Source organism: Chiroxiphia lanceolata, chromosome 4 (genome assembly GCF_009829145.1).
Source record: "Chiroxiphia lanceolata isolate bChiLan1 chromosome 4, bChiLan1.pri, whole genome shotgun sequence".
Lineage (NCBI taxonomy): Eukaryota > Metazoa > Chordata > Aves > Passeriformes > Pipridae > Chiroxiphia > Chiroxiphia lanceolata.
The window spans coordinates 39,507,321-39,758,768 of NC_045640.1; the positions used below are offsets into that span (position 1 = coordinate 39,507,321).

General features: G+C 37.5%; 4 protein-coding genes and 1 long non-coding RNA gene across 19 annotated transcripts; 3 read left to right on the plus strand and 2 right to left on the minus strand.

Moving 5' to 3' along the window:
* Positions 1–7,102: 7,102 nt before the first annotated feature.
* Positions 7,103–16,079, plus strand: LOC116785401 (histone PARylation factor 1). Its single transcript, XM_032684835.1, has 8 exons — positions 7,103–7,197; positions 8,281–8,440; positions 10,458–10,644; positions 11,134–11,232; positions 12,246–12,396; positions 13,228–13,315; positions 13,903–14,075; positions 15,838–16,079. The coding sequence occupies exons 1-8, from the start codon at positions 7,141–7,143 to the stop codon at positions 15,967–15,969; spliced, it is 1,047 nt and encodes a 348-aa protein (XP_032540726.1). The 5' UTR covers positions 7,103–7,140; the 3' UTR covers positions 15,970–16,079.
* A 1,854-nt stretch (positions 16,080–17,933) lies between these two features.
* On the minus strand, positions 17,934–90,811 carry CLCN3 (chloride voltage-gated channel 3). 4 transcript variants are annotated; one of them, XM_032684831.1, is made up of 14 exons: positions 90,695–90,811; positions 76,668–76,843; positions 48,009–48,166; positions 45,597–45,696; positions 40,921–41,108; positions 40,156–40,278; positions 38,644–38,850; positions 34,716–34,796; positions 32,947–33,492; positions 29,204–29,390; positions 27,476–27,874; positions 24,991–25,207; positions 22,636–22,711; positions 17,934–20,961 (listed from the first exon to the last, which is right to left on the minus strand). In XM_032684831.1, exons 2-14 carry the CDS (start codon positions 76,825–76,827, stop codon positions 20,803–20,805), a joined length of 2,601 nt encoding a protein of 866 aa, XP_032540722.1. In that variant the 5' UTR covers positions 76,828–76,843; positions 90,695–90,811; the 3' UTR covers positions 17,934–20,802. The 4 variants fall into 4 exon arrangements, with proteins under 4 accessions (XP_032540722.1, XP_032540723.1, XP_032540724.1 ...); XM_032684832.1 differs by lacking the exons at positions 76,668–76,843; positions 90,695–90,811 and adding an exon at positions 61,498–61,663; XM_032684833.1 differs by lacking the exon at positions 22,636–22,711 and having other exon boundaries at positions 17,973–20,961.
* LOC116785402 lies at positions 49,679–61,455 on the minus strand. Its single transcript, XR_004356517.1, has 3 exons — positions 60,854–61,455; positions 57,413–57,417; positions 49,679–49,689 (listed from the first exon to the last, which is right to left on the minus strand). It is a non-coding gene; the product is annotated as an uncharacterized LOC116785402 (long non-coding RNA).
* A 123-nt stretch (positions 90,812–90,934) lies between the features above and the next one.
* Positions 90,935–137,015, plus strand: NEK1 (NIMA related kinase 1). Of its 10 annotated transcripts, none has more exons than XM_032685166.1 (34): positions 90,935–91,047; positions 93,975–94,123; positions 94,200–94,296; positions 96,306–96,403; positions 98,027–98,110; positions 98,562–98,629; positions 98,751–98,837; positions 99,883–99,937; positions 101,103–101,303; positions 103,867–103,927; positions 105,032–105,189; positions 107,575–107,634; positions 107,775–107,822; positions 107,915–107,986; positions 110,866–111,044; positions 111,127–111,258; positions 114,567–114,669; positions 116,901–116,984; positions 117,525–117,608; positions 120,528–120,605; positions 121,638–121,733; positions 122,246–122,419; positions 123,843–123,908; positions 123,994–124,228; positions 124,946–125,098; positions 125,723–125,908; positions 126,475–126,595; positions 126,809–126,891; positions 127,382–127,599; positions 129,654–129,808; positions 130,639–130,850; positions 132,972–133,105; positions 133,366–133,498; positions 135,417–137,015. In XM_032685166.1, exons 2-34 carry the CDS (start codon positions 94,007–94,009, stop codon positions 135,428–135,430), a joined length of 3,846 nt encoding a protein of 1,281 aa, XP_032541057.1. In that variant the 5' UTR covers positions 90,935–91,047; positions 93,975–94,006; the 3' UTR covers positions 135,431–137,015. The 10 variants fall into 10 exon arrangements, with proteins under 10 accessions (XP_032541057.1, XP_032541055.1, XP_032541058.1 ...); XM_032685164.1 differs by lacking the exon at positions 90,935–91,047 and adding an exon at positions 91,056–91,295; XM_032685167.1 differs by lacking the exon at positions 90,935–91,047 and adding an exon at positions 91,056–91,271.
* A 15,407-nt stretch (positions 137,016–152,422) lies between these two features.
* On the plus strand, positions 152,423–236,615 carry SH3RF1 (SH3 domain containing ring finger 1). Of its 3 annotated transcripts, none has more exons than XM_032686430.1 (12): positions 152,423–152,451; positions 154,018–154,506; positions 203,967–204,242; positions 204,979–205,074; positions 209,322–209,624; positions 210,472–210,582; positions 218,576–218,730; positions 221,257–221,427; positions 221,591–221,850; positions 225,317–225,675; positions 227,345–227,679; positions 233,885–236,615. In XM_032686430.1, the coding sequence occupies exons 2-12, from the start codon at positions 154,120–154,122 to the stop codon at positions 234,051–234,053; spliced, it is 2,622 nt and encodes an 873-aa protein (XP_032542321.1). In that variant the 5' UTR covers positions 152,423–152,451; positions 154,018–154,119; the 3' UTR covers positions 234,054–236,615. The 3 variants fall into 3 exon arrangements, with proteins under 3 accessions (XP_032542321.1, XP_032542319.1, XP_032542320.1); XM_032686428.1 differs by lacking the exon at positions 152,423–152,451 and adding an exon at positions 152,616–152,709; XM_032686429.1 differs by lacking the exon at positions 152,423–152,451 and adding an exon at positions 152,943–153,040.
* The last annotated feature ends 14,833 nt before the right edge of the window (positions 236,616–251,448 follow it).

Consider the following 251,448-nt stretch of genomic DNA (forward strand, 5'->3'; position numbering starts at 1 on the left):
CCCTCCCGTAACACTTGTTTATGGCAGCTTATAGCAACAAGGCAGATGAATGGAAAACAAGATCACAGATAAGAGAGTTGGGTATTTTGTCAGTGCTCCCCATACTGTGCAATGATACGGCATAGCAATCACAGGCAATCATACCTGACTGGTTCCAGACTGGAAACAGGAAAGATGTGTCAGCCCAGTGCTGCACCTGAATTAATTAGTCACGCTTAGAGGCAGAATGGTAACTTATTTGGGAACAAACTGTGCTAATGCTACACAGCTCTAGGCACTGGAGCTGTTAGCTTGGAATAGCGTGGTGAGAACACGTGGGGTTGGTTCTGTGTTACTAGCTAGCAGAAGTTTAGTGTACTGCTACACTAGAGCCATATGGAGTGGAAACATCTGAGTGGAAAAGCCCTAAATATGAACACAAGTACAAAGTTAACCTTATACTTTAGCACTGTCTCTAAGATTTATGCTAAACCTACTCCTTTTAATGTTTTGTGTTTGTCAGGGTGCCCAGAAAAATGCAAGAAGAAAGGTTTCTTACAGAAGTTGCTAAATATAATTGGATTGTTCACCCTAGACCATATACTAAATTCTCAGATTTAGGGACTTTCACAGCTGTAATGGCTACAAAAGTTTTGATTTGCAAGTGGTTTATCAGAAAATCTAGACTACTGCCTCTCAGGATGTTAAATACAAAACTGGATTTACCCTTGCTTCTAAAGAATCCTGCCTGTCAGTAAGTTATAGCCAGCAATTCTCTGTCTCTCTCAGATAATAGGAATATGATCAATTCTCCCAACAGAGCTGCTGAGTGTCTGACTCACTCTGGCCTAAGCCAAAATGACTCAGAGCCAAAATTTTCCACCCCCTCACTCCATTACCTGTTGGGGGAGGAAACCAAAGTATATGTACTAGATGAAATGTTAACATCATCAGTCAACACTTAGTGGATGCATATTATTTCACTATTTGTATTGATTGTCACCCTAATATCTAGTGATAGCAGAATGTGAATTGTTCTGGATGCTAGGAAACCGTCCCACAAAAACAGCGTTCTGACATTGAAGACCAGGAGGTATTGTGTACAAATATAACATGAAAGACATGTCAGTCTTAGAAGTTACTAATTGTAAAGCAACATATGCAGGGTTTCTCTCACTGGTAAGCATGTTTATCAAGTGATTCTTTTTGCACGTTAAAAGTGTTAAACCTCACAAGGGAATATCTACTAAGTAATCATTGATTAAAATAACTTGCTGTTAGACTACTTTTATTTTTATGTATCAGACCCAAAACTCTACTTTTTCATTTATTGCCTCCAGTGGCATCCATTTGACTCTATACCTTTTTATCTTCCTTAGCTGTGTGTTGTATTGTGTACATATGCAGGGAAGAGTTTAAGGTGAAAAGTTACAGATGAAGAGAAGCAGAATACCCATATATGACAAAAAAACATAACCGAAAATTTACCTTTATTTTCTATAAAGAAAAACCTATATTACCTGGCTCAATGAATCCTGGCTCAACTATCCTACTAGAAATAAAATTGGATTAGACTTACCAACTCAATGGTTCTCCTTTCACTAGGGGAAACATTGTTTGGGATAGGTATTCACATTAGCAGCCCTTTATAGGAGTAGATCCTTAGAGGAAAACTCATCATTCAGACGAACTGTGCTTTGCTGTGCTTGGAACATACAGAGCTGTGCTTCCAAGTAAACTAGGCATCTGATAAAATTATGTCTATGGCTACCTGTAAAACTTAACTGGGAGGTAGGGCAAATGGTCCTACTTAAGTTGCAGTTCTGTACAACCACAGGACTAACATGTAATTTAAATGCAGGATAGTGTAGATGTTCTGTGTTTCAAGCACTCATAAAATGTGATCAGAATGGTTTCCCTATGTTCAAAATAGAGCAGAAAGACAGAGTTTGGCTTGCAGTAAAATACTACTGCCACCTTAAAATCATAATCTACTGCTAGCTGCCAGATCTAAACAAATAGTGGTTCAAATGCTGGATTAAAGCGGCACCAGCTGTGAATTTACACTCTTGTCAGGAGCAGTTATTGCAATGCTCACTGACTTGATGCCAAAATAATATTAATTTCCATACTAAAATGCTAGTATTTAACTTCAAGTCCTTCACATAAAGACTACTGTGTATCCTCACTCATTCTGTTTTAAACATTCACAATACAAAGTATCCTGAAGCCTCCAGGATATCTCAGGAAACGTCCTTCAGTATCCTGATCAGTTTTCTTCCAGTTATATGACTTTTTTTCTTCCTCCTCCCACTGTATTCTTTCCTTTATCCTGATGTATATATAGCCTACCTTGCAGAATTGCAAGGGGAGCTGGCAGGGATCCAGGACAACCTGTCAGCACAGGCAGCAGTGAGGTGATGAGTCAGCAGAGGCACTGTGTGTCTTTGCAGTTGGCTGCAGCACTGCTCAATTCCAACCTCCCTGGAGGTAACTCTTGTCTTTGACATTGAAAGGTGTCCAGATTTCCCGTTCATCTTTATTTTGATGAAAGGGAGGATGTGTCCTTCTCTGAACCTGAAAACATGGAGCTGCCCTACAAAAACTAATAACCCAAGGAACAGAGGTTCTGTGTGATCTGAGGATTTTTGAGGCTTAACCTGAGAACAAGGCTGCCAGTTTTGTAAAGCAATTCATTAAGAACCTTCACTAAACTGCAGTGTTAAAACTATTTAAAAATAGCATAATTTCACTGCATTTGTGCCACTCTGCATTCTGTACATCCCCAATGTGATAGCTGCACACAGAAAAATCCAGTAATTGCTACATACACTGGGATTATTTAGAATAAGATTAAATTATCTAGGGTTCAGAAATAGATGTCTACTTTTAAAGGAGTTATGTTGAAAGGACATAAAAGGAGCCAGTTGTGTATTCAGGTATTTATTTTGTCTTCATTTTTTTAAACTGCTTCTTTAATAACAAGAGTTTAAATGGCTCCCTCTTGTGTTAAGAAAAACACAGTATTCTGTTTGGCAAAAAACAGTCCTTGAACAGAAATTACAACTTACCTATACTTATAGGGAGTAGTCTAGTTATCAGTATGTTGTGGTGACTGATGAGGAGACTTGCTGCTCAGGTACTCTTTGAAACTACCTAAAAGAAGATCCTAAGCACGAAGTACCTAGTTACCTTTCAGCTGCATATGCTGACGGGTAGGGAAAAATAGCTTGTGATTCATATGTATTGCACCCCATCTAATTTGCTAATGCAGACTAGATTATATTGTGTCTCAGTCCTTGTCCTTAGGTATAAAGCTCTGTAACATCTCAGCACAGAATATCTGGATTAGCATAGCTTAATTTACTTCTGGTGTTTTACACAGGTGAGCAAATCTTCACGTTGCAAGGGGTGGGAGGAAAGTAATGAACCGGAGGAAAGCTCTGAGCATAAATGAGTCAGTGAATGGCAGTGAGGAAGCACAAATTGGATTTCAACAACCAGTTTTCAACAAATTTCAAGTCTTCTTTCCTTCTTTCTATTACTTATTATCTGATGAAGTTTTCACTTAGGCTTTTAACTCTTGAAAGCTTTCTTCAAATAATTAATACCTATAAAACTCTGAAATTAAGCAGACAAAGTCTGCTGAGACTTTGTCATAGCATGTGGCATACTTTGGTAACTTTGGATATTAAGCAATAATCTTGGAAATTAACACAGAAGAGGAAAAATCCTCATAGGACACACTAGGGTCTTGGTGACCTTAAGAGACAAATTAAATGTATGAGGAAACACATGTGTGCATACACAGGAAGTATCTACCATAGCTTTTGAGACAGCAGGTCCGAAAAGCTTTGCTTCAGGACAACAGATGTCAGTTCTGTGATTTCTCACAAAATCTGTTCCTGCATAGTTATGAATAAAAAACAAAACAAAACCAACCAAACAACAAAACAAAAAAAAACCAAAACAAAACAAAAAAAAGGAAACAAACCCCTCTCAAACCAACCAAAACCAAACTAGGCTCACTTCAGAGTGGCATTAATCACACTGATGACTTTAGAGCTTGATAAAGCTACTTTGCAGATAATTCTCTTGGGATAATCTCAGTTCATCTTGTTCCAGAAGTCTGGTGGTACAGACACAGGAGTCTGTTTACTAGTTTGAAGGTGGGGGCTTTAAAATACCATATTGTAAACTCTGCTGAATTAGTTTATCCTTTGTAAAAAGATTTCCCTGTTGCAGCCTTACAGGTTGTTAACAGAATGAATGACAGTATGACTACAAATATCAAATTATATGCTTTTAAAATCTATGACTTTGAGAAGTAAGAACAAATTATTTGGAGAAAGATACAGAGGGAGTTACCACTTGCTCACAGAGAGGAAAAAATTACTATGGTGCACAGAAGAATCATTCAGTATCTTAGTTTCTTGTTTAAGAGCTTGTATAGTGGCATCCCACCATATATTTCCACACTTCAGAGAAGAACTGGTGAGAGTAGACTTAACTGAAGAGTAACTGAAAGGATTTATCAAATCTAAAGTGTGTACTTAAGCTCAAAACTGCTGTTTTGAAAAGATCTGACCAGCTGCCACCTGGGACTAGATACATCTAACCTCAAAAATACTCCTTTTATCTATCCAACCAAGCAAAGTTAGTTTTCTGAATTTAACCACCATCATGATCTCTGTGGATCCAAGCCAGCTGCCCCATATTTCAAGTCTGACAGGACAGGGTGAGGTAACTGGGCATTTCATTACCTATTTCTCTTGAGGTACTAATTCCAAAATTGTTTGGAAGGTACCTATTAAAGGATTTTGAGTTGCATATTAAAATATTTTTATCTTACATATGGCCAAACACTTCTACTCAACCAATAATCTAGTGACTGGGGTACCTGCCAGGGAAAGTATGGGAGACCGAGTTTCTCAGATGGAGACCATTTGGTATCTTCCCTCCTGGCATTTGAGACCTAATTTTTCTAATCAGTTTGCATTTCTTCCAGCATAGCTTTGCCTTGTGAGATATTGGCATACCTAAAATGGGGCCAGTACAAGTTTATTTCATGCTTACATTGCTTTTGTTTCAATGCTATTATGCAAAATACTCTAAGAGGCAATAGTCAATCTCTTTAAAGGCTGAAAACTTTGAAAAGGTTTTGCTTTCTTCTTGACCCAAAATAAAGGGTCATGTTGACCTTATTTATTTGCTTTGTGGCAGGAATACCCACTTGAGACACCAGGTTAAGTCATGAGGCATACTTGGGTTATCCTTATCATGTAATTTTTGCATTCACCTTAGTAAAAGTGTAATTGTGGAACTCCAAATGATTATGTGCAGGGCTCCTTTCAGTAAACACTGAGAGGAGAACATGAGGGCATGATAAGCACCTGCAAAGCTATAGCTTTGGAGGTGAGGATAATTAATTCTTGCAACAGGAAAAAAGGTTATCCTGAAATAGTAATGGGCAACAGAACTTAGCATTTGTTAGCTTTAATACTGAAATGAGACATATTGGGGCCTGTGGTGCCACTGAATCTATTTGTGGCACGAAGTTGGAATTTGGGTAAGCTAAGGTAGGGCATGTAACAGATACTTTGGATAGGGGTGGAGTACGTAGGCTTTTGTTCTAAAGTCACTGCTGGACACTTTTCACCAAGCTATTGAAGAAAATATCATTCCTTTGGGTGCCATTTTGTCCAGCCTCCACTACAGCTAAGGTTTTGTACACTAGAAATTATGCAGTGAGGCTAAAATTAGAAAGCATTCTCCAAAGAAACCTCAGGCCAGTACTCTTGACACTTTTCAGAAGGAAAATTAGGTTTGTGGTTTCTTAGTAAGCTTTTGTACCTCATTTCTGCTTAACCTCAGGTGATGACAGTAACCCAACCCTTAAACAAGGCTTGGATTTGAAATTTAATATTCCTTCCTTGTGTGTGCAGGATTTTTGGAAGCAAACGATAGGTATGCTGATTTAAACAACAATTTTTCCATGAGAGAGAGATTTTGGCAGTGGTTGTTTTGCATCTACATGATAGCAAACCTCACTGTTTTAAGTGCAGGTAATACCACCATCAGTCAGGTTTTCTGACTTGTGTGTAACTCTTCATAGTGAATGCTGTAGCCTGATTTAACATAATCCAGCTTTTGTGTTAGTCTCTTGGCTGTCAGGTGGTTGAAAGGCACCACAGTTTATTCCTAGACCCAAGCTAACAATTTACACCACAGCAAGTACTTGCAACTTTAATGGACTGAGAGATTAAAAAAAAAAATCGCATTCTATTTATGCCATACATGCATCTTTCTTTCTGGCAGACAGTATGAGTTCAGCAATTCCTCTAGCTTAACTACATTATGTTTCTTTAAATAAACCCACTGCAATCTCGCTTACTGAAACAAAGAAGTGAAGGTTTATGTATAACCAGTTTCCCTCTGATGCCTCCTGTACCGCTGGTTTTCTAGGCCTCTTCCTATGCAAGGCATTTCAGCAATGTAAGTGGATGTTGCATAATATGATTATGTGCTGCTCTGAACTGAGGAACGTGTCCCACTTGTGGCATATTACACACTGCTGCCTGCTTCTTCCATTGGAAGAGAAATTATGTGATAGTGATTTCATATTCCTGGCAGCAGTCAAATGCTACAGCAGAGGATTAGGGGATTGAGGCTTTTTTTTTTTTTTATTCTCTGTGTACTGAAAACCAGTATCGCGTTCGCCCACCCCCCTTATGCCTTTAGCTCTGAAGGGAAAGATTACATTTCAGTTAATCTTTTTTCCTCTGTGTCATTCCAATAGACCAGCCTAACTCGCAGTACAGGAATTAGCGCGCGTGTGTGTAATTAGGGCTTAATAAAATCAGCCTCTGAATACAGGCAGTGTATGTACCGCTGAGGGAAGGCGGTGAGCTCACGCCTTGTCTCCAGCACCAGCCGTGTTCGCCATCCAGGGTTGACTGCGTTCCTCCTCTTCCCGCCTGGCCGCCCGCCCGGCCGCCGCAGTGCCAGGTGTAGCACATCCCATGGGGAGCCGGTCGCCCCTCCCCGTCCCTCCCGCTGCGGAGCGGGCTGGCTCGGCAGCTGCCGTCGGGATGCGCAGGCGCGGAGCGCGCGCGCTGGGCGCGGCGGGCGCGCGGCGCGGGATGCGGGCGGCGCGAGCGCATGGCAGGAGGCGGGAAGCGGAGGCCGCGCGGCGCGGCGGGAGCCGCCGGAGAGCAGGTGGGGCGGGGGGAGCGGCGGGACACGGCCCGGGACACCCTGGGAAGGGCGGCGGGCGAGCTACGAGCGCCGTAGCCGCGGGGCCGCAGGCCTGGATCGGAGCGGGTGCCCTGTCGCAGCGTCGGTCCCCGGCTCCGCGCTCCTCGCTCTGTCTGCTCCGTCGCTGTGAGGAAAGCCCCAGGGCCCCTCGTTCTCCTGCGCGGGAGCCGCTCCTCCCCCGGGGCTTCTCCCGGGACCGCCGCGTTTGAGGTGCGCTGTGCCCGGCAGCCGCCGCATCATCCCAGCGGGAAGCGCTGGGTACGGGGCACTCGGTGTCGCTGGATACCTGGCGGCGGCGGCCCCATTTCGGAGAGGAAGTGTCCTCCGCGTTGGCCTTTCCTAAAAACAGGAAAGAAACCTTGCTGCCTTCTTTTTTTTTTTTTTTTTTAATTTTTATTCTTTCAGGTACGGAGTAATGGAGGCTACTGCTCTAGTGGAGCGTATGCTCAGTATGGATATTTCCTCGTCTGCTTCGGTTTACGTTACATCATTTTTAACAGCAACTTCAGCTTTAAGCTACTTTTAAAATGCTGCACTGTAAACTGCACTACTCCTGATGGTGAATAACACAGTAGTTCAGACAGTAGAGACTAGAGGACTTTTGTTGTGTCATTTAACCAGACATGACAAAATAGTATCCCTACTTTCAATTATCTGTAAACATCTAAATTTATTAGATAGAGGCTGTGGTGGGATTGGAAATTGTCATTTTAAAATAATTTAGAACTTAAATTAAACTTTGGGGTTGCTTAGTCCTTTGCTTAATTAACTTATAGAAGACCTTCTGTTGGTTATATTGACCCATTAACATAAAAGTAGCAGTTTACTACTTCATACATGTTTAGCACATATCAGAGACTGCACTTCTAATGGATTCTGTCCAAAATAGGTGTTCTAATCTGTATATATGCTGCTTTAACTAACAAACATGCCCTAGTGGTCCTAATCATTGTTCCTCCATGAATATAAAACTTTGTAAAATCCTTTGGTGGAGCTGACAGAAATCAGCTAAATTAGCTGTGGGCTTTCTTTTTTCATCTACAGAGCGAAAAAAATGGAGCTGTCAAGAAGAGAAGATCAAATCAGGCAGATATTCCTGACAGTCTTTGTCAAGAAGCAGAAACATGTTATCGGCTTAGACTGCCTGAGGACTTCTACAAGTTTTGGAAGTTTTGTGAGGAACTAGATCCTGAGAAACCAAGTGGTGAGGTTTTAAATTTTGCCTTTTCTAACTTTCACTCTCAAAAACAGCCTGAAAGCAGACAAAGTGGAGGTGGTCAGATGCATTCTAATGCAGCTTCAGTTTGTGGTTTAGATGCAGGATATTTATGTGAGTGTAAACAGGAATCCTGGATATAATCAGATGTATACTTCAGGCTTTCTAAAATATGATTACTTAAATTGTGCAATACAGAGGGACTAAATGTTGTCTAAATCTACCTTTCATGCAGGTACATTTAAAATGTTTGATATGGAACTCAAGTTTCCTAGATATATTGTGGTTTAACCCTAACCAACAACTAAGCACTGTGCAGCCATTCATTCCCCCTTGGTAAGACAGGGGAGAGAATCAGAAGGGTGAAAGTGAGAAAATGTGTGGGTTGAGCTAAAGATAGTTTAATAGGGAAAGCAAAGGCCACATGCAGAAGCAAAATAAAACAAGGAATTCATTCACCACTTCCCATGGCCAGGCAGGTGTTCAGCCAACTCCCAGAAAGCACGGCTCTGTCACACGTAACAGTTACTTGGGAAGGCAAATACCATCACTCGAAATTACACTCCGTCTTCCCCTAGTTTATATACTGAACATGATGCCATATGGTATGGAATATCCCTTTGGTCACTTGGGGTCAGCTGTCCTGGCTATGTCCCCTTTCAGCTCCTTGTACATCCACAGCTTTGCCACTGGTGGGGTGAGAGGCAGAAAAGGCTTTAACTCAGTGTAAGCACTGCTAAATCTGGGTTTCAACCTCCTCAAATTTATTATATAACAGAATGTGCCATCCCTGTGTGCTCTAGAAATGACAAGGTTTTTTAGAGTTATAGAATGATTTGGGTTGGAAGGGACTATTAAAGTTCATCTAGTCTAATCCCCTAAAATAACCACGGACATCTTCAACTAGACCAGGTTGCTTAGAGCTCTATCCAACCTGTCCTTGAATGTTTCGAAGCATGGGGCATCCGCTACCTTTCTGGGCAACTTGTTCCAGTGTTTCACCACCCTCATCTTAAGAAATTTTTTCCTTATATCTAGTCTAAATCTACCCTTTTATAGTTTAAAACCATTACCCCTCATTCTATTGCTACAGACCCTGCTAAAAAGTCTGTCCCTGTCTTCAGCACCTAAAATATTTAAAAGCTGCAGTCTCCTTGGAGCCTTTTCTTTTCCAGGCTAACAACCCCAGACTTCTCAGTCTGTCTTCACAGGAGAGATGCCCTAGCCCTTTGATCATCTTCATGAACCTCCTCTGGACCCCTTTCAGCAGGGCCAGGTCTTTTCTGTACTGGGGCCCCCCAGAGCTGGATGCAGCACTCCAGGTGGGATCTCACCAAAGCAGAGGACCAGAATCCCCCCCCTTGACCCGCTGGCCATGCTGCTTTTGATGCAGCCCAGGATACAATTGGCTTTCTGGGCTGCAACTGCATGTTGTCAGCTCATGTCCAGCCTCTGACCCACCAGCACCCCGAAGTCCTCGGGAAGGCTGCTCTCAATTTGTTCATCCCCAGGCTTGTGTTGATACCAGGGCTTGCCCTGACCCAGGTTCAGCACTTTGTACCTTGTTAAAATACATGAGATTCCCATGGGCCCACTTCTCAAGCATATCCCCGTTCCTCTGGATGGCATCCCACCTTCAGGAGTGTCAACTGTAGCACTGAGCTTGGCATCATCAGCTAATTTGTTGAGGGTGCACGTGATCCCACTGTCTTGTGTAATTGATAAAGATTAATATTAAATAGTACTGGTCCCAGTACAAACCCCTGAGGAACACCACTCATCACTGATCTCCATCTAGACATTGAACTGTTGACGGCTACTTCTTATGAGAAGTGTAATAACTCTCAAATGAAAGCTATCTGGACAAAAGAATGTCTCAGCTCTCCTTGTCTGGTAAACAGTGTTTGATGGAATTTGTGGAAGCTTTTGATACCTGAGTGACACAGGAACTGCATCTAGATATCCACCCACCAGAATGTAAATCAATTCATGCTTTGCTTTTCAGATGCACTTGTGTCAAGTGTTGGACTTAAACTGGTTGGACCATATGATATTCTTGCTGGAAAACACAAAAAACCAAAATCAACAGATGTGAACTTCAACCTTCATTGGAGATTCTTCTATGATCCCCCAGAATTCCAGACTATACTTGTTGGGGATAGCAAAACACAGTATCACATGGGATATTTCAGGTATTTAATTTCCTGTATGCTCTTGCAGGACCATAATTATGCAGTTTTTTGTCCTATTTTCTCCATGAGACATGATTTGACACTTGCACACAATCATCAAACAAGAATCTTTCTCTTCTGTAATAGGATATTAACGCATGGCTTGATATCTTTTTATTAAAAAAGATCACAGGTACTGGAGTTGGAGACTAGATTTAAATATTTATTAAACTACCTCCCCCAGCCATCCAGAGCACCTTAATCTTTAACTTTTGCCATGATACTTGGAAGAAAAAGTCAAATGAATTAAAGGGAACAGGTATTCTCTCTGCATGTATAGATGCAAGCTCTCTTTAAGGCATGCTTTAAGATCTTAGAGCTTTAGATCTAGGGGCATTTCTTGATAGGTCTGAAGAAGATGGCAGCATAGTGAGGAAGCAAATTAATTTTGCTTTGAAATAAGAGAAATGGACACACCTTGACTATTTGTGTGTACTTTTTCCTCAATAGGGATGTGCCAGATGAGCTCCCAGTGTGGGTTGGTGCAAATGAAGCTAAGAAGGGCTGTGTGATTTCACAACTTGGTGATAATGTCTTTGCAGCAGTCAAGTAAGGTTCATACTTACTTTTACTTATAAAAAATAGAGTAGAAACTGTTAATTGTGAGGTGTGGAATAATGCAGCTAACTTATTTACATGTCTTTCTAAGAAATTCACGCTTATTTTCTGCCACTGCTAGCAAGTCTTAAGGTTCTCTTGAAAGCCTTTATAGGTTTTTTGACAGTGTTTTCCTTTCAGAATTAAAATAGATAATTGTTAGTTATCTCATTCTTTAAATATGTTGGCAGGGATAGGCTCTACAGGGGAAAAAGTACCCACTGGGTGTAAAATACTTGGTAAGTAAAGGGTGGGCATCTCAAACAGTGGTGAAGGAAATCAGAGTATCGCAGTAGCATCTGGCTCTTGCTCTTGCCTATGTAAAAATACATTTCTTTTGTATATAATGAATAAATACAAGAAGTGCCATTTCTGACCTTGGGGCAGGATAACATTTATATGGATATGTAACTCAGGATGATTCATGAAGCTTTACGTGATTCTATGTCAGGAACGTAAACAACAGATCTCATCCCTGCCGGTTAAAAATGGAAAGCTTTCTAAGGACAGACATGTGTCAGTCAGCGGAAGCAGGCTGAATAGTGGCTTCTGCAAAAGAATCCTTGTGCAGTGCAGAGTTAAACGAGGACATTTGTTTTGAAAGCACCATGAGGAAACTCATAAATATGTATTTGTGTGCGTCACTTGGATGACAAATGGTGTATATGGCACGAAAGCAGCAAACTGAATTCGTAAGATAGAAAGATGAACAGCTACTGAGTTCAAGAGAATCTTCAGCACCTGCTGATTGCATAAACTAGGTGGTAATGCAGATACAGATAAGAAATGCCCAAGTACTGTCTGTGCCAAACTTTTCTTTCTTGCTAAACGAGCCTTGCATTTCCAAGTCTTTGTATAAATAAACTCAGGACTGCTACTCTTCATTATAAGAACTGGAGGTTTAGTGTTTAAAAGGCTATAGATTTGTTTATTTTCTGTTAAGGCATGGTTTTTTCTGTTTGCAGATTATTTTTGTCGAAAAAACTTAAGGAAGTGACTGATAAAAAGAAAAGTGCTGTTTTGAGAGACCTAGATGAAAAGCTAACAAGGACAGCAAAAGATCTGGGTTATTCTCTGGAACAAAAAACCATGAAGATGAAACAGAGAGATAAGAAAGTATGACTTTCCTCATCCACTGGAGAGAACTAAGTTCTGTTAAACTTTTTTCATTTCCTTTCCTGTTTGGTTTTTTTTTTTTTTCATCCTTCTAGTTAGTAAGGATGCTTCATTTAAGAATTTTCAGAGCCAATCATCTCTCTCTAAAACTTCAGGAGAGGGAAAATTAATACAAGTGTGTTCCAAATAATAGGACTAAATAAAAACACATTATGCTTGTAAAACAAAATTCAATTTAAAAACAAACAAACAAACAAAAGGAACAAACCACCACCAAAAAAACCACAATAAGGGCAGTAGTCTAAAAAAATAAAACAAATGGAGGGCATGGAGAAAACTGGTTGAAATGGAAGATTAAAACAGTTGGGTTGAATCTGTTAGAAACAGGACCATGGGTAGTAACAGTATGGGTAGTAACAGTATGGGTAGTAACAGTATGGGTAGTAACAGTATGGGTAGTAACAGTATGGGTAGTAACAGTATGGGTAGTAACAGTATGGGTAGTAACAGTATGGGTAGTAACAGTATGGGTAGTAACAGTTTTGCATACCTATCAGAAATAATTATGGTAGGAGGTGGCTAAACAAATGAGGTACCATGCTACACAAGCGACTACAAGGGTTCCTAAACTTCAGAGCTTGACTGGAGTTTTCAGTTATTTTAAACTTCAGCACTTGAAAGTAATTTGAAACTGAGTTGATGTTGTGGAGCCAGGACACTATATTAGGTTTGACCACCAGCAGACAGATATTAGTGTTTAATGCGGTGAGTGGTTTTATGTCACAGTACTGTCTTATGGTGCTATGTTCTGTGTCCTGTCCCTTTATTTAGGTGGTGACCAAAGCATTTCATGGAGCAGGTCTAGTTGTTCCTGTAGACAAAAATGATGTTGGATACAGAGAACTTCCTGAAACAAATGGTAAATATCTTGTTTACGATATTCTTCCACTTTATTTAAACAACCTTCAGTCACACAGGCTCTGCAAAAAACAAACTGCATTCATATTTTCTACGTAGAGTGAGTGGTAGGAGTAAAAGGTAGAAGTCTTAACCATCACACTTGAGCTCAAAGTATTGTCTTTAGATTAACCAAATGAAAATCAATGGAACATGTTACTTCAGGAATTATTATTTCAGATTTAGTAGTTTAGATGATCTTTTGTATTGGCACAGCCATGCAGGAAGTAGATCCAAAAAACTGATCTCTGTTCAGGGATTTGTGGCTTTATTTCTTATCCATCCTCTTCTCCCACTGTTGTTTTAACCAGAATCAGTTCCTTGATGGAAGTTCACCGCACAAATGCTTGTCTCTCTCTATGGGGGAACTCAGAGGGTTGGGCAGGGGGCAAGAATGAGCAGCCAAGGAAAGGGGTAAGCTTTTTCACCAGCAGTTCAGGGTGTGCCCACTTAGTTGACACACAGGTATGGTTTTGCCATAGACTATTCTGTGCAACATTAAATTTATTTACTTAAACATCTGGATATTTGACTTCGGTTTTTTTGCAGCTAATCTTAAAAAAATTTGCAAGGCTATTGTTGATGCTCCTACTGATGATGAGAGAGTGAAGGCTTTTGCACCCATTCAAGAAATGCTGACCTTTGTTCAGTTTGCTAATGATGAATGTGACTATGGAATGGGGTACGAACTGGGTATGGACCTCTTTTGCTATGGATCACATGTGAGTACTACAGGAATCATACTTCACAAAGTTATGCATTATTTTATACGTGAACCAGGAACTGTTCTGTGTTGTAGAATAATTATCCCTAGAAATCATAAAGGTCTACAAGAATATTGTTAATTCATGAAGACTGTTAGAAAGTCACACTTAAGGACATTATTCCGTGTTGAATTTAAAATTGTGCATAGGAAAGCCCAATCCTGCAATCCAGAAGTAGAGTGCAGAATGTCTGATCTAAATATACTGAATAGTTGAAGCCCCCTGTCCCCAACTGCTTGTATAGGCACAGGCACCCAAATTCAACTGGATCAAGAAATGGACTGTAGTAACCCTAGCTGGAAAAATCTGACTCCAGGTCAGCTGTCTGGCTGCACTGCCTCTGGCTGTGTAGGGCACCTCCCACCTGAGGTCTCTTCCCTTTTTCTTTGTTAACAGTGAATATCATCAATAAGTTGATTCACTTAATAGCACTTAATTATACATAAAGATTCTGCTTAGCGCTTTTTGTTCTGTATTCTGTTTTAGTTCTGTATTAAAACATTCGCCCTGTTGATGAAAAGGCTCATATCTGTAATCAGTCTATGGCTAGAAAATAACACAAAGAAGTTAAACATCAACCTAATACAAATGGATCCATACAAAATAGCTTCTTCTAGCAAAACCAGTATCGGTGCTCCAGAGTATCATGTGAAAGATTTTTATCTTTCAATACTAAATGTAGGCCCAGAAGAGCTGTGCTGAACTTTAGTTAAAATGTTTAGTCATTGAAATGAAGGAAAACTTCCTGCTCTTACCATGCACTTTTAAATCACTAATGTGTTTCTTAGATTTCCTGTCCTGCTCTCTTAAGTTCTGTACAGCGTCTGAAAATGTGTGGTATTTTCCTCTGATATCCTGCTCATTTAGGACCCTTTGTTCAGTGACTGGGCTGCTTCAGGTGCTTAAATCTTGTCTGCAACTGGAAGGGCAGTGAAGGAAACAGTTTTTCCCGGTTGGCTTGAGTAGGTGAAGGCAAACACCCAGCTTTAGCGCTTTGTGCTTCTTGATACACGAAACTAAACCCTGACAAAGTCCTGCAGCAGCAAATTACATGTTTACAGCAGTATCAGGTGTCTTCTGTCTATCTTAGGCAGCAGTTTGAAACAGCTGTAACTTTGCAGCTGTTTTCTAAAAATAGAAACCTTCATTTTCTTGTTTAGTAAACAGAAAGGAAAAAACAGCAACTTCACACTTAAGTTACTTGGTGGTTTGGTCCCTGCCAGCTTTAGAGCTCATACTGGGAGCTGCTTTCTGGTTCTGACTGGAGCCTTCCTGTCCCCTTGCTTACAGAGCCAGAGAAACACTGACACTTTATCTGTAGCCCAAGACAGGGAAAGGGACTTAAATCTTGTAGCCTTCATATAAGAGCTATAATCTGCTTACATGTGCAATAATCATTGCAAATGCTAAATACAGTCTGACATTTTTTACGTTTAAAGCGCTTAAATGGTTACTACAGGTACCATTGTAATCCCCTCGAGCTGTGGAGTGTGACAGGACACAGGACTTCAGCCACAGGCTGGAGCTCTTCATACTGTAATAGCACCGTCATTTCCTGCACCACTAAAAATAGTTTTCTATCTCAGGTAGCCCCGCCTGAGCGTGCTGTGGCTGTGGCTGTGACAGGTGTAGCATGAGGATGTGCTCAGCCACTTTGGGAGTGGGTGAAGAGAGTGGTGCCCCGGGATGAACAAAGCCTTGTTTTCCCTGTCTCCTGCAGTACTTCCACAAGACGGTGGGCCAGCTGCTGCCCCTGGCTTACTCTCTGCTGAAGAGGAACCTCTTTGCCGAGATCATCGAGTCGCACCTGGGCAGCCGGCGGGAGGAGGGCCTGGACCAGCTGGAGCCCTGAGCCGGGCACCGGGGCTACGGCGGGGCGGGCAGCCTTGTCTGTCTGTGTGTGGGGGGGGCTTTTTGTACTCGGTGGCGGTGTCTTGGGGTCAGTAAAGCTTTTCATAGGAACGCGCTGTTTCCCGGTGCTGGCTGCGCGCGGCGGGCCGGGCCCGGCGGGGAGGGGGTGACGTGTCGCCGGGCGGGGCTGTTGCGGCGGAGGGGCGGGCGGGGCTGCGGCCCGGACACATCCGCGCCTGCCCGGGCTGCGCCCCCCCTGGCGTGAGGGAGAATGGGAAGGGCGGGCTGCTGCCTCACACTGCTTGGAGCGCCTGCAGGCACCGGCCAGGTGACTGAGGCAGCCAGCTTGTTCCGTACACACCTGCGGAGCCTCACGTCCGTGCTCCGGGTGATTGTTGGTGCCGTTCTGCGCCTCCTCACCCGCAGGTGCAGCGTTCCCTTACAGCAGCGCTCCCGTCTGTGGCAGAGCACTAACGCAGGTCCTGCACTCCAGGGGCTGGCTCAGTTTGGAGGAAACAAATGACGGTACAAGACAAACATGGAATTCCACTGCAATTGCTACCTTGCTAATCAGAAGTCATCCCCAGCTTTCAACACTAATCTGGACACTTAAAAATGGAACCAAATTGATTTTGTATAAAATAGAAATGGCATGTTTTCAAGTTCATTGGCCCACAGCTCTGTGAGTTATTCTTGGGCAACTGATTGAAATAACAGTCCATAAACAATGGAAAATAACATTTGCTCTGACTCAACAGACCTGCCACCATACAGTGACTTCCATTGTAGTAAGTCACAGCATTACTAATGACAGTAAGAAATACTAATGACAGAAAGTAATACTGATTACTACTGACAAAGATTACAGGCCAGGAGCAACATGCTCAAATTTAAGTCATTCCTACTTTTTTAGCCACAGATTGTACCTCCAATTCACAGTGTAGGTTACAGTGCTGCAGAAAAGTATCTTCAGTTTTAAATGAAAGAGGTAATCTACTTTTGTAAATTTGACAACTTCCTCCCTTTCACTCAGCATGTTCTATTTATTCAAGCACAAGCAGACAGTGACTCTTTCAGGGGCCTGGAGTTTTGTTTTAAATATAAAAAAAGAGGTACTTTCTTGAATATTTAGTCTTATGTTCTGAACAGAATAGGCCTTCATATTAATGCCCTGTAAATTATACACGTAATAGAAAAGTAGAATCATGGAATGGTTTGGGTTGGAAGGGACCTTAAAATTCACCTTTTGCACTGTTATTTAAATATGAACTTAAATCTGCAACAATGGGGACTTTAGACTGGAAATCCATGCTCAGCTATTAATGCGATGCAGAATGAAATTTGTTACACCAACTGAAAAATTACTGAGTGCTGTTCATCATTAAATGGGAGACAGACTTTAGCAGGGCCTGCTGCAATAGGACAAGAAAGAAGTTTTTACTATGAGAGTGGTGAAACACTGGAACAGGGTGTCGAGAGGGGTGGTAGATGCCTCAGCCCTGGAAGTGTTCAAGGTCTGATTGAGCAGGACTTTGAGCAATGTGGTCCAGTGAAAGTGTCCCTGCCCACTGCAGGGGGATTGGAAGCAGATGATCTTGAAGGTCCCTTCCAACCCAGGCTATTCTATGAATATACATCATCAACAGATGGCTTTTAGACAACAAAACCATCATCCACTTTTAACCATTTTAAATCAGAAAAGCCAACTATTCTATAATTAAAACAAAAACTTAAATGTTTGTTTTGGAAAAAAGCCCTACCTGTGTGATTGGGTTGATTTGGCTACTAATTTGTAGCCAAATACTAGGCAATGCAAAGACTGCACCTTGTAAAATTCATTCTTTCCTTTATCTGCTTACTAGTTTTATATGTAAGATTTCTAGCTGTTAATTTTCTCTCAGGTGAAAATAAATGCAAAACCACCATAAATACTGTGAAAACAATAAAAAAGCATGAACAGAACAATAAATGGTCATACAGAAGTTTTTAATGTCTGATTAAATCATCACAGTAATGAGAATTTTTACTGTAATGATATGCAGCTCTACCACACTATTATAAATAAAAACATTAAGATCAATATTAAATACAGCTCTAGGCAACATCACAGATTAACAAATAATGCATTCTTCATGAACCAGTATCTGAATGGTTGAAAAAATAAAAAATGCTGACACTTTCCCCCTCCCATCCACCACATTTTTTTTCAAATTAGTAACTCGAGTAAGGCGCTGCAAGTTTTACATTAGGACATTTTTGTTTCACAGCACAGGCACACATACTTCCTTACCAGAACCTCTACTGTATGTTTACCAGAAGACATGTCAACAGGGAAAGCTTAGCAGGTTAAGAAGAGTAAACAGATGCACAATTTATATGCAGCACTCGGGATCTACACAAATTATAAAACACAGCAGGGGTGTGAACTGTATTTTAATTCAGATAGTACAGTCTGTAGAATTAGGTGCAAGTTAATACAGCACACATAGCAGTGTTTCAGGAGAGCATTAGGCATGGCAAAAATTTCAAACTGATTTAAAGCAATTTTTGTATGTGTAGTGTGTTTATATTCTTCCATTGTAGGAAAAAAAACCAGACAACTTCCAGAGCTGTCTTCTGTAAATGGGCCAACTCCTGCTCTTTGTGAATTTTCTTCTTCTTCAGGCTTACGCAATGTAACAGTAAATTTTTAACCACCAGCGCTCCACATGGAAGTCTACAGGTGGCTGCAACACTCCTGTTTTAACACAGCCCGATTCCCTGTTTCATTTCCAAACCTGTTTTTAATACAGGGCCTGAGCACTGTGAGTGCACTGGCACATTTCACTTTCTACTGGTTCCAGTTGCTGCAAGAGATGAGATGATGAAGTGTCAATGGCAGTTTTTAACAAAGAAAAATCGGTTAAAATTCAGCAGTGCACTTCCTTAAGTACAGGCATTATTTTGCAGCTTGCCAAAAGTACCAGAATTTTGGTTCGGTGTGTTATTGTACTTAAAATAAAATCATACTGAGTACTTGGTGAATAAAGATGGTTGAGGTAACTGTGATGAATGCCGTACTTGTTATTTTAATTTTAATGCCTATATTTTTGGAATTTTTGCAGTCTTGTGAGCATAATTGTTAAAAGAAAGAAATTTTATCCGACCCCACGTAACAAAACATGATTTTTGTCAGCCAGATTTCTTAATTTTTTCCTCCCTAGTTTAGGCTTATATTATATTGCTTTTTTTCCTCTGCATACATTTGTGGTGGTGGCTTGATAAAATGAATATGAAACAAAATAATCTACTGTAAAGAAGTTAGGAATCTATCAGTTCACCAACTAGTGTGTGTGTTGCTGCTGAATTTTAAAGTCCTGCCAAAGTTTCAAGTACTGCATTCAATTCTGCCCAGCTGCTCAGGTGTGGCTACATATAATTTACACCTCTATGTACTTGGGAGAAAAAAAAGAGCCAAAAGCACTCTATATAGTTGCTTTCTCCTATTAATTTTAAAACCCTGCAGGTTGTTTTTAAATAAAATTTTAATATTACTGTTCCAGTTATCTGCTAGTAAAGGAACAAGGAAATCCAAGGTAACGGCAGTGAAAGTTATATTTGAAAATGATCTTGTATGTATGTTGGATCATAAAGAAGCCATTTTGTTGAAACCCTTCATCTAGTTGTAAACATTTGCTAATCCTCCATTACTTGCAGAGGATTATGAATTATTCTATAAAATCACATTAAAAAGGTAATTAGTTATGTGAGATATTAACTGATTCATATTTAATAGATTTTTTTAATCCATACAAATATAAATAAAGAATGGTAAAACTTCAAGAAAAATAATATACATTTAGTGCAAGTTATGAGTTACATTTCTTCCTACCGTGTCAGCAGTGGAACGTCTTTTGTGGAGAAGAAAAAAATAAAATGACCGTTCTCAAATTTTACAGGGGGGGAAAAAGATCTCCAGTGTTGTAGCATGCAATTTTTACCAGATACACGTATACAGAATTGTTCCAGCTCTTAAACTAGTAGTATAGCAGTATTTTTCCTTATACTGCACAACATTGGTATATATCATAGTGTTTTCAATAATACAAAAATTGCATAAGACCAGGTCACATTATTGATATTTTCTGCAGCAAAACCAGTATTTTTCTTTGAAATGCTAGTTTCATCTGGTTTGAGTTTTCTCATATCATGACAGCACATGGGTTGAAAGAAGCCTCACATGGTTCTTGCAAGGTATTACCTGTTCAATCTGGTTTTGTTGCAGTGGATCTGCACTGCCCCAAGCATTTCATGATGTACAAACTCACATGTTTAATGGCACAAGAAAAACCTCCTTCTTGTGATCAAACCTCAGTAACTCACAGTACATCTCAATATGAGAAACAACTGCTTCAGAAGGGCACACCAATTTTAAAGAGGCTGTTTGTTACGGCTCAGGAGAGAGAGAAATAAAGCTCTTCTGGAATGTAGAAAGGTGACATGTAATAGTTAATACGTTTCATGAGTTAACACAACAGTTTTCAATGGTAAAAAGGGAAAGACCTTTCAGTCTCCACAAGATGGCTCAATTCAGAACAATCCCTCCAGAAACAGGGATTAATAACACATCTCTTCTATGCTGAAGTACCAGGCTGGGGCTGGAGAATGGCACTGCACTATCATGGCAGACCTGATGCCTCGGGACGCATCCAGTGCAGGACAGCAGCTCTCCCTTCCCACACTCCCATCAGCCTTCCTCCTCTCCACATACTCCTCCAGACCGACTCCTGATTGCCAGCAGCACTGTCACACAAAACCCCAGCTCTCGTCTCTGATTTTAGAAGTACTCCCCAGACTAAAGTGTTGTGCTATTCAACAAATGAACCTCCTCTTCCGTTTCCTCTCTCTCCTCAGCTATGGGTTTCAGTTGAACATTATGGAGGCGGGGTCTTGGTTTGCCGTCTGGGCCATATGACGGAGGATATCTTTTTTTGTTATAATGCCAAGGAGGCGCCTGAAAAGGATAAATGGAAGACTGATATTAATCCAGGCAGGGAAATAATAAAGCGGAACATATCTGTAGCCAAGTCCTTTTTGTTGACAGGAATAGAGCAAAAGTAAACAGCCTGATTTTCTCATTTAAACAAAAACATTTTATTAATCAGAATGTTGACGAACCACCAGTTTGATAAAACACAGCAATGCTGAGACACCGTATCAGATGGTCTCTGACAGCTGTAGTCCATTTTAATGAAATACAAGTAATACAAGTAGAGCCCATCACAATTTTTATTTAACTTTTCGCTTCTACAAAAATCAAATTTTGATTAGTGTATGCCAACAAAAAAGTAACAAAGAGGGACAAAGAAAAGAGAGGTATGAAAAAGAAGTGATATTGATCCCATTTAATAAGGGAGATATGTTCCAACCTAGCCATCAGAAGTGATGTACCGCTCGATGGCCCAAAATCCTAACAGCAAATCAAACTCCCCTTCCCTCCATTTTAAAACCTTAAGGATCCTTCCAGTCTGATGCACTGGCTCAGGCTCAATGTATTCTTAGGAGCACACTGTATCAGCCATGAAACTTTTGTAAAATAAACAACAGTTAAATAGTTTTTGGAACTCATGGCTTTAGAAAATAAACTGTGAATACTAAAAGAAAATCTTCATTTTCCAATTTGGATACAGTGCTCTTATGAGAGAGTCTTTCAAAATTATAACTGCGAAACATCAAACAGAGTGAGACTGTCCAAAAGGATAATATCACAAGAGAAGCAAAGAGCAGAATGAATGAGCTGCTGCCCTTATTATTCTGGTTAGTACATTTCAATTTGTCTTATTAAAGGATGCATGAAATACTTGTGAAATATTAGCATAAAGTGAGAACATAATTAGCATGTTTTGCACATAAGCAGCTAAATGTGGTGGATATGTTTAGTAGAGATGTAACTAGCAACCCATGTCCAAATTAAGACGAAGTTTACCACCTATCTAAGGTTAGTTCACAACATCATGGTTAAAACTATATCTAGATTCTGAAGTCAACAGTCAACATAGTAGCATGCCACTTAGTGGCTCTGGATATCACTGAACATTTTATAAAGGGGTGCACTAACTGCTGTAGGTATCAGCAGCAGAACCACAGGACTTTCCATAAAATCATAGGACTTTACTAAAAATAAGAATATTTTTTAAAAATCATGTTGATAAAGGGGGATTACAGGGAAGATCTAATGCTGTGGTTAAAACACGCTTGTCTTTGCTTCTCAGAAGATGTGATACTTTGCTATTTAACAGCTATTTAAAGCTGTCCTGATCAGAAAAAGGAATTGGCATATATGAAAGTCTTAATTTGCATTAGGTGGGGGAAAAAATATTCCTAGGTGTGTGCTTTCCCACCTGGGGAAACCAGATCAACCAGATGGATCTACATGATCTCAACAACACAAGTATCAGAAAGTCTACTGTTTACTTTCCTTTAATGTTGTGACTAACAGTATGTCCACATTAACAGCTTCATTTCTACAAAAGGATTTTGCACATACTGTTTTATGGTTGAATACAAATTTTGAGCATAAGATGATTTCATTGTTCAGCCGATGTCATAAAAGCCCTGAACAGTTCACAAGTTTCATGCTTCCTGACTTCTAATGTGTCTAATTATGAGATCTGATATATCTAATCACCAAGGGTTCGACGTGCTGCTTTAGTTGCTCGAGATGCTCTAATATGTTCTTCTTTGTGATGATCCCCAAGACAATCCTGAAACAGATCACGTTATGCTAATAACTGTGTGAAATCAAATAAAAAAAACTTCTAATCATAATGGAAAAGGATTAGAATAGAGCAAAACTAAAAAAAAAAACCAAAAACAAAAACAAAAGAATGGTTGCAGGAAAGCTAATGAGATAATTAACTGAAAACTTATTTGAAAGTCAGTACCCTTTCCCAGATTTTGCTTTTTTTCTTTTTCTCCCAAAACGCTGAACACAATTCAGTGACCCCAGAGCAACATGTTTCTCATATCAGGTACACATCAGGGAAGCATACTTTATCCCTTCTCCCCAGATTCACGTGTTTTGGGGTTTTAAAGGCACTGAAACTAAAATCTACTTTGTATTTCCTTTGTTCAGTAGTTATTTCTCCTCACACATGAAGATAATTATTCACATTTTAACAAGCCACAGTAGATGAACAAAGTAGTAACTGTGTAAAGTACAGCACTTTAGGTTTGAAGCTCCCCTAGAGGGCCAGGTTATCTGATGTCTCTAGAAACAGCCAAATTCAAACAGATTTTTCGTTCAGGACAGTATAAATCAAGAACAACTCCCTGGAATTCTGGTACAAATTAGGAAGAGTGAGGCACAGTCTTTTCTCTGTCATCAGCACCAATTTCTGCACAATCCTATCTGGATTGGAACCACTATGCTGATGTGTGTCTTTATGTTGTTATATTCTGTTTGCAAAAAATTTGCCAAAATACAAAGTACTCCTTGATGTCCCCAAGGCTATACAAACCCATGGCTAAATATCACCAGTACTAGTATTTATGATCTCCTCTTGTTGTAATGGACAGTATGCTCATGGAATATCACAAATTTGTAAACTGAAGTAGTTCAATAAATATTAAACTTGCTCCTACTTTACCATAAAATAGTTAAAAACTTATAGTAGAGTTTGACATAGCTTTGCATGATGAAGCTTTCTTTAGAGGCGATTTTAACATCAATGTTTCAGCATTCAACAACAGAAATTGAGAAAAAATTTATCACAGTAAGTATTCTTAAGTTCTATCAATTCAAATTTCCAGCCCCAAAACATTGCATGCCTGCACTAACTTCTGTGTGTCAGATCATGATATCCTTTCCCTACCGAGAAAGGCTTTTAAAGTCATGTATGCTTTTGGAAACATTACTTGCCATTCCATACAGGGATGCATCAAAGAAAAAAAAAAAAGCAGGAGAACATTTAAAATAAATTTATTTTAAAATACATCTGAAAAAACCCACTTGGAAACCAATGCAATATTTAAATATTTGCCATTTATACCAGCAGTCCTTTGGCCCACAGCAAAACAAAAAGTCCCACCCATATTTCAGATTTCTTGTCCCATGGCCATTGATCCTAAACATGCGGATGAGCAGACAAAGTTTCACTCCCCACAGGCCTTAAAAGACATGCTAAAGGGAAAGCAGGATATTATGGTAGGAGCATGTTGCATGTCAAGTGTTTAATGCAAGAGATACAGGAAAGCAGAATGGCAAAGGAATAGCTGCACAGGAAAAGATCATGTAAAAAACCCAAAGAGTAATTTAGATAAGAGGCAATTATAATGAACATTTATGTTTCCATGCCTGGGGCTGATTTATTTAAGGGTAATCACAGGACTACTCCCTATAGTCTCATTTACAAACATTCTAAATCTTAAAATTACTTTCCTGAAATATTTTGAATTGTAGAAGCAAAAGTTGCAGATTGAAGTTCCAGAACTAGCAGCAGCTATTTAATTGTTAGTATTCCAAAAACAAAAGCTTAGTGGTAATTGCCATCACTAAACTCCAGAAGATGAGATATTGACTAGAACATTTTCTTCCTTTTCCTCCTCTTTATGAGCCCAGATATTTGTACATGTTCAGCAGCTGCTGGTACATTGCACGTTGCCAGAACATAGATAAGAACAAGGAAATACAGGCCTTACGCTGTGCACCATGCAAGACTAAATTTCTGCGAGACAAGTTTTGTCTCCTCCTCCACAAGCAAATACCAAACTTGCTGAATGGCAGCTAACTTTTAACAGAACGTGGTAAAATTACTAAAATCATCTGCCTGCTTACTTGGAATACAAGGGAGAAGTAAGAATTTTAGAGACATGCTACAGCATAGCACCTTCTTAATGAACAGATGGGCTTCTCAGTTGCAATGCCAAACTTATGGGTTCAAATACCATGATCATGGTGTATATTGCGGTTCAAATACTCTGATCCTGGAGGTGAAAATTACTGTATTAACAAAATGAACAGCATTGCTGCCACTTTACTCACCCGTTGTGTGTTACAAGGCACTGCCTCAGACCCAGCTTCCGGAAAATATCCACCACTATTTCCATTGGTGTGTGGTCTGTCACGGTGAAAGGACTCATATCAAGTATGCTTCTAAGCTTCAAAGGTCGAGGGCTTTCTGCTGGAAGCGATGGGGTATGCTGGGCAAAACAGACTCTGGAACTGCCAACAATCCCTTCCTGCTTCTTTCTAGCACTTTCTTTAAGAAAAAGAGGGAAGGGGGGAAAAACAGCAGAGGAGGAAGAATTTACATTTTTGGAGTAAAGTAAGTTAGTGCAGACAGACAGATTTATCAACAATACCAGACTGATGTTAGTGATGCTGATATTCTGATCTATGCTATTTCGATGTGTTTACATAGCCACTGCTTCATCCCCAAAAAGTCTTTGTGCAGAAATCACAAAAGCTATCTACCATTTAGCTTCAGTCATTCCCTGACTATTACTTTTCTCATTCCAATAAGTAACTCTTATTTACTATAAAGAGGTGGAAAGGCGTAAAAAATAACATGCAGGAAGTGCACAGACAGCTGCTGAAGAAACTGTCAACAATCTCAATTGACAGCTCCCCTGTCATGATTCCAAGGGCTGTAATTATTATTGCTTTGAAACCAAAGAATTTCTGACCACTCTGAAAATGTTGCCTTCTTGTTTATAATGAATTATTTCACTTTTTTGTGAACAGAATCCTCTTTCTTTTCATGTGTTCATCACGCTGGTGACATTCCCTCCCATACCATGGACTATTTCACACAATCATAAAATTATAGAATATCCTGAATTGGAAGGGACCCACAAGGATCTTAGAAGTCCAACTCCTGACCCTGCACAGGACCACACCAAAGATCTCACTATGTGTCTGAGAGCCTTGTCCAAACACTTCTTGAGCTGTCAGGCTTGGTGCTGTGACCTCTTCCTGGAGAGCCTGTTCCAGTAACTGATCACCCTCTGGGTGAAGAACTTTTTTCTAATATCCAACCTAAACCTCCCCGATACAACTTCAGGCCATTCCATTGGGTCCGCTTACTGGTCAACAGAGAAAACAAATTGGTACCTTCCTCCCTGCTTCCCCTCGTGAGGACATTGAAAACTGCAATGAGGTCTCCCCTAAGTCTCCTCTTCTTCAGGCTGAACAAACCAAGTGACCTCAGCCACTTGTTGTATGGCTTCCCATCTAGACCCTTCCTCATCTTTGCTGCCCTCCTTTGGACGCTCTTCTAAGAGCTTAATATCTTTCCTATATTATGGTGCCCAAAACTGCACAAAATATTCAAGTGCAGAGCAGAGTGGGACAATCCCCTCCCTCGACTGGCTGGCGATGCTTTGCCTGATGTCCCTCAGGACACGGTTGGCCCTCCTGGCTGCCAGGGCACAATGACTCAAACCAGCCACAATGCAAGACTAAGCAACTTGCACTGGACAATCTTAGCAGCCGACACGAGTCTTACCAGTGAAAGTGTATTATTAGAAGAATGTTCTGCTATTTCCCCATTTACTCAAGTAAATGCAAAATTAAATGAGTATATAATAATTTCTATACGTCTATAATAATTTCCAAGTTTTGGACATTCACATATGTCCTACATAATGTAATACCATCGTATTTACGGTATTAAGACCATAGGCAAAAATTTTCCTGAAGTAAACAGTGTGGTGTACACAAAACATATTTTAAAAAGCTTTCAGGAGACATTTGTCTCTTTCTCAAGTGTCTTCGTTAAAGAGATACTCCTCAAAAAAAAAGTAGGTTAAGATGCAACTTTCATCGCTGATTTCATGCACCAAATGTTACCGTTTTGTAGCATTTTCTTACATGACAATGCTTTTTTTCCTTTGATTATGGTAGTATCCTCAGAATCCATAGAATTTTTCTTGCTACTGTACAAAGCATTGCACAAGTATCACACAAGTGCTAATACTCACCCAGAGAAAGAGGGTCCAAACAGGGCTTGTGTGCTCATGTGCCCAGGGACAAATTTCCCATTACACAAACAAATTGAAAAACAGAAACCTGAAATAATTAATATTGCGCTTATCTCTCCATAAAACAATCTCAGTTGTTATAATGACAGTAAATAACATACTGTCAGAACAAAATAGGATATACATTTAAAAATTACTCAGACAGTAATTCTCACAGAATCCTGCTGGTCTAAAATGAGAAGTACTCAGTTTTGAAGAAGAATGTTAGTGTAGCATCACTTGAGGAAAATGCCTCAAAAACCCCAACAAAATACCAAATTAGATGATGTTTTGGCCTACTTGTGTATGATTTTTGTTTTTATGACAGAAGACAAAAACAGATGAGCATTTTCTTCATTTCAGAGCCTGCTAATGAAGATAATAATATACTTAATAAACCTGAAATAAGTCTGGAAACACACAGAGTAAATTCTATTTTAAATATCAAATGATATAAAATAAATTAAATTTGCATATATAATAATGCAGTATTGGAACTTAATTACCTATTGCAATAGTTAAATCTCTTCTTAGAGCAAAGCCCACCAGTCTCTGTGATTCTTTTGACATAATAACAGGAAAACCATTATAGCTGGTTTCGTTGATCAAGTTTTCTATGTCTTCAACTGTCATATTATCCTGTGTCAGAACTGCTAAAGGTGGATCGCTTCTTCGAGGTCTCATAACATCAGCAGCCAGTGTTGTGTGAGTAAATTCTTCCTTTGCATCCAAGAAAGGATATCCATTCAGTCGGATGTGTGCCTCATAGATGCCTTCCCTACCAAAGGCATCTCCTACCCACTTACTGGTCATGACTGCAGCCATAAGGGGCACAATATATTCCAGCCCTCCTGTTAGCTCAAAGACAATAACTACCAGGGACACAGTCATCCTTGTCACACCACCTGCAAGAAAAATGGTAGCCAGTAACATTCTAGTATCAGATAATTATGGATTTAGAATTTCCTGACTTCCTGTTGAGAACTACAAACACAACTTTGCCACGAAAAGTCATTTGACAAACATCCTTCTGTATAATACCGACAGAAGCAAATGCAGAAAATTTACACAAAACTTCTAGAAGTGAAAAAGAGAGTTTCAGGGAAAACTCACAGAAAGGGAGATAATAAAGGGAATTGGAAAATATGTACAGTTAATTATTATAAACTAAGACTAAAACTGTGTCTATCTCACACCACATCAGGGTTAAAAGTACTGCGAAATGCAAGGAAATCCAGTAAGATAAGAATTCAAAAAAAGAATGGAATTAATGCAGGAAGTCACAGGTAGCAATTCAACAGTTATGTTGCCCAAAGAATTAGGAATTTAATGCTGTTGCTAATTCGTAAAACTAAGGAGAATTCTAAGCTGATGAAAAGAAAACTTCTTGGACAACAGGAGAAGGCGGGGATTGCATTTCTCTTTTTGTTAGCATTTAAGATGGTTTTTTTTTCTGCCAAGGTTTCTGATGCCATATCTTTATTCAGTAAAAGAATATGATCTGTCTTTCAAGGCATTCAAAAGTGATTCAAGTTGAACTATTAAAAAACAAAACAACCTCGCCAAAACCTAAATTTGTTTCACATGTTATTTGATTGCCCAAACACACTTTTCATTAAAGAAGAGGTCTACTTTTTGCAAAATCTCTACTAACAGCTTTTAATTTCCAAGGCAACTAAGTTATAAGCTAGGACAAGACCTTCAAAAGCCCTCTCCTAGTTTACGTGCCCAGCTTAAAACTCTTTCCACGAAGTGGATTTTCAACACTTTGTAAACCAGATTTGTTAAAAATACATTACACACTTCTGAAAGTTTTGTTTGGATTATGAATTTCAAGAACAATTTTTGCAATTCATGTAGATGTGGCAGCTGATCACATTACTTCTAACAATTTTAACTGTACTTGACCCTGTAAATGCTCTACTTCATACATTTCAAGAAACTGATTTTTCTGACTATGATGTAGTAATAACACCTCTTTATATCAAAAAAAAGAAAGTAAACAGTACTACTTAATTTTTCTATTTCTCATCAATTTAGATTTCATGTTATTCCTCAGATCCTTGTGATCAGAGGGTCTTGTGTAGCGACGTGAATGTATTATTCTGAAGAGGGAAGTCCATAGAAACAGGTGTTTCAAAACTGCCCTGTTTATATCTCCTTTAATTTTTTTAATAATTATTTTGATGTATGAAAAAATCAGATACTCATTTACTTTGTTATGTTTTACTTACCTAAGCATGCAGCAGCACCAACCATGGCGTAAAGACCAGGTGTAATACAGTCAGCTCCAACTTCACACCACTCCTTGAAAATGAACCAGTCATGATGGTAGTATGCCAGCTGCTCCACTGCAATTCCTACAATCCGTCCTGCTATTGCTCCAATTGCCATACTAGGTATGAACAACCCAGATGGAACCTGCAACATAAACAGAACTGGTGTCATGCTACTGGGAACAGACCTGACACATCGCTTTACAAGTAATTTTTTTCTTCCAAAAGAGGTGCAAATGCTCAAATTGTCAGGTTAAAACCATGTAAGGTGACCTTGAAAGGCTAGTAAAACTTAACAGAATGCTATTGATATCTCTGATTGACCTAATTAGCTAAAATCATTTTATGACCATATTTGTTTATATTTTACTGCATTTAAGAGAAAATCTATCACCTACACAGGACCACAAACTACATCCTCAGTACCAACAGCACAGTTCTTACCATATGCATGTCCAATTCAAGCCGTGCTACTAGTACTGAAGTGTTCCTTACTATTTCCCATCTCCCTTATTACTTCCATGTTCCTCAGAGTCAACATTCACTTACTGAACAGGACTGCCCTTCCTAACTGCTTCATGACACCGCTAAAAATTAGATGGCTAACCAAACAGGTGATTTTCAAAAGAGGCTTTGCTTACTATACTGCCATTTCCTATACAAAGGAGTGTATACAGAATGCTAAATACACTAAGAGAGAAAAAGGCAAGACAATTCCCATTGCAAAAAGGAGTTAACACATTAGGTTAAAAAATGTTCCTACTGTCATTTTAGTTACTTAAAATGTTTTTCTGCTATTAACTGAAAAGGGCACAAAGTCTTGTAACACCAACATAGCTTAGTAAAATATTATTGCAAACTTGCTTTTATCAGCAGCTTCATAAAGAGTAAGTGTTCATCTCAAAAACTGTCGTTGTGTATCTTCTCCTTAGGAAGCTAATCTTTCCAGAAAACATACTGGTGCCTAAATGTCTCATTAAACTGGAAATGCCCACTGCATCTCCTCACAGCAGTTGTTAGCATCAAAGTATTTTATATTGTGACTGTACTACAAATCTGACTACAAATGAGGACTAGAATTTTTACTTCATCTAAACGCACTTCAACCCATCAACCTGTCAAAATAATGTCATTAAAAAACTGCACTCCAAGACAAATCATATAATTTTTCTTGTACTGTACAGCTGTGAAATTTAAGTATTGTGCAATTCCAAACCACAGATTTTTGCTGTGGTATTCAATAGCTAGTGCAGAACTGTATTTCAGTTACTATTATATTTTGTCTATAATATGGTTGCAAAGATGATTTCTAAGCAATAAACCAAGTAAAAACAAACATAGTAAACTTTGTGTTAGAAAGCCAGCAGGTTTTGAGAAAAAGTTTAATAATCCTTCATTCCCATCCTGAATTACCTAATATTTCAGTGTTGACAGAGGTAATATTCAATGCTATCCTTTTAGTCTAATATTCAAATTGTACATTTATACCCTGTTGTTATTGCCCACAATTAATTATGCATCTAAACCCCTTTCTAACTGTTAAAATCAAATTTTTTTCCTGAGTGAAATTCCTTCTTGGTGAACAGTACAACAGTATCCCAAAAAACCTCCCATGTTTCCAATATAAAACAACTAAGTAAATCAAAAAAGTTCTTCCTTTTCTTCTCCAGTGCTTGCCAGCCTAGCTCAAGTTATACTACAGAGGAAAACATATGTTCTGTGGCACATGTATCATCTTTGAAACAAGCAAGGATCAGAATATGGGTACAACTTTCCACTTCTTTGGTAGTGCAGTTGTGCACCCGTCAGGTTATGAGGCAAAGGTGGAATCCCACCCGAACTGTTGATCAGCATTTAGACACAGTAATGAGTCCACTTATTATAAGCAGTACTGTATACATACAAAAGTTGAAAAAGGAAAAAACAAATCAAAACAACCCAAAAAACCCCAAAGTCCTGCTATATCAGCCTCCTGGTGATGCTTTTTCACAGCAGTAAGAGCAGCAGGAATCACCATGCGCCACTGGCAGCAGCTAAGTTTCTTTGCTTGCCTCACAGGAAAACAGTTCCTGTGGGGAAAGACATGTCTGCAAGGAACAGACATGGAGAGCTCAGAGGATCCTTTAGAATTATTTAAATAACAAAGTTGCCTTTTTCTTTATTTTTAATTCTTTGCTCTTTTTAGAGAGATAAAGCTTAAAATGTAAATAAATAACATGAAAGTGACATCCCTTCTCCAGAACCTGGCTGACATTCTAACCAACCACATGCTTTAAAGCTTCAAAGAAATTTATGTAGCACAGTCCCATCAATGACAGCAGCATGACTCAAACCCAAATGAGGTATAAGCTCTACCATTCTGTAAACTAGTGAATTCAAATACACACAGTGCGACCCTGTGGTGACAACCCCGTGAGACAGAGCCAGATGCACATGAACACATGTACGGTAAAAGAAAGTCCTAGATATAAATGAAATACAGTAAGTGAATACAAAACAAAACAACAGACTGGAGTTGTCATGTCATAGAATAATGTCTGAATTTTGGACTTATGGAAGACTAACATTTAAAATACATACAATGGATTTCTCTTACCCATCAACCAACATATAAAAATAACTTCAAATAGCAAACTGCAATACCTTTTAAAATATCAACACATGAGAAACATGTTACTGTTCTATCAGTTACAGAAGAGTTGAGATTGAACGTGACCACTCCAGATTGTCTACTATGCTAAAGCAGGGTTAACTACAGCAGGTTGCCCAGGCTTGTAACCAGTCAGGTTATATTACCAAGGATGTTCTCTGGACAACCTATTCCAATGATCAAACACACTCACAGAAAGGAAGTGGTTTTTTATGCATGGTGTTACATGGAACAGCAATGTAAACTGAAAAGTTAAAGCCAATTTAAAGGCAAATCTGGCTTAGTGAACATTCTACAATATGTTTGCATTAAGACACGTTTGATAATAGAAAAAAACTATGAAGGGAGCCTGACAAGACAGAAAATTATGAAAGTATGACAGTTACATGTCATTCAGAAAAGAGTCACAGACTGGGGAAAAGCTGAAGACATCTCCAAAACAGATTTACTAAACAACCAGGAAAAACAAAAATTATACTGCTTGTGATGGAGAAGTTCCCATTATAGTCACATAAACAAAGCTCACTTTCTCTTCATCACATGCAATACTGGAAAATATAGCAAAAGAAATCATCCTTATCTGCCTTTAACATCCACAGTAATTACATTTATATGAAAAATGAGGAGAGTGGATTAAAAAAACCCAACCACCTACAAGTTGTTCAAGGGGTACAGTCTTTTCTTCTTCTCTGTAACAGGACTAGAAAATTTGAGTGGTTATATTTGAACTCTGCTCTTGAAAATTTTAGAATCAACCCTATTGCTGAATCAGGCCACACTAACAGCCATCCATACACACAGTTCCGGCTCCCTACTGCATTTAGCATATGCTTCTATTCAGCTGAACAAAGGGCTAATCTGAATTTAAATAAAGTTAGTATTGTTTTCTACAAGACTTGCTTATTAACCAACAGTAAAAAGACCTTTTTTAAAAGAACTACACATGAAAAAAAATCTATAAACAAAGCTACTAGCTTTGAGAGATAGAAAATGAGAAAGGCAATAATTAAAAAATCACAGCAGATGATACAGCTATTGCATTCACACTTACCTTGATACCAAAGGTGAAGACTGTCATGATTATTTTAAATATGAGTGCTAAACACAACTGCCATATAGCTGAATAGACTCCAGTGCCTGCTGGACGGTCAGGAATATCATCTACTATTTTGCTTGCATTCATATCATTTCTGTAGTCACAGAGAGAGGAGGATTCTAACGGCCCACAGTCTGTGAAGAGCTCCTTAATAAGCTCACTGGTGTTTAGCCTTGTATATGGATTAGGAAATGCAATGACAGCTGTTATTGCTGCAACAATAATAACCTCCAGGACAGGATACTTTCCAAATTTTGTAGATTTGCGTCGGCGACACCATGCGATATTTGCTCGGATGAAAAACGCTCCCCAGAGCCCACCAAATACTCCCAGAAGAATAAAAGGAAGCAGTTCAAAAAGGTACCAAGGAGTGTGATATTCCACATAAAAAAGAACTAGGCGGCTATTACCAAAAGGATTGATGGACCTTAAAACAAAAGCAGCTACTAAAGCAGCAAAAAATGATCTCCATAAAGTTTTCAGTGGGAAATAGTAACTGACCTGCAAAAGGCAATACATGAAAATTATTAGTAAATTGATTAAAAAAAATGGAAAGACAAGTTTATGCATGTGTTAGAACACTGCTGCTCACATGGTTTAAGCTAAAAAAAAGTACTCTTAGATCTTCAGTATTACTCCAATCACCTGGAGCACTGGCACTCCAGCACATCCTACATTTTTAAAAAGCTCTACAATAACTCATACTTGTATCAGTTTTAAAGTCAATATTGCAGCAGTATTGAAACAACTGCTGTTTTAAGACTGTTAGGAAATGATGCACAGTAATTTATGTTTATAGGTTGCTCTGTTTGTGTCTCTTTTTAGCATTCATGAGAACCAGGTTCTGTACTAGCTGCACTCTCAAATTTCCTACTAATAGTTTCATCTCCTTTCAACCTACATTGAAAGGTTTCTGACAGATCTGTTATTTTTAGGAAGTATGATTAAAACAACAACAACAACAAAAACATCCAAGTCCTCAAAACAGAACATGCAATTTCATACTTAAGACCCACATAGCCTGATTTGAATTTCAAGATAATTTTCTTCTGCATTATTTTGGCAACAAAGGTATTTCTCAAAACCCCCTAAGGATATAACAAAATTATACATGAAAGAATATTTTGCTTCCTTTTTTAATTAATAGATTTTTAGTTTTCTTTAAAAATGCCAATGATAGGAAAAACATTCTTATATATTTTGAAAACGACTAATTAAAACTAATTTAATATTAATTATTCTTTGGAGAAAAGAGTTTGGTTGCCTTTCAGATCAGTTTTATAGCATATTTGCCCTTTTAATAATTATTACATTCAATTGTGTTTAGTGTCTGAAACTTTAAGTAATGTTTAAAAACTTGCTTCACAAAACTGTCCAGTAAGTTTCTAAACCCTCTTTCAAAATGAAAAATAACAGTCCTATTTATTTTTTTTCAGAATAAACTCCTAGACTGAAAAAGATGCTGTATCTCTATCTGTATGTAAATTGTAATTACTAATGGACTCAGCCCTTCTCCAGAAAAAAATAACTGAGAATAAAGGAAATCTGACATTCATCCAAAGAAAAGACAAAATATCTTTAGGAGGACTCTTGACTTTGAAATGTGGGTCAACAAATAATTCCCTTCTTAGGAAAGACTCTGCAGCTTAAAGGAGTCTGAGATTATTTAAGATAAAAGAGACTTTTAAAAAATATCTATCCTTCAGTGCCATCTCTTAACATACCTCCTCCAGACTGAAAAGGACTCCCCCAATTGGGGCACCAAAGGCTACAGAAACTCCCGCTGCTGAGGCAGCTGACAACACCTGGAAAAGAACAAAGGTGAGTGGTTTTTTGCAGTTTGTTTTATGTTTTAAACACGAAGAACAGAATCTTACTACAGCTATCAGTTTCTTCTATGTTTCTGTTAAGGATACACAGATTTAGTAACAGAAAAGCATGAAGTAAGTGTATGAGAATGCTCCTAAGATGTGGAGAGTGGCCATAGCAGCCATCAATCAGGTACTAGACATGAGAAAGCCAAGGAGACTGCTCAAAGTTCAGAGTTGAAACTAGCCAGTGTTGTGTCAGATGAAAAGAAGAGTTTTTTAAAATATATTAATAGCAAGAGGAGGTCTAAGGAAAACACAGAACTGATACTTGTTGAAGATGGACATCTGACTAATACGGACGAAGAAAAAGCATAGGCATTCCATGTTTTTTTTCCTCACTCTTTTTAATAATACTGATAGACCTTGGGCTGCCTGGTACCCTGAGTCAGATGACCACAAGTGTGGGAATAGTGACTTTCCATCTGTGGACACTGACATTGTAAGGGGCCAGCTCCATCAGCTGAATGTTACTAAGTCTGTGGAGCCTGATGGGATTCTTCCCAGAGTACTGAAGGAGCTAGTGGATGTTATGGCTAGACCCCTCTCAATCATCTACCAAACGTGTTGGGAATCTGGGAAGGATCTGGCAGACAGTGTTAGTCCAATCAAGGGCATGAGGGAAGACCCAGAGAAATAAAGACCTGTTAGCCTAACCTCCAACCTCCACAATTTTCAAGGAGCTGAGAAGATTATACTGGGTGCCACTGAAAGGCTTTTAAATAACAAAGCAATCATCAGGTACAGTCAACATGGGTTCACAGAAGAAAAGTCCTGTTTAACTTATTTGGTATCTTTCTATAATAAGGTCACCCATCCAGTGGACCAAGTGAAGGCTCTGGATGTAGTTTTTCTGGATTTCAGTGAGGCTTTTGATACTGTTCCTCACAGCATCCTTCTGGACCAGTTGTCCAGCTGTGGGATGAACAGGTGAAGACCTGGGTGAACATCAGGACTCAGAGTTGTAGTGAAAGGAGCTACATCTAGCAGGCGACTGGTCACCGACATTCTGTTCAGTGGATGCAGGAGTTGAATGCACCATGAGTAAGTTTGCTGATTATGCCAAACAGGGACATGTTGTTGACTCTCATGAGGGACAAGAGGCCTTGCAGAAGGATCTAGATAGACTGGAGCATTGGGCAGTAGTTAATGGGATGAAATTTAATGAGTCAAAATGCTGCACACCCAGGATGAAGTAACACCAGGCTCAAGTATAAGCTGGGAGAGGACTGGTTGGAAAGCAGCCCTGCAGAGAGGCATCTGAGGGTGCTGGTGGGCAGCAGCTCAGTGTGAGTCAGCAGCATGTCCAGGCAGCCCAGGGGGCAAACCCCGTCCTGGGGAGCATCAAGAATGGCACAACCAGCCAGTCAGCAGAGGTGACTGTGCCACTGCATTCAGCCTTGGGGTGGCCTCCCCTGGAGTGCTGCGTGCAGGTCTGGGCCCCACAGTTCAAGAGGGATGTGAAGGTCCTTGGCTGCATCCAGAGGAGGAGGACAAAGCTGGTGACAGGGCTGGAAGGAGTGTCCTGGGAGGGCTGACTAAGAACATTTGGCTCATCTAGTTTGGAGGGAAGGAGACTCTCCCTTTGGAGGGAAGAAGGCTCTCTACAGCTATCTGAGGAGTTGAAATGGAGAGGGAGATGCTGAGCTCTTCTCCATGATATCCAGTGATAAGACACATGAGAATGCTTTAAAGCTTTAAACCTGTGCCACAGGATATTTAGACTGGACGTTTGGAAGCATTTCTTTACTGAGAGAGTGGTCAGACTGGAACAGTCCTCCTAGAGAGGTGGTTGATACCCTTTACAACATGCTTTACCTTATGGTCAGCCCTGAACTGGTCAGGCAGGTGGACTGGATGATCATTGTAGGTCCCTTCCAATTGAAATAGTCTATTGTTTTCTACATGTGTGTGGTAAAGAACTCCATAAGTCACTAATATTATTCAGGGGACATAAATCGATGACAGACTACATAGCTTTTATATCAGTCCTAGAGATTTGCACTCAGTAGTCTTCAAGCAAAAACTCAGAAAAAGGACTGAGGTGAACTGAGATTAACTGAGAGATTAAGAGGAACTGAAGCAGCAAGTGGTCCTACAGCATCATGGATAAATTATGTTCAATATATGAGGATGGTTAGTGCTAATTATAACAATACTGTATAAATGTCTTGCAAGAACACTGACCCCTGGGTAATAGCCCTTAACACACCTGTTGAAGAATACACAGAGAAACGCAAACAATTATTACAGTGTTCTGAGATGAGCAGTTAAACCACAGTAAGCTAAATGATTTAAGAATACAGAGCTTTGAAATAGGAAGTGAACCAAATCTTCCCATGTTCTGCGGTCTCATTGTAGAAGTAGAGAAGTTGAGCTGAGAACTGAAGCACAGCTCAGATAACACCCTTTTTAATTTTACAATACAAAAATTTTATTAAATTAGTGAGAATGTTAGAGCTTGCTATTCTCTATGACTATACTTGCTTTCAATAGCATGGCTCCCTCTATTGGGTTTACATGACAAGGTTTTGGTAGTAGAGGGGCTGCAGGGGTTGGCTTCTGTCAGAAGATACCAGAAGCTGCCCCCATGTCCAACAGAGCTGGCTCCAAAATGAACCTGTCCCTGCCCAAAGCTGAGCCCATGAGTGATGCTGGTAGTGTCCCCGTGATAAGATACTTAAAGGATACAAACCACTGCACAGTAGCTGTGAGAGAGTGGAGTGAGAAAAAAAGTGAGAGCAACAGCCCTGAAGACACCAAGGTTAGTGAAGAAGGAAGGGGAGGAGGTGCTCCAGGTGCCAGAGCAGAGATTCCCCTGCAACCCGTGATGAAGCCTGTGGTGACACAGGTTGTCCCCCTGCAGCCCATGGAGGATTGTGGCAGAGTAGGCTTCTGGCAAGAACCATGGCCTGTGGAGAGAAGCCCAAGCAGGAGAAGGTTTCTTGCAAGCACTGCAGTCTGTGGCTGATCTGGGCTGAGGCAGTCCATTCCTGAATGACTGCACCCTCTGGAAAGGACCCATGCTGAAGGAATTTGTGAAGCACCGTCTCCCATGAGTAGGACCCCACCCTGGAGTAGGGGAAGAGTATCAAGAGGAAGGAGCAGTAGATACAAAGCATCGCCTTGATGGGGCTTTGGGATAGAAGAGTTCGCAGTGAAGCTGAGCCTGAGAAGAAGGGAGAGGAGGGGCAAGGTGTACTTAGTTTTGTTTTATTGCTCACTGTCCTACTCTGTTATTAACTGGCAATAAAATAACTTTCCCCAAGTGTAGTCTGTTTGGCCTGTGATAACTGGTGAGGGTGGGATCTCCCTGTCCTTATCTTGACCTATGAGCTTTTCATCTTATTCTCTCCTGTTGTCTTGTCAAGATAGAGGGGTGAGAGAACAGCTTGGCAGGCACCAAGTCTAACCCACCATCACTAAAAACATCAAACTGAAACAGAGCAGAAAACACTGTTGTAACCAGGAATACATAGTTTGTGGGTTCAGAGCACTCTGCTGTCCTCAGAACTGAACACATTCATCAATTACCAAAACACAGAGCCAAGAACAGAAAAAAATTAAATATAATCAAATGGTCTCTGAGATGGGTGAAATGCAAACTGACTCTGACGTGGATATTATTTACCTTTGAGAATGCTAGAGATGATACATTGTTCTTAACACAATAAATAACTACTGATAAACACTATCCAAGAGAAAAAAATACCGTCTTTTAAACAAATCAGTGTAAATGCACAGATATTTAATACATTCTATAAATGCTTTTACAAAAATTTACCTCTCTTTTTTTAGCTTCATTTGTACTGTATTTTGGGAAGAGGTAGGAAAAAATATTCCCACAGCAGCAGGCCACATGTACCAAGGGACCCTCTTTTCCTAGACTCAAACCTGATGCAACAGCCAATACTAAAGTAATTGTTTTTATCATCAAAGTCCACTTCCCCAAGTAACCTCTGATGATGAAGCCACTCAAAATAGTTTTTATCTGGAAAAAAAAATAATATGTTATTGCATTCTGCTTTCTCCAGAAAATAATTCTATAATCTTAGCTGCAGAACTTCAAAAAACAGCCTTTTCAAATGACTGACTTTATCATACTTTAGAACACATATTGTTCAGATTGCTACATTGAGTCTATCTGGTTGCCATGGGCTTTCTACTTGCAACTTACTCTAAAACGCTGGACAATAACATACAACAATATTATCAATTACATTTAGTAGTAAACTAATTTGCAGCAGCTTCTAAGACTGCATTCATTAGTTTATGATGTAAATACCAACTGAAAGGCAGAAAACTTCCAAAGCAAAAATAAACCTGCAAAACCTATACCCAAGGTCATCTAGTGTAGCAATATCCCATTTGCACCAATATTATACCTCTCTGTTTTCTCTTTATGTTTTACCATCATTACATAAAAATTAACAGTAGATTTCTTAACATAAAAATGGAACAGATCAGCCTTTCTCCACTAGGAAAGATGTGCCACTTGCCTAAGATATTACTGTACTTTATGTCATATTATTAGCCTGGAAAATATGCCCATATTTAGGAAATAATATAGTTATCAGAGGAAAGGACAACCTGTCCATAAATAGGATGTGCCTAGAAAACAAAGATAGTTAAATCTGGAAACCAATTTAGGATGAAATCTCTCCTGGAATAATGGTACAGGACTACTCCAGGCTTATTTAGAGGCAGGATTTGTCCTTCAACATCTACAAAACATATATATAAAGAAATATTTACAGAAAGACCGGAGAAGTGAGACTGATCGTAATTTATTTGACTTTGGGTTTTTCTCTCCCATTCTGTGGATAGTAGCAGACAGCAATACAAACAGTGAGTTTTTGAGGGTATTGCACATTTTACATTGTGACTGTGTTGATTTGTGCTAGTTAAGGGGACTACAACAAAAGATCGATTGCTGTATCAAAGGACCCGTATTCTGTCAATGAATCACTATTCTCTTACCTCCACAGGGAGAGTGAGGATTGGGATAGGTTTGGAAATCACTCTTCGGGAGTATACTCTCTTAAGCTAAATACTTCCTTAAACACTGGTCCTGACAGAAGCATGCAGCAAAATCTACTAACTCAGGAGACTCTCTTAAATTTCAGGTATTTTTCCCAGAAAGAATTAATACAATTATATGTTTTCAGTCTGAACACTTGTATTAAGAGATTTCTTAGGCAGGGTGCTCCCTCTTCCTTCCCCCAACCCTGTAAGGCAGCAGTAATTTTCACATTAACACGAAACAGCTATAATAAATGTTTTAGTTGGACCTCACCTCAGGTATCCCTGAGCCACAGGCATAGGGAGCAAATACCTTCACCAGAGAAACTGCTAGGAAGGCAAAGCTCAATGCCCAGAAAATGTACATTATGTAGTTCATTATGTATGAACCTGGACCCTAAAAGCAAAAACAAAAAGTCAGAAAATAAATTTGACATAGGAGCAAAATTACTACTTAAAATAATCCAGAACTACTCTTGCTGCAAGTACATTTATGTGCACATTTTGAGGCACAGTAATTATTACCAGATCAAGAGAGAGAGTTTTGTTTGAAAAGCATGAAGTGATGACATCAGCACAGACTGGGTTATACAAGGTATAAACTTCTAACATTTCATCTTAAAAATAAAAAAATTAACACAGCACAGCTATTTTTAATAGCTATTAGCTGCTAAAATCTGCTGAATACTGAGTAAACCCTTATTTAAAAAAATTGTAGTAGAAAAAATGAAGAATCTATTCTTAGTTATCAGAGAACACCATAAATCTAATTTTTATTTATTTTATGTACAGCTATGATCAGAAGTTCTTGTGTTATTAACAGTTCTGTACTCTCATAACTTCCTTACACCTGTAACACTCCAAGCCCCCTTGCAGTTCATGAAATACACATGTATTACACTATAACCTATTAATCAAATCAAATGCTGAAAAACGGTGCAGACATTGTGTTTAGAACCCTAAACTTAAGTTCATTTTTTTTTTTCCATATTCACACAAATTGTTGAGCAAGACCATAAAAGAATGGGTATATACTCACTTCTGCTTGCCCAATTATTAGTTCTGCCCATGTTTTCCACTGCGGACATTTATCTCTCTCTTCAAATGTGGTCTCATTTGAACCCCAACAACACTGTTCATGGTTAAACCACAAAGCACTAAGGCAAATGCCTTCCTTTAAGTCAGTCATCCAGTCAGCAGCAATGTCAATTAGACCTGCCAATGCCCCTGTTGTAGAAACAGTTTTGTATTAATGTTCTGGTAAATAGAAATAACACACAAGCTAAAATGAAGAAATGTGTTGGTGTTAATGGATGTAAATTGAGATTACAGAAAAGCTAATTAAATAGACATTTAATATATTACTGATGTCCAGGAATATATCCTGTCCTCAACACAGTAAGATTAGTATTTGCTGAAGAATTGAGTTCTTTGTATATTTCCCAAATTAAATGTGGGTTTTTTTCTTGCCTTTTTTTCCTTTGTTCTCTAACAGTCCACTGAAACAAAGGAGTTAAGAGGACTATTACATTTCTGTGATGGGGCAGTTTATTTGGCACCAATCCTGCTGGAGACAGATGGGATTCACCTGTTTAAAAGATGAAAAAGGATTCTAGCCTGTGAGTCGGCAGGCAGGGCTGATTGAAAGGGCTTTAAACTAGATTTGAAGGGGGAAGGGGGTAAGACCAGGCTCATTAGAGATGAGCCTGGAGGTGGCATGCCAGAGTTAGGGGTGAAATTGATAGTCCAGCTGAAGTGTGTGTACACTAATGCATGCAGTACGGGTAATGAACAGGAGGAGCTGGAAGCCATCGTGCAGCAGGAAAACTATGATGTAGGTGCCATCAAAGAAATGTGGTGGGATGACTCACATAACTGGAGTGCTGCAATGGATGGCTACCTGTTCTTCAGAAGAGACAGAAGAGCAAGGAGAGGCAGTGGGGTGACCCTGTATATTAGGGAATTCTTCAACTGTATAGAGCTCAAGGATAGTGATAAGGCTGAGTGTCTGTGGGTAAGAAGCAGGAGGGGGAAGGCTAACCAAGGCAGACGTCCCAGTGGGAGTCTGTTACAGACCACCCAGCCAGGATGAAGAGGCAGATGAAGTATTCTGTAAGTGGCTGGCTGACATTTCACAATCACTAGCCCTTGTTCTCCTGGGAGACTTTAACTTGCTGGATGTCTGCTGGAAAATCAACACAGCAGAGAGAAGGCAGTCTAGGAGGCTCCTGGAGTGTGTTACCTGACATAGCTGGTAAGTGAGCCTAACACCGGCTGTGCCTCACTACACCGGCTATTTACAAACAGAGAAGGGCTGGCAGGAGAAGCAGTGCTCAGAGGCTGACTTGGGTACATCGGCCAAGAAATGACAGTTTTCAATTCTCGGTGAAGTAAGGAAGGGGGTCAACAAAACCTCTACCTCGGATTTCTGGAGGGTGGACTTTGGCTTGTTCAGGACACTGGCTTAGAGGGAATCCCTTGGGAAACAGACCTTAATAACAGAGGGGTCCAGGGAGACTGTACATTCTTCAAGAAGGAAATCTTAAAGACGCTGGAGCAGGCCATCCCTATGTGCCGAAAGACAAGCTAGTGGGGAAGAAGAGTGACCTGCCTGAACAGGGACCTTTCTCTGGAACTTAGGGGAAAATAGAGAGTTTATGACTTCTGGAAGAAGGAGGGTCAGGCAACCCAGAAAGAGTACAGAGATGTCGTTAGGTCACATAGAAAGAAAATTAGAAAGGTGAAAGGTCAACTAGAACTCAATCTGGCCACTGCTGTAAAAGATAATAAAAGATATTTTTATAAAGACATTACCAACAAATGGAAGACCAAGGAAAGTCTCCCATTCTTTATTGGATGTGGGGGAAAAAACACTGTTACCATGAAAGAAGAAGAGGCTGAGGTACTTAATGCCGCCTTTGCCTCAGTCTTCAAGAGAAAGACCAGTTATCCTCAGGGCAATCAGCCCCCTGAGCTGATAGGTGGGGACAGGGAGAAGAATAGAACCCCTGCAATCCAGGAGTAGTTGCTTGTTGTGCCACTTAGATACTCACAAGTCTATGGGATCAGATAGGACTCACCCAAGAGTACTGAGGGAGCTGGTGGAAGAGCTTACCAAGCCACTCTCCATCATTTTAAGTCCTGTTTTACTGGGGAGGTCCCAGCCCATCTGTAAGAAGGGTCAGAAAGAGGATCCAGGGAACTACAGGCCTGTCAGCTTGCCCTCAGTGCCTGGAAAGGTTATAGAACAGATTATCTTGAGAGCGATCACAAAGCAGAGTCAGGATAATCAGGGAATCAGGCCCAGCCAGCATGGATTTAGGAAATGCAGGTCCTGCCTGACCAACCTGACAAAGAGACCCATCTAGTGGATGAGGGGAAGGCTGTGGATGTAGTCTACCTGGAGTTCAGTAAAGCCTTTGATACTGACTCCCACAGCATTGCCCAGAGAAACTGGCAGCCCACGGCTTGGACAGGTGCTCCCTTTGATGGGTTAAAAACTGTCTGGATGGCTGGGCCCAGAGAGTGATGGTGAATGGTGCTGCATCCACTTGGCAGCCAATCATTTGTGGGTGTTCCCCAGGGCTCAGTGCTGGGGCCAGTCCTGTTCCTGTTCAGTATCTGCTGATGATCTGGACAAGGGTGCACCCTCAGAAAGTTGAGGGCAGGAGGGTTCTACAGAGGGATATGGACAGGCTGGATCAGTGGGTCGAGGCCAATTATGTAAGGTTCAACAAGGCCAAGTGCTGGGTCCTGCTCTTGGGTCACAACAACCCCTTGCAGCGTTAAAGGCTTGTGAAAGAGCAGCTGGAGAGCTGCCTGGCAAAAAAGGACCTGGGGGTGTTGGCCAACAGCAGTGTGCCCAGGTGACCAAGAAGGCCAATGGCACCCTGGCTTTTGTGTAGGCCAGCTGGATCAAAGAGGTGACTGTCTTGCTGTATTCAGCATAGGTGAGGCTATACCTCGAGAACTGTTTCCAGTTCTTCGGTCCCTCATTACCGGAAAGACACTGAGGTGCTGGAGAGAGTCCAGAGAAGGGCAACAAAGTTGGTGAATGGTCTAGAGAATAAGTCATATGAGGAGAGTCTGAGGGTGCTAGGGTTGTTTAGCCTGGAGAAGAGGAGGCTCAGAAGGGACCTCATCACTCCCTACAACTACTTGAAAGGAGGTTATAGCAAGGTAGGGGTCAGTCTCTTCTCACAAGCAACCAGTGACAGAATGAGAGGAAATGGCCTCAAACTGTGCCATGGGAGGTTCAGGATGGACATCAGGAAGGATTTCTTCACTGAAAGGGTTGTCAAGCATTGGAATGGGCTATCCAGGGAAGTTGTAGAGTCATCATGCCTGAAAGTGTTCACAAAAGAAATGGACATGGCACTTTAGTGCTATGGTTTAGTTGATATGGTGGTGTTCAGTCAAAGGCTGGACTTGATCTTGCAGGTCTTTTCCAATCTTAACGATTCTATGATTTACAAATCCTGACAGAGCCTTTGCTTAAGAACCGTGGTCAAACAAAGTCTGAGTCAAAAGCAGTATTTCAGTAGAACAAAATTTCAACCAAATTAATTAAAATACATAAACATAAGACCTCCTCATGACTGAACTCAAGGTTGCACCATTTAATATGTACTAGACACATACAAAAGAAAGCAATGGAAACTGAAAAACCTAGTAAGGTTCAAGACCAGAACTTGCTTGCTCTATTGCTCAGAAACATGGTAAAGCAATGTTAATATACATAGCAGCTAGGGGGATGAAAACACAACACTGCACGTTCCCACCAAAATTATCAAAAGCAATTTCCAGTAATTATACACTCCTGATTTGTGCATCCAGAAGTATAGAAACATGCTACGGACTTCACATATGTATTAATTTATATATGATTTGTGAAAGTGATTATGTATATATCTAAGCAGTAATTATACTGTTACCGTGCCTTTTTAACAAGCACAGAACTCTAGAACTAATCCAATTTTCCCAGCATTTAATATAAGATGTCTCTTTGAAATACTTTTTTTGAAAAACTGGGCAGAAAATTTGTGATTTTTCACTCCTCCGCGTTTTGGTCACTCCAAAGTACGCTGACAGAAAGCAGCACTGCCTTACAGTGGGGCCACAAACTATTAGATGGTTTTAGCTGTAAAATTCATCCTAAAATACATTAAAAAAAAAGAGAACTGAAATATAGGCAAACAAACTTTACCTTTTAAGGATAACACTGTCTGTGTAACAATCTCTGTAAAGGTATGACATAAATATATGGCTAGACTTTGCTCATGCATAAACACAGGCTTTACAAGGACATGTGCTTACCAAAACTACACATATACCAGTATACCATATACTTTTACAATCAATTCACACACTTTCACAAGAAATCCTATAGAAAAAAAAGCAAAATTTTACAAAAAGGGAAAACACAAATCTCAATCACAGGACTAAGGAACATTGATAGTTTGGCGGGCAGAAGTTCAAAATCTCTCAAGAAACTCTCACTAAATTCAGTGAGGATTTTGTTTTCCATTTGATCAGCAAACCCTCTCCTTAAAACACTGAAGCCTGTAAATTAAGATAGTCAACCCTTTCCTTCCCTCATGGAATTATGGTAGGAGCCTGAACAAGTTCTTAGCCAGGATGGTGGACAACAAAAGAAAAACACAGCAACTATACTTGCTGACAAATACAAGAAAGAAATCATCTTTTTTCATTTACCTGATGCCAAACCAGTTAGCGTGACTACGAGCCATCCTGACCATGCATCGTACAAACTTTTTGTCATCTCCCATGCTGATTCTTTCTTCTTGCTGTTAATCTGCAAACAGAAATCATTATGTATACTTGTATGTGTTTCTCTAACATGAATAAGAGAAAACAATTAAGTATGACATACAAACTGCGTGATGCAGGCTGCAGGCAAATACGTCCTCTCTTTAAACGACAAGTGTTCTGCTTGTATTTATTGCTTTACGTAGATAAATCAGCTTAGTCATTCAGACATCAAACAACTTACAGAGAAAAGTAAATTTGCTTAATTTAAAGAACTAAAACCCAGGAAATGCATTATTAGAATAAAGGAAAAATTTCTATGACGCCTATCTAGAACATGTACTTGTAAAATTATTTCTCTCCTACATCTTAAATTGTTTTTTGCTGAACCTCAAATAAACTATTAGTATACTACCAATAAGCTATTCCATAAGATTCAAATTCCTAAACTTCTACTTCAAATACAAACATCTTTAGACTAAAAACACATGACAGTAAGATGAAACAAAAAAAATTATAACTACGCTGTAATACTTCCAGATAATTATTAGTAATGACACCTAAAGTTATTGTACTGAAAAAATAGCTATTCTTATTTTAGCCTTATTTACTTTATGCACTTAGCCGTATTTTGTGCATAACTAGTTTTATGATTGAACCTTCATTATGTAATTGCATTGTATTCTTATGGGTTTTTCATCTGGTAAAAGAAGAAAGTATGTGCAGCAAACAGTAAAACAAAACCAAACCAAGCCATCACAAACCAATCAACCAAAAACAAGCCAAGAAAACACAATACTAGACAAGAAAATCTTGAAAACAATATCACCCCCTTCTTTTTACATCTTTGATTACATGGTCAGTCAGTCTCCTGTCATTCAGGGTATATTTATAAATTTCCCAGTAGTTCTGTGACTATGAACTCTGAACTGTCTTGTCTGACTTTTCTGGTCTTGGACATTAAAATGAGTAACGGCTGTGAGACTTCACTCTAGATTATCTATTTACAGGTGTGGTCTGACTTGCCAGGATTTGGTCAGGCCCAGCATTCCACCCAATGGCACATCCACTAGACATCAGCCTACACATCTACAGTCTAAAATGGCACTGTGTTAGGCACTGCTTAGACATCAAATTATGAAATGAAGTATTACATGGAAACACCTTCTTACTTTTCATTAAAAGCATTCAAACAAGGTATGTGTTCTTAGATCAATTGTCCAAGGATCTCTTTTCCTTGAAAAAGTACTAGATAGTGCAATTATGGATATTTTATTTTTTAAACTAGTGTAAGCCTGGAGGTTTTTTTACCATGTCAAAGTAAATCAGCATACACATCCTACACTTGCTTCCACAAAGTTAAAAATGGTGTTTCCAAACAAAGCAGAATAATGCTATAGTTTTGGATGTGAAGGAACCTCTCCCCAATCCCTTCATAAAATTGCAATTAATTTTTAACTATTAATTTTGTTCAGTGAAAAATATTTAGGAGAAATCACATTTCCAAATCTGTTCTGTTTTTAAGGTTAATTAAAGTAAGCATTCCAAAAGTTTGGAGGTAAGACTCAAAATAGCATATTTCCTCTTAAAATGCTATTAAACAAATTTACTACATGAATGACAGTATCTGGCATGTTACTGACTAATACAACTTCAGTCTGTTGCATGAAAGAACTCCTTGCAGAGTACACTGATAAAGATGAACAGCCTGAACTTCGAAGATCCTCTGAAGAAATCACTAAAGAGGAGAAAAGCAGGTCGTGTGATAGGAGAGAGGATAGTTAACATACATACTGAGACTATTTTTTTGTTAAACATACATACGCTGATATAAGTGGTTAAGAGACGAGAATTTCCACTTTCTATAATTCAAACAACCACAGCAGTATATATATATATATATACACACATATGCACACACACACACACATATGTATATACATAGCAGTAGCACAGATACACTTGTGTCAGTATAAAAGCAATATACATCAGTCTTCACTTCTCTGTATAAGTACCATCATAAGCACTATTGTACTATTACAAATACATCTACACTGGAAAATAGCCTTAAATGCACTGGTATGCAAAAAAAGCAGTACTGTAAAAATGGTATTTGGGTGACTGAGACCTATTCCCACTCTATTAAATTACTGTTTCCTTTCCAAGTTAGAATACTGTTGCAAGACTGCAGGTATCAATGAAGCAGTGCTTTTTAAACAGTATTCAAGTAGTTCTAGCTGATATAATTATGAACAAATTTGAAGTTCATGTATATATTTGTATGTGTTGCTAGATCAGACTTTAATTCCAATATCTAACCAAAAATATTTTCCAAATACTGTTATTTATGTCAAGTACCCGTCTATGCCTTTCTCTGTCTTTGCACTTCTCTCGAACCCAGTCAATGGTATGGAAGTCATCGTACGTCCCTACTCCGGGAATTGGCTCATCCAGAAGATCCAGTAAATGTGTTGAACTGTTGATATTTCCTCCATTTGTCATTGTATAATGAGTTCCTGCAGCAGATAAAAATAGGAACAAATTAAATTTGTAATAAATGAAGCATTCAAACTCTGTTCATAACACTTTGACATACAAAATTTCTGAACAAGTAATTAAGACACTTTCCATAATATGCAGATTCTATTGTCATTTAGGTCTCTCAGGGTTGCTTGTGACTTCTTTTCCCTGTCACTCAGCTGTAGGTTGACTTTGCATACTAGTGACTTTGTGTTTCCATTGGTTAAATAGGAATGTACTAGTCAAATCGTTGTTCTGTTTTGTGGGCACACTCCAGAAAAACTTCAATAGAACAAAGTGGAAAAAATCAGCAGCTTCGACACACATTTAACTTGGAGTTTATTTCAGTTTATGAACTACCAGAAGAAAATCTGATTGTATGAAAACAAAACTAGAATGATTAGACAGAAAGTTCACAGCATCTTCATAAGTTGTCAGTTATTTTCATATATACATTCTATTGATTACCAATCTCTTCTGAATGTTTAAACCAAACCTAAAATACATTATTAACAGACTATCAGTGCAGCTAAAAAGTAACAGAAAGCCAAACAAATACTCATATTTTATTTTCATTTATTTATTCAAGGTAAATCACAGAACAGCCGTCAGCCATGAAAAATTGGAAATAGTGTATGAAAAAAATGTCTTCTGCTAATTTGTCATCACTAGCAAGTTCCTTCAGAAGCATCTCACAGAGCAACAGCCCCAACATATTTCTTTCAGTGATCAGAATAAAAAGTGCAGGAGGAACACTGAGAATTTTCTCTCTTCAAAACTGATAAAGATTTATTTTTTAAAGCCTTCAAATGTCATAAATTCTGTAATATATTGGTTTGGGGGGGTTTTTTGGAGTTTCTGTGCTGTATTTACAGACTCCAAGTATAATCTTCTGCTGGACAGCTGCCTAAATATAACATGGACACCATCTGCCCACCCAACACAAACTTCTTTTGCAAAGTTATTGCTACAAACAGAACATTGATAATGAGGTTAAGACAGACAATGATTTAAGGAGTGATTACTCTCACTTGTTTGACTAAGAACAAAACAATTTGCCCAGTATATGCTGCAACACAATAATCTCTATTCATAGAGATGTAGGGCCAAGGTGACCAAGACTTCTAATCAGTTCAGAAAGATACCAGAACTCATTTCACTGGATTCACACTGGGATGGCTAGGCAGGTGGGGGTTTTTTTGGAGCTAGGTTTTCTTGTTTGTTTGTTTGTTGAGTTTTGGGGGTTTTTTTTTCCAATTCCAGGCTTCTTTAATTCAGCTTCTTGGTGTTGTCAGCAGAAGTTTCCGACTTACCAAAAAAATAAAATAAGCTAAAAAAAGATCTACCTGTAAACTCCCAAATGCTTCAAATGCTGCATTCACTGCCCCAGTTCTCACCAACAACTCACAATTAGATTTACACATAGGTAAAATGTGCCTTTTTCCTTTACATTTGTGAATTCTAAGACCTAGCAGAAGCAGTGTGACACCTGATATTACACTCTGACCCAGAGGTGTGCCTCAGTCATCTATTGCTTCAGAGGCCTTGTCTTTGTGTACTATATATCACAGTGTTTATTTGGACATTTCCTTAGTGGCGAAACACAACATACAAGAAAGTAATACAAAAATCATATTAAGACAAAATGCAATCGATAATTTTCAAGATACACAAACTACCATTCAGTACAAATTCTATAAGGATTAAAAGAAAAGTACATAAGACAATGTAAATGTAGGAAACAGCTCCCCAACAACACCAATACCATTCGCTCATGTGAGCCTGGCTGCCATCTTACTTAGCTTCATGCTTTTTTTCTCCAGTCTATGCCATACTAATTTTTCCCTCATCTATTTCCCATAGCTAAGCCCTGTAAATCCCTTCCCAGAGCTGCTGTTAGTCTCTCCTAAGGCAGATGTAAAGAAGCATTACCTATGCTTCCATTAATAAAAGGCTAACAACAACAACAAATTGAATCAGATTTGCTAATAGAGGTAATTGTGAAAACCTTGCTTTAGGATAAGGGATTAAATTCTCTTGACATTTCTAATTTTTGTAACTAGAAAGGCAGCCTTAGATACGTCTGGCTAGCTGAAAGGGCAAGCTGACCTTGTGGAAGAGGTAGTAACAAAATTCACATTGTAACAATTAGTTTAGCTCTCAAAATTAAGACAGTAACAGAATATATTATGAAAATATTATTTTTACATGAAATTAACTTCCATTGCAAAGTAAGAGACATAAATTAAATTCAGCCACAGTTTATTATTAAACTTCTACAAAGTTACAACGTGATCATGCACTTTCCTGAACCTGAGTGAGTAGGGTAGGACAAAAGCTTGTCTTTGCCCTGGGGAAGTTGGTTTTATGCCCTGTTATATATGAAGCAATAACAAACTATAAGGAGCATGCAATCCTACGCAAGGCAAAGGAGAGTTGAGAATTATAAATGTATCACAAACAGTAACAGATTATTTTATGCATATCACAAGGTACTGAATTGGAATTCTCTACAGGGGAAACCATCACAGATGGCACCATATTCACTGCTCCAGACCCAAAGCAGAACTTGGAGCAGACTACAAAGAATAGTCATTGCCCTAGATACAGTAAAAATCCCACTGAAACTGTCAGGTTCCTACTTTGCCAACATCTGCTGGCACACCAAATACTGGAACATAAGTGATTATTGTACAATGAGAAAGAGACACAGAACAGGATGTGAAGCTGAAGAGCAGGTTTTGTTGAATACAGAGCTGCTATGAACACCTGATGCAACTGAACAGCTATAATCCTGTACCAAGTGAGAAACAGGCAGCAGTGAGCACGTGGTAGAAAGGCATCCCTAGAGAGCACCAAGAAGAGGACAACTTTTCAAAATCTGATGCTCTGTATCTAACATACGTAAGTCTGACAGCAACAGAGGAGACATTTTCCAGCCAATATTATGATCTGTGTAGCATACAACTATTCTAAGAGAAATCAATACTCAACACATTTCCAAATTTATCAATACTCAAACATTTCCAAACTTTCACTTCCCTTTCTACTCTTCCTTCTAGATTTCACACAGGAAGATGTTCCTTCCAGCTATGAAAATAATGATTCTCATCAGCATAAACACATAAATTCTCATAATTTACTCTCAGTTTCAAAGTGTCATTAAATTTATTTTCAACTTAATAAATTTTGTTAAAGCTCTTACTATAATATAGATATTTCATCACAACATTCTAACCATCAGGCAGGAAATCATCATTACACAGAGAAATTGTAGCACTTAGTAAATATTCAGAAAGTATTTCCCCTTCCTTCTTCCCCCTTTTACCCCCCATCCTCAAGTTTCAAGATTCTTTCTCAGGTTACATGCTTTTCATCAACATAGAAGCAGTTTTAGTCTCAAAAAACCAGAACAAGCACTTAGCCCAAGAAACAGGCACAGCTTCTAGCTATGATAAGAAAACACCTCCATTTTCCATACGTAGACACCTAAGCCATTCTGTAGCTGCCAAGAAAGTAAAGCCTTTCTGTTATATATGAGTTTACTTATGTTTTTATGAGACTGCAATACTAATGATAAAAGTGCCATGCAGAACTTTTATTATTACTGCTATTCTAAACTAACCTGTGTTACTACAGGGAGGGAAACAGTAATATACTGATCCTCTCAGAGGCTCAGTATGACTCACAGGAACCCTTATAATTCAAACACAATCTTTTCATACTTTGTAAAAATAAGGCAGCTGTCATCCCTTTATTAGCACACTCTTCTCCAATATCATCTTTAATAATTACAGAATGGTTTGCATTGGAAGGGACCTTAAAGATCATCTAGTTCATAGGCAGGGACACCTTCCACTAAACCAGGTTGCTCAGAGCCCCCTCCAGTCTGATCTTTAACACTTTCAGGGATGGAGCATCCACAACTTCTCTGGGCAACCTATTCCAGTGCCTCACGACCCTCACAGTAAAGGATTTCTTCTAATATCTAATCTAAACCTATTCTCTTTAGTTTAAAGCCATTCCCCCTTGTCCTGGCACTATGTGCTTTTGTAAAAAGTCCCTCTCCATCTTTCTTGTAGGATCCCTTTAGGTACTGGAAGGCTGTAATTAGGTCGCCCCTAAGCTATCTCTTCCAGGCTGAACAAACCCAATTCTCTCAGCCTTTCCTCATAGGACAGGTGCTCCATCCCTCTAATTGTCTTGGTGGCCCTCCTCTGCACTCACTCCAACAGGTCAATGTCCCCCCTGTGCTGAGGACCCCAGAGCTGGGTGCAGTTCTACAGGTGGGGTCACACAAGAACAGAGCAGAGGGGCAGAATCCCCTCCCTCACCCTTCTGGCCACACTGCTCTTGATGCAGCCCAGGATACAATTGGCTTTGAGTTGTAAGCACACATTGCCGGGTCATGTCCAGCCTCTCATCCTCCAGCACCCCCAAGTCCTTCTCAGCAGGGCTCATCTCCATCTGTTCATCCCCCCAGCCTGGACTGATACTGGGGATTGCCCCAACCCAGATGCAGCACCTGTCACTTGGCCTTGTGAAACTTCATGAGACTCCCATGGGCCCACTTCTCGAGCTTGTCCAGGTCCCTCTGGATGGCATCCCATCCTTCAGGTGTGTCAACCACACCACTCAGCTTGGTGTCATCTGCAAATTTGCTGTGGGTGCACTCAATGCCTTGGTCTATGTCATTAATGAAGATATTAAATAACACTGATCCCAGTATGGATCCCTGAGGGACACCATTTGTCACTAATGTCCATCAGGACTCTGAGCCATTGATCACTACCCTCTCTATGTGACGGTCCATCCAATTTCTTATCCATCTAAAACTCTATTCATCAAATCCATCTCTCTCCAATTTAGAAAGAAGGATGTTGGAGGGGAGCATGTCAAAGGCTTTACAGAAATTCGGATAAATGGCATCTGTAGCCCTTCCCTTGTCCACTATTGTAGTCACTCCAACATAGAAGGTCACTAGGTTGGTCAGGCAGGACTTGCCCTTGGTGAAGCCGTGCTGCTGTCTCAAATCTCAACACATAACTAGTGAGCTGCTGCAATCACGGACTGCAAGCTTGCAGACAGTAAGCTTCTAGACAATAAAAGCAACATGCTTTTTCAGGAAAAAGAAACTCTTTGGGGGGATTCCGTCACTGTAGGTCTTGCTTGAACTACCTTCTAGGAAGGCAGCTGACTTTTGTTATTCTTCCATGCACGTTACTCCAAGCTTCCAGTACAATCCCTTCTCACCAATCAGCTTTGGTAATGCTGAAGAACTGCTTCAAATAAAGTTGTTAAAAAAAAAAGTCAATAAAAAACCTAATAAAGAATATTGTATCATGTTGAAAGAAAAAACTGTAATAAGCATTAAGGTTAAGAGTAAAACACTGTACTTCAGGACACCTGAATCAGAATGAGGTACAGCAAAAACAAAAATGCTACATGAACAAAACTGGAATAAGAGAAGTAGATCCCAACACCATAACAAAGCTCTTATCTCTGAAGAAGTAAAGTGTTTTTTCTTTTTTTTTTTTTTAATGAGAATGTAAAAAGTACAATCCAAAATCAGTTGAGATTCCTGACAGAAAAAAAAGCAGTCCTTACCATATCGCTCTCCTACATTCCATTTGAACATGAAGTTATACTGAATGGCAGTTGGCTCCCAACACTGATCCAACCTCCTGCTTTGCCTAGCTAGTTCCTCCTGATGGAACCAGTAGGGACAAAGAAATTACAGAACTAATATTTTGCTATATTCACACAAGTTGTTTTATACATTACAGATTTCTCCTTGCCTTATGTCCCTCACTGAGGCAAGGAATATCTCTTCTTTTATATTTTATATATGTGCCTCATACAAGCAGTATTCAATCTTGATTGATGTTGGAACTATGATAAACATGACAAAAAGTTGATTTATGTAGATTACACACAGCATTCTTCAGTGCCATGCACAGCATTTTTAAAGGCTGCCTCATCTCCTGTAGCACTGATCCCATGCTCGTCCTTTGGCAACTCAGTAGATTTCTTTCAAATTTGAAAGTAACCCTGGGCAACACGCAGATGATGAAAGGCATGTTTTTTTTTAAAAAAAAACACTGGTAAGTTTATAGCTAATTATTTCACACACAAAAGCGATTTTGCAACATACACAATGCTCCTGTTTAACAACCTCCCCAACTCTTTCTCTGTAGGCAGTGTTCCTTCTTTCTCACAAAAATAATGAGAAGAGAAACATGAAGATTTAAGACAAATGTTGCATCCTGGGTACTCAAATGGTGCATGATAGATTTTTATGTGCTTCTCCACCAGGTGATTAACTGAACAGTTACCCAGTATCACTTAGAGAACAAATCCTCACAGTCACAGCCTCACTACAGAATAAGGCGCAGAACTGAGACATGAACAGGCTCTCAGGAGATGGTTATCATAGTTAACAAAGGACCATAATTTTATGATAAAGTTAAAGACCCCTTTGATATGCTACACAGCACATGATATACACCTTCTGAATGCACATCACAAAATACACAAGTCTTAAACTGAGCATGTATCAATCACCATGACACCATTTTAAGAAATGAGATATATCTCTCATAATTAATTACACAGATTGAGCTGATCTAACTGACTGCTGCCACACAAATAGGAGATGTTGCTCCCCGTTTCTCTCTCCCATTCCTGATCACACAATCCCACTCTCACCCTTGGATCAGCTTTGTCACCCTTGGATCGGACTGCACAGTAAACCAAGCCAACATGCTAATCCAACTAAGCAGACAAAACTAACAACAACAAAAAAATCTGCTACTATAAAGAACAGGAATCAAGCTTCTGTGCTGTCAGAGAAGAAACAGAGTCAGTGCAAGAGCACAAACTGAGAGAAGAGATAGGGAACAACAAGCAAATTCACGCCCTTCCACAGCAACAAACTGTCAGACTACTTATACCGAAATACATAAATGCACCCTTGGGGTCTTGTTAGATTTTAATTATATCTTTCTGCTGGAAAAAAAAATCAAAACTTCCATATAAATATTAATGTCCAGCCACTACACAGTAAGTGCTCAGAGAACTCAAAACTCCCAAAGGTTTAGAAACATTCTAGAGTTGTGAAGACAACAGATAAACAATATCAATACTGGTTTCAATAGCAAAGCAATAATAGGACCCAATTTCTCAAAGGTATTTCTCTACAAGCTATGCAATTACTAACTCCTACAGCAAGAATGCACTAGGTTTGCTGCTGCTCACAAATCTCTTTTTCTAGATAGAGTACAAGCACCCAGCATTCCCCTCAGCCACTGTCCTTCTGGTTGACAGCAGTGCAACATGTCTCATTTGGGCTATTCCCAGCAATGTGAAAGGAGGAGGAAAAAAAATAAATGCACCTCTGTGAGTGAAAATGAAGCTAATCAGTTTACCCTGAAGGCTGGAATAAGCTCCCCCTGACATGACCATCCAAATCTGCTGAGTGTTAAAATCAGCAGGGGCTGTAGCTTTCCGGAGGCCAGATACTAATCCAAGGCTTTGCTTCACCCTTGTGTCCTTGGGTATTAGGTGGCAAGGGGAACGGAGGCAGGCAAGCACCCTGCATGCAATGCACACCACAGGGATCACTCACTCTTGTAACAAAGAAGATTTGTATACACAACGTATGTGTTAGTGCCTCAGCTTCTTTCTGTCTCCATATTCAGACCTCAGAATATGAGGCTTTCAATTAAAAAGACAAGAAAAAAATCGTCAGTTTATTTAAATTTGTCTGTAACCACTCAAAAAGAGTAATTAAGCACTATTTTCTTTTCCTAACTACAAGTAATTTTTAATTTTCAGAATCAGAAGCACAGCACACGATGCCAGAGTGCTATCATGTGCTACCGTTGATGATTAATGATGTTGAAGTCTTTTCAATCAAGTAATACATTCCCCTTTTTGTGTAACTACAAATTTTCAGCCTGTCTCTTCAGTCAGCTCTTCTAAACTGCATCAAAGGCTTACAAGCACAAATTGATCTCTGCATTACAATAAAAATGCATTAAAAAAATCAACACAACTATACATACACAAACTGGGAAAAAAATTACCTGGAAAAAACCGCTATGTGGGAAATAGGAAGACTCAAAACAAGTTTTGAAGAACAAGGAAAAGAAATAAAATGCTTTACCAAAGTACTGCATGATAGTCCCTTCCATTTCTTCTGCCCCCAGACAGATCTGGGTTTAACAATAACCTTTAATAAAATAGGAGTTAAATGAAAGTTCAACAGTAGCACCGCTGAGTTAAATCAAGACTTCTGAAGATTTGTGTCCAACACAAATTGTCAGAAAGGGCGGAGGAAAAAACCCCCACTTTGGCTTTTTACTTTAGGTGGAAGAAACGTTTCTGATTCTATGATGCAACACAAAAAAAAAGATTTTATTGTTACAGATTTATTTTCTTCTAGTCTTAAAGGCAGAATGGACTATATTTAGTTATGAATGTAAGGAATAGGGACTTCAGATATGTAAGTGAAGAGTTATGGAGATCCTCTCACTACTAAATTTACGACTTATATTTAAGATGAACAGTGAGGGAGGAGATGAGAAAAATAAAAGGTATACAAATATATAAAGTTAGGTAGAGCAAACATTACAAAAGGGAAGTTATCTACAATCTAACAGTGACTAAGAGTCAGAACAACAAAAATTTAGATAATCAGATTTCTAAGTGCTGCTGCTGCATTTACATAAGAACAACTTACTTATATGCTGTTTTGGAGGGTAAAGACAGAATGCAACAAAAATAACAATTCTGCTAATATGATTATCCCAATCAGATGCCATTCAGGTCCAGGGAGAGCATAATCTTGGCCTCTTCATTAGGTTTCTAATATCTCAGATAAAAGTACATAAAAAAATTATTTCCAAAATTGAGAAACACATGCTTAACAGTGAACCTTACCAGTCATATAGCACATGTAGACAGACAACCTGTAATTACCTACAATGAACTGTAGTTATATCTTACAGTACTTTATGTTAATCATCAAAGTTAAATATGCTAAATAACTGAAAACCCTTATCCCCTTTATATCCTAGGAACCTTAAAACAAAGCACAGCAGAAATTCAGTGGCATAACCATGTCAAGTTTTTCCAAGTATTGCTTTTTCTCAAAGTACTCAAAGTTAGAGATCGATAATAATCTTGACGACATTTTCTGTCATGAACATGTTAATTAGTCTAAAAATTAATTTTTTTACTCTTCCTCTGCTAGCAATAAAATTTCAGAGTTAAACTCTATCTCTGAGCACGTGTACACAATTTTCACAGCCATTTACTTCAAAGGTCACGCTGCTAACTTCAGTCTCTAATGGTTTTTGATTAACTACGAATTCTTAAATATAACAGGTCCTTAAGGAGAAATGCAGCCTAAACCACAAAAGTACAACTTTTATCACTTAGAGGATCTGAACTGGCTCAGTATGCATCTGACTCAAACTCCTCCTGGGATATTATTAAATATCCTCTGCCCCACAGCTTACAGTAACAGGTGAGGCTGTGAGTGGCTGAGAGGTTTCCCCAGTGTTACTGTTATTAGTATAGTTTAAACAAGAGGTGTGGCACCTACGTGAGTGGTGACTGGTTCACAACAAATGAAATTGTGAGTTTTTTGCCTCTCAAAAAAATTAGGTTTACTAAAACTAAGTCAGCAGTAAATCTGGCATGCTCTATATACATAATTTTCACATCTCCAGGCTAACTCAATCACAGGTTATTAGTGGAATAAAATTTCATTAATTTTCCTTGAGGACTTCCAAAATGTTAAATCTGAGATGTGTTTATGTATATGTAAAAAATAAAAGGGAGCTAGCAAAGCTTGTGCTTGCTGTAGATCAAATTTTGCTACTGGGTAGCCTGGCCACTGTACATGTGCTACTGTTTCTCAGATTTGAGTTTTTTAAGAGTGGTAAAATAAATGCTTATTTAAGAATAAAAAAAAAGGGGGGGGGGAGGTCAGGTCAAAGAGTGTGAGCTTGTACATGAATGACTGGAAGACAAACAAAATACTGATAATTTGGAACTTTCAAAAGGGTCCATCTAGCAAAAATGATGCAAAAATAAATCCAAGGGCAACACAAGTAATTTATTTACACAACATATATTCCAACATATGGTTTATTATATGAAAAATTCTTATGCAAAAGTGTACATATCAGTTACTTAGGATATATGTAATCCTAAATCAGAACTTTTAAACCCTTTCTCAGAAGCAGTAGTTTTAACTCTTTTAGTTAGTAGAGAAAAGAGTAGAAGGGAACTGCGTTCCTGAAGTTTTATTTCACTCTATCAGGAAGGATAAGTAGATCTGGAATTATGCATTTAGTATCACACAAAGAGAAGTCTAAGGACAGCACAAGTTAAAAGAACTCCTGGTAAGAAGTATTCAGTAATATCTGGGTTTTTTTTTAAAAGGGATGATAATGAGTAATCAACATAAAAGATAAACACAATTAATAAATGCGTATTTTTAAATCTTTCCGTTTGATGTTTCACAGTGTATTCGCACTGAAAAAAAAATCTTCTTAATGCAAGCCAATGGATCAAGCCTTTAATAATAATGTACTTTGTACGTCATCTCACTGCACATTAGTAAAGGCCGTTAATTAAACCTCAAAGACCCCTAATGATTTAAACAGTCATTTCATAATTGCTGAGGTACAGCTACTTTGGGTGAGCCACTGCAGTCAATTAGTGCAACAAACGCTTTGATGTTACAAAGCAGTTTTGCACGATGTGAACATTACTCTGCAGGACAGAAGAGTTGTCAGCGTGTGAATAAGGGAAAGAATTCCACAGGCTTTAACAGTTAAGTTTTTTTTTTTCAGAATCCTTTTATTCATGTTCTCTGAGCTTGTTATTACAATGCTCTGAAATCTCCATGAGAGGAAAAAAATTCTTGGTAGTATCCTTTTTCAGACACATAAAATAATGTCAAGAATTTACTTTCCATTTCTGGTTTTGTCTGCTAGCATTTTAAGCCTTACTTTGATAGCTAAATCAAAATAACAGATTATTGTGGTATCGTAAATCAGCAGGAAATGCCCACAAAATTTTGATTAAATTTATGGAACAAACTGGTCTGGAGATCAGTATTTTTATGAGACATATGCACTTGACAAATTCAGATCTGCAAGAGATTATGGGAACACTGTTTGAGTTTTGTTGTTTGGTTGGTTGTTTTTTTTTAATCTAAACTCACTATAGCAAGCCTGAGAAGCACCAGTAACACTTGTTTTGAAATATAGTATTAAAATACGGGAAGTACAAGCCCTAACGGAATTCAGTAAAACTGCAAAAATGACAAGTGACAACTGGGAACTGTCTTGTTGGTTCCCAGCAGTGTCACCACAGTGGAACTACCTAGTTGAGCCTTCCACTGTTTTCATTACAGTATTTGTAAACTTTAGGTTTAACAGCAATACTCCAGTGTGCCAGGCACCATTTTGCACTGCAAATATTTACTTTTTGTATTTTAAAAATCAACTAACACCTGTTAATTTCCAGGAATATACACCTGATCACATTTCAATGTCTAACTGTAACGTTAGGGCTGTTTTTCAGTTTTCATATTTAAATCTATCTACAAATCTAAACTCACAGAATGGAATTGAGGTTGGAAGGGATCTCTGGAGCTCGTCTTGTCCAAGGCCACTGCTAAAGCAGGGCCACCTACGGCTGCTTTCCCAGGACCATGTCCACAGGGCTTTATCCTATCTCTGAGGAAGATTTCACAACCTCTCTGGTCGACCTGTTACAGTGCTCAGTCAACCTTGCAGAAAAAAACCTATTTCCTGATGTTCAGAGGGCACCTCCCATGTTCAGTCTGTGCCACTGGTTCTGTCACTGGGCAACACTGAGAAGTGCCTGTCTCTGCCTTCTCTGTGCCTTCCCTTCAAATATTTATACACAGCATTGATAAGACCCCCAATTTACATTTTGCAAATGTTCTAAGAAAACAGCACCCTCTAAAATCTGACTTAGAGAACTACCCAGCACTTGCTATATAATAATGATCTGGGCAGCATAAAAATTGCTTGTCTAAAATAAACTGTACTGGAACTTCTTGATTTTTTTAAGGTATCCTGAAATACATTATAAGAATTGCAAAAAGACAACAAATAACCTTCTAAGTAAACTACTAAAAAACAGATAAAATGTTAAAAGAACATAAATTGTGAACTAATTTATTTATAGAAATAAGAGTTTGCAAGGACAGGTGAAACAATAAGGTAACATGGAGAAAAAATAATTTCATGTAAATCCTATTTTATTCTCAGCCTACGTCCTCTCTAATACCTTCACTAACAGCTATAAATGTTGATAACTTTCTAATTTTAGATTGGCCAATTCTAACAGAAGTAAGAATTCACCGCATTCACTGTTTTAAACACCATATTGTAACCATCAAATCCAGCCAACAAAAAACGTATTCTCAGAATTTGAAGGTATAACTTTTATTCCTACTACAACTTCTCTCAGTACAAAACCAAATCTTTATAGAACATATTCTCCTTTAATTTAGTAGTAAAAAACAAAATACAAGCTCAAAAGAGGATTCCCCCCCCCCCCCCCCCCCGTGAACACTGGTAACACTGTTTTCTTTCTAAATCTGCTTCCTTGTAAGCAACAGTGTAAAGAACCTACTGCAAAGTACCAGTTCCTTAAGAGCGAATCAATATTTGCTGAGCTGACACATTACCATTGCAGAGCTTTCCCTTCACGTATCAAAGCCGCCAACAAAGAGTCAAGTCTAAAACCACTTACAGAAACTTCAAAGCCAGACAAACACTGTTCCCATTCAAGTTAGTGAAAAGCATGAAATGAAAATAGCCTATTTAATAACTTGCTAATTTGGTCACAGTCAGTGACAAACACAGTTTTGGGACGGTTTTGTTTTTTGTTGTAGGCTTGGTTTTGGTTTTGTTTGTTTTTTTCTTTTTTCTTTTTCTTTTTTTTTTTGGTGCACGAGATGGTTTTATTGATTAAAAAAAAAAAAGAACAAACAAAAACAAAACGAGAGAGAGCGAAAGGCAAGCCTGCCACACATCGAAGATGGAGTCACACGGCGATGAGATGTGAAGCAGGACTGATCTGCCCGCAGAGAAAACAATCCCCGACAGCACAGGAACCAGCCAGAACTGAATTCTCCTCTGACAAAAGGCTTCGGGCTGGCGAAACAAAGCAGTGCGGTAATTAACAAGCCTTTACGCCGCCGCTTCACACCCGAGCAGCAGTCCCGCACGTAGATATGCAAACAAGTAACCCAAACGGCAACCCGGCGTACCTCGTTTATGCAACTCCCGGAGCGGAATGCCGTCTCCTCCCCCTCCATCGTAGGGCAGATAGGGATCGGAAGAGACATCCATGGACGTGACGAACGCGGGGCCCGCCTGCCGGCTCAGGAGGGCCGCGGCATCGCTCACGCCAGGGCGGCCGCGGGGGCCGCTGCCATGTTGGCGCGGGCCCGGCCTGCGCCGCCGCCGTGGCTCTGCAGCGCTCGCTGATGTCAGCGCGGGGCGGCCGCGGCCCCGCCAGCGCCACCTGCGCTCCCGCCCCGCCAGCGAGGGCGGGCTCCGGCCGCACGGGAAAGGGATGCCTCGCCACGAATGCCTGTCAGGAAGACGGGGGAAAGCGCCCGTTTGGAACTCATGGGAGAGGCTCCTGCAGGGTGCGCGAGGTCCCAGCCCCGTCCCAGACAAAAGGGCGCTCGCACAGGTGAACCCGCCACCTCATCAACAGGTGCACGGTGGGGTTCCCGCTCAGCTCAGAAGGCAAACCCGCCACAAAAGAGAGCTGCCCTAATTTCGGGCACCTTCTGGGGCCACGCCTGCAGAGGCTTGTTAAACATCTATAGCTGAATTTTACCTGGAAGGCAAGATTCATGTATTGCTAATGGTGGGGGGGGGGGGGACGCCTGTCTCCCAGGCATTTTATTTACTCGTTTCAAACATCAAAACTATTACCACTGAGGAAGAGCAACATAACCTACCAAAAGCCAACCCCTCTGCACCCCAGGGTGAGCTCACCTCACTTTCACCAACATCCCCCCATTCACGTAGAACTTTCAATCCTACAGCAGTGGCTGACAGATTTGAACACATGTAATCAAAAACATTAAAATAAGAATTTAATTACATATTTAACCAAAATGGTCTGGTGCTCCAATTTTTTTTTTTTTGTGATGATTATGCTGGTATTACAACTGTGTAACATCTATATTCACACTAAAAAGCTGGGATGGGGGTGGAAGCCGACGTAATAAACACAAGTCCACACTTAAGCTGGCATTACTCTACACATTGACAAAATGCTCTACCTCCCTTAAAAGTCACAGCCTCAAAACCGGCAACAACCCACATGAATGCTAACCAAGGGATTCATGTGATGCATCATCCAGCAGTGGCTGTTGCAGCTTTGGCAAAACCAAAGCACTTCCAACAGCCAGTATTTAAAGACAGGAAATCTTAAACTGACTACATAATTGCTTCCATTTGAAACAGGCATTACTACATATTGAATCCATATATAATTTTACATTTAATGTATGATCTTGTACTAGTCCTACCTTTCAACTGTTGATAAGAAAATATGATAAGAAAACTATTTTATGTGAGATTTCCGTAGTTGGTCCAGTTATAACAAAATACATATGGAAGATGTTCATATTATTTTTCCTTTTCTTCCTCTACAGCAGGTAGCAAAGTTGAAAATATTGTATGCCTGCAGCACCAAGGCCTTGCTTCAGTTTAACTCGTACAGCAAATAAGGAATTAATTTTATTAGGTATTCCTTTGCATCTCTATAAGTGTGATAGACAGACAACTATTTTAGTTTTCAAATGCATTAGTTTCTTAAATAATTTTCAAAGGGTGTTCTTATGGAAGTTATTTCTTTTATAAGCCAGTGTTACAAGCTGTGTACAGTAAATGGTCTTTCTGAGCACAGAGTACAACATAAAGAAATGTTAAATTTATTTCACATTTCAGACCTGTAAATATACTAAATATTAAAAATACAGTTCCACTACAAACATTGAGAAGATGCTGGTATCTCTACAGATGGAAAAACAACTGAGAAAAGGGAAAAGAATGAACATACAGCAAAATATATTTCAAAACTTTAAAGACTATCTCATCTCCAAGACAAAGGGAACCCTTAAGCCACAGATCAATTCTAAAATACTGGTGGTGTCTCATAAACAGATGGTTCCATTTGCTATCATCCATGCAAGCAAATGCCTTCTGAAGAGTGGCCTCCTCTAACCTTTTCAATAAAACAGAATCTTTAAGATCGTGCATATCTGAAAGTGGTGTGACTTTCAGAGCTATCATGCATTATCACCATTTGGTTTTGCCTGTGAAGAAACAAACCTCTGAACTTTATATTATCCATATCCCTTATTTACGGAGAAGTACAACAGAAATGCATTCTCAACTCCTTAACTCAACAGCACCTGGAAATAGTCTGGAATCTTATTGTAAGGCTTTAAATAAAAAGTCATTCACAGCAGGAAGAAATACAACAGCAATTTCTGTAACCTGAAGAAAGAATTATTACAGAATGAACTATTAGTGCATTTATTATATGTTGATTATAGAAGACAATTATAATTCAGCCTCATATTTGACAAAATATGAAATAAAGGATATAAAGGACTTGTATTAACAAAGTCCGGAAGACGACCTCTAGTTTGATGTGGTTACTGAAAGACTGGAATGTCTAAGAACTGATAATAAATATCAGTCACAGTAAAGAAATGGCTCACTTGTTGACCTAAACTTGTTCACTGGACTAAGACACATGCAAAATTTCTACACAAGACTAAAATTCAGTCTGCGTTGGAAAAGATAAAGGGTGTAACTTGTTGGAGAGCACATGTGATCAACTTCAGATATAAGGGAAACTCATGACAGGAAGTCTGCAGTGTAAACCAGATACAACTTCATATTTGCTACATGAAATTTCAAGAGTCCATGTAATATTAAATTGCAACAGCTCCTCCCATGTCACTGCTTATAGACTGGCTGACAAATGCAGTCCTTTGTCTACTTTTAAAAAACAGAGCTATCATTTTGCTTTCTCAATTACCAGCAGCTTGTGTTCTCATTGTTCATACCCACTACCATTGTATGTATTCCGTTTCCTACAACACCAAGAAAAGAGGGTTTGTTTTTTCTGTTGTTTTGGTTTTTTTAAGCAAGAGAGAAAGATACTATGCATACTAACCTGACCTAGTTAACCCAGTCTTTTTCTTTTTTTTTTTTATATCTAAAAGCTTATACAATTTAATCTTTCCAAATTACTCCTTTTTTACTGGTGTGAAAAAGTGCCTGACTTGAACTGTCTGACAATTTTATATTCCAAAGAGTACGTCAGTTATTTCTGTTGAGAAGTTTAGCAAATTCCAAAATTTTAGTTAGTGAAATTATGTCTCTAGGTAAGTAAGTATTTTGGGTATTATGGAGTACATAACATAACGAACATTTGTTGTAAGGCCTAAAGTCTTACTTTACAATAGTCTTTGAATGGCTGAGAACACCTTTCAATGGCCAATTTACTACACAGAACAGCTCACATGTAAACAGCAGGTTTGTACAGCAGCTTTCTTTCCATATTGCATCACAGTAATTATAGGCTAAGGCCTCTATCCCAGAAATCCTCCCTGCCCAAATAACTTCACACATCTGAGTGCTCGCATTGTTCTCACCAGGCACATGCTGTTGTTAACCATCACTTAGATGCATCTGTCTTTGTAGAAAAGGACTTTAGGTCTATTTTTCTGAAAATACCAGAACGTATACAGGTGACACACCCTTAAAGCACACTAAGAATGAGGAAAGACACTTTAATCCCCTTTCCACATCTTAACTTTTCCAGTTTAGGGAAAGAGAAGAAACATATTCAAGATAAACTATCTGGCAATACAAGAAGTCAGAGGTTAGACAAATCAGATACACCCGGGGAAAGGTGTTTCAAGGTGATAAAACAAGACCAGTGAAAAGAAGGGGAGTATCACAGAGGTATGAGAGCCTGCTTATCTAAGGCTGGAGGGAGGACCTTAATACTTAAGCACTATCCCATCATTTCATATTAAAAAGTAAGCTAGGTTTAAAGAGGACAGCCAAGCACCTTGTTAGGTATACAACAAACGTATGCCCTCAATTCCCCCAATTTCTTGATTTATTTTGGTGACAGACTAAATAACTTTATTGCACCAGATAGTGAAAATTAAAATTGTGTCTTTTATGAAATTCCAAATGTAGGCTGAATGATTTAATTAGCGTAACAAGAGATGCCAAAAATGTGACTGATAATTACAAATGTAAGTGTGACTGATGCAAAAGATTTTGATGACTCTTAACTGTCATTTTCTTTCCTATTATTATTCAAAACTAAAGCTTCTTCGGCAGAGCTAGAATATAATGTTCTCTTGAAAAATATTACATAACAAAGCACTCACCAAAGCAGTGACTCCAACCATTCTGAAAAGAATTTATCTCGTATGCGCCTTCAGCTGAAGGTTAGGCAAGAAAGCATCCATTTACAACAGGGTGCCCAAAGTATACATAAAATGTCTCAAAACCTACTGTGCCCCATTCCTCTTCCTTCTAGCTTTAGTCTCCTGCCTTTTATCCCAATTCCTTCTTTCATTTAACCTCTTCTCAAACCATGCAGCCAAATTAGGCCCAGGTCTAATCCCTCTACTTGCCTGAGTTCTCTTAATTTGTCTCAGTTTTCTGACCTTGCAGCTCCTTCAGCCTGACTTTGTTCACTGTGCACAAAATCATACAGCTTTCTCATATGGGTCACACAGAGCCAGCAGTAGGAACATGAAAGATGATAAAAGGACAAGCACCTTTCTCTCAGTTCTGACACCCAGACATGGTCCAGGATGAAATAACAAAGATACAATTGCAGAAAAATTGGAAGTGGAGGGGGGAGGAAGAGAGAAAAAAAGTAGAGTTATGGATAGCTTCAAATTAATACACAGTAAAAATCAAAGATAAATTACTTTTAAAGTCTTTGTAAATTACAGAGGCCCAAACTTCACTCCTTCATTAGAACTCTGTGTTTGATCAGTGTATCAGGCTATATACAGAACACTCCATTAACCTGTTTCCACTGCCACCTCATCAAAAGCCTCAATGAGGCAGACAGACAACAAGAAAAATTTTAGACCAAATATACTGTAAAAGTGGAAGAAAAACTTATAGCATATGCTGTTGAGTAGTTGAAGGCAGAAGAGTTTAAACAACACAGATGTCAGAAAAAAAACAGAGGAAGTACATAGCAGTAATACACAGTAAAACTTTTTTCTATTTGCCTTTTATTATACAAAAAACCTATTTCTTAATTATAGGGGTTTTTTTTCACAATTGCTTGTTTCCCACAAATTAGCTACTTAATTTTGCTCACAATCATTTCACCCACCAGAGAACACTTTCTTCTAGATTCTTGCCTAATAAGCTCGCTTTTTCACTGGCCAGCCACAGGTTCTTGAATTACACTCCTACAGTTTTGTATAATTTCCAATGGTGCTTTTATTCACTGTCCAGACACAAGAGATAGCAATGGAAGTCAAACCCAACCAGCAAACAGAAAGCAGCAGAACAGGTCATATAGCTGCAAGCATGTTGTGTAATCAGTTCTGAGACTGACCTCTCCTCAGAGCAAGCCTGAACCTTCACTTCAAATCAGTGAAACAGGAGTAAAGGCTCCCCATTGCTATGCAAAACTTTAAGGCAGGAGAAGAAAGAAACAGACTTAAAAAAGGGGAAATAATAAAATCATTATGCAATATTAACACCTAAAAGCAAAAATAAATTGGAAAAAAACCCCAGATTGGTCCCTAAAGACTACCGTGACATCTTGGCCCAAAACATGAAAGCAAGACTACTCTCTGAGTTTTCTTTTCACTTCTTTCTGGGCCTGTTCATCACACTTCTTGACTTGTAACCCAAAGACTTTAGAAGAAGATGGTTGACATAACAGACTATATATAGCTACAAGCTGTAAAAGGTGGGTGTTAGTTTTTGTTTTCTTTCTTTTCTTTTTGTCAGTTTTACATTGACAATAAAAATATCTACTTCTACTATTAATCATGCAAGGAGGATTCAGAAAAAAAGCAAGTTATTTTCTGCAAAGAGTTGCTTTCTCTTATTCTTTAAAAGCCTCTTAAGTACTTTCTATCATTTTTTTCTGATCTTTTTCTTTACAGGGTAGGCTTTTACTAAGAAAAAAGGTCCTGGTACATTTTCACCTTTACATATGTGTTTTTTCCTTACACTCCAATCTGCTAAAACTGTAGTTATAATGCATCAACAGGAAGATTTGGCATCCTTTCCTGAAGTTCACTTCTCCCTTTTCTCAGACTAGCCAAAATTTTGCTGCTGAAATTGTTCTGTTTTTCCTCATATGTAAATGCATATAAGGAAATAGGTCTTATCTGCTCAACTGCCCTTATTCTGTTTTAGAGTTGTTTACTGTTGGCACCTGTGTCCAACTTGCTGTTCAAGGTATATGCAGGGGATAAAATCATAGCATTAACATGTGTTCCTCCCTAGATATGTCATTGTCCTGGTTCCGGCCCAGACCAGCAGGAGGGGGCACGGTAAGACATTATGTTATTCAATACCACCTTACATCATTGACAGGGGCAGGGAAAAAGGACTCTCTCTGTCTCTCTCGCTTCTGAGAAGAAGGGTGTTCCTTTCCAGTTGGGAAAATATGGCTGCAGTAGAGTCAGGCTGGGCTCTGCAGTGAGCATTTTTGCAGGGGAATCACTGTCTTTTTGTATACTTTTCACAGTCACAGAATATGCTGAGTTGGAAGGAATCCACAAGAATCAAGTCCAACTCCTGGCCCTGCAAAGGACCATCCCAAGAGTCACACCATGTGCCTGAGAGTATTGTCCAAATGCTTCTTGAGCTCTGTCAGGCTTGGTGCTGTGACCACTTCCCTGGGGAGCCTGTTCCAGCACCCAACCATCCTCTGGGTAAAGAACCTCTTTCTAATATTCAACCTAAACCTCCCCCTCAAGGCCATTCCCTTGGGTTCTGTCACTGGTCACCACAGAGAAGAGATCAGTGTCTGCCCCTCCTCTTCCCCTCACGAGGAAGTTGTAGACTGAAATGAAGTCTCCCCTCAGTCTCCTCTTCTCCAGGCTGAACAGACCAAGTGACCTCAGCACCTCCTCATACGGTTCCTCCTCAAGGCCCTTCACCATCTTCATTGCCCTCCTTTGGACACTCTCCAATAGCTTAATATTGTTCTTATATTGTGGCGACCAAAACTGCCACAATATTCAAGGTGACACCGCACCAGTGCAGGTCAATCCCTTCCCTCGACGGGCTGGCAATGCTTTGCCTGATCCCCCCAGGATGCGGATAGCCCTCCTGACTGCCAGGGCACACTGCTTTTGCTATTAATACTGTTATCTCATTGCTGTTTCCAGTAAATTGTTCTTATCTCAACCCACGATCTTTGCCTTTTGCCAATTCTCCTCTTGGTCTGCCCACAGCAGGGGGCTCTGAAGATGAGGAGGAGCAGTAAGCCAGCAGCAGTGTGGTTTGGAAAGACTCAGTGGGAGAACCAAACTGGGAAGTAGCATTCCTAAACCATGACAGCCACATATATATGTTAAGGTTACTTTCTATCTTCAAGAATTTTACATCTTCTCCATAAATACGTAAGCTGTGTGAACATAGTGCCAACAGTAATTCTTTATGTTGTTAATACATAATACTATACTATGCCAACTATATTTGAATACTATTAAACTATGAACTCAGTACTTAGTAGTGGTCAGAATAAATTTGTTATTACATTGCCACGACACGCCCATTCTCCAAATGCTATGTGAAGTTCTGACCCCTCAAGTTACAGAAAGGGTTCAGAAAGGGGCAGTGAAGAGGATCTAAAGTATGGGACAGCTGCAAGGTCCAACCAAGCAAACAAGACCTTAACCTGAAAAAGAGGTAACTGAGGAGAGGAAAAAATAAGTAGCAATGGAAATAAAATTTTCACCATCTGTTCTAATAACAGTGACAGCACCATGCTATCCCTGTGTTAATCCTTGTTAGTTTCTACATGTGGATGGCCACCACATGATAGGCCTTTTCAGGGTATGTGTATTTGGCACAACAATCAAGTCATCCTAGTTTCAGGTCACCCTGTCCTAGTTTCATATCAAACCTTTTTCTATCAACAGCAGTTTCACTTCAATAAGCAAATAATACCCCCTGAAACTTTTTGTATTACCAGAAAGACTTTTACAGCTGCTACTGTAAATGAAAATTAAAAAAAAAAGAGCTTAAGCATTTATGCCATACAAGGGTGGGGTGAGTGACAAGGGAGTCCATATGTCAAACCATGCTAATGCACATGCCCCTGTTATACCTGCTCTCAGCAGTATTTATTACCTGTATATAGGTTCAAAATAAAGGAAAGAAGGTGGTGATTCACATAAAATGTAGCTAAGCTATCAGAGCTTGCCAAGGGGTGGTATAGAATTGCTTTAGTGAGAAAAAGTCAGTTGAAGAAAAATTCATTGATAAAGACTAAAATTAAAAGTCATCACTCAGACGACAGAGGCCCTCACCTATACAAAAACTTGTGTACAAGTACTCAGGTGCCTATCACTTACCCTGTTCTTACTCTTCCTTAAGCACTGACTTTTGACTCCTGTCAGAGACAGGATGTGGAGCTAGGTGGATTTGTGGTTTGACCCAGTACAGCTGTTCTTATGTTTCAGGGACATCATGATATCCTCTTTCAGAATAACATTTCTGTTTCATTCAAGCAGATGAAAAGCTTTCACTTTAAAATGCTTGTAAGCAAGAATGTTCTCAAAGGTAGAAAACAAGAGTACAGCCTGATATCAGTTTGGCTAAAATCCTATCTGCCTTCTTTGGCTGACTTGAGAGAAAAAAATCACAGCTAAAATGAATACGTGAAATATTATTAAAGCTGTAAAAAAAATTTTCTATTTAGTACCTAAAGACTGCATGCACACATTATACTAAATTATTTTATTTTACACTTCAGACTCTTCTTTCTACATATATGCCATCACACTTCCTCTGTTTTCATTCCTTCATTTTACGCTATTCATATGGTTTGCCTAGGAGAAGGACAAACTTATAATAACACTACACCAGTAACAACTTCCTTGGCAATATCTGTTGACAAAGCCAGTGTGCTTTAAGCACTTCAGGAGAGCTGCAGAAGAAAACCGACAAGATTATACAATATCAGAAAGGCAGAAAGAATGGATTATTAGTACTATGATTCATCTTCTTCCAGAATATGAATACCCAGAATATCAGAAGATGAGGAAACCTAATTTTGTAAATAAAACTTTGGCAGGAAAGACTAGTGAGACCACTCAAGGACTGTTGGCAGGGCTGACTTCTAAAAGCAACAAAATTCTCATATTCTATAAACAAGTCCTCAAAGAACTCACCATAGCATTTATTAGAAATTGAAACAATAAGTATTTATTTTCAAACATTTAAGAGAACAAGAAACTAATTGGTTACTAAAACTCTACGTACATATTGCCATAATTTTCATCCCTCAAAAAGCTTAATGCCACACCAATCCATTTACAATGTGAAGGCCCAGTCTAACACTGCAACATCATTACAGGCTGTTCAACGAAAACAATATCAAGTGAACTTACATTTTGGACAATAAATACAATTTAAAAAAACCCCAAAACCCAAACAGTAGAGTTCAGGAAATCACTAACATGATAAACAGATATTCCCTGCAACTCACTCGTTTGAAAATGATATCAAATAGCTAAGATAAAACATTTTTTCTCCTTAACCTATTAATCTTCCACTCGATTTTGGGATTGTTTTTGACAGAAATTTTGAAATCCTTGAAGAAGTACTTTGTTAATTAGCCCAGTTAATTAGCCCATGCAAACCTGATGTATAACAACTTCTGTTCCAGATAGATGGACAGAATCAACCTCATGCATTAGTATTAAAAAAAGTAAAAGAAATCATGGTTTGATACTGTCAGATATCCTGTGTTCAGCTGCATCAGTAGTATGGATTACAGGCAAAATGTCTGCAGTCTAACTACAATCCAGTAGAAAAAAGTATATTATAACCAGTTACTGACAATTTAACTATTCTATGAGCTAGCTGTGCCTCATGCTTGCCCTTGTGATCAGAGTAAGTTGTTATCTTATGCATCAATCTGTACGGCATCATTGAGGATGAATATATTCCTTATTTAAGGAGCTCTTTACTGCAAATACTGCTAACTTGGAAAATAAGTTTTATCTAACTTAGGAAAGAGGTATGTCAAACTCTCATAATGACTGTTCAATCAGTTTTGTACCACATGGATGGAAAATAAAACCAATGCCAATGGTGCAAAATGACTTTGAAGACCCTTTTTCATATCAGCTGTGGACAACAGGAAGAATCTGTTAATGCAATTTCCACACATAAAGAATATCACAGGAACTCAAGGGGTTTTTATGCAGGAAATAACTTTTTAAATTATTTTCTTTTTCTTCTTTGTTTTCTTTATAAAGGGCAATAGCTAAACAGAAACAAGCATACATGTGCAACTACATGAATGTGTTCATGGAAAAGATAACAAGGTCTTGCTTGAAAAATTAACCTCTCATGTGGTACAAACTTCTTGATTATGTAGAACCACCTGTTCTTGCTGAAAATCGCATTCTGTTCCTCAAATAATGCCACAATATTAGTTTACTCTATCATATTTTTAATGTCGGTATTTAAGGTACCAAAAATTGATTGATTGGGTCTCTCTCTTTAGGCAAAGGACTCCAACTCATGGGTGAGGACAGTTCAGGAGAGCTGTAGTGTTTTACACTATGACCTGTTGGTATAGTCTTTTTTTTCAGCGGCACTGCTATCACTGCAAGGAGATAGTAACGGCTGTAGCAGCAGCTTTTGAATTACCAGTTTACAGGTTGTCATACTAAGGTTAAGTATTGCCAATTTTATGTTAACACCATATGTCAAATTGTAAACTGTCTCCACGCTGAACTCACAATATAAGCAATTAAGCTCATTCAAATGAAGCGGGAATCTCTATAGCTATTGAAAAGAATGCAAGCTCATTCAGGACTCACATTCCCACACACAGATCAAAGTACTTTGAAATGTAAACACCAGTGAGATCATTTGTTTGCAAACCATTTTTACTGCAAATAAGGTTCAATCATCTGATTTCAGTAAGTGCTGTGAAAAAATTGTAGTCTAACAAAAATTCACCTCCTGAGCTTGCCCTACACTTAAATAAAAAATAGTGAAAACTGATGCAGTCCTCTCTTATCAAAGAAACACCCCTCATTTCTGAGTAAAATTATGGAGACCTCTCAGTTTCACCTCACTACGCCATAATAGGAAAGAGTTTCAACTTTTGAAGACACTTGTTATACCCTTCAAACCAGCCAGTTGCCAAGAATTGTGACTCTATCAAACTTTAGACAGGCAAGGCAAAACAATGCTGAAAGAAAAAGAACTTTCATCTTCTCATCACATTCCACAGTTAAAAATATTAATCTGATAATATATTTCAATTCTGGAGATTTAATTTCTGTTTAGAAAGAATTTTTTTTCCTTCTGTTAAATTGATGGAAAACAATGAGCTACCCTAGTGTAACATTTTTTAAAAAAGTTAAATAGTATAGCTCTCCTCCTGTAAAATTTAAACCAGTAAATATTAGCTTATATGACTTAACTATTAAAGAACTGATAGCTTTGCAACGGTAAGTATATAATACATTTAAGCTGACCTAGCAAGAAGCAGGGCCAACAGTCTAAAAATAAAACAGATAAGTTATGATAAAAATTACCCCCATAAATTACATATAGTACATGTATTGTCCTCCCTACAAAGAGGCAGATACTTCCTTTTCAGTATAATGTCACCATACTTCTCATTAGACAGCAGTTTAACAAGGAAAGACACTAACTTCAGTATTACAAAGAGATTAGTTTTGATAAGCAACAAAAGCAAGTTTTGTTCAAAGCAGACAGGCAGCATCCTTTCTAGGCAGGGCTTTGGTACAAGCCATCCAAGCCTCCGCATGCATAGCAATTTAATTATTTAGCATGTTAAAACATACTGCTCAAAAAATTCACAATTTCACAATACCTACTTGTTCTCCATAATACTGCCACTAAAAGTCTGACATTTATGCAGCTACTGGAGAACATAACAGGCACACAGCATACTACTTACATAATTGCTATACATATATATGTATTTAGTACATAATACATCGTCACAATTTATGTATTTTTCTCAGATAAGACAGTAAAGGACAGTCACATACATGCTTTCAGATGGTGTTAAGAGAAACGAGGTTGTTGTTCAGCATTGGTTTTAAGATAATGGTGAATTCCTAACATGGAACTCCTCAAAGCCTTTCAAATAAGACATGACACTCACTAAACAGACAACTCACTATCAACTAAATAGTAAAGAAAAATAGAGGTCTAGGTGATAAAACTTTCTAAAGACTGGTTTCAGTTAATGTTCATTTGTTCAGTCCCATATAGTATCAATGAATTTCCCACATAAGACAAGGAGTATATGAGATTAGTATTCTTTCCTAGATTCATCCAATTTCCACATGCTTTCAACAGAAAGCATATTCACCACTGTATAACAGCCTCAATAGCTTTGTAAGCCTCAGTCAAGCACTTAAGTATGAGTGGAAATGTGAATAGCAGTACTGTGCAGGCTTTCAGAATTGCTGTCCTGAGAGCCAAGGGACTTAGCAAGCCTACTGAAATAAGAAGACTTCTTCTCTTAACTTACTGCCCTCTCAACAAAGGGGAAAGACTACAATTTACTTTAGACATTCCATATTTTTAGCCTTTTATCTACATAATATATGTGCAGTTTCTGGTTCCATTTTCATTAGCTGAAAAAAAAGAAGAGAAATAAAGAAAGATTATTTCTTAATCCTTCATTTTCTCCTCACTGCATGGTCTTGATTTTTTAAAAAAATCTGTGATTCTACATTTTATTACATAAACTGTAAAATTATGATGCACACTATATCGTCCGTGGTAACTTATCCAGATTGGATAAATTCATGTCTGTGCTCATTTGTATGACAAGTTTATATTCTGCAGCTATGCAGCTTTATATTTAACTACATTATTTCCACAATCATTTGAAGTACAGATACCTTATTGCCATTATGTTCATGTTGCTAAGATACCAGGCTTATAAATTCTTCCAGTCCCAGAGACTTAAAACACAAACTATATTCTTAAACAGGGCTCCTTGCTAAAGCACAAAGCTAAACATAAGGTCTCTGCATTCACATCATGTTCTGGAGGGTCTGCAATGTCAAGAAGCATGTGATCTTCCAGTTACCAGGATGGTCCTGCCCTTCCTCAGGAGGTGGGACAGATTCTGTATTATGAATTCATGTGTACTTGACTCAACAAAACAAAAATAGGGCTAAAGGATAAGAGTATTTAAATAATAATAATGATTAAACCAACCAACCAACCAGTTGATACTAAGTGAGTAACAGAGGAATACAAAAAGGGTATATGCAAGGAAGCCCTAGTTTGGTCTTGTCAATGAGATTTGCTGAATTAAAAACACAAAAGAAAAACCACCTGACACATTTGGACACCTAAGGAATGACAGACAAAGATGTTCACTTTCTGCATGCAAGATTATTTGAAACGTTTCTGGAAGTATGTTCTTATCACCACCTTAAAAAGAAAATTAACACCAGATTCTGGTCTACTACTAAGATATTTACTATGATTTACTGTACAATAAAACATTTTCCATGTATAGAGACACATAAATCACCATTCACTTAAATAAAATACTAGGGCTTATTACTATTGCTGCCTCTCACCAAGAGTCCTGAATTGGGGTGAGCTGCTACGTCATAAGCAAAAAATTAAATTCCAGGAAAGAAATTACACTCATATTTATGTACCAATGCACATTCTAATACTTCAGTATTACAACAGCCAGGAGCTGCTGGCATGTGCAGGAACTAGCATTGATTTTGACAATGCAAACAAAACAACCACCTCATCTCTTTGGACTCAATTTATGGATCTGATTTCACAACATGTAAAGGGTAGAACACTGGCTCTGAAGCTGTTTCACTGCAAACTTAATTCTCCTTTATGCTTGAAGTGATGGAAATGATTTTTATAAACAATAACCAGAGTAGCTTCAGACTTTTAGTACAGTTTGTAAATATTATGTTAGACAAGCAAGGCACTTGCTTTATTAAAATTGCCAGATACTCAGAACAAAGAATTATATACAGAAGTCAGCTGTTCACCCAATAATTTCCTAACGTTTAAGAGCTGGTGTTTTCCACGTAATGTCCCAGAAGGAATTTTTATTTAGATTGAAGATGTCCTGGCTCGTAATACCTGTACTGGTATACAAGTTAAATAACTGCACATTCAAGACATATCTAATTAGACAGAAGGAATGCAGATGGTAAGGATGCTTACAGTGATGCGGCACAACTACCCAGTACAATGCCAACATCCAACTGCTAAGTGTGGCAAAGGGAAAACATATGAAGGAAGACACACTGCAGGGAAGGAAGATAACTGAATGCTAACGGGAGAGGAAAAGGTGCTAAAAAAAAGAAAACTCAAGAGACTGAGTTTGATTTTAAACAAATACAAGGAAGTGACCAGAGTATACATTTAACCAAGTTTACTGTCTCACAGACGTTACTTTTTTCCCTCTCTCAGTTCAACTCTCTGACTATTGCTAAAAGAATGTTAACGCTCCCACTCCATGAGCTGCTTTCTTAAATTAAAAAAAAAGAGAGGAAGAGCTTCCCAGTTCTTTCGTTGTATTATTTCAGTGCTTTCACAGTGTTCACAGCAGAAAGTTTTCTTAGCAACTTTTTACCTAGTCAAAAGCTGAGCTCATATAGTGTTTTCTGTTGCTTTTTACAACACCTCTACTTAAATGGCTTTTGCCTCTGTTTTACAGAATTGAAGCTGAATGAAACACAAACAGATTTATCTCCACAAGTAACAATTAAAATAGGCCGCTAATTTCTGCATCGTGGAAATATTGAAGACAAGGAGACTTCCAAAATCCCGCTGCAGTGTAGCAAAACCAGGTAGCTGCAAAAAAGCCATCCTTCTATTTGACAGGAAGTTTGTCATTTGTTAGAAGCATGTTAATATCTGCCTCATATCAGAAGTCATCTCATACAATGTAATTGTTAGGCAAGCACACAGAAAAATGTTCAGCCACTTTGAGGTTTAAAGCATCTGTCTGGAGCACAGATTAGCGAAACAGAAAACTATCAGGTTTGGTTATTTAAAAACAAAACAAAAGAACCCCCCCAAACAACCAGCAACAAAAACAAACAAAACCAACCAACCAATAAAAATACAACCTAGGGAAATTTTTAAGTGGAAATAAACTTACCAATCGATGCATCACCATCGAGGAGATTGTCATCTTCAGAGGTCTGAAAATCCATAATTACTCCTGCTCCATCTAAAAGCTCCTCATCGCTGCTTGCACTAGTTATACTATTGTAACTGTTTCGATAGTAGCCTCTATGAAACAGCTGCTCAGACTCCATTTAGCTGCTTTATAACCTATATATATAGAGAAAAAAAGTTATTTTCTATTTGAATATTCAAAAAATACTAAGAAGTTTATATCAAATAAAATTAGTATTTCAAGCTTTGGGGAAAAAATTGTTAAGGTCACAATACTACAAGTTACAAAAAGGTAGCAGTAATACAGAACATTTTGTATATAGAACATTTTACACAAATCTTCAGTGATTTTTAACTGGATGATGTTTTCTCAGGCCAATGTACTAATGAAATCTCAAGAAAGAGCGTAGCATGCACTAGCAGTCCCCAGTCAATCTGATTCAAGAATTATCAGTTAAGAGAGAGAACTTCATTAAAGCCTTATATAAATCCACAGCTTGTCCACACATTAAATACTTTATATAGTTCCAAAAGTCCAAAAGGATTATATAGGAGAGTTGAAACAGGTTACAGAAGAGCACAACGATGACACAGAACAAAACAGTTTTCCTTCTAAAAGGACAACAAAATGGATCAAGACCCTTCAGTCTGGAAAAGACGTAATGTAGAAGATGACAACAGATGTCAGCAGAATCACAAGTGGCGTGAAGAAAGTGAAGAGATCAGTTCTTTGTCGGTAGCCCTACATGTCATAATGAAAAAAGAGAGGAGACAAGCAGATAAAAAAAGGCTAATCCCTTCATACAGTATGTAGTGAAGTGGTAGAATTCTTTGCCACTTTGCAGAAGAATGCAACGGTTCATAAAGCAGTCAGACAAACTCACAGAACTACAACAAAAAAACTCCCCAATATCAAAAGCTATTAAGAAAAACACCTCTGGTGGAAATGCTGGAGATTTGGAGAGCATTCTGCAGATGTGCATATACTTATTCTCTTCTTCTGCTCTTCCTTAGAGATCTGCTATTGTGCAAGACAGATCTGTTTGACTTTACTCATTCTTATTTCTTTAAAAAGATATTTACAATTTAAAACATACTCTCTCTTCAATTAAATTTCTTCCATTCATCTCCATTTTTTTTACCCAAATAAATCAGATCACAATTTATAATTTAATCAGAAGCTAACACTTTAATCTGTTCAAAAGATACTAACTTTTCACACAGAGTAATTTTTGGCATTCCCAAAAAAAATGGCACCTACAAAGAACATGCCTCCCAAAAAGTCAGAACACAAACAGTCTGTTTCATTTATTGCGCTCACAGAAGGTCTCTTAATATCACTTCGCCAGTTCCATTGGGGTGTTATCACAAATGGAAGCCACACAGCGCAGATGAAATCAGAAACTGGGACTTTCTAGAAGTATTTCCACTCAATGCATCATTTGTTGCTTTTCTCCACCTGCTTTGTGCATCAAAATCATATTATAGACTCCCATCTGCCAACTGGCCTCCTGCTGAAGTGAAATCTTTATTCTATATTCATATGACCTTTCCTACATTCTGATGAAGTTGCAAGGAGACAGAACACTCTCCTGCCTTGTCCATAGAAGTAGTACTAGAAGATAAAAAGCACAAGACACAAAAAAACCCTGTAAAAAACCGTAAGGTTTTGTCCTTTGTGTCTTTTGTGTCCTATTGGAGACATGACTTTTTTTTGTTAAGGTTTTTTTCCCCTGACTTATTTAATAATCTTTACTACAAAGCAGAAATCAGTTAACATGGAGGAGAAATATCACCATTCAGTTAGAAATCACAAAAAGTTGTTTGTAAATTTATCAAAACAACAGAGGTAGCAAATGTAGACCCAAAAAATACTACTACTTTTGTGTCAAGCCCCAAATTCAAAATTCAAACTGCTCCAAGAACTTCTGAAGATTATTACTGTGAGTGTACGAAAATGAGAGTATCTCTAGTGTAAACCACAGGTGAAACACAATTACCAAAAGCAATTACTGGAGCTCAGAGGGAAACAACTCTATAGTGTTAACTGCCGCAAATTAAGGGAGCATAAGTAGTGGATTCTCTTATTATCCATGTGGTATTGTGCTTGCTCCATACTGAGGGCATGGCTAAAATCTGCTAAGTCTTTTAATTACTGTACCAAGTTTGGAAGCCACATCCAGTTTTTTCATCTAATAAAGACACTTTCCTGTAATATTCTCACCAGAAATATTTATTGCAGTATAAAGACAGGACATTGCAAATGTATCTTTTAAAATAAAGGATGATTTTATCTACATTAAACTCCACAGCTTCAGTTAATTTTACTACAAATCTCACATTCAGAATAAGAGAAATAACTCTCTCTTGGATAAATGTCTCCCTAGATAAATGTTAGAACAGTAGATTACACATATTAAATCTTCCAATAATTGAGAAAATGCTTTCAGACTGGGTTACAATGGAAGGGAAAGTTTCATCAGTTGGTCAGTAACTGATAAACAAAACCACCAGACTCTCGAGAGCCAGACGAAGCATATCACAAAGCAGCCCTCTATCACCTCTCCACAAACGTGACTCCACATGCCAACTCCTCTGGCACATACATGCCTCCAGTTGTGTGACAGGCATGATAGTACGGACCTTTTCTTATTTTGAAACACTACATGTATCCTGCTGTAGAAGTACTGCTGCTGACAGACCAGAGAACGTTAACTGGTCAATAAGCTTCGCAGAGGACTAAAATTTTACTTTTAAAGAGCACAACGGTCACTAATTTGTCCACCACTATCTGCAATTAATTAAAGAACAGGATAAAAGGTTAGTGATGCACTATCTTGAGCTATGTTAAACGCTCAAGACAACTTATAAGCATGTGTTCACGTGATCTAAAACACTGCTAGCACTACTCACAGAAAGCAGAATCCTCCTTGGAAACAGACTGCCGGGAGCATCAATAATAAAGAAAACGAAGAGCCAGGAAAATTATTTCTATGGCTACAACAGCCAGAAGAGAACCAGTATCATGCCTGACCCACTCTGGTGCAGGTTATCATTTGTGGATACCGGAAGAGTGCATTCATACAGGAGAGGTTGCTCAAATGCTTATGGAGTTGTGAAGGGAGAAATAACCAGCCAACTTGCCATTTTGTAACATCAGATTCATTCCACAGACTCCATGCCCTACCCAGACAGGCACTAAATGGGGAAAAATGGAAGTTACTCAAAAGAAATTGCCAATGGGTAAAAAGGTACTGGCTGAATGCTAGTCAAACTCAACCTCCTAAAAAAGCAAACAAAAAATTCTACATCAGGTTCCCAACGAATTCTACTTACAGTAAATATTTAAGCAATAAACCTTTTTTTTCAATCTAGACTACTGTAAAAATCCAAGAGGAATTACAAAGGATTATTGAGAACATTCAAGATATTACCTTTAACTTATTTCTACAAAGCACCACAGTTTTGACTCAGAGCCTAGTCCAAATATCCCAGAAAGCAGACTCAAAAATGCTTCAGATTATCTTTGAAAGAAACCCATAAATATTGAAGCAATGCAGCATAAGAATAATAAAAAAAGAAAATATAAGCAATATCCAGGAAGCTCTTGGAACAGGAAAGGAATTTGACTCAACTCACATATCCAAATCTTCTATGAAAAGATCGTAAAGCCAAAAATGTACAACAACTAACACATCACACTTCTATTACTAAGGTACTTCCAGGATGTCCTAACCCATCAAAATGATTCTACAAAAGCATATTAACAGAGAAGCCACTGGCACTAAAAAAATAAATAACAACAAAAAACCCTCAAACAAACAAACAAAAAAAAAATCAGAAACCACCACCAAAAAACGCAAACCAAACTGAAGAATAGAGAACTAAAGTCGGATTTCTTACCTGTTGTGACTAGGGAGAGCGAAGAAAGTAATCCATAGACAGGTATAGGAAATTGTGAAAAATCTAATGAAATACAGAGCAGGCAAGAACTAAATTGGTAAAGGAGAACTGTGAAGAAACAGCTACATTAACAGTAGAAAAAGCATATAAGGCTACTGCAGTTTCCTGCACGATCTAGTACCACAGGCACTTTTCAGCTCTCCAACGTCAGACATCCTGCTTATCTTTCAAGCCCTACAATTAAAAGGTCAAGCAGAGAAGTAAGTCAGCTGAGGGAACCACTTCCAGTGTAGAGACATGTCTCTGGAAAAGACAGAGTAGGCCAGTAAGAAGTCTAATTTACAGGACATTTGTTGTCAGGTGATCCAAGCAATCGGTAAATCTCCAGGATGTGCTCTGTTGTCCCATAAAAACACTTTTCTATATGTCATATACAAAGGGGTGGCAGGGAAAAAAGGCATCTTAAGCTTGTTATTCCCCAAGAAAGGGGGTGGAGTGAAAACTTAAAAGTACTCTTCCAGATTCCAAATTTGCTTTAAATAGCCTAAAGTTAAAAACAACTAAATAATCCCCAACAATAACAATACAGAACCCAACAAACACCACCAACACAAAAAACCCCACAAATCAGTAACAACCCACAATGATTCATCTTCTTAACAGAAGAGCTCTTTCCCAAACTGAGAGGAATACTGAGAAGAATACCAAAAATCAGTGTAATATTCAATTTTTCTTCTCAGTACTAAGAGCTAAAAGGCAGTCATCTGTCCCCTAACTAACATCTAACCTTCCTGCAAACCCTGCTCCAGGACAGCACCTAGTGAGAAATGCTACACACCCATAAAGCAAAAGGAGATGAAATTAAAATTTTTAATACAATCTTTACACATACGAATGTGTTGTATAGTCAAGGAAATGGATGATAGGAACGGAGGAGTAATTTGCTGAAAAATTTTGAAAATAATACAGAATTTAAAATGTTTTAACTGTTAGGAACATTCAAAAGTGTTATAAAATGGTCAGAAATTCTATATACATCATCTTATTTGTAAGTATCCAACTACTGTATACTTTAGAAACAGATAAATAACATGACAAACTTTCCCACACCCATACTTAGATTAAAATTTTAACATATATCCCATGTATGGGGATATATGCCAGAACACCTGCCCAAAAGATAGAAGCAGTCAAGAAGAGCTTTGATCTCTTAATTCCAAACATCCCATATTACATTAACTTAAAATACTGCAGTATCATCTTTTTTTTTTTTTTAAATAAACCTGCCCTTTAGAAAGAAATTTTCAACCCTGAAATTACAAGAATTTTACAATCATTCTAAAACAAAGGCCACGTTGTGGCCACTCTTCATCTTAGTCTCACCAGCATGGAAATTACATTTCTATTTTCAATGTAGACTCAGCATATCTCACCTCCATTTATTTATTTTGTCTGTGACATGAAGATATTTAAGCAAGATGAGAACATCACTCATCTTTCAAACTCCAGGCTTGGAAAAGGGTGCTTGACTTCTCAGGAATATCCCACTGCAATTTTTAGATCATTAGCAGATTATTTCTTCATAAAAAGGCTCAGAAAAATCTCAACACTTCAAATCAAATACAGAAGGGAAGATGAGCAAAAAAGCAGATTTCCTAAACTTTCTCAAGTTAGCTTAGACCACAAAAATTCTTAAAGATACTCAAGAATCCAAACTGTTAAAATGTAGGGAATGCATATGCTAACCTTTACAGAAATATATACTCAGATCTTTCTCTGCAGCACTCAAAAAAACCCACTGGAAACTAATTTTTTTCTTTTCCTTACTGTGAGCATGGTAAGGCACTGGAACAGATTGCCCAGAGAAGTTGTGGATGTCCCATTTCTGGAAGTGTTCAAGGCCAGGTTGGATGGAGCTCTGAGCAACCTGGTCTAGCACAAGGTGTCCCTGCCCATGGCAGGAGGGTTGGAACTAGATGGTCTTTAAGGCCCCTTCTAACTCAAACCTTTCTGTAAATCTGTAACTAATCTCAGGAGAGATCTTTAGTGAGAAAGGATCTTGGCAAATTTTTAGGGTATCTTTAGAAAAATAAAGTCACAAGGGAGCACTTCCAGTTAACTGAAACTATTTGAGTTTAAAACCAAAAAAGTCTATTTATGTAGTAGGTTCCAACGTTCTGTTGAAATAGAAGATAAGTCAGATTGCAAAAATATACATAGGTAAAACTTGCTCTACTTTCCTTCACAGCTACTTCAAAAATAAAACTAAGACTCAAATGCTGATACTCAAATATGAACAGAAACACATAGATGAAACTACATGAAATGATAATACATGTAAAGCAATTCTTAGCTTTATAACTCCAACAAAAAACCAGTATTCACATCTACGTTCTACTGAATCTTGCCACTCTTAGTTAAAAACACTTAGCATAACAACAGCCTGAAAAGTTTTTTCACTTTTATGATACATACCAATACAAATATCACCACTATATACCTGATCTTCACAAAAGCAGAATCTATAATAAATACTCATTTTTATAGCACTTTTTATCTCCTTGGAAAAAAAAAAACCAAAAAAACCCAAAAAACAAAACAAAACAAAACCACCAAACCAACAAAATCCAACTAAAACCTGACAGCCTAATTACAGGATGAATACCAAACTCATGCTTCTAGTCATATGATGCCAAGTGTTAAGGGCATTGACTTTAGTTTTATAAATTATTCAAAACCACTGCATCTCCGCTCTCTAAAATGTCTTAACTAGTAAGGTTATGGCTACCCATAGTTGTGACAGCTGAAGAATTATACTCACTGGCACAAAAATATCAGCCTACCTGATGGACAGGATTGCTCCTTTCACATCCACCAAATTAATAATGTGAATACTTTTTAATGGTATTCAACCCAAACTGGTTGGATGAGCTGAAAACTCCAATTTAAACTTACTAAACTAACCTCATTTATTGATACATTAGAAAAAACCTCTGCTATCGGAGTTGAAGAGTAGTCTCCCACACAGGTACAGTAACAAACAGCTCCATGAGTGGCAAAGTCTTTAAGGGGTTTTTAATTAACAGCTTAAAAAGAAGGGGGAAAAAAAAAAGTTAAGAACATAATCCCTCAGCATGAACTTGAATTAAATATAAAAGCAAATATTATATAGCAAATACAATTCAAAAGCTTCACAGGTAAATACTGATCCTTAGTCGAGTTATGGTAAACAGCTGTGTCCATTGCTGCCACTTTGGAGCAAACCTAAAATAAATGTAAGATGTAGTATTAGCTTCCAAACTAATGGGTCAGTACCTATAGCTGCAAATATTCGGTCCAGATAAGAAAACATGGAGAGTTTCCTTGGCAAAATAAATCTCTGGTGTCCCTTTTATGATCAGATGGGAATAACACTGTAATTCGCTAAGACAAGTGAAAGGTACAACCCACACTCCTCTTTAGAAGGGCAGGAACTATGACTGCACTTTCTGTTGTAGACAATGTAACTTTTGTCTGTTGCGACTTAGGTCACAATACTCATTTTCTGTTTGATGAAATTACACTGCAACAGTGTCTCCTTAGGGTTTACAGAGGTTGTTGCTTCTTTTTAACTTGGACTGAGGTTGCAGTCATCTGAGAGTTATACAAAAAAAATGGAGCAGAGCTTTCACACACCACCAGAATGACCAGAAATCTTGTTACTTGTACTAATTTTCTTTAACTTTTCAGAGTAATGCACTGAACAGTTCCTAGCTATGCGTACAGATTCATAAATTCAGGGTCACACCTGAGTTGAGTATTTTTCAGATAATTTCATTCAAGTTCAATATAATTCAGGATTGTCAAATTAGAACCTGAAAAGGCACCACTATCCCCAGTATAACTCTAAGCATCTTCTCAGTAACAGCAGCTGCCACAGATTTTTAAGGTCCTTGCACTGCATTCAAACTTCTTTACAGACTCATTAAAGCCTCTGAGATCAAGGAACAAATCTCATAGACCTCTCCAAAACACATCACAAGAACAGGACCACTGCTTGTGAAATCTTGTGGGGACCCCTGGTGGTTCATGGTCCTTACTTTCCCTACTAATGATTTTCCAGCTTCAAAGGAGTGAAAAAAACACCAGCTAAAGAGGAACACATCCATTGTACTAGTGTTAGAAGTGACAAGATTTTGGTCACCAAAAACGGCTGGGCATTTTTCTTGGTATATGTAATGGTAGAATCCTAGAAGATAAGGGGCTAATGTGTATGCCTCAAACACTGATAGAAGGATGGCTGTGGAGCCAACCAAGGACAGACAGCTAGTAATAACAGACAAGGATTGTTGGTACTAATAAGCTGTGAGAAAGACCAAGATGTGGCTGGAGAAGGGGGCCACGCAGAGGTGGGGCAGCACTTTTCCAAGACAAACATCCTTGTTCTAGTTCCTGGAGATAAGCACAACTGTGCAAGGACAGGAATGAGGCCAAGGTGTGGGCATGAACTGCAGGCAGGGATCAAGACTAACCAAGACCCCCCCCCCTAAAGCCCTCCAAGCCATTTCCACACAAGTCTGAAAGAACAGACTGCACATGACAGCTAATTTGCACAGAAAGCAAGAAACCTATCTTCAGGGCAGGGAAACCTTTGTATAGAAAGGCACCCTCACCAAGCCCAAGTGGAGCCCCTAGGACCCTGAATATCCCATCAGCTGGACCGACGTTGGAATCAGGACTAGTGACCTCTTCTTCTCTCCTTTCTTTCTTTCTTTAATTCATCTTTTCCTTCCTCTCTTCCCTTTCACCCTACCCCTTCATCCAAAACTCAATGCCATGTGCTAATATAGTAGGTCAGGGACTAACATATCAACTTTTATGCCAAGTGTGTAATTTAGTAATAAAACTTTTTGATTGGTTGCAGACCCTCTGACTTGCCATTCCTTTTGACAATGGGCATCCCTGAATCTTGGGTGCTTCCTTCCCCTTAAGGGTGGGACATCACAGTAAGAGAGTGATAAACTGACAACCTATTTAAACCTCCAGGCCAGGAGCCCTGACAGCAGGGTTGCTCTTTTTCTTGCTCTGGATCCTCTCAAGCAACAGTGTTAAGACAGCAAGGTGAGGAAGGACTGAAGTGATCTGCAATCAACACCTGGATCTGCCTCATGGTTGACCTTCTTGGCTGGACTACACAAACGTGTAAAAACAGCACAGCCAACCATCACTGGTTGCTGTTTTGGTCATTTTCAAAGATTAAATAAATATATAAATCTCTTCAGAGAGAACTGTGAAACTCTGATGTTAATAAACAGATTGTTAATAGATTGTTTCTGCTTTTCAATATACACAATATTCTATCCAAAGGAGATTAAAAAAAATCAAAAGGCAGTGAAGCCTTAGATGCATAACACCACCAAAAGCAAAGTATTTAGTAAATCAAGTGTGCTAGCAGTTCTGAATGCACAGCAAGTTCCCCTCACTTGAATATTCTTCTCTCCAGCTGTAAAACCTACTTGAGTAGTTGGCAAGGGCAGCTTCTAAAATTACATGTACTTTATCAGGGTCTACAAATGGTAGACAAGTTTCTGGTAGGAGAGTCCAGGGGGAAATTTACTGTTCAACAGTGGTATCAAGTTGAAAGCAAGACTCAAGGTGGGTATTTTACAAGAAAAAAAGAAATTGTGTTCATGTAAGATTTTTAATATTACAACAACATGAAAAAAAATCACCAATAGTTTACTAAAAGGCTTCTAGCTAACAGAGTAAACAAGAAGGTCAGTTATCTTAAAAGTGTTATATAACCACGGAGATTAGTCAGTTCACTGGGTTCATGGACAAAATTTATTAAAAATAATCCATCCTCTACTCATCCAAAGAACCAAAACAATTTTTAAAATTTGTTAAAGAACAAGAAAAACATTGACAATTTTTTAACAAGGGTAACAACATATATACTCAGTACACAGATTGTTAGGTCTCCTCAACTGTCTTAAAAGCTTTACTAAATAAGTTAGAAGAATATTCACATCTCAGCACAAAACAGAAGAAAACTGCTAAGTCTATAAAACTGATAATAATTTAAAGTGTTTACATATTCTTGTAGTTTTTTACATGAGAATAAAAGTTTTCTGCAAGACAAACAGCAAAAAGTCAAATAACAATTAAAGAAAACTTCAGGTTCCTTTCCTACAGATACCTACTTTGGAAATTTTCAAACTGAGAAAATGAATGTCTTAGAAGCATAGGGAGAACTGATTTTTTTTTTCCCAACACATGTGTGAGACAAATTAATAGCAGAAAACTCAGGGGGAAAGTTGCAGTAGATTAAGAACTGAAGATAACATCAAAATCCAACAAATCTGGCAGAGAACACTAATTTGGAGATAAGAGTAGAAGGAACTCAAACATAAACTTCTCTTTCAGGAAACAGAGTAGTTGAATTTTAACTGGCAGGATGTCAAAGTATTAAGTCACCTCAGTAGCTCTATCTGGAATTTAAACAAAGTACTGAAGTGAAATGCCATTTTTGCTATTACAATTAGGAAATGTTTCTTCATTACACTTTATTGCAGTATGAACATGCAAAATGCACATTTCAGTATTTTCTCTTTTCTGAACTTTTTAGAGAAATTTATCAAAATATAGCAAACATAAGAAAAAGTAACAGCAAAGGTTATTTTTATTAAAGGGTCTGTGCTTCAGGACTAAACTTAATTCACTTTTTTCTTTACTATTCCTCCTTACCCTCCCAAAGTAAGCATAGTCCACTCCTGTAACTAGAAAGCCTAAGGAAAATGCTTAACAAAAAAAACGGTTGAATGCCTAAAAAGTTGAAGGAGAAAACAGCTGACTAGACTCTCTGCAAGTCAACAAAAATAACTGCTGGTACCCACTATGAAATTATGAATTTTCTTCTTTACATTCATTTCCAGGAGTATATATTCAAGACTACTTACTACATAATACAAACTAATAAGGATACTCCAGACGTAAACAGATTTGCAACCGTTCTAACAGCTTTGTCTAGAATCCTTCCTATTATGCATGAAGCCTAGGAATTACTTTGTCAACTCTCTTCTCCCATAATAACAGATATTATCAGATCATTAAGTATAACCACTATCTCAACAATTTACATTTTTCAGTTTCTATCTTTTTAAAGCAAAGCACATGTCCCAGCAAACTTTTATCTGTTTATAACTCTCTTTCATATTAGAATCAATTTAAATGAGTATTGTTTTCTCTAGATATTATTCTCTCAGATGATTTTATAAAGGCTACCAAAATTCAAACCCAAGTTTCAAGTTTAACAACTATAAAAATTTGTAATTGTCAACTTTCTAATATTCCAAGCTCAGCATACAAACAAGCGTGAATTACTCTGTTGCAGAGCCTCCTCGTTCATGAGCACAGGTACAAAGCTGGCCTGACACCTGAACAACTTTTAGAACTCAGCCAACACAGAACCCGCACTTTTAGGTTATGACATAAGGGAACGGCTGACACAAGGAGGACAGGATTGGGAACTTGCTCTTGAAGCTCACAGGTATTAAACTGAAATCTTAGTTTTGGGAAAATAAGCAAGGAGGGTATGTAAGCAGTTCCATGCATGTGATTACTGCCACTGCTGACAACCTTTGGAAGTTACTGGGTTACTGCTGTTGCCAAGATGCCAAAGTAAGAAATTTAGGAACACACAAACTAGTCTGAGAATTAGGAAATGAACTTAAACTGGCACTATCACTTCTGGCACAAATCTCAGCAGTAGGGCTTCTATTCTACTTTTTTAGTATGACCAAGTTAAAAATATCCCTACTTCCAAATTATTATAAGACTTTACCCTGAAAACTTGATTTGCACAGTTACACCTATCCACGTGTATGAAGTCACTTAAATAAGGGCAGGAAAAAAATATCTGAATGTTCCTAGAATGCCTTTGGCAATGGCTGTGAACTTGGAACAGTTGTCCCAGCTTTAGAGCTTTCACTCAAGGAATGCAACTCTGCTGTTCAAATGCCAAGGTAAGATACACGCATATGGAGACCCCAAAGCAAAGTGGAGGGAGGGGGAGCCAAACTGTATATCCAGTGAACAGAAGAACATATATTACACAGCTAGACCCATGTGTTCATAGAATAACCAGTGCACAGTGGGTTCTCACTTGCATTTAAACATCAGTTTGCTACAAACATTTGATGTGGAAGAGAGTACAAGAAGAAGTACAAACATAATCAAGAGAAAAATGCATAAAATAAAGTTGTTCAGAGCGATGCAGTCACAAAGAGCAAAGACCAACAGCTTCAAGTGTCTTTCCCAGTCAAGAATTTGGATAGGTTTGTTCTTATTACAAATCAATATTAGGAGAGAGAAGGTATTTTTCCTAGGATTACTTTAACTTGCAAGTATGCACCACAGGGAGAATAGTAGCATAGAAAACTACAGAGAGAGGACACTAAAAATTTGGGCAAAGACAGCCTTGGGAATCATACAATCAGCAAAATATGTTTCTATAAATATTACAATACACAATGTGCATGATATTTACTATTTTAGGACTGACATACCAATACTAAACAGAAGCAAGCAAGAGACAAGCTCCATTTTTCTGGACACTGTATAAGTTTTATTTTCACAGTTGTTGCAGACAGATGCAGAGTCATTGTGTTTCAAGCTATGAGTTTCAAGCTACCTGCAGTTTTCCCATAGCAGAACTCCTTCTCATTTTGACAACTTTGAAGCAAGTTTACATCTGCTTGCCAATGAAAGAGACAAGACATCAAATTTAAGGCAGTTAGTCAGTGAAAGACTTATCTTAAAAAAATGATGGCAGCTGGTGAGTTCTCTAGGGACTTATTTGTTATACTTCACAAAGGTACGTGTCCTATAATGCACTTTTTTTTTAATTTTACATTACAGCTTATTGACATTTCCTTAAATAGAGAAACAGTATTGAGGACTATCTGTTTTCAAATCTGTCATACCAACACATCCTTCATTCTAATAGCTGTATCTGCAAAGAAGCATCTGTTGCTAAGGGATACAGAATATAAACCCTTCACAGGTCCACCAGAAAGAAAAGCATCTGAAAGCAAAAAGCACCAATACACCTGACAATTTCTTTCAAAACTCTGCATCATAAACTTCAGAGGTCCCACAATCTCAAAGAGGAGGTGCAAGTCCTAACACCCAGACGATTACCATTACTGATACATTGCCAAAAGTATTTAAGCATCTATTCTAACATAGTTTAGCACCAGAAACATTTTATTTGGTTGTAAGGCCCTATTTAGTTTAGTATTTTAAGTGTGACACAGCAAATTTACCATGCTACACTGAACATAGCTCACTATCAGCACATAATTTTCCACTGTCAGACTCTCAGACGTTCATTTTAGGTGAGAATTTATATACACTTGTTTCACAGTCATTCCCACGTTTTTGGATAGGGAAGGGAAAGATTTTGGACAAGTAGGGAAAACAATATGAAAGAATGCGGTCCATATTCAGTTTTAAACTCGCTGATCTGCACTCTCATTTAACTGAGAGGCTCCAAGGAGAGAGCCCACTATCTCACCCCTTGTGTAAGAGCGGCCCTACTAGCCAAACCCGTACCACCAGCATAAAGCGAGCAACTCGAGCGGAATAATCCTTCCAACGCTGGTTAAGTGGGGAGGAGACTCTGGACCTTCCCAGTCGCAGAGCCCCTCGCTCTCCGTGCGCGCACGAGAGCTGCCCAGAGGAACGCGGGGATGGGGTGGCACGCCGTGGTTACGCCGTGTAAACACTCGGGCCACCCCTCCCTTACCCGGGCCCTCGGGGGAGGCGGGCGGACCAGGAGAGGGGTCCGCCGGGAACCACCACGTCTCTCCCTTCCCGCCCCCGACTGCGAGATGGAGCCATCTCGCTGGCGAGGGCGCAAGAGCCGCCCCGCGGACGAGGGCTGCGGGCTAGCCGCTCCCCTCCTCCCCATCCCCATCCTCCTCCTCCTCCTCCTCCTCCTCTCGCCGCCTCAGCCCCGCTCGCTCCCACGCCGCGGGAGAGCCCAGCTCGCCCTGCCCTGCCGTGCCCTGCCCTGCCCTCCCCCGTCCCGTCCCGTCCCGTCCCGTCCCGTCCCGTCCGTACCTGCGCAGGCGGCGCCGCCCGCTGCTCCCCGGGGAGGCGCTGGCTCATCCTCCCTCCGAGCGGCAGCGGGACACGGGCTCGGCCCCGGAGCCGCGGCCGCTCCGCCGCCGGCACCGCCCCCTCGGCGCGGGCAGGGCGGGGGCTCGCACGGCGCACGCTCGGCGGGTCAGCGGCGCCGTCACTGCTGGTTCCGCTTCCCGCGGCCCGCCCGGCTCGGGGCCGGCCCCGCTCCCGCCCGCCGAGGGGCGCGGCTTCCCGGCGGCGCGGGCCGCGCTCGGGTGCCGGGGTGCAGCTCGCCCGGGGGGGAGGCAGGACAGCCTCGCGCTTAGAACGGGGAGGAGGCGGTTTCCCAGGTACAGGAGGGAGGGAGGTGCTGGGCACATCGCGGCGTCGTTCGGCTGCGGGCTGAACCCACGCTCTCTGAATTCCAGACCGCCAGGCGCTGCGGGGCCCCGAGGGCATAAGGGTTTTACCTGCACAGGAAACACAGGTGTCGGGCTGGGCACGGAACTGCTCGGCTCTGCCAGCCGAGGCGCTGAGGCCAGCGAAGGGTTAGCTTAGCACACAGTGACAGAAGGCAGGTTCTAGAAAAGCGCGGCAGGTAAAGGGAAAGGGGTGGATTATTTTTCCAAGGAAAATGCCCGCTGGTCCATTTGTGCAAGGCTAAGAACTGTGCGCACCAGGTGATGGATCGAGGCAGTCGGACTGAGAAAGTGCGTTGTGAATCTGGAGGCTTTGCCCGTAGGTGCCATAAAGGCGCTTTGGGGTCGGGAGCGGAGGAGCCGCAGGTCCGGCCCGGCCCGGCCCGCCCCGGTGAGCGCTGCGCTCAGCTCCGCTGGGGCGCGCGTCCCTCTACGGACCCTGCCCCGGGGCTGTCCGTGGGCAGACTCGTACCGGCGGTGCCGGGCTGTGCGGTGCTGCGGGTCGCGGTAGGTTCGTTCGTGAAACACTTGTAGCTGGTTTTTGGTTTTTCACTCCCGAAACCGCTGACAGCCACCTCGCGCGCCCCGCCCGTCACGTGACCAGCAGCGCGCGTTACCAGGGTGAAGCACCGCTAACGCGGAGAGGGCGGGCCGGGCCGCGGCTCCGCCCCCATGCGGGCTCGCCCAATGGGAGCCGAGCCGAGAGGCGGAGCCGCCAATAGGGGCGGATGGGGCGGGGCTTTGGCGGGCGCGGGGCCAGGTTGGCTGGCTGTGGCGGCGGCGGGCAGGTATGGCGGGGCGGCCACGGGCACGGGCACGGAGCGGGCACAGGACGATGCTGTGGTGGGGCGTGGCACGGCGGAGATGGGGCGTGGGGCTGTCCTCCTGCGGAGTCTCTCCCAGCCGCCCTGGGGCGAGGGGTTCTCGGCCGCACGTTTCGCCCCGGTGCTGGGCTTGCCCCAGCTGTGCGGGGGCGGCGGCCTGGCGGGGCCCGGCCGGGGAGCGGGGGCCTGCCCTGCCCTGCCCTGCCCTCCCCTGCCCTGCTCGCGGGCACCGCACCGCGCCGCGCCGCTGCTCGCACGCCCGGCCCAGCCCTGGCCTGGCCGTGCGCTCCGGTCGGCGGGGCTGTCGCGGAGTGTGACTTCTGCTGCTTTCCTGCGTGTCCGTGGTGGATGAAATGACTTATTGTCCAGGGCTGGAAAAGCCAACGCCCTGTCGGCGCTGATGTCCTTTGTCAAGACGCCGCTTTTTCCCTTGTCACGTGTAAAAATAAGACCTCTGTCTCATAGAAAATATAGACGCCCTTTGCTGAACTGCAGGCAGGCTGATTATTGACCATTTGTATTTGCACGGAGCAGCATGCGGTAGCAGCCCTGAGCTACGCCTAGTGCAGCTAGTTTAGCTGTAGAACAACGGGTTGTTTCAGAAAGCAGGAGAAGGAAGAGAACTTCAGTAAAGCCATGTGAAGTTCAAACTGTGTCCCACCTGCTGTACTTTACTGTCGCCCAAAAGAGAATACTGAAGTTAATACCAAGTCTTTCTTATATTTAGAAGTGCAACTTCAGATTAAACTGTGTCTAAGAAAAAACTCTCACTAAGACATTGCAAGTCTGTAATTTTCACTTTTTTGTTTCCTGGTAGTTATACTTAGTCCTAGTAGGTTTCCCGTATCTTTTGCAGAACAGATTGCTTCATATCTCTTTTGTCTTTCTATTCTAGTCAAGCTTATTCATTTTAGTCTGCTTTCATGGTATGGATTCTGTTAAGCAGCATCTGTGTCTAGTGTGCGGTTACTCTGTGGGAAAAAAATGAACCCAAATAAGGGAGAGATCCAGATTGTGAGACCTGTAATGTGTGTGAAGTATGGATCTAAGCTACTAGGATCTCCTGTTGGGAGTAAGCTGGATACAGCAAAGCATAAATGCTGCTAGTGCTTGCAAATGAGGCTTGGATGCAGAAAAGCATAGGCACCATTTGTCTTTTTCAGCTTATGGAAACTTCCTCAGGGTGTGGCAGTTCTGCTGTAAAAAATATGATCTTTTAGTCTACTGTGAATTTGTTTTGCCATTTTTTTGCTTTGGTCTTTGTTTTGCCAAGTTTCTTTGCTGTTCTGACACTAGCAATAGCTTCCACATGTAGCTCCCTAGTCTCTTGTTTTTACTAAAGTGTTTTTAATATAGAAACTTAAACACTATCTACATTCAGCTGAGTGCTCCATTTGATCTCAGAAGGTAGTCTGAATGGTCAGATAGTACATTAAAAACAATGATTCTCACTATTTTGTAATGAATTTATTTGCAACATGAAAAAAGTCTTTCAGTCAGACTTTAAGGCACACCTTGCTGTACTGAATAACGATTCTAAACTTGATGGGGATCTGTTGAATTTGGTCCATTTTTTTTCTTCTATATAGCATCTGATTTCCAAAGTACTGGATTTAGTGCTTCTTAAGAAACAACATGTAGGGATTCCTTCTGCCCCTGTTGTATTTCTTCCAAGTAAAGTGGAATGAAGGATTGTTGACCAGGTGCTATAAGTCCCTATGATGTTTGCGTGCCAGCTGAATCAGAAGCTATAGCACCGACTGCTTACTTTATTTAAAGACAGAACACATCCTTTTTAGTCAAAATGAAAAATTAAACAGGTTTTAGAAATGTAGCCCTTTTTGGCCCAAAGTGAGTTAACTGTACTAAAATAGAATTGAGACTAAGAGTAGATGATTTCCATAAAAGCAACTGAGGAGACAAATGGATTAATGTTTTGATTAAAAAAATGTAGCCTGACTTGTCAGGCTAGATGACTAATTACACCTAACTAAATCTGGGTTGTGGTTTTTTTGTGGGTTTTTTTTTGCCTAGTACTCAAGTAAGCATGCCTTAAGAAGATAACTATGGATAAATATATTAAAGTACGGAAGATTGGAGAAGGATCCTTTGGGAAAGCAATACTTGTCAAAGCTAAAGAAAATGGCCAACAGTATGTTATTAAAGAAATAAACATCTCTAAGGTGAGTTATTATTATTCATTCCTGATCCATTCTTTTTGTATTTCTGTTCTCAAAAATCATTATTTTCCTTCTGAAGATGTCAAATAAGGAGAGAGAAGAATCAAGGAGAGAAGTTGCTGTATTGGCTAACATGAAACATCCGAATATTGTCCTCTATAGGGAGTCATTTGAAGGTAAGATTAACTAATACAGTAGAATCTGAAGTAATGCTAGTAAGCCAATTCTTACACTATTTACTGCATTTAGTTTAAAAGTCTGTGTTTCCTCTCTTTAATCAGTATTTTTCATACCTTTATTATTTATTTCAGTTCTTTTCCACTGTATTTTTTTTCACAATTCCAATGCACATTTTAAAGTGTAATTTAGAAAAAAAGGGCAACAAATAAACAGAGGTATTCATGATTATTCCTACATGCTTTGATTTTGTTTGATACTTATATGAAAGATATTCTCTTGTTTCTCCAGAGCATAAGTCTCCTGGAATACTTTTATGTACCCTAGCAATTGGAGTGCTTGTGTAGGTTAAATATGAGTACAGTCTAAATTTGGGCATTGATTACCCAACAAGAGCAGTTTCATGTCTGAGTTTGTTGTCTTATAATGCAGTCTTCAGTAATTGCAATCATATAATTGCTTTCAGAGCTGGAAAAATAGATGGGACTGTTTACTTCATCAAGATATGAAGGAAGGAGAAATATAATTCCGCATTGTCTTCACAGTGAATGGCTGGGGAAATGAGCAGAATAAATAAAAGATTCCAAAAACCTGTCATATACGTTAAAATATTATTTAAAACCACTCTAAAATTATTTGAAATACTGTTTAGGGACACTGCTCTCTTCTCCTTTACTTCCTTTCTGCTTACTTTCATGTATCTTTTGTCTGGGGACTTTTATTTTCTCCGTTCTTTAAATTAGATTTTTGTTATGTAATCATATTACATGACCACAGTCTTCTGTTTATAAATCCATGCTTCTGCCTTCTTTGTCTTAGAGGCTTGTTTTTTAAGACTGCTTATTTCTTACAAGGTCAACCCTGCAGTCCATAATTCACAGGACTTCATGTTGCACCTTTACTGCTAAAACACATTGCCTTTGAATATACTGATTCGGTTTAAAAATAAGGGAATTATTTCAGCAACAGGTCTGCAAGAAATCCAGACTTCTGAGATCATTTTTAAAATAACACTGATTATAAAGCTTAACTGAGATACAGCTGTAAGGGTTCAGTGTTTTGAAAGGCAGATTTCAGAAGTGTTCTGTGGAAGTGAAATTGAAGTGACCTAGATGATTCTCTTGATTTTAATTAAGAGTTTAAGTGCTTAACTTTCTCATAAAATAAAAAACTTTTATTTCGAGCAGCATGTGATTGATTTTTTTTTTTTGCAATTATTTAGCTCTTCTCAAAATCATGCCCAGTATGTGAGGAACATAGTTCTTATGTTTTTGGCAACTTGCAATTTGGTTCTGCTTAACCTGTTTTTTCATCAATAACTTGGAAAGATTGCATTGGTCAACAAATCTGTAACTTTGAATGAAATATATATCATCGTATCTCCTATTGGAAACTTGCATAGGATTTTTTGAAGTCTCCCCACATTCCATTGAAAAATGAGAAAATAATTGCTTCCATCTCTCATTGTCTGCTGGAAGTTTTGTTACTGTTCTTCAGGCTCTGAAATAAACTGCACGTCTAGTAGGAGAGCTGATGATTTTCATGTTCTTGCACTTAGAGTAATGCCTAGTCCAGGTAATACTCCAAGAAAGAGCAAGGCAAATAGAGGCAACTACCTAAATTAGAACTTAAGATCTCTATTTTTAGGGTAGGGGACTTATAGGATGTTTGAAAGCAGTTTGAAGATGGTTTTATATTGGGTTCATAAAGTGGCACCTTTAATTTCATGGTGGTTTTAAATGCCATTTTGGGGCATTGGTTCAGCAGATGTAATTTTTTTTCTCTCCGTATCTCAAAATGGTCTGATGTTACCAAAAATAGGAAACATAGGTTGTGAAACTCAAAATAATAATAATATTTATGGACTAACAAGTTATATCTGAAGCTGCATGCGAAAAGGTTGGGGGTTTTTGTTGTGTTTTCTGTGACTGTAGTGAAGATATTCAGAAAGTTATGTAAATATGGGTCTTTTAGTTGTCTCTTTTAAATTCTTTGTTTTATTTTACAGAAAATGGCTGCCTCTACATAGTGATGGATTACTGTGAAGGAGGAGACCTATTTAAAAAGATAAATGCCCAGAAAGGAGTATTATTCTCTGAAGATCAGGTAACAGCAAACTACTGCTATAGTGTTTTGTTGCACGATACTTTTTCGTGAATTTTAAATTATTTTGGCTCACTTTGTAGGTGTGGTTGCTTAATCTAAAAGGAGGTCCTCAAATTGTCATTCTTGTTGCCATTGGTCACAGTAGTGTCTTTAAAAAAAAGCAAAACCAAACTGAAACAAACAAAACACAAAGACCCCTCACCCTTGTCAAAAAGGAAAACCAGAAAGAAAACATGGTCCCAGGAGTCATGGGTATCTTACTTGGAATCTTGTCTGCATGTCTAAGATGCTTTTAAACAGGTTGGATCTTTTGTGAAGTAAACCAGATTCGAGAAATGAAAAATACTGAAGGACAACAGGGATATTTTTAAACCTTCGAAGTAGAGTTTTTTAAAGATATAGTGGCTTATGATTTTTGTATTGTAATACTGATTGTCATGTATTAGAAGTATAAAATAGCATACTTTGTAAGTATAACAATATGGAATATGGAAATATGAAGTTGGCATCATTCAAAAGTTTATTTTCCCGTTGACAGAAATTTAGTCTTATATTGGAAATATACCAGTGAATTTTCTTTTTCCACAAAACTGATTATAAAGTTATTTTAGTAGAAGAGAAGTGGGAGAGTTTGGAATAAATGAGAGGATTTTATGTAGAGATTTGATTAAATTAGCTGAAAATAGATTATGTAGGGTCAGGGTGGTTTTTTGTTAGAACTGACATATGTTTCTTTGTTTATAAATTGTTTCTTTGCCATTTTGTCTTCACCCAGTAGGATCTCAATTTACCTATGATTGGAAAGGCTTAATAGTTTATTAGGTCTACTAATGGTATTTAGAATAGGTATTCATAAAACATTTTGGATATAATTTGAAAAACTTTTCATTTTTCTAATTTGACCTCACTTTTACAAGAAGCTTGAAAAGTGAGAATTATGCCTTGAATTATACTGTAATTTGGTCGTGTTACATCCTTCTAAGTTAGGAATGTGAAACCATTATTCACATAGAAAAGTTCTTGTCGTTAGTCACTCCTTAAATTGTGATTTTTGCCAATTTTTTTTTAAAAATAGGCTTTGTTGGCTTGTTTATAATCTTCTAGTTAGATGCTTGTTGCTTTTCTCATCGAAATCCACTTTGTACTATTTTTCTTTCTAAGGTAAGATACAGAAAATTACTATATGATAGAATAAGTGTTTCTGTGAATATCAGTATGACTTTCTAGGACCCTTGGTCAATTAACTGACTGCAAGGTTTACCGTATTGGTTACAGCAAAAGTACAGTGTTTTAACTTGCAAGTTCCACATCTTAGGCATTTTAGCTTATCAAGTTCACATTGTGTACTTCTGTTGCATGTATAATATATAATGCAAATCGTAATCTCAAGCTTAATATCAAATTTGGGTAATAAGCATCTTTCATTAAAAGGTTTGCATAATGGTGACAGTACTTTTAAATTTTTAATTATTCTATAGCATAAATGAAGACTTTGGGGGAGGAGGGTAAAATCTGGAGTTATAATTATAAATGTAATTATAAAACTGATTTGATAATGTCTTGGAAGTGGGGAAGCTTTCAGATTAGTGGTGATGCTGATGTTGCATTTTCTTTTATGCATAGATTCTGGATTGGTTCGTACAGATTTGTTTAGCACTAAAACACATACATGATAGAAAAATCTTGCATCGGGACATAAAGTCACAGGTATGTAGGTCACTGTTTTTCAGCTGAATTTACTTCCAAAGTGATTGAATTCATATCTTGCTAGTGTAAGTTGGCAAATTATGGAAAGCAGTCATTTTGTGTAAACATTTCTAATACTGGAAACACTTCTTCAGAATCGTCTGCAAGAGATTTATATGATATTTTTACAAACCGATGAGGCTATCTGATGAAGCTACCTGAGTGTTACTCATATATTTGTGTGGGGACAGGAAAGGTTATGTTTGAGAATGTGTAGTAGTATTTTCTTATTTGAATGAAGTAGGACTAGAATAAGTCTGGTGTTCCACAGTAGTCAATAACACTACTGCCAGTGACTTAAGAGGGATTGGATGGTAGAAAACTTTCTTTTTCCCAAAACATATAGAGAACAAAAAGTTTGCAATTGTATGAATATTTTAATTAACAGACTTCTTAACATTTCTATATCAAGAATATATTTTTAACCAAAGATGGAACAATACAGCTGGGAGATTTTGGAATCGCCAGAGTTCTTAACAGGTAACTCCTTTTTGATGCTGTTTTTTCTCTCACTTAATCTATATTGCTTTGATCAAGGAAAACACAATCTGTACTTCATGTGAGTTAACCAGTTAACATCCATTCTTATTTTTTTTCTTAGTACTGCAGAGTTGGCTCGCACTTGCATAGGAACACCATACTATTTATCGCCTGAAATATGTCAGAACAAACCCTACAATAATAAAAGGTAATTTTTGTTAAGGAGAAGAAAAACAGTTCTTTTAGGAATCTAAAGCTGTTCTGGTCTTATGATAGTGAACAGCTGTTAGTCTTTCTCTTACCCCAGTAGATACTGAGCCTCACTGTACAAGTGGGATCTTAGTAGGTCTGCAGTAGAAAGCAATGTGATGCAGAGATGACTTAGCTTAATGCTTGAAGTTTTGGATCTAGCTGTGTTCTTAATTATGGCTCTACTCTTGCCTGTCTGTTTTACTACCCTAATTTATGCACTACAAATGTCAAACTGTTAATGATGAAAGACAGTAATTGGATTCTCTAAGCACATGCATAGATGGGTGTCTCAGCTTGCTCCAGGTAACAAAGTCCTACAGGTACCTCACTTACACGCTTGCTTCCCTGGCAGTAAGCTGTATCTGGTAACAGTGTCCCTGGTGTAATTAAAATGGTTGTTATCAAGTTACCCTTACACTGCACTAAGCTGCTGCATTCATTTCTGTGAGTGCTCTATACTAATTTCAGTTGGTTTCTTAAAAGATAAAAGTTATTGTAGTACCTTGCCCCTTAATTTCTTCTACATGGGATTTATTATCCAGTGGTATTGTAACTAAATTCTGTAATCCTGTAATGAGTGAGGGTGTTAAACAGAGTAAATTGACTTAGAGATGTATTTGCTGAATTAGGTGGTGAGTTTTGTTTGTTTTTTTGTTTGTTAAATTCAAAAACTTCTGGCAACTGTATATACTTAAAGAAAAAAGACTTTTTTTTCCATATTTTGTCTAATTTCTGTGTTTAGGGTGGTTCAGATGAAAATTTCTAAATCTGAAGCCAAAATGGCCTCATCTGGTTTTCAGGTTGACCTTATTGTTGGTTGTGGAATTTTTTTTTTATTGTTGTTGTTCAGGGTTTTGTGGGGTCAAAGAAGTCCATACAGGGAAGCTTGTACACACTCAAAATACAGTCTTTTCCTTTTCAAAGATAGACTTCACAGATATAATTTACTTGGCAATGTTGCACCTAGAACTAATTGTTAAGATATGTTCTCTTTGATTTAGTGATATCTGGGCCCTCGGTTGTGTTCTCTATGAAATGTGCACACTTAAACATGCGGTGAGTACAAACTTGGTGTGTCTATAAAAGAACAGTTATTTGAAACAGAAATTTTTTCTGATGTTGCATAGATGCGTTTTAGCTGATGAAAGGTTTTCGTTATAACTGTTTGGAAATTACCTTCAGTGTTCTCATCTCCACTTCCTGTGCCGACCACCATTTTCCATTGGCGTTTTGATTCGTTCCATTCTCTCAGAAGTCTTGGCACTTTTGTTAATAATGAATTGTGTCAGCTGAAAAAATTGTTAGGTGTTGTGACAAAGGATACCAGCAACAGTGTTTCTTTTTTTCAAAATGCTTGACTTCACTGAAAGTCTGAATTTGGACTCTCAGTTTTTGTGCAAATGAATTAATGTATTTCTGTTTAGAACAGGAATAGTGCTTAGAAAAAAACTCCCATGGTGGAAGAGTTGCCTTCCCTCCCCCTCCTCTCTATGCGTGTATGTCGTTTTATCATCCATTTTCCAGTTAGGAAGGGAAGAAAAACTTTTCTTTTTTGTGTCTTGATTTGGATTTTTTTTGTGGATTTTGTCTTCTTTGGAGTCTTTTTAGTAGCTATTTTTATTAAAAGAAAAAGATCATAACAACATGAAAATAGAAAAAAGTTTCCAAGGGATAAGGGTTTAATTTCATTTCAAGCTTTTGTAATTTCTTATTGCTTAGTCTTTTATGTGACAACAATGCTGACAATGTTGCCTTTCTGAGAGTTGATGGCAACAAGTTGTTTTCTGTAAGCTGTGTGATATGTATTGTTTTCTTTTTATCGTACAAATGAATTGAAATGGTGCCCTCTGTTTCCTGAGCTTAAACTGAAGTCTGAGCATTCCTTCAGATTTCACGCTGAACGAGTGTGAATACTTTACATTCTTTCATTTGAAATGTGGATTTGCTGAAAAGGGCAGAAGGCATGTGGTGGTTGAAAATGTTTGTAAGAGGAGATCAAGCAAATAATTATGTAATTATTTTTCTTAGTTATATGTCATTTTGGCAACAGATTATTTTAAACTGCTGGTGTAAACTGTTGATGACTTTGAAAAAATGTTTGGGTATGTTGAGGCAAGGGAGGGTGCTTTATTAGTTTTCCTCATCATCTGTATATGCAGCCATGTGTGTGGACACACAGTCAGTAATATGTAGTAACTGTTTTCTTCCTTGTGTGATACAGTTTGAAGCCGGTAACATGAAGAACTTAGTACTGAAGATAATCTCTGGACCGTTTCCTCCTGTTTCTGTGCATTACTCCTATGACCTACGTAATCTGCTGTCACAGTTATTTAAAAGGAATCCTAGGAATAGACCATCAGTAAACTCCATATTGGAGAAAAACTTTATAGCCAAACGGGTTGAAAAATTCCTCACACCAGAGGTATGGAGTTTGTTTTAATTCTAACTTCTCTAAAACATCATAGGACTTTCCTTTTTCTTTATTCTGATGTTAATATACAACATGGGAAATTGGTGTAATGGTATTACTTAGAACTCTTATAGACAGTGTCAGTTAAAGAAAAAATAATTTTGCTCTGAACTGTAAAGAAGAGTCTCAAATTATTAAGCGTTTGATAGTTTCCATGAGTAAATCTAAATTGGCATTTTCTGAAGTGCATTGTTTTATGTTTCTCTGTATCGTGAGGAATTGTGAGTGATATGTTGATTTGTTTAAATATGTATCTTCTCATAAAATGGTGCTCTCAATGATTTCAGCATCTCTGCTGTATTGAATTACTTCAATCCATTTTTTGTTTGGAATTTGGAACAGCCTGAGAGCCTGTTCTAGGAAATGTTGCTACGTAAAGTGATCTTAAAATTTCTTGATAATTTAAATGTATCATTTGTATATAACCTCAAAGAAGTTGCTTGCTATTCTGTTTAGAATCTATCAATATCATTTGATGTCTATTTAATGTCCTTTTATTATAAATCTTACCAAAAGAGATCAAGATTAACATGTGAATAGTACTGATATGGGGTAAATATAGGCAGAGAAAGGACATGGAGGAAATGCAATATAAAGAATTCTAATGGATTCTTACAACTAAAGAAATGTCATGAGAGGCCATACATAACTGGAATTTCTATTGTCTGTAAATAGACTTTCAACTAATAGTAGTTCAGATTAAAGTCTCAATGAAAGGTGAGATTCAGAAATCTTAACAGATAAGTTTGTTCTAATATTTGCAACAAGAGTAGTTTCATCTGATTTTGTCTCCATTTGCTAGAATGGATATGAAATTTTTATTTGTAGTTAGTCAAAGTATAATTACTAATCGACTACCTCTATCAACAGATGGTGATACTAACTTGTCCTAGATAGAGTATGGATACTTTTACACAATTTTTCCACCTCTATCTTTGACATGTTTGACTTAGAGGTGCTATCCAATCTTAAAAGCAACAACAACAAACAAACAAAAAACAAAAACCAACAAAAACCCCACAAACAAACAAACAAAACAAACAAACAAATTAAAAAAAACCCCAAAAACATAAAACAACAACAAGAAAACCCCACACCTCAAAAACCCACCGAAAACCCCCCAAATCACACAGAAAGCACCTTTTACATATTCAGCTGGAGGTGGTCATTGCGTTCTGTTACAATGTCAGTGTATTCTCTGATGCAGCTGTAATACTTATTTTCTTTCAGTATCATCCACAGCTAATGCTGTTGTCCTCTGTTTTCCTTAGTCTAAGCTTAAGAGTTATTTCGTAGCTAACATCTTCAACGTGTTGCAACTATTGCTGAAACCCTACTCTTATATGTTAGGAAATCAGTCTTCCAGTTTTATGTAAATTCTTTTGTAATCTTCATAGTTACTAAGTTGCAGTAAAGAGTGAATTTAAATTAGCATAGTTGTTTTTTAAAAAGGAGGGGCTCTTTGGAAGGTACTGAAGAGTCAAATTTCTTTTCTATCAGTAACTGTGTAATCGTGGAAACATCATACTTCAGATGTTACAGCTGACCACTCAAATAAAAGCTTTAAGATCAATGAAATACCATTAGTAGGAAACTGTTCTCATGTGTGACTTCTTGCTTACAGAATCTTTGATGCCAGACTGTACAGGTTAAAAACTTTTTCTGCCATCATGTGCAGAGTTGTAAGTTCTGCACACTGGTTCTTGTTTTGGTATTTTTTTTGAGGTTTTAACTCCTCAACATCCATTGTAACTAACTGGTAGTCTCTAAACAAGTCAAAGTAATCTGGATAGTTCAAGAATCTATAAAAACTGTTCCTTAACTGACACTTTGCACTTATCCTTGCTGCTCTTCCTTGAATCTTTTTCATTTCTACTTTGTGGTTCTTGAGGTGTTGGGTTCAGAACCAAAATGATGGCCTACTAATGTTTGAATGTTCTTTGTCTAGACTCAAATTTTTCACTCCAGTAAGGCTGTTTTCCATATTTTATTATGCTAATTTGACATGCCAGACAGCATGCCATATATGTTGTTTGTAGATACCCACATATGTATTCATCTTCCCATCTTGAAAAGGACAGTGAAACTAGAAAGCTGCGAACACTTGACACAAACTGTATGAGAAATTTAACTTTGACAACTAGTCAGAAATCTGAAATGAATTATGCATAAAGCTATGTTAATGCTCACATTAACTTTCTTCTAGATTCTTAGCTAGTTTGTAAATGAGATAACGTTTGCCACCCAGAAGTCAGACTGAGTTGCTTTTTTAAATTATTTGAGTAATTATGCCAAAAATGCTTGCAAATACTGAATCCAGCCTCATATTCATGTTAGTGATACTAAGCAGAATACATAAAGTTGAAAACTGAATACATGAAGTTGAGTATTCATTTAAGTTTCAGTAAATACTACTAGTTAGATGCTTACTGAGAATGGCAAACTTCTCTGAAAATATGTTCTTTCTAGCTTCAGTCATAAATGCTGATGGCTAACTCTTCAACTTTTTGTTTAGCTTATTGCAGAAGAATTCAATCACAAAATTTTCCAGAAGTTTGGACCACATGCTGCACCAGGTAAGTGGATGTGTAAAGTGCTTTGCCTTCAGCTCTGGCAAGACAGTGTGTGTAGCTTCGTTCTTTTACCTTTTTTATTTGTTTGGTTTTTGTTTGTTCTTGTTGTGTGCTCTTACACCTGATAGTAGAATTTCCAGGAAAAAAGAGAGAGGAAGCAATTTACCCTCCTCCCGTCAGGAACTGGATGTATGTAGAGTACAAATGATGCAAATACAAACTATGGTCCTGTAAAATTTGAAGTGTACTCTTTCCTCTTGCAGTATGCTACACTTCCAAAATTTCAGGAGACAATGTAGACTGGAAATACTGGAAATAACTTATGTTGTGATCATGTGACTTATTTTTACCCCTTAGTAGTGACAAATGGCTAATGAGAAGTACTATTTCTTGCAAAAAATATGGGAGGTTTCGTTAGAGGTTCCAAGATAAGACCCTGACTTCAGTCTAATTCAGTAGAATTTCTACTACTGGTAGCAAAGTAGATCGTGGTTAGTTTTGTCAAGATGATCTTACCGTACTTCATTTTCCTGCAATAGTTTTTTTGCTTAGATTTCCTTCCCAATTATTTTATTTCCTTGTAATTACTTGAAGCTGTGGTAAGTACTCTGATGTCTTTTGATAGTTTTGCTGTCCTGCTATTCTGTAGTAAGAGAGCCCTGATAACACAGAATCAAATCCACAATACTGGCACATTTTCAGGAACTCTACAGGGAAAACAATATCCCTGGAAGCCATTAAAGCTCTTCCAGAACTCATTTTCTGCTGACAGTAGTGCTGCAGGTTTCAGTTCAGTGTTGTTAGTGGAGACAGGCCTATCTCTCCATTCCATTAGGAAAACTTTTCTGTGTGTGAGTGACAACTGTATCATAAAGCATGGCAGCTGAAATAAACTTCAGTTTTCCAATTCAATTCACCAGACAAGGTGTTTTGGACAGCTGGGTATTATGCATCAGCTCATGTGAATTAAGTGTTAACAGTTCACCCATTTTTCTTCAGTTATGCTGCTCTGAGACCTTGGGAGAGGGAAATAGGGTACACTGGCCAGCCTGGATAGCTGTAAAACAGGTTTTGTTGTTGTAGTGTTTTGGTTTTTTTTCTTTTCAGCTAAAAGACCAGGTCAAGAACAAACATTGACTTCAGTTGCACCAGCTCAAAAAATTACCAAACCTGCTGCAAAATATGGAGTGCCTTTAACTATCAGGAAGTCTTGTGGTGCACCTAAAAAGCCTAATGAGAAGAAGCCATTGACTAAATCTAGACAGGTAAGAAACTAAGTTAGTTAAATTGAACTATTTTGTTCATACCTTATTTAAATGTTAAAAAATTCTGTGCCTTCCTTTTCAAAATGTCTTGGTATATGGACACATGCACCTGCAGAGAAAGTAGCACTAATAGCTTAAATGCTTGGCTTGCTTCATTATTGATCTTTTTGTTGTTGTTGTTTAGTTGATTTTAATATGATGATTTCTGTAGACTGCTACCTTAGGTTTGAGTTTTAAATTCACTGCTGAATTACATTTGCATGTTTTCATTTGCTTTGTTGGTTTTAACCACTCTTAGAAATATTGTCTGTCAGACATACCAAAATTATTGACTCTGAATAAGAATCTGTGCATCTTTCTTCCTTATTCAAAAATAATCTCAAGTTTTCAAAACATTAAAACTTTTTTTAGCCATTTTACAAAGTTTTGTCAGCCAGAGAAACTGTGTAATTGGAAGAGGTGTTTCCTGGATTTAATTCCATGAGCTGATGAGAAATAGTCTTCTATATACCTTCATACAGTACTTTTGATCTTTCCTTCAGTTGTTTTCTCTGTATTCCTTATAATATAAAACTTTTATTCTCTCTCTCTTTATTCCTTTAATTACTACATTACCAGGAGATGTTTATGTTACAGCTAATATTGAACTATATGCACATGCCAAACAACTAGCAAACAAGAAGTTCCTATTTCAACAAGGGAGAACTAATTCAAATTTTCTTCTGAATAAGTAATATTGTTGTGGGGTTTGTTTGGGGGTTTTTTCCTTCTCCCCGTGGCACTTCAGGGAACATAATACTAAGACCTCTATCCATCTTTTAAATTTGATAGGTGGATAGAAAATTATCCTTGAGATACAAATTATCTGTGAGGTGGTAGACCCTTGGGGTCTACCACTTTTCTTATCCTCTGGGGGAAAACAAAGTCCAAACCACTACAGAGGTTCAAAAGTTATGAGAGGTTTAGAGAAAAGCTCATTGATCACACAAGCCTTGTTGGCTTGTGATGCACATTTGCGAGCAAGAGGAAAGGAAGGCGTAGACTTCTTGTGCGTCCTTATGAGATCACGAGGTTTATGTTTGAAGATGTGGTTGCACAACCATCTGCTGCTCTTTATAATCAGTTTCACCAACCAACACCAATCCATCTTGCCTAGAGACCTAAAATGGCAGGGAAGAGACTGAGGAAGTATCTACTCTTCCTGCACGTAGAGTCAGTAACACTGCAATTTTAAGACATAGTCTTTGTGCGAGTTGTACCTGGTGATAAGGGATAAAATGTAGCATTGAAACAATGGCTACAGTGTAATATAAATTTTATTCTCTTTGTTGTTCCAGGGTATTCTGAGCTTGCAGCTGTCAGGCTTTTTAAAGGAGCATGTAACAATCATCTCTTTTGTTTAGTAATATTACATTAACATTACAATATTACAAGTCCCTGAAGGTTTCTGACTTCCACCATTCTTGATTTTAAAGTACTCATTTGACAGGACTGTAGGTTGTCAAAGGAAAATACTGTTAAGCTTTCTGCGTTCTAGTATGGTCAGAAGAAACAAAAGCTTTAAAAGTAACCATCGCATTTTTGAGAAGATTAGAGTAAGCTGCATGCTTTTAAGTATAGCTTCTGCTTCAGCAGGTGTTCAGTGGTGGCTGTGTTCTCATGTTCCACACGTAACAGAACTTTGGTTAGAGTCAGAACCAAGTGAAGAACCAAGCAAAAGAGCCCTAGGATAACGTAACACATCTTTTCTCCAAATAAGAGAATCCTAATATCCAGGCACCCTCAAAGCCTTACTAAGAAAAGGTTGTAATGCGAAGTGATACCACCAGAGAAGAAAAATTAAGACAAAACAGATTTAAAAATTATTGCCTTCTACTTTTGAGACAGAACTTTTAGTACAGGATGAACAAGTACAATAGCATTTACCCCTAGTTCCTAGCAGTGCTTTTTACTTAAAACCTCCTGATTAATCAAGTATTTTAAGCCCCATTTTGTGTACACTCGGTTGTGGGTTTAAGATTTTTTTTCTGATTAGAGTTTTTCTCTCATTCTTGCATCATGCTGTCTAATTTGAAGTTTCACCTTTTATGCAGACCTTTCCAACTCCTAGAAGAAAGGAGTAAAATGTTTGAGGTATAATAAAATCATCTGTTAATTTTCAAACCAAGCAAAATCTAAGTCCAAAGCACGAATGACAAAATCCAACCTTCAAACCTTTCCTCCTTATCTTTTTTCCCCAAACATTATATAGCAGTGATATTTATTTATTTTTTTTTTTAGTCTTCATGGACATACACCTGCTATTGGAGCAATAACCCATCTTGACAGAGACTTGACAGAGTAATGGCTCAATAATAAATACCAAATTATATGCTTATTTTTCAGGAACCTTCAAAAAAGAAAAGGTTAGAATTGCCTGAAAAAGAAAGACGCCAGAGAGAGCAGGTAGACGAGATTCTTGAGACTTTTCGTTATTCCCCCATAGTAATTTTAATGAAATACCTTGTGGTGTGGTGTATTGTGTAAGAATATGTAGTAGTTTGATTTCCCAGTTACCTAACACGTTTAATCCTTACGTATTTCAGATCAGTTTACTGAAGGCAGATGAAACGAGAAGATTGGAAAAAGAAAGGGTAAAATATGTTTAAAATGTGTTAATAGTGAAGTTCAATTTTTACTTAGTGGTTCCTTGAATTTTGTTTTCCTGTATTGTTTTCTCCTTCAGATGGAACGAATAAACAGAGCCAGGGAACAAGGATGGAGGAATGTGCTTGGTTCAGGTGGAAGTGGTGTTAAGGTTGGCAGCAGATGCAGAAATGTGGTGTAGTCTGTTCCCCCACCTTTGATTATCTGGCATGGTCTTGTCTTTTCAGAAAGATCTGCTCTTGGAGGATAACTCTTGGGGCTGCCCATTATTAATCTATAGATAATTTAAGAGAAATTTTAACAGTTCCTCCCCTGGCCTTTTGGAGATTATGTGCAATTTTCATTTTTAATGCTTACTAAATTTCTGAATCTCTTCTCTTTCTGCCAGTAATGGTTTTCATGCACCACTTTTTTATTGCCACACCTACTTTTGCTCCTTTTCCTGTGCTGAATCTATGCATGAACAGCTTCTTTCACATTCGAGTTTGTTCTTGAATTTTTTTGTTTCCAGGTTCTCATTATATAATAATGGACCTCTTTCACATTATTAAACACCTGCTCCTAAGCATTCCTTGTTATTTGGCAACATAAATGTTTACATATATTGGTAAGATGTTTGGGGGGGGATAAAAAAATCCTGAATAGATCTAATTTTTTTCTGAATGCAGTGCACTGTTTAGCCATTCACATCCTGCATAATTTAATTTGATTCCTATGATAGCTGCTTTCTGCGTATTTGTGTGTGTCATAGTCTCATGGAAACATAACTGTCTTGGGAAGTAGTCTCATGAAGTTAGGTAAATACAAAGGTCTGGGTACTTTCATCAGACAGAGCCAATGCAGGAATTTAAGTGGTGCTGTAGTCTAAAGCTATCTGACAATAAAAATTGGACTAAAACACTGCTATTTGTTGTGGTGGTGTAGTGAGTCTTACAAAAATACTCGCTATAAATATGTTTAGTAGTGTTTTTGTAAACAAGCTCTGACTGAGCAGTGTAGTCAAAATGAAGAGAGGTTTTATTACTGTTCCTTGTACAAAAAATGAGGAATATACAAACACTGACCAAGTTTTAGTAGCTATTTATTAAATATTTCACTTCCAAATAGACATCATCTTTAGATGTGTGCCACACATCATATAAAGCTTAAACAAAAAAGCAAATTTAAGCATACCAGACTTTCAAAACTACTGGGTGCTGATCTAATGAAAAAAAATCAAAAAATATAGTTTGGTCCCTATGCAGTTCTTCTCTCTCTCACAAGATCAAACTGGCAGGCACCGATACAAGCTTCCATACAACACAATATGCATTCATCATCATGTTTGGATGAGAGATACATATATTCCTGAATGCAATACTTCTGATTAACTTTGAGAGTTTTACTGCAAACATACAAAGTGTTCTATTATAGCTACAACTGCATTGTTATCAGTATTCTCAGTTACCAAGGGAAACTGAGGTCCAGTGGCTGTGCCAGTTTTCACTAAGTGCCTCTGGTGAAAAACATGGCAGACAGGCAGAAAAAATAATTGAAATGTCTTCTCCAAATTGGAGAAGTGTGTTTAGTACAAATCTTACTGTTTACCATCACTCCAGGTTTCCATATTCGGTTATTCTTGAGTTAATTATCCTTTTCCTTTCTCCAGCATGAGAGCAGTGTATCCAGCAACTCCCTGATAATACTCTTGAATAGCATGGCTCAAGCTTTCCAGTGACACAAGCCAAATAGCATCTTATGAAGGCACAGCAGGGTCATGCACTGCATGATTCTGTCCTGTTATCTTTTTGGTTTGGTTGCTGGCACCTGTTTCTGAGGGCAAGTAGGGAAAGATGTGACAAGGATTTGGCTTTGGGTTTGTGGTTTTAGTGGGGGCTGGAACTGTTCTGCAGACTGTTGATGAGCACCTGCTTCATAGCATTTGCCGAGATATTGATCATAGTATTTCTTTAGATTTTGAAAACTAATAATGATAGGTGAAATCTTGAATAGTATCTAAAGCAAGACTTCTATTTGCAGAAACTGTAATCTTGTGCAGTTATTTTTATTCAGATGAACAGTATACCTACATATTTGAATGCCTGGATAAATCTTTGATTTAGTACTTTGTTATCTGGATTATGGGAAGCTGTTGATGGGCATTAAGCAACTGAAACTTAGAATTTGAGATTAATTCCATTGTCAGATATAGTCGCTTCAAGAACTTCTAAATAGGCAATATTAAACCTGTCATATCTGCACTCACCTGTTTGAATTTATTTAAAATACTTCAGAGCACTCTGGAAGGAAGATTGACTCTATTGTTAAAACAAATTCCGTAGATTCAGTACCATGGGCTATTTGATTGCTTCCGCCAGGTGTAAAGGGAACATTTTTATGCATGTGCTGACAACCTTAACCTTGTTTTGCCTTTCACATTTTCTGCATCCATCCTTGGCTACTACTCTACACAGCTGCTCGAAATGTTATTTTTTTCATTATTTTCACACAAAGATTCTGCAGGAATTCTAATTCTTTGAGAATGACAGGGATAATTCACATAAAGCAATAGCTTGTGGTAGATATTCTTATGATCTGAACTTTAGTACGGAAGCATCTTAATTTTGGTGATGAATTCAAATTATAGGTTGGTAGCAAGGGGGCTCTTAAATAAATCTACTTCAGTTGCTATTGTATTGCTTTTGTTGCTAAAAGTTTGATTTTTGGCATGTAAAATTATCTCTGTTTACATTTCAATGGATTTGTTATCAGTGACTTCCAAAATGTATGACAGATGTCTCATGTTTAACTAGACTGTTATTAGAGGAAAGTTAAATGGTGTTTTATTCTGGACTGCTAACAGAAAAATAAGCTTTTAATTCATCTATCTTGTAGTTTGTTAAAATAGGGGCATGACTGGGTTAAAACTAGAACCAATTCAGAATTGCTGCAGAATATGTTAATACTGTTATTCTGCTCAAGAAGTGAAAATTGAAAGGGCTTCTTCAAAACAATATTTGAGATTTCCACCCTACCCTTTTTGGTTTCCAGGCACCGTATTATGTTGGCGGAGGTGGTGTTGGTCCTTTGCCTGTGTCTTCCAGAGGACACTATGAACACTATCACGCTATTTTTGACCAGATGCAACAGCAAAAGGAAAACATTAGAGTAGCTGAAGAGAGGGAAGCCAAATTGAGGGCAAAACTACAAGACCGAGAAGTTCTTGAAAGGTATGGCTACCTTCCATTAGAAGTTACGTGTGGTCTGCTTTAGATGAAAGTAATGAAAGTCACTGTACGTATTTATCTACAGAGGAATTCCACCTGGAACACGTCCAGGAGTTCCTAGGGGACCTGCAGGTCATCACCATTTACCTGATCTTGGTGCAGTTAGGAAAAAAGTGAAAAGATTGAAGGAGGTGTCTAAACAAGCCAGTGCAAACAGGTTGGACTATGCTAATCCATAAATCTGTCCTTACATGTTAGATTCTTGTTCTGTCTGGTTTCATTTAGTAGTTGGACATGTCTCAAAATCACTTTTATCCATTGGTAATGTGCTGTCTATTTGTGTGTTAGTCCCTCACAGACCACAACTCTCTTAGAACCAATGGAGACCTTGGCTTCTACAATAGTGGAAAAAATGGTTTACTAAGAAAACGTAGCTAAACTAGATTTCAGACAAAATTCTTGGCTTGATGTGGTTGCAGATAACAACATAAGCCCCCTCCTTTGCTTTTTTCATAGTTCCGCTTTTTTGCGTTACCTGACAAGATGCTTCCTTCTGCTGTCATCTCACTCTTCCTGCCTTCTCTTCACCTAAGTGTTTGACGCTGTAGCATAGGAAAGTGTCTAGAGTGATCACAGAATTGTTACCTCTTGCTTACTGATCAGTGGAAAACTTCTAGGAGCTTTCTTCATTGCGATGTGAATGCCAGATGTTACAATGGTTCTAATTCGATATTCTGATATCAAATTAGAATATCGAATTCTAATTACTGTAAACTGAGTACTTTTTTCTATGAAAGGATTGTAAACAAGTATTGATTATTTTTTTTGATGATCTCACTCTTTCAAATACCTTTTCAAAACTTCTTTGCTCTCCTTCATATCTGTTAACATTGCCCAAAGAACTGTGTTTGCAGTTGTGACCAGTGAATGGGAGAATATTGTTTTTCTGGAAGTTTAGTACATGAGCATTACTAACTAAACTTCCTAGAAGGACAAATTTTCTCCTGCATTATTTGAACCTCCGCAGAGCCATACCACGGAGGAAGAAATGTGAGGAAAAGGAAAGGATCAAAGAAAACATTTATTCTTCTAACTAATTTTATTCAGTTTTATATTCTAATATACTACATATTTGCTTTTACAGATTCTTTACTATTTTAAAATTTGCAGCAATAACATAACATGTTTAACACTGATGGTACAATTTTGAAAGCTATGAGGTATATTTTATTTTCTCTATAGTAATTTAAGCTAATTAAAATTCTTCCTGGCACAACCCAATACTGGAAGGTGTATTTTACCAGCTGTATTTTAATGTAATGTAATTTAATGTAATTTAAATTAAATATATGTATTTCCATACTCCTCTATTTATTCTCAATACTTTACACAAATGCACAATCCCCAGATCTTGTCTAGATTAGGAAACAGTTTGCCTCGTACATTTGACAATATTAAGTGATACTTGTTTACACCTGGGTAAACTTTTTTGAATGTATTAAAATCGAGAGAAACTATAGCAGAGGGCTGCAAATTATGAATAACATGGAGATCAGGAAGAGAAACCATTTCAGTATTTCTTAAATACATGAATTTGGAAGCACTCAATGAAAATACTGTGTAGAAATGTCAGAACAGAGAGAGATTGGGTTTTTTTTCTGTTTACAAACTGGATTACCTTTAGCCTTAAATTGACATGCCATTTCTTAGCATTTTAAATGTGTTAAGAATTTGTATTTTATTATCTAGAAGCAATTCTATTATGATAGCTAGTCTAGCAGTATTTCTGTCCTACACTTTATTCTTTCAGCTGGATGCAAAATAAGTATTCATGATGTTTAGCTCAAATGAAGAATTTAAATAATAACTATGTTAAAGAGAGGTAATTTAGAGCATATATTAAAGAAGTTGAGAAATCTTCAAGTTGCAGTTTTTCTGATTACACTACTACTACTGTAAAGCTAAGTATATTCAGCATCAACAATATTTAAAAATTGTCTTTTGGACAGAAGTGCAGCTTCTAGGTTAAATGTTTAGTGAAACAAGTCACACAGCTTTAGAGTGGAAAAACCATCATAAAATGTAGTTGAAATAAGTTTTTCCTGTGAATTTGGTTTGAGAGAAATAAGTTTGGCTTTGTTTGGTTTTGCTTGGGAAGCACCTCTCCTCCAACACTCTAAGCTTCATGCTGTGTGACAAACTTCAGCTACATGACAGGATTTTGGACAGATTTCACTATCCACCAATTGAGTTCATACATAATTAAAAACTAGAGTGAATGTCTTGCAGTGAGTCAGGTATGTGTATACAAAGATTATCAATTGTTTGATTCTTTATCAGTAACACCTGTGTGGATTGTCTTGCCTTTTCAGAGCAGCTGCAGTATTTGTTTTATTGTATTAAAGTAGTTTTATCTCTGTCTTCCTTTTAGTGAATTGTAGCACATGGACGAATTTTCATTTCCTTGTTACTTGGGGGTAGGGGGAAGAAAAATTAAAATGCAAGGATTTTAATTAATGTGTAGTTAATTTATGAATCGGTAGCAATAGCTTCCTGTATTGCAAAACTATTCTTTCTTTAACTGACTCAGCCTGATGTATTGTTGCTGTCGGTTTATTCCAAGTTCCTCCTGCCTGTTTCTGAACCCCCAATACTCCTCACTTAAAGGAGCCCAGGGGAACCTCAGAAAGGCCACATCATTTTACCATTTGTTAGAATATTTTACACCATTTCTCAGTGTTGGGGTTTTTTTTTTTAATACAAAACTTCCTCTGAGTCCACTTCTAACCAATTTGTCAGAAACTGGTTTCTTTACAAAACAATCTTATGTATGTACTCATAGACCTGCTGGATGCTCAGTTATGGTAACTTAAACACAGCCACCTTGTCTACCCAAGCAGGTCCCTGACCTGGGGTGGAACTTGTTAAAAACCAGCCTTCTTGTTATGGCTGATTCTAAGGTGGGAAAATTCCTACCTTTGAAAACAAACAAAAGATCTCCCAAGATTCCCCAAAGGGAGTTGCCAGAACACTGAGAATAGTAGCACCATACTAATTATCTAAGTGGTAAAAGCTCTTACTCCAAACATAGGACAATCTTGAAAGGCTGTTGCAGTATTGACCTTCCTGATTGGCTCGTGTGTGAGTTCTTGCTCATGTCTGAAGGGAAACCTTGAAGGAGTCTTCTTTTTCACGAATTATAACAATAATGAAACAAGCTGAGGCACTTTCAGAATTAAACACACCGAGATTATGTTTTGACGTTCATTTTTGTTTTGATGACAAGTATTTTGAAGGAAAACAGTGGCTTGGTTTTATTTTTCATAGTTGTTCTTCTAACTTACCAACACTCCATTGTGTGGCAGTCTGACTTGTATTTTGACCGATGAAAGGCATTTTTTGAAGATGCCTTTCTCGTAGAAAGTTGCTTTTTTTTCTGTGTGTGTTCTAGATAGAATAAGTGGGGAGGGTATTCAGAGTGTCATATTTCAGACACTTTCATCTTGCTGTGTTGAAATTACTCAGGCAAAAAGGATGGATAGCTACAGATAGAGCAAAGCAAGTCGAAGAATTCTGGCAACGAAAGAGAGAAGCCATGGAGAACAAAGCCCGAGCTCAGGGACACATGGTATGAAATCTGATCTTCCTATGTATATTAGTGTTTCAGCATGCTTTATGAGTCTTTGAAGTAGCATCATAACCATGAAATGATGATTAAATAATTTCCTTAAGTATTAAAAAGAGGAGAATGGGAGGTAAGTTTTCTGCATTTTGTTGCTAATTTTAGTAAAATGTTTTGTGCAATTGTACATTTGTGCAAACAGTAAAATAATTGTGCAATACATTTCTCATTACTGTAAACTTATAAACAGAGGAAAATACCTTTGTTTGCATGTGTCTAACTTCATTTACATTTTTTCTGTTCATAGCTTTAGACTCTTGGTTAAAATTAAACTTCATGTGTTACACAGTAGCTTGAATGTAGAATGAAGTTTAATTAAACTGATACAGCTACTAATCAGACAAAGTCATGTATTTTAGGAAAATACATTCTGCTGATTGAAAAGGTGTTATATAAAGTCATGCATATTTGTCAACGTTGACCTTTATAAAACCTTTCTTCTTCAGGGATTCAGTAGTAGATAGTGTCACAAGATGTTCTTTATGCTTATGGTTCTAATTTCAGTATTCCTTTAGGAAGTTTAAAACATATATTGGAAATGATTCATCTGCACTAGGACTTTGTGTGGCAGTTTTTCTCATATAGGGATGGGACTGTTGTTTGGACAGTGTTGATCTGAGAGGAGAAATCATCAGCTGATAGGCAGCCTTTTGTCATATAAAGGCTTGTAAGGCAAATGAGTGGCACTGATTTACCTAGCTTCTGTTAAATATAGCTGCTGTCAATTTTAATTTTCAACTGAGAGTCTAAAGCTTGATTCAGTAGTTGAGTTGATGATGCTTTCAGACATCTCTTTTGTAAGACAGCTGCTGACCTAATTTGCTACTTCACTGTAGCTGTGTGGTATTGCAAAACATGAGTCCTGGTCTTTGAAAATATTAATGTAAGCAGATGAGTAAAAATTAGCAATCTACAGAAAGAAAATCAGTTCACAAAAATCTTGCTTCCAGTCTCTTTCTTGTCCAAGAGTGGTGATATAAATCTCCATTAGTAATGAAAATAGAACAGAGAACAATGAAATTCCTTGAATAGTGCCAGTAAGCTTTTGCAAAGCTCAAGAACATGCATTAAAAAGTTAAAAATTAAAAGAAATATTTTCTGAAAAAGTGAATATGAAAAATATTCCTTTCTGTTTTGTATGACTTAATGCTTAAGCTGAAAGCAGCATGCATGGAGCCCTCATGAATGTATAGGAACTTCTTATCCACAAGATGGTTCCTTTGATTTGTTCTCTGATCCCCCAGTCACTTAACCTTAGTAGTACATGTGCTGTTTCCTTGAGCTGTTGATTCATTTGGATTCAGTTCTCCCTATCAATAACTTAACTGGAGTATTTACTTTCCTATAGTTCTCTACATTTAAGCTAGAGAAAGCCAAAGCCTTGGCATTTTATAGGCAGAAGATCTGTCACGTGTATTCTTACTGTCTTTATTGTATGTTGAGCTAGCAACTCAAGGATTTTTTTAACCCCTTCAGCAAAGGTTTATGGCATATAATGAACAAAATAACTCAAGTATTTTTGATGTTAATCCAAGCAGGAAACCTGGAGTTAAATGATTCTTGTACTGTTTTGTATAGAACTTCCTTAAAGGTTGAAATCTTTGGGTGACAGTTAGGTCGCAGAGTACATCACATGAACCAAGACTATACACTGCGTGTGTACTAGGCATTCAACACAGCTTGTTAGATGTAATGGGTGTATTTAAGTGCTTTATTAGATTTTTGAGTTTGCAACTTGTAATATGTTTTAAAAAAAAAAGCATCATTGTGAAAAAAGCTTCATCTAAGAACATATAAAGATTCCACTCTTTGTTTTAGGCTTGTGTCAACAATGGCAGAAATCCCAACCCTGTGCCACCATTTGTATGTATATAATCCAGACACAGAAAAACTCATGCACATCACAATTTAGGTTTTCTGACGTAGCATGAGAAGATTAGAATTGCAGGGGAAGGTAACTATATTCTTAAAGCTCTAGTCTCTCTCTTTGGCTACTCAGGATTTTTAGTTAATGCTGTCATATGTGTCATGTAAATGAAAAGGCATTATCAGTTAACTCCTGAACATCTGCAGATCGTTCATGGATTTGGTTTCTTATAAGTGAACAGTTATTGGATAAAGCAGATAATTTCACTGCCCCAGCCACCTTAAATTTGATACCATTAAATGGCAAACAGGGTACACTGCAAAACGTGGCAGATACCTATGGAGGCAGGCCTGTTTCTGCAAGAGGAAGGAAATCCAGAAACAAGGAGGAAGAGGTATGCTTGCCGCATGTTTGCCACTTTGCTCATCACACAAATAGCACTATTTTGACCCTCACTGTGCCCAGTTTCCCTGCATGGTTCCATCTGTGAAACAAAATTAAAGGACTTTCTAAATTCCTAGAAAGTAATTTACTGTATAAAGTTCTGAAGTTTGGGTGTGTTTGATTGTTTTGGTTTTTTAAACAATCAAAATAATAGTTGTTTGCATTAGTCTGTCTCAGAAAGGTTCTTGAATATGCGTACATATAGATGTGACTGTTTATCTTAAACATGTTGTGATAAATACAACCTTTCCTAGCCCTCAATGATATAAAATGTAGTGATATGTTAATACAGGGAAGCGTACGTTCTGATTTTCTTTATTTTCCTTACATGAGAGTTTTTTCTGGAGATTAGTAAATGCTAATATGGTGATAGCAGTAGTGGGGGTTGATTCACTCATCTTGTTTTTTTGTGGAATCTGATGTATCTTAAGTTAACCATACTGGAGGTAGTTTCAGTATAGCTGAAACTTACTTCATTTCTTTGCCTTAGGAATACTTGGCAAGATTGAGACAGATCCGACTACAAAACTTCAATGAACGTCAGCAGATTAGAGCAAAACTTCGTGGAGAGAAGGTTGGTTGGAAAATAATCTGAAATACTTATGAAAGTTGGCTATGGGATATATTCTTTTATCCCAGCGGGAAGACTTCTGTTCTAAGCAGTTTTATATATAGACATATATTTTAGACGTTTAATTCTGTTCCACAGTTAGTTCTTTTCAGCTCATCCAGAATATGCAAAATCTGTTTATTATTTCAGTGCTAAGAGTGCAGCTTCAGTGCCTGTTAACTACCAATGTGTTAAAAACAAGGCAGCATAAGTTTACATCTGAATTTCTGAATTTTATATATAAATTTCTCAAGCACTAGCACATTTATTTACTTTTATTATAGGAGCTTCTCCAGAATTCAGTTTTTAACAGTGCTCACACAAAATAAGTATGAAGCGATGCTTTTCATACATTCTGTAGTTGTTTATTAAAGTTAGAAATTTCTGACATGAGCTTGGTTTAATTAATACGATTTTTTTCAAACATCAGTTTTCAAAAATTATATTTGTTATACAAGAAAACCAAAATAATATTTTCATAAAGTAGGTTCAGAACAAAAACTTATTAAGATGTCAAATGAATAATCCAAGGCACACTTGGAAGCAATCCATGTATTTGTTTTAAAAAAAGTTTCATTTGAGAGGCAATCTGTGTAGTAAAAATGGTCCGGAGTTTGTTTCCATCTTTTCATTAACCTACTGTGTGATCTTGTATTCCTGTTTGGTTTTCCCCTTCCTGTCCATTTGTCTTAATAGAGTGTTTAGGCTTCCTCAAGTTTACCTGCTTATATATTCACATTATACAGTGTGATTTAAAACTAGATGAACATTCCTACTGCACCCATCCACTTTAAGCACCTGAATTAAGTGCTTTCATGCGTCTTATGTATAGTGAGTGGACATACAAGACGAGCATTCTCAGTGCCACTCACTTTCTTTGGATCAGTATTCTAGCTAAAGAGAGTTCTACATTGCTGTAGATTTTGATTTGGAATTTTTTTTTGTTATGCTAAAATACTGTTGGTTTTTTTTTCTGTATTAATGACTTTTGAATTGTTTTATTTTCTTTAACCTTGATTGCATCTCACTGGTGAGACATAAGAGAAGCAAATTCAATCTTTTGATTGAAGTACAAAACCTTCTTTAGCACATTGAAGAGGAACCTATGCCCCTGTATACCTAAAATGAATGATCCAACTCAAATTATGTATGTTTCTACCTATGAAGACTATGCAAGCTTTAGTAAGATGTGCTAGATTCTGTGTCTGGCAGAGGACCAACATGGGCTGTTCTCCTATGTCTTAAGGAGCATGAGGAAAATCAATGTCTTGTAAGTCTACGAAGTCACTGTAGGAGCTGGTCAGTGAAGTTCATCACTAGCTCTGACTCACGTAAAACACTGAGCACCAGAAGCCCATGCTATGTTAATTGCATTTGGTGCTAGTTTCACTCTGTGGCTGCTCTGCTGTTTTGGACAAGCTTCAAAACTGCTGCAGTGGGATTAATAGTCTCCATGCACAGCCCTTCAAAATCTTACACTGTCATGATCATGAGTACTCTTAGAATACCAAGGACAGTGCTAAAATGTTACCAGTATGGAGCCATTATTGTACTGTTATTTCAGTTTTTTCACCAAGCAGCTGCAACACTTCGTCTCAAAATCAAGAGCACCCACACTCCACTTTCAGTGTGGTTAACTGCAGAAGTAAAGGTACTCTCCAGAAAGCTCTTTATCTGGAGGCCAAATCAGCTTGTGCTAGTAAAATCAAACAAAAGTACTGTTACTGTGACCATGACATTCCTTATGTTCCTGTATGGCTTATTAAGCCTATCAGGAACCTAATTTCATTTCCCGGTGGCTGTACCTTACCTGGGGAAGGTGTATGACCCAGGAGGTATGCCAGCTACGAAGTAACAGAGAACAGCTTAATATCTTTCCAGGAAAGAGGCATAAACTCATTTTCAGCATTCACAGACCAAGTTTAGGAGGCTGTTTTTTTTCTTGATGACCTGTGGATGCAAACTTCAATGGGGCGGCTCACTTGTAGAGTAACATCATCTCAGCCCAAATCTTGTTGCAGATATGTTTATTTCCTATTGTTGATTGACAATTTTATATCAATTGCTGCTACTGTATAAAATCTTATTTTATATACAATACATGAATATTCATTCCTTTGCCTGTGAAGAGTGCCAAATTATTTTCATGAAGTTTTCTGTCTCCAGTGTTCTTTCCAGTCATCTTTCTTTTCTGTTGTCTGGCTGAAACCGATGTGGGCATGATCTTAGTTTCTCAATTTTCACTTAAAAAATTGCCTAAAATTCTTGTTTTGTTTTGTCACATTAGGCTTTCTAAGTAAGTTTATTTTAAATAAAAAGTCTGCACAAGTTGGTCATGAACAATAAAAAGCTCCTATCAGAACCTTGTTGCATGGTACTGTCAGACTAACAGTCTCTAATTAGGAATATGTGGAGGCCATTGGAAGAAGTAAGAAAGATTGGAAACAGAGATTTCAGAGGTAGACCTTACATATTCTGACTTGTTACCATTTCCCCCCCTCACCCATTCTGTGGGTTTTTTTAAGCACATACAGTGAACAAAACTGAAATGCTAGAGCATCAAACCTTTCTTGGATACCTCACCTGCAGGACATGCAAGAGTGACGAGGGGTGGCAGGTGAGAGCCCAGCACTGTTAGATCACTTTCCTTGCAACAAGAAGCACATTACCAATTCTCCCCCAAAACCAAACAAATAGACAAACCCCCACCAATCTGAAAGACAAAGTTCTATCCAAATAGACATTGCATTTAAGTGAGGAGTTCCCTAGTGAAATTATGACCCATGTTAGTCATACAGTCAATTTAAATGATCTGAGTAGTCACATCACTCAGCTCTTAAATACATGAACTATGATAATTTTCTGAGGACTCTTACTTTGCAGAATGAAGCTACCAGTTCTGATGGACAAGAATCAAGTGAGGAAGCAGAACTGAAACGTAAAAAGATAGAAACGCAGAAGGTAACTGTGGAACGTGAGGAGATGGAAGTTATTGCTTTCAGATTTGTTTTGGATCTCGTGAATTTTCTTACCTTTCATTTTGCTGTCAATAGTTTGTTATATATCCACTACAAGACGGGCTTTTCTAAACTATATTGAGAAAACAACTCTGTTCAGCTGTTTTATCTCAGTAATTTTAAAATATGCTGAGACATAGCATGGTCTATCCTTGTAAGTCAAGGATTTTCCCTATCCCTGCCTTTGAGATTTATCTCTAGGATATCTTTGTTCCTAAAGGCAATTTGGTAGAACTAAAATAGCATTTGGAGACTGAAAGGGAAAGAAAGATGTACCCTAAGAAACAACAACTTTATTTTACTTAAAGAATAATGGAAGGCAAGACTCTTTATATGGCCTACATGTGGGTTGGAAGGTGAGCTATATAACCCTGCGATGAAGTACATTTAAAACCATTTCACAGAAATCAGTGTTTGTAACTTTATTCCATGTGGTGTTTTTATATCAATAACTATTTCTACCATTCTGTACGTGGCAAGTACTACTCTTATCTATGCCTTGATTTTTTCCCCCATCATCTGCAAAGAGCAATGTAAAAACAAGCTAATCTTATACCTAACCCAAAAACTGGAGTTGAAACAGCAACTGAAGCTTTTTGTGTTTGAGTAAGTTGGTAAAATTTAAACTACATGCTTAATAATTTGTGATTAATGCATTTGGCTTCAAAGCTAATTTTGAATAGAGACTCTAATTTTACATTACTCTGTTTAAGATAGCTATGTATGCTAAAAATACAACCATGCAAATCAAGAACTGTAATTAAATTTGGAGGAGTTGCCATTATTTCAGTATAAAAGATTAGTTGTTGTACTTGTGAGGTGATTTTGTCAGAAAGGAGTCCTCCTTTCACAGTCTATATAGTAGTAAGTAAGAGAAAGGAAGATAAGTAATGCAAGAATGTTTCTTTTTAAAATATTCCATGAAATAGGTTGCTAATGATTTTAAGTTGGTAATTTTTTTACTTGTTTGCTGTAGGCCCAAGCAAATGCTCGAGCAGCAGTTCTGAAGGAACAGTTAGAGCGAAAGAGAAAGGAAGCTTATGAAAGAGAGAAAAGAGCCTGGGAAGAACATGTAAGGAAGTTAATCCTGTTACATGCAGTCATAGTATGTAGGGCCGTGCCTTCTTATAACTAAAATCCTATGCTGTGATTTTTCAAGATGAGATAATCAGTCTTCTGAAACTGAAAAGAGTATCTTGTGTCAGGCAGAATTCAGAAGCCGAATCTTAGGGTATGCTTGCATGAAGAATTTAAGAACATCAAACCTAAGAATTATTAGGATCACCTCAAGTACTTTATTAATGGTCTGTTACTTACCAAAGTGTATTTTATCTTGGTTTACTTCTGTATGCTGCAGAGTGACAAGTCTAACTAGTAATATTATGACTGGAAAAAGCAGCTTGTGAAGCTGATAAACTGATAGTAGTTCACATGTGCAGTTGGTATTTGTCTTTTGTATGAAAATATGTGGCATTATTGTACTTCCGTAAGGATTACGTGAGCCTAATTGGTAATACTGTGTTTAATGTGCAAAGTCGTGAAGTTAATTTTTTGATTTAATTTTTTTTAATTGAATCTATACAGCTGATTGCAAAAGGGGTCAAGAATCCTAATGTGCCTTTTCATGTGGAAGCTACAGAAGATAGTCCTGTGAATGGGCTACAAGAGCCTGGAGCAGCTCTTCCTAAGCCACAACTTCCAGTGAAGCCTGGTGCACCTGTCATCTCCATGACTTATGCTTTGAAGGAAGTGGGTGTGGTAGGTACTTTTGCTAAGAGGGTGAAATTAAAGGAGAGAAAGCAAATACTGATTGAAAAAAGAATTTTTGGAAAAAATGCGTAGGTTAGGTAGAAAAAAATTAAGGACTTTTGTTGCTTCTAATTACGGAAAAGAAAAAAAAAGAAAAAATATTAAAAGAAACTAGAGCTTGGAAGCTGTTGAAATACATCTTTACACTGGAACTGAAATTCATATTTTGAATAAAATAGCTTATGATGAACCCTAGGCTGCAATTTCCATTTTGATCAAGGCAGTCATTAGTGGAAGAATACATCAACTTCCAGCATTTTTATCAGCCTCTTGAAGAGATGAGTTAAGGAGTTTGTGATTTGGCAGAAGTGAGCAAATAAATTTTGGATGATAGGACTATGTCATAGTAATGATTGTTTTCAGTGAGTTTGAATGTGTTGAATATAACAGGAAGATAGAGCTTAAGAAACTTGAATTTGTCCGTGTTGCCTCTTTGTGTCTAAAAGAGTATCCTCATTTTTATTTTCCATGCTCTTTGTCCTGATACTGTAAATACTTATATGTTTACCTCAACTACTCTGAGTTACATTTATGAAACTGAGTGTAACCTTGTACAATTTAGAATTTTAACACAATCTCTATTAATTTGCATGCTAGCTTTTGTGTTTTTACCTAAGCTATTTCTAGATTTCAGTGTAGTGTGGTATACAACCCTGAAGACTATGACTATGGAAATACAGTGAAACTTAGTGCTAAAGAATGTATATAAAATGTAATATGCTGAAAGATGCCAGTTGATAGCTGGAAAAATAAATTATGTTTTGACAAATACTTAAATCATTAGCACATTTTTGCCATGTGGACAGTTTGTCTTACAGTAATGCATGACAGTGACTATAACAGACTAAAAATTAGCGCACAGAGCAATCAGAAATGGAGAATACAAACCTTGTACACAAAGATTATAAATTCTGCATTTTTGTCTTCAATTTGTAGTTTGTTTATTTTACATATCACTTAAGTTGTTTCTTTTCCCTTCTGTTTTTCTTCACAGGTGCTTCTTGACTCCATGCATTTTTGGTTCTCATATAGAATTACTTATTTCTAGCATAGGAATTTGACGGTGATTTGCTGTAGAGGTCTTACCTAGCTCTGTCTCTGTTTTTCGTACTCTCAACTCTCACCTGCTGTTTAAACTGAGTGATTCATTTGCTCATCGCTTTCAGATAGTGAACAGTTCAAAGATGGAAAATACCCTTATGGAAAGCTGCCTAAGAACAGAGTAATCATACGTTCTCTTTCAGTCTATCTGCACTTGTCAATGGAAAGGTTTTCGAGGTGATTTTTCACTATTACGTCTATTAATATTCTCAAGATAATTTTTTTCTGACATATTCTTCTACTTTGTGTTTCATGCTTCTTGGACTTAAAGGATGAACATGTAACTGCTGTCCAGGAATCTGAGGAGGAAATAAAAAAGCCAGATTTTGCAATGCAAGTATGTCAAATTGTATTCAGTTTCATTTAGTTTTCCTTTTAAGAGTGGCATTATTTTATGTGACCTGTGTTGGCCCTTATTTCAGAATAAACGAGAAATACTGAGGAGATTAAATCAAAATCTTAAAGCCCAAGAAGATGAGAAAGGACAAAAGGAGTGCAAAAATGTATCTGAATCAGCTGGGTCTGAAGATGGTAAGGAACAACAAGAAGGTGACCAGCCACTTCTAGGAGATCGCAGAAAATGGGAATCTGGGGCACCTGAGTTGGTCGTTCCTCTAGCTCAGTTATCAATGGAAGATTCTCTCTCTGGAACAGAGTGTAAGTACTTTTTTTTTTGTCACCGTGGTACTAGTAAATCAGTTTGCCATATGTAGTGTTTGTTTTTATAAAGCAAGTAGTCTTTCTTAGTATCATCTTGTTATCAGTTAGATGTCATCTCCTTCTAAAAAGTAGGTGGTTATGTATTCCCTTGGATAAGGAATAAGGCACAGGCTGAGTACTTAAATGGCTTGCAGGAGATTCAATAAATAATTTAATAATTTCAACAAATAGTTATCTAATTAAATGCATGGTTACTTTGAGCTTTTTTTTTAAGTGTCTTTTAAATAGGTACTAATTTAACAGAAAGAATAAAAAGCATTTAAGATACATGAAAGTTTCTTATTTAACTTAAAAATCCTTTTATGTTATCAGTAGAATAAAAAAAATTTTCTAAATTTATAAATGTTACTTCTATTGTGCCCTTCTTAGCTTTTTCCTTTTTTAAATCAAGACCACCTTTTCAAATTTTCTGTCTGCTTTCTCTGATCTTTCGGGTGGAAGACCTGTTTCCTGGTTTCTGTATGTCTTACTAAGAGTCTGTTTCACATGGTAGAAATAAATAATCATTAAGAGTGTGACAGACTTACTTCATTGCATAGTAGTTTTACAGAACTAGAATGTGAGAAGATCAAGAAACTTCTTTTGCTTTTTTTTCTTTGTTGCTCTATATCCTAATTTATAAAAGTTTCTGTATTTGTGTTTGTGTCCCAACAGGTCAAACTCTGGGGGAAGTAATTAAGTTAGATATTGGTGAACCCCACAGGAAAGTCTGGGGCAAGAGTCCTACTGATTCAGTCCTGAGGATCCTAGGAGAAGCAGAGTTGCAGCTGCAAACCGACACACTTGAGGAACAAGATGTAATAAATGGTAAGCACAGCTGTGTGCCAGATTGCCAGTTTATCTACTGAGAACAATTTTGAAGTTATAGAAGCATATTCTTATCTTCACACTTGCATTCTACTTCTGCCTCAGTTCTAAATGTCAGCACAGGCTGTTATTGGATGACCCCAAAATATTTCAAACTCAGTGAAGTGGTAAGAAATAATAAAGGATGTGCTGAAAGGGAAGGATCTTAATTTTGCTGAGAAGTCTTGGACTTTGCTTTTTGATAGCAACAAGTCTGTTTTTTAAAAGGTTGTCATCAACTGAGTATTGTATTAGATAGGTCCTATAACCTTCTTGTCAGCAGGTGGCTTACCATACCAGGCGATTTTTTTTCTTGTCAACTCCTTCTTTTTGTTTTTTTCTAAGGACAAAAGGACTTAATGTTTATTCCAGATACAAACTTGTACTAATGATAACGTAGGAAGTAAAATTCAAATTTTAATATTTCTAGCTTTCTTCTTTATAATAGCTATAATAAAAGCACACAAACTTTTCTATTTTCCTTTAAAGGAACAAAAATGCTCAACTTACCTTATAAGCCACATTGTAGTTTATTATCCAACTGTGTCAAAGCACTGTTTAAATAATAGAATCATTTTCCATTAGGTACTGCAGAACTTGTTGAAGGAGATCACCAGTCTTCATCAGAGGAGAAGGAAGACAAGGTTTTCTCTGCTGTTGGAGCTCAGTCTTCAGTACCCATTGGTGTCACAGAGTCTGTTGTGACTGTAACAGAAGAATCTAGAAGACCTGCACCTACCCAAGTGCAGAGAAAACCTATTACGTTAGATGGTAAGTAATTTCATGAGTAATTCTAATTACAATCTGTTTACAGAATTCAAGTGATGACCCTGTATACTTTCATATCTTCTCATAAGCAATGTGCAGTTTTTTATTAACACCTTTCATGTAGGACAAGGTCCTTTCTATACTTGTGTTGTAATTTGATTCACTAATGTATTTTGTAAATTTCCAAAAACATTTTTTGTATAGAAAGCTCTAGAGTACAAATGGAATTCTGAAGTGCTTCAAATGTTTTGTTGCTGATTTGACCTTTTTTTGGTTTGTTTCTCTGTATCAGTTGTGCTGGAATCTTTCCTCGTATGATACCAGCATCCTTTTGATGTCTGAGGGAATGTTACTGATGTTTTTAGAAGGCATGGTTCATTGGAGCTTTCAGATACTCTTCTGGTATCAGAAACAAACTTACAAGCTAACAAAACTTCAGCTGTTTCTGCAAAATACAGAAAATTACTAAAGCTGAAGGATTTAACTGTAATCTTAAGATGTATACTCTCCCATCTTTTTCCTTGGTTGGGATTAATTTTTAATGAGGTAAATGACTTTATTAATTTTAGAACCTGATGATTTGGAAGCAGAGATGTTGGAAGAAATGGAAGATAAAAAGCACCAGAGTAAGGAGAGTAAAGAATTTCCCATCACTGTTAATGAAGTGTGGGTAAAAGAGAAAGAGGATACGTAAGTATCCTATCTATTCTGACCCCCCTCTACCCAGTTCAAACAACTGAGCTTTAACTGAGTTTTATTTAGATATGTGTGTTAAAGTATTAAGCTTAGCTAAAGCTTCATCGCCTGCTGCTGTGTTAGTTTTACTGCACTTAGTGACTTTTTCAGTAGACTAATGACTATGTTTTACAAGTTGTTTCACCTTGATGTGGTGTTCTATAATAGGGCACAATGTGACAGAACAAATGAGGCAGCTTTGGAGAAACAAGCACTTGACAAGGTGCAAACACAAAAGGAAGCTCCAGGAGGTTAGTTGAAGCCTCTTGTTCCATTTACTGTGACTGGCAGTATGGGGTACTTGAGCCATCCCTTCTCACTTCTTCAAACCCAGAAGAGCAATGTTTTGTTTTCATTTTCTTCTTCAAGTCTTGGTTCTAAAAAGCAAATTTCTGATGGATTGGGAAGACAAAATGCGGATATCATGTTTGCCACTTAGGGGAAAAAAAAAGTAACAATAAAGCTAAACAATGTATAGATGAACAGGACAATGGCCCATACTGATACTTAAGTTACTGAATGTTACAGCCTTTTAAAATAATAAAAAAAAATAAAAAAAAAATTAATACTGTTAAAGTGCTATCTGGTTTTCCCCCTAATTATACAGAGAATTTAGTTAGTTTTATTCATTTTAATGAATAAATTAATCATTAATGAATTATTAATTTTAAACCTTTTCCTTAAGAGCCTTGGGTTTTTAATATCTTTGGATTTGTAACAAACTTTCTTTTACCACGTCAGAAACTTGTTCCAGTGACTTTCAGCAAGCTGAACCCTTATTCCAGAGGGTAATACAGCCCACAGCTGTACCACCAGCCTCACCAGTTCTGTCAGCCCAGTCTTCACAGGAAGAGCCTTTTATACCTCGTTCACGTTCCATATCACCAGCAAAAAATAAAGGCAAAAGTTCATTGTTGATTGGACTTTCTACAGGACTTTTTGATGCAAACGACCCAAAGGCAAGTTTAAAAAACTAAAAAGAAATGCTTTTTTTTCCTCTAGTATTATTCTTACTTCCTTATTGAAGCTGGGTGAGGTCAGAACAGATGTCATAACTGTTTCAGCAGGTGTTTGTATTGGTGTAGCCATGTCTGCCCTGTAGTTGTACTGCACTGTGCTCATGGTATCAGCAGGTCTAACGCAGCAGTGAAGGTCTCTGGTTTCACCATTCAGCATTCTGTGTTCAGAGTGTTTGTGGAGGAATGCTATCACTTCTGTGAGCCATAACTGAGGGAGTTCATGAAGAAATTCCTAACTTGCCCTGTCTGCTTTCTCCCTTTTGTGCAGGCTTTTTGGCTTATCAGTACCTTGCCATCATAAACATAATCACTGAACAGGTCAGCAAAGGTATCTGGCAGCCAAGTGATTGGGTTTTTTCCTATAGGATTTAACCTACTAGCACAGGTTCTGGCTGTGCAGCAGGACAAGCTACATAGGGTTGAGTGGCAGCTCACAGTCTGTGAAATGAGCATAGGATGGTGGAATCTATTTGTAAATAGATTTATGACTTTCATTTTCATTTCTCAAGAGTTAGTGTATTGTTAACTTCCTTAGTTTATGAAGCTGTTTAACTGGCAGCCAGACAATGATTACAGAAAACCTAACTCATGAGCAGGGGGGAAAATGAACATTCTTTGTACCCTTATCAGATTGGCAAAGTAGTGGATGTACTTTATAATGGAGTTCTCCAGTGTATCAATATGAAGTGCTTCAGTATGTCACTTGTTACTAGATATTTTGCATGTGTTTTGGCCAGAAGTATTTGTCACAGAATTGTTACTGCAATGCTGAATGGGCTCCACACAATAGCAGAGAGCTTGGAGAAGAGCAACAGAAGTGTTGTTACTTCTGCAGCAGACTTAATGACAGAGGGCAATACATTCCCTTTCCTCATTGGGCTGGAGCAAGAGGATACTCAATGCCTCTGGGCAGTACCTGCAAGTGTAACTTTCTGGAATTTCCCAAATATACTTCTGAGCAGATAGAGTTCATGACCTATCTGTAGGCAGGTCTGTAGGTTAACAGAAGTAAGCTAATAGGAAGAGAAGCATTTTTTCAAAATACCTGTCAAATATGGGGTAATGGTAGTTTTTTGATTGTTCCTTCACTTTCATAGTAGAGGTCAAAACAGGTAATTATTCCTTTGATGACAGTAGTATTCTGGCCGTGCACTGACAGATGTGATATTTGAGCATGTACATGAATACACTGTGCTGGTATAAATTGCAGCCAAGAAACTATTTTGTTCATTAAAATTGAGGGGGTTTCATTAGGAGCAAACAATGACCATGAGTGTATTCAGAGCTTATTGGTAAAGCTTCTTAGTGCAGATGAGTTCTTGTTTCTTGGTTTTTTTAATACTGTGGTGAATATTTAGTACTTTGGGGGGATTCTTAGACTTCTTAAAAGAGAGATCTCATAGATCACTGAGCAAACAGTTGCTTTGTTTCCATGTTCTTTATTTTCATTGCAACAAATTACCATTGTAATTTGAACGACTTCCTAATGCTGTGAAACTGCGCTGAAATATACCATAAACAAAAGTTACTGTTTTCAGTGACTAACCCAGAGAAATAATAAAGTGTCATTTTAAAGATATTTCTTTGTCAGGAAGGATGGGTCTAAGGTGGGTCTAACTGGAAGTGATTGACATACATACATTGTAAAAAAATTGCACATATATTATTTACCTACTGTAAGGTTCCTTTTCCTTAGTAAACTGTCAAGGTAGTGAACAAATCAACACAAAACCAGGAGCTGTATGTCACTTGGTGTTCCTAAAGCTTTTCAGTCACTGTAACCCATAAAGGCAGAAGGAATGCTTTCCTTTTAGCCGAGAGGTAAAATTCAATATGTCAAATTTTCAACAGTTAGATTTTCTCTGCTGTACACATTGTTATTTTGAAATTGATCTTCAAATGAAAAAGAAAAAAAAAATCTCATTTTAAAGTATTTTGTAACCTCAAACTCTCTTTAGTATTGTTATCTAGCAGGATTTCTATTACTTTTGTAGATGTTGAGAACGTGTTCACTCCCAGATCTTTACAAACTGTACAGAACTTTAGTTGATGTTCCCAGTGTAGCAGATGTGCAGCATCAACATAATCTTGAAATAGATGATACGGAAGATGAGCAAGCCAAAGAAGGACCCTCTGATTCTGAGGATATGTGAGTGTATCAAGTTTATCAAGTATTCTGACAGGCATCTTAGATAAAATTGGTTATACACTATACACAGTATACCAGCATGGAGGTTTTTACTCAGATTTTAAAAATTTTGGTTTCAGTCCTGTTTTACTCTGGAGTCTTGCTCCAGAGAATTGAGAAGCTAATAGGGTGGACTGCGTACAATAGCTTTCTGAATTTCCTTCCCAAATTCCATCCAAGATGCTATTCTGTCTGGCTTCTGCAACTTATATTTCGGTGAAGCAGCTCAAAATTGATGGCTACTGCTCTTCTAGAAATAAAGATTTCTTGAATATTTGCTTTCTTTGTATTTTCTGGGAATCTTGCTCATTTATCTTCTCTACTATTGTATTAGAATGTCCTTCTTAGTCCCCCAAATTATTTCAGAGGCTTCAAAATCTGAGCCTGGTCTTGACTGTTCCCTGCATCTTGGCTAGCCTGCAGGGATAATGTAGTCTGGTGTATCTATCCTGATGAGATCTAGAGCTCCTTTTCTTGCTCCAGACATATTTTTATCTGAATTGGAAATTATACTTGCCAAGGTTCTATAATAGTGCATGAATACAAAGATTTTGAAATTCTTACTAATAAAGTTGAATTGAGGACTTAGCATCTTTTCATGAGACCATGTCTCATTCCAAGTCATGTTGGAACTGAGGTCACAAATAGCTGTCTTTTTTTGTTTTGTTTTGTTTTTCCCCTCCAGCTAGATTGGCTTTTCAGTTTGCTGCTTAACAATAGAAATGAGCTCTTTCTACAGGGTTTGTCTTGTAAAGTATTAATTATATAAACTTTATATCACTTTCTTTTAGTATGTTTGGAGAGACAGATACAGATTTGCAGGAGCTCCGGGATTCAATGGAACAATTGCTTAGGGAGCAGCCTAGTGAGGAATTTAGTGAAGAAGAAGAGTCTACTTTAAAGGCTAATGTCATCGAATGCATAACAAATGGTACTGAGCTGGATGAAGGAGATGAAAATAATCCCAGCAGTGAAAGTGCACTTAATGAAGAATGGCAGTCAGGTATAATTTCTCCTATACCTGTTTTATAAGTTATTTATTCATGTTAACAATTCAAACACAGAATAATGTTTTTGCTTTGTAAACTTAGAATGAACTAAAGCTCTAATTAATAGTTTTTATACAGAAGCTTAAAAAAATCCAGATAATATTCAGACTTTCTGAATGTTAAAGTCAACATTTAACCAACACTGAATATTGCAAATTAAATGTTGGCTATTTGTTGGGCTGGGATAGTAAGTGCCTTTTTCTCTAGTTGCCTAAAACCTGTCTTCAAGGAAGATCAAAGGCAGAGTGCATCCTATGTTTTGAATAATTCATGACTGTAAGTGTGAAACAGAAGTAACAATTGACATGACTGGAGTATCTGGGATCCAGCTTAAATTACAATTAGGTAATTTAACAAGCAGTCAAAAGGAACATGAAATTATTCACCTTGTCCTTTGCCAAAATTAGGTATTAATGCAGTCCAACTAAAAATGAGACAGATAAATTTATTACTGCTTTTAGCATTTTGCATTAGATATGCACAACAGTGTCCTGAAGTCTGAGTTCTGTTTTCGAATTCTGGTCGAAGTACAAGCATTTTACTCCTGCTGTAAAATTAAGTGCATTTAGAAATACAAGTATAAAAAGATGTAGAGAATCAGTAACTAATCTAAAACATAGCTTTTATGTAATTTTGTTTTATTGAAGACAATTTTAAACAAATTGAATGTTTGTGAATATACCTTTAAGATATTATCTATATAATACATTCCACAAATTACATTAAGGTAAAATAAACTTAGGTAATATCTTTAATTTTTTGACAGTGCCGATGTTATACGCTGATAACGTATAATACTATCTGTTTCTGTGATTCTGCTGTTGTTGCAAGTGTTAGTGTTTAATGTCAGTGTCCTACCTTCTAGATTCATGATACTCCGTAAAAATTGCAGGTTTCATTGTTGGGAGAGACAGGGAGGGAGGCAGGCCAGCCTTCAAAAGGGTAGTGGACAGAACTGGACACCAAATCTGCTCAGGATCAAGAAGTTAGATAGAGGATAAGTAGTAACTTAATGGGTTTTTAACCCATATACAACTTTCAGTTTAATAATTTCTTATTGGCTTGACTGTTGATACTTGAATCAAGGATATGAGTTAGTCAGGATTATACCTTACACTATTCATATGTAGGAATTGAAAGTAGTAGAGTTCTAATACTAACTCATGAAGTCTGTGACCTACCAGGCAATACTATTTAAAGGTTTGATAGTATATGCTCTGAAATCTAAGAATTTTTGTGTTTTTCCCTGGTAGATAAGTTCTTTCCTAATTTGAATGCTTATTTAAGAAAGTATTTTTTCTTGGGCAAAGCCAGTTTGAATTTTATAATGGGATTTACATAGGGATTCTATCTTGTATTTTTTAAAAGATCTTTTTTTTGTTAAAGTTACCTAATGTTTGACTGTTATGAACCTATTTGTAAGGCTTCTGTGGCCTATAAGCAAAATTATCTTGATTTCTCTCTTATATCTTATTTCACTAATTGGTGTACTGAATTTGCTACACAAAGGAGATGCGCTCATAAAAGAATGAGGAACTCTGTAAATTAGTACTGAGTTTCTTTAGACTTGCTCCATGGAACAAGGTGCATCTCAGGGTAGAAAGTAATGAATTTGCAATATATATATATCTCCTTATTTTTTGCTAGAAACAGCTGCTTCATTAAGGAGCTCCTTTCCCTAGCGTGGGACAGCCACTGCAAGGCTGCATGAGTTTTACCACAGATGTATACAGAGTGGTTGGATGGAACTTGACCCACTTTGCTAAATAAAATTCTGCTGTAAGACCATGCCTTGTTTTCCTTCAGTCTGAATACCCTTAGGGGTAACTATCAAAGTGGGGGTTTAGAGGAGGTAGCTGGACGCTTCCCATTTCAGATTCGGAATTTCTTTCCTGTCAAGTAAGAGACCGTTCCTGCTTTCTTGCACGTTGTCAGAACATCTGCCAACATCATCCAGTGCTCCTGAGCTTACCTATTTGATCACATTAAAAGGATATCAAGTTTAAGGGCTTAGAATCAACATTAACAATGCAGGAAAACTGAGGGTTTTTTACTGTTGTTTTCTTTCTTTATAGATAATAGTGATGGAGAGATTGCCAGTGAATGTGAAGAATGTGATAGTATCTTCAGCCATTTGGAAGAGCTGAGATATAACCTGGAGCAGGAAATAGGCTTTGATAAATTAATTGAAGTTTATGAGAAAATAAAGGTTTGTGGAATAACATCAAATGGGAAATATTTTAGGAAACAAGTAGCTAGAGCTGTTTGCTGTGACAGTTATTGCAGACTCAGTTTTTTTTCTATAGTTTTTTAATCTGTTTTGACACACTAAAGTATTAACAGAGAAAATGCCTTGCCAGTGGATTAAAGAGGACACTCTGGGTTTAACCAGGAATTGCATTTAATAAATTTGAACTATTTGATTCTAAACCTTTTAATTTTGGCAACATGGTTTACCCTTTCCCCTAGGCTATACTTGAAGATGAAGATGAAAATATTGATATTTGTTCAACCATAGTTCAGACTGTTCTTGGAAATGAACACAAACATCTCTATGCCAAAATACTTCACCTAGTAATGGCAGATGGAGCCTACCAAGAAGGTAAATCTTACTGTATCCTGGCAGTTATGGCTTGTCTTATGTTCTTTCTTGGTCATATACTACATACTTTTAAAACACCATAGAATCACAAATTATAGAATATATCTGTACTTTGTTGTATTGATTGGCTAAATTAATTAAAATTTTCCACAAAGGGTATTTTTATTCCTGCAGTAAAACATGGCAAACTTTGCTGACCACTTTGATTTAACAGAATATACATGTACAATCAACTGTAACAATAATTGCCTTACAAAAGATGCAGCGTAATTATTTAACTTCTGTAAAACAGTTACACAGATGGGGAAAGTGGAAATCTAGAATAAAACTTTCAGGATTAAAAACAATTTTATCTTAAGAATTAATGAACTTTTAGCTAAAATAGTAAAACACTACTTTTAACAGGTTGCAGTATCACTGCTTTTCTGAAAACTTCATTGGGCTCTTTATCTTATCACTTTTCAGAAAACCTTGATATGTACATACCATCCATTTTAGTTGGTGGCTCAGTAATACATAAAGAGAATTTATCTTGCTTTGGAGCTCTGGGTAGCTTACAACAGGTTATGAGGCAGATGGAAAGAGCACACAGACCACTATCTGTGAGAGTGTGGGTTTGGGTTTTTTTCATTCTCTCACGTCAAAAATTTAACTGCAGTTATGTATTTTTAGATTTCTAATGATGAAAGCCTTTACTGGAGAGAGGGTAAAAAAGGCAATCTAAAATCCTAATTAGGTTTATAGAAATCAGAAGCATCATATATTGGCTTTAGAAATGTGTGCAATGATCACTATTTAATATATTTCAATTTTGAAAAAAATATTCAAATGCATGTTAACCAACATGTACTTTCTGCATCTTTTAAATCCTTTTACAAATGTGTTACAATAGCAGTTAACAAATGGTCAAGTAAGTGTACGGCTTTCTATGGCTTTTGTATGTAAATACATGAGGGGGGAAAGTCTTAAAACTAGTTTTAAAAACATAATAATTTTTTAAAAATTCTAATACAAATTACGTTTTCCCGATTTTTCTTTTCTACTGATATAGGACTGCTCGGTAAGAACAATCAATTCCATGTTGTTTTCATGCTGTGTTATAGAAGTATGACAGAGAAATATCTGAAAATATTTTTTTCAGCCACAATTTATGGATTTAATGACAGAATTTGAAAAAAATATTGTAGTAGTTAATTTTTCAGGTGTCCAAAGGACCGGCAATATAGAACAAGAAGAAAATGGTTACTATAGTGTCACCATTTTCTTTTGCTTGCCACTCTGCCTTAAGGGTATTTTAAAACTAGTACTAAAAGGCTTAGATGCAAATTTGCTAAAATGTTGGCATATAAATTATAAGCTGTTGTCTGAGTGAATCCTATTAAAATAAGCTAACTTTCATCTTGCAAAATGCTGATTAACAAGTGGCTATTTTTAATAGATTCCGTATTAATTCTATTTTTTACAAATCAGTGGTAGCATACAAAAAATCGAAAGAAAAAGTTGTTCTTTACATTTCAGACATTTAAATTAAAAAATCTTATGCTAATGGGGTGAATAGAGGACAGTGACAGACAGAAGCATCTTCGTGAGCTTCTGTCTCAAAAGGTTTATACTCTTCAAATAAGAAAAGTTAGAAAAAAATCTCTATTGCTCTTTCCTAAGAGGATTTTTCTAACTGAAGCAGGCCACTTGAGGTGAAACTATCTTAAATTCTCTAATCCAAGATGACATGATGCTCAATGTTTGTACATATAGTGCTTCAAGGCTGTTTTGGTAATGGTCACCTCATTGGTGACAGACTTCTTGGATTCTTGTATTATTGCTTACTAAATTGTGGTTTCTAGTTTGTTTTGTAACCCCAGCTTGACTTTCTGTCTGTGTGTGTCTCTTCACACTGTCTCTCTCCCTCTTTTTACAGGTAATGATGAATAAACCTGACTCAGGAAATTCCATAATGCTGTACTACATACCAGTGTCTGAATTCTGCACAGCTGAATAACGAATTGTAGTGGAGAATGTAACATGGGGCAGGAGAGGCAAGACTTCAAAAAAGAATGTTGATTGTATGAAAAAGAGAAAAAACATGCCTTTTAAAACTGAGATATCTATGGAGTTCTCTTGTGTGTATTTGCATATGTGTCCCTTAAATACTAGGTGCCCAAAATGTAAAAAAAAAAAAAAAAAAAAAAACCAAAAACAACCAACAACCAAGAAAATCAACAAAACCCAAAAACCTCAACAAAACAAACAAAAAAACCCCCTTAAACCTCTAACCTCTCAAATTCCAAAAGAAATATAGAAAGAAATGCCTGTATATATTCTGCTACAAAACTGAGACCTATAATTAAAACAAAATTTCTGTCATATCAGCAGTTGGCTGGTACAGTTAAGCAATCGGAAGCATTAATGTGTTGTGGAAGTACCCACATCTAGCTAGTCACTTACACACTTCAAATAGCTTTTCTTTACACCTACATAAAAGAAATTACTTTTATTGACCCTCATGGTTGTATTTTAATAGCATCTTAATCTAGTGGTCTAGTTCAAGTATTTCACTTTTATTGTATTTTGAAGCTGAAGGCTTCTGTCATATCTGAAATATCTTAATGGTGTTTCTGAATCAAGGCAGACTGGTACGTAAGTCTTCAGAGAAATGCCTGGGGGGTTTTTTGAGATTGTAAAATCCATTTGGAGCTAGAAAACTCTTTTTTCCACTATTTTTCTTCCTCTTCCCCTTCCCAAAAATCCAAGTTATTTAGCTGTCTTGAATTTTGTAATCTAGTTGATGATAATGTTGAATTGAAAGGAGTGGAGGTTTTCCAGTTTGTTTCTAAAGTCTTACTGTTACACTCATGGCTCCAGCAGCCATGGGGGAAAATGAAATATTGCAGGCCCAAGTGCTGTGTAATACTTCAAATCTTTTGGCTGCTGTATTGTAGCTTGGTTTCCACCACCCCAAAAGCAAAACCAGCTTTTTTCTGACCCACAGTTCCTTGTTCCTCATGTCAAAGCAGTACTATACAGGCAGACATTAGGTATTCTGTTGTTTTCCAGTCATTGCCTCTGAAACAACTTTACTGGTTTACCATTACAGTAAGTCTCTTGTTACAAATCCAATGAACTGTCAAACTTCCAAGTGCCCTACTGGAGAAAAATAGGGGTTTGGGTGTTTTTCAGCTACAGCCAGTCACAATCTAAAACTATCAAAAATTGCTCTTCCACAAAGTAAAATCAAGTATATATATATATATATATATATATTTATTATTTAAACTGTCAAAATATGTACATGATTTTTGTATAGTTGTTTTACTGTGTCATTATTAAAGTTTTGCCGACTGAAAAGCGTTATTTTTTTTAAACAGATACAATTCCTAAAGGTAGACCAAACTTACTCTAGTTCAGTGGTATCCTGGGAATCTGCGGTCAGAATAAAATTCATAATAATAATTAATTGCCTTTTAATACATTTTTTAATATCCTTATTTACTTGATAAACAGCTCTTGCTTCATCTGATGAGAAAGTGTTATCATTGTTGGAAATGGTGCTGGTTCTGTCCTATGCTGCTTCTCTTCTCATTCCCTTTCCTTCTTTGTTTCTTTTTTCTTAACTTCCCCCAGTAACTTTTCACCAGGCTTCTCTTCCATTCCATTTTTCACTGCTGCAAAATCTATTCAGAGAGATGATCCTAATGAGCTACATCATCCATGACATTCAGCAAACACACCATAAAGATTTTAGTAAAGAATGAGTCTGCATTATTTCCTTTCTCAGGTTTGATTTTCAAATCATACCTTTCCCCCCTTTTGGAGGAAGGGAGGACCCAAAGCCTTTTAAATGTAAAAGAATATAGAATAACTGTGTGGAAAGAAGAAAATATACCAACTAGTATATTCTATGGGTTTGAATTCTTTCAAGGTGATACAGTTTTACTGAAGTTAAGGGTTGGGGGAATGTTTACGTCTTTTTAATTGAAATATTATTATTGACATTCTTCATTTTTTATGCAGTGTGCTGGCTTGCTCCTGGTAAGAAAAGTGAACATAATCTGTAGACTTCAAGCTTTACAGACATAGAGCTTTTTACCAATTAATGATTTGAAAAATACGTGTAGATTGTGCGCAGCTTTTTAACAATAGTCTTCAAACTTGACAACCAATACTGAATATCCTTGAAATCCCTCAAAAGCTAATTTAAAATTGACACAGTAAATAAGTTTGCTAAAGAAATACTTTCATCTTAAATTTTAAATCCATATTTAATGTATACTATAGTGACATAAAGAACAACATGGCTTCAAGATGATTTATTGGTCTCTATGTAATTTATTGAAATTAGTTGAACATTTCAGTTGTAGGCATATTCCATGCACTGTGAAAAATTTTTTGTTGTAATTCTAGTAGCAAATTGAGAAATAGAATGGTATTTTTGGCACAAAACATATTCTGTGAACTATGTCACATTTATGTCTCTGTCGTCAGACTTTCTTTTTGACCTTTGAAGCCAACTGTAAATTCAGTTGAGAAATCTTTAAAACAAACAAACAAACAAACAAAAAGCCTTCAGCAGAAAGGAGTAAGGCCCCCAGCAGTGAGCTGGTTTGAGCTGAACAGGTACAGAACTCTACCCTGAGCACCGGTGCCTAAAATCTTTTTTGAAGAACAGAGCCTGAAGAGGCTTTTGCTCTTCAGTTTGCTGAACTCCAGGTGCATATTTGAAGTTACTGCTAGAGGGTACTTCAGAAAAATGTATTACCTGGTTGAGCGACATGAACCAAAGCAGAGCTCAGACATTTCTGTGGTCTGGTAAGCGAGTGGCTGATGGAAACCAAGTTCCAGCGTACCATATTCCTGTGATCTTGGGAAGTCTACATTATTTATCAATAGTTCTTATTTCAGCTTTTAGTGCTTCTGTGCATGAATGCTGTATGTTTATTCAAACACACATTCTCTACTCCCTTCTTTGTTCTAAAGCTTCACAACTTTGCCCAGATCTGTTGGCAGCCACGGCTGCAGGTTGTCCTGGCCCTTGTGCAGCCGCCAGGTGGCAGCGGGCGGGCAGCGCGGGTGCGACCCCCGTGCAGCTTCCACGGCGGCCAGAAGGGTGCGGGGCCGCCGGGGGCTGTGCAGGGGGTCCTGAAGGGAGCAAAGGGCGAGGCTGAATCGGAATGGAAATTCTTAAGTCCCTGTGATTTATGGCTATTTCCTTGTACAAGATCATGTTCTGAAAACATTCATAAATGCAAATCTTTGTCTGTTTACAAAATTCCCTCGGGTCCTGTCACTGGTCACCACAAAGAGACCAGTGTCTGGCCCTCCACTTCCCTTCATGAGGATACTGAAGACTGCACTGAGGTCTCCCCTCAGTCTCCTCCAGGCTGAACAGACCAAGTGACCTCAGCCGCTCCTCATATGGCTTCCCCTCAAGGCCCTTCACCATCTTCATTGCCCTCCTTTGGATGCTCCTTAAAAGCTTTATGGCATGGTATGCCCAGTTTCCCCAAATGACTAGATGCAAATTTAAATAAAACAATACAACACTTTCAGCACAGAGATGTTGTGTAAGGTTGAGATGTTGTGTAAGGTTGGGCTCTGTGTAATCTTCCCCTCAGCCAGAGGCTGGGGTAGAAGCATGGCCCTGACTAAATTACTGATTTGTCTCTCTACTGAAAGTGCCTCATCAAGGTTCAAATAAAGCTAGGCTCTACTTAATTTTATTAGTTGTGATAAACCAAAGACAAATACAGAAATACAGACTGATTTTTCAGTCATTTTAAACGTTTTTCTTTGCAACTGTGCTTTCTCAAATCTTATTTTACCCTTTGTTTATTCATGAGCCATGTAGACTCTAATTTAGCATAAAATAGAAATCAATGGTTACCATCCCTAGAACATTTTTTTTTGCCATTTTTATCATAGCAGTTTAACTGGAGCAATTTCTAGACTTTAAGTACTAGTTTTAAAATCCATAAAGAGCTTCTTCCTTTAAATTAAATTTGTGTGTTAATGCAATTCACGCTTCAGATGCATGTCCAAGTTGATATGTTTTCCAGCTGAGCTGATGAGTTCATCAATTCAAACTGTAGCACTTAGAAGGGTTGGCTTGTGCAAGAGTTTTAAAAACACTTCAGCAACTAAAGCCTTAATGGAGCTGCTTCCACAAAGACATATTAATTTGCAGGTTTTTGTGAGACATACATATATAGGACTTCAGCTGCTCCTCCTAAATTGCTTGCCTTGAGCACCTCTGATCTGGTGCAGTCTTCCAGATTTTATTTCCAAGACATTTTTAATCCAAGATGGGATTTAGCCAATTCCATTAACACTCTTTTTAACAATGCAGCTTAGAAACTCGCAGAGCCAAAGACTCGGAGAGTTTTTTCACATTAGCTGCAGAACACAAGCTAAAGCCACAGGCAGGTTGCACAGTGGGAAAACTCAAGTGAGGTAGTGTTTGCTTAGTTTCAGGATGGCTCTGACAGTTCTTTCACAAGTTGTCCCTGAGGTTGACTGTATCAGGTGTGAGGTTGGGGCGTTGCATGAGTCACTTCTGCTTGGCTGATGGATGTTCCCTTAGGGACTGTAGTCAGCCAGGAAAAAGTACAGTTCAGTTTTAAATAGCACTGTGGCTCAAACTGATGGAGACATGCTCTGAGGATAAGGGAACCATAATCAGGTCCTTGACATACCCTAATTTTTGCTGTATCCTGCACACAGTCCTGACAGTAATCTCTTCTCTAGAGGGAAGGAATGAAGTACGCATTTTGGCTGTATCCTCAATATAGATTAAAACTTCCTCAAATTCAAATTTTAGGCTAAAAATCTGTGTTTCTATCTCAATAAAATTTTGAATCTCAAGAAATACTTCAGGAATGCCATATTTTTCTTCTATTGTTTTCTCCATCAGCAGCCAAACGTTCTCATTGCTATTTGTTTTATTGCTACTAGAACCATTTTGAATGCTGTTAGAGAAGTTTTGCAAAAGTAAGCTATGTAGCCTTTTTTCAAGGGATTGATATGATGGGCATACAGAAAAGACAGAAAACCTGAGGTGTCATTAATGATGAACTTTGTCTAATGTGGAGCTCTACCAGCAAGAGCCCTGATTAAAGCTGCTTTTTATAAACTGCTGTAGCTGTTTTACTGCTCTAGGTTCTATTTCTTTCTCTGAATAGAGGTATTTAAAGAAAGACTGGATGTGGCACTTACGGCCATGTTCTAGTTGACATGATGGTGTTCAGTGAAAGGTTGGACCCTGTGAACTCAGAGATCTTTTCCAATCTCATTGATTCTGTGATTCTGTAGCAATTCTTGATAAAGATGTCTGAAAGAAATAAAATACATCTAATTTGCCATTATTATAGCACAAGTAATTGATCCTTTCCCACTGACGTTAGTTTTGAAAATGTACAAATTGGAATATTTTAATCCTGTTCTTCAAACACTGTGGGAGGAACTCAAAAGATGGAAGTTTATGGCAGTTGAGCTTCTCAATAGCATAAATTTGGACATAATACTGGACATACTTCTATGCCTTTTAATTCTAAGAAATATGATTATATTTTATTTTTTCATGCTCAGTAGTTTTAGAACCTTATTTAGTAGATCTGTGTTTATTGTTAGTGAACATATATGAAAATCATTTTGACAGCAGTAAAACATCCCTGATTTTTAGCTCTCAGTAATATAGCAGTTTTACCAGCTGTGGAAAAGCCTGATTGCACTGAACTGTATATCCTATTCCACTCTGGACTTTAGTATGTCACTTAATGATCACAGTTAATAAAGTGAGTTAATAACTCTATTCACTGCTTTGTCACCTTTCCACAGATGATCACTATTGCTTTCTCTACATCGGGTAATCTTGTTTGTCCAGGACAAAACTCCAGGAAATTCTGACTCCAGCAGTCTGTGGGGTCAAGCACTGCCAGCTGGGAAAGGCAGCACAGTTCAATCCTGCCCCACTGCATGTTAACCATGCAGTGATACTATAGTTTGCTCAGATCATAATGGGCAGATTTTCCATCACAGGTACCATTACCTAGCCATACATACAATAGTGGAGCATGGATGAGCACAGTTATAAGGCAGTCTCCTCCCTCCTAGTTAAACTAAAGGAAGCTTGAGTCAGATCCCATTGTGATCTGTGGAGCTGCTCCTGTTTTCCACTGTCCTTCCCCTCTGCTGACAATTATCAGGACCAGCAGAAGTAAATGTGCATCCACCTTCATGCTTGGGCACGAAGCAGAGCATCATTGATTAAACTGCTGAGAAGATGGGTGTGAGCCAAGGCACCAGACTCTGAGCTGCTGTCGGTGAGGATATGAACACGTCTTCCATTCTGCTTATTCTGCCACAGTGAACACAATCTCCATCAGAAGGATGGGATATAACAGATGGAGCTATAACTTAAACCACTTTGTAACAGTTCCTAAAGCTCATCTGTCAAGGATGGTGCCAGACTGCTTATGCAGTGTTAGTAAGAGAAATTTATGTATGAACATACAAAGAGAAATAGGCCTGCCGAGGAGCAAAAGCTGTGTAGCCTGTAATGTTTATCTTGCATTAATCAAGTTGTAATGTATTTATTTAGTGCTATTTTTGTTTTCACTTACTGGCAATACTCCCCACAGATGTTTTATTCTGCCTTACAGCAGTTAAAAATGTGAGAAATGTATAATTGAATTAGTTTTAAAAATTTAGTAATTGTACAATTGCCTGGTTTATCACACAATAAACTGTGGGGGCTTGTTACAGGGATCACACTAATCCAAAATATAACACAGGTCAGATCCCTTCCTACTTCACTAGCTTTAACAAAGCTATCTTTGATATCTCAATTCTAGTATTTTCAGCTTAAATTCAGAAGCCTGGCATCAAGGCCTGTAAACTGTGGGGTATCTCTCCTATCCCTCCATTCTGCATTTCTGTCTTAGTGGTGTCTGAAGAATATGCTGCTCACAGCTACACTGATGTTCATGGAAATTGCAGGTACCTCATTTCTGGAAATTCAAGGCTAATGCCTTTGCAGCCTTAGGGAACTGTATTTTCTTGCCATAGGATAACAGAAAGGTCAGTAGGCTTTGTGATCCTTGGACAGAAAAATGTGTAGAATAATAGAATGAACTGGGAAAAAAAATGTGCTGAAAGCATCTGGGAGTTTTTGTGCATACTAGACAATATATTCAATACTCATTTTCTGTGACTAAGTTTACTGTTACCAAGGCCTAGAATTAGCCAAATAAAACAGCAGGGAAACCTTCTCTGTGTTTCTTGCCTCCACTTCTCACTAACATTTTTGTATTCACTCACTCCCTCTTCTAATGGAGGCTGGGGGGGAAAGTGCCGAGTACAGCACTAATGACATGAAGGAAAACACTGAAGGAAGCAGCGGGGAGGCCATGGTTTCAACCACTCTCCCTCCCTTGCCCAGGAAAATTTCAGTGACCTCTTGACACCTCCCATGGGAAACTTTAAATTGACAAGAGTATTTGCCAAGTAAATACAAAAAAATGGCATTGAAATAGTATTGTTTCTGACTTAATCCTCCTGAAGTCAATGCAAGTGAGTTAAGGTTCCCGCAGCAGCTATAATGCACTAACCTCATTCTTGATGGCCTTGTATGTGAATGTGTATCAGGATCAATTAAAAAACACTCCCATGCACTCACTAGTAGTCACTTGGGAAACTGAAAATAAAAATGCCAAAAATTAAGTTATAGCTTGTTCCTGGATTATGCCGGTATATTGGTTAAAACTACTATGTTTCATGTTATGCAAATCTACTAGAGTCAAAACATTGTTAATTTGTCCTAGGAAAATAAATGGGAAGGCATTTCATGTTCATTATACCCTGATTGGTTATTCTGCCATGTTTTTGCTGGGACCAATTACTCAAGAAGGATTGTTGTGGCTTTTGGAAAATAATTTGGCTTTATTATATGCCAGTTGCCAATTTTTCTTCTGAAATCTGATCATCAAGAATGGAGAGATACTAAAGTACATTGCATCTCAAGTGTCTCCATACCATTTCTCCCCACACCTAGAGAATGCATTTGCTACCCAGCAACACCTGCTGATCATCACTAACTCTGATCCTGCTTGTTAATGGTATTAGAGACAGGTTGCTAAACTGGAAATCTGGGGTTTAGTACTGGGAATTGTTCCTCTTCTTCCTCCCCAGCATATTATTTAATCTATCCCGCAGAGATAACTGCATCTGTGCCACTCATTGTCTCATTTGTCTAACCTTCTCTTATCTTTCCAGTTTTTTTGCAAAGTCTTCAATGTATGAGGTAATGCTGCCTTCATATTTCCCACCCCTGTCATATAGAAAAGGATCAGCACAATAAATCCCATAAATAAGAATGCTTCCAGAAGACAGTACTAGATAAAAATGCTCACTGATGTGAATTAACACCCAGGAAAACACCTAGTGCAGGCCATTTGCCAACAATTCTTTTAGAGCACAGCTGCCTTAGCTATATTTAAGGACTACAACATGGATTAAAAATACATTGTTTTTTTAGCATAGGTGTGACCTTAGAGAAGAACTGCAGTAGAACCGCATTAGCAGTTTGCAGGTTTTTGGCACACTTACCCATTGTCAGTGCCCCAGTCCATCCACGCACAGAGATGCTGTTCACTTTTTCTGGGACATGTGGGAAAACATTACTTGAAAATGAGTTTGACTATAGCTCATATAAAGTGTCTGTTTAAGAGGTATTTAAGGGCTGATTCTTAGCTAAAGAGATGGAATCCAGCTGCCTGTTTTCTTTGGCCCCCAGAGTCAGTTTGATGTGATTTACATTTTCAAAGCTGACTTCACAATGAAGGAAGCTAGAGGCATGGTTTTGAGGCATGGGGTGTTGGGGGGGGGGGGGGCGTGGGGAGCTGTGTTGGTGTGTGTGGGTGTTAGTGAGTAAATATTTTACAGCCTGCATTCCTAGTTCCACAAAATCAGTGACTCCAGGCCGTGGGACAATATAAGTAAGCACAAAGGCTGGAATTTATTGCTAGTAGTGATCTATGAGATAAGATTTTTCAGCTAAGCCAGTGCAGAGTTCTCTTGCCAGATGTGTGGGAGTGAAAGTGACACAAGTCTTTCAAAAAAAAAAAAAAAAGGGAAAAAAATCTTTGGCAATCCCAGAGTGATTATATAGCCTTGTAGCGCTAGCAGCCTCAGAGAATTCATTTTGTGTCTCAATGTCCTTATCGACTTAGAAGCCAAGTCACAAGCTTTATAAAAGAAATCGAAAGTAGAGCCACGAACACTTCATACATTTATCTCACTTCCTTAATCTTATTTTGAACAAGGAAAGTTTTAGGGTCTTCTTTTCTACATTCCTCTGTTTGTAGAGAACTGCAGTAGCAGAATGATAGTGACTCTGCAAAAAATCACTGGGCAACTCGTCCCTTTATTCCCTTACTTTCATCCCAATGTAATTAAAAAACTTTCCTTTATAATCAAGCTACATCATAAATCCTTGCTTTTTGCTTCTAAGGTATCACATACAAAAGCACAGTACATGGATGGTACACTGATCACATCCAAACCTCTGCTGACATCCTTCTGTAAGTGTACTAGAAACTGCAGAGAACCAAAGCTGTAGAGGAGCTTCTGTACCTTTCAGACAGCCAAGAGGTCTAATTTGTGCTAATGGGGATGCAACTTTCCTTGGAGCTGAGGATAGATTCCAAAAACGGATGCTACAGTCATAGAAAATGCTTTAACTTGGTGTAAGGACGTTGATTTGACTAGTTTGGAACTAAAATGTTAGTGCACTTTAAATACTGTAACACATTTTAATTTTTTCTATCCTAGTATACAAATTCTTACAAAATCTACCTCATCACTCATGTATGACACCACAGCAGAACTGTTCAAGTGTGGCAGAGATGTCTGAAAAGTAAACATGCTGATAATTCTACTTGCCTGTCAGATAACTCTGCCCAGAAGGTACTTTTAGGAGGAAAATGCTATTTTAAGGAAATAAATCTCTCTGGGAAAAAAAAAAAAAAGAAGCTAGCTGAGCATGCTTTTAAGAACTAACACGACCATTTTTTTTTTCTGGCAAACAAGCTATTGCAGCACTTGAAATTCTGAAATAGCTTAGTTTTGGATTTAAACAAGCTAGCAAATCCTTCTTGTAGATTTTGCTCTAAAAACACATGAATTTCATATGGAAAGATGTCACATATTTATCCTGGAGCAGTCCCTGCTCCTAAGTCTGAGAGTGTAGCATAGCTACATTCAGACTTTGTTCTGGGACAAAATCCAAACCAACTCTCACTGCAGAGATGATGTAGGTGAAGGGAGTATGGAACTTTTCAACAGATTTCCTGATCTGGACAGTAGGAGGACCTGCAGGATTCACCATAAAACACACACAAACCACACTGTAGACATATTATTGCTGTTACCATATATTTGTAACGCGTTAGCTTTAATGACCACAAAAGCATAAGTGGGTTTTAAGAGTTGCTCCTCTGTAAATGCGCTTCCAGTAAATGCTCTTAGAATAAGACACCTTGAATAAAGTGTTTGTTAAAACCTGCAGAAATTTCTGAGTTTTCATTATGTTGTCATGCAGTTACCCAAAAAAGAAATAATATCCTTTAAATCACCTGTTGCAGAGCCTATGCTCTGAGTGGACGTGAAAATTTCTCATTTAGAAAGACTGAAGGGGATGCTTAATATGTTCTAAAGATTTATTTGGTATGAAAATATGAATACGTCTGAGGTTCCACCTTGTTACTTTTTGAAGGACCCCTAGGCTTTTGCAAAGGATATTTGCTCTAGGCAGGTTGACTGAAGGGCCTCTCTAGATAAAATAGCACAGCGCTGTGAATTCTTCCCTGTTCAAGAAATTTGCTGACTAGCTTTGTCTTCTCACAGTATTTTAGAGAGTGAAGCTGTAGTGCTTTTCTAGAAATACAAAATATAACAAAAGACAGAATCTAGGAACTGTAGGTCTGACATGATGGATACAGACTTCTCCCAACACCCACAACACTCTGCACAGTCCCCGTGCAAAAGTGTCTCTGACTCTCCTCAGCAATTCCACCTCCTCCTATCTAAAATTGTAACATTTTTTTGTTCAAATAGTGTATGTGCCAAGTAACCAGTCTCCAGATGTTCAGCTTCTTTCAGATACTTTGGTAATGAGGTGTGATAATGAAGATTAAACTTTGATGAATGTTGAATACCCTTTATGATGTTTTTGCTTATTTAAAAAGAAAAAAAATTGTTTGGGCCCTGCAATTCATCTCATCTGTTTGGGTGTTCAAAGCTCCAAACACTTGTCACAATGTTCCTCGAAGATAAAACTGGACTTTGGTCATTCCAGCTCACTATCATTAGAAGTGGTTAATTACAGTCCTGCCTGATCTCAGTCCAGAGTCAGTGACACGATAATTTTACTTAAATATTTGTGTGATTATTGGCTTACTGTTCATATGAGTGAGCTTTACGCATAACTTGAATGTAACCTTTGCAAGTGGGGAAAATATTAATAACTTTTTAATATCTTACAATTTGCTAACAATATAGCTAACTATTAAAACAGCATGTAAGCATTCCAAAAAGTCTTGGGCAGTCAATAATTCTAAAACTACATCCTGAATCACTTCTGAATCTTTGGGAGATACTTAGAAAAGGATTGAACAGATAATCTGCCATGCTCTGTCCCCCAGGGAATCTCCCCTGCGGAGACAGCACTAATTCTAGAGAGGCAAAGGAGCACTGGGACTGCAGCCTCATAGATTAGGTTTGTGGCTTATCAGCTGCAGGTAAGAAAGGAAAAAGATTGTTTGATTTCAGAATAAGCTTATTAAGAATGAATTTTTATATTTCTGTTCCTCTTCTAAAATACGTGGCATGTAGTTTGATTTCTTTAAACAAGCATTCTTCTTTGCTTTTTCAACTTTGTTTTTAGTAAGGGCAATTTCAACCTTGCTGATTAATGAGATGCAGGCACTATGTTCCCATCAGTGTAATGATCATTTAAATCAAGTTCTTGACCATCTACATATCCCAACACCTTACTGCATTTCTACAGGGTACAGCACTGAATGCTGCAGGTAAGATATGGGGATCATAAGCACCCATAAGCCCAGTGTTTTCCTGTAACTAGCCTGGTGGGAATGTCTTGTAACAAAGAGCTCACTCAAACTCTGAGAAGTTGTAACATGTTTATTCTTGAATGACACTTTTTCTATTGCATATTCCCTCCCTGTGACACAAATTAAGTTATTGCAAAAGCATCAATATGCACGAAGTTCCAATCCCAGTTTCATGTTACCAGAGAGAGGAAGTTCACAACATTAATACACAAATGATACTTTCCTCAAGAAAGCTGCATGTCTAGAATACAGAATAAAAATCTAAAACTCGAAGCCAAAATGTACTGAAGGCACAACCCATTTCTCCTGCCTCCTCACAAATATTAGAACAGCAGAGACCCTTCTGTTAGGATGCAGAAGTCTTAAAAGTACATTTGTCATTGATCTGGTCAAAACAAGTTCACAACCCAGAAAGTGCAGTAGGGACAGCTCAAAACTCAGTTTTGCCATCAAACCGACTGGATCGATATCAACCATGCTGAGCTCCATGCTGCTAGAATATCACCAGCAGTAACTGAGTAAATTTAAAACTGGCACTAACTGAAGAAAAAACCAACCAAAACAAAACACTAAAGCAAAACCAAACCACAGTCCCCTCAACCCCCTCAAAAAAACCAAAACCAATATAACAACAAAAAACCCCTATCAATTCTTTAATGAAAAAGGAACAAAGTCACTGTAGAACATCTGCTCGTTTCCACCAGAGACTGAAGAAAGTTGGCCATGCTTCACGATGTGCTGTACTTGCCAATGTAAAGCCAGCAAGATCAGCATGGCCATCAGCAGTAAAGTCTTACTAAACTATGTCAGTGGGAATTTTGCATGGCCTTTGAAAGGGGATCACCACCACATCTCCAGGGGTCATTTTACAAGGAAATAAGATTAATCTTTTTGGTCTGTGCTTGAGATCTATACTGCATGGGAAACACAGGCTAATGTGGATGTTACAAATGGGGAAACATGATCCTTTCTAACAAAAAAAAAAAGCTATAAAATAGTTTAGTACAAAGAATGTAGCTCAGAAAAAGAACATGCTTATGAACCTACAAATAAAAACAATTCAGGCTATGACTGCCACAAGACACTATCTTCTGTTGCATTTTCTTTCTGATAAGACATAACACCTTGTTCCTGGAGTCTTTTGTAGTCATCTCAAGACTTTCAGGATGAAATTCACAAATAAATTAAATATGTCTTCATATGTTTATTCTCACAGGCCAGCATTTCTCAACCTGGCATTCACTCAGTTTTGTTTTATTACTCTAAATATACATACTGCTAACATGACTTTTTCAGGCACATTATCCCTGCAGGATATCTCTGCCATTAGTGTCACAATCTTCAGAGACATTTCTTAGGATTAGAATGGAGATCGGACCTAGTGTTGATTTTTAGTGCATTAGTTTACAAATGTCTTTATGTTTATAGAGATTTGCATACTGAAAAGTAGAACCCTATTCTGAAATGTCTCATAAACTACTTCTCAGTTAAATTTCCAAGGAAGTAGATGTAGATGATTATAGAGTGCATCTCTTAGCCCCTCTTTCCAATAATTTATTGGCAAAACCTGACAGAATACTTGTAAAGATATTAAGATTATAGAATTTGTATGGAAAACAGTGGTCATATCCAGAAATGATCTAATATTGAATGTCCCCCCTTCAGAAAAAGGTACAGCAAATGTCAAATTACCTCTTCTCATGAATCTGACAACTAATCAATTACCTGGTGTTGCTCAAAGCCAGGCACAGTATACACTGCCTCACATTTTAAAGACAGAGAAAAAGCTAAGGGTACTTGGAAACATGCTAGAAACAGGAATTGTTGCCGTAGGATTTAGGTAGGAATAGAAAGTGTGACTGTTTTGACACAGCGGGCTGAAGACATGGCGGAGGCTCGTAGGTTGGTTGGCCCACAGAAGAAAAGGAAGAGAAGGCAAAAGAGAAGAAGCACAGAGAACACAGTGGGTTTATTGCACCAAGGATGCTGATACAGAACACAGAAAAAAAAGAAAGAAACCAATGTTACCCATTCTTTCTGCTACTGACATTTTGTCTTTTGCTGTTCTGCCTATTGTTCTTTGCATCTTCCTTTACTCCAGATTAAGAGAAACAACATACATTGGAGAAAAAAAAATACAGTTTTTCCCTGAAAACCAACTTCAGAAGTACAATTTATTACACCAAAAATGTGTAAAATACAAATATTAATAGACATTATAATCATAGAAATCCAGGTGTTTGAATAACTGGAGTGCCTCATCTTTCAAGTCTGTGTTTTTAATGGATTTCTGCCCTGTACAATCTCTCCTTCGCATTATGCACTTCAGTGAAAGTTGTACAAGGAACTAATGAACTGAATATAAGAACTGAACGGCTTCAAGAAGGGAGGTTTCCTCACGTAAAAATGTGCAAAGTGTACCATTCCCTGCCTGTGGCTCGAAGCGAGAACGAATAAACGCTTCCATGTAACAGCAATTCTGTTCCTTTCAGTCCTGGCGCCAGATTATTCCAGCCTCTCTGAGTCAAACACTTCATCCATAAGAGGGCACTGTCATACATCTGCACACACCCCCACTTTTTTTACATGGATTATATTTGTTTGAAAATTAACTACTGCTGCTGCTCAGGAAGTAACATATTTATCTGATACTCTTCAGAGTGTTTATTGCTTTGACTTATATTCCACCATATATTTAGTATTTTACAGACTAAATTATACATTATTTAGTATTATACAGACTATCAAAGACCAGCCCTGATAAAAGGGTAATCTTTTTATTCTGTTTCTCTGAACTTTCATCTTGCTTCCCTGGTGTACTACCTGTATTGTAAATTCCTCTACCGTTTTAATAGATATTTTACATTCCTTAGGCAGCAAACTAAGTTTAGACAACAAGAACTGCGTTGCTTACAAAACTACACTAGAAAGGCTGGCAAACTATTACAAAGCAACCTTGATCAGATCTTTTGAAAAAGCACTGTCTAAAAGGGAAATCCAATTTTGAGATGAAATTTTGTTTAGATTCTACAAGTCTCTATTTTTAATGTACTGATTATCCTTCTTTCTGTAGTGACAGCATTCACATGATACAGAGGAATACTATGGCAAGACAGAGGAATACTATGGGAGTTGGGGATATTCTTACGTATCAGATGTTTATACCCTTCTATTTATGTTACGATACTCCCCGGAAAGCACAGACGCAGACGAGAAACCCATCTGTATCAGTTTTCCTAAACTCCAGAATTCATGGGGGAGGAAACCTTATTTCTTAATGAACTGTACATATTTAGCAGTTTCAATATTTCCACTACTACTACTAAAAAAATAAAATATTAGAGATGCATTCAGTGTGACCACTGTATTTGGAAACCCTAATAATCAGAGAATATCATTACCATTGGAAACCAAGTTAAAACATCCAGAAAGCAAGACAGAAAAACCTGTCACTCTACCAGCTTACACAAACTTACACAATCCTTGGTGGGGCGGGGGCAAGAGAAAGAACTTTTTACATGTACACAGAACTCAGTAAGGATGACAAAAACTTAAAATCACAGAATATCCTGAATTGGAAGGTACCCACAAGGATCATCAAGTCCAGCTCCTGGCCTGCACAAGACAGTCCCAAGAATCACATCATGTGCCTGAGAACACTGTCCAAACACTCCTTGAACTTTGGCAGGCTTCCCCGGGAGCCTGTTCCAGTGCTTAAACACCTTCCGGGTGAAGAACCTTTTCCTAATATCCAAACTAAACCTCCCCTGACACAACTTCAGGCCTTTTCCTCAAGTCAACTTGAATAGCTAAAACTACACACAAGAAGGAAGCTTTCAGATTGCTTCCTTTTCGAGTTGCAGTTGACAAGATGATTAACTGAAACTTAAACATTTCTCTAGACTTTTTCACCATCCACAGATGAGGTGCCTCATCTGATTTAAAAAGAGCATTTTTTTCAATTTCTTTTTGCCGTTTTCTTTTATGATAATTCGCATGTGCTTTAAGGTTTAGTTCCTCCTTCATTCCCACAGTCTTGTAGAGAAGTATTTCACATAAAACACCTCCAAAGCAAGCACATCATCTCCTAAGGCAACTGGTGAGAGGCACTCACCAATTTGGAACAGTTTCTGGCATGGTTTATTTAAATCGCAGAATCGCTTAGGCTGGAACAGACCTCTAAGACCATCGAGTCCGACAGTTAACCTGCCAAGCCCACCAGCAGCCCGGACATGCTGCACTCAGCCTCACCAGCAAAATACGGTCAGGCTGCAAGGGCCCAAGTGGGCACTTCCGCACCCGAGGCAGCGATGGATGTGATAAGGCACCCACCTGCCTCCCTTTCCTGCCTGTGCCCACTCTCGCGGCGTCTGACCACCGCCCACAGTGGGAAACGCCGCGGCCTCCCCGCGACCCACCAAGCCGCCGGGAGCTGTGGGCGGGCAGCCAGGGGAGGGCCGGGGAGGGTCCCTCGCCTCGCACAACCCCTCTCAGCCCAAGGACATGTGTCTCCCTGAGCGGGCCGCTGTGGACTCTGGGTTCCTCGGCTCCTCCGGTCGCAGGGCCTTGCAGCCGCTCCGGGCGTGACTTACCACAGACAGCGAGCGGGGGCAGCCCTCCGACCGACCGACCACCCTCTCTCCCTCCCTTCCTCCCTCCCTCCATCACGCCCGCTTCCTCCGCCGCCACCTCCACGCTGTGGGCGGCAGCCCCAGGTGCGTGGCCACAGTGCCCCCAGCGCACAGCCGGGTGGGGAGCGCCTCGCGCCCTGTCCCGGGAAGCCTCCCGTGCTCTCCGCCGCCCCAGCCACCGCCCACAGCACCTGGCGAGGTGCGGAGGACAGGCCAGCCCCGCGCCCGTTCCCGCCCGCGGGGGGCGGTGCCACCGCCTGGGACCCGCCGGGCCCGCCCTCCGTCCCTGCCCGCGGCCCCTCGGCGGGGCGGTGCTGGGCCGCCCTTCGCGTCAGCGGCCCCTGCGCGGCGGGGCGGGGAGGGCACGGGAGTCTCGGCGCTGCTGCGGCGGGAGAGGCACCGGCGGGGCCGGCGGCGGCTCCTCACGGGAACAAAGCGGGGGCGGCGCGGCCACACGGTGAGAGCCGGGTGAGGGACGGGGAGGGGGTGTCTCTCGGGTTCCCCGGGGATCCCCCGCACCCTCGAGGGGCGGCTCGGCGCGGCGGAGGGGCCGCGGGCCCGACCCCTCCCTCCGCTCCGCGCCTCGGGGCGGGGTGACAGCGCCGTGTCCCCCGCCCGCCGCCCGCCCCCGCCGCCGGGGGTGCCGTCCCCGCTCGCCCCGTGTCTCCGGGGGGATCCCTTCGCGTCGCCCGCCGCGGGGTCCGCCCGCCCGCGGTTCGCTGTGACCGAGGGGAGCGGGGTAAAGCCATAAATCGGGGAGGCGGCCCGGGCGCGGAGCCCGAGAGCAGGTAGGTGCGGGACGAGCGCCGGGGGAGCCGCTCCCGCAGGCGGCTGCGGGGGCTGGGGGAGGCGCTCAACTTCGCTCGGTGCTGGACACTGCCGAGCTCAACAAGCCTTTTTCTGCCTGTGGAGCAGCCTGGTGTGAATGATTTTTTTTTGGGGGGGAGGGGGGGGAAGGGGTTTTTTTTAGTGGTGGTGTTTGGGGTTTTTCCCCCTTCCTTTTCCCAACCCCTCGCTGCATACTGGAGCTGGCTTGGAGGCTCATCCCTGCCTCTGGCTGCATACGCAGCGCTCGTGTTGTCCTAACGATATGGCAGTAGCACTTCCTGCTGTAAATCACTTCGCGATAGTTTTTGAAGCGCTTCTTAAAGGCGGCACTGTAATGAACCCTCTTGTCAGTGCGTATGGTAAGCTTAGGATCCTGTGAGCTGGAGGATCATCTGTGAATATGCTGCAGTACTTTTCACAGAAATGGTAGAAATGCAGTTCTCAATGGGCTTCGTCTTGGCATAAATGTAATTCCCTTTTCTATGCCCTGTTGGTGTACACTCTCTGATTTTGGACTCTGTTGTAGTTACCTTTGCCATCTTCTTGTTGTGAAAAAAAAGCTAATTTCAAATAAATGTTCAGAGAAACTTACATATTAAGCAAGAATTATGAAAAGCAAGCTTTATTACACTACTATACTGGGGATAGCTCTTTGTTCTGGAATAATTTGAGAAAATAAATTCACTCAAGACTGAAATTTGTGGACAGTTGAGTTTAAAAACCTTAGCTGTTAGCATTTCTTAAAATACTTTAAATAGATATATTAATGTAGATTTCTATTATTGCTATTTTAGTGTTTCTTTAATTTATTGAAATATCTACTGAGTTAGTCTAGAGATCTCTTATTTTACTGTTGGTATGAACATCTTCATATAAAATGGTATCGCTGACTCTTTTCCCAGCTTATTAATGCCTTTTTTCCCTCAAAAAATTTTAGAGCATGGTCAGAAGAGGAATGGATGTAACATGATATCCTTGCAGTGCTCAAAACACACAAATTCTACAAAGATTTGTTTTTTCATTAAGTAATACAAAGAAAATGGATGAATCAGCTTTGCTGGATCTGTTGGAGTGTCCTGTTTGCTTAGAACGCCTTGATGCTTCTGCAAAGGTCTTGCCTTGCCAACACACATTTTGTAAACGGTGTCTGCTGGGCATTGTGAGCTCTCGAAACGAACTTCGATGTCCAGAGTGCAGGACTTTGGTGGACTGCGGTGTTGACGAACTCCCCAGTAATATTTTGCTTGTTAGACTACTGGATGGCATCAAACAGAGGCCTCGAAAACCTGGAGCTGGAGGTGGGACTACCAGCACAAATGCTTTAAGGGTCCCCATCAACACTGTAGCTAACTGTGGATCAAAGGACCTGCAGAGCTCTCAAGCTGGACAGCAGCAAAGGGTGCAAGCACGGAGCCCTCCTGTAAGGGTAAGTACTATGTGGTGACAGTATTTTGTTGCATTCCTATCTTTTCCTCACCATTTCAAAATGGTTGATGGCCTCTGCTTCAGGATAAGGGCAGTCAGGTGGTTAATACAGCAAAATAACATATTTTTGAGGATTGTTGTAGATTTCAAGCAAAACACATCAGTGCTCCTATCACTATTGGTTTACTGTTGTGTAAATACAGTAATAATACTTCCTTATTAAAACTTAGTTTTTGAGGTAAGGAGAAGAAAAGCATTTCAGACTCTTCAAATAGACCATCAAATAGAGCAAGATAACTTATGTGGAAAACTTAAGTAATTGTTAAGGATAAACACCTTCTGAAGAACATGTGAAATTGTTCTTAGTGCAAGATCAGAGTTTTCATTTTGGCTCATGTACTTTCTGTAATGATTCTTACTATCAGTAAATTTCCTTTGAGTTAGGCATAACAAATGTTAAACATAAAGTTATGTTGTTGAAATCAATAAAGGTTTTGCCATTCTTCTAAGTAGCTACATTTTTATTCTTTTCCTTCAAAAAGATGTGTTTGAATTCCTGTGATCTGGTAAGTTATTTACATTGTCAGTCCTTACCTCTTCTTTAATTAGTTTTTTCTCATGGTATTTTTTCTAAGTGATTCGGAAAATCTATGTACCATGATGGGAAGACATTACCTTCTTTCTATACTCCAGTATGAAAGTTATGCAATCCTAGACTCTGTCATACCTTATAATCAAGACTCAGTAGCCTCATTTATGATAATTCGTTCTAGAACCTGTGTCAGGAAATGCAATTTAATGAGATGACAGACCTTGCTCTGTTTTATCTAATGACAAAGCAGGACAGCTTCTCTGAAAGGTTTTGCTGCCCAGTTTGTGATACATGCATATTCAGTGTTCCTGTGTTTGAAGCGGAGTTTTTGAATGGTTTAGGTGGTTTCCATCTTGTGGAGTTTATTTGATTTTTATTAAATATCTTGAGGAGTTCCAAGGAGAGGGCTGGAACGTGTATTTGACAGGACTAGTTTTTACTTTAAAGTGTAGCTGAATTATTTAGTTTACTTACCCAGGGAAGGAAGCCTTACATTGATTTTCCTGCGTTGTACTTACACGATCAGAATATCTCTGAAAGATCTTAGCTACACCTCTTAAGTTTGCATGGGGATTTAAAATACTGGGTTTTTTCCATTAGATGATGTTGTTTTCTCTGCTCACTAGAGATCTCGTTAGGTTCTTTACTTTAGAATATAGAGATTATAATTATCAACCCACTTCCTGTTAATGAGTTTTATTCTGTATATATTAATTGGTGAGGAGAGAAGGTGATCTGTGAGGTTTTTCTGTTGATGGTTTGTTTTTTATGTTTTTGGTGGTTTTTCTTCCAGGAGGTAGAAACCTTAAAAAGTACTGCAAAGAAGCATCAGCAGTATCAAAACCAGTCCAGTCTTCTCCAGAACTTTAAGGTGTTTATCATGATACCTTGCTTTTGCAAAAGCTCTTCAACTTAAAACAAATCAAAATACCTGTAGGACTTGTCTATATATATTTTTTTGTGTTGACCTTTGTACATAACTGTGTATTTTCAGAGACTGCTTCTCCTCCAGAAAGGCTTCCAGTTCGTCAATATATGTGAAGGACTGCACTTCAGGGTTTCTCAAAGCCTTATTAGAAAAAATTACTTGAATATGGAATATTCCCTCTTTTTAAATGTTCTATAATATCCTGTTGTGCAACATTTGCATTTCCAGATGTTGTGCAGAGTAGAAAGTGATAACATATGGAAGGTTGCTTCAGTTTATTAGTTATGCTGTACTGTGTGCCCTTAAAATTGTGGCCATGTGCATTCCTTATGTGATTAACTGATAGTGTATATTAGTTTTCAGTGTTTTACAGTAAGGCTTCTTTATTTACATCTTTGTTTGTGGGGTTTCACAGGCATTCTTGTGCTACCCTTCTTTTGGGAGACTGGGAAAGATGATGATCTCATCTTTTGTCCACTTCATCCAGAGCCTTTTTTACTAGGAAGGCAGTACTTTTAAGAACACAAAGAGACTTTGACAGATAAGAAGGTGGAGATATGAACTAATTTTCCTTTTTCTATATGAAAGGTGTTTAAAAAAAAAAAAGTCCAGAAAGCAAAATACCAATTTAATGGACAGCGTTGAAGTGAATGCCCTATTTGCTTTGCTAACTCTTACACAAAGATGCTTGCAAATACAGTTCCTCTCTGGCAATTGAAGAGGAAAATCTGTTTCTAGATAACTGGCAGAGTCAGATTTCCTAAACTAATTTTGCTGAAGGGGAACTAGTAAATGAAAGTTTCTGTTGTGTTAAATGAAGTGAACGTGGATGAAGGCTGTCAAGTCATAAACATTCTGCTTATACCCTGAAGTTATACTAAGCTCATAAATGCCCTTTCAGAGAATGCCATAATTTTCAGAAGAAGTTAATATAGCATGTACTGCAGCATGATTTCCTGAACTGTATCAATGACTGTGGAGTGGCCAACCCTGTTACTGCACAGTATATTGCATTCTCTGTATGTACGTGGTGACACATGGCAATAAACAAACTAAAGGTTCCTTGAGTCTTAAAACTAATGACTCTGGGTGGGTGGTGGGGTTTAACAAATCTAGTGCCCCACTATAGTAACTGTGTTTCTCTCTGTAACCCTTACAAGCTTTCACTGCTGTAACAATTTATCCCTGCAAGTTCTTTACCTGTTTCATTTCCCTGCTGGTTTGATGTGTAAAGCCTTCTGTGCCTTTCCTTGGTACTGGTCGGACAAAGGCAGCATCTTGCTGTACCTGATGGAGAACTTGTGTTTGCTGTCTGCCCAGCACTTCTGTTCTGAGCAGTCAGCTTCCCTGGGAGAAAAAATAAGATGGTTATGCTCATACTGCAGCTTCCTCTCTGGTATGGATGCTAATTTAATGATTTCTACTTTTTTTGAAGCGAAAACCTCCAGCTAAGTTGTCAGCTTGGAAGAACTGTAAGAAGCATGGCCTGCTGTCAAATATGCTTGGGACTGGTCATAAGGAGCAAGTTATTGAGGGCTGTTGAGAGGCTGCATTAACACATGAGCCTTGTTTCCTTCAAAAGAGTATATGAAAATGTTAGCGTCCTTACTTACAAGTTTATGCTCATGTTATTTGTTTTGTCATTTTCACAAAGTGTGTCAAACAAGAATTATCTTAAGTTACTTATGGCAGTTTTACAAGGGTATGCTTATTGTAGGAGTCTTAAACGTAGCTGTGTGTATAAGTTGCTAGATGTTGGAGAGCTGTTCTAATTTCTTTACTAGGTATATTTAAGATAATATATGTTTAACTTTTTCCTTGAATTTGTATTTGCCTAAGACATACGGTTCTCCTTCTGGTTTGTTTGTTGTCCAAATTTCTGAAATTAGGGCTGTCTTTTCAGCAGAACCTAGAGCAGAGTTTGTCTAGATAGTCTGAAATCTCATCCCTGTTGAAAATATTTTGTAATAAGGTTTTTAGCTGTTTTCTGGACCAAATGTAGGCAGGAAGAGCTAAGAGAAGGATTCAAATGATCTCTGCTAACAAAAGCATGAGTAGATCAAAAGTTGAGCATTCCTAATAGAGTCGATGCCTGTGCTGAATAAGTATTGATGGTGTAATTTGAGTATAGTATACTGTATGTCAGTGGAAAATCTTATCAAGAAATGTTACAATGCAATGTTAAAGTCCTAAAACTTTTCCTTTTTTTGTTGTTTTTATTCTGGAAAGCTGATAGAAACCTCTGGTGATACCACTTTTGATGAAGTCTTCTTGAAATGAGAGGGTGAAGGAACGTTACCTTCGGAAAGAAAAACCCACAAACAGGAGGTTGTTCTCTGTTTGCTAATGCTTAACAGTGGTGCAGTGTCCTGTAAACCCACACATCCATTCTCCTGCTTGCGTGCAGGAAAGCAGCAGTACAGTCTTAAATTTGCGCATCCGTACTGCTGCAGCAGTGGTCATTTGTGATCCAGTAGGCTTGTCTGGGAACTGCTGAAGCAGTTTTAATACCAGAAAAGAAAATAAATGGAGCCAGGTTTTCCTCCCCCAGCCATTGTGTTTGACCTCAGCACACACCTTGAGGTAATAGGGACAATGGACCACCTTCTAGTCTGTGAGGACTTATGCGGGGCAGGCTTCTCTGTCAGACTCAATAGATGATGCCAGCACTAACCACTCTGGAGAAGAGAACTCAGGGTAGCAACTTGCACAGTTTGACTATTTTGCAGGTTGCAGAAAACCGATAGGAGCTAAAACAACTCCTGCTGTTATAGGGCTACTGAGATCCTAGCAGAACTTAAATATCAAAGAAAGCTTCTTAGACTAGAAAATAACGATGAGACTGAAAATGTGCATTCATAGATCAATAATTTTATTAAGTAATTGTAAATAAATACCGGAGTTGCCAAGCATAGCAGCAAGTGTAGATTGGAACAGATGTTTAAATCATCTCTGAAGAAGAGCTGGTGGAATAAAACAGCACAAAAAAATGTATCAGTCAATATCTGCTGGTCAGGTACTTTCAGAGGAGTACATCATCATAGTAGATCAGATTGTAAAGTATACCATTTTAAGGGGAAAAAGTAGTTGTAGAAATATGCAAGAAACAGTAGCTAATGCAGTTAGTTTCATGATTGTTATTTGTGATGGTAGGCTGGAGAATCATCACTTGATGATACCTGATTTTGAGCTGACCTCAGCTACCCAGAGGGATATTCCATACCGTATGGCATCACACTCAACGGGGGGAAGAAGAAGGAAGTGGGGGAAGTTCCCAAGTAATATTTGAGAATCTGGAGATAGACCCCTATTCATATTCTGGAGTCATCATTAGAAAATCTTTGTGAAGTCATTGTAAATCGTGTATGCGTACTTTTGTTTCATCTCATTCTTACAGAAATACCTACTGCTTTTGTGTTTACAATTGCTCGTACAATTTTAATTACTTCTGTGTAACGCTGCTGTATCCTATGTTAAACTAGAAAAAAATCTAATGGAGATTATAAATATAAAAGGAAAAGTAGACTGACTCTCATGGTGTTAATGTTTCCTTTCAGAGATAAGTAATTAGGTAGAGAGGGAGGATAAGTAAAAGGAAGAATTGTCTCTGTATCCAGACATTGGGCTACGATTGAGAGCTTCCGGGCTCAGTTCCTGGCTTTGCCACAGACATCCTTTATGACCTTGTACAGAGTCACTCAAAGCTCTTTGTGCCTCTGTTTCCCATCTGCAGATATGACTGATAGTACTTTCTTTGTTTGACTCACTATTTAAACTGTATACTCTCCAGGGCAGAGATTGGCTTTTTAAATTTTGGATGTATCCATAGGGTGTTTTACAATAGCTCTACAGTCTCAGCTGAGGTCAGTAGATCCTGCTGTTGACTCCAAATGGTTGACTTCCACATTACTGGGGAACCGTTCATATCCGTTTCCTGTCCCAAAGATGGTGCAATGTCCAGTGTCATGTTGTTAAGAGGATTTAATTTTGTTTGGATGTTTAATAGGAAATCACATTAATACCTCAGTGAGGAAAAGCTGGACACTTAAAACATCCATGTACTATCCCAGTCTTCAGCTAGGGAAATCTACATCTGACTGGCACACTGGTGTGTAGATTTGAGAATGTGTTTTGAAAAGACTAAGAAGTAAGAATATCTAATGCGAATTGTGTTGGTAGTACAGAAATATTTTATTCCTTACTTTGAACCTCAATAGCTATCTTGAACCTGTGAACTAACATTAATCTGCTTGATAAAATAGCTGCCAAACAGGTGCGGCTGTTTAGAAAACTATTTATTTAGAAAACAATTAGGTTTTGAAGTAAACTGATTTATAAACTAAAAACCAAGTCCATATTATTTAATTGTAATAGTGAAACCCCTTTTAATGTTGACTATGATACTGTTTTTGTGTGTGTGTGTGTGTGTGTGTGTGTTAGTGGAAGACACTATTGTATGCTTGCTTTGTTTTCAGGTCGAAGAGGGGGCTGTCTTTATTTCCGTTCATTTTCCAGTTTAAGGTTCCTCTATTTCTGTAGATTCATTTAAAGCCATCTGTGTGAAATAAAATGGTGTCTTTTTTCACCCACTTTAATGTGCCCGGTGAATTACAGGTTATTGCTCTACTCAAAAAGCTTTGATCATTCAGAAAATTTAAACTTCTGCATAAAAAGGAAGTCTCAAGCCCTCACTTTTAATGGGCTTGTGAAGGGGAGCAGGTTTTTTAGAGAGAATAAAAATCCTTGAATTTTTCTCTCATTACCACAGAAATCATATACCAATAAAATTGCTTAACATAGGTGATCAGTTGGCAGTGCTGGTGTTGTGTTTCTACGTGCACAGTGTCTGGCTTTCTGCAGTGAGTACCTCCTGTTTGGTGGCTTAATAGGCATCATGTATAGTATGAAGAGCTGAAGAGGCTGATTGGGATGGGGTCAGCTAGAAATCCTTCATCTCCTCTCTCCTTTACCTGAGTGACATGGTTTTTACACGGTACTTCAGTGTTTAGTGCATGCATAGAAACTGCAGAAAACAGAAAGCCTGAAACTGCAGCTGTGATAATAAAACTGGAAACTTGTTATGTTCAGTTGTTTGTCTTTCTTTTGGTGGACTTCCCCTTGCAGCGCATTTGGCCTTCTCCTTATGATATGCTTAACACCTTCCTTGGTCTTTTCTTTGGCTCCATCGTTGTCCTTTATTTAAATGTTCTCTTGCCTCTGATCTTAATGTACTACTTCCAACAAAAAGAAAACATATATTTTTCTTCCCTCATGTGTCCAATTTGTCCTTGACTGTGTCAAACATAAGGAACATAAAATAAACAATAAGAAAGAAAATTTGCTATTGAAGTATCTGGACTACAGACAATCTTGAAGTAATTGTAACTAAAATCTGCCAAATGAATGAAAATCATAAAATATAGGTTAATATTACTGTATTGCTTAGTCTCCTGGGGTTTGAAAGTTTCTTTTTTCTTTCTTCTCCTTTAAACCAATGCCTATATACGCATCTTAGTGTGGGCAAGAATGTGTCTCAGTAATTAAAGCTGAAATATCATTTGGTCAGCCCTGTTCATGCATATACCTCATTATTGCTTTCATGAACGAAAAGTGTGCATCTGTTAAACCTCATTTCCTGTTTTAATAGACAGAAAAACTCATCTTGGAAAATTAGCAGTGAATTCTTGGGTCAATTGAACTAGATCAAATTCTTTGCTATTCTTTTCATATCACCAAATCAGAGTGTTTTTAGAGAGCAGGTTTTTTTGGACTGGGAATAGCTGTTTTGAGGTGAACTGGATTAATTTTAGGAAGCAAGTGGATCTGAGGTGGGAGAGTTGCACATCCAAGTGCTCTTTTCTGCACTTCTTATCTTTCTTTGGTTTAGAGGGGGAGATGGCAGTACTGTCCTCTGACTACCAGACTGAACAGTGGGGCTTGTCCTAGTCAGAGCCTTGCTGCACTTGGTGTGTCTGAATAACATCTTATTCATTTCCCATGGATATTGTTGGGGCTGCTGTGCATTTTGGGTACAAAACCCTAAGCTGGGCAGCACAGAGGCAATTGCTTAAGTCTGTTTTCTTACCTGCATCCTCTAAAAGGTCAGGAAATCACTGGAACTCAGAAATATGCTCTGGAGATAAGGACAATCCAAAGAGAGAAACTGAGTCCAGTATTTTGAATTCTTTTGACATGTGATGCTTATATGCATATCTTTAAAATGTTTCCTGGAAACCTACAGGTTTGGATTCTCCAGTTAAAGGGAAACTGAAACACAGAAGTCAGTGTTTCATTTACAGACACTGTTACCCAAGTGTCTCAGAATATGAGCCTGCTGGGTATGTGAAAGTCAACTGTCGTGCATATGAGCAATCCACCATGGAAAACATTTATCCCTCTACCCTTAGAAGCTTTGGACTATGACACTCATTTTACACTTGTGGCACTCAAGCATGTGATTTACTGTCCAGAGTTAAGTTTTTGTAGCATAAGAGTATAAACACTTCAGAATTTTAAATAATTTCTTGTCTAGATATTTGTTCCTAACTTATTTGGCTCTTGATTAGATCCCCTCTGCCCCACCCCCCCAAGCACTTAAATTCTCAAGTATTAAAAAACTAGGACCTGCAAGAATGTGTCTGATCTCCTAAAAACAAGGACAAGATTTTCTTGTGCGCTCTCTCTCTCACACAGTAATTACTTGAAATATTGCTGATATGCTTGGGCTTCCACATCTAATGTTTTAAATATGGTGAAAAATTATGGGAGTTTTTTTTGTTTCTTTGTTTTTAATTGAACTAAAAGCTCTGGTCTGGTGTACTTTCTGTCTTCCTTGATTTTTTCAGAGTGAAATACAGACTGCCAGTTTTTATTTTCTGTAAATGTGCAAAGTATAATTTTATAGTTTCTAACTGGGAAGTATGCTATTAATCATAAATCTATTTTGATCAAAGATAAGCATTTCAGTGTTGCTTAAATATTAATACAGATATTGTTCTCCTCCTCTCTGAAGTGAAGCACTGCTGCCAATGCTGCACATAAGATAAGCTGGGCAGCAAGAGTGTGTCACGTTGGACTTCATAACACCTGCAGCACTCCTCAGTCTTTTGTGTTCCTTTGTTAATAAAGCTGATTTATTTCATGGCATTAGTGTTGTAGGAAGATGAGGTAACTCTGCTCTTCTTTTTTTTGTAAGGGAAAGATGTGCATATTACTTTTCTTGACTTTCTCTTCTCAGCACCTAAGCTTTCAAAATATACATGTGCATTGAAAGCTTTTTAAAGAACTGAACCACTGTTATATCTTGTGTGAACCACAGTTCTACAAGACAAGCCTTTGAAAAGCTGTGGTTACAGACAAAAGTACTCATTCCTGCAGACTTTCAAGCTGCTGAACTCAAGAAAAGGAATGTAGTCTTGCTTGCACAGAGGCAGTAGAAGATCAATACTGAATAATTTGAAACAAGTCTCTTCAATTTTTCTTTATTAGTATGTCTATCTTAGCTCATTATGTTATAGTCTGTGTTTTATTTATATAAAAAGAATTGGGGAAGAATGAAGCACTTCTGACATCAAAAAGTGTTAAGATGAAAAATAGTCAAAGATAATCAGATGACGATCTGAGTTGGCATATATAGGGCATAGCTGTTCTAAAAGCTTATTTTAAACAAATCCAGTAAAGATGAATTCACTGTACTGTGGTAATATGCCCCTGAGTAGCGATGAAGCTTTTATTCTGAAGCTGAGAGCTTGCTAAAAGAAAATCAATGTCTCGTGGACCTTCACTTGTTCAAGTGTGCCAGTGCCCTACCATCTGACATGGTCTTTTTCATGAGCTAGATAAAGATCTGAGAGGAGACTCTTAAATCTTATCCACACTAGCAGACTTAAGCCATTTTCAAAACCTGTTTAATTTAACACAGTTTTAAATCCACAGCCTTATTAAGTTAACAAGCCTTCAGCCTTGCCACCAGGTTCTGTAATCCTCTTAGGTCTTGGGTCTAAGCAGGGCAGGGATAGTCAATAAGCAGATGAATAGATAATCTTTCAGAAGACAGATCCTAAAGTTGAGGATTGCTGATCTGAATTTTCATTGAGTATAAGATACACTACCACAGTACTTACTATGTGAGGAAAAAGTTGAAATGACTATCGCTTTGTTTCAGGGGAAGAAGAATGAATAAAGGATTTTTAAAAATTGCATTAATTTCTGGTTTGCAGCCCAATAAAATTAGGTTAAATTTTAAATATAGAATGAGGTAGATAAAAATAACAATTTATTTCCTTGCCATTATGCATATGCATATTAAAATCTTGTGGTTGTTTCACAAGCTATTTTTGAAAATCTTTCAGGCAATCAGTAGTCTGTGGACCAGAATTTAAAGAACATTAATGCAGATCATGTGGCACCACTGCAGTCTGCATATTGCTTCTGTTCAATTTTGGCTCTTCTAATACTCTTGAGCTTAAGCTGTGTCTGTCTGCTGAACAGAGCTCCTGAGGTAGTGGAGCTGGAGGAAGGAAAACCAACCATTTTGTAGTGGAAGAATTCAGCCTAACATGAGAATTCCTGCCAGACGTATTCACACAGCACCAGAGTAGGAGCAGAGGAAATGGATCATGGAATCACTAGTGTTGGAAAAGACCTCCAAGATCAAGTCCAACCTTTGACCGAATACCGCCATGTCCACTAAACCATATCATGAAGTGCCACATCCACTCGTGTTTTAAACACTGCTAGGGATGGTGATTACACCACTTCCCTAGGGAGCTTGTTCTGATGTAGGATGCAAACCAGGTCCAGGAGATGGCAAGGGTGACTTTATGTTTGGAGACGGTGGCAAAAGAGCTGAGCGCACAACTAGTCTGAGGCATGAACACTATCACTTATCTCATTGAAAGGGTGGGAGAAGGCCTCTGGGAGAACATGACTGAAAAGCAGAGAGATTTCAGTGCTGATAAGTGATAAAGACCCAAAAGATCAAAGTAATAAGGGAGCAAAAAGGATAGTGGTATGGAAAGAAAACAAAATATGATAGTAGATTTGTAACATAGCAATAAACCAATTAGATAAAATATTATGGAGGAAATGGGATCAAACAAATGACTCTTGGCTCACTCATGAATTAGAGACTTGGTGAGGAGGACGTGCTGCAGGAACAAGGTGAAGAGGTAGCTTGATGTTTGAGAACGGTTTTAGAGAGTATCAAAATAGAAAAGTTGATATGAAGAAGTTGACTAGACAAGAGGTGAGAACAAAATTTGTGTTCACTCACATGCCTTCTACTTTCCTTCAGTATTTGTGTATTTGAATTTTAAAATACTGTGTATTTTATTTTTCATTGTTTATTTTGAAATATTGTGTCATGTATTATGTGACGTTTAGAATAGTTCTGTTTCAGAATGGTCAAAACTTCCATTCAGGACTGTGAGGGTTATTTCTGGCATGTCTCTCGAGCACTTTGAGATTCCTTACAGGATTCTAGAAATGTCAGTTTTATTACTAATTTTATTACTAATAACGTATTCTCATTGTTCTTATGGAACCGATAGAGCTACAAATTTTAATCTTTCATTCAGTGAACTTAAAAAGAATATAGGAAATGGTGGGTTAGCATCCTAGGAATTGCTTGGAAATTGAACAAGATTCTAAAAGAAGGAAGAAAAAATAAACATAGTCTATGACTATTCTTATTTAATGGCATTTTCTTTCATCTTGCTAACGTGTTTCCTCAGTCTTTTGTCTATTCCTTCAGTTAGTAATAGCTGAAAATAAGGATTTAAACATCCTACCAGCATTACAGACTATGGTCTCAATCTATTCTTTTGAATTCAGTCATGACAGACAAGAATAATGAATTTCATGGTACATGTTCTCCAAGCAAAATAACAGAATATTTTCAGTATTTTAGTCCCTTGGAGTAACTCGCCTTTCCTTAATGCTGTTAAAAGGAGAACTATCTTTTCAGAACTATGTTTTCAAAATACATTATTTTTTGTTCACTGAGGAGGATTTGTGTTTATTTTCACTTTCACTAATAAGGGAATTGGTTTTTCAGTGGAAAAATAGAATAGCTAGTGGGCTGTTTCTGAAAATGGGCTCCTAAAGTAGTTTACAACTTCAATAAATGTTTATCTTCTCGTACTGAAACCTCTGAATGCAGAAAGAAACATAAGGATCAAGGAAAGCTTATTTCTGACTGGGTTTATGCTCTTTACTCAGGAAATCATATTTTTTCATATATTCAGTTCAGAATTTTGTTGCTTGTAACAGGGAACTGATGTCATTTATGCTTCTCTATTTGTTTTTTTATCACTCTACCATTAAATGGAACTGCATGAAAGAGGTATTTATTTTAAATACTGTAGAGGAGAAACTGGTTATTCTATGCGCTCTGTACAAAGCTTGTGTGCTTTTATTTACTTAAATATAATAAAATATTAAATGCTGTGTCTTATGCATTTGGATAGGGAATATTCATAATTGCATATGTCGTGATTGATAGGGAGATTTTTTTTTTTTATACTCTTGTTTCAAATTTTCTGAGTTTGCACTAAAGGAATTGAAAGAAAAAGGGGGTAGGAGTTAAACCAGCACAACTGTCAGGAAGTGTTTGTGCCTTTTTTTTCCTGCAGCAATCACAGAATTTTACATAAAAACTCAAGTGCCATTTTAAAAATATTCTCTGAATAACATTTTATGTAACACTGCATCCTAATTCCTTTTAGAGCTTTTGAAATGTCTGCAGTTAGCCTCTACCACACAATTCCTTATTTTTTGATGTTGATGGGAGTTACATGAGTTAATGAGATAGATTGGTTGATGAAGTTTGTGCCCATGTTTCTTGTGTCTTGTAGGCTGTGGTTGTCTAGGTGGGTGTATATTTTTTTTGTCTGGGGTGTTCTGCTCAGTTCTCAAGTAAAGACATTATATTAGAAGTGGTTAAAAAAGTAATGAAATTATTTTAGAGCAAACTTGCTGTCATGGAAGGATATGGATTTATAATATTCAGAGGTACAGGAAGAAATCTCTGTGTGTGTGAAATTTTTCATCTTCTTACAAGGGGATTTCAGTGCTGCTTCACTTAGATATAGTCAGATTGAAGCCCAGTTGCACATAGCCAGATTGAAGTTCAAGGTCATTTATCTGAATCAAGCAGAAACACTAACTTGGCCATTGAATTACACGTGTCTTACAGCTCAAAAAATCTTATAGCCCAGTATGCAGTAAACACAGCGTAGTCTCACCTATAGTAAATGGAAAACAAAGTATTGCAAATCATGTGTTTCAAGCAAACCTTAAAGTAGTTGCTTTCAGGAATTATAGGTTTTGTTTGCATAACAAACATACCTTATGTTGTGGGAGAAATCCTCTTTGTTCTTAAACAGATAACTTCACCTTCTGCTACAGTCTTGTTTAGGAAATCTTCTAACTGCTATTTGCAATGTACAGTTAGGACCACACATCTTCCTAAAAGCAGCATCTAATTCTTGAAAAGTCAAATACCTCTGGTTCTTAAAGCTAGAACATTAGTCAGATTTTGTAAGATTTCATATAGACCAAAATCAAGTTATGCACTGCTTTTCTAGGTTTGAATGCATGAATATTTTTAAAAACTGAGATTCATGTTCTTTCCACGTTTCATTTTTGGGAAAGAGGTAGAGCCAATGAAACTTTTGGGAGAGCGTGGATTTTTGACTTAGGGAAAACCCATTGCTTTTACAAAGGAAGATCAAACTTGGCACCAAACAGAATTCAAATGTCAGGGCTTTGTCAGCACCACAGAGCTCTGGTTTTGGGTGTGGATTCCAATTACTGAAGTTTAGGCTGAACATACCATTAAATGCCAAACTGTGCTTTGTTTTTGGAAAAGGTACTTGATTTTTATTAGGATAAATGAATTTGAATGTCTTAGTAGTGGTAGTCAGTGGATGAAATAGCATTTGATTTGTGCTGTGTTTTGAAACAAGAATACTTTTTTGCAGATTTCTTTCTTCTATTCAGCATATTAAATTTAATGGAAGAAATCTGTCCAAAGTGGTCTTACGTAAACACTCACTGCGTTTATATTTTTCAGGGTCTTGTAGCTATAGTAATAAAATTGCAGTTTTGAACTTTGCTAGTAAAATATACATTGGAAAATATTCTGTTGGAATAGAGAGGCATGTTAATGGCTTCCAAGAAAACAGATCTGGTAAAAACCTGTAAGAGCGGTAGATATCCTTCATTACAGGGACACTGGTCTTAGTGTTCCTTTGGTAGCTGAAGCAATAAAGCTGCTGCTAAAGGCACCGATCAGCAGAATAAGTCTGGAACAGGAGATACTACACTATGAAGACTGATAAAACTGACCATAAATACCAGAGCTGGGTCATTGGTTAATGCCTGAAGAAAAACAGAATTTCTGAGAGAGGATTAACAAGAAGGAAGAAAAGCATCAGAGCTTTACATGAACCATCAAGGCAACAGACAACTCTGTAGAAAGCACAGGAATTGCAGATAGCACCAGCAATTGGAAAGTATGTGAGGGCTGTTTCTTGGTCATATTATTTTTGGAGAATCATGATTTTATGAATATTCTTGGTAAATACTATTTTTAATTTTATTTTGTCTCCCTAATGAAGGTGAGCCAGCAAGGACTACAAATGTTAGCTAGCTATTTAGATTGAGGGCTAACAAATATTTTGTATTTTCTCTGTGGTTTTTGTGTGTCTTTGCATGAAATGTTTTGAAAAGACAGTGGAAAAAAATAGCATTGAATACAGAGGTCCCATTTATTTTTCTGTTTAGTCATTTTGTCAGTATGCATTAAATCTCCCTTAAGTGAATCACCTTAATTAAGGTAAGTCGGCCTTTGTTTCAGTGTTTAACGTACTGTGAAGATTGGTACCAGTGATTGTAGTGACTTAATCATGTAGACTTCAGGCCCCCTTTCTAAAGCTGAAGTTGTTCTGCTCTGTGAAAATAAAATATTCACTGGAAAAAGGATTAAAACCCAACTGCTCACATCCCAGGTGAGTGCTCGGGTTATTGAGCCAGAGGATTGTTTTGTCATCCCTTTCAGTGCTGTAAGAGAGGTTAGGGGGAATCCATGCTGAGACATCTGTGGTTTTATTGGTTAGATCTCATGCCATGTTGAATCACATATTGCAGGTATGAATGACGCTTCTTATGGAAATAGCACCTTTTTACTCTTTTTTTTCTTTATCTCCTTTTTTGTATCCCCAATGAATAATTCGATCACATAAAATAATTCTGATTGTGTATTTTGTCTAGAAGGCATAATTGAGCATGGCTTGAAGTGTGGTTTTCTCTACTTTTTGACTATCAGATGGGCAACATAACATTTGTTCTTTGTGTTGGCTTAGCTGTGGTATTTCTCTTCTCATTTTACTCATGTAAAGATGAGATTAGTCAGGAGAAAATTGTTCATTTCTGGCTTCTGTTTTTAATGAGAAAATAGTATCTCTGGGGATAAGCCTTCGGATGTTGGAACATTATTGTTTTGAAAGAAACTAATATTTGCCAAATTATGAATTAAATTTTTTTTCACAAGTTAAATTGCTTTTAAAATGACAGCTTTAAAAGCATATGTAACTTTGAATATTACATTTCAGGTAGGCTGTATCTCTATGACCTTGTAGGGATTACATATCTGCTATTGAATTTGAAGGAAAAAATAACAAAAGCAGTAATTTCAGTATACTCTTACTCCCTTAAAAATATTAATAACCAACAAAGTGCACTGAGATGTATATAGACTTCAGTTTTCATATGACCTTGCACATTGTATCTAGCCTTTCACCTTTTCCATGTTCTTTCTGGGTGGCAGGAGAATAAAAAGATTAAATTTTATGTGTTTTGTGTTGCAGCACAAAGTGTTTGAAAGCTTAAGTGGTAAATCTGTGTTTAAGAAGAATCACTGAGCAGTGTAATATTACTTTGTTTCTTTTTTTAAAAAAGTAAAATAGAACCTCAGTCTTCTACCACCAAGGAGAGAGAACAACCAGGGCTCTAGAAATGTAGTATTACTGAGAAGTACAAGCACTTACTCATTATGGCTCTAGATGAAGACTAACTGTTCTACTTGATGCATACGAATGAGGGAATAAAAGTAACTGTAATGGACTCTATAAAATGTTGGCACTAGAAAGCTGAACTGCTGGTGCGTAGAAATCATCCCTTTGTTCTCTTTCCATGTTCTTTATTTACTCTATGCAGTATTTCAAATAAAATGCAAAACTGGGATTTTTATGGCTGTATTTTACTGTTTACCTTTTTAAAAATAAAACTACTTTTTAATGTATTGCTTGATTATTTTTTATTTATGTGAAATATTTACATATAATGCTTGAGTTTATATTTTTTTAATCTCTTATATTCAAGATGTGTCAGTGATGATTGTCTTACTGTAACTATGATGATTTTTAAACTCATAGCTTTGTTGCAATTTCCATTGCTGTCAACCATTTAAAATCATTTTAAGTTTGGAAATGTGGTCACCCAGCAGAGTGTGCACAGAAAGGACTGCTGGGCTGGCTTGGCACTCTCTGGTCTAATCTACTCAGGGATAATTAGTACAAGCATTACAGATAGTTCCAGGCAGGCAGCATTAACACCAAGTTTCTAAGAAACCTCTTGTGTCTAGTTTTGTTTCATTAGTATTGGCAGAGATGGAAGCAGAGGAGAGTGCTGCCAAGGTTATTACCAATGTATGACCCAGGCTGTTCTTGGCTGGAGGTGGAACCCAAAACATTGGAGTCTAGCTTACATCACCACTGTGATTTAGGTGTTGCTTAGTCCAGGGTTGGCAAAATTAGGAGAAATTCTTACTGTGAGTGATGTTGTGCTGGAAGCTTCTCTGAAGTGCATCATCCTTGACTAGACAAGACCCCTAAATGCTAAGCCTATCCACCAGCATTTTCCAGTGTGTGCTTTTAGAGTTTGGATTTTTCAGTTTATAACAATAACACTGCAATGAAATGTACCACCAAGGCACATCAGAACTGCTGTGACTGTCAAAAACTAAATGTAGCCTCCAGCTGTTTAACAGTAAAAGTAAGCTGCTCATCTATCTCTTAAGCTAATATGTTGCTGAGATGAGAAAGGACTGTTAATAAGCAGTACTCTTTGTGAGTGTAGACTTAACTGTAGTAGATATAATGATAAAGTTTATTAATGGAAGCCTTGCCCCACACTTGCTTTTGTTGAAATTCAATGTGCTTTCCATGACAATTATTGGTGAGATATCTTAATTTAAATTCTATTTTCTAAAACTAATTTTAGGCAATTTTTTTTGCAGCAGGAAGATGTTTAGCCCATACGTTGTTCTGCAGAAACCTGTTTTTGCAGTTGGATGTGTGACAAATTTGTTTCTCTGACCCAATTGTGTTTATATTCTTACAGTCTTTCGCTAGACTGGCAAAAACTTTGCTGTTAAGATGCTAGATACTGCAGCTTTGATCACATAGGTGAGCTTTGATTTAGGTTTCCCAGTGATTGGTATTCCAAAGGTCCCACTGCAGGTAGCCCATAGGTATCTCTGAAAAACAGCATGTGTCTGAAATCCTGCCTCTCCACAGCTGAGTGAGCGAATTCTGAACTGCAGAAGACTACTTCACTGGTATTCACAATAGGAAATTCTCTCCTGAAGTTAAATGGATATGTCGAGGATTCCTTCAAAAGTTATTTTTTCTTCAAAAACAAAAACTCCCCCCAAAATAGTGCAGTTACTTAAAACAACAGCAAAAAAACCTACCCAGTATTTCAGTGTTTTGAGTCCTTCCCAAAATACATAGATCTTTTATTATCAATTTGTGGGTTTGTAGAGTCTTCTGCTCTTGTTTGTGGAGAGTGGGCACTACCCACCCAGCCAAGGCTGAAGAGCTGTAAGTTATCTCCACCTATTGTGCAGGTCATGCCAGAAAAAAAATAATATTTAAGTCAATTCCAACAGGTCAGTAGAAAATGAACAGGGCCTAGAGACAACTACCAGGGCTAATATGCATCTCTGATTCAAGAAGATCTGCTACATTTAGTATTAGTTGATAACAAATGCCTCCAAATCAGCATGAGGGATGGTTTTCTCTCCTTAATTTCTCTAAGGTCAAATTGCTTTAAATGCTCAAAGTGGTGAGTGTAGTAAGTGCCACTGAGGACAATATACTAAGATTCTGATATAATATAGTTGAAATAGATATAAAGTAAGTAAAAAGTGAAATTTTTAATCAGGCACGAAAGCCTTTAGCCATAGCTAAAGATATCTCTAGACTGAATACTCATTGTAAGGTTAAATATTACCAAAACTCCTTGTATGTTCAACAGGTTTTGACTCACAATAAGAAAATTATTCTTATTGGGGTTTTAAAGTTTTGACCTTTTTACCTTTCCTGCTTCTTAAAAAGCAGCTCAGTGACTTTAGAGGGCATGGTTTTAAGAAAATAAATTTTCAGTGAATGACTGTCGATACTCAAAGTCCAGCTCCTGGCCCTGCAAAGGACCATCCCCAAGAGTCACACCATGTGCCTGAGAGTATATCCAAATGCTTCTTGACTCTGCAAATTGCTGCATTCATCTTGAATGGACTGGTCTGATTTATAAATTAGTATGTAGATGAAGGAGGCTGGGAAATAGGTTAAATTTGAGTCTTAAGTGGTATAAATAAGGAAAGACCCACTTAATCCATCAAGATTTCAGGTCTTTGTTACATCTTAATACATAATCTAAACATGGCTCTCAAAAATGTCCGACTTTAGGTGTAGTGGGAAAGTATTAAGTATTAATTTCTGTAGTGGCAAAATTAATATTTCTTGTTTTCTATAAGTGTATAAGTAAGGTGAAGATACTGATTATTAGTTTCAATGTACACATTCTGTATACAACTGTGGAAAAGGTGAATAAGTTACTGTCAAATAAGAATTTTTTGTTTTCTTATTAGTGGTTCACTTGGTGACAAACTTATGGCAATTTATATTTCTTTGTAAGAGAGGTGATGCAAATAATCATAAGTTTCTATGAAGAAGAGTGACAACAGATTTATTCATTTCACCATTTTTTCTTGGGTTTTTTTTCTTGCCATTGGAGTCTGGACCCTTAATGGAAAGATTATATTATGATACAGGAATACTTTCTAAAATATATTCAGTGAATTGGATTATCGTTTAGATCCTATTTCCAGCAAATAGGGAGATTAGGGCTGTAATACTCAACAAGTACGTTTGAGTGGAACAAGAAGAGCGAGATGGAATCTGATTCACAAGACTATCTTCCATAGTCAAGATGCATTTTACATTCCACTCATTTGGGTTTTCCTTCTCTGCTACCAGAGTAGCTGATTTTATCGTCCATTGCAATAAGTGTAGCAAGCTGTGAAAATAACATGGGATAAAGCCCTTTATTTCCTTTCAGACAAATAGGTTGTACTAGGAAGCTGTTGTCACTTCGGTGTGCATGTGACTGTGGAGGCACAGCAACACTATCAGTATACTCCTATATTAGTTAGTCACTGTATTCATACATTCATAAATATTGGTATATTATGTGATCTGCTAATGTTACATGTACAAGGTACCTCTTAATACCTTATCTGTCTTATACTTTTCTGTTTCCTACCATATTGACAGTGTTCTCCCATGCTTTGGTTTTATGTAAATGCTTTCTAGTGCTACACATGGTGTTTGGGTTCTTTATATGGTGCTGTTTTCTTGTGTTCTTTTAGTGTTTGAGAAACCAATAGAGATGAATAACCATCTCCAGTATCCTTTTGCTGTGATAAGCTCAAGTACATGTATTGAAAATTGTGTACTTGCAAATCATGAAATATTATGTAATGAAATTAGATATTTCTTTATTGGAAAAAAAAAAGTTGTGTTCTTTTTTTGTTTGTTTTGTCTGTTTGTTTGTTTTGTTGTTGTTGTTATTTCATAAGCAGATGAAGAGAGATACTGAGAAAAGTTAATCTTTGTCCAATGCTATATCCAACAAACTCTTTCATGGTGATTGTTTAATTTAGTTCTGTTTATCCAGAGCTATGGCCCTTTTTTTACTTTCTGCTTATCTGTTTGGGGTTTTTGCGTTGCTGATGGACTCATACTGTTTAAAAGAAAGGCAAAATAAGGATTCTTCTGTGGGTAAAAAGAATCAACTCCACCTGAATTTGCTGAAAGAGATGACCTTGTATCACTGTTCTAGACTGAATCTAGCAGTATTCTTTCAGTTCAGGTTCCTGTGGTCAGAGTTGCTCCCCAGCCCAGACTTCCAAATATATGGCAGTACATGAATTTAAAAAAATTATGTCTTGCAAGAGAGACTATTGTAGGTAAGCTGTGGAGTTTTTGTAACTCTTTGTAGGCTTGGGTGGAGTTAATTGGTGGACATTATGAAAAAAATTATGGACATTATGAAAAAGAAGGAAGGACTGGAAGCACTCAGAAAAATCTGAAAATTACAGGATGAATTCAGAAACCTCATTTTCCCCCCTCAATAATAGAATACCTTAATGAAAGCTGTCTTGCAATTGAGATTGTGAGATACTGTTAAGTTACAGCTCTTTAGCTGAATATATGACATTAGGCAAATCAGTCTCTCTGTGAGCTGAATTATGATCTTTGACAGGTTTATCTGTAGCGATTTAAACTGTTAGCACTCCTCTCTTCTGCTGAAGGTTACTGACAAAGTCAGTTTAGGCTAATCGGCAGGTTATGAACTATGGCTGCTGATGAGCTAGGACATGGGTTTTTTTCCTATTGTCCTTGCAAAAGGGGCCATAATCTTCAGCAGGAAAGTAAAAGCAATAGCATTTTGGATGCTGTAGTAATGTCTTCCAGAGAGGATGAATTAGTCTTTAGCTCTTGATCTGTGAAATTAATATTTTTCCCCATTTTTTAAAAAGCTTTGTCCACTGCTTATTTACTTTGTACCTAAGATTGAGAGGAGTCAGAAATCATCTTATGCTGCATTTAGATATTGGAAAGAGGAAACGTCCAAGTACCCTAAAAGAGAAATAATGCATTTTTCTAGCTTATGCAATTAAATATCTCAATTGTTGTAGTTTACAGAAAGCTTGCCTAAGTAAATTATTTTTAATATAGTAAATACATTAAATGTGCTTTCTTTTATTGTAAATTTTTAACAAAAAATTACTACACCTGAAACAAGTCTTAAAAGCAGTACTGTTTTACAGAAGCAGATATTTATTATTTTATGATCAGAGGGCTGGAACACCTTTCCTATGAAGACGAGCTGAGAGTTGGGGTTGTTCAAAATGGAGAAGAGAAGGCTCCAGGGAGACCTTAGAGCAGCCTTCCAGTACCTGAAGGGAGCCTAGAAGAAAGCTGGAGAGCAACTTTTGACAATGACATGGAGTGATCGGGCAAGAGGGAATGGCTTCAAACTGAGAGTCAGTTTAGTGTTGATATATGGAAGAAATTATTTACTGTGAGGGTGGTGAGGCACTGGAACAGGTTTCCCAGAAAAACTGTGGATGTCCCAGCCCTGGAAGTGTTTGGGGCCAGGTCGAATGGGGCTTTAAGCAACCTGGTCTATGGAAAGGTGTCCATGCCCATGGCAGGGGGTTGTAGGTAAATGATCTTTAAGGTCCCTTCCAACCCAAACCATTCTGTAATTCTCTGATTTCTTACTGAAATTATAGATTATTGATTTCAGTACTGGACTTGCATTGCTATGAGTTAACTGGTAGTAGCAAACAGAATTAGAGCTGTTTTGGGGACATGATATTTCTAATTGTATTTTGAGGCCTCATTTGATTTTAAAAAAATAATATTTTCAGGTAGTGAGTGGAGCAGATCTGTTTTCTGTTGGATTTTTGTCATTCAAAAAACCCTGCATATCTCTTTTTTAATGAATATATATTCATTAAAATATATTTGCATGTATAACTTGCGTACTTACAAAACATTTTGTTTCTAACACATTTAGATCTTCTTTGTGGGTGTGATAAGAAATCTCAAACATGGAAGTACTGCATAGTGATGGTGTTTATGCTCGAATATTGTGTGGTATCTTTAAAATGATATATGTTGCTCTTGAACTCTGTAATAGAAGAAATTAAGGTTGCTTACTCATAAATGAGTTTTTAAAGATTGTATCTACACACTTGTTGAAATGGAAATCATTGTACTGATTCATTGGAATGAATAGAAATTTCCCAATGGCAAACAGAATATTAAAAGAATATAGGCAAGTCTTGGCAAAATTGGTTACAAAGCCCCTGTAGATTATAGCAATATAAATCAGATTTTTTCAGCATAAATTTGATTACCTGTATAGGGTACTGCATTTGTAATTTTTTTTTTTAATTAATGTTTAGATATTTCTATTATGCATTCAGTAAACAGAAAAATGGTCTTTTTCTTATTATAGATGTATGTCTACAGCTTCAGTAATATGTGGTTGAGTATTCACTTCAGAGAGTTATAATTAAACTAGCATAGAGTCTTGTCTTTAGCCTTTTTCATGGGCAGTCCTTAATTACTTGCATTATGTGATCTTATAATACAGTTTTTAAAACCTTGGATACAAGTGTGTTTTTGTTTACTGAGATCAATAAAAACTTAGAGAAGTACATAATGAATCACTACAGAGCATGATGGGAGTTAAGTATAGTGCCTACAGTAGTAGTAAAAATTGAAAACAGAGATGACCCAAGTTTCAGCATTAAGTTCTAGTTAATTTCTTCAAATTTTTTTAAAATGTAGTTGTATGAATTTAACTTTGTAATGAGTGTTTTCTAAGATAAATGGTAGATATACAGGTTTCTTCTAGTTAGTTTGCTACCATGTATACAAATAGGACATTTTTCTTCTTAGCGTGGTGCTTCTTTTGTAGTCCAGGTGTTCTTGAATTAATTGTTAATAAGCATGATACCCCCACAGAGCCTGATGCTTTACTTTGGGTTAGTAAATGCAATCTGGAGGTTAAGTATCAAAAGTCTTATCCCGTGGAATAGAAAGAGTTGAATTAACCAAAAATTCTGTGGTATAATGTTTTCTGAAATTCAGTGTGTATGCATCATTTCAGAATATGACGTTAAACATCCTGTCTTATTTGTTCAAGTGATCAGATAGAGCACAAGTAGCATTATATTCTGGTGGTACTGATCATCACAACTGTTAAAATTCAGAGGTTTTGCTCTCCTTATTTGAAATCTAACTATTGGCATCTCATGCTATTATGCGTTACTAGAGATATCTAAAATAGAAACAGGGGCACATGTTTTGGGTGGCTCTAGGCAAATTTTGATACAGAAAATGTAGACCATGAGCTGTGGCATCCAATATTTTTGGTTAAACTGAAAGTGGATTTTTTTAAAGCTCATTTGCTACTTGATTTAAAGACTCATAATCACCAAAATACTTTTTCAATGATTACCACATTTAATACATTTTTAGGTAAATATAACTTTTAAATTAAGAGATTTTAAAATTAGGGGTTTTTTTCTTAAAGTGTATTCTTAATTCTATTGAAATATGGGAAAAGTGTATAGTCTATCAGCTGTATTCATGATGCTATCATCTTGCCCTTTAAAAGCAGACTTGTTTTGTAAGTACTGAGGGCTTCTAGCAAGCAAGTCTAAAATAGGTTGGCTTTTTCAATTATTTTTTCAAGTTTCAATTTGTTCATTTTTCTAAAATATTCTGACACAATAAACTTCATTTTTACTTCTCTCCAGTGTTTTACTTCAAAAAAGTACCTGTTTTAGTAAAGGAATAAAGCAAACTGAAATTGAGTTTCATCAATTTCCAGTTCTTTTTAATTAGACATTCTTGTGGTTTTAGTTTACATTTGTCATCTGGTGTTAGCCAAAAGCCTTTCATAATGGTAGTTAGACTAGATGGGATACTTTAGGGAGAAAACTATCAATTGTCTATAGCTCTTGCAATCTAAAAATTTAGTGCAGTTTAAATCACACTAAATATGATTGGAATTGCTGTTTGACAGATTGTGCGTGTGGGGTTGTGCAGAAACGAATTTATAATAACTTTTTTTAAAAGATCATTTTTGATTGAAATTGATCACAATGTGTAAGCCATATCAACTTGTAAAAGCAGTATTATTTAAAAGGAATTAAGTCCTCTCTCATCTCCATGCTGAAAAAAGGACTAAAACTTTGCTAGCTAGGCAGAGTTGTCTTTAGTTGCAGGAGTGGGTATAATTGCCCCCTGAACCTTTGTCCTCCACATTCTTTACACTGTTTCTAGACACTGAGGCCTGTGCATATCTATCCTAAGTGTTCACGTATGAACATAAAATTTCAGACTGTAATTGTAAAATGTAAATTTTTTTGTTCCTATTAGTCTGAAATGAAACCATGCCCTCAAAGAGGATGACTCACATTAGTGTGTTACAGCATTGAAATGCTGAACAGTTTTCCAGAAAGAAAACTCATGGCAGAGCAGGTTTCTGTGCTGCAAGCAGCTGGGGCTCTGGAGAAGTTGCACACTGTTAGGCTGTTGACTGCTTCTCCTCTGAAGTGGCTGGAGCTTTTCACTGTTCCATCTAAAAGATTAAAGCTACTCTTACATTGAGTTTTGGTGAGTATGTAGGAGGCTATTTGAATTTTTTCCCTGAAGACAGTAGTTCAAATAGTCCTGTTGGAATGGGAATTGGTCCCCTTTTAACTCACGCTGTTATTTGTTGCCCTCTGATTGAAGTGTAAGACGGTAAATATTGCTCATCCCAGCAGGCAGCTGGAAGGCAGACAAGATCAGCTCTGCTAAACTGCTGAGTATTTCAGTCTGAGGAATGAGGAGCCAGTTGGCAAAACTGTAAATGATTTGGGCTGATCTTTGCACCTATTTGTTTGCAAAAGTTGAGATGTTCTGAATTGAGGAATGGATCACAGGATTTTAAATCATGATGTTAGCTTTGGTGGCAGGAACCAGCTAACTGCTGTGTGAAACCCTCTCACTGGTGACTTGGTACAGTGACTGGCGGCTGGGTTATTAAGTGAGATTGAAAAAATCAGAAAAGAAAAACGATAAAGACTGAAATACCATGTGCAACATATCAGCTATCCTTTTATAGAAAAGGCCTCTGGTTTTCCACAGCAAGCAATTTGACATGATATGGAAGTAACTCGTGATTCGACATGATGTTGTGATGTTTCCAGTGGCAGTTTTCATTGCACGAGACTGCGAGCTCTTGGAGGCACAGAACTTAAATAAAAAGAAAAGCAGAAACAAAGACTTCATTTTTCTTGCTAGTGTGCAGCACAGGCATGGGGAGAAATATCTGGTGAACTAAAAGAAAAGGAGAAGAAATATTTTTCCCTCTAGTGTTACTGCTTCACAGTAGATAGAGGTAATCTTGAATCATTTTAGTGTCACCTCATCCACCTCCTCTAGAAACCTTTTTTGGTTTTGGCGGTGGTTTAAATCATTCCTATTTCACTGGATAGATTAAATTGTCAATGTGTTATTAATAATGTTTTGTTTCAGTTTCGTAACAGTAAGTTTTTGTAACTGTTTCCATGTAATTTTTTTTAAAGGATTATTCAAATCACTTATTTTAAGCTTTGTATTCCTGCTCTATGTATTTCTGAGAGTTAGGTTTGATTACCAAAGTATATTTTAGTATGTAGGAGCTCTAGGATGGTTCAAAATTTTGCATTTTTGCAGCTGCCACTTTCCTGTAATGTTTGGAATGTTTTTGTGGTTTTTTTACCAGTATCTTTACTAGTCTTAGGCAAAGAACTGTGGTCAAGGAAAATGTTATTTGTCTGTATTGCTGGCTGTGAAAATGCCATTCTTGTATTGTAGTTGAAGAAATTGAAGGTCATTTGTATTTGTGACTCTTAAGTTGAAATTAATCTTTTCAGGTAGTTTTTCAAAGAAATTTTCAAAGAAAATCTGTACCTCTCTATATGTGAGGAGTGGTTATTAAAAAAGGTTCAATCTCTGCTAATACTGCTGTTACGGAAGTGTGAGGTCTGCATTTGTTCCTCAGTGCCAGTTTATCAGAAGTAGCAATAGCAACAGTGAGAATATGTTGTGAAAACTATTAGTGTAGATAAGGACTATGTTTCTCCTAAATGAATTCAGGGTTTCTAAGGAAAGGTGTGAGTATATGAAGATCACATATAGATTGTTTTGAGATGGGCAGGGGAGCAACTCCTTTTCCCTTATGAATTCTTGATGAAAGGTTGATGAAGATATGGGAGCAATGAGAGAGAATAGATAATTAGGGAAAATAGAAATATCTTTAGATTTTTTATTTTAATGTGGTATTTCCTTGTGTCTACAGTTAGTTCACTAAGTCACTAACTACTTTTGGTAAGTTTATGGGTAGAAACTGAGATTACATTGAAGTACAACATGAATATTTGTCTCTGGACATTCTCCTAACAATTTTCTTTTCTATTTTTTTTTTCCTTAGACTGAAACAGTGTATATGTTCTCTTTTAAAGACCAGAACAAAAGTGACAGGAAAAAATAAGGCAATAATGAGTTGCAATGTGTTTCAAAAGGATGAATGACATTCCTAAGGGAAACAAAGTAGGCGGGCAGGGCAAAGGTCATTTAAATGCTGGACAGTAGCAGCTATTGTCTGCTGGGAAAAATGAAGGCCAACAAAAAAGCATATTTCTTCTAAAGAGCCTGTATTCCCTGTAACAAATATTCAGAGAAAACAAAACAAACTGTAACCTTCAGCATTCTCCAAGGTGCTTACTTCTAAGATTCAAAGCCGTTAATGCATCTGCAAAATGGAAGGCTATTCCCAAGGAAATTAATTATATTTTGACTGTGTACATTTGTTTAGCACAAGGAAAAAATGTGCATTTTCTAGCTAATGTGTTTAAATATTACCTTTTTTTTTCTGTGTCCAAAACATGCTTCATATTCAAATAACATTGCAGAAGGCTGCTATTCTGCTTTTACTGTCAAGCTGCTAATGAACTAGCTTGTTCCAAAATAGGAATGAGTACTAGCACTCGTTCAACCAGAAATTAATATTCTGTCTGTTTTCTGGTAACACTGGCTAACTAAACTGTAACCTTACATTGCTTATTTGTTTTGAGAAACAGAAGAGATTAATTTTTTGGGGGGGGGGGGGGGCTGTGATATAGTGCACAAAACCTGCTGCAGTAGTGATGCTCACTACCAATGTAATAACAAGAAGTTCCTAAATTGAGTTTGTGTGCATTGCCGTAAATGTGTTTGTGTGAGCGTTTTTAAATCATCACTTGTGATTTTAAAAAGCATTTTGCAAGCTATAATAACATAACCATTAACTAGTGCATTAAATATTTTTGAAATACTGATTAGTTTTTCTTGGATTTCCTGACATAATTCGTAAGGTTTTTTGGAGTAACTGGAGTCCCATTGCACATCTGAGGACAGCTGATTTCTAATTCATAGATCCTTTGAAATGCTAATATAAAAGCAGTATATAGAAAATAGCTAGGCTGATGGGCATTAGCTTTTCCATTTCCAGTTGCCTGCCTTACACACTGTAATCCTAACTATGAGTCAGGCTTCAAAATACTCTGTCAGAATGGGAAAGTATTTAACACAATGAATTTAAATGGTGCATTTAACTGGGGGGGGGGTGTCCTAATGTTAACTGCAGTAGTTTTCTGGAGTTTGTTGATTATTCAACACTGGAAAATGAATTTGCAGAGCATAGTTTTTTCAATTATATTTGCTTTCAAGTAGGATGTGGAGGATGAGGGGAGAAATGCATACTTTCACTTTCTTTAGCTATTATTACTTTTGACTACTTGGAAGTGCCACAGATAAAGTTTTTAACTTTTTGTGCTTAGACTTTAAAGTTTAGGCTGCACCTGTGTTTTTACTGCTGAAAGTGCAGACAATGATGGCATGTAAGCCCGGTCATAATATTTGAATCAAGTTTCAGATGCCCACGTGAGGAAGTGAAGCTCAGTCCCTCTCGAGGAAGGAAAAAGTGAGATTGTCTAGGAAGGGGCAGCTAGAGAATAAACTACCCAAAAATTTTCAGTCAGTAAAAATTGCATGTTGCAGTGGGTTTGTCTTGGGCCAGATGTATTTATATGAGATTATCTATAGCTAATTAAAATACAAGTTTAAGGGGAGAATAGATGTTGTAGGTCTTAAAGCAAGGTACATTTGATATGTGCCCATGTGATATACATGATTATTTGTTCTAAAAACTTTTGTTTGAGTTGTTTTATTCATAGAATTTCTTGTAACCCTTCTTTTCTCATTCTCCAAGGTATTTAAGTGGTACTTTAGCTGATCCCCTAAGGTAGGCAGGGCCAGAAATGTGCTGCAAACCAGAAATGCAAGGAAGGGAGGTTTTTTTCCTGCAAAGGCCAATACTATTGTCTCACTCCATTGTCAAAGAACATTGAGTTTAATAGCTTGTATTTGACAGGCACAATGCAAAGCTTGATATGGCAATACTACTTTTTGTGGTTCCCATCAATATGCTGTCTCAAGCATTCCAGATAAAAATTGCTCTCCTTACCTTTTTTTTTACTTGTGAGTGTCTGGAAAGGAGGTGTGTTCCTCCTGTTCATCATTTGGTCTCTTGGTGGCTAGATGAGTACTTCAGGTGTTCTATCTAGTGATTGCGTGATGTCTTTTTTTCCCTCAGACTTCTTATTAATTTCAATGTTAACTCATAACATGTTATCCATTCATAAGCCTGCAGTTGTTTCCTATATGGAAAAATGCATGTTTGTTTGTGTGCTTCAGCATGTTGATGTTTGCCTCTCTGGTACCTATTGTGTGAATTTCTGAAGTACAAAACTGAGTATTCTGTATTTTGGAAAGGAGAGCCAGAGCAAAAGGAACAAAACAAGTCTGCTAGAGGGAATGAGGACTTTAGGTTGTTAACTTTTTGTCTCTATCTGAAGTTACACCACTCCCTCATCTCATTGAAGCAATTTTGAATATTTATGAATAACTTCTTTTTGTTTAATTTAATTAAAACTTTAGTAAGGGAAACTGGAAATTGAGTAATCTGGGTTGATCAAATGACTAAGACATGAAAACTTCTGATCACCGATTAATGATAAGAAAACAATATAATGCAGTCTCCTCTCTAGAAAGCTAAAACAGTGATCATATAATTAGAGACTGTATTATGGTGTATTACAGGGGGACAGTATGAAGTTCTGCAGGCATTCTCAGCATTTATTAACCTGGAGGACTTGAGTGTATAATATTACTGGCTTTTAATCTAAGTTGTATTTGGAAGGGAGAGACAGTAGAAAAACTACCCTGTGTCTAAATGTAGGTTGGTTCCAGTAAGGAAGTAATGAGAATAGCTTTTCTGTATTGTTGGAGGGGTTGCTTTGTTGTTTGACTAAAATGCTTTTCTTCTTCAGATCTCAGTATGACACCATTAGGTAAAGTACAATCTCTTCACTGTCTGCTTTTTCTCTGTCTCCAGAGAGAGGGCTTTCTTTTTTTGATTGTTACTTTTCCCCTGTTGCCCGAATGGATGAAATTAAGCATGATATCTTATAGATTTCTGCTGCATTTTTTTATCCCCTTGGTAAAAAGCATGTGGGGGAAGAAAGATACTAAAATCATCTGTGGGATGACACTTGTTGAGCCAGTTACTTGGCTGTCAGAAATCTTGGATCTTACCAGTCCAATTTTATGAAAATTATTTAACCTTTGCATGATTTGTATTTCAACCTGAAAACAACACAAAATACTAACATTTCCTGAAGCTAATTGAAAAAGAAGGAAAATTTGTCTTTAGATTCAAATCCTAATTTGTATTGAAATGTGTCTTATTAATAGCCTTTCTCTTAAATACAAAGATGGTGTATTAACAGTGTGCAGGGCATGCCTTTCCTATCTTTATCCTCTCATTTTTCCTACTACCTTTACCATCCTTCATTTCTTTAAGTTCTGCATCAAGTTCCTTGTTTGGTAAATATTTTAATAAAATAAATTAAAATGCTGTTTTGGCACAAAGCTTTCTCTGTTCATAGCACAGGTTTCTGTGGCTCTGTGGCATCACTTCTCTTTCATCTTTGGACAAAACACAGCAAAACTGAGCTTTTGATGCTTCTGGAAGGAACTAGTTGAGCTGGAAGGAACTAGTTGAGCAGACTATTATCTGTTACGTTATCGGAGGAATTGCTGAACTCCCTGAGGAGACAGATTGTTGCTCAGTTATGTGGGAGATGTTGGTCTGGGTATGGAGTGCTTCTGCTGTGGAAGCCTCTTCAGAGGCCTCTTCCTCTAGTCTCAGATAGACGACTTGTGCAAAGCCTTTCTCCACTCCACTTAGCTTGATCTACCCATGTACCTGGAAACTAATGAGGTTTCAAGGGATTTAAATAATTAATACTTGTATGTATTAAGGCAATAGAGATCAGCTAATACTTGGGGTGTTAATGATGCAGAAATGTTCTCTTTGCTGGAATAAACTAATTGCTGGATATAGTAAAAAAAACCCCACAAAACACAAAAATCAAATCAAACAAGCAAACAAAAAAACCCAAAAAACCAAAACCAAACCATCACTTTATATGTTGGCAAATGCTAAAATGAAATTTAAAAATTGGGAAGTTAATCCTTAAAAGGTAGAGGATCGAACTAACAGTTTTCAAAGTTTAATAGGGCTTTGTTTTGTTGTTTTGTTTTGTTTTGTTTTTTCTTATACCACATTTTTTGAACCCTTTATCAGAGTGGGGTATAAAGAAAAGTTATTCTTCCTCAAAGACTTTGGAAAAGAGCAGTTAATTTTAGGGAGAGCAGAAGATAAAATTGAAGACTGACGAAGCAGAAAATTCTTAACCTTTGAAGTGTTTAACTATGCCAGGGATGACCACTTGTAGCAAAGACATGAGGGAAGGAGAGTTGCCAAGTCCTTGCAGTCACTGTGATAGTACAGGTACTTAAATGGAGTTACAGATAGATATTATTTTTCATCTACTAAACACCAAACAGCCATACGAGAAGAATTTGTTGCTTGAAATAACTTGTGGAGGTTTAAAACTCTTGAAAAAAGTGCAGATTTCTTCAATTTCTAATGTTAAAAGGTAAAACTTAATTTCTCTATTGCTCCATTCAGATTTACAAGCCAGTTTTTTGTATTATAACCTCTATGTATGCATAAATACAAAAAAACCCAACACCCCCCCCCCCATGGTAAACTAGCTGGCGACAGGCAGAACTATATTCTGTTTAATTTTATACAGTCCAAACATATTCAAAACTGTTTTGACTCATTTTTCTTTTGACTCTATGTTTTATTGATATAATCTCAGAGGATTAAAGTTGAGAAGCTATATTAGCAATCTATATATTAGCATAATTTGTGTATACTGTAAAACAAGGCTCAGTAATTCAGCTTTGAGTTGTTACTTACTGGGCTAACTTGGGTGACAAAATCTCATCTAAGGAGGAAAAAAGCTGACTTTCAGGAGGCCTTTTAGTTGAAACTTTTTTATGCCATATGAAACATAAAGAAGTATCATTACGATGATACTTTTAGGGATGATGTAATGGGAGAATAATCTGTCTATGGTTGTGTAAAGCAAGTAGTTTAGTACATTCTGTGTTCCAAATCAACGGCTTCATTTTTGGAAAATCTAAAATCTGTTTTGTGGATGAACCAATAGATTATCACTTCTTTGAAGAGAAAGACTGGGATCCTTTGCATTTCTCTTCTTGAGGTCAGATTTTTCTCTAAAGGGGCATTTTGAGTGGAGTGAACAGTCCATTCTTTTAGAAGGGTTTAAGTATGTCATGTAGGTAAGATTTTAAGTATAGTTTCTCTGTGCTCAATCTTGAATTTCATTGGTGTGATAAGACATGATGTTTTAGAAGCCATTACAGCCTGTCTGGTATTTTTAGGATGCAAGCCTGCTTCACTGACTTTGAAGCCATATTGATGTAATTGAAAGTAACAGTTCAGAAGAGGCAGTAAATTATTTCAGGTGAATGACTGACATATTAAAGTCTTTAGCTACAGCTCGAGAATACAAACCAAGCTAAAGTCATTATGATGTAGTTTGCACCAGAAGCTGTTAAGGTGAGCTTTTACATGGCAGTATGTGGGTAGTCCTGGTCCTAAATTATGAGTTGCTCTCTAGTTTTTCTCACCTGCAAGAGGGTTGAGGCTCCCTGGCACTTTGAGCAGCCTGTCAGAAGTCCATATGCTCAGTGGTCATGCTGTAACATGTTTCACAAATTGAGACTTGCTTTACTGAGGATAGGATAGGAGATGTGTTTTATCCTCTTTGCAGAGAAGTGAAGCAGCTGCTGTTCAGGTAGCTGCAGGGTTGCTGCAGTCTGGATTTTGGTGGTTGTCTTATGCAGTTGGGTCTGCTTGTTACTGTCCTCTCAACTAGGAGTTCTTTTATTAGGGAGTCTGGATTTGTAAATCCCTGTCAAGGCATATAATTTTATTTAACAAAGCAAATATAAGATAACTTATATTCATCAGTAAATGAAGTGCTTGGTGTGTGCTGGGATGATCTGGAAGCACAGGTCTCTCCTTCCCCTAGAAAGACCAGGTTAATCCCATTGCCTCAATTTGCGTGTTGCTGAACCTGTCGTTATGCTGTAATTGTTAGCCTGAATGTTTGCTTTCTAGCAATTTTCCTTTACTGGCTGATTGGTCTTTGTTCAATATGTTGAATATTAGCTAATGATAAGCTGCAACAGTCAAACCACTGAACCCAAGAGAAGGAAAGAACTGATTCTCTTCCTTTGGCAGAGGAAGAGTAGAAGACCATCTACCTTATTTCTCCAATTTGTGTACATGTAACTTTCTTGAAAGGCATTTCAACTTCAAGTCTTCTCTGTTTAAGAAGGTTGCTTATTTTCATTAGATTATGAATTAGGCCTGTACCAATACTGCAGTGACCTGCAATGCCTCTTCATGTCCTCCGTGTTAACTGGTCCCAAAGTATTTGGGGTTTGCTGGTGGCTCTTATCACTCTTATGTCCCCTACCAGCCATTTGGAAAAGGGAAACTTGTAGCTAGTGTCAGATTATACTTGTCTTCAGTGAGCAGCCAGCAGCACATAGAACCAAGCAGAGGATGGCACTAATGTGGCACTCTGCCTTTTTATGTGCTTGCTTGTTTTAATGCAGCTTGATAGAGAGAGGAGTGGAGCTGGCCAAGACCGCAGGGATTCCTTTTCAAATGTAACCAAGCTAAAAATTGCCTTTGGCTGCACAGCAGACATGGAACATTTCATACAAATCGGATTTTTTTTTGTAAAGTCATATCGGATCTTGGAATTTTCATGCACATTATTAAGGTTTATATTCTAGCTCATGTTTAGAGCAGATGTTAACAATAACAATTGCTGTTGAGAACAAGTTTCCAAAGTATGTGTGGCTTTTTTTATTGTTGTCTTTAATATTTTAAAAGAAAATCAATTACATGCTTTTAAAATACATGCTCATTCATAGTGATGACAACGCTGATTCGTAAAATGCAGTTCTTTCTGGTATGTTTTTATGTTAAGTTCCTCTGCAATATTCAAAGACTCATGTTGAATTTAACAGAAAACATTTGTGTATAGTTAATTTTAGGGATAGTGTTGAGATATGGATTGAATTGCTAAAGGATATTTTTTAATTATTTCTTGTGTATAAATAGCATTTCACATGAATGCTTTCATCTGCTGAAAAGAGAATTTAGCAAACCAAGCTGTACTATGTTTTACACATCTGGAGAAGCTTTTACTTTTAATTGGTTAGTGGTGTATTTGCAAAGGCAATGTAAGACAATTCTTTGTTTACCTGCACCAAACAATTTAAGAACATTCCTAGAAATGTCTGGGGTTTTTTTTAATTATTTATTTAAGCAAGGGAGAGGAGAGGCAATATCTGACCTGTCTTAACATTTAAATGATTTTATTGGAAAATCCAGCTGTCAAACCTTATGTTTGACATGAGCTATTAAGCAATATAGCTCTGCAAAAACAAATAAGATGTATTAAGCACTCCCAGCTGAAAGCTTGGGAAGTACAAAAACGATGTGATGCAATGAGCACTGGAGATACTCTCTTGCTTATGTAGAGCTAATTATTTACTGTTTATCTGGAAGTTTAAACTAAATATAAGCTGCTAATGTAGACTTAAAAACTGAAAGGAAATTAAATTTGAACACTTGAATAATGAGATAATAGGTTTTATTTCCTTTAGGCAATGTAATAAATTTGCAGTGTATTTTGTCTGATGATAAATGAGGTTTGCAGAAGTGTGTGCAGTCACACAGAGAATACTTAGAAGCAACATGGTGTCATACCAAATTTTTCTGAAGGGTAGAATTTTGTTTGAACTGCAGGATGATCACACTGATGTCTAACCATATTACAAGGAAAGTGCCCTGATATGTGCTACAAGAGCCTTTTCTTGGTGTTCCCCAAAAATGTTAGTACAAGACAAGTTTGGGACATTATTTTAGGTATTTTTTCTGTATAGACCTTATGTATTCTTAATTTTTTTAGCATTGCCAAGAATTTCTGATAGATAATCAACATACTATTAAGGAAATTTCTTCTGTTTCTTTATATTTTAATTGATATTTTGGAAAAAGAACTGTAGTAGCCTTGTTATTGCATTTTAAGCTGTGTTTAAATAGAGAATTTGTGGCTTCTTTTTTTACGTTTAGATTTCCTTCTCAGTCTGCAAAGTTGCAGGTTGCATCCACAGAACTGAAAAAAAGTGGAAATTTTCTTACAATTCCTGTTACAGTCATTATCACAGAAAGTTATTCCTTTGGCCTTTTCTTCCTAAATTATGTAAGGACTGTTTAGAAATCCAGAGAAAACTTCAGACTAGTCTATTAATAGGGAAGATTTGAGTTGCTTGTAGAGGAGACAAAACTTTGAAAGGCACATGTGAGTATGTGGTTTGCCACATTAATGTAACCATTCTGATTTGGCAAATCCCAGTTTCCACATGCCTTCTCAGAGTTTGCTTCCAGTATAGAAGATGCTGGAAATATATGTTTTTAACTGAAGGTACCTGTAGGTAGCTGTAAACAACATCTTGTATTGTTAATGCATTTAGGAATAGCCCTTTGCAGGCTCTATATATTTATATATATTTTATTTATCCTGTCATCCAGGATTCATAACTAATAGAGATGATGAAATAGGATCAGTGTGACTTTGTACTTCAAGTTAATCAATGTGAGAGGAGCTTAAATAGTATTGGAAGAAGACAGCAAAGAGAAGGATTATACGTAATTAGTTGTCAAGTCTTTAAATAAAATTTTTAAAAAGCTTAGAAAAGGAAAAAATTAATTACTCCTTAAGCTTTTAATGTGTTGTCAAGGAAGAAGTGTCTCAAACTGAAATTCTTCCATACATTAGTCTTATTTTGAAGATCTTATGCAGCTTGTATTAATATGTTAGTTTCTAAAATATGGATATTTTAATTTATATAAAGTATTGAAACTCAAAAATTATGATTGAAGTATAATTTCCTAGTCCAGGAATTCAGTAATTTTGGGCTGTCATAATGAAGTTCAAGACAAAGTATTGCTTGCTTAGAAAAATAGTGAATTTTGTTCAGTATAAGCAACACCTGATGTATGTGTTTGGTGATTCAAAAGGGCTACTTCCCCAAAGCTTAAAAAATATAGCAAAAATAGTTTCATATAACAAGTGCCAGAATGAAGGAATAGCAATATTAATGCAAGTGACAGCTTTTCAGAATCAGAAGAGTGATAGTAAATAACCGACTGAAGTTACCGTGAATACACGAGTGCATTAAGAAGCATCTAAATCTGTATGGTAAGCCAGTGAAAACCAAATAATGGAAGAGATAAATTGTTAGTCTATCAATGTTTTCAGTTTAAGACTTTATGCCTTTCTGGTAAAAGTGTTCTTCTGCATCACAGGCTTAATGGGGTCTTTAGAAATAACCTTAAATACAGGCTTTCAGGCAGTGCAGGGACAGACTTAAAAGTCAACTCTGTTGAAGGCAGCAAATTTTGGACAGAATATCATTATGTACCTCAGCATTTCTACACTATATTTTCCAAAACTGTGTCTGGGATCACATCAAATCCTAAACCTCATCCATCCTAAAAAGAGAGAACAGAGTTGAGTGAAAATTGGAGAAAGAAAAATTGGAATATCAAGAAAACTTGACAGGAAGAGTAGTTAGGAGAAACATGGGTGGGGGGTGTTGCTTGCCCCATGATTTGTTTCGCTTTGAGCTCAGGTTGGTGGGTTGAAGAGTATTTACCTTTCAGGACCGTTGAATGCATGTGACGACGACAGGAACATTGGCCTAATATCAGCTTTGTTTTACCACATGCAAGTTTTGTACCTACATGAATATATATATTCAGGGCCTTTTATTCAGTTGATCAGTTTGATTCTATATAAATAAGCTACAGTCTCACACAAGAGCTGAGATGAAACAACTCATTAGCAGTGGGCTGTAGAGTGCAGGCTGTCCTACCAAGGTGACAAAGAGGGGTGGAGTTTCAGTTTGTTTGAGTCCTGCTCGAGGAGTTGTCTTCTATTAGGCCTTAGTGGAGTCTGGGTCAGAGAACTCTGAAGCAGGATTTTTAAATTCTGCTTTCCAAATATATCTCAACCAGTTTAGTAGCACGAATAGTTGAGAGAGAATTAAAAAGCCATCAGCCTTTCATTATCCTATCTGATTCTTAACTCTTGGCTCCAGAGCAGTGCTTTCCCATAATAATGCATTATGATTGAACCACATAATTAAAATACTTTTTATCTAAATGAGAAAGTTGTACTTCTTGTAAGTTGTTCTTGAGAATTTATTTATGGAACATAATTATTCTGTGCATTCCCTGTTAATATAAGTAGATGGTTATTAATTTGCTTATTATGGAGTCTCAAAACTGGAAGCCCCTGTGCAGTGGGACAATATTATGGAATTAACTTTCATGGAATAAACTTTCAATGAGATTAACCTGGCTGGAGTGAGAACTGCTTAAATTATTTCAAAGAAAACTTTGAGATCATGGCATGTATACCATTTTACAATCAGAGGACTAAAAACTTCTTTAGGTTGGGAAAACTTTAGCTAGGTCTATATTAGCAAGTAGTCTGCAGTGGAAATGGATCCATAGAAGAAAAACGGTGAATGCTGAGGACTTGGTGGCCACAGCCAGTATTTTTTCGAAAGTAATACTTGGAATGAATTCTACTCTGATTCCAGGGAATGTTTGGAACAGTAAACCACTCTTGGAGTACACGTTCTATTTTAGTTTCATCAAAAAGTAGTGAATTTCATATACTTTGACTGCTCCAAGATGGGAAAAAAAAAAATGTACAAGAATATACTACTTACTGAACTTGTTCACACATATAACTATTTGATTAAAATCATTATATAGAAGTATACATTTTCATTTATGGCATGAACATAAATGAAAACTAGGGGCAGATCTGAGAGTGTTGATAGTATAAAATATAAACAATCCCTTTTTGTTGGGGAAGAAAAATGATAATTTTTCTAGAATTGGATAAAAGAATGGATTGTTTCTTTTATGTTTATGTCATAGAAAAATGGAAAGAAATTACCTTCCTTAACTTTTCCAAGTACTTGAGAGTAAAAAAACCCAACTCTTGTATAAACTTGTTTTTTGTAGATACAGAGACTGGTGAATTGTGTTGCAAGTCCAAGAGATACTTCGCATGTTGTTTTACAAAGTGACTACAAAGTTCTCATAACATTTGGAGAGTTGAAGGGCTTTTAGTAAAATGCATAACACAACATAGAATTGCTATTGAATTGTTGCTTGAAATAGAAAGAATGTGTATTTTGAAATAGAGGACTGCTTTCAAGAAGCAGCTTTATGCATTTAAGACTCAAAGCTTACCATTTACAGGCAGTGCCTACTAAATACAAAAAAAAAGATGGGGAAAGGTTTACTAACAAAATTGTCTATAAACAGAGATTCAATCTGTATTCCAACAGCATAGTAATGATCAACTTGTTAGTTTCAAATTTCCTCTTCTTTCTGCAGTGAACACAAACACAGTTGCTGAAAGACCATTCATTTAAGTAGGTTAAATGCTTCTAGTTTCTATGTCACAGTGAAATCTGTTCAAATTGTTGTATCCAACTAATAATAAAGTGCAAGTGGACTAGAGGAGCAGAAGTGGTGTAAGCAAACACAGACCGACTGGACCTCCTCGGACCCACGTTCCGGTACTTTTTCTGCACTAAAACACTGAGGGGTGAACAGGTTATTATCCTTTCAGTGTAAGCTTCTTATTGCCTAGCATTTCTAACCCTTGTTCACCTGTCATGCTTAAAAACACAGCAAACCTTTTGGAGAAACAACTGCATTTAAAAGCAAAATGGAAAATCCTTTCCTGTCTATGCTGACAGGAAAGGTCTGCTAGTTCTACTTCGTGTACTGCTTATGCAATTCTCCCTGCTTCCCATGATGGAGTTAAAATAATGAGAGATTTTGCTTCGTTTGAGTTGATAGGTTTTTTTAAAAATTAAGCATTCCTGTTCAGTGAAGGACAGTCTAGAGTTGGGCAACTTGGAAGAAGCTGGAGTAACTGAGTTTGTCGTCTTTCTTCATTACTAGCTGCCATGTAAAACCAGTGGCAACGCTTAATGGAATAAGGAGCTAATTAAAATAAAAACATGGGATATGATTTTCTGCTCTGCTTTACAAAGAATTAGTCACATATTGCTGGAAATTTGTAATGCTGGGCCCCTGAAGAGCCCATTCATTTTTATAGGGTAGGCTTGCAGAAAGTCTAGGCCAGCCAAGTGTGGAGCTCCTCACTTGTGCAGAAAGGAAGCACAGAGAGGGTGGAAGTGGGGATGGGTGACACTGGAGGCATTGAGAAACCCTGAGCATGTGGGTATGGAATTAAAGTAACAGAAGCAAAGATCTTGTAAAGGTACAGTGACAGCAGATAGAAGTGTGGTGATGCAAAGTTATGTACCAGTTTCAGACCTGACGACTCAAGACAGGCAAATCGGTTTTGTTTTATGTACTAATACTTTTATGCTAAAACAGATTCATTTGAACAGTATGAAATTTGAAGCATAATGCTTTCTGTAGGCATTATGTGTTCAAGCCTGTTCTGGTAGTACTAAACTGAGCAGAAGGCTCATTTGCTCCAGGCTATTTGTCTACAGACTGGATGAAATAAGCGGGAGGTGCAAACTCTAGCTTGTCACTGCACAAGAGAAAAATGTTAATGTAGCATTCATCTGGCTCACTCAGCTCTTTTGTTATAGTAAAGAGCATAAAGGAACATTTATCTTGCAAAAAAATGAATAATTTCATCTAGGATTAGTCGCCTTTTAAAAAGGCTGACCAGCTGCTTTAAGTATAGTACCATAAAAATGTTTGGGAAAAAAAAATATATTCCAGGAAGCTTTGAGGCATGAAAATTTTAAAGGATAAGCAGAAATAAATAGCAAATAGGGTTTGTCATTTACTCTGTGCATGCATTGGATGTATATTTGCGTATGCTACAATGACAGCTAAAATTAGCCTCTTTTCTGCAATAGGCAAGGAGCTGATGAAGTCGGGATATTAAAGGAATCAAATTGATTCCAAAGAATTTCAAAAGAGTGAGTGGGTTTCAAGAGAAAGAGGACATGATACCACTGCCAAATCAAGCTTAGCAAAAGTGCCTCCAGATTCTGGCAACAAGAGTTTGCAGGGAATACCTGAGAAGGATGTGTGACGGTGATGTGTTCATTCAGAAGGTTGAATAAGCACCTGAGCATTTACAAAATAGTGCAAGTGACAGTAAATAAAAATAAAAGCACTCTCTCAGCAGGTAGTGGAATGTCAGATGCTATCTCAGGTTTTTAAAATCAAATTCAGACAGGAGAGATGTCTGTGGTTACTCTGTTTTTTGACTGTCATTAACAGGGCCATTTTAATTTTAGAGCTTGCACAGTTTTGGTTGGGAACAAATTAACACTTGATCATAGTGGAAAGCAAAGCATGCTCAGCTAAAAAGTCATGCTTGTCAACCTTGATAGATTTTCATCAAAAAATGCAGGAACCTCTTAATTTGCAACTCTGTGTTTTCCCATTGCCTAATTTTTGGTAGCAAAGTATTTGAGAGATTAAAGGAACATTTCTTCATGCTGATCTCACCAGGAGTAATCTCACCTAGTCACTCCCTCATTGAGAGTCATTTGTTCACTTTGCTCCTTCTGTATCATGTTCAAACTCCTCACCTTCAAAGCTCAGTAAAATTTTGCTTTTGGCAATCTCATTTCTCATTTATTCTTTTAATTTTTTTTTCAGTCTGTCTTCTAGCCTGGAATTCCCTCACCTTTTCTTGGTGCAACAAGTAAACATACTCATTTGCACATCACATTGAGGGAAAGTTGTTTATATTAATTTTCAAAAGGTAAAAAACCTTTAGAACAATACAGAGCATTACTCTTAAATTTTTACACTGTTGATAAAGCCTCTGAAATTTTTGATACTTGCATTAAAATATCAGCTCCCTGAAGGAGGGACAAGGGCCATCTGTGTTCCAATGCTTCATTGAGAAACCAAATATTTCAATCTTTTGCACTAAGTAGATTAAGCGCTTTTTTTTTTAAAGTGAGCAAACAGAATGTGTTTTGTAAAGTGATTTGTAAAAGGGTGTTAGAAAGTTCAGATTTGTGAGAGAATTTTATATGTGGTCAGTAAAATAGATCTACTTTTCCAACATTGATGGCTTATGTTTAATGCAAAAAATGAAAGATAATGTATTCTGATTGGCCATGAAAAGACTGGCAGACAACATACATAGTTCAATTTGTTACCGCTACTCCAGCGTAGCACAGCCTAGTAGTATGGCATTAATGCCATAATCATAGAATCTCTTCTAGGTGTTAGCAATGCCCTATGGGTTTATGTAGATTCCCTTTTATTTCTTTCTAATGTGGTGAGGTTTTGTGTTAATGTATTAAAAAAAAAAAAAAAGAAGAAACTGTATTAAACCAAAGAAGGGAGATGTTTGTAAGCATTGCAAGATGGTTCCTTTCTCTGAGATTGCTGTTGACTATATCCCTATATCTTTAACTACTACATATGGTGCAGAAATCTCACCAGCTGTCATGTATGTCTGCCCCACTGACTGGTTACATTACAGCAAGATGTTGTTTTGTGCATGTTTTGGTGATTTTTTTTTTCTTTCTGATGACTGATAGAAGTTGTTATAAGGTTAGATGGCAGTTCAGTTACTAGGGCAGATTTGGAATGATAACAGTTGCAGTTATTGATGCTTTATTTGTGTAAGGGTATACAAAGGCCTGTGGCTTCTCTTGCTGTCTCCCATTAAGCCAATGGGAAAGAAGAGTATCCTGAGCTTATATGAAAATTTCTGTTTGTTCTGGGCTTAGAGCTCCGAATGGCACACATCTTGCTTGTTTAATTGTTTGGCTGTTTAAGCAATTGCATATATGGCTTTAGACAGGGAAAGTTAATTCTAGATCACTGTATCAGAAGGGTCAGTATGAATTTAGGCAGCAGCAAAAGTGTGCCAAAGATGTGTAATTTCCAGTTTATGTGGAAACCATAATGAAGAGTGAAAAGGAGAGCTACGTAACAGTCAGGTAAGAATGAATTTAGGCACAGAATTTAACACTCAAATGTGGTCTGTATTTTGCTAGTGTTCAGAGGACTTTTCTTTCCTCTTCTGTAGTTATTGCTTTGTGATTTTATGTTCATATAATAAACAAGGAAAAAAGCAAATGGTATGTAAGAAACTCTTGGCACAGGAAAGTTGTTACACTTCTCATAACAGATTTTGGATAGAGAGTGAATAGTTATGAAAGGCATTTACTGGATAACTAGGCAAAATGAAGCTTCTTGATAGAAACAGAAGTACCATCTAACAATTAGGTATTTTAAATAGTCAAATAGTTTTGTACTCTGAGTCTCAGAGGAATACATATTTTAGAAAAGTACTTGAGACATACTGTTTCAAAGCCTTTTGCGGAGTCTTTTTCAGGCTCTTGACCTTTATATACTTTACCCCTTGGGATATTTTTTAGTTTGTTTCCTTCTTTTCTTGCTACATTTTTCCGATTCGCTTTCCTTCTTCTCCCATCTCCCTGCCTTCAATTCCTTCCTCTCCCCCCCAAAAAAAAGACTTTGTCTTACCATTATAAAGATAAGTCACTTTTTTCAAGCTGGCTAGAAAAATAAAAGTGCATTAGTGGATCTAATTTACTGCATCTATTTTCCATTTTCCAAATTGTTCTTAAAAAAGATGAAGTTAATAACTATGAGGTAATTTTCTGCACTTACAGGGGTAGAGGAGTTTGAAACAACAAACTTTCCAAAGCACTCATTATTACCTACCTTTGTAACTTTGGATGTTCATGGGGGTTTTAATGGTGAGAAACTGGATATGATTGAGGACACTAGATATGCTCTAACATCCCATCCCACACTGAGACTTCTTCAGGGATGTTCAGAAGTTTGTGGCAGTTCCGAGTAGGACTAATAAGTCCCACTACTCAGTCTCACAGTTTTAGATGTATGCTTGCTGAGAGAGGTGGGTGTCTTTCTTTTTCCTTTTCTTTGAGTATTCTTGTCTCAGATGCCATAGATGAAAGGAGAATGCTTTGGAAAATACACTGCTAGAAGAGTTTAAGTGAAATGAACTTAATGCTGCATATTAACTTGAGGTGAGAGATTAGGAGATGCACGCTGCTGTACAGTGGCACTGGGACAAGAAAAATTAACAGTTTGATGAAGACATCAAATGCTCGTGAGTCCTAACATACCAAGAGAAAACTATGAGGATAGTGGCACTTCCACTTTGACCAGTGATGTTGGTAGAAGAGCTTATGAGAGCAAATCTTTAAAGAAATCATTGCTTTTGGAAAAAGCTATTTTATATAAACATCCTAGCTCAATGTAGTGCACACTTTAAGGTTTTGTTTAGATTCTTACAAGGATCTGGGTTTTCTCAAAGCAAAAGGTTTTGTGGTAAACAATTAATCAAAAGGTTTTTAAACACTTGGAATTGTTTGATATGCAAATCAGTGGGAATACAGACTTGAATTCTCTTCTACATCTTGAAAGTTACCTCCTCAGTTTTTCCTACACTGAGCAGTTTCCTCACTCTTCATTTTGTTTGCTCATGGGAAGAAGCAATCTTGTACCTGTCAAGTGCATACAGGTAAAATATTTGGAGACACAGTGTGTGCAGGATATAATTATTTTCTTCTCCTTTTTCCTATTTTTGCTTACTTGTTTTGTTAGTTTGGGAGCTTAGTTCAGTGGAAAGTGTTTGGACTTGACTTAACAAACCTTGGGAGAGCAAGTAGCTGAGAGCTTTGTATTTTGGATAGGCAAAGAAAAGAAGGCAGCATTCTGAAGACACTAATTTTTTCTTCTGAGAAAAAGTTTTTGCAAAGACAGGTGTTACACAGAAAGGGACTGGGCAAAGTGCCTTCGGAAAGCTTTGTAACTGTCCCTTTCTAACCTTACATATTCTTAATCTGATTGTTAGGCCTTAAGGCAACATTTTTAAATTCCTTTCATTCTTCTGTATTCCAGCTTTTAATTTCAAAACAACTTTGTGGGAGTTGCTCATGCTTATATTAAACAACCTTATGTTTGTTTCTTAACATCAGACACAAAAAAATGCCAAAATGTTTTCTTCTAAAAGCTGTTAAGACAGAGGAAGCAAAAAGGACTTGACTAAAATGACTACTTTAAGTAGGTCATTGATAGTTTACCTCAAAAGAACACATAAAAATTGCTTACATGATTAAAGGAGCTACCCTTCTGCTATAAAATATAGGTTTCTCTGAGACTGTGCTGTGAAATTCTTCTGCAAGTTCCTGAGAACAAAATTAATTGATAAAGTCCTCAAAAGAGACACGCAAAGAGCTCTAGGAGCACCGAGCATGTCAACCTGCATTAGGTGGCTGAAGCCTTGAAAATTAATAAAGACTATTGAGGTATTTCACACACTATTACATCTAGAGCTAGTACTGGTGTTACTTATCGTGTGCAAGCATTAGAGAAAATTTACCATATTCTGTAGTAGTTAGCTACCAGCAGAGAAGTTTTGCAGATCTGAAGAATTTTTAACTTTGGTTGAATTAAGTAGTAGTAAAAATATAATCCCATTTCTTCGTTTGTCAGGATCCTAAAATTTTTACTGATTACAGTTATTCAGCTTTTGCAAAAGTATAACAAAAGTGTTGACTTAATCATGATTTTTATCCTGCACCCTGATATTTTTCCTAAAGTAGTCTTTCTTCAAAATGATGATTGTTATGTAGGTCATGGATAAGTTACACACAGATGGGTTTCAAACATGATCTCTTTAATCAGGCTAACCTGGCTAGCTAGTTTCCTCTCAATGCTCATGTTCTACTTTTATTAAAATCAAAAGCTGTACCAGTCTGTGAATAACCATATTTGAATATGGAATTTCAAAACAACTTCAATTTTTTTACTCTTTTAAGTCAAATGTTTGACTTAAGTCAAAGTCGCTGCACACATGCTTTGTGTGGAGAGAAAAATGATATTTAGTAGAACTGTATCATTAGAAACCAGTAGAAATTAGTATACTTATCAACATTGCTCACTTCCTTCATCTAGTGAACTAATATATAAAAAAATACTAGTTTACTGTATTCAGTAGAGCGATAGTAATTCATATTAGATGATACCAAAGGTTTGTTTTTATGGTTATTACAGTATACTGGCAATTTGATGCAGCCTCTTGACATAAAAATATCTTATTTTTTTATCATCCAGATAGCAGGAACCTCAAAGGTGCTTTACCTTGAAATAATTTCATTTGCACTGATGACCTCAACAATCTTCTAAGATACTTCTGATGGCAGCAGTATCTAACATTGATTCCACTAACAATTTACTGTCAGATACACATTAAAAATGCTCATTAGCCTTTCTTTGCACAAATCTGACCTTTTTTGTATAGTTCCTTAGATGAGAAAAGTAAATGCAAGTAGGCAGCTTTTAACATTCTTCTTGGATTGTGGAGGCACTTTGTGTTCTGGAACTCGATAAGGACCAGGGAGACTTAGTTTCAAATATAGGTTGGTCTGTTCTGCAAAGCTGAATATTTAGTTTGTTCAGGTCCAATATACCTGTATCTTAACAGAGAGAGCACATTTTCTTCCTTTAAAAGGAAATCCTACTTAAGGAAACTCATCTTTTAATATAAGCAGTTTCAGAAGCTCTTCAGTGAAGTATTCTCATAAGCTCTGTCTCGAAATATGTGAAAATTTAAATGGAAGTACAGAGAGAACAAAGGAGGCTGAAACAAAGAAAACTGAACCGCACAGATCAGGTGGCCTTAAATTAAGACTTGAAAATAGTTATTTGAGCCAGTGAGATGAAAGAGATGTGAAAAAAATAAAGATGCAAAAAGGGATGTTCTTGCATGCAGGACTGGACAGCTTAATGAAGGCCAAAGAAGGCAAGAAAGCAAATATACACATTAAAAAAAAAAAAATAGAAAGGATGCATTTGAAAAATTTGAGTCAAGAAGGCAATAATATGAAAGAGAATAGATTAGAAGATTAAAAGAAGCAATATTGTCCTTTAAAAGGTTTGAATGACTAGGAGTCTGAAGAGGAAATCTTGGGTATACCTGTACCTACTGGAGAATGTACACGTAAAGAACTCACTTGACCCAAATCTGCCTTGCAAACAAGCTTTGACTGCAGAATATTGACAAACTCCATTCCTTATATAGAGGCAGATTTCACTGGCAATCAAGTATGTCTTACAATACTGGTTCTTTCGGAGGGGGGGAAAGAGCTGACTAAAAAAGTACCTCTGTAGCACTAGACTTACTGCACTTTCAATTGCTATGTAATTTGAGAATTTTTGTGATTGTTTCTTGTCTTGTCCTGATTATTAGTGTGATTGGTTTGATTTAGGAACTGCATGGAAAGAAAATAAAAATGTAAGTGAAGAAAAACCAATTTTCTGATTTTCCTTGTAAGAAAACTGCAAATAACCGATGGTTGTTAAAGATCCTCTCACAACATGGATTAAAATGATAGTAACTTCCAGGTTTTAGATTTTCTGTAAAGAGAGGTAGGCCTAGAAATTGCTGCTGAGGCTGGCTTGTTTTGGAGGTTGATAGAGCTTTGGTTGTCCATGTAGACAGTTTCAGAAAGCTGTTTTTGTCTGTCTTACTACTAACATAAACAGTACTTCTATAAAAAGAGGATTTCCTGGCCTCTTGAAGACACTCAGTGTCTAAGAACCTCAGACAGATGAAAGCAGCATAGATATTCTGGGTAAATTCAACTTGCTCACAGGAAAGCCCAGGCCATTTCCCAGTCTTGCAGCCAGAGAACAGGGAATGCCTTGCTTGCTTGGAAAAGTGACAACCGGCAGCACCGTGCCTGGGGAGGCTTGGAAGGAAACAGAGATACAGATGTCCCAGTATCTGTTCCATTCATTTCTTAGAGTGGTTTTACTATTTTTGCTACTTTAGTTTATGCTGGTTCTCCAAGTGCAATAAGTTATAGAATGAACACTGTTTTATGCCAGTGTAAGCATATTTACATTTGGGCTTCTGCCACTGAAACTGCTTTTTAAAGGAAATCTCTTGTGTTTCTGTGCAGGCATGAGTTTCTCTTGGCTTAAGCTTATGAAAAATACATACAGTTGCATATTGTCCATTAAAAAAGTAAAGTAAAGTTTGAAATAAGGTGACTGAAAACAAAGTATAAATCCAAAGAGGAAAGCTGTGAGTTCTTTAAGTTTCTAAGACAAAATATCTGGGTTAGGTGAAGAAATTTGAGGAACTTGAGCCTCATATATATGAATGCATATGCATTTTTTCATATTCTTGTTAAGCCACTTGTTTTGATGTCATCATATATTATTTTCTTTAAAGGAATCTGACATGTGAAATGTATGTATATCCATGCCTTAGCTAAAAATTAATTTAAATTATTTGTATAATGCAGTATCATTAGAAGTTCAGATATTTTTGCATAGAGATTTTGCATAAGGACTAAGGAAATAATTCTAAGAAACCTATTTTTTGTGGAGTCTGAGTTTCATATTTTAATTTCCTAAAATGGTTTTTGCCTGGGTTTTTGCTGTTGTTGTTGTTGCTGGCAGGGTAAGTGGCAGCTGTAAACTTAAGGGTAGGCTGCGAAGTTTTCCTCCAAAGCCTTCCTTTCATGTTTAGCCAAGTGAGAGACACAGAGTGAAATGTAAACTCCAGCTCGTTGTATCCCCATGGCCATCTCTCCTGGTGAACAGCCGGAGGGGCAGAGGGGGGCTGGAGCTGCCTAAGGCTGCTGAGCTCAAGGGCCCAAAGGCACTGGCCATGAGCTGCAGCTCCCAGGTTGCTCAGATGAGGAGGAATGTGAACATGGTGCTTGAGGGCTCTTGATACTGAACCCCTGAGAACGGTGCTCTCCATTGCACCCGCTTCTTCTCACATCATCCTTCCTCTGGAACAGAAGAAAAAGGCATTCACTTCTCTTCTGAGTCATTTAACTGTTTCTCTTTAATCCCTGGCAGGCCAACTGGGAGCTGTGTGTTTTGTTGAACTTTGTTCTGTTAGAAATTATGGACTGGAACCATTTCTATTTAACGTGGGAAACAAGCTTTGCAGAAACTCAACCTATACACTGGGAAAGGAACTTCCTATAAAACATAAACAGATGTTTGTACATTTGAATGCAGAATTGTTCATGGAAGGCTTTGTGATAAACTTCATGAATGCAATATTGAGTTCTAACAATTAAATGATGACTAACTGATGAGTCTGATTGCTTTGATATGATCCACTTAGCTGGCACTTCTGATTTGTTTTGAGATGTGTTTCATTTTTAAAAATATTTTTTTTCCAACTGTACTTTATTCACAGAGCTAATCTAAAAGTTATTCCTCACTATGGGGACACAAAGATTTCTCCATGGACAATGAGGTGATTCCTGGGAAAAGTCATCTGTTACTTCTGGTGCAAGAGAGATGTGTATGTCCTGGACTAGCCAAAATCGCTTGAGGCCCTTTTTCTACCAAGTGTTTCTTGACTCGTAGTCACTGAAGGGCTGTAATTTTTGTTTCTTTGTTTGTTGTTGTGATGGAAAGGGTTAAGCAAACAGTGTGTCCTCTCTTGTTTAGAGGTGTTTCTTTTTGCTTCCTCTCCCCGACAGTTCTCTCTCTGGACCTTGCTCTTACTCCATCTACGCTGACCTCTTCCTTCATTGTGTCTGTTTACTATGCAGAGAGCACATAAGACTGAAAAATACATATGTATAATATTTTTTAGTTCTTCTATTGTGACCATTAATTTTCCTCTCAGACAGTTGAGGCCTACAAATTCCCTAGTTGGTGGTTTTTTCCCTATCCAGGATTGTACAGAGCATGCCAGTGGTGTACACATTGTGCACTGATGCAATTAAGCGTAATCATGAAGAAAAATATTGTTTGCTTCAGTCTGAAGATCACCAATTGTGAACAGTTGCATGGATCCTACTAATATAATATTTTTCATACTGATCCTGGATGCAATATAATGAACTGTTATTTTCCTGTATTCATATGTAAATCATACTCCAGTGTACCTATGTATATTCATAGGGTTTTTCTTTGACTGTTTTTATATTAGAAATCATTAAATAAGGTAATCTTTGAGATGTAATGTATCCATTTGAGACATTATTAATATACTTGCACAAAAAATAAACTTGTCCAAACAAATTAGATTATATTGAAAGATAAAATTTGAACTGTTAAATGTGAAATGAATTATCAACTCTCTGTCTTCTGCCCAATGGGACAGACCTAAAGTGATAATTCCTTCTGAGAATTTCCTTGCATTGGGTATGTACCTCATGACATATTGCAAATGGAACTCCAGTTTACAATCTGAGCTGTTAGAGGACTTGAGAGGAGAGACATACCATGGAGTAGATTTGATGAATAGTATTGCCAACACTGAATTTCATTAAAATTTGCCTTTTCCATAAAGGTTGGCATCACAGATGTGAAATACTGTGCTCTATGTGACTATAAATGCTGCCTTTGCTTTGGAAAGACTGTATTAGTAATGCAGGTTACCGCTGTTCATATCATTAAGGAGGTGAGCACCCAAACTTTTATTTAAAGTTGGAGAGAAAAGAGAGTTCTGAAGGTAGCATCCCTAACTCTAGAGTTGTAGAGTTTTATGGCTCACTCTTGCAAAATTTGGAGGCACAGGCTGAGCAATCGAAAAATAATACTTGCCACGTATATAAGGGAGGGTGACAGTATTAAATTGTAAACATTCTGACATGCATTCAAGAGCAGCACCAATGACCTATAGTTTTCAGATATTATGGAGGAATCAAGAAACCCAAGGATAACACACCTTCAACAGATCTTTTCCAGTAATTCTTTTTAACCGTGGATTTAAATAAAAAATTGAACTAAAGGACTTGCTCCAGGATGAAATTTCTCACCTTTAATAAAGTGAGTTTGTTTTTCAAGCTGGAAAACACCTCTGTTATGTCCTCATCCTTAGCATTCTCTGCCCATGAAGTAAATAAGGTAAGGAAGAGAAGAAAGTCAGGCAGGAAAAATGCCTTAAAGGTCTTATAGCAAATTTGTTATTCTAGTGCTGTAATTTTTTGCAACATTTTTTCTGTCAGATCTCTCAAGTGGTCAGGTTGCTTTCCAGTTTGTTTGTTTTGGTTTGGTTTTTTTTTTTTAATGTTTAAGTTTAGTGAGTTAGTACATGAGGGTTAAAGTGTTATGGTTTTTTGCTTCTCTTGTGTCTAGCAACATTGTAGAAGTAATAAAAATAATAATGAAATTCAGGGGGATATTAAGACTGCATAAAACTGAAGCTCTTCCTACGTGTTTGGGTAAAATCAGTAGAACCATTGCAATAGAATATTTTTATTGTGTGTAATTTTACTTTGCAATTTTATACAGTTTCATTCATAGTCTCAAAAAAAAAAATCTGTTTAGTAATGCTTATCAAATTCTAGTGATTTATTATTTTTTTCTTCTTCTTTAGGGTGTACCTCAGTTACCATGTGCCAAAGCATTGTATAACTACGAGGGAAAAGAACCTGGAGATCTTAAATTCAGTAAAGGAGACATCATCATTTTACGTCGACAGGTGGATGAAAATTGGTATCATGGAGAAGTCAATGGTGTCCATGGCTTTTTTCCTACCAATTTTGTACAGATTATTAAACCTTTACCTCAACCTCCACCTCAGTGCAAAGCACTTTATGACTTTGAAGTAAAAGACAAGGAAGCAGATAAAGACTGTTTACCATTTTCAAAGGTAAAAAGAGAATACCATTGCTATTTTATTTTAATAATTTCAATCACTTGGATAAGAAATAATATAACTGTTTTGTAGTCTTGTCTGCATTTTTTAATGGAGCTTCACAAATATGAAAAGGGCAAGTAATTCTAGAAGTATTTCTCCTATGTTGATTAGTTTTGCCTTCTCTTTCTAAATTACATATAATTTCTCTGAGGTTTTATTTCTGAGAATGCAGTTTTTCATAATTGCAGTAGTGATGCTCTTAATTTATGAGAAATAACCTACGTTACGAATTAAAAGCATTCCATCTTCTAAAGAAACACTCAGATTGTAGATTTGAAAGAAGTCATATCACTTACCAATGTTCTTAAGTACTTAAGTAGAAAAGCAACATCTAGGGAAGATTAAGTAATGAGTCAGTTGAGAAGGAAAAGGATTGGGGTTCTATTGATTAATGCCAAGGACTTAAAGGGGGGCTGATGAGTAACATGGACTGAACATGACAGGAAGTCTGGCACTATGGACAAAGTGTCCACTGAGATGTGGGCAGTTAGTTGAACTCTGACAAAATAGAAAAAGGAACAGCTTGAACTGACTTCAACCCCAAAAGTGGCACGTTTCTGTTACGGAGTGCCTTCTTTGCCGTTCTTGTCCATGTACTGCCTTCTCTGATTACCCCTGTGTTATGGAGGAAAATTAAATTAGAAGATAAATTAGAGCTGGGAGACATAATCACTGCATGTTCACACAGGATGATGTTCTGACTGTAATTCGCCGTGTGGATGAAAACTGGGCAGAAGGAATGCTGGCTGACAAAATAGGAATATTTCCGATTTCTTATGTTGAGGTGAGTAAAACTGGGTCCTCAGTAAGCTTGTGCTCACTGTGTATTTAATTTTCTGAAAGCAAAAATAATCAGTACTGGTGATGATTCTAAAATGACCTGAAATATAAATAATCTTAGACCTAAAATACTCTTTGGGAAAGTTAATGACCTCAGCAGTTAAACCAGTGATTTTCACTTAGCTATTTGATACCTATTTTCTTTGAATGGAATTGAAATGAGAGTGCTTGGCGGCAGTCACTATGTTCTGTTGTTAACACTTGAGTCATGCAGTCAATCACAAACCACACTTGCCACAAAATGAAAGCAGTCAGCAAGTCAGAGAAATAGTAAGCTTTGCACTGTCCCTGATACCTACTTCTCAAAACCAAATTAGCACATCTAGGAAGTCAGAATATACGCTCTTATTAAACAGGTGAAGGATCAGCTTTTACATCTAACAGAGCTGTATATAAAAGCTTCTGTATCTTCCTGCATTTCTCATATATGGTACAACAATTTACAGTAAGAGGTAGCACTTGAGAAAATTTCTACAACTTCTTCAGTTTTAAGTGTTGAAAGCTGTATTTTCTATATAGAAAGACAGCAGTGATTAGGAACAGTGTGTACAGCTGCAGCAAGGATTATTCAAATTTGCGTTACAGAAAGATACAGAGGTTTGGAATAGTGTTTGTGCTTTTCTGATAGGTATACTGTGGATACTTGATAAAATGCACTTCCTGCACTGACAGTATTTTGTTTAAATAAATGAGGCAGAATGATGAATGAAAAAAGTATTTTCACATTACCTGTGGGATGAGAAATATGTACTTCAGGTCACCAAAAAAAAAGTGTAACCATACTAAGAATCAAGTCAGGTTTTATTAATTCAATTTGTGAATAGCATGATGAGATGGAAACTTCAAAAAACGTTACTGCTTTCAACCAACATAGAATTTATTACTTTTAAAAGGGCAAATATATATATATATATTTATTTTTATTGCTTGATGTAAGGATATGTGTACCTGGGGATAGAAAATTTCACGTGACTTGTGAAAACAAGAAGACTAAAAATGTTTCAACTTGCTTAGTGCAATTTTGGCTTCAGTTTAAGGAGTTTTTAAAAACCAATTTAATGATTTCTTGCCTTTGGGTATTCTTTCCTAGCTTCTTGCAATTAACTGTCCCTTCAGTTCAGCCAGTAAAGCTTTTCGTAATGTTTTTTCAAACTAAATTACTTAGCTGAGTTAGAAAAAGCACTTTCCTAAGGCTGGCACTTGGGCTAACTATTTGGCTAACAACTACATTTCTATCTCTATAAAAATTTATAAATGGGAGATATAGTCTTGAAAAAAATTACGCAAAAACGATAGTCAGAAAATGTATTTCACGGTTAATGTTTTCAGGCTGATTCCATCGACTAGGAAAATGTATTTACAATTAACCCTTTTAGAACAGGCACTTACACTTGAGTACACATTCTCAAATCCCCACTAAAATGGTATGGAAACTCTAGGATGATAAATTATACCCAAAGAGATAATTGAAATCAGATAGGTGGTTTTTTTCATTATATACTAAACTGAAATACATGCTGTGGTGAAGAGCAGTGGGATGTACAGTAAACTATTGATTTGAATTTTGATATAACTGGTTTCTGTGATTATATAACCATTGTTCTGGAAAATATACAGACAGTTGATACAAACAAGTATAGCAACACATCCTTACCTATGTTATGAAAGACACTGAAGATGAGAAGTAAGTAATATTTTTGAAGGATTTTTACATAGTATTTTTTAGTTGCATTTCCCAATCCTCTAATCATTGTCTATTTTTGTCATAATGAAAAACATATCTTTTGCCTTCTGTATGTTAGTCCACATTCTTTTGTTAAAAATGTGAATTAGTAGCTGCATTTACTAGAGATTTTCTGAAGTCAGTAACTATAAAACGAGTGTAGTCTGTGATGTTTATTTTGTCGTATAGATGTAATATTTATGATACTTCTTGTACAATGAGGTCACAGGATAAAATTTTAGATAATTTTAAATCCATGAAAATCTCAGATTGTAATTGAGGGACTAATTTTGCCTGGAGGAATGTTTTATGATTCAGTATTTGCTAATCTGATCTCTTATGTCTTTCACTTAGTGAAAAAACTAATTCTATATGCAAATGAAAAATAAATAGTCTAAACATTGGAAAAAAAAAATTTATTTTCTAAGAAGTGCTAAACTCAAACTAACCCTCTAGTTTTACTAGACTAAGACCTGATTAATATATCTAAATTACTAGACTTTTTACTGTTAGAATTTCAAGGTACTTGTGTTAAAAGCAGGTCAGCCAGGTTCCTGCATAGTAGTGAAATAAAAAGCAGTGAGTTTAGAGACTATATGATTAAGGTCGTAACACCTATGTTTATCTCTGATCCAGAAAGAAAGATAAATCATAGCTAAACAGACATTATCAGAATTTTTCTACATACATTGCAGTTCTGGATACAATATACATTTTTTAGACTTCAAATTTGACTTTTTGATGTGGTTTAGCACTCCATAAACACACTCCACATCTACAAAGTATTTAAATTTTTACATGGTATTCATCACTCATGCAGAACAATAAGAAAAATACAAATGCCCAGAATGGAATAAAAATCAGGGAAGAGGAATCGCTTTTCAATCAAATTGTCAGTAGAAAGTAATGTCAGCTTTTGTTTCCCAACTTAACAGGTACGACTGGGAAACACCTTTTTATTAGTCCAGCTCTTCTAGCTTTATTTATAAATAATCTTACTGAAATGTCAGGGGGAAACCCCCAAATTATCTAGTATGTTCACCGTAGTAGAATTTTAAGTTCATTGTCATTTTATATGTCTGCATCTGTCATTTAAGATGATATCTTAATCAATGAGAATATAAGATTGTATGTACCTAGTGTGTCATGTTGGGGATTTTTTTACTAGCATCTCCTCCTGTACCAAACAGGAGTGTTTCAAAACATACTTTTTGATGTGCCTATGCATTTCAGATTGTATTTTAGGCTGGATTTCTAGCATGGTCTTTTTGACATTGTAGTTAGTAGGCTCAACTTTGTCTATCAGTGTTAGATGATATGATCTGATTTTTGGTGTCCTTAGAAAAAAAATCAGACTTTGTACACAGAAGTATAAGATAAAACTTTTTGTGGAAACATTCCTTTATTTTTTTAGTGTTCTACCTGCTTGAAACTTAAACCAGAAAATTTATACAAAAATAACTGTTGTTTCTAATGCCAGAAGCTGCAATACAGATTATTTAATTTGTTTCAGAAGTTAATATAAACTCAGCTTTGCTCGTTATTTTGATCTGTTCAAGAATCTGTTTGTGAAATATTCTTCCACTGGTTTGGACAAAATATTGTAATTTGACTAGTAAGAATGTTGATAATGTGGAAGAACACTCCCTGATGTAAGGTGATGTAGTAAAATTCCACAAATAAAAACTTTGGATGAACATGAATAGAAAGATCATTTGAGGAAGAAGATGGTGTTTTCCCTTATTTTCAGTAAGTTATATTTTAATTCTTTAATTCTTGGGCACAGAGATGCTTCCTGTACATTAGAAAAATGTATTTTCACAAAATTAATTGCCCATAGGTATTTCTTTTATCCTTATGCCATCTTATGCCTGTATTGGTACCAGTTGTCAATATGAGTACACTCCTATAGCTGCTATTTAGTCTGTCCTACTGTGTACTTAAACCTGCATTTAGGAAGCCTGTTTTTTTACTGCTCATATTGTTAAGGATGTGCATAAATACCAAGGGATACTAGAAGGAACATATTCAAGAGTCCGCATAGAAAGGTGTGGGCTTATGTCATGCAGTCAAAACAAAAAAAGGCTTAAAATGAAATGAACATTCAAGAATTTTTGTAACACAGATTTTTATATTATAAGATCAAAGGGGACTGCTGTGACTTGTAGATGACACAGGCAGTGGATGTTGCTGAATTGATCCATGTCTGGACTACAGCATTATGTCCTTTGTTGATTGAAATTTTACCTCTGATGGGTAGTCCACACCAGCCCAACAGTAAGTGTGTTGAGTTTGTAGTGAGTTATTTTGTCACTCTGTAATAACTAATTTGCAGAGTAGGTTGGTATGTCAGTTTTAAGTTGTATGGTTTAAATTCTATTATATTATGAGTGAAAGGAAAATAGATGTTTTGTTATGGTGATTTTTATAAATTAAAAAAATACTAATGTGTTACTGGTTTTTTGTAGTTTAACACAGCAGCCAAACAGCTGATAGAATTGGACAAGCCCTCAGGTTCTGCCATTGACTCTGGAGAAGGTACCTCTGGGGCAGCCCACAACAATTCAACCCAAAAGCACACAGATACTAAGAAAAACACCAAAAAACGACACTCGTTTACCTCCCTCACCATGTCCAACAAGGCTTCACAGTCTTCTCAGAATCGCCACTCCATGGAGATTAGTCCTCCCGTCCTCATCAGCTCCAGCAACCCAACCGCAGCAGCCCGCATAAGTGAGCTGACGGGACTTTCCTGTAGTGCCCCTTCTCAGGTAATTCACATGAAATCAACTACAACTATAAAGGCTTCTGATTTTGTCAGTGTACTTATTTCAAATTATTAATTATATGTAATTCATATTAAACATGCGCTTTCACAAAACTTATCTTCCAACATGAGAACATTTAAGGAAAATATTTTATAACACTTCTTATATAATGATAGCAAATATTTTTGGTCTTGTAGGCTAGTTTTTTTCACAGTTGTTATTTTCTAGAGTGCCAAAAAAATTTTTATTTAACTGTGGAAACTAGAAACTGGAGTGATTTAATGTCTTGATTTGTTTTTTCTAAATTGAATATAATAATGAATATTAATAAAGTGCATGTTAGTAAAAGTAAAATATTCAACTTTAAGATTATACGTGTTCCAGAAATGTACCATCTTAATCTAGTTGTGACAAATAGAAATATTTATCTGACTTTTATTTTTTGTTCAGTAGTTTGTGAACAATTGGCTCTTTCACATAGTGATTACCCTTTGGGAAAAGAGGTGGTAATGGAGCTTAACAAGTATTGGTAGTGTTTTACCTGAGCTAGTAAATATGCTTTATTTGCATATCTTTGGGATCTGACAGCCTTTTGTGGAAAAAAAAAGAAAACTAACATTGGTAAAATTGTGTTTCATGTTGCTGGTTTAATATGTCTCCAAAGTTTCAGAAGTGTCAAGGTGAAAAACACAAAGGTGAGCAGTGTGATCCAACATTTTTTTGTGTGTGTCTCTAACAAAAAATTACTTCTAGTTTAAGGTTACTGGCAGAGTACTGGTGATTTTGACCATGAAGCCTACAGCTGTGTCAGACGCAGAACTGATCCCACTGTGTTTTCTCTCTTTCACAGGTTCATATCGGTACTACGGGGCTAATTGTGACTCCACCCCCAAGCAGCCCAGTCACAACAGGGCCTTCATTTACCTTCCCATCAGAAGTTACCTACCAAGCTGCTCTTGGTGTGAGTACCACTTAAGAAAACTCAGCCTTCCCATTTTTCTTTGGTCTTGTACAGTAATTTTTTTTTTCTCAGGTTCTGATACACTGATATGAAATGATGGTTTTATGATTATTGTCTATGTAATGGTATAAATTTAACTATAGCAAAAGCACTATTGATACAATAATGTTTGCATCTTGTAATTTCTCCAGCTTTCCTGTGTAATTTCTCTGTAGTAAACATGAGAAGCACACTTCCTTCCAGAACAGTGTTTCTTTTAAGCATGAGCAGAAAAGAGATTATGCTGTGGGGAAAGTCACGGGAAACAAGCAAGATCTTAAAAAAACATCAACTTGAGACCACAGCTGCCAGTTATTTCTGTTTTACTTAACTCAAGATTATCAAGATTCTCTAAACTAAGTTTGCTGTCTCCTCATTAAGATGACGTGGCAAATGAAGAATACATCTAGCATGTCAAGTTTAGTCAAGCTAAGGCTCTTGGAGAGCAATAGGAAAAAGTGTTGCAAATGGCCATCTTTTAAAGGAAGAAATACATTGCAATGCTGCTTCCTTTGGACAATAAAATGATGTCTTCAAAAAGTGCAGGATTTCTGTCCAAAACCAACTGGAATTCTTTAGTTTCCTATACTTGTGGTAGAGAAGCTTGGAATGTCCTGTATCATACTGTACTTACCAGAGCCTGACCTTAACTGCAGTAAAAATTGTGGATACCAGTTTTCACAGATCTTCAAGGGAACTTAATGAAACGTTATTTTGAACACTGGAGTTCTTGCAGTTCAATTCTTCTCCAAAAATTCTGCCCTTAACTTTTAAGGGGCGGAGCACAGTTGAGTAAGAAATCTTCACTTAGTTTAAAAAACAAAACAAACAACCCAAACAAAAAACCCCAAGACTTGATCTTATTTAGCTGTTTAATTATCCCTGCAGTCTTTAAACCAAGTAAAACATGACGAATAGCCCTGCTGCTAGCCTTGTGTTGGGTTTTGCTTTCAACTTTTGGCACTTGTATCATTTTACACATTTGTCTGCAAAATCAAAGGCAGGATTGTCTGTCTTCTGGTATCAACTTTTTGTTGTTTAAGTAAATGCTTAAGTGTGACTTGGTTGCATTTTGCCAACTTTCTTTGGGACTTTTAAGTTATATTTTTCAGTCCTTTAAATTATGATGCTGTTGTTTTCGGAATTACCTTCAATAATTCCTTTTGACATGGTATGCACACAGTGACACGTTCCAGAACTGGGTACAGTACTGCACAGTGTTTTTCAGTGATGAAAATATTGATGGTATGACCATTTTACCCTGTTAGCCTGATGCTCATAGGTTCAGAATTTGTATACGTTCATTTGGCCTGAGTGTAGCACAAAGTTTATGTTCAGCTAAATATCCACCCTGATTCCATAAATTTTCATCATCTTTAAGTGATATAGTAATTGCTCTCATCCAGGTAAACGTATTTCATATTCTTTGCTCTCCAGACAGATGACTTTATTATTGATATTGATATAGACCATGTGTTGTTGCCTTGCCTTACTGAGAAGCAGTAAACCATGTAGCAATGATTTGTCCTCTTATAGTTAAATTGTTGACTCCTTCAGTCTGTGGATCGTCTGTGTAATCCTACTGTTAAATGTATGCTAACCTGGAAGCAATTAATAATCTCCTTATGTTTAGATTCATATTTTAATGTTGTGGAGCAGATGAGGTTAGAAGGGCCTCTTGAGGTTGTCTAGTCTAAACCCATGCTCAAGCAAGGCCACCTAGAGCCAGTTGCCCAATACTGTGTCCAAATAGCTTTTGAATATCTCCAAGGATCAAGACTTCCCTACCTCTCTGGGCAACTCGTGCCAGTACTCTGTGACCCTCACAGTGAAAAACTGTTTCCTCGTACTCAGAGTGAGTGTTTTTGGGCGCCACTGGAAAGAGCATAGTTTCATCATCTTTGTTCCTTTCCTTCAGATAATTAAATACATTAATGGGATAATCCTGGACCTTCTCTAGGTTGAATAGTCCCAGCTCTCTTAACCTCTCCTCGTAGGAGAAATACTCTAGTCCCTTAATTATCTCAGGTACCCTTCATTGGACTCTCCAGTATGCGTATGTCTCTCTTGTACTGGGGAGCTCAAAACTGGATTTTACACTGCAGGTTTGGCCTCATTATTGCAGAGGAGAGGGAAAGGATCACCTCCCTTGAGGTCCCTTTTTAGCAAGACTCCTTCTAATGCAGCCCAGGATACCGTTATCCTTCTTTACCACAAGGGCACATTCTTGGCTCATGTTCAAGTTGGTGTCCACCAGAAAGGATCTGCAGGTCTTTTTTGCCTATGAGGTGTACATCTAATACTAGAAACAACTAGCTGCATATATATTAGTCCATGGAGTCTTTTATACTTCTTTCATGCTGTCCTTCAGAAAATACCTGTGAGAACTGAGCAAATAAATCAGTTTTGTGCTGTTAGGCAGAATTTGTGCTGTTAGGCAGAATGCAAGTCTAGCTAATGTATACTGCAAACATTGAGTAATTGATTTGATTTGTGGCTGAGATACTGAAGCTGTGGAGATGATTGAGCATGCAGGATTCAATCCATAATTTCAAAAGTTCTGTCAGAAGCTGCTTTTGTTTTTTCCTCTCAGTAACAAACACTTCTGTTTGTTAATATGAATCAGTAGCTCTTTATTTGATGCCAACACGTAAAAATACTTTATTTTGGTGCTGGTGCAAAGTCATTAAACCACCTCGAGTCCTTTAGTTGCATAAGCTTGTTCAAAGGCAGTCTCACCATTGGAACCCACAGGAATTAAATTACAGTGCTAAATGCAGCATGGAATGAAACTCCTGCCATATGATTGTTTTGTTTCTTGGGGTGCTACTTTCTCTTTGTGATAACCATGCTCCTGCTTATGTTTCCAATTAGGCATATAATTCCCCCTGAGAACCTGAATTATTCTCTGCCACCCTCTTTTAAAGTCAATAACTTTCTGTACATAATGTTCTGTTTCTTCTTGACTTGTTTTCAGCATGACTAAAATGCAAGCTGGCAGCTCAGGCTAGAGTCAGGTCATTCCTGTATTCTTTTGCTGTAGATGATATTAGATGATAATGCAGTTTATAAAGTCACAGACTGTGAGATTTATCTTTTACTTCCACTTTTCCTCTTGCATCATAAACTCTTGTGTTCATGTTAGAAATGTGCAAAATGGTTCTGACAGGTCAAGAGAGAAAGTGATATTCTTGTTTCTTTATATGTTTCCCTTCTGGAAATACCCTTCCTGACATTTTGAGCATTAATTGAAGCTGCAGAACAATTGTGGCTGTACGTTTTAAGACATCAGAGGTGGTTAGCTTGAGTCCTTTTACTCTTGTATTTTTTGCTTTTGTAAGTATAAATTCCTGTATTTCTCTCAGTTTCTCCCTTTAGCTTTTCTCTTAATTTCTGAATACTAAGCAAATGACAAGGGAATTGGATGGGAACAGGATGAGTTTCTCTTTAGCATGAAGGTATTTTTGTTGGATCTCCTTCCTGTCAAACATATTGATGTTTATAACACTATTGAAAGTAATTGTTCTTTGAGAGCAAGCCATTTATACTTCCTTTATTTAATGATCAACTCAAATTAAGGGAGAAAGAAAAAATCTGAGGATGAGCATGATTACCCATCAATGAAAAAGAGAAGGATATATTCCTTTACAATAATTCTAAATTTTTGCTACATTTATCTGTTCTGAATCTGAAAGCAAGGAAAAGCTAGTGTCTTCTCTTATCTCCTATAAGAAAGATTGCTTTTTTTAGTGTCAAGAGGAGATATTTTGAGCTGTTGCCTTGTGTAGCAAATTTCTCTAAGACCATTTGGATTAATTCCTAACCCAAAGGAGCCTGTGACTCTTTTATTCTGTGTACATATATAGATTTCATTTTAGTTTCTTACATTGTTATTTTGGGAAATATTATGGTGGTTCAAAAATGCCAATTGTATTAATTTTGTTTTGTTCATAATAATGTTTTGTAAGTGCTGTTTGGTACCCAACATAGTATGAAGTAAATAATTTACAAATTTGCAGCCAGAATTGACACAAATAAGCTTTAGGAATGAGAGTGCATTTGTCGAGTGACCATATATAGTCTCCTACTTGTGTCATTTAAGCAGATTTTAATTTGCATTCAGAAAATCTGTGATAATTTATTTAAAAGTTTTATTTCATAGCAACAATTCTTTAGCCAACAGCATTAATTCTTGCTTTGTGTTTTGAGGTTTGATTCTTTGAAATTGAAAAGCTATGAACTGAGACAGACTTTTCACAGCTAGGGCTTTTGGCTGTGATATTATCACTTACAGTGTTCTTTGGGACTTCAAACTACAACTTTGCCCCTAATGGGGGCATTAATTAGTCTGCTCTTCTTGGCCACCGGCATTTTTCAACCTTCTAGGTGCTTAGTGTATTTAAAGTTCTTCGTAGAATATAAATAACAGATGTCAAGTTCAGTAGTTGTTGGGTGAAAATATGCACATACAATTATGTAAGGCTCATTTTCTTGGGAGGAAATCCTTGGATGTAATTTATAAGTTATCTAGGGGAGGAGATCTAGTTGCCATAGATTTTGCTGAAAAAAATCTTGAAGTATGTGATTTGAACCATGATATGGGAAAAGCAGAAACAAAATATACCGCAACAAAGTTAAGTACATTCAAAAGCAGCAGCAGCAGCAGCAAAACAATGTAGCAACAAGAGATAACTTACCTTGCTTTCATTCTGCCTTTCCAGTCTCTTGAGGAGTCAAAAGTGTTTTGGACTGCAATTACCCTAGATGTCCATATTGCTACTTCTGCAGATTGGATGTGTTGACTTTGAAATGGTGTCTTGGTGTGTGCACTTAACTAGCAGAAATAGGTGGTCTTTATTCGGATGGTTTGCATTCACTTGCACACTGAAAATTTCAAAAATTAAAAAATCCCTATTTTTTCTGGTCTTGCTCTCTTGTACACACACAAAAAGAAAAATTGCCCCTCTATGTTGAAGTATATAAAGTAGTCTGAATTATTATTAATGAAGCACAAGCTGTGAGGGTTATGTAGTGTACTAATGACATATAGCTCTCTTTTGTATAGTTCCTGATGATTCAATAGTGTAAGTCAGGAGGAGGTTTAAATAAGAACTCTTGTAATTTTAATCAATAAAAATTCAAAAATTCAAATCAACTTTTGTTAGGAAGAGGAAGCAGTGGTAAGAAACAATTAAGTTTAGTATGAGAAATCTGTTCTTGATAACATATAGTTTAGGAATTTTTTTAAACATGAGCCCTAATTAGTTAGCCCTCAGGGAATTTTGCAAGCCATATGCTTTTTCGTAGACCTTGTGGGAGTGAATACAGTTAATGAATATTCTTTTCCACTACTATGCCTTTTATTATTCTTTGGGTGAGCTGATTATTGATTTTCAGTTGACTGATATGGGAATGCAGCCTAATTATATTTAAATTAACTGATATGTGTGTGCATAGTATAGGTACTATTTGAACTTTAAACATAAATTAAGTATCAAATTATGTAATTTTTCATCTTCCAATTAAAAAAAAATTATAATTTATTTGCTGTTTTGTATGCTTTAAAGTACACCTGGTGTCTGAAAAGTATTTGCAGAAACTTTCAGTTTTTCCCCTTCAGCTACCTAAAATACTCCTAATTATTGTTAAGCATAATTTTTGAATCATGTGCAGTTTGCATATATTCTTTCATGAAATGTTGACTATGAGAACTATAGAAACTAGCATATGCTCTGGTAGGTGTGTTTCTCGGTAGCTAGAAAGATGGTTACACGCCAGAAAACTTCTTGAAAACATGGCTGGATCATTTGGATATATTTTATCAAGGTGTAGCAGTGCAAACTGGGAAGTGTTAGTCCTCTCAAGCCTACCAGGTAGTTTATTTAGATTTCTCAGTACTTACCAAGTCTTTTTTAGGAGTTTAACTGGGGACCCCGCTCATTACAGGTCTCATTACTGTGCTGAGAGACACGGGAAGGGGAGCAGGACCTGAACATAGCAGGATAAAATAGAGCCCTGAAGGTGCCTTTATTGTAGCTAAAACTTCAATGTATGTTATGTGTTCAAATGAATAAAATACAATGCTCAGCATTTATATCTTTAGAAATGCAGGAAGTGTGGAATTGTGACAACCTTGATATTGTGCATGAGTAGGTTTAATTTTAAAGCATTCTAGCTAATCATCTCCTAATGTGGATTTACAAGTTGTGCCATGTATAAAGACATCTAAATGCCTATAAAAAGGTTTAAATTTATTGACAGGTTGCCTGAAAGTTAGATTCAGCTTGGATTCAGCTAAGACATTTGTTGAAGCTGACTGGGAATGGGAAATAACTTGGTCTGTAAAACAGCTGAAAGAGAAATGTTTTGGTATGAATTATCTAGGTACTTTTAAAAGATTGTTGTATGGGTAGGAATGTAGAATGTGAAGCAAATGCAATTGCCATTCTTGTAAATAACTATTAGTGTTAAAGCTCACAGTGATGTTTCTCCAGCAGGTCATGTCTGTTTTGTGTTGGATACAGAAGACCTATTTGGTCCTAAGAATGATCAGAAAAAAAATTTTAAATAAAATTGGAATATTTTGCAATATAACATGCAATTTATACCATAGCTAAGCGTAAGAATTTTGACTGAAAAACTGTAAGACTTGATCAGTTTCCTCTAGATTTGAAGGCTTTTAATTATGCAGTTCTTTACTCTGTCTTGACAGCATAAAACTGGTTTATAGAGCTGTCTTTCTATTAACACTTTCACCAAATGCAGTGAGGTAATAATCACACAGTGTAGAACTAAAACTTAATTTCCATATACGTTTTAGTTTAGAGAAACAGAAAACAAGTCCACTTTAGAAGTGGGAGTGGGCTGTTTGAGGGAAATTAAAATGACTTTCACCTACGTATTTTTCAAACTGATAATGTAATGCTGTGCATTTATATGCTGATGTATTGGAAGTGCCAGGCACTAGTTCAGGATATTTTGTTAAATAATATTCTAGTTCTGTGGTTTTTAAACCTGAAGCGTCATGGTTTAGAGTTTTGTTTCAATACTAAAGGATTGTGTTAAATTGAAGATTATGTTTGAAATTAATTCAGTTTTACATTTTCAAATGCTGGAGGTTTTTTATTACTCTTTTTGTGTGTGTTGTAACACAAATAGTTATTTTTGGAAAGGGGGGAAGGAACAGCTCTCCTTTTGTGAGTGCCTTTTCCCAGGAGTGTCAGTACACAAGGTCCTAAAGAATTGTCTGAAGCTTTACAGAGCAGAAGGTAACAATTGCTCCATTGATTCTCAAAAGGCACAGAAGTCTGTAGGCAGGACCCCCATTAAGATCTGCGGTGCCTTTTTACTGGGGTATTTGTTAAAGATTACCAATCTTGATAATACTGAATTTCAAAAGCTAACTCTTTTAACTAGAAGAATAGGAGAAAGTGGTAACAATAGCTCAGTGACTATGGTCTCATATTGTGCTTGCTTTTGTGACCCGTGCATCAAAAGAAAATTTCCCCCAGAAGGGGTGCTTTTGGGTGTACTGCAGCTGAATTGTATATTATGTTTCAGCTTCAGGTTACAAAAACAATCATGTTATGAAGTACAGTCAGCAGCAGGATGCAAAGTCTACCTCCTGGAAGGCTTCTGAATTTTTGTCGAGCCCTATCCTAAAGATGTTATAATTAGAAACAATGCTTTCCGTTTTTCACATGCTGAGAAATCGCTTGTCATCAGCTTAATTAGCTGCCAAAACTTCAGTATTTTAAATCGGAAAAAGAGAAATATAGACAAACCTAACTTTCAAGTTATATTGTACCAGTAGGTAAAGGAATACTGGACTTAGATGGGTTTTTTCCATTTCCTTAGAAAGTCATGATTTTGGGGTTTTTTTGCCGTTGATTCAATGCATCAAACAATATGGATCATTGTTGCTATTTTTTTTTTTTTGTTCTTATAAAATCAGAATATGAATCCCCCACTTCCGCCACCACCTCTCTTGTCTGCTGCAATCATTGCATCGGCTGCTTCTGGACCTCAGTCTACAAGTGTAATACAAAGGTCTACATCAGGATCAACTGACCAAATGGCACATTTACGACCACAAACTCGTCCAAGTGTGTAAGTAAAATAGAAACTTTTTGCCAGTCAGAAAAATGGAATGAGATTGATAACTTCCCCTGTATGTGTATCACACCAGCTGGCTGCGTTCTGCTAGAATTGCCAGAAAGCCAAGCATACAACTCAGAACAAAAGCATGCATAAAGGTGATAGCCCCAAACAGCCTTCATACTGAGCATTGTTTATGTCTTAGATAAATATAATCATCTGTTGCTGTGTATAGAAAGGGCTCACTTCAAAAATATAAAGTATTTATCCTGCAGAAGATGAATGAATCCTTATGTTAGTGCTGAATACTGTATAACTCACAAGTGTCAAATACTGGAGTAAATTTATTCAATGTTTTCCATTACGTATGGTATGAAAAGGCTATTCTCATATGGAATAACTTGTGCCAAAACACCAAAAGCGCTGTATTTCATTTAGACTGGTGTTATATTAACATGTTACTGTCAGATTACTTGTGTCAGTTGCAATTGAAATTTGACTGAAGATTCTACAGTACACTTAATTATTAGGTGGCAATTCGGAATGAAGGCAGAAGGCTGCTAGTTAGCACTCCATCTTCACACTTGTAATACAAGCAAATGTGCGTCATCCTTCTGGGTGAAAATATTTTGTATATTAACATGTGCTGCTGACAACATCTTCTTGAAAACTTCTTTGTGTGCAGCTTAAGGAATAGGAACTGTAAAAGAAAATATAGAATTCAGGAGATGCTGAACCATCTAATAGGACACATTTCATAGAATCACAGAGTCATAGAATCAGCTGGGTTGGAAGTGACCTCTGAGATCATCAAGTCCAACCCTTGATCCATACCACTGCGATTGCTAGACCATGGCACTAAGTGCCACATCCAGTCTCATCTTAAAAACCTCCAGGGACGGAGAATCCACCACTTCCCTGGGCAGCCCATTCCATTTGAATAATGAAAGGACTGCTTTTGCTCCATGTCTTTCTTCTTATCTTCCCACCAGGTTTCCTCCCACTCCAGAAGAGCGTCCTTCTTGTATAGCAGGCGCATCTGGATTTGGGCTGTTTGTTTGGTGTCAAGCATTTTAACACTGCTTTTTATGGATTATTGTGCCTAGTGCAGTTAATCAAGTTCCCAACTCATTTACCTCCATCCTCCGTCTTTAAAGGGTTGCTCTATATGAGGATACTAATGAAATTTGGAATGATTTAACTAAAGGGGAAGTTAATGAACATCAATTAAAGCAAATCAATTGCTTTTCCATGGAGCTTCAGTGTGTGGCTTTGTAGATTACTCCTGAATCATGTACCAGTGAAGCTTTTTTCTGTCAGTGTACTATATGTTGCCTTTAAAGCGTATTTTTGAATTGCTTTACCAGGTACCTGTATTGCCTTTAAAGGATTTTTGCAGATTCTGCAAAGTTTCTTGGGTGGACAGCAGGAAACAAAAACCTAATGCAAAAAGGAGAAGCATGCAATTAATGCTATTGTTACTGTGCACAAGAGACAGTTTTGATGAAAGAATGTTTCGTAAAGGGGAATGGGAAGGACTAGCATTGCAAGTAACTGTGGATCCTTTTTCAAAAAAGGGGATAGTCCACTCATCTGTTTAATGGTCTCCCTCTTGTGAAAAGTATATTTTGAGAAAATGGGATTTAAGAGAATGCTGTTTTCCATAGGTTTGGGTCAATAATTATGTAATCAACATTCAAACATTTTTCTTATGTTCCAACTCTGGCATAAAATAGAACACTGTAGAGATTATAACAGTATTGCTTTCTAATGTGATAACTGGAAACTGTGCCATCTTATCAAAGATTTCCCTAGGAATGTTCCAAGGTGCAACTGCAGAAGCTTCAGAGCTTTTTAAACTTTTTTTCCTAAGAACGCTTTTTAAAAAAGAAAAAATGCAAAATGTTTCTGAACTCCCACTGTGATTTCAAATGCACTGTATTATGCATTAGTGTTGCTTGGAAAATAAAAAAGGAAATAAACTTTACAAGTGAGTAACTGCAAACTACCTTACCCATAGACTTCAATTTCCAGTAACATATCTCTTTCTTTTGCACTGCAGTTTGCACAGGGAAACTCCAGTTTTTCAGTTTGTAAAGTAGCTCTGATACTGATCTTTCACTCCCAACCAACAAAACTTCTCCATTCTCCCCAACCCTCCAAAAAAAAAAAAGAAGCTGGTGTGTCACAAAATGTGAGAGGTACTAGAAGCAGGTGTAGGGAGAGAGAAGTGGTATATGTAGTGGATAAATACCTACTTAATTAAGATCACTAAGTTAATTAAGAAGATGGACAGTCCTATTACTAGTATTTTGCATTCCCTTAAAGTGCAGTCAAGAGGGTATTCTTAATTGTCATTTTTTCCTTTACTATTACCATAACTTGTTTTGATATTGTAATGGTATGATGGATCAACTAACCCATAACCCTTTTTCCCATGCCTTCTCATCTCTGACTGAACTCTCTGTACCAGCAAACACAAGTGATATTTTCAGTTGTTTTAGCTTTATTGATTGCATCTTTTTTCCTGTCTTTTAGCTATATTGCTATATACCCTTACACTCCTCGAAAAGAAGATGAACTGGAACTGCGGAAGGGAGAAATGTTCCTAGTGTTTGAACGCTGCCAAGATGGCTGGTTCAAGGGAACTTCCATGCATACAAGCAAGATTGGTGTTTTTCCTGGAAATTATGTGGCTCCAGTTACAAGGTATAGTATTATACAAGTATATAAATAATTTATCTAGTTTCAAGTCCAAAATTATTCTGTTCTTGTATTTAATGCTAAAATTGGATAATTGGAGGCCTGTGGGCTTTTATAACTGGCTAATTTTTTCAGTTGTGTTTTGGTGTTTTGCTTTTAATTTTGGCAGGACGGTGACAAGTGCATCACAAACGAAAGTTCCCATGTCTACTGCTGGCCAAACAGGACGAGTGGTAACTATGGTCAGCCCTTCCACTGCTAGTGGAACATCCCAGAAGCTCCAGGGGAATGGTGTGCCAGTGAACTCCAGCACAGTACCCACAGCAGTGGTTTCTGCAGCACATATCCAAACTAGTCCACAAACCAAGGTCCTTATGCACGTGACAGGACAAATGACAGTCAACCAGGCTCGAAATGCAGTTAGAACAGGTAAAACAAACAAACAAATAGAAAAACTTGTATGGTAGACAAACTGTAGGGTCTGTCTGGGCAAGTGGCTGGAGTGAGGATATATGTAAATATGTGTTAGGGTTTTTCTTAATGTCTTGGTTTACAGTTGAAATGACAATATATCCCTCTGAGTTGTTGAATCTCTTATTATTCTCCTCTAAGCGTGTGTACGTACATACTCCCACTGTTGGGAATTTATATGCAAGTACTTTAGGTGGAATTTTTTTTGTTCCAGCAGTATCTGGGGCAGGGGCATTCTCTGAGCTTCCCCACTCATATGCAATTCATATAGTAGTAAAAGTGAAAAGAATATCTGAGTCATAGCTTATTTTTTGTGTGTTAACTGCATAACAGCTACAGATTGCTCTAATTTAGCATTCACTTTTAAATTATCTTTTAACGTCTTTGAATACCTGTAGTGTTCATTCCTTCTTCTTTTTCAGGTCTCTGTCTCAGGGTTGGTCCTTAGGCTTTCCAGTTTGTTCTCTAACCTTGACTGCAACTTCTTTCAGCTTTGATTCTGAAACACCAGGGCTATACTGCCTTCAAGATCCATATAACCTATGTAGCAAAATTCTGTATTTCTGAAATTTATAAATCTGCATTTACTGTCTGGGGCAGGCCATATCATAGTGAAACATGCCCTCTTGTTATTTAAATGCAGATTCAAAAAGATTGATAGTGGTGTTTTCAAGAGGTTTTGTTTACCAAATCCATGCACTCCTCTGTGGATTTGCCAGGCTAAGAAATTTCTTCACAACTGGAGCCTAATCTGTTCCAGTTCCTCCAAGAGCCTTAAAGGAAAAGGAAAAAGAAAAACTCCATTTCAGAGTATCCCAGCGTTTCCTCTTTCAGCCTTGAATTTAGAGAATGAGATCTCTTGGCTGCGAGTCATGGCAGAAAGTTTTTTAAATCACAAGATTCTTATTGACAGAGCAGAAGTGAAAGCAAAAGATGCTAATGGTATGATCTGTTATCCCCTTAAGAATGGTTATTTCTTATGGTCTCAAGTTCCATGAATTAGCCCACTCCCTCTTCAGAGTCATGCATCTCCTAAAACACCCTGTGCATGTTCAGATGTCAGCACCAGGTTTGCTTTTGAAGGTAGGATATGTACATATGTCTTTAGGTATTTTATTTCCTTAATTGGTCCCATCTTTCTCCAGTCTGATCTTAGGCTGGAACAGATGTGCTAGTTCTCTGTAACAACTTTATTCGTTACCTTTAAATAAAAATAACCAGATGCTGTTGGCAGCTAGTAAGAGAAACTAAGCAAAGCATCTGTACTTTCCTGCCTCTCAGGCACAGGTGGTTTCTACTCTAAATGTTTCTTTTGAGCTGTCTAGAAGCTTGCACATGACAGCACCAAGGAGAAAGCTCCTGTGGGCTCCAGAGGTCTTTCTGTCCCTGCATCTCTGCACCGCTGTCAAGACAAATAAGCTTTTACCTTTCCATTTAGCTGACAAATGTGACAACATACTTCCCACCAAGTTTTCAAGTCCAAAATGGAAAATTCAGAGGCGCTGCACTCTCTATGCAGAGAACTTAACATTGGATTCTGTAAGGGTGTACTGTTCAATCACAAATACAGATCTGTCCCTTATAGGGACCTGAGAACTGAAGCAATAATGGCTGCTTTATGTTCAAATGTTACAGAGCACTTTGTAGTCAGCATCTGAAACATGATCACATTGAGCTTTCTCTAGCTGAGTGTTACTCTCTTGGTGAGGCTTCACAAATCAATGCTGCATTTTGCAGGGCTGGTCTCCAGTTTCAGTTTAGCTCAGGGGTTTGAGGACCCTTCTTCAAACGATCTTAGTGAGATATTGCTTGACATCATCTTTGCTGAGGGAGTATGCATCCTTTGATTAAAAGGAACTATGAAGAAAACGTACATTCTGCCGATTTCATTAAAGGCTAAACTTTATGAAAATAGAGTGACCTGTAGCATTTTCCTATCAATTCCATCAGGGATAAGAAAGCAAAACCAGAAAGCTATTCCATGCTTGTAGTACATAAATTGCATATGAGTGTAGATGTATCTTGAAGAATAGCAGCTACTTGTAAGAAAACTGATGTCTCATGAACAAAAGACAGCATTAATATTGTATTTTTACCAAAATAATCTTGCTGCACTCTCTGTATCTTTTGAAATGTTCGTGCTACTCAGAGTTAGCAAGGGTCTACTACAGGGGAAGAGGTTATCTATCAAAAAATTAGACAGAGTATTTAATGATGCATTTTTATTTTTTTTTAAGAAAGAACTTGTGCTTCTTATCATAGAGATTGTAATTGGGTTTGATTGTTAGGTCAAATTTGGGAACTTTGTCAATCTACTCTAATACACTGTTGCTGCAATCTAACCAGTTTACCAAGGGAATTTCTAGAAAGCAGAATAAAGCGAGCAAGTGCTGTAGGTTTGATTCCAGGATATCACTTATAACAAGTCTGAAACTCTAGTCAGTATCTAAAAATCAAAATGAATTGATACATTTGAGATGTACATGTACCAAGCTAGAGGTATGACCCCTCCTTCGACAGAACCTTTCGAAGTATTTGAAGGAGAGAAGCTGTGCAGCACTGGGGTGCTGCATTTTGCCTCATATTGTTCAATTAAAATGTCTGCACTTCATACCACCCAGTGGTGCAGAGATGTCCAAGCTGTTGAAATGATCCAAAAGCATGTATGATTGACCATATGACTATAATAGCAACGTTACTTTTTGGGAAGGATTAATTAGCTCATGCAGAACTCTGTGCTTTGCAGCTCAGCTGCAACCCAGGTTAGTAAACTCAGCCTTGTGCTGTTCTCCAGCTTCCAGTGTAGATGTTTCTTTTATTTCACAGGGGTATAAGTAAATCCACTTCTATATTTAAACATCCCAAGAGACAATAGCTTATGTTTTCAGAGAAACCACTCATAGCAGTAGTTGCCACTGTACTTATTGTTTGAAAGACCTACTAAATCTGTTGTGGATTTTGTGAATAGTTTAGGGAAACAATCCAATTATATTTTTAGCAGCTTCTATAAGGAGTGTTTCTTCCTACTTTTGTTATGTGCCCGGACACTACATATTGTATTAAAAGGAGCAAACCACTTCCAGACAATATTTAGCTAGCTCTTAGGTACTAAAATGTGATCTTCACTTTTCATCTCTGTCTGTATGTGAAGCATTTCACTTAGCGGCTTGGATATCTCCACAACAGTTGCAGTGCTGTTATTCTTCTATTGCATAGTGGTGCAAGTAGGGTAGCATATGCTACTACTTTATTCAGGTAAGATAAATTTGATGCTGTGTATCATGTCACTATATAATAAGAATGAAAATTAAGAAGCTAGGAAGGAAAATTCTTGTGACTGATTAGCTATAACACAGTGACTGTACCTCACTTCGTGTGTCTTGTGAAAAGATGAACTATCTCAGGTTTTATTCTTTTGTTCCAGTTGCCTCACATAGTCAAGAAAGACCTACGGCAGCAGTCACACCCATACAAGCACAAAGTCCAACATGCCTTATTCCTGCAGCTGTGATCATTCCCCACCACTCTGTTGCCTCCCAGCAGCTCCAGCCCCAGCTTTCAAATAGTGCTGCTTATGTCACAGCTGTGAATGTGAACCGCTCAACCATCCCACTGGCATGTGCAGCAGCTTCTTTGAATTCTCCTAACGTTGCTGCTTCATCTTTGGAGGGAGATATCAGTGGAAAAACTGTAAACACACACCCTGGAGCTCCTGCATCTCCAGAGTCTGCTTTAGCAGCTGGTGGAAATGCTGCTGTCAGTAAAGCAGACAAGGATGGCAAGGTGGGTAGAGAATAAAATCATTCCCTTGAATTCTCCTGTTTTCATCAGACAATCTTTTAAGAGATTAAAAAATACAACAACAACAAAAAAACCCCATGAATGTGGGAACATAAAAATTTCAGTCTAATAAAATAAAATGAAAATCAGTATTCTTTTAGGTTGCCTTCCTTATTAAGCAGACACATTGAGAGGTTATGAAAAACATGTTACCAACAATGTTTGTTGGACAAAGAAAGAATGCACATAGTTGTTTTTTCTAAATGTAGATCATTACAGTCTGTAGTGATTCTGCTTTCTTTTCTTCTCTTTGAAGTATTTTCCTCTATGTCTAAACTCATTCTCACTATTCACCAAGTCATGTGATTATATTATATTGTAGTCCAAAAAATTCCTCCAACTTTATAATTGATTTTCTTTTACAGTTGTGGTGTAGTTGGAATTTTTTTTCCTTGGGACAACTGTCTTTACATCTCAAATGTTTTCAAATTTACCTCACTACTCTTCAGCCACATGCTGATGTGGCTGCTTAATGTAGTTTATGAAGATTTTAATCTTAGGCTGTACGTTAATGTCAGCCACTTTTTAGTTATTTTTGTTGATTATTGTTGAATGGATGTACCTAAAACTTTGTTTTAAAATTATTTTAGCCATAGACATTGAAATCAGACTGAGGTGCCCTTAAGGAGGGATTTTAGAAAACTTATTTATAGTTTAAGGTGAATGATGCTGATATATTTGGACTGTTTTAATTTCTTTTTCTTTCCCATTTGCTAGACAGCAGATCTTTGCTGAAATACGTTTAAGTTATTGAAGACTTGGAAAAAGTACTGAGGATTTTTTAATTCACCAATTCCACTACATCCCAGGCTTTAAAAAAAAATCTCACATTGCTCATGCTTTTCTCTGTCTGTGGTTCAATAGTTTATTTTTGTCTCCAAGGCTCACAATCTGGCACCTCTTGTAAACACTAAATTCACTCAGTCAAAGGGTTGGTAAGAAGATCGCTGCCCACACCCCTTTAAAAAAATACAAGAAACACAAAAAGCTACTTAAATAATTCTCTTCAGGGTAGGTAATAGTCTTCAGGGATTCTTGTCTGGACAAGCAAAAAGAATGTTTACAATCCTCCCCTCTAGCACAGCAGCAAAACACAATACATTCTCCTTGGGGCAAACTTCTGTTAAGTCATGAAGATCTTCCCTTGCTGAGGGAGGATAAATAAAAGAAACTTATCTAAACAGCAGCTTCCAGAGCGGACTTTTCTCCCTGCTTGGTTAGAAATTACTCTTTATGTCTTCCCAGAAATGCCCATGTTAATGAAATGTTTTACTTTTTAAATTCCTGTTGTGGGAATCTAACTCATCACAGCTTTTTCTAGACAACCATTTGGGACAGAGTAGTTGGATTTTAAGTTAAGGTTTAACCTAACTAAGTGAAAGGACTTAGCCAGTTTATGGTCTTAATTACTTATTGTTTTTCTCTTTAGAATGTTAATAATTTGCTTTTTCTTTTATAATTTTCATCATTATCTTTTTAATTTTTACAATCTCAAGTATCTCGTCATTTACTGAGTCCTCTCTGAGCACGATGTCATCTTTCAGAAGGAAGTGTTCAACTCTTTTTACAGGAGACTTCTGTTCTAAAATGAGGCACTGCTTTTGGTTTACAGAAAGAAAAAAAAGGTTTGCTGAAACTACTTTCTGGAGCATCCACTAAACGCAAGCCTCGATTGTCACCTCCAGCATCACCAACGCTGGAGGCTGAGCAAGCAGCCGCTGAGTTAGCCCTGCAAGGCGCAGTGGGGCCAGAGCTTCCGTCAGCAGGCACTCACAGCAAAGCTGGACCGTGTCCCACCGACAGCGAGGCCTCTGGGCTGGCACAGGAATCATTGCATCGGAAAACAAGTTCCCTGGATTCCTCTATTCCAATAGCACCACCACCTCGGCAGCCTTGCTCATCGCTCGGTCCGGTCCTGAATGAATCCAGGCCTCTCGTCTGTGAAAGGTAAAGTATCCTATGCAGCTAGACTTGGGCAAACCAAGCTAAAAATCCATTCTCAGACACTTGTAATATATATCAGAACTGCTTCAAAATGCTGAGATTTTATAGCAAGATGAAAGTTATTTTTTAACAATACTTTATTTACTTATCAACCAATACTCATGTTTATATTTGTTTACTTTTTGTATTACTTGAAAGCTTTTGAATGAATAGACACTTAAATATGATGATCGCAGGTTTGGTATGAAAAGTGAAGTAGATAAAATAGCCATCCTATTTTGCACATTATATTCTTGCATTTATGAATATCAGGTTAGTCCTTTAAGATTATTAGCAGTGCATAACTGCCAGCCTAAATATATGATGAATGAGACCTTTATCTATGTGTAGGCTTCTTAATATGTGATTTCTCGAGCCATTGCAAAGATACTTTTACTGCCCAAATGCCCCGTGACTGTGCACTCCATACAGCAAGCTCTAGGATTTTTTTTGCAGTAGATACAAGATTTTGTGTAGAGGGAAAAAATAGTAGAGTTGTAATGTTAACAGCCCTAGAACTGAACTGATTCAAGCTGACTATTGTAAACTTTGTTTTGATACTATTAACTCACGTGTGTGAGCATGCTGTTGTACTTCCAGAGGCCCACTGATCTTAAGCTATACCCATACATTAAGATCCAGACAATATGTAACTTTCTATGTGTCTTTTAGTTCACTTCTGTCATACCTTTAATATTTTTGAAAAGGTTATTACTGTTTCTGTGCAATTTCCTTGCAGGAAATGTCTATTTCATACTGAATTTCTGAAGTAGATTTACACTTAGAAATGGAAAATAAAACCTGAAAGACTTTTCTCTAAGAATAATATTACTTATTTTCACATTATTGTAAGTCTGTTTAGCACAGTAATATGTTTTTATGCTTTGAATGTGAAAATAATACCAAATTCATTCTGGCATGACCAGTGCATATTAGTGTAAAGCTAATTCTATCCTCACAAAAAAAAAGGGTTTTTTATTTCCATGGTGGAAAATTTTTTTCTCAGAACTACTAAAAGAAAATGATGCTGTGTATTTTTATTGATCTAGTAATAACATATACTCAAACATTCTCTTAATGTTAAATGTTAAAAAATATTTTTTAAGTGATAATTGCTACTGGAGAACTGCTAATACAAGATCATTCTCATTGGTAGTCATGCAGAATTGTTACATTTTTGTCAGTGTATTTAAATAGAATTTCATCTGGGTTCCTTTTGTCCTTTTCAGGACAGGATTAATGTTTTTCCTAAGCTGATGTGAAAATTTCCTTTGGCTGAATTGCTTAAAATGTGTTGGTCAATAATACTTAAAATTGACATGGTACCCAATATCTTCAACGTAATTTATAACCATTGATTACTCTTCAGCATTTTGGAAGACAGGGTGGGTAAGAACCATACTTATGATGCAACGGCATCTTCAGGGAAAATTTTGAGTTGAGGAGGAAAATATTCTTGAGGATAAACTCAATAAAAAGCTCTTGTTAGGATTATTCTGTTCTTAAATCTCACAGTTCCAATCTCAGATTACAATCTGACTGGAAAAAGAAACAGTACTTTTTCTATTCTGACTCTGGTTTTGCAGTGTAATATTAGTGTTCGAGTTTTATTTTGAAAGGTGTCTAGAGGATTTAGGAGTCAGATTCTACTGATTATTCTGCATGAATTAGGAGCAAAAGAGGCCGGCTCAACTCTGGAAAGCACTTGAAAATGTTGCTGGTTTGGATACATCATTTTCCTCAAAGTCCTTGCGTCCTTTAAGATTCTATATCAAATTTTTATGTTAATCTCACTGTTTCTCCATTCAGTAGAACTGCAGGTTGTCCTGCATACAGGGTATGTCTTTCCTGTATGTTCTGCAGAAAATTAGAAGTAAAGCTTGTGAACTTTTTTCCAATCATACTGAATAAGTGGATGGACATTTGATTTGTTTGATAGTAAACAAGCTCTTAGTGACACGTGTTTGCAGATGGATACTTAACACCATTGGCCATTTCACTAAAGGAAGGGAAGATTGTGACATTCTCTTAAATCTTATTACTGCAGGTCTTCTCTGTTGTTCCCATTCCTATATTCACTCTTCTCCTATGAACTATGTTGGTTGCTTGCTGTGGTCCATGGTCTTTCATATGTTCCTTGTACAGAAGGAGCAGAGATGTTTAACAGAAATTTCTGCCAAGCCTTGATTAGAGTTTGGAGAATTCCTGTCACCTTGAGACTCTGCAGTGGAGTTCAGTCATTTCTTCTGATTCTCCAGACAAGACACAAGTTGTCTTGGGGTGTTGTGATTTCTTATATTGATGTGGCGCTGACAAGGCCAAGGATCACTGTCTTTTCTTTAAAAAGATAGACTCAACTCCCTGCAATTCCCAGAGTGAGACATGCTCTGCTATGAATATACAGGAATTTCTTTATCTGAGGAGTTTAGTTTTTTCCATGACAAGAGTTAAGAGAAAGTGGCAAGCTCTTTTCATGAGCTTTCTCTTTTAGAGGTAAACGTTGCTTAAATAGCCTTAAATTTTACATTAAATACACAGCACTGTAATAATAAACTACCCAGCACCCTGCAATGGTGTTAAAGACCTGAAGTTGAACCTAAATACACATCACTGCATATCCTAAACTATAAAATGAATTCTTCATACAGTTAGAGTGGAGGAAAGCAGTAATTTTGTTCTGTGATTAAAGTGACCCCAAGTCATTTTATCCACCGCAAAATGATTGGTGTAACATCTGCTCCCAGTGAGCAAGCCAGTGGCTTTAGAGGGCAGCAAGTCTTACCACATCTGGCAGCATTTAATGCTGTTAATTAAATGCTGAGAATCAGTCTACTCTGTGTTGGTTATCTGTAGGAGTCAAGGCACCCACTCAGCAGACAGAAGAGATGCTCAACAGCAGGGCACAGACGAGCTGAAAAGTAAAAATTCAAAGTGCAAGAAAAAGTATGAGTTTAACTTGTGTAATGATAGTAATTCCAACATTCTGTGTTTTCCTTAGCTAAAATTTTCTGCATGTGAAAAGTATTTTTATCCACTTGGTGATCAGGCAAACCACAGATAATTGTCCAAAAATCAGCTACAACTATCTGGGAAGAAAAGCAGTATTTTGTGTCCAGTGAAACAGAAGCAATGAAGAAAGGGAGAAACACATGAAAGATACAATCTTTTCCATGTTACTGAAAAATGTGAGAAATGCTAACATTAAAAATAAAAAGTAGAATGGAGAAATGTGAAGACAGATCACCATCCTCCTCAAAATAAGAAATAAATTCACAAATACAAAGCAAAGGCACTGTGGGATATGGCCAGACACATGAAGAATATTAGCAAAGAACTGATGGCAAATATAGTGGTTACTTCTGGAAAGCTAAAGTACTTTCATTTTTATAATATTAACATTCTATCACTAGCTGAGTAAAAATAACTGGGATAATATTTTGAAAATTAATGAAAAATAATATAAGACAGTTAAAGAAAAAAAAGAAAGAAGAAAACTCATAGTTGTACAGCTTAGGTGTATGTAAAATATTAAGATTAGATGACCACAAAAGATCTGCAAATTTGACCTTCAGACATTGAAAACATTTAGAAATACTGAATAAGGAGACAAATAAGGAAGATTCAAACATGTGGGAATGAGCATGTTTTTTCCAAAACATAGGTCATGCTTAGTAAATATGATTATTTTTCTCCAGGGACCTTGCAATGAAGTTTTGAGCTGAAGCATAAGCTCTTTACTCTGCATGAAATTGGTAGTTTTGGCAGTATGTTGTTGATGATGAAATTAATAATGGAAAAATAGTTGTTGTTCCACAACTGATTCAGGGTGATCTAGATAGACAGCTGTGTGAATGTGTGATGGGTCTGGATCTGATCACCCCTCTTTAGGCAAATAGAGTTTGTAAAATGTGGCATAAAATTTGAAGAGGAACATGTGATTTACAGGTGCAAATCCAGATGGGTTTCTTCTCATGAAACATTGAAAAATATAGTAAAATAGCATTTTAAAAACAAGGGTGCTGTGCTCTGTTTTAGACATTAGATTACAAGATTGATATCAAAATAGTCGGGAAGCTAAAATTTGATGAGAAGTACCAAATTACTGCAGTGTTGAGGTTGCTCGACATGGTATGGAAAGCTCAGGACAACAGCATTTCTGCACTAGCTGGTGATCCTCTAGGGAGGGCAAAGAGAAGGTGAGTTTTTGCAAAGCTGTTTGTTTTAACACTCAGCAAGCAGCAGCAGCAGAACAGACTAGTCTATCAATTCAGGGGAGCACAGAGGTTACTGACAGAATTAGAAAATAAAACCAAGCATGTTTTGAGTCAAATGTTTACAGGGCAGCATTTGACAGAGTGCAGTGTAAGGCAGGCAGGTATTCTTTCTTTAAATTCATTTTTTAAACAGGCTCTCTTTTGGATAAAATTAGTGCTGTGTAGTGTGCTGGTTAATTTTCAGCCTGGAAGCAACCTACTCATTAACAACAGTAGAAGTTTTTCACAGCTTTATTGCAGTTCTTTATCCTTCTCTATCTTGTCCTTGTCCTACCTGAGTAAAGACTTGTTTTAACTCAAGTACTTTACAATCTCAATAAAACTTACAGTCTATTAAAAATATTTGGTTCTTATTTCCTGAGTCAGCATTAAAACCCAAGTTGCCCACAGCAGAAGTTAGTGCAGGCCTAGGTTGGATGTGGAGCATTCTGAAGCTGCGCACTAATAAATCTTGTAATTGGCTTGGTAGCTTTTATGAAGCATGAATCTAATAATTCCAGTCCTCTGAAATCTGGGGATTGCCATGACTGAAACAGTCCTAGTTTATAAGTCACTAGTAAATAACATTTGACAACTGATTAGGTCCAAATATGATTTGCTATACGTAGATTTCCCAAGAAACTTTAATTATTTATAAAGTGTTGCTACTCTTTTCTGAACTTTTAACTATCTGGACAGACTTCATTTTTGTTTTATATGTTCTTAAGCAAAATGTACTACTACAATACACTATCTTTCTCTGCTTCAATATTATTATGGATATAATGAGCTGGAATTGGTATTCCATCCTTTACTAGACTAAATCTTGTTCTTTTGTCTTTTCATCAGATTGTTAATTTATTTTAGTCTATTTAGATAATAAATTACTTTAAACTTATTAAGATAATAGTTATTGTAATCTATGAAATAATCTTCATGAGTGCAAAATGTTCTGATTTTAATGGAAAATTCTATTTTTCCCAGCAGATTTCCTAGCACTGCCTTTAACGCTCTTAACTTTAAAAGCTTTTAAATTTTACAGTCAGCCATTGATTCTATTTGATTTCATCATGCAGACATTATTGGTTGTATAGCTAAGAACTGAGTTATAATATCTGTCATAAAACTTGATCAAGAAGCTGACATGATTGTCTGCAGAGCCGCAACACCTGAATTTTAGGTTGATGTGAACTGAAACCATGGTAGAAGAGACTGAGTGGTGTTATGCATGTTTAAAAATAGAGAGAGAAGAGTATAGCCTCTTTTTAATGCACTCATATTTGAAAAGTAATTTTACTGTGACAAACTCAGAAAATACACTTTTCTTTGTGTCAGATGCTTAAGAAAATTGTTGAATTGGACACTTTTAAAAATGTTTATTTTTAATATAGTAGTATACAAATTGTGTCCAAATAAGATGGCGTGTTCTATCCTGAAAAGTTTCTAAGAAAAATGAAAATAATTTAAAACAGCAATGCAAATTAATAGGTTTTGTTCCTTCTTTTAGTTCTGTGCCTTTCCTGAAGAGCCATTCCTGGGATAATATCATATTAAACATACAGTTGTAAAATTATGCTTATTTACTGCTGTGAAAGCTTTGATTATTGTTGAATCATGCATACTGGAAGAGTCTGCAAATTTATATTGAAAAACAGTTTTCTGCTGTTATTTAACCATTGTCTAGTTTTTTTAGGGATCTTGGCGAGAAAAAATTGATAGGAGATGTACGCATTTTGACTTAAATTTGTTATGTTGCTATTGTTATTATCTGTTCAAGACATAGTTATTATGTACTCTGGAAACAGTTCTAGGCAGTTTTCTGTTTTCATGAGCTTTAACAGGCTTTTAAAAGCGTTGGTTTAAAAAAAAAAAAAAGGTGAAAAAAAAGAACTTAGTGTTTTTTTCTAATTACACAGGTACAGGGTTGTGGTATCCTATCCTCCTCAGAGTGAAGCAGAACTTGAACTTAAGGAAGGGGACATTGTTTTTGTACACAAAAAACGTGAGGATGGCTGGTTCAAAGGCACTCTGCAACGAAATGGAAAGACTGGCCTTTTCCCTGGCAGCTTTGTAGAGAACATTTGAGAAGATTCATTCCAAGAGCTTCAAATCATACTGTACTGTAAAATAGCACAAATATTTTGCCAGAAAAAGCACAGTCATGAAATATTTTCAAATGACTGCAATGTAAACAAAAATCTACATATTTTTACAGTGTCTATAGCACAATTACACCAGCGAAAAAAGAAGATGAAGGCATCTGCTGGTTTTATCACTTTGAATTCTTAAGTGTGATGTGTGCCTTGTACTGTCTGATTTATTATATAGAGGAATTTTTTTCCCCCAAGTATGTTACATAAATGAACAATTGTTTACAAGGCTGTAACTAATTTATTCTTGGGGTTTTTTTTAAACTTGAATTTTGTGTAATAGCTAAAATTCTTGTGACTATGATTTTAACAAATTATTAATTTATGAAAGAATAACTAAGGGGAAGCTGGATTCTCTCCTTATGAGCAAGCAATTATATCTGATAAAGAGCCTCCCATTTATCCTCTGGACATTTTTCCCCTGCTGTGTCTGACAGTGGAGTAAGTCTCTGTTGTTTGAGTTAATGTTGAGTGGTGGTGATGTGGCGTCAAATAGAATTTGCCAAATGGGGAAAAAATGTGTATTTTCTTTTTGGGACAGAGAAAAAAAAAAAGTCAGTGGTGTTCCTGAGTCTAGTTTTACTTCTTCATAAATCACCCTAGTAGAGTAATGTTTCCAGGAGGCAGAGATGTATGTGAACAACTGAATAAAACCATCTCATGGTTAGGATCATCTCAAGGTTAGGAAGAAAGACATTTAGGAGTGCTAACAAGAAATTCTCTATACCTTCTCTTTATGTAATAACTTGGCGATTTGAACAAAGCTTAGCTTTGTATATTTGGCCAGTTCTTTGGGCATTTAGCGCTCAGGATCCAACAAAATTGGAAGGAATGTTAAAGCCCAACACTTAGAATGAATATAACTTGAAAACATCTGTTTGATAAGACTGAATATAAAAATAAAATTATAAGTTGTACTTAATGTCTAAAAAATGCCTAAGATGTGTAATTTGCTGTTTTCTTCTCAAACTGATCTGCATGGCCAAGAGATGTTATAAAATGTCTGAGCAATAGTGGTGGTAAGTGATGCACTTGTGTTAAAGTAAAAGGCTGTATGAAACACTGTGAAAAAACTTTACTAACTTCTTAACCATTGCTACTTTGGTATGTTCTGACTTTTTCTTTGTCTTGCATGTTACTGAATTCCTGCAGTAATGTAACTGTGCATGGTTGGCATTTTCCATTCCAGTTTCCTGTTGCTGGGTTATTTTGCTCTGAAAGTTTCCCAAAAGCCACTTGACCAAAACTAGTGAGCAACTTACCTTCAACCAGAGAAGGTGTCCAGTGTTTGAATCATTAATAAAATATTGTAATATCCTTGCAGCTGATGGATATAAAGAATGCAGCCTGCAAGAAATACATTGTTTGTCTTTCAGGGTTTTGTTAGAGATTTGACACTGGTGAACACATGTGCTACTCAGCTGAACTTTTTTTTTATTATTTTATTGTTTGATTATAGCAGTTTAATGGTGATTTCTTTTGGTAAGACACTGAGCACCATCATCTCCATTTAAATCCATTTAAATCTGATGTAATTTGGCTGTTACTCAGCACTTTACAAAGGGAAGCCAGTAAGGTGATTCAGTGTCGCACAGTACACACAGAAACAGTGATGAAAAAGTACATAGTGATATGTTAAATCCTTATAATGTTTTTGAAGTTATACATTGAGAAATATAAAATGTTAATATCAGGTAGTATCATGATAGTCTTAAAAACAAGAAAAAATATATCTATAAATATAGTTGGACACGACAGCATTCCCAAATTAACCATCTCTCTGAAACACTGTATAATTCAGTTTTTGCATTTTTAAATATTTTTAAATAGTTTACTTGAATATTCATGTAATATATAAAGGTATTGTGAAATGAATTTTAGTTAGAAAGAAGCTGATATCAGCTTTTGTCAGCATAAATTGGCACTAGTGTGTCATAATCTTATTTTGGAAAATTTAGTGCATTTTATATTAAAGACTACTAAAGGTTAATTTTTTTCTATCTCTACGCTCCATATTTTAAACTAAATGACTAAGTTACCTCTATTAATAGAATTTCATGGTATAAAGTCAGTTAAAAATCAGATTTTAATCCAATAGTTTTGTTAGATGGAATACATTTTAATTGATTTTTTTAACATTGAGTAAACATTTGTAAAAAGGGCTTATTACATAGCAGTGCAACAATGACAAAAATGCAGTTTATCATGCCTTTTTTTGTGATCTTTTAGGGGTTATTTTTTGGTTTTGGCTTGGGATTAATTCAGTGTAGAAACAGACAAACCCTGTGCATTTGCTTTGTGTAATTCATAAACAAATTTTGTAAGGTATTTTATATCTATGTTTGAAGTCCAGTGAATGTTATGTGTTTGATTTACTATGTTAAACTTCCAATCCTAATAAATATTTTCTTAGCAAACAGCTACATCAAATAGTGTATGCAAACATTAAACATAAATTACTTGTAAAGAATTTGACAATAAAATTACCAGAACTTAATTTCAGAATTCCCAGGAGGGTATTTCTGCTCACAGAGAAAAAGTCTTCAGATTCCATAAGAAGGTTGGAATGATGAATTGTAGAGAGAACCGAGAATCTGACTGATCTTTTCCCCTCTCCATTTTTCTGCAAGTAACTTCAGAAGAGGTAGGTAAATCCATCTCAGTCTGTTCATGATGGACTTCAGTCTCATCGCAGCATATCAGGTGCACAAGTCATAGACTGCTTTCACTCAAGGATGAAGTCTGGTGTAATGGACCTACTGTGTATATATTGAGAGAGAGTCCCCAGCCCTGAGGGTGAAGCATCTGCCTGAACTTCCAACTGAGAGCAAAAGTGTAGGGTGGCAAAGACTCGTTTGCCCTGAAGAACTTTGCTGTGCACAGCAGTCAGGCAGTAACTGGCTAACTAGAGGATCTTCCTGATTTGCATGTGGCTACATGTCTGCTATGTACACATAGCTGCTGGGAAAATCGTGGAAAGTTAATCCTAAAAGTGTTTGCAAATGTGTTAAGATTTCGTAAATGTTTCAGCTACTGTGATAAACTCAGTGTTAGTTAAAACTGCTAAATTCTGCTAGCAGTGAATGATGCAGCATTAAGTGGTCTGTGAAAGGAGGAACATCAAGTCTAACTTTCCTTAATTAAGGGGGAATGGGAATGGTAAGAAGGGAACATGATTTGTAGAAATGCAGAATGGAGATTATATAAAAGCAAATTTATTTATTTCTTTTCAGAATTGTGGTCTAATATCAGTGCATCCATAGGAGAAAAGTACACACAAACATCATGACTGTGCAGTAGAAGTAAGACTATTTCTTTGGGTTGGTTTTGGAGTAGGGTTTTTTTGTAACATAATTATTGAGTAATTCTAATAAGTGTTTAACATTTGGCTTGCCAAAGGAACCTGAAATCCTGTTCACCTTCATTTCATTTCCTCTGCCTTATAGCTGTAATGACAATTATGATAGTTTTGCATGGGCTTAAAAATATGGCTTCTGTACATTCTGGATTTTTTCAGAGGGGTGGCAAAATATTTTAACTGGCTTGTTCTTTCCAGTAGATTCAAATGTGTTTAAAGGTGTATATTGACTTCAATGAAATACAAGAATCCACTTGTCTAGTTAAAAAGTGTTTGGCATCACTAAAACTCCTACAGTATAGTCTTTCATGTGTATGCACAATAATGATGCCACAGGTTTCTGTAGTACAAACCAATACACCTGTCTTCTTTGGATTCCTATCATGCATCTGCCATAAGTATACATCTCAAATCATGCTTAGGTGCTCATTCCCTACATTTGGTTAATAATGGTAATTCTTAAGCAGATTTGAAGTTTGACTTGAACAAAACCAGTGTCATAATTCTTTTGAATGACTTAATGGCGTACTTGCAATATTTGTATATAGAAACAAAAGAGCCGAGAATGGTGATGATGAATGGTGAGAACATGGACATTAGATGGGGGGAAAATTGGAAAGAGAAAAGGATTTGGAAGACCTGTATATGGGACCTGAATCTTAGCTAACTTATTTGTGATCCTACCTCAGTTACTAGAGTCAAGCTCTGTGAAAGGATCCAAGAAGAACTTTGATGTCTAAGACTGAAGATGCAGCCCTCATCTTTCCCCATTTGTTTTCTACTTGTGTCTAGAACAACTGTTGTGGTAGGCCTGAGCTGCACCTCTGTTCTCATGTCAAAATGCATTTGAAATCCCAAACTAGGCATCTGTTGTTCTGAACTACCTGAAAGGCTTGAGATGATGGCTGTGCTTTGAGAATATATCTATCACACTGAATACTGTGTGATACACATAAATAAAAGACCACAACAGGAGTTGCAGGTTTGCATTAATGAACGGGGTAGTGGTAGCATTCACTTTCTACATAGTTTATCCAGTAACTAACATTAGAGGACTGAATCTCTTGGGAAGTGCATACCATTTCCCAAGATGCAATGCATTCTTCTTCCACAGTGTCATCCGAAAAGCTCTTACCTTCTAGGAGACAAACTTGTTGAGAATCTTGAAGTTAGCACCTGCTCTTGAAAACTTGAGGTCTCACCTTTTTGAGTCTCAGTTTCCTCATTTGCCAAACTGACAATTCCCGTGCTTTTGAGGTATGTGATGAAAAACTTGCTTTGAAAGTAAATCTGACTGGTTTTGTGAATTTGAAGATAGATTCTGATGGATTAGACTTGTTGATGAGATCATCAACAGCTAAACCCCTCCCGCAGAGAAGTCTCCTAGAGCCTGATTTCTGTGGATGAGAGACTTAGCTGATGCATTTTAACAGATGAAGAGCACTTTGTTCACAATCAGCCTGATACAAGGAACAAACCAAAATGAATTTGCTAGATCCAGTCTGCAAGATGCAAAAGCCATTCAAAATGTTACACAATGAGCATTTCATGCATGCCTATCAAATCATAGTGGTTACATTCAACATAATATTAACAGATGTCAGAAAGTACTATTTATGTGTTCCTTTTACTATACTCATTCCTGTCAGCTGTATTATTTTGCTGAAAAGTGGTGAAATCAGTTTTTAACTTCTCTACTGTTCCTATTCAGTGGAGTAAAGACTATTTAGACATAGCAACATTAGCCCCAGATTTCAATTAATCATAGTTATAACTAGCTTTTAAAAATTCCTCTCAGCACATGTAAATGAATAGCACTCGACTGCACTGTGTGGCAAACTCTACTGCCCACATTATGGTTCAGGTTACATGGCCCTAATGCCTTCTGATGTTTGCAGCTAGTAGTCATTTAGAACAAAACCAACTCACAGGATGTGTCTAAACTCTAGCTGAATTCTCATTTTAGAGTGGTGAGAAAAGCCTGTATAGGAGTGTAAAGAGTGGAAATTTGGCTGGCGCATCAAGAAAAAGTACATTTTAATTACAAAGACAGAAAAAAAAAAAAGTCAGGATTTTTAAATATCTGTATGGGTGGTTTTTTGCATCTGCTACCTTAGATGGAACCCCATTCCACAAAGCAAGTGGATTTTGATTCCCGATCCCCCCAACCCCTCCTTTCCCATCCCCTCCTTTCCAGAAAGGAAAGCAATATAAGCCCTTAGAAATATCCAGATTCTTTGGCATTAGAACACATGGTCGGACTCTCAATTACTGCAAATCAGTGCTACTTCATTGATTTCATTAAACTTTGCTGGCATACACTGAATATGCCCCCTACTGTTAAATAGTGAAAGAAAATATCTCATCTGCCCTAGAGGAATGAATATATCTGAAAGAAACTGAGCTGGATGATTTTCATACTTGGAAAATACAGAGCTATTCAGGCTGTGTTATCCTTCTCTCAGAAAATGTTTGTCCCAGTGGTACAACTGAGGAACTAGATCAAAGATGATGCTGCTTTAGCAGCACTGTAAAGCACAGAAGACTTGTTCACTTTTCAATCAAGCCTATAAATTTCCAGATCCACAATTGCACAGTAGGCTTTGGTTTGCTAACAGCTGCTAGCCCCAAAATCTTTTGTGGTTAGTTGCTGCCGTATTTTCTCATTGTGTATCTGCGGATGCTTGGGATAGAAGATGAGTCAGCAGCAGAATTAACTTTAAAGTGGTCATCGACTTTGTTCTCCACAACAAGGGACGTGCCCTAGGTCAAATTTCTTATTTCAGCTGGTTGAACTTCTGAATAAGCTGAAGAATGCTAGTTCTAAAAAGTTTACAGTTCAAAGAATTTTTCTCCACTCCTATGGTAGGCAGTCTTAGTGTGTCTTTTGAATACACACAGATCAGGGAAATCTGCTTATTTTCTTGCTCCTTATCAAAGCTTTATTGTATGCCTCTATCCAACTTCTAAGTTTATAGTACACAAGTAACTATTTTCCCCTGCATATCACTGAAATTCTTTGCATTCAATAATTTAAGATCTCTGATATACAATGTAGCTTTTTACAAGGATGAAGTTTAGTAGTTTTTAAAAATAAATACTGGGCTTTGTAAAGATCAGTGTTTTCATGGAGGATAAGAACACATGCAAAGAGATAAATGTTTTAAAACTTAAAAAAAGGGTATCTCATCCTGCCTAGGGATTTGGTATTCTTGATTATTTGCACTTAATGCATATTCCTTAATACTGATATAATTCTCAGAAAGATGGAGAGTTTCTGTTGAGAATGTCTCCAGTAAAAAGGAAAAAGAGAGCAAGAATGAGATGGCCTTTGAATTCTGTCTGAAGGTCCAGAGACTGGTTCATGACCAAATTTTATGTGGTCCAGGTTTACATGCCACCACCATACTGCTATTTGGAGGTCTGCTATAGCTGCGCTCAAGAAAATGGCAGACAGTATTTCTCATTTGTTCTTTATCATTCCTAGAATACTGTGATAATCCACGTTAACCAATGACGTGTTAAATGCAGACAAACTTTGGCCATAATGGCAAAACACAACAGCGCTCTTGTAATTCGGTTTCTCTGATTTGGCAGTGTTAGTGAACACTTAGATGATCCAAGAAAAATGAACTACTAAAATACAAAATTCTGTGGGTGATGTTTCTCAACTGTTCTGCACAGCACAGGATCGGGAGGCTTGAGCATCAGTTTCTGAGTCTGGGAAAGTTATGCAGTTCTCTTTGTAAAGATTGACATGTCAGCAGTGAATGTGCCAGTGGGGAACAGGTGGGAGGAGAAACAGCCCTGTAATTACAGAGAATGTTGTCTGGTCCAACCACAGCTATTTCAGGGGGTTTTTTTACACTATGCTATCCCTTAGTAAATGATGTTAACACTCCTCCCCCTCAGTAGGTTGGTGAGGCTTGTTACTGGATGTGACCAAGTGTTTGGATTTCCAAGAGATGAGGACCACAACAGAATTTAGCTGGTTACATGTCTGTGGGGGCTCTGTGGTGACAGCTGTGTTGCCCGAGCCCCCAAGTGAAGGCACAGTCTGGGCTGATAGCAGGAATTGCTGTCAGAGCTGCAGATCAGCCTCAGACAGCAAAACCAAGCTGCTCCCAGAGCAGTCATGTCTCTTCAGAGGTCATGCTGGTGGAAAGTGACCAATCAGTAGGATGTGTCTTGTGCTCTGACTTATCTACGTTGGCAAACATTTGTTCTGTGGACTTTGTGTAAGCATGTTACTGATGAACAAGATGATGTGGGAATTTTATCCATTTGCTCTCTTAGTGCTTTTGGAAATCAATGTAACAGGTTTGGTTTTGACTATGAAGTATCACACTCTCATAGCTGACAGCAATAGAGCACACTTGTGCAGCTGTGATTTAATTAGCTGACAACCCTGTTTTTATTGAGTAATGGCTAAATCCACCAGTACAAGAAGTATCTTCTGTCAAGAACAGGAGCTAGTTTGGAGACAAATTAGCAAACGTATTTTTGGATTTCATCATCAGATAATGCTATCAGAGGCTGGAACTCCTTCTAGTTGTTCGTGTGTGAAGATCTGTCATATATCTGTTTGGATGTTTTCTCTATTACAATCCTGTCAAAAGCAACATTTTTAAGAAAACATTGGTTTTTTTCAAAGGCAAACACTAGATTCTGGTCAACATGTGGTTAATGTTTGTTATTAAAAGCTTATTTGTGTCTGGCATTGGAAAAGACATGAATGGAAAGCCCATGTTTTTGTAACTAAAAGCACTATGGACAACTTTACAAAAGCTTATAGCTGGATTATGTTGTCTTTCTGTTATATTTAGTAACAGAGTAGAATGCTTTTGGAAGAGATATTAGATGCTGAAATAGTGATTCCAAATATAAACGAGGTCCCTAAGGCATGAATATAATGTCTTGCTTATAACTCTAAATTACTTTTTTATAGCTAGAACTAGCATGTCTAGTAGCTAATTATAATGTAGTCTGATGTTATGCCCAACCACCTCCTTCTCTGTCTTTTTCATATGCACCACTTAACCTCCTAGGTCTTCATTTCATAAAGGATTGAGTGCATTGGAATCTTACTAAACAAAAATGGCAAACAAAAACTTTTAATAAAGGAATGGATTTAAACATGATCTGAAACGTGTGATGAGGCATTTTGCTGAATGCTAGTGGTTTTTTCTCTCTGCAGCATCCTGGAATTAAGATGTGGTGAGGTTCTAGGACAAAAAACCAAACCCCAATGTAGTTACAAAGATAAGTTATTTATACTTTTTCAAATTCAACAAAAATAAATAAAACTTACATTTCAAGCCTGAATTTGATTTCTTGAATGCTGTAACACTTACATATAGGAGGGGAAAGTACAGCACTTTGGAGATCTCAAGAGTGTTTTCTATTTTCTAGTTTGAGATACTGTTCCATTGGATTAAAAAAATAAAATAAAATAAAAAATTAAACAAACAAACAAACAAACAAAAACAAATAAAGCAAATAGAAGCAGTTTTTACCTGATCAAATTAAATGGGAATTGTAGTACTTACTCTTCTACTCTGTCTAGCTTTGTGAAGAACAGTGTTTACCAAGTGTTGGAGTGTTACTGAAGATGTCCATGCTGCAAAGATCAATAACTGGATGGTTCTTGAGACAAGCCAGTGGTGTTATCTGCACTTTGGTGAAGGAAAGATTACCAGCCAGTGAGAATCAAAGGTGAGGACATACTGATCTATAAAAATCTTTGAGATTCAGGATTATTCTATGCTCACAAACCTATCTGTGGGGAAAATAGAAAGAGCTCATTTCTTCAAAACAAAGCAGGGATCTGGAAATATCCATGGGAGATCTTTCTTTTATATTTGGGATAAAAATACATACCTTCATGTAGAATACAGAAAGAGCATAAATTAGTTTGACAAAAACTTTGTAAACACTTCAAAGGTGAGGCTGGGATGGGGTGGTTTAGATGTCACTGTCTTCCTAGCTGTTATGAAACATAGGAGCTATGAAAACTCTGGTGATGGTAAAAGAGTCTAACTTTCATTCTCAGAGAGGTTTGAAAGGAAACTGAGCTAAAAAAAATTAAGATTTTTCAGCTCGGAATGAGAATCTTTTGTCCCCATTAGAAACATTCTCAGTCAGTGCTACTCATGCAGACACTCTCCTGATGTGCAGATAAGGTGTAGGATGTCTTGTTCAGGTTTTGAGGGACTTTATTTGGGTAATGGGAGAACATATGACTGGACATTTATAATCTAACTGGCAGCAAAAACTGTATGAAGCAACCAATTAGTGTAACAAATGGTCTTGTTATTTTAAACAACGAAGAGGAACATCTGCTTGGTAGGTTTGTGAGTCATAAAATCATAGAAGAGTTTGGTTTGGAAAAGACCTTAAAGACCATCTAGTTCCAACCCCCTGCCACAGGCACGAATACCTTCCGTTAGACCAGGTTTCTCAAAGCCCCGTCCAATCAGGCCTGAATCTCTAGGATGATTTTGATTGTATCTCAGAAAAGTATGAAAAAGAAAGCAAGACTAATTTCCTCATAGTTTCACAGAATTTATGCCTGTAAGATGCGAATTAAAAATATCCTTAAAATATTAGCTTTTACTGCTCTAAAAGCTTGATCCCTAACTCAGGAATCCATGGCTGACAAAATCCCTCAGCTCAGAGATCAGTTCTGTGAATTCAAAGAAACAGTTAAAGCTACAAAGGACTTTGCAACTTGATGCAGCTTTACAGCCAAAATGAGTTATAAAACATTTTGCAGAGTACTGCTACTAAAAATAGCTATTCATTGAGTTGAGAAAATGAAGAGAGACTGGATAAGGTCAGTCAGCACAACATTGCCCAGTTCTTACAATGGAGAAAATTTACCCACCATTAGTCCACGTGTTATTCAGTAGACGGTGTCCTGCTGTCTTCTGGATGAGGCCTTACTAGTTTTTTCTTTCTTATCCCATTTGATTATCTGTTGTGCTCCTTCCCTTCACTTCCTGGGCTATTTTCTGCTGGATTGCAGCTTGTTCTTTTTTCTTTCATAATTGTCAATGGGCAATGGACCAACGTGTCACAAGTAGAATTGTTTAACATGTATTTATCAGATTGTTTATTTACATATATTTAACAACTTTTGGACATAAATGTACAGTGTAACAAAAAAACCCCTGTTTTTGCAAAGCACTCACATATTCCAGCAAATGAAAATCTAGCTGGTTTTAGTAAATTTTAATTAATTTATTTGAAAAATTACAGGAAATACAGAGTTAATGTCAAACCTGGTTTGGTTTTGTTTTTTTTAAATTAAATGCTTTTGTCTTTTTGGAAACTCTCTTAACCTTCCCTAATATATGTAGTTTTAAGTTTCCCATAAAAAAATTTAATTGAGCTTCTCTCTCCTAATACAAGACAATCCTTTCCAAATGGGATTTAAATCCTGTATCTGTCTGGTCATTCAGTTTTTGTAGATGCAGTCCTCTTTCTACATTACGGTCTAAAAATGTTCCCACAGAAGATGACAGCAACTACGAAGTGGGAGAGTTTTCCCTATGGCTGTGTCAATATGGGAAGCTGACAGTCATTAACCTCAATTAAAGATGGGAGAACTGACATTTGGAGAGGAAAAACTAAGTGGTTTGGCATGTCTTAAAAGAAACTTGGAGCATGCCCTCTGAATCTCAGTTCATGGGGGCATCTTTCCCCTGAGAAACCTAAATATTCTATGGCTTTAGCATTCCATTCCCCTGCTAGACTTTTTTCTCTTCTACATTTCACTCAGAAAATATCTTTGACCATAAACTCCTGGGAACAGGAGCTGTCATCTGTCTTTATTCTCTGAAATGGCTGGGCTGCTCTTAGTTGTAGGAAATTAAATTATAAACAAAATGTAACCACTTCCATTTTTCTTGTTTGTATCCTTCCTTCCTTCCTCCCTTCCTTCCTTCCTTCCTTTCTTCATCTCTTCCTTCCTTCCCTCCTCTCTTCCTTCCTCTCTTTCTCTTTTTCTTTTATGAAGTGGTGGGCACCATGTGACGTTAGCTTCCTTAAAAATTCATATTCCAGTGGATTTAATGAGTGTTTGGGAGCCAGATGGCATACCATATTTTTTTCCAAACATTTTAAAGCACATAACAGACAATTCATGTTGACAGGAGTGCTTTGCTGAGGTGTCTGTAAAGCAAATGTGTTACTTGTTACTATTAGAGCAGAATAATTGTTTATGAAAGGCATCCTCAGATTCAACAGTGATTCAATGAAGTAAACAGAAATGAATTGTGCTATGTAAACACTGCACACTCTGCAGAGATGTTACCCACTTGTATAAGTTGCCTAAAATAATTATGATCTGAGTGGAAATGCATGATGAAGTGTAGTATTATGCAGTGATAGTCACTGAAGCCCAGATTCAGGCAATTTTGTAGGAAAATCTCCCGTCTGTGGGCAGTATTATGGAGAAGGCTATGGCTGGAGACAATAAAGATGACTCTATTTCCTGTTAGATAGAACGAGAGAAGCATTCTTCCTTCTTTTGTCTACTAAGAAGAGAAAAAACTGTGAAACTAATATCCAGGCAGAAGGAAAAGACATAAAAGCAATGGACCCTACTATTCTAGTTAAGATTGGTTGGAGCTATAGGTACAGCTTAAAAAGTCACATCTAATGATCCTTGTGCTGCAGTCAACTTGGAGTAGAAACCAGCTATCTGGTTTGGGGAAAATAGCAGGATCTTTGATAAATGCATGGTCTGCACATATCCATCTTCTCTGTTTCAGTAGCTAAACTGTGAAAATTAGGAGGTAAGTACTAGCTTGAACCTTATCAGAATATTCAGTGTTAAATAACTCTCTGAACCTCTTTTTTTCTTTTAAAAAACTTTCAAACATGGACAAATGTACTTCATTCTTGATTTTTTTTTTCAGTGCTCTTCAGAACTGACATTTTTGGCAAATTTATAGTTCCCTAACAAAACAATCAAACAATAGTATATGAATTTTACATCCATTGAAACAGCTGGTATGGAGAGTGTTTCTTTTGTCAAGAAAAAAGAACAGGATGTGTAGAAACTAGATAAAGAGAGGTTGAACTGTGACAGAAAGGAGAGCTTGTCTACAGCATGCTGGTGATAATCTACCACTGCAATGTGCAGAATACAGTATATTCTGTATATTCAGTGTAGAAAAGGTACATAACCTTATAGAGAAGATTTAGGCAAGTGAGGATAAAACCAAAAAAAATGTATTTAAAATATAAACAGGACTTTTTACTGTTCTGGAAAAAAGAAATCAAAACCCTACAGCTGTATCAGCCTGTTTTGCTTAGCTTTGTATCAGAATTGTTTTTCATCACTTTTGAATTTTAATAGCATAGCAGTATGGTCATAGGATGGTAAAATATACACCTTCTAGACTGATCTAAATTGCTCTTTTTTTCTCCCTTCGCAATAAATATTTAATTGTATTTTCTATAAAGTTCACACATAGGATTCATAACAAAATTCCCTTCTGGAGTTTAGAGATAGTCGCTTGTGCAATCCTGGGTTTCTGCAAGCCACACTGTTATCTGTATGTGGTCAGGCAGGAGTGGGTACCAGACATCTTATGAGGAGCTCAAAAAATGTTTGACTTCTGGCAGAATCTTGTCATAAACTATGATTAAAAAACCCCAACTGTTGAAATAAGGTAGGCATTTTATAGAATCAAACATTAACACTGGTGTGAACAATAGCTAATTTTTTCCAAGGATGCTAACCTCTTCTGATAATTATTGAAAGAAATTATTCACTGTGATAGATAAATTTAGAAAATGGTATAAGCAATCATCTGAAAATACCTCTTTTCATCTTTATTAACCTAATTGTTACCTCATTAAGCCAGCTGATTGGGTATTATTATGATTGACTACTTTATTGGAAGGACATACAACAGTAAGAACTTCTGTATGTCACAAGAAGATGAAGTCTTCAGCGCTCAGTTAAGTACTTGAGTGAGATTAAATGACAGAAAGTATCTCCACAAGGAGATGCGATATGCAACTAGATTTATTTAGGACAATCTGATAGAGAAAATTGAAATGTTGAGAGTTCCTTGAAAACTCTCCAAGTATTACTGTATGTGATTCACGCTGCAAAATGATAACAGCTGTAAAGAATATTGGGTTTGACAATTCCTATAATACTGGTGAAGATAAAGGAGGTGAAGAGTCTATGAAATCTGAGAGATTGTCACTATCCCTATTTATTATGGACTGTGTTCTACACTTGTTGGCAAATATCAGTTAAAGTTTTGCCAGTGTAAGTCCTTATGTCTAGGATCACAGATATTTGAAATTATGGGGGGATGAGTACACAGTCCCTTGACTTGCTGCTTTGTGTCAGCAAGTAGATGTGCTACATTAAGTTGGTATTGCTGTACTCAGTAAATTTGTGCCTCATTAGGGCTAACCTTGAAAACATACTCATAGTCACATAATGAATGTATGCTAAAATAGGTTAGGCTATAAAAATGGTTAATGCTTGTGGATATGCCTTCAGTTTCCTGTTTTAAACAGCTCTTGGACTCCTCATAAATCTTATGAATGTCAAGGTAGATATTTGGAAGAATCCCTTAAATATTTCACTTCCATGTGTCTCAGGTGTGCTATTTCCTGGGGACTAATTAATGTGTTTATGAAACAAAGACTTTACTTGTATAAGTCCTTAGAGCTTCTCATGAGAAGGGAAATGAAGGACCAACTCTTGTTGCTTCCTAAGTATGTTCTTCTATTCCTGCATTCTTTAGCTGAATTTTCTTACCCTAACGAATTCAGTCCAAATAACTAGGTCAAATGATTCCATCTTTATTTGCCCCCCCCCCCGATTTACATCTTTGCCCCTTTCTCCTTGTCATCTTCTTCCAACATCCCATCTCCTTCCATTCCTCAGCAAAGCAAACTTTAAGATACAGTACATACAGTATACTGAATGTAAATATGAGTAGACACAGTAAATTTTCAGAAGACTGCTTCACAGGACCAAAGTGGGCAACACGTTGAATTTGCCCATACCATTTGTGGAGATTCAAAGCCTGAGATTATGATCAGGATGTATTAAGGCAGGAAAACCTCAATCCTTGCTCCATTGTAACAGGAAGGAAATTTTAGCTTATTAGACAAACCTTTTTTCTTAGTCTTAATGTTACGAGCAGTTTTCTGTATGTTTTGGAGCTAGAACCCAGTTACCTTTGCTGATGAATACTTCTCAAAAATACTCTTTTTTCACCAGCAATTGCATTACTAGCTAAACAGACTTTTACAGGACAAATTAATTCTTGAAATGATTTGCCATGGATCTTACTTTGCAGTTTATACAAATACTTAGTGAATGGGAATATGGATGAGACTACAAAGGGCAGAATGGGGAAGTTAAGACTTTGTTCATACGTGAAATAAAAACACATTATCAAGGCCTTGAACAGACTTTTATAAATGGCTTTTAGCTACTTTTAAGTGCTGTTCCTGAGACTACTTCTTTTCACAATTGAGTATATTAGATATAATTAAATATAAATTGCCTCTAAGAGAACAGGAGGAGAGTTATTTACTCAGGGGTATTCAAATACTTCTGCAAACTCCTGAGTGTTATTGTACTAGACTTCCAGTGGATATTCTTAATGCTTACAAAATATGCAATACACAAATGTTATCCTTTCTGTACAAAACTGTCAGTGGAGACTGCTGGGAGTGACATGTCCTTCTGTGGTGGTGTCAGCTTTGACTGCTTTCCAGATTGCCTTGCTGGGAGATGCTGACTGCTCTGTGTGATGCCCTTTGCAGATTTGAAAAACTGTCTGTCTAAGAGGTGCTTAGACAGAAAGCGATGAATTTACTCTCTGGATGGCTGAGCTGTTTATTTCTTCTTTATTCCCAGTCCTCACTGGCTTGGAACGTATGAGCTAAACATTGATACATTCTGTGGCAGTGGAGCCTTTACATGAGGAGTCAGATGCATGTAGGATTTAGGAGATTTCAAGACATGCTGAGATCCTAGTTTCCATCTCTTTAGTCCAAAGTCTGCTAATACACAGCAGGAGTGGCTAGTGTCTGTGATCAGATTGGAGTTGTGAGCAGAGGCTGAATGTGTGACAGATGTTTCTTGAAGATACTTTTACAGGGGTGGGTGATGTTGGGGTTGTTTTCTTTTAATGTGTCAGATGCTGCAGGGCAGCACGTTCCATTTTAGCAACAGATGAAGCAGCAACAATACAAGCTTCTCTCTGCTCCGTTCATGGTGTGCCTGACTTCTCACTAGCAGCAGCAGCACTTCAGTGACTGTGCTAACTTAAACATGGGCCTCACGCTGACACGTGAAATACTACTAGTCGTAGTGGGGAAACCTGTTTAGACAGGAGGATATGAAAAAACAGGTAATTTGATGAAGTTCTAATGGCTTTGTTTTGTTCTGGTTTTTTTGGTGTGGGGTTTTGGTGTTTGGTTTTGGCGGTTTTTTTGTTTGTTTGGTTTTTTTTTTTTAGAGTTTTCACAGAGTTTTTATACTTTTCACAGAGGTACCACGAATAAGATTCTTAAGAGGAAAATCTTTTCCCCAAATTTTTTGAAAAGGTACCCCTAAATTATACAAAATTGTACACTTCATGTTGGCATGATAAAAGTTTACTGTTACCACACAAGAACAAATATTGCAGTTTATCATAGCCTTGTATCACTTACCTAGAAGGCCGAGGCCATATCAAAGACTTCTGGGAATTATAACATAAAACTTATTAGTTATTTCCCTTATATATTGTATATGTGTGTATATAGAAGATGTATATACAAATAATATTAGGAACTAGACCTGTTTTTTCCCTAGTGAAAATCACAAGAGCACATCTGAAGAAAGGGGCAATTCAGGCATGATAGCAACAAAAAAAGTCAGCAACCTCAGTGCTGAGCTGCCCAGGCAAAGTGAAAAATAATGAGGAGCCTTGATGATATATGGAATATTATCATGGAGGAGAACCTAAAGGAGAGTTTACCTAGAATGACGCACCCAGTCCAGTTACATCCCCTTTTTTACAGAAAGAAATACATGGCAGTGTGTTGGCTGTGTGACTTGCCACCCAGTTATCATTCAACCTGGAAAGAAGGAAACCTCTTAAGCTCTCCCTGGCTTAATTCTGTTCTAAGCCCATGATTCCTGTATCCCAGATACATGTCCCCATCACAAGATTTGCTTAAGCTAGGGAGGTCATCTTTAATACATCGGTTGAAAAGCAAAATAGTTTCTTGAATGTTGATTTTAACTGATGCTTAATCCCCAAGGTCTTAAATTTCTGGATAGTAATCATCTGGCTATAGTCTCAGATCTCTGTGGCTCACTTTAATTTTTTGTTCTTGTTCCCATAAACTGAAACCAGATTGATGGTTATGACAAGCTTGTTCAATGATGAAAAACTGAAGTTAGTGACCATGTTCCCAATAAGACAGAAGACTTCAAAGCAGTTTTTCTTTTAGCCGAGTGCTCCAACCAACAGGTTTTTGTTTAAAATGGGACTGACAATAACTGCAGCCAGTTCTCCAGTTGCTTTGTTCCAGGCCTTACACAAAAACCATGTAATGTGGTATGCTTTCACAAGCAGTATAGGCAACAATATGAAATGCTGCTGGACATTTGAGCAGCATTGTTCTTTCATGTGTGACTCTTGGCAGAAATGTAAGAGGCCACAGATTCAGGCACCAATGTGGTTAATGGTTAGCACTCAAGTTCCTTTGTAAATCTTGCCTCAAATCCAAACTCAAGAGGAATTTGAAATAGGTGGTAGAGAGGACCTCAGTTACAGTGGCTTGTGACATTATGCTCTGATTTGTGTTTTGTGCTTTTAGAGGTCCAGGTCAGTGTGCAGCAGCTACTTCGTGCCCCACATAAATTCTGGCAACGAGTACAGGGGCTTGGTTGCAAAGCGTACTAGTGCCTAAGACGGACGTTGTCTGG

Coding starts and splice junctions, on each gene's coding strand:
- SH3RF1 (XM_032686430.1), top strand. CDS start 154,120: ATGGATGAATCAGCTTTGCTGGATCTGTTGGAGTGTCCTGTTTGCTTA. Junction 205,075..209,321: donor TTCCGATTTCTTATGTTGAG/GTGAGTAAAACT, acceptor GGTTTTTTGTAG/TTTAACACAGCAGCCAAACA. Junction 218,731..221,256: donor CCACAAACTCGTCCAAGTGT/GTAAGTAAAATA, acceptor CCTGTCTTTTAG/CTATATTGCTATATACCCTT.
- LOC116785401 (XM_032684835.1), top strand. CDS start 7,141: ATGGCAGGAGGCGGGAAGCGGAGGCCGCGCGGCGCGGCGGGAGCCGCC. Junction 10,645..11,133: donor TATCACATGGGATATTTCAG/GTATTTAATTTC, acceptor TTTCCTCAATAG/GGATGTGCCAGATGAGCTCC. Junction 13,316..13,902: donor AGAACTTCCTGAAACAAATG/GTAAATATCTTG, acceptor GTTTTTTTGCAG/CTAATCTTAAAAAAATTTGC.
- NEK1 (XM_032685166.1), top strand. CDS start 94,007: ATGGATAAATATATTAAAGTACGGAAGATTGGAGAAGGATCCTTTGGG. Junction 125,099..125,722: donor GGAACAAGATGTAATAAATG/GTAAGCACAGCT, acceptor ATTTTCCATTAG/GTACTGCAGAACTTGTTGAA. Junction 129,809..130,638: donor CCCTCTGATTCTGAGGATAT/GTGAGTGTATCA, acceptor ACTTTCTTTTAG/TATGTTTGGAGAGACAGATA.
- CLCN3 (XM_032684831.1), bottom strand. CDS start 76,827: ATGGAGTCTGAGCAGCTGTTTCATAGAGGCTACTATCGAAACAGTTAC. Junction 45,697..48,008: donor ACAGAGAAAGGCATAGACGG/GTACTTGACATA, acceptor TTCTGTTTGCAG/ATTAACAGCAAGAAGAAAGA. Junction 27,875..29,203: donor TGGTGCTGCTGCATGCTTAG/GTAAGTAAAACA, acceptor TTTTTCTTGCAG/GTGGTGTGACAAGGATGACT.